Below are 203,037 nucleotides of genomic sequence, written 5' to 3'. Positions count from 1 at the left end.
GTTTCTCATAGTCCATGGAAGTAGGTAGAGATTGATGGATTGTTTCATTTTTCCTTCTTGTTTTATCAATTTTTGAGGAAAATGATTCACACAAAAAAGATTGTCCCATTAGTCCATGGATTCTTGTTCTATGAATTTTAAGACCCTTTTCATTTTTAAAGTTCCTGTTGCACTCTTCACATTGAAAAACTAATTTATCTTCATAAATTGTATTTTGACATTTCTTGACATTTCCGAATTTTTCGTCAAGATTTATATTAACGTTCGAAGGACCTGCGTCGGTTAAATCTTTATCACTAATTTTCCAAGCTGGGAGCAGATTTATATTTATCTGCTTCGTAAAGACAAGTGTTTGGTAGAGTCTTTCTTTTAATACGTGATGTGAGACGTCACAACGCGACGATGACCAAAAGAATTCTTCAGGAAAAACTGCAGAAAGATCGCCTGTCGGTCTAAAATCCCATGCTCCTAAATTTATAACTAGATACAGTTACAGCGTTTTCATTTGTATTTCAGAAAACGTCAGCTGTAATTTAAATTAGTAAATTACTAAATTACTAAATCTGTTACAAGCCGTTGAGAGATGGACATCAACTTCGCAACGGATTCCAGAGAGGCACTGGACATGTTGACGAAGAGAAGAGGAGGAACCGCGCACACCATCCACAAAGAGCTGACGAGGATCGAGAATGAAAGCTCGGCGGTGAAGTTGTGATGGTCTTCCGACCAAAACAGGGGAAATCGCCAAGGCGGAGAAGATCGCGAAGAGGGCCAGAGAAAAACCAGAGGAGTTTCCGCAAGAGCGGGTCCCCATCACTGGGAGGATGCTCAAGAAAGATGCGACAAAGGCGTCCATGGTGAGGTAGCAACTCGAATGGGACCAGGGCGAGATAGGAAGAATGACCCATGGCATCATCGAGGTGGACACAAGGCTTCAAGTTTGGAACCACAAAGCGGTAGTCACGGCCCGTTCAAGGGGTACTTCCGGCGGTTCCACCTGTCTGAAAGCACAGGTGAGTGTCTCTGCTCCGCAGGTGCACAGAACACTTCCCAGCACGTTCTAGAAGAGTGCGAAGACCACGGGAGGAAGGAAGCCAGGGAGGGATTGAGAAGACGGCAGGAGGCCATATGGGGGGCCGTCCACTTCCGAGTGACCGGCCTCATCCAAGACGAGAAGGCAAGGAACTTGCCAAGCGAAGAAAATACATCGCAGCATCGTGTCCGCACGTCAACAAAATTCTTTGCAAAATTAGAGTACCTATATGCCATTCACGATGTTTTGGCATAAGGGGAGGCTATGATTTCATTTTTTAACGTTGGATACATGTTTGATTTCTGTCATCTCTGCTGTCACTAAAGTGTCTGACATGCGGACCTATCAAAATGAACGTAACATGTTGCCGAATTTACCGTAATCATAATTAAGCGACATTAAAACGTATTGATGGTGTTTGTATTAGACTGCAGAACATACTTTCAGTAAGTTACAGTGAAGTCAAGTTCTTTTTATGTATAAATTGAATCGTAGGTGAGTACAAGATAAATATGTAGCACGGATAGTGAAGGAAGAAACAACGACCCAATTGAAATGGCACAGGGGTTTTGTAAGACCTATTATAACTTCGCAATAGAGTTGTGAATTTATGGCTTGAGTCCATTTTTAAATGTACTCCTGAAATTTGCCAACATTTTTGTAGATATTGTGAAGAACTTATTTCGGAAGATTGGGCAAAATTAATGGGAAATCTTTCATTTGAAAACGTTCTTCCTTTAATAATTTCATTAGGAGAATCTGACTCGGAATTTGATTGGGATTTTGATGCAGGTAATGATGATTCAGAATTTTCTGATGAAATTATGGAAGTTGAATAGTTTTGTTCTTTTTTGTCATGGACGATGGGTGTATAAATATTTTGCAGAAAGATTCGAATAAAGTAAGGCCTAATAAGTAGGTACAAGATTTTATACAATCTAGTTCTAGGAACGTTTTGGTTAAAATGAAAAATTCATTGAGAAATTACTAATTGGTTGGTTAAGACACTGTATAGATGGGTTATCTAAGTGGTGCACAAATTAACAGGAGCCACTTTGTCTTTCGGTCCCGGTCCCTACTATTCTGTAGTCTGTTACTCTGTTCAAGTCAGTTTCCTGCGTGGAGGGAGAAAAGACTGGAGATGGCATTTCCTATGCTTCCCATGTTAAAAATCCGAACCCTCTAAAAGCACCTGCAACAACCTTTTATGACCCAGTCCACAATGCGCTAGATAAAGAAGCACAATGCGTCTGGAAGGAACGCAAAGGAAGCGATTGGCCTAGCGTCTATATTCAGAAACCTTTTATGACTCTGTAGTTTTCGCGGGCCGGTACACTTATTTGAATTAGTGCCATCTCCAGTCTTTTCTCCCTCCACGGTTTCCTGTTTTGTTAAAATGGATTAAAAATGTGTGAGTATTGTTCTATTGTAAACTAGTAAAACTGACAACAATACACTAGACAATGACGCGGTTTATAACCTCAAACTTAGAAAAACATAACCTAATTCAACAGACAGCTTTACTGCCAACTTAAATGCACTTTTTCCATGGCCTCCCCTTATGCCAAAACATCGTGAATGGTATATACGTGAGGAAAAATAATACACAGATGCTTGATGATTCATTCATTTTGAGGAGAAGATAGTCAAGAGATCTTCAAAATTACGCAGGTCGTGTCGGTTATAAATAAGATATTTATTGATGTAAATAATGAGTTGAGCAAAAATACAATAAAGCCACGAAGGCACACAATGATATTATCTGACTTGGGACGAGCCGCTCAGACTCAGACGGGATTGGCGTCAATGGATCGGTGGGAGCGGGATAGAGTTTTCCACACAAAGAAGTATATTTATCGTTACATGTCGAATTGAAGGGACAATTAGTGCATGGAGGTCCTTCGTCAAAGATGTGGTGTTTGTGTACATTTCCAGCTCTTTTATAATTGCATATCACCGCGTATTTGTACACACGGACCGTATTCTCCGGATTCCATACTCTTGCACATCCCACAAACTTCGTTTCCGCCCACACGAACGCTGTAAAGTGGCCAATACCGTCACCACTTTTAGGGCCTGTTCCATCGAACGGATCAAAAAACAATTTTGGACTGTCGATGAATCGCACTTCGTTGTACCTAAAATCTCGTCAAAATAATTACAAAATATGCAAATAAAACGATTCGTGTGCCCTTCACCCGCCTACTTACCAGTTCTCCATGTGTACCATATGCCTTTTCGGCACATTTGCACTATATCCTCCTAGGTTCTGCCCAACTGGTGTTTTATCATGGTAGATCCTGCACTTATCATGGCTCTTCACAAAGTACCCTCCGTAGCATCTGGCTATGTATTCGAGCTCTAAGTCGTAGTTTAAGACCATCATGTTACTAGCTGTCTTTCCGAACATGTATTGGTGTGTTTCTTTGCCAGATGCGAACATATTTCTTAATTCGTTGTGCTTATCGAGGACATCTTGACGGAATTGTACCAAGTCGTCCGTTAATAGAGTACGTGGTCCTATCAACTTACAATCGCATGCCGAATGTTTGTCGCCTTTGTGTTTGCAATTTGCATTAATGCTACAATAGTCGAATTTTGTAAAATCGAATTGTTTTGTGGGATTTTTCTCGAGCATGACAACAGTAGTCATGTCAGACTCTTCCTGGGATGCAGAGACACTCAACAACATCACAAACACAACAGCTCTCTTTAACATTTCTTATAATTCTAAAGTTTGTAAAGTTAAACCGACAACCCTTCGAAAATGTATAAATTATGTTAACTACGTTGCTATGGTATCTTCTCGCTAATGTCATAGATGAATTTTGTTGCTTCTAGATATGAGAAGCGCTCCAAGCTGAGAACAAATTTATATGTATTTATCTGCTTCGTAAGTACATACAAGTGTTTGGTAGACTCTTTCTTTTAATACGTGATGTGAGACGTCACAACTCGACGATGACAAAAGAATTCTTCAGGAAAAACTGCAGAAAGATCGCCTGTCGGTCTAAAATCCCATGCTCCTAAATTTATAACTAGATACAGTTACAGTTACAGTTGAACCATCCACAAAGAGCTGACGAGGATCGAGAATGAATGCTCGGCGGTGAAGTTGTGGTGGTCTTCCGACCAAAACAGGGGAATCGCCCAGGCGGAGAAGATCGCGAAGAGGGCCATAGAAAAACCAGAGGAGTTTCCGGAAGAGCGAGCCCCGTCACTGGGAGGATGCTCAAGAAGGAAGCGACAAAGGCGTCTATGGCGAGGTAGCAACTCGAATGGGACCAGGGCGAGATAGGAAGAATGACCCATGGCATCATCGAGGTGGACACAAGGCTTCAAGGTTGGAACCACAAAGCGGTGGCCACGGCCCCTTCAAGGGGTACTTCCTCTGGTTCCATCTGTCCGAAAGCACAGGTGAGTGTCTCTGATCCACAGGTGCACAGGACACTTCCCAGCATGTCCTAGAAGAGTACGAAGACCACTGAGAAGACGGCAGGAGGCCATATGGGGGGACCTTCCCCTTCCGAGTGACCGGCCTGACCAAAGACAAACTTCGACAAGTTCGCGGAGGAAACCAAAATGTAAGAGGAACTACTGGCCCGAGAAGAGAACGACGAGGAAAGCAGGTGAGATAAGGTATAAACTTTGTATATGTGAAGATGGATGAATGAGTAGGAGTGGGGAGTTCTAATTGGGTCCTTTGCAGGTTCCAAGGAGAGAAGTGGTGAGGCTTAACCTATTCGGACAGGCCGGCTGGGAAAGCATATACCAGATAGGGCCAGGCGAAGGAAATACATCGCTGCATCGTCTGCGCACGTCAACAAAATTCTTTGCAAAATTAGAGTACCTACGTGAGAAAAAATAATACTCAGGTGCTTGATGGGATGATTCATTGATTTTGATGAGGGGAAGATAGTCAAGAGAATTTGAAAATTACACGTGTCATGTTGGTTATAAATAAGATATTTATTGATGTAAATAATGGGTTGAGCAAAAATACAATAAAGCCACGAGGGCACACAATGATATTATCTGACTTGGGACGAGCCGCTCAGATCCGTTTTCGTGTGGGATTGGCGTGAACGGATCGGTGGGAGCGGGATAGAGTTTTCCACACAAAGACGTATATTTATCGTTACATGTCGAATTGAAGGGACACTTAGTGCACGGAGGTCCTTCATCAAACATGTGGCGTTTGCGTATATTTCCAGCTCTTTTATAATTGCATATCAGCGCCCATTTGTACGCACGTTCAGTATTCTCCGGATTCCATACTCTTGCACATCCCACAAGCTTCGTTTCCGCCCACACGAACGCTGAAAACTGACCAATACTGGCACCACTTTTAGGGCGTTTTGCCCCAAACTTATCAAAAAAAATCTCTGGACTGTCGATGGATCGCACTTGGTTGTACCTAAAATCTCGTCAAAATCATTACAAAATAGGCAAATAACACGATTCGTGTGCCATTCACCCGCATACTTACCATTTCTCCATGACTATCATGTGGTAGTTCTCCTCATTTGCACTAAATCCTTGTAGGTTCTGTCCAACTGGTGTTTTATCATGCGAGATCCTGCACGTGTCACGGCCCTTCACCAAGTACCCTCCGAAGCATCTGGCTATGTATTCGAGCTCTAAGTCGTAGTTGAGGACCATCATGTTACTGGCTGTCTTTCCGAACATGTGTTCGTTTGTTTCTTTGCCAGATGCGAACATATTTCTTAATTCGTTGTGTTTATCGATGATATCTTGACGGAATTTTACCAGGTCTTCCGATATTATAGTACGTGGTCCTCTCAACTTACAATCGCATGCCGAATGTTTGTCGCCTTTGTGTTTGCAATTTGCATTAATGCTACAATAGTCGAATTTTGTAAAATCGAATTGATTTATGGGATTCTTCTCGAGCACGTCAGACTCTTCCTGAGATGCACAGACACTCAACAACATCACAAACACAACAGCTCTCTTTAACATTTCTTATAATTCTAAAGTTTATACAGTTAAACCGACAACTCTTCGAGAATGTATGGTATTAATTAAGTTAACTACGTTGCTATGGTATCTTCTCGTAAATGTCATAGATGAATTTTGTTGCTTCTAGATATGAGAAGCGTTTCAAGCTGGGAACAAATTTATATTTATCTGCTTCGTAAGTACAAGTGTTTGGTAGACTTTTTATTTTAATACGTGATGTGAGACGTTACGACCCGACGATGACCAAAAGAATTCTTCAGGAAAAACTGCAGAAAGATCGCCTGGCGGTCTACAATCCCATGCTCCTAAATTAATAATCAGATAGAGCCACAGCGTTTTCATCTGTATTTCAGAAAACGTCAGCTGTAATTTAAATTAGTAAGTTACTAAATTACTAAATCTGTTACAAGCCGTTGAGGAATGAACATCAACTTCGCAGCGGATTCCAGTGTGGCACTGGACATGTTGACGAAGAGAAGAGGAAGAACCGCGCGCGCCATCCACAAAGAGCTGACGAGGATCGAGAATGAAGGATCGGCGGTGAAGTTGTGGTGGTCTTCCGACCAAAACAGGGGAATCGCCCAGGCGAAGAAGATCGCGAAGAGAGCCAGAGAAAAACCAGAGGAGTTTCCGGAAGAGCGAGCCCCGTCACTGGGAGGATGCTCAAGAAGGAAGCGACAAAGGCGTCCATGGCGAGGTGGCAATTCGAATGGGACCAGGGCGAGATAGGAAAAATGACCCACGGTATCATCGAGACGGACACAAGGCTTCAAGGTTGGAACCACAAAGCGGTAGTCACGGCCCCTTCAAGGGGTACTTCCGGTGGTTCCACCTGTCCGAAAGCACAGGTGAGTGTATCTGGTCCACAGGTGCACAGGACACTTCCCAGCACGTCCTAGAAGAGCGCGAAGACCACTGAGAAGACGGCAGGAGGTCATATGGGGAAGCCTTCCCCTTCCGAGTGACCGGCCTGACCAAAGACGAACTTCGACAAGTTCGCGGAGGAAACCAAAATGTAAGAGGAACTACTGGCCCGAGAAGAGAACGACGAAGAAAGCAGGTGAGATAAGGTATAAACTTTGTATATGTGAAGATGGATGAATGAGTAGGAGTGGGGAGTTCTAATTGGGTCCTTTGCAGGTTCCAAGGAGAGAAGTGGTGCGGCTTAACGCATTCGGACAGGCAGGCTGGGGGTATCTTCGAAAGCATATACCCGATAGGGCCAGGCGAAGGAAATACATCGCAGCATCGTGTGCGCACGTCAACAAAATTCTTTACAAAATTAGAGTACCTACGTGAGGAAAAATAATACTCAGATGCTTCATTTATTTCGAGGAGGAGAAGATTGTCAAGAAAATTTCAAAATTAGACATGTCATGTCGGTTATAAATAAGATATTTATTGATGTAAATAATGGGTTCAGCAAAAATACAATAAAGCCACGAGGGCACACAATGATATTATCAGCTCAGATCCGCTTTTGTGTGGGATTGGCGTGAATGGATCGGTGGGAGCGGGATAGAGTTTTCCACACAAAGAAGTATATTTATCGTTACATGTCGAATTGGAGGGACAATTAGTGCACGGAGGTCCTTCATCAAAGATGTGTTGTTTGTAAATATTTCCAGCTGTTTTATAATTGCATATCAGCGCCCATTTGTACGCACGTTCAGTATTTTCCGGATTCCATACTCTTGCACATCCCACAAGCTTCGTATTGGCCCACACGAACGTTATAAACTGACCAATACTGGCATTACTTTTAGGGCGTTTTCCCTCAAACTTATCAAAAAGAATCTCTGGACTGTCGATGGATCGCACTTTCTTGTACCTAAAATCTCGTCAAAATAATTACAAAATATGCAAATAACACGATTCGTGTGCCATTCACCCGCTTACTTACCATTTCTCCATGATTTTGATGTGGTAGTCGTCCTCATTATCATCAGCAAATCCTGCTATGTTCTGTCCAACTGGTGTTTTGTCATGCGAGATCCTGCACTTGTCACGATCCTTCACAAAGTACCCTGCGTAGCATCTGGCTATGTATTCGAGCTCTAAGTCGTAGTTGAGGACCATCATGTTACTGGCTGTCTTTCCGAACATGTGTTGTGTTCGTTTGTTTCTTTGCCAGATGCGAACATATTTCGTAATTCGTTGTGTTTATCGATGATATCTTGACGGAATTTTACCAGGTCTTCCGATATTATAGTACGTGGTCCTCTCAACTTACAATCGCATGCCGAATGTTTGTCGCCTTTGTGGTTGCAATTTTCATTAAGGCTACAATAGTCGAATTTTGTAAAATCGAATTGATTTATGGGATTCTTCTCGGGCACGTCAGACTCTTCCTGAGATGCACAGACACTCAACAACATCACAAACACAACAGCTCTCTTTAACATTTCTTATAATTTTAAAATTTGTAAAGTTAAGCTGACAACTTTTCGTGAATATAAAAATTAAGTTTACCACGTTGCTATGGTATATTCTCATATGTTTCACCAAGTCATTGGCACCGCGTTTGGAATGAGTCATTTCATTTTGTCCCCATTGATATCTGTTTCCCTAAAATGTTTAGCACAAGCACGGCTGCTTTTGCGAATTCTTCACACTTCGATTTTTAAAATCTCTTTCCAAATTGGCATCATTTGATGGAAACTTAAATACAAGTATGTACTACGTAATTTGAAGAAGAAGACGCATAATTTGAGTTGCAATTTGGAACATTTTTAAATCAGTTTGACGAATTTTACCAAGGAGTTGTCAAAATTTATTTTATTTGTTACTAAATTGTAAACGTCATTTATTCGAACTGTCACTTGACGTTGAAAAGTCATTTTAACTGGCTAGTAGCGTTAAATTGACAGCAGACCAGTTATGAATTTAACAAGTTAGTAGAGAAATTTGAAATTTGGAAAGGATAGTAGCGTTTTTAACATTTGAACATTTTTATTTCTTTGTTTCATACAAATTAAAATTAAATGTACAATTAGAATTTCCGCTAATGTCGAACATTCCTGAAGCGGAAGTGAATTCGCTCGTCATTGGACAACTAATTGTAGAACCTCCCGAAGTGGAAGCCACATTTGTCGAAGTGGAAGCCACATCTGTTGAGTTTCGTCCAGGAAACATTTTTTTCGCAATTTCAATTTTTTTATTGATAGAATCATCCACATAACCTTCCGCAATTCCACTACTTTTCCATCCTCCCGCACGTTTTAGTGTCAAAATATCTCCACCTGCATCCACAACCATTGTTGCTGCTGATCGGCGAAATGAGTGACCTGTGTATAATTCAGGTTCTTGTAGCCCTAAGTATGTTGCAATTTTTTTCGGTACACCGCCAATAGTGTGCTGGCCAACATTGAGGGAAATACATTTGCCATTACGGTAGGTTAAAAAGAAACGTAATTGGTCTGCTTGACGAGGACGAAGAGCTGCATATTTTCTGTACAAAACACAAGGTTGAAAACTGCAGCCCTCATCTGTGATCGTAAATCTCCTTGTTGTTAAATTCTTTGTATTCCGTAAAGTGACGATAATATATTTCTCAACATCTTCTACGTCCTTCACCGTCAACGAGAGAAGCTCGTCACACCGGCAAGCACCAAAAATTCCAAAAATTGTAATCACTTTATATAACAACCAATAGTCATCAGGAGCTTCAACAAGAAATTTTTCCACTTGCTCTTTTGTTAAAACCCTTGCCTTCTTCGGCACGTAACGCTCATTCTTTCTCTTGAGAAAAGCAATTACCTTATGAAATCTACAAATGTCAAGTTAAAATATCACTTTTTTGACAACGTCTGTAATAGGAAAACAAACCTGCGAACTTCAGCATTTTCTTTAATTTCCAGGCAGCTTTTTAACATGGACCATTTCGACCACAAAGAATTGGGGCTAAATTTGTCTGATAGTTGGTGAAGATACACCAAAAGAACGTCTTCCGTTACACCAGTTACGTTATTGTTTTTCTGCCAATTTTTAAATTCTTCATATTCTCGTTCATATCTTGCTAAAGACTTCGCTGGCAGTAAACTGGAAGCCACGTTTATAGCTTCCTTTTTGATTTCTTCTGGCACGTTCATTTGAGAAAAAATCTTGACGGAAATAAACAATTTGAACAAACGGCGCGTTGTCATAGTAATTGTACTTCTAAGGTTTCTGAGTTTTGAGCAATAATTTGGAAGAAAACAGAATTTGATCATTTTTAATTTTATTTAGTTGTTTACAATTTAGTAACAAATAAAATATTATACAAGACACGCCAGGTAACTGGTTTTACTGGCTCAAGGAGGTAACTGACTCGTCTTCGACTCGTCAGTTATATCCTCCATTCGCCAGTAAAAACCATTTTACCTGGCTTGTAATGTAAAATACTATTAAACCAGTGGAACGGCCATAGCAACACAGTTTCATGGGTTTCCCCGCCTGATATCAAAAAAGTGTCAAAATATGAGAAAAAAATTACAATTAATGTCTTACAACATGATGATAGGTTACGATATTTACGACCGTTTTACAATGGAGCATTTTCCATTGCGGCAAAGTATGATTTTGACGACCAGTTTTTTTTTTGCGACAGTATACAGGGTGTCTCAGCTAAGACTTTCGAGCCTAATATCTCGGCTCAGGGACGCGAGGGTCGCGGGTTCAATTCCGACCCAGGGCGAAATTAAAAAATTAAAAAAAAAAAAAGGCTATATTCTGTCTCGTGATTCGGAAGTCACGTTAAGCCATTGGTCCCGGTCTATTGAGTTGGTCATCATGCCCCTCATAGATTTGTAAACCAGTCCTCGACTGTGTAACAAATTTTATACCTAATAAAATTTAAAAATGTCATTTTAACACATGTTTGCTTGATCGAAAATTATGCGCGATTATTATTAGATTGTTAAACATTAAAAAATAGGGGTCTACACAAATAACTAAGTAAATCACTTGTCTGATTCAACGAAAAGATTAGATTTTGTCGTTAAAAATTTAATGTAAAATTTGAAGGTATTTGAGCAGTTACCTTTTGAAACAATTGATGATTAATGGCCAAGCAACATTTTGTACACCCTTTAAAGTGTGTCAAAATTGGGCGCGCTTAATTAGAAACGTCAAGTTCTGAAAATTTATATTCTAAAAATAGACTACAGCGGAAGAAATTTTGTTTTGTTTTGCTCGGAGCTAATCGTAGTAGTCATGTCAGATTGTTGTTCTTCCTGAGATGCACAGACACTCAACATCACAAACACAACTATCCTTTTTTGTAAAATCGTATCAAAATGAAGTCATTTATACAGTAATTTGCGGGCGTAAATAATGCCTTTTGCGCCCTAAGGCCTAAAAGAACAACAATTAAGTTTAATAGCTATTTTATTTGTTGCATCACATTGGCAACCAACAACATAACTTGATTTTTGAGAACGAATCATGTCATTTATTTTTTCAAAGCTTTAAGGATGAACTGGAGTAACATTGAAAAATGGCGAAAATTGCTCAAAATTGGTACAATAGTTCTATCCATGCTAAAGTACTGTGCCAAATTAAAAAAAAATTGATTGAGGAATTTTAAAGTTATAACCTTTTAAAGTTTCGGGATATTTTACACGCGTTCTTATGAGAAATCGATCAATGCTCGTATATAAATTGAAAAAAAACATATTTCAAAATGGCCAATTTCTCTTAAATTTTTCACACATAAAGTATCGATATCGTAGAATTTTCTAATGAATTTACAAAAAAAGTTGGTCGAGGATTTTCCATGTAATCGCTAATTACATGTGGAAAAACACGGTTTTTGAGGTTATGTACTATTCCGGACACGGAATCTTGACCACAACTGACATTTATCTGACAAATATGTGTGAACTGGCCTTCATTGAATATAACCCAACCAGAGAGAACCCAACTTTTGACTCGATAATGCCATTTCCCTGCTTTTTTGATGTCACAAGAAAAACTTCAAAGTGATTTTTAATAATTGTCATTTATTAATGACACTAATGACTGGCTTACATCAAAATGCATATAATTGACGTCGGTATGCAATATTACACTCATATCGCACGTTTTACTACAGTTAACGTTAAGATCTTTAACAGAAATGCAATGAAAATTGAATTCAGTGTGCTTCTGTTTACTTTTACGTACAGTCTTAGTCAAAAGATTGTAAAATCACATGTAATTATCTAAATATCAAGAAAATAAACACAAAATTTACTTGCACTGATTACAATTCGTTTCCAAAAATTAAAAACTTTTTTTTCAAATATTGATTCCTCGTAATAAACGTTTCATAGCATTATAAGAATTCCGCAACTTTTTGCTGAGATTGTTACTACAGTTCATCCTTAAGGTGGATTTAAATGATTTATGATTTTACAAAAAATAATGTTTGCATTTCGGGCGTGAACGGTGATTTTGGCCCTTTGCCGTCTTATAATCGCCTCCTTCACGCCCTTAATACAAAATAGTTATTTTTATATTAAGTGCTCGAAGAGAGTGTCTTTTGTGCATGAAAAGGTCTTTTAGGCCGAGACGAAGGTCGAGGCAGTATAAGCCTTTGAATGCACAAAAACATCTTCGCGCACGAAATATAAACAATATTTTTTCTATAATTGATTCAAAAAATTGAAATTAAAAATTCAAATTTTTGAAGGAACTCTGAAGTTTCAATGCAGTGACCATGTTGCTAGGTAACTAATAAAAAACAGTGCGTGAAATGAAAAACAGTCGTATGCGTGAAATTGCATTTCACACACTGTTTTGTATGGTTTCTATGGTTTTGATCTTACTAACAATGCAAAAAAAAATACACGTTAGAAAATGACCCACTTCAGGCACAGATAACTATGCGTGAATTTCAATTTTTTGAATCAATTATAGAAAAATATCTATTTAACATTATCACATTAAGGCCCGGTTGTATAAAGCTTAGTTAACATCCTGTCAGCTAACAACGCGTCAAGTCGGAAATCTGCCCATTTGATTGGCTGATTCAAATAAAATGTTAAATATGCTCCAATCAGAGAGCTTGACATTATGTTAACTTTAACAACGACTTGACATCGCTTTATGCAACCGGGCCTTAAGATTGTAAACTAAAACCGTAATTTCAAAAATACCGAGAGATCATTTAAAAAATAAATCGAGTTTGCTTTGGAGCCTATGCTATAGCATGGGTTGCCATAGGTAACACGCCGACACGATTTATTTTTTAATTGATCGCACCGTATAACAATTATGTTTACTAAGTACGTTGCTATGCTATTGTGTGTTCTAAAAACTCACTCTCAGTAAACCATGATGGTAGAAATAGTTAGATTGGTCATGTTGTTTTTAGTTCATTTGTTACTTAAAAATTTTCATCATATTGTCATTGTGACATTTACTTTACTTGAAGAATGGTGCTTATAAAGAATATTTGTGTTAGAAGAAAGGTAGATTTATTCATTTGAAGAAACCTTCGCAGAATTTCAGGAAATTTTCCCGGTGATTTTTCTGCAGATAGGACCAAGCGAAAGAAGTAATTACCTACGTCAGGAAAAACAATACTCAGATACTTGATGAGATGATTCCTTGATATTTCAATGGGGTGAAGATAGTGAAGAAAACGTTAAAGTCGAAAATGTATTGTCAGTTATAAGACAGAAATTTATTGATGTAAAGAATAGGTTCAGTAAAAGTACAATAAAGCCACGAAGGCACACAACGATATTATCTGGCTTGGGACGAGTCGCTCAGATCCTTTGTCGGTTGACTGGTCGTCCTCCAAGGGATCGGTAGGAACGGGTTCGAGTTTTCCACACAAAGAAGTATATTTATCGTTACATTTCGTGTCGTAGGGACATTTACTGCACGGTTCTCCTTCCAGAAAGATGTTTGCGTCCTTCATATTGCCAGCTGATCCACCGGGACCCGGTTTATAATTGCATATCATCGCGAATTTGTACGCGCCGCTAGGATGCGGATTCTCCGGATTCCATACTCTTGCACATCCTACGGCGACCATACTCGCCCACACGACCTGTGTAAAATGGCCAATCATCAAATCGTAACCTTTTTCATCTTTGGGCGAGAGTCCAGTAAACAATGGAGCATAATTTGGACTGTCGATGAGTTGCACTTCGTTGTACCTGAAATTTCGTTCAGTTAAAATAATTACAAAATACTTTTCAATTACTCCAAATAGCACGATTCGTGTGCCCATACCACATCTCAACGCCTATCGTCTGGTAGTCCAGCTGTTTTGCACTATTTCCTGCTAAATTCTGTCCAACTAATAATTTATCATGCGTGGTCCTGCACGTGTCATGACCACTATTAAAGTACCCTCCGTAGCATTTAGCGATGTATTCAAGCTCTAAGTCGTAATTGAGGACCATCATATTGCCAACTTTCTTTCCGTTGAAGTATTCTTTTGGTTCATCGCCGGATGCGAACATATTTCTTAATTCGTTGTGTTTATCGATGATACCTTGACGGAATTTTACCAAGTCGTCCTGTACGTAAGTACGTGGTGGTCTTAACTTGCAATCACACGCCGAATGTTTGTCACTCGTACCAAAGCATTTAACACTGCAATAGTCGAATTTTCTAAAATCGACTTTTTCTTCGGAATCCTCGATTATGACCATAGTAGTCGTGTCAGCCTGTGGTTCTTCGTGAGATGCACAGACGCTCAGCAACATCACAAGCACAACTGCCCTTTTTAACATTTTTTATTACTTTAAAGTTTGTAAAGATAAATCGACAAGATTTCGAAAATATGAAAAATATGTTTACTATACGTTGCTATGATATATTGTCATCAGTTGAATTTCGTCGCTTCTAGATGAGAAGCGTTCCAAGTCGGGATCACATAGTCCATTCAAAAATCAAAAAACCACCAACGTCGCATTTTCTCGATAATTATTATCGGCAACGCTGTCTAGTGTAAAATTTGGTGAGACTTGTAATTTTGAGGTTAAATGTTTATTAAGTGTCTTGTTTTTCTGGGCATGTTTAAGTAAAAATAATAACAATCAATAAATAAATGAAACGTGCTGCTAATAAAACAATATGAACGAAATTCAAAGCAATTGAATTTTATTTTGAATCAAATAAATGTCATAATTTATAGTTACCAACATAGTATGAAAAAATATCTACCTAGGGTTTTTTAAATTTTACCAACCTAAAACAACAGTCGGTGGTTTTTTGATTTTTGAATGGACTTTATTTACCTTCTTAGGTTAAGGAAGGAACTGGCTGCTGTGAATTCCCCTTCGACACAAAATGCAACATCAAATATACCGTATGTCCCAAAAAAATTCTGGTCAAGTAGGTTGGCTTGTAAGTAGCCCTACAAAGTTTAGGTTTATCAAGAACTGCTGCCACCTGATTGCAATAAAAGGAATTGGGTGTTTTCAACAAGACGGGGCTACAGCCCACACAGCACGGAACACTCTTCGTTATTAGCGGCAATTTTTTGACGATAGGTTGATCAGTCGAGATCTTTGACCTGCAAGCTGGCCAGATCTTACGCCGCTTGATTATTCCCCATTTATCAGGGAAGCGTTACCCCTGAGACATTGGTTCGTGTTTTTGAGAACATGAAGAGACGTGTTACAATCTGCGTCGAAGTTCAAGGCTACCATTTTCAACACTTGTTCTAGAGTAATTTAAAACACATTATTGTTAATTGTTGTTCATTTATTTATTGTTACTACATTGCTTGTTTACACATATTGCGCGGATTTATTTATTTTCCTGGTTACATAACCTAACTTTAATCCGTTATGACAATTCGACGAAGACGAACGGTACCTCTGGCGGGATAGAACAACGCGGCTCCGTCCGTCAAATGTTGGCGCCAATTCTCGTGGAATCGCAGGAAAAGAACCGTTCTCAAACTTTCCCTTGGCGATCTTTCTGCAGACAGGACCAAGCGAAAAAAATAAATCGCAGCATCGTGTGCGCACGTTAAGAACATTTTTGAGTACTTACATGAGGAAAAACAATACTCAAATGCTTGATGAGATGATTTATTGATTACGAAGATAGTGAAGAAAACTACAAAAGTGAAAATGTAATGTCAGTTATATAAAATTCAAATTCTTTGAATTTCGGTTAGATTGTTTTATTATTGCTCAGCACGTTTCATTTGTTTATTAATTCTTATCACTATTACTTAAACATGCGTAAAACACCAAGACACGTAATAAACACTTAACCTCAAAATTACAAGTCTCACCAAATTTAACACTAGACAGCGTTGCCGATAGTAATTATCGAGCAAAATGCAACGTTGGTTTTTTGATTTTTGAATGGACTTTGTGTATTCTCAGGAGTCTCGTAGATGAATTTTGTTGGTTCTAGATTATGAGAAGCAAGTTGTGAACAGGTTTATATGTATCTACAGTGCATTTTTTCTTTAAAACAATTGTGAAAGTGTTGTCATGTTGGTAAGTATGAGTCACTAGCTATTTGATAGTTATTAGCACAGGTTATTAGGTTGGTAAATGACAAATGTCAATTGTATGTCAGCCATTTTGATGTAAAGGCGCTTGCGCCACTGAATACGTTCAGTAGTCTATGCGTTCAGTTATCAGTTGTATTTTTCAGTGTCATTATCGTCTTCATTTCTTGTCTTTTAGTATAAAATTTGCTTAGGTACACCTGAAACTTTTCTGACTTTTGAAAATTATTGAGATAACCTCAAACCTGATCTAGGGAGATTCTACGATACAGATGTTGCGAAACGAAAAGTTTTAGGGCGGTATAGCCTGGTCTTTGAAGGACCTTTGACACTGACAATTCCAAAACTTGGAATTCTAAATGTGGCGTCAAATTCTTCTCATTTTATTCCAAACTTCAATGTGACATTTTAACATGTGTTATTTTCGTACGTTTTACAAAAACCAATCTGTTCAAAAATGTAACACGAGAGAACCAAGAAGTACTAGTGGTATCGTGTTTCTTATTGCTAAACCGGCATTAGCTATCGATTTCAGAGTGTCATTGGGCACAGGTTCCAGCACTCCACACAACTTCAAATAGCTCTGATTGCACCTGCCATTATTGGGACACTCGGTACATGGTTCTCCCTTCTTATAAACCGGTTCCCCCACCACGTTCGCCTCCCTCGACCCGCCATAATTGCAGATCAAGACGTAAGTGTCGTGCTTTAGAATGGCGTCGGGATTGTACACCCTCGCGCAGCCCACGTGAGTATGCGACCACCAAACCATCTGGGTGAAGTCTTCGATATGTGCGTTGCCGATGCCCCTATATCCACCGTAGCTATCGATGGTACTGTTGGTGATGAACTGGACCTGCACCAGACTGGAATCCTTAACAATAAGAACCGTCCGGACTGCCTTCTCAGACCTACCACAACGCCGTCACCTCCTCGAAGATGTCCTTCATTTGCGGCTTTCGGGGGAACCTGACGATGACTTGTCCCGGCTTGGCGAACTTCGAGGTGCGTCTGCACTTGTCGTGGTGGAAGACGTACTTGATGGCGTAACATCTGGCGACGTACTCCAGCTCGAGGTCGTAGCTGAGCACGTTCATGTTGGAGGCTTTGCCGCAGAACTGCAGGTGCTCCCGATCGGAAGCTACCCTAGTTCTGATGTCGTTGTGGCGTTCCAAAATGCGCTTTCGGAATTGTTGGAGGTCGCTCAGGTCTTCCGAACGCCGATCCAAAGGGTCGCACTTGCAGGCGCTGTTCTCTTCGTCTCCGCATTTCAAGTCGCAGTAGTTGATCGACGAAGGGTCGAAGGAGAAAACGGGACACACTATTAACAAGGCTATAACGAGGCCGGTCATGAAAAGTGATGTGACAGTACGACAGTTCTGACAGGTCAGCGAAAACGCGATTGCTGCAATCACTTTCAATTCGGAAAAATTGGAACCAGATTTGTTTCTGTCCTCCGATTTTCAAAAGAAACAAGTGTATTGTACTCTTCTTTTGTAAAGAAGCTCGTTGGAAGATAAACGAAACGTCAATTGTCTCTACTATCATCAGACATGGCTTTGGTTGTGGAAAGACTCTCCACCTCTAACCACAAAGATCTTTAGATACTCTAAATAATCTAATTTCCTTGCGTCTTCTTTGGACCAAAAGGGACCGAAACAACAGAAGAAGACATCGAAAGCAGGTGCTTTCCGTAAGGCAATAGGACCGAAGAACTGCACGACCTCGTTGACTTTAGCACTCTGGTGACCACAGCTTTCTGAGGAACATGGCTGCGAGAGAACTCCAAAAGGAGCTCGAGTACCCCAAAAAAGTGCATCTGTTAATGATATGTCTTTTATGATGGTTTGAGCTAATTCTTTGGTGCAACCAGTACTTTGTGAAAACCTTAGCGTTCCACTTTTTAAAAGGATGTAGACCAGATGGTTTTCGACAAGTTCTTTGCCCCTGGAATACCTCCCTCTTTCCATAATATAAAATTGAAACACAGCTTCACATCGACATCGTTTAATGTTTAATACATCAAAGATAGTAGACTTATTGCCGCAAGTGTTAACGCGAGTAGAGGAGTCGCGACGACGGAAGTCGACTTCACCTCGATAGGCCACGGCTTGTCAGTCGGAGTGGCGTTGATGAACCCACAGAGGGCGGTGTATTTCGTCCCGCAAACAGTGTCTTCAGGACATTTGGTACACTTCTCACCCTTCTCGTAAACCGGCTGTCCTGGTACATTGGTGGGTCCTTCCGGACTGGCGTAGTTGCACACCAACATCAACCGGTAATTCTTGTCGGGATGCTCCGGGTACCACACCCTGGCACAGCCGACGTACTCCTGCGTGGCCCACAACATCTGCGCAAAGTGCTTCACCATTTTGGGAAAGTTCGACTCGGGAAATTTGTCGATGACCGTGTTGTCAATGTTCATGATTTCGTCGTACCACTCCTGTATCAGAAAGAGTGCCCCCGAGACGTTCTTGGTGTCCAACCCGCCGACGTTCTGCCCCGAATAGTTGAACCCGTGGTGTCTCACGCACTTGTCCGGCGGGGTCACAATGTGCCCCGCCGAACACCTGGCGATGTACTCCAGTTCTAGGTCGTAGTTGAGCGCCATCATCTTGGCGGCTTCTCCGGCGTTCGCGTTCTTCTCCAACCCCGAGGCTATGTAGTTGCGGAGCTTGTTGTGCAGATCGAGGGCGTCTCTGCGGAACTGGACGATGTCGTCGAGGATTTCTTCGCGCCCCTCGTCGATGTGACAGTTGCAAGCTGAGTGCTTGTGCGTCGTGTCGAACTCTTTGCATGTTATATCGCAGTAGTCGAACTTGGTCGGGTCGAACTGTTCACTCTTCACCTGAAGCACCAGAAGGAAGGCGAAGGCCAAGAGCGCACACATATTCGCGGTACTGGAGAAAAGGGAATTGTGACAACGTCACATCGGGATTTAATCATAAATCGTAATAAACTAGTCTCCCGGCAACCTGCCAGAATGACATTTCGCTCATTCTGCACAACTCTAGCCGCGCCAAACTAAAAGCGAGTCGTTGATTGATTCGCACGGTTTCACTGTCAAAGAGAAAGTTAAACAGAGTCTGTTTTTAATCAAAGAACCACGACGTGTTGATTTAGGTTTGCAATAATAAAATTTTACTAAACCTAGGAAATTTAATGATATCTATTGGCCACAAGCTACAACAGTCAACGCCTGTCATTTTTAATGTCCTTGAAAGTACGCAAATCCGCATTTTGAAAAAATTTGAACGGGTTATTAAAAATGCCTGGCAAAGTGAGACATTTATTAAACTCTCATATTAGTTGTTATGAGTATTAGTTGTTTTTTGTTCGATACTGTCAGAATTTTCTCCTGTGTGAACAGATTTTGATAAATTAATGTCACAACTTGTCAAAACGAAAGATTTTAAGCGATTTGGAGCCTTTAAGGGGCTCATCGAACAAAAAACCTTGTATTCAACTCGTTAGTATGTAAATTGGGCTCTTTATGGCACTCGCGTTTTAAACTGGCCCACTCAGGCACTCATGCAGTGTTGTAAAAATACCGGTAATTTTTGTTTGGGTAATATTACCGGTTTTATTACGGTTTTTTTGGTAACTTTGGGTAATATTTGTAAAAACATCGCAATTAGTAATAAGAGTTCCAAAAATATAAATTGTATGTACAGTGCGACACTAAAAATTTACACATTCGGTCGAAATTTGAAAAATTTTACTTTGTAAATTAACTTTTTATTAAAGACGTTGTTGGCGTCATCGACTATGTCAATTTTGACAAATGATAGGCATGTGCCAAGTGTTAAAATGACTAATTTTAAATAATATCCAACAATATAATATCACCCCTTTTTTCATTTTTTTTTTATGTTTCTCCATTGTACAGAGCGCCCAGAAATGTGGTAGCAAGTTTTTCGATTGGTCCCGCAAGATGACACTTTTTTACAGAGACCTTTTTTATGCATGGCAACACAGACAATTAAACTATAGTTGATGGTCTGTGGCAACGCCGCTATCTAAATTGAGATAAATAAATGTCAAGAATTGTCAAACGTAAAACATTCAAATTTAAATTTTATTGAAAATGTTCAAATTGACCACCATTATGCTCAATGCATAACTGAACCCTTCGAGCAACATCTCGACAAATTTTAGTGCACAAATCGGGGGTAAAAATTGTTCGGAAAACCTAATTCACATATTCTTTTGAAAAAATTCAAAAATTGAATGTTGCAAGATTGAACAAATTTGGCTTTTCGAAAGTGCCATCTTGTGACACTTTGTGTAAAAGTTGCTACCACATTTGTGGGCGCACTGTACATTCAATGAGTTTTATTCCCTACACCACTGATTCAAATTATTTTATAATATAGTGACATTTTATAAATACCGGCGACTGTCAATTTTAGCACAAATTTACAAAGTCAAAATTTTTCATTTGTCAAAGTTTCTCACTTTTCACTAGCCGCAACTGTACCTATTTTAAGCACTTACTATTTTACAAAATTTGCATATAAATTTGGATATCTTTCCCTGGCGCTTTGTTTCGGCAAAATAATTTCTGATTTCCGATTTTTTACGCATGATGCGAGAATGTTGGAATTGGAAATTGGAACGATTAATTCAGATTTCAGAATTTAGATCATCAGTCATCATTCTCAATAGTCTCAATCACTTTCAATCATATAGCATCAGATCATATTTGTTTGAAGATAGAGGGCGCCATCTTCAAAATTACCGAAAGTGTTGAAACTTACCGTAAATTACCGTAACGTTACCGGTAATAAAACTAAAATTACCGAAAGGGATGAAACTTACCGTATATTACCGGTAATAAAACTGACTCCCAACACTGCACTCATGTCATAAAAAGCCCAATTTAGACACGAATTCCTTAAATATTAACTTTATTAACATGCAGCGCTACTAATATCTCTACATAACCTCAATTAATTTTTATATCTAGGTTTTGTTTTATATGAGATTTTTACCCTTGGTCAAAAGTCTATAATGTTGCCAACTCATGCTGGTGGTGCTGGTGAATAAGGCTGACAAGAGTGACAAGATCTTAACGTTGACTGAATGACAACCACCTCATTTGTACTTCGCGTAGAAACACAAAAAAAACAGCTTTTAAATTTTATTGACAAAAAATATAAAACGTTATCGACACTTTTATTTTGACAATTAATTGCACGAGTCAATCTGAGAGTACATGAATAAAAAGTAAGGTTAAAACAATCCTTTAGTACTTTCTGCTTTATACGGTTGGCAGCATAACTCATAGAACATTTTTCATCTTCGAGCAGACATTTTGGAAGGTTTTTACACTAATATTTTTTCGCATTGCCACTTGCGGAGTTTGACTCTGACAGTTTCAATCAAAAATATTTTCTTTGGTAAGGATTAAACCATAGAAATTAGAAATATTCCCATTGAGGCAATTTATGTGTGATTTTGCAAAAATTCCACTGTCCTTCCGAGTTTATCGCTTTCATCCAGCAAGAACATGGGGTCCATCGAAGGTTCAACCTTCTTGGGCAACTCGTCGATCTTCCTCTCGAGAAGACCAATCTTCATCCTCAGTTCCTCATTCGCCGTCACAACCTTGCCGATACTATTGTCGACAGTGTCGGCGATCTCTTTGATCCGAGCTTCGCAACTGTTGATCCTCTCTACCGCGGTCTCGAAGACTTGAAAGAAGCGCTTCTGCTCGGAGATCAACGTATCAATCTTCGCTTCCAATCTGGACAGCACTTGGTGCAAGTCGGGAGTTGTGGTCGGTGCTTCGGCCATGTCTTTAGTAATGTCCTCAAAACTCGAGGAAGATGTGGTCGATGCTTTCACCATGTCTTTATTAATTTCTTCGAAACTCGACGAGGACGAGGAGGAGGAGGAGAGAGCGGCGTCCACACTTACAGTTTGGCACGCAGACAGAACAAACCCATCTGACAGGAGCAAAGTTTGTTGGGACGAAATTCTCGCCACATCCGCCTGTCTCAACTGCTTCTTGCTCAGAGGAACGTCTTTCTTGAACGTCTCGATATCGTACTCTTCCGACTTCACTGCGGAAAGGGAGTTAGTCAAAGTCGCATTTTGGCAGTACTACCTACAGAAGTAATGAAGTATTCCGTAGACTTCCAAATTTATGCATATTTTCTCGATGTGGTCCACTATGTTTTTCAACTTGTTGGCAATTCCGGAAGTTGTGGCGGAGGATAACTTTTCGATCAGGTTGTTCTCCGCGTTCCAGTAGTACGGAATGTTTCCCTTCTCGACGTACTCCATGTATTTTTTCAACATCTGTAAGTATCAAAAGTCAACAAAAGGCGTACAATTCGGAAGAATGACCAACCACGACGAAGACAAAGCTGAGGGACTTGCTCCACAAGCTTGGGTCAAGATTCTCCAGTTCCCAAAGAAATATGGTTTTGATGAAGTAACTCGCAATTTTCGTGTGGTCATGTCTGTCTCTTATTTTCTAAAAAAGAATGAAGAGAGTTAAGGCTACAAACAGAAGAAATACACACTTTAATGAGTCTTATCGTCGGCTTCATCACGGCGTAGTTACTAATCAACTGTCGTTCCTGTTCCTGGAAGCTGAGTCTCCAACAGTCGGTTTGGTCGTCACTCGGAGTCTTAGGTACCACGAAGAAAGTGTTCTAAAAGCAACTGTCAAGACTGGTCCACTGCCGTCAGATTCTCACCTTCTGGGTCTTGTTCTCTCTGTACCCTTTTTTTGGCCAGTGCTCATCAAAAAATGTAAAACAAGGGACCAAATCGATGTCGATGTCGAAATCCTTGTCCTTGTAACATCCTTGCAGCTTGATGGTGAGAGCAGGACCACTCTTTCTCACCTTGGGCTAGTGACATCTCTTATAATAATGACAACAAATGCTCACGGTACTTACCTTCAAAACACACGTGGTGTCGTCAACGGTAACTTTCATTTTGGAGTTTTTGGTGAGGACTGAAGACATCAGACCCTCCATCCATGACTTAATTTTCTTTGTACACAATCGATTACCGTCGAGAAGACTTTCCAAACCTCTGTTGACAAGTGGGGAGTTGTGGAAAGTTGAGAAGCAAAGCAACTACAACTTACAGGTATTTGGGAGCTTCGTCTTTTTTCTTGTAGAGGGCTGCCATGTTGAGGGTCACGTGGACGTACCCGGGCACATCGCTGACCTCGATTGTGGGTTCTGCAGCTTTCGGTAGAGACAGGAGGCAGTCCAGGTCGTACTCGGAGGGATTCCCTACTTTGAGGTTGTCGTAGTAACTGCCGCCGTAGAACTTGCTCTGGAACAAGTTGTCGAAGAGGGTGTTCTTGCTGCGCATCATCTGGATGATCCTGTCGACGACCTGAGACACGGCGGATCAGGACAAGTAAAAGGATTTGTCGGGAGCGTACCTCGAGCAGTCGGTTGTTCCGTTTGATCTCGTCGTCCGGAGCGGCGATATATTTTTGGTTGACCTTCTGGAGGACGTTCTCCAAGACGTTGTACTTCTTGGTGTTGTCCATGTCGGTGCCTGGAAAAAAGCCGTAATTGGTGCTGCCATGCCAACCAAACAAGCCCTTCGGGGATCATCGACCCGATAAAAAACGCTTCGCCCTTACAATTCGAAAAAGCCACCCGCACGACTTACAAAGAAGTGACAGCGACAAAGCGAAAGTCGCAATCGATAATGACCGACCGAAGCGAAAGCGTGTAAAGCACGTTTCAGTCAAAGTTTTCCGGGCGGAGGGTAAACAACCCTTTCCGGTGCAGGCCCGTGAACCGCCCCAAGATGCGAATCGAAGCTCGCTGACGCCATGGCACACATCCGGAAACTGGCGACGTTCCGCCAGCTGTCCCTCAACTGCGAGACGCCGACGCTTGACCAGCGGCGGAAGTCGCTGCGGAAGCAGTTTTCGGAGGAGTTCTGCGAAGGGGCGAAGACCCGCGACAGGCCTCACCCCATCAGAATCGCCTGGGCGGACAACTCGCTCGCCTCACCCAAACAAGAAGGAGTGGTTGCGAAGAAATGCCTCAAAGAGGCGAAGAAACCGCCGAAGCTGAGCAGACACAGCTCCCTCGAGAAGGAGTCGATCCTGTACTCCAAGCAGGAACTGGCGGATCGCCTCCGACAAGCGCTCAAAGAGCGCGAGCAGACCAAGCCCAACCTCAACATCTTCCTCGCCCACAACACCAACACCGAAGACGAGCCGTACGAAGAACCCGAAGTCGCGCCCAAAGAAACACCCAAGATCATCCCCCCGCTGCTCACTCCCAGGGAGACAATTAAGAACGTCTTCCAGATCAGGAAGAACAAAGATGTCTCCTTCACGCCCACCAAATCCAGTGCCATAGTGGTGGTCCCACTCGTTGACAAGGAGCCGCCCCAGATTCTCGACGACGCGGCCACGCCGCCCTCCAGTGACCGCAGCGTCGACAAACAGGACCCCAAGGCGATCAAAGATGTGATAATCAGACCCGCCACGGCGGCCGCCAAGAGGGAGAGGTTCCAAAAGCGCAGCAATACCGCTTTCAACGCTGTAATCAAAGAGAGTCCGGCGAGGCCTCCGTTGGTGAGGTCCTCGTCGGCGCCCACCAAGCCCGACCAGGGGAAACCCAAATTTCTCGCCACCAAGAGGAAGATCAAGTCGGGGAAGCTCAGGGTTAACAAGTGTCCCACCAGCGAGGATGAGGACAGCGTCAGCAACAAGGAGAATCCGAAGAGCAAGAAGGAGATGAACAGGTAGAGTTTCACAAATTCTTCTTCTTTTCAAAGATGTAAAGATTTTACATTTTCAACTTGCATGATTCGCCCCTTTTAAGAGTTTTTCTTCTGAACTCTCCAATCTTGTGTCATCATTGTGAACTGCTTTTTTTTACTATATTCTTAACTGAATTTTTTTACATACTTCCACTTCCACTTTTCCCTTTGAAAATGTTTACCAATAACAGACAATAAGATCGTACAAATGCAAAAGATGTTTAGGAACAGCGTTCGAACCATTCTTCATTAGAATTATTTTGTACTGTTTAGGAAAACGTTCGTCATTCTTTTTTGTTTTCTAAGCGCTAAAAGACAATTAGAAACTTTGTCAGGTTGAGCTAATGACAAAAATGATCATTAAAAAAATTAGTGGTATTGAATAACAAAATACTTTAACATCTTGGGGATTGTCTTGCCTCGGCCGCAAGCGGCCTCGGCGACAATTTTTTTCTCGGGGACTGTTTGTCGTTGGTGGTGACGCCAAGAATCAATCATAGTTGTTAGTTTTTAGTGTGGTTGTGTTTGGTAAAAAGTGTCTAGACTTGGGCATCCGGTTGTCTTCCGGTAGAAGATTATTATGGGTGTATTTTGGCAGGTACGTGGCGGTGAGCGGGAGCGAGATAGTGACCATGGTGTCCCTGATCAGCCCCGCCGCCAGCGACACGGAAGAGGTGGAGGTGGAGGTGAAGCCGAAGCCGAAAAGCTCGCCCATCAAGCCCAGCCTGGGCAAGAAGGAGGAGAAAGACGTGGTCGGGGGCAAGAACGTGTCTTTGCGAAAAACGGTGAAATCGGGTGAGTAGAATTGCGTGCCGGCGTCCATCACACGAAGCGACATTCGAACCATAAAACTTGGAATCGTCCCTGTTGAGGAAACACTTATTTGATCGATTAAACCCCGTAATGAAAAAGTTAAAAGCACAACGAGGTTCCGTGTGCCGTCGACGAAGGACGGGCCGGGCAAAAAACCATTGTGCGAACGCGAAAGCCTCATTAAAATTTTGAAAGCTTCCACTCGAACGGCGTCAATCACTCTGGAGGGAAAAGTTTCGGAGCCAAATGGAAAAACTTGGCAGTTCTTTGTGTGTTGCGACGAGTTCGCAAGTTTCAGCTACGCCTGTTAATTAACAAGTTTAATTGCGGAGAAGGAGTGGAACGGTCACGCCATCGCACGACCTTCGCGGAAACACCAACCCCGAGATCCGAGAGGGGGATAATAGCATCCCCACAACAAATCACACAATATGTTTAATCGAATAAGCCGCCAGATATCGATTGATCGGGAACGGTTGAAAAGAGCGGTTTCCGGTGTGGCAGCCCGCTTGGGCGAGCTCCAGTGGGTCCGAGCGGGTCGGGGTTGTAAATAAGAAGAAAAAGAGTTGAGGTTGTCGTGCACCCGCCAGCCTCTAATAAAATCAACAAAATATGTTTAATCGAATACAGGCAATAAACTACCGACGATAAGAACACGACATGACGATATCGCCCTCGTAAACCTTCCCCAACATATTCCTGTCATGTCACAAATATATCTCGTATCTCGTATTGGAAAAAAAGCGATCGTTTTCCAATAAGTTGCTGCGATTGCGGTTCGCCGTCGTTTTTTGCCAATTTTATATCTTTAATCACGTCACATTACTGCACTGTTATGTGTGTGTGTGTTGTGTTTCCAGTTTCGTTCCAGTCATCTAGCATACATGCCATCAGAAGCTTTTCGGCGAGCTTTCCGGCCAGACGCGGTTCCATGGCCACGGCGCTGATGTTGGGCAACGGGGCCAAGAACCAGAAGAACCAGGAGAAGAGAGCCACCAACTCGGCGGTGCCTGACGACGACGAGAGGGGGCCGAAACGGAGGCTGGTCAGGAGCGCCACGGACAAGACGCAGAAAAGGTAAGAGGGTTAAAATCGGCACAGATTCACTTTTTCTTCTATTAAAATGACTAATTTGCGCTACTGTCTTTAAAAAAAACACGCTTTGCATAATCAAAAGTGGTACATTTCTTGTGTAAGGTTGGCAGCAGTGTCCAATACTCATTGCCACATCCATTCGTATTACATTTTGATTACGTGACAAAACTTTACATAAACAGGTAAATTATCTGTTTGTTTAACCTGACGTAATAATAATCTGTCAATCTATTACCAACATAAAAACATAAAAAATCTCTGTGTTCTCATTTTTAATAAGTAACAAAAAAAAGTAAGTTGTTTCGTTAGTTTGGACATGGAGAAAGATATAGAATACAATTTTTCTGTTCCATCCAGATATACAGGGTGTATCTGAAATAACTGTTTTAATTTTAACCAGTGAAAGAACTCGCCAATTTATGAAACTTTTCTCTATAAAATTTTGCAAAATTCGTAGTTTTTCCAGATTTTTTGCCCCCCAATTTTTACCAAACGAGACGTTTTGTGTGACTAACTACTCTCTATTTTTTTTTTGTAACCATGAGAATTGTAATTTTTATTATTTTATTTTTTCTATAAGAATGTAACTTTTTATTTCTATCACAACAGAAAATTTTCGTTCTTACCCTTAGGCGGGTATACATTTTGATGGCTAATTTTTTCAAAATTTTAAGTTTGTAACGCGGTTTCTTAAAAAATTCAAACGGAAAAAACGTTTCATTAACAAGTTCTGCTGCGTGTTAAAATTAACACATATATTTTATATACACCCTGTATAAATATGTTCAGTCTTGGGGTATGCACTATTTTGCAATTTGCAAATTTCTAATCCACTTATTTATTATAAAAGACAGAAATATGGATTTTTAAGTTCAGTTCGTTCCTGCATTAAAAAAATTCTCCCGGCGTATCTACCATTTTTGTAATAAATGCAAAATTTCAGTTTTATTGTGTTACACAAAATCCATTACATTATGTAACATACACACAAAAAACAAATAATTACTTGATATGATTGATATTCGATATTTTTCAATATGGATACGCTTCTTGTTTATTCCCGTCGCATTCACCATTTTTTTTTAAATTTACAATTAAAAATTATGTAATAACGGATGTTCAGAAACTAATCCGTTTGGCCTGTACGTTTTTGAATGTTAATACTCGCTTGATGTTTTCCCATATGCATAAGCATGGGTTATGCAGGTTAAGTAACGTGTGTTCCAAAGCGCAGTCAACACCAAACGTGCGAGTTTTTGAACGCCCGTTACAATATTGTCAATTTGAGACATTCTCTGTTAACTAATTCTTAACAGAATTTTTCAAAAAGTACTACATACTTTAAAAGATGATCTAGGTCGATGAAAAAGAAATAAACATCCTAAACATTTTTTGTCACGTGTATAGTTTTTTATAGGAGTAACATATTTGCAGCTTTCATAATTACATTCACAACAAGAAAATCCGTTAAATACAAATTTTATCTTTTATGCTGAAAAAAGTACTAAACATTTCCTGGCGCATTCACCATTACGTTTTAACAAAAAAAAATTAGGAACAAAATAGTTAATACGACATAACATAATGCGATATGATGAAGAAAGGTTTTGCCGAAACTTCAAGAAGAAAGATTGCGAATGGCAAAGCATAGTTTATTAAGTTACGACGAATGTTTTCAGAAATTTTGTTATCTCCTTTATTTTGTTGATCATACTATTTTATGTGTCAAATAGGTTTCTAAAAGAAACATTACCCTTTTGTTTTTATTCCTTTATTGTAACATTCACTTTTTTGCATTTTTCCTGCAATCGGAATTTTTTTGTTGGAATAAATATAATAAATAACTTAATTATTATTAATGAATTAAGACTTAATTAAGCTTTGGAAACAGAAAAATTAAAATTTTATTTCATCAGAGTTCTCACTGACGTTCATTGTTAGTCACATAACTTTGCAATTTTTGAAAAATCGTTTAGCTCGTCAAAAATATCACAGTCTATAAAACAAGAGACTGAAAACGTCAGTTTTTCTTCTTTGTTTATCCTGGTTCAATAAACTAGATTAAAAGTGGTGCAAATACTCCTAAAATATAAAAATATTGTTATACAAAATAAACATAATCCTTTTTACTGTTGGGCAAAAAAAAACAGCACCTAAAACAATTTATAACTTTAAATTTAAATTTAGAAAAAAAAATAGGTATATCATCAAAACTTTCCCGGCGCATCCACCATTTTTTGTTAACTGAACATTTTTGACAAGGCTGTTTTTGTTCAACTGTATCAAAACAAAGTGCCGTTTCAGTCTTCTTTTGTTCCTCAATAAACAAAAACATTTAAAAATCCCAAAATTTCTTGGTAAGTATATCTACTATTTTTGCATATCACAAAAAATACAAAAATCTATGATTTTCCTTGTCGAAGTCGTCATAATAAACTGTGAAAAAAATTCAGTTCTCAATTACACCTAGCCTGTCAAACAGTAAAGGTATAGAAATATGTACATATTTTGGTCAGATTATCCCGGCGCATCCACAATTTTTGCAATTTCCAAATTATCAAATAATAAAAATAGAGACAAGGAGTAGAAATAGACTGCATAAAATATAATTCACAAAATCAAATTACATACATGGTCAAAAACAAGTTATCAGGTCATCCGACATAATAAAATCTAGAAAAAAAAATTGTAAAATATCCACTCGTTTTGACTTTAATGGAATTATTTTTCTTACGTCTATTATAATAATGAAGGACTTGTCAGACAGAAAATGTGTTCTAAATTCGAGCCATTTGGTTCATTATATCAGATACGTTCACGTAATTTTTCATTTAATAATTTTAATAACATCAACACTATTGTATTGTTATCGGCACATTAAAATCATTCACAATAGTGTGGCATTAATTAAGTTAAAAATGTAATTATTATTAAAAGCAAAAATTTCGATGTATCGTATTAAATGCCAAAATGACTCACCAACAAAAATATTAAATTAATTTTCTACCTTAATCAATCTGCGCACATAATTCGGTACATTACCTATTTTTCGTTGCGATTCAAAACGACATTGTTATTATATTTGCGTTCTTATCAGTATCTAGATTCTTATCAAAAGTTGCAATCCCGACAACAAACAAAAACTCTCCCATTTATAAATAATAAATGGGAGAGTTTTCATTTAGCGCACAATTTCCTGATAAAACTTGTGTATAATCATACGATTCCGTGACATCATTTACTTAAGTAGATAGCAACAACAGACATGATCCCTCCTGTCGCAACACACACGAAAAAACCCCCTTCGAGATTCTCCAGTAACGAGTCACTCAAACCCTCACTTCTCAGATGCCTCCCCATAAATCCAGCCCTGATTACCACCTCAAAGTAAAGACCTAATTTAGTAGCGAGTCGCGTGTTGCTCCCCAACAAACCGGCACGTAACACAAAATCCTAGAAAAAACTTCATCAAGAGCCACACTCGTGTCGCCACCCCAATTACAAGGTCCTATGCACTTCCTGCCGATGTCCCCGGCAGGATGTGCAACAAACATCACGCGCTGGCCCCGAGAGTCGGGCCAAACCCACAAGACATTCAAGTATTACCTAGAGATATCTCTGCAACTGAACCTTACCCATCACGAAAATGTTGAGGAGTTTGTATGATTTATTGTATTTTACGCCTCGCCTCCAACCTCCCCACGACAGTCGATACAACAGAAATCGACACACATTTTAATCACAGGCGCCAATGTGGGGCGCATTACGTGATTGAAGGGATCCGGACCACATGGTAATTTTGATTGATGGGTCACTGTTTAGTGATAGCGGAAAAATTGTCACTGTCGGTCGCCAATCAGTGGCGAACTAAGTCGCACGACTAAGTCTAAAGGGAGGCTAAGTCGTCGAACTAAATCTTGTCAGCAGACTAAATCCTTGAATCTTCCCGAACTGACGCTCGGAGACTAGAAACTAAGTCGTGTACGAAATCTGCTTGAAGATTGTTCGTTGACGACGAATGTTTGTTTGTCTTTTTGTGGAAAATGAACAATTCAGGTCATAAAAGTGAAAATGATTTCCGGTGGGAAACTCGACAGCGGCGAATAAATCATCAGCGCATCAATATTCGCGGTTGTGTAAAATAAAAGGCGAAAGCGACTGTTCCAGTTACCTATTTCCTTTTCCAGGTCGCCCATCCTGTGCAGGTTTTTCCGATTTCCACGTCCGAATTGGGACCATCAATTCCGATTGGGGTCTAGATTTTTTTTTGATGGGAAACTGTCCCTCCGAGGACAACCCGCGACCGATCACGGTCTGTAATATTTAGGTTATTGACTGGTTTCAACTCTGCAATTCATTCGCGATCGGTACCAGCCGACTTTGATAAGTTATTGAAATTTTCCCGTAGCTTTCGGTGGCACTGATAAAATCAATCATTCAACTACCATTAAATGAAACGAACGTTTCCGATGAAAAAACAGCGCAATTTCATGTCTCCCGATGCGAAATTATATTCGCGTGCACATGAACAAAACCGGCCGAAGAATGTTGCCATTCCCATGCCGTCACACGATAAAGAAAATTGGAATTCCGCTAAACCGTGACTCGAAATCGTGAAAATGAACTCTGTTGCAGCGGGGAGGACGAGTCGGTCAAGATCGGGGACGAAGAGACGAAAAGCGCCGACCCCATCACCGTCGACATCAAGACGAAGATCGTCGAGGAGGTGCCGGAAGTCCCCAAAGCGGAGAACTCCGGTGTTGCGGAGGGCGACAAGGCGGAGGCCGTCGACGACGGAGAGCCCAGGTTCGGCTCCGTCAAGGAGAAGGAGTGCTGGGACATGTACTGCAAGATGGCGGACAAGGGGTTGAAAGTGTCCTACGATACCATACTCAGGGGGATGTTGACGCCCACCGAGTACAGAATGAGGAGGAGAGAGAGCATCGCGAACCCCTCCGACGAGACCACGAACCCACAATAAGTTTAATGTTAGGCTACTAGTCGTAGGAGAAAGATGGCGCCGGTCGGCCATTTTCCCGTAGCACCGACATGCAGTGCTTCTTATAGACGGATTTTTATACAGTTTCCTTTTATAGAGGCAATAATTTTATAAAAGTGTACGTAAGAGCGGAACGCACAAGTTATATTTTATAGAAAAAATAAATTGTGAGAAACTTGGCGGCCCTGATTTTTTCACTATCCCTCCCCCCAACCCCCACTCGTCCTGTTGCAAAAACAACACGAATCCTGCAGTATCACACCCGCTTTCAAACGAGTAAACCCCCGGATGGGTTGCACAAGTTGTTACGTAATTTGCAGACACAAAAACATACCTTGAGTAGTACCGGCTCAAATGTTGACTTATCACGACAGTCACAGTTGTTGAAATTAACTGCACTGAAAAGTTGCAGCTCTGGCACCAAACCTTCGAGCCGCAACTGCATCTGACGTGTCCCTGCCCTTCGTTTTTATCCTTTTAATCTGTACTCTGTACTTCACTACTTTTAGGACACGTCAGCCTACATAGTGATGTCAAACCAACAGCCGGCGGCAAAAATCCCTAAGGTGCCGAGAGCCGGTCGAAGCTAAAGCTACATTTAATGCCACCGTAAAGATATTTGTTTTGGCGTGTTTATAGTTGTACAAACGCGTGAGCGTCAAGATGCTGTCGTAAATTATAATTCCGGATTTTTTAATCGGTATAAATATGTTCTTGTTTGAATCGGCTGTCGTGTGGTATGTCGGGGTCGATTCCGGTGTGAAGCGCGCTTTACAGGGTGCTCCATTTATTGACAAATAAGAGTGACAGTAGTTTGACAGTTGACGTTTCGTGCTCGTTCAATGTCAATACAATCAAAACAAATATTTGCGCAACGTGCGCTCATCATTAATAAGACGATCGGAGGAAAAGTCGCAGGGCCTCTAATCTGTCTCACGTAATAGTCGACCGCGTCTTTCGTCAGTGCCTTCAGTGCGGTGTGATGCAGCGGCCATGTTTCGAAGGAGCCGAGAAAACAAGGCCCGACTAGAGCACAAGCTGTACCTAGTAAGTACCCAGTCCGTTAAGCGCGCCCTCTCCGCCCACAACTTGCAGGCGAGAGAAGCACCGGAGCCGATCTTCGACTTGTCCGAGTGCGCCCTCCAAAATGTCCCCCAAGGGATCTACTCCCTCTGCCGGGTTTTCCTCAAAGAGGTGCTCCGCCTAGACGACAACCGTCTGACGTCTCTGTCCGGCGGGGGCCAGTTGAAGGACCTGCTCTTACTCAAAGTGTTGGACTTGCACAGCAATGCCTTTGTGTATCTTCCCGATGACATACAGTTGTTGAAAAACCTAAAGGTGCACCTCCAGCCCCGCCCTCGACCGATTCTGACCGCGTTTTGTTGCAGGAGCTGTATCTGAACGATAATCAATTAAAAAAGTTGCCTGAAACAATTTGTAATTTAAGTAGCTTAGTCGTACTGAATGTCGCCAATAACTCGTTGAAAGCTTTACCGCAGAATCTCGGCCATTTAAAGAAGTTGAAATTGTTGAGCTTGAACGCGAACAAGCACCTGAAGCATTTGCCCAAGAGCATTTGTCAGGCGCAGAGACTGACCACTTTGGAACTGGACCCGGACAGATTTGTGTACCCACCGAGCGAGGTGGTCGCGCAAGGGGCCGAAGCGATCTTGCGCTACGTTTGTAACGGTAATTGGCGCGTGAAGTGTGACGGATTGATTTTTCGCGATTGTTTTCAGACGTGGGTGTTGATTATCTGGGGCCCGACCACTTCCAAGACTCGGTCGTCGAAGATGTGGACGACAGCGCCGACCAAATTGACGCTTTCGAGGTAATTTCTTAAACGTACAGAGGTACAGTGGTGGATCTCTCCTGTACATAACATCGTTATTGCTTAAAAGCAATAGATTTAACCATTCATCGTTCTCTAATGAGTTTCTTATGTTTTTTTTAGGCCAAAATATGGAAGCTAGAAAACATTAAGGCATGTTTGTTTTTACGTATTTTTTTCGATAATTATTGAGTGCTTTGTAGCGATTACACGCTTTAGTTCGCTTTCCGTTTCGTTTCATATTTTTTCGTTGCTTTTTGGCTGCGTTCATACACATTCGAAATTCTCGTTCGTGGTTTTGTTAGCGCGATACCGACCGCCAGAAACGTAAAATGTGATGCTTGTACGATTTTAGAAACAAAGATTGCAAGATTTCTTAGAGATGGAGCGAGCCAACGAGCTTTTACAGAAGCAAGAGTTCGAACTGGCGAACGCCCAGAAAATCAGCAAGAACCAGGTAGATCACGACTCGAACACTTTCCTATTTCTACCCGAATTAAAATTTTCAGCTTTTGGCCGACATCACTCGGCGACAGACCAAACTAGACTCGAAACTGGTCAAATTGCAACAACTCAAAGAGGTGGAGCGGTTCAAGCTGGTCGAAATGGTCCTAGAAGGTGTCAGATCTGTTCGCAAAACTTCCCGTTCTCATGTTTCTCGTTTCAGCCGAACAAAGGGCGGACGGTGCCATCAAACAGTTGTTGGCGCTGAACAGCGAACCACTTGCGCAGCTTTTGGAACAAGAACGCGAGGAAGAAGAGCGCTTGTTGGCCGCCGCGGACAAGTACAACAAAGCGCTGAGAAAGGACGACATCTTGGAGAACATGGAGGACCTGCTGGAGCAGGAACTGATCAGGTTCCAACAGTTCCACGACAGTCGAGTGGAAGCATCGAAGAATATTCTAGAAATGTCAGTTTCTAGGGATTTTGTCGGTATTTTTAGTAACTTTGTGATTCATTGATTCAGGGAAACTCATTACGACTACCGCGTCACGGAGATATTGCAAAGTCAAGATTTGCACAAAGCCGAGCTTTTGGAGAAGCTGCAAGAAGATGGCGACCTACAAAAAGTGGCAGTCGGGGCGCTTTTAGAGAGAGGAGACGCCAGGAGTTGGGGATTGTTGCAGCAAGTCAGGTTGGTAGAGTCGCAGTTGGCAGCATTGACTTTCATCGAAATGGACAAGAGGAAACTGGAAATCGACCACAATTTGGTGAGTCTCTGCGACTCTTGCGGACACGCAACTGTTAAAATTCTTTCAGAACGACTTGTCCGAGAAGAGAATCGATCTGTCGTGCCTCTTGATCGATCTGTTGGAACAACAGAAGCAAAGGAGGGCGCAGTTGCTGTCCACTCTGCAGACTTTGGAAGAATTCAGCTGCAACTCGGAAGATTTCTGGTTGAAGCAGTACCAGAGGCTGTTAGACAAGTACATTTTGCATCATTTTGTCGGTTCGTGTCTAACTGTGTCGTGCAGGTTACCTGAGGGACTGTCAGAGGCGCAGAAGAACATCGACCCGATGCTCGCACAGGCCCTCTTACTCAACGGAGTCATCAACTGTCTACCGTTTTTAGCCAAGATGACGCAATGTCAATGCAAGTAGTGTAGACCCTCTAGTGGCATCTTTCACAACTGAGTTGTTTTCAGACGACGTCGAAAACATCACAGAAAGCGACCTGAGCGAAGCCGGAATTACCAACAGGTTGGACAGAATGCACATTCTAGACGCGTTCCAAATGTACAAAAAGGAGAAAGCGTGCAAGAGTCCCGTGACGCCCACTGCGCCTGCGTTACCGATAGAGGAGGCGAGTGCGCCACCATTGGACCAAGTCACAACTATGGCGTCCGAATGCGCGATTTGTCTCGATAGAGCGGTAAGTGTTTAATTTCGAGGTTCGGCCAGACTGATTTGTTTGTTTTAGTGCGAAGTGATCTTCGTGCCGTGCGGACACTTTTGCTGCTGCGCAGAGTGTCCGACGACCTTGACTGAATGTCCAATGTGCAGAACGGAGATCGAGCGCAAAATTCGAGTCGTCAGCTCGTAACTATTTATTTGCCCAACGAGAAGCATGAAAAGACGTTCAACTGCCAAATATGAAATTTATAAACTGCTCATCGGTGTTTATTTTGTTACTGACGGACAACTGTGAATTTGCACATTCTGTGTGGCCTTACGACTAATCTAGTCTTAAATTCTTCAATTTGTATGGATCATTTCTATTACCTAGTTGAAATTTTACTCTCTTTGCATGTTGCGTTATTTTTACCGTTACGAATCAGTGATATTGTGGTTTTTCAAATAAAACTATATTTAGAAAATAGTTTATTAATAAAATAAGTCGAGCTATGCTTCACCAGTCTCTTCTTCTTCCACCGCCTCCTCCTCCACCTCTTCAGTCATTTCCACATCCTCACTCTTCTTGGCTTTAATCTTCTTCTGTTTGGCCTCCTTAAACTCTAAAACAAAACATTTTTATTTTGTTTGACTCCTCAATTTTCTTAAACGTTAAAAACAAAGACAGTGAGGGCATTTTGTCAGTTTCACTCACCTTTGAGCATAATTTGCAAAGGCTCCACGAACTCGTCAAACTCCAGCTCCTCCAGCGCCTTGATTATGTCCAGTCCCAGCAGCGTCTTCCGGTTCACCTTTTGCGCCTCTTTCGTGGCCTGCGACGTTATGTACAACACGAAAATAGAGGCTGCCCTCGAGAGCGCCGACCTGGCGTCCTTCCCCACGTTCACATTGTCCGGCAGCGCGTCTTTGATAATTTTCTGCACGGTGAGGTTCGGCAAATTCAAATCTTCCAGTTTCTCGGCCATTATCGACAACAAACGCAATCGAAATTTGTTATTATTGACATTTTCCCACCAAAAACGTGCCGGTTGACAGGTGTTGGGTGATGTGGGGGAAGCAGTGTTGCCAACAGTCGTAGACCAGCCCACCGTCATTCTGTCAAAATCACCTGTAAACTGACGCAGACAAGTGCGATGGATACCAGCCACAAGAACGAGCAGGGTCAGGAGCACATCCGAAACGCCGAAAAGCAGTAAGTGCACCCTCTGCGGGGCGTCCGGTTTGGTAATTCGCGATTTTGCAGCTTGAAGACGTCGCTGCTGAAATGGCGGCCCGATTACGACTCCGCCGCGGACGAGTACGACAAAGCAGGTTTGTGTTTGTGTGTGTTGAAGGGGGCGGTTTCTCAAGGGGTCGGTTACAGCCACCTGTTTCCGCAACTGCAAGAACTTCGTGCAGTGCAAGGAGTGTCTTTTGAAGGTTGTCGACTGTCACAAGCAGAACAGAGCGTATCCTTTTTGTAGCGAGGTGCCCCCGCCCACACCATGCAAAGTTTTGTTTCTTAACGCTGTTTAGAGTGTTTAACGCGGCGAAGGCTCTGGACCAGTGCGTTTTAGTATGCAAGGAATTGGGAGAGCTGCAGGAAATTGCATCTCTGGCAGAGAGGGCTGCCAACATGTTCCAATCCAATGGAAGCGCTGAGAAGGCGGCGTCGTCTCTCGAGAGAGCGGCCAAAATATTAGAATCGCGATATCCAGAACAGGCGCTCAGACTCTTCCAGCACGCGTCCGAAATAGCAATGGTAGTGGAAGTTGTTTTGAAAGGAATTGTTACAGATATGTTTTTTTTTAGATCCAGGACAACCCGCGGCAGGCTGCCGAGTACGTGAGCAAGGTCGCAAGAATTAACGTTAAGCTTCAACAGTGAGTAGCTTGAGTCTCAGTTCTACCAACCTAAACTAAAATTTGTAGGTATGACTCAGCTGCGGACGCTGTGAGGCGCGAGTTGGACCTTCACCGGGAGTGCGGGGCCGGCCAGGCCGCCGGTCGTTTAGCCGTGGCTCTGGTTCTTGTCCAGCTCACCAGAGGCGACCTAGTGGCGGCGGAGAAGGCGTTCAAAGAGTGGGGGAACTATTGCGACGCCCCCGAGGTGCAAACTCTCGAGATGCTCCTCCAAGCGTACGACGAGGAAGACCAGGAGGCGGCGAAAGCGGCTCTCGGCAACCCGTTCATCAGAAACATGGACGTAGAGTACGCCATCTTGGCGAGGGACATGCCGCTACCGGAGGGCATAGCCAAGCCTCCTAAAGCCAGCGTCAGAGAGAACGCGGCCCCATCTTACGTCTCACCCAATTCGCAAACGACCGCCACCATCGAGGTGAGTTGCTCTTCGGTACGTTCTCCACGTGAATGATTTCTGTCGACAGGATCGCCCAGACGAGAAGGGGGAGAGTCAGAGGAGCGAGCCGAAAGAGGGCGCCAGTGAGGACGAGTTCGAGGGTGGACTGTGTTAAGCGATGTTTTCCGTTGTACCTTTTCCTGTTGAGTTCTAGTTATAGTGGAGAGTTGTGTTAAGATATTTAACATTCCATCAAGGTTCAAAGTTTTAGCTTCGTTTGCCGCCGAGATTTTCCAGCGATTTGCATTCAACGACTGACCTGATGTTTTCGAGTAGGCTTCTTAGCTTATTAATCGGGCGTCTTTTCGTTCACAAATAAGTACATTTCCTCCATTTAATCTAGTCGTTATCACTGATAAAAGAGTCAATTTGATTTATTTGAAAATATGAATGTGGAAGTGTGTTTTGGTTGGACTGCGTTTTGTATGGGGGTGCATGTAATGATCACGCTGTTATTTTCTTCGTAAATCTCGCTTGTAGATAGTAGGTTTGAGTTTCGATAATTTTACGACACAATTTGAAGTAATAAATGTACTTATTGTAACTTTCCTGTACCTATTTGTTGTAAATACAAGCAAAAATCACTCGATTCGTTTCTTTCCTCCGGCTATCTGCAAATTTGTATTTTTGTGAGACCCATCAAAATCTCTCTTCGAGAACCCATTCGGGGGGCCCCGATGCTGTTTAGATTTGTTTCCAGGATCAAAATAATAAATTGATGCAATTATTTTCCCATTTCCGTAATGGTGCATTTGGCTCTGTCGGGTTGGCAGTAAAATTTCACCGATGTCATTCACTTCATATCGAATAATCTCACACGTCAACATCAGTTTGACATTTAATATTATTTAAATCAGCTTTTAATTTATTTTTGTATAAAACATGTCGCCGTGTTGATCGTGTCCACCACCAGCCCGTTCGCCCCGTCGAATTTAGTTAGTTGCGAAAATGGCAAGTCCCCGGACCAGACGTGTCTTACAGGAGCTGAAACCGCACAACGAAAACGATGTGAGTGTAATCAGGTCATTTCCCTTTCGAATGCGGCCCGATATTTTTTTCCATCGAATATAACGTGGCGTTTGTGTGACAGAAATGCTTCGAGTGCGGCACACACAACCCCCAGTGGGTGTCCGTCACGTACGGCATATGGATCTGCCTGGAGTGCTCCGGCAAGCACAGAGGCCTCGGCGTGCACCTTTCCTTTGTCCGATCCGTCACGATGGACAAGTGGAAAGACGTCGAACTGGAAAAGATGAAAGTCGGGGGCAACCGCAACGCGCGAGTCTTTTTCGAAGCTCAATCCGACTGGGACGATCACATGACCATCCAGCAGCGATACAACACGAAAGCTGCCGCCCTCTACCGCGACAAGGTCTCGACGCTGGCCCAGGGCAAGTCATGGGACGAGAAAAAGTCGCCGGCTCAGAATTATACAGGGAGTCTGATCACTAGTTCTAGTACTAATAACTATAGTTCGAGTAGCAATTCGTATTCAAATTCTTCGTCCACGTACCAAAACTCGGACTCGTACCAGGGGGGCTACCAGAACTACAACACGACCGAGTTCAAGGACCAGAAGGACGCGTTCTTCGCCAAGAAGCAAGCCGAGAACGCCACCAGGAGAGGGTAAACGAGTTTTTCCTTTGTTCATGCCCAAGAGTTGATTTTCATCTGTTCAGAGACTTGCCCCCCAGTCAAGGCGGAAAGTACAGCGGGTTCGGGTACACGATGGAGCCGCCCCCTAGGAGCCAATCTCAGGAGTTTGTCGACTCGGCGATGTCGTCCTTGGCCAGCGTAATTTACTTTTTTGTGCAGTGTAACCAAAAAAATCACGTTTTTGCCTTATTACCGTGTCCCCAAAAATAAGAAAAATGTGACTTGTTTGGTTGATTTTTTGTTTGTTTTAATTGTTTTTTCGTCTAGGGTTGGTCGTTCTTGTCCTCTTCGGCGACCAAGATCGCGAGCAAAGCCACCGAAAACGCCGTCAAATATGGCGGACTCGCAACACAGAAGGTAGTTGATATTAGCTCACATGTAGGGGACAAGGTTCGTTTTATTTTCTTTTGTTTTTCTTTACCTTTCTTCATGGTTTTCACTGCCCATCTCGATGTTTTATTTTTCTTTATATTGATTTCGTTTGTGTTTCATGTGTCAGGTAAAAGAGGGTTCTTTATTAGAAGATGTAGGAACACAGATAACTAGTCTCACCAATAAGGTAATGCAACAAGAATCTCATCAAATAATCGCGCGTTTGACATTCCCCCAGTTGAAAACAAAAAAATATGTTGTGTAGATGGGAGAGCTGGGACGGAAGGGGTGGCGAGAAGTGGCGGGTTCGGGGAACGGCGGCGACTACCACTCGGGAGGGTACGGCCAGGTGGGCGGCGACAACTACCACTCCCCGGGGGAGAAGTCTTCGTTGGTCAGTAGCGGCAACGGCTACGTCAGGGACGAAGACTGGAGCTGCAGCAGTCAGCAAGGATCGAGGTAACTAGACACGTTTCGTGATTGCGATTTTTTATCGTCGTTGAAGGGCCTCGAGCCCCAAGTCCCCAGGACAGAACTGGGACGGCAGTTGGGGGGGTTACCAGAGCGACCACCAGGGTTACCAGTCCGATTCTAGGGACTTTTCAGGAAGCAGCGCCACCTCGCCCACCGGATCGATATCACAGAAGCACAGTAAAAAGGAGAAAAAGTCCAAAGAACAAAAGAAACCCACTTGGGATGACAAATGGGGCGACGACGAACTGTGGGAGAGTCTCAACAAGTAATGGACGTGACCAAATTAGACCAATTTATTTATCGAGATTATTAACATTATTCTTATCGTCAACATCATGGGTGTTCATACATTTCAGAGTATTTTTATTAGTCAATTTATATTCACTTTTTAGCTCAGTGTTGCCTCCGGGCAGTTTTACTACTTTATTTGTTGTCAGTTTACATCCATTAAATGTCACAAAATAAAGACGAACGTCACTTAACTGTTGCTTCAACAATACAAAACGAGATTATTTTTTTTGTCCATTGTCCAACTCTGTTTTGTAACAAAGACTGCAAAATTGAATCAAGGTAAACTTCCTCTTAAAATGTAAGCTTGGTCACTGTTGCAAAAGGCACAAAACCATAAATAACGGATGAAATGCATTTATTGTTGTAAAGTTGCTGTTACTGTAAATATTCCTGTAGCATATAGCTTAGATTGAATTTGAGAAGGGCGTCTATGTATATTATGATAAACCATGTTTTACTCCAGTTTTAAAATAACGAATAAACATTATTTTACTCACTAGTTTGGCCGTCCTTGACCCGTTGCCACATAAAAAGGGTTCGTTGAATTTCTAGATGCGCCAGCGCCGCGTCAAAACTCGGAACTAGAGATTTATCGTCGGTCGATTTAACATTTCCTGTGGTGGCGGTGACTTGTCAAAGTTGTCAAGAGAGTGAGGTTATGTGGGTACGTTACCCTAGAGGTTAGGTTCGATGTAGTAAAAATGGCTAATTTTCGATCGATAATAGCTACAATATCAGTAACGATCCTCTGGATAAGCCTTTCGAACGCCTTATACGAAGACCAAGTGGGAAAATTCGACTGGAAGCGCTCATTTATCGGTAAAGTAAAACATGCTCGTTTCGACAACAAACGTCTCATCGTGACCACGCAAGAGAACGTCCTCGCCAGTTTAAGCCTGAAAAACGACCAAATCCAATGGCGCCAGCTGATGGAGAGTCCAGTCGACCAGCAGCCCCAACTCTTACACCTAGATAAAGACATAATCACCGTTTCGGGAACCAAGAGTAGTTTCTACGTGCGCGGTTGGGACGCCCCCACCGGGAGCTTACTGTACGAATGGAGCATAGTCACGGAGAGAGACGTCGACTCGTTCTGGATGGTCAAGGGGGACCTCCTTGTCCACGTCGCCCCAGTCCCAGGGTCGCATATGGAAGTGACGCATTACAACGCAAAAACCGGAGAAGTGCGCTCCAAGACTCGCAAACTCGTCGAGACTTGGGTGGGGGCCCCGAACAAGTGTGCAACGGCGACTCCCTACTTCGTTTGTGTCTCCAACGGACAACTGTTCTGGTTTGACGTGATCACCGACGAGCCCCGAGCGCGATCCCACTCGGTGCAAGCGCTAATTGGAGAGTCCGACACCGGAAGCGTCCACTTGAGCGAGTTCGAGGCCCCCGTGCCGGCCGTTCTATTAATCAAAAACAACGGAGCAAGGGTGGTGGAAATAGAAGGTGAGTCTGTCAAGAGTTTGCCCCACTCTCTCCTCCCCAACGCCATCTACGTCGACAACGCCATCTACCAACTGGAGGCGAATTTCGACAACCCGGAAAAACTGATCAGAGTCAAAGCGGTTGATTTTTTGACGGGACAAGAGGGAGTGTCAGTAGAAGTGGACTACCCTCTGGGTCTAGGAGGTCCTTATGTGGTGGCAGGCCAGTGCAGAGGCGCCATCTGTGATCTGTTGTTGTCCAGCACCGACAACGCCTTAACTTTGGTGCGTCTACCGGAAGGTAAAGTCGTGTGGACGCGCGAGGAGGCCTTAAGCGACATCGTCTCCGTGGAGTTTTTCGAACTCCCGGTGTCCGAACTCGACGCTTCGATCGAAAACGAGTTCACCACGGCGTCCAACGACATCATCAGCATGTTCTCTCACCGCATCTCCACGCAAACCAAACAACTCTACAATCTTCTGCTGAGCGGACAGTTGTTGGGCAACAACGGCCTGGTCCGCGACGACTTCGGCTTGCACCGCATCATCGTCGTCGCCACGAGCGTCGGAAAACTCTTCGGAATCGACACCCTGTCGGGGTCGATCGTCTGGAGTTATCGCCTTCCGAACGTCAAGCCCTTCAACGACGTCACCATGATGCTCCTGGTGCAGAGGACCGCGCGTTACGCCCCTCTACCCGGCCAGTGCGTCCTCTTGGCCGAAGACGGCAACAGCGGCAACGGAGTCATCTTCAAATTCGATCCGATCACCGGAGCGTCGAGTCGCGGGATCGAGAGATTAGAGTACAAGATCAAGCAGGCCGTGCTGCTGCCCCACGAAGACGACAACCACATCAAGCCGGTCCTGGTGGTCGCCAGCGACAACTCCCTCCACGTGTACCCGGAAGACGGGCGCAAGGTCGTGCGGCAGCACAGCGACACCACGTACGTGTACACCATCGACGGGAGTCTGATTCGGGGGTACAAGGTGACGGCGAGTTTCTCGATCGGACAGGTCTGGGAGGTGAACCTGGGGCCGTCGGAGCTGGTCGCCGTCGGCACCAGGCCCGTGTCGGAGCGGGTGCACTCGCAGGGGCGCGTCCTGCCCGACAGGTCCGTCTACTACAAGTACGTCAATCCGAATTTGATCGCGCTGGCGACGCTGAGCGAGGACCCCCTGCACAAGCACGTCGTCAGCGTGTACCTGGTGGACGGGGTCACCGGACTGGTGTTGTACTCGACTTCGCACAAGAAGGCCAAGGGGCCGGTGCACCTGGTCCACTCGGAGAACTGGCTGGTCTACACGTTCTTCAACGAGAGGTTCAGGCGGACGGAGCTCGTGGCCGCGGAGCTGTACGAGGGCCACATCCAGAGCAACAGCACCGCGTTCAGTTCGTTCGGGGTGAGTCAGCTGCCCCACATCCAGACCCAGTCGTACATCCTGCCGGCCAATCCGGCCTCGATGACGGTGACGCTGACCGAGAGGGGAATCACGAATAAGTTCTTGTTGGTGGGGATGAGTTCCGGGAGCGTGGTGGAGATCCCGTGGATGCTGGTGCAGCCGAGGTTCGCGGAGGTGGCATGCGGGCCCGAAGAGAGCTGCATACCGTACATGCCCGAGATCCCGATGCCGTCCGAGGCCATCATCAACTACAACCAGACGCTGGGACGAATCAAGAGGATCGACGTGGCGCCCGCCAAGTTGGAGAGTACCAGTCACGTGCTGGTGCACGGTTTGGACTTGTTTTATACTAGAGTGGCGCCGTCAAAGACTTTCGATGTGCTGAAAGAAGACTTTGACCACAGGTTGATAGTTCTGGTCCTGTCCGGACTCGTTCTAGCCTCTTACGTCACCAAGTACCTGGCGTCAAAGAAGGCGCTGCGACAAGCTTGGAAATAATAAATAGGTTCAATTGATTAGGCAATAAAACTTGTGTTTGTATATTCTGGTTAGTAAATGGTTTTTCTGTGTTTCTTGCACCTTTGTTGTTCTGTTGTACAATCAAATCAGTTGTTTTGTTGTTTGATACTGTGTATTTATACATGCATTTTGTAAAATAAGGACGTTCGAGGCGTACGCAGCGGGATTTTTGTAAATTCTAGAGTTGTTGGATCGTGTATAAAGTGTAACAAAAGACCAAATAAAAAAAATCAAAAACGCATTTTCACTTCTTTCGTTCGCCCTGTGTATCTCGACGTGGCTCCGCCCACCCGATAGAATTGGTTGATGGTCGGCAGAGGTCGCCCCGACCCGAAGTGTCAGTTAGCGTTTGACGTTTGAGGAATGTGTTCGTCGCGTCAAAATTTCATAAATAACACAAGCATAATGTGAAAAATCGCAAAATCGCGCCGCTTCCACAAAAAACCAGTCTCTTCATCGGACACTAGTGCAAATTTTCCCGGCGACTTGTGCGAACCCCGTCGACTCACGTTTGAAGGTTAGTTTTTGATTTTTATTTGTGCGTGGGGCGTCTTCGCCCCGGAGAAAATCGCAAATCAGCCGATCGCCTCGCGCCGTCACGCACGCCGTTGAATGCGTCCGCGTGCGTGAGCGAAATCCTTGAAATCTCGACCCGTGCTCCTGCCTCTTTGTCCGCCCGTCGTTGTCCAGAGATCCCGGTGAAAAAAGCCCGGAACGATCGGAAAGTTTTCCGCCGCCAATAACAAACCGCAAGTATTTTCATTCGGGTGTTGTTTCAGTTTCATTACTTTCAGTTGACCGTCGGCGTCGCTGGAGTGCGGACGCTGTGCGTGAGTGCGTGATTAATTGTTTTTTTTCTTGGCGTGCGTGATGCACCAGTGATCCTTCGAGACTCGATCCTGCACCGCCGCTCCGGACCGGAAGTGAGTGTCTTGATTTATCCTTGCCGTTCGTCCTTCAAACGCGGATTGTGTTCTGGGCGTAATTGCAACAGTATTATTTATAATAAATTTTCCCACGTTTCCTCGTGATAATGTCATTAATGTCATGACGACTGGCTCGGACAGCGCCAATCAGAAGGACCGTTTTCTCGCCGCCGCCGCCGTTTTCCGCCAACAATCCTCTTTTCATTCTTCTCCTCCATCGCATTTCATTAATACACCATTATTATCGTCCAACTTTGCGGTTTTCGCCGTCGACGCGCGTAATACCCACTTTTTTTAATTGCTCGAACAAATCTCGCAAGCAATTCGTACCCATTTTAAACTGATAAGCGTCAATTTATTCGTTTCTTATTGGATTAAGGTATGAGGTAATGGCTAAAGTGGACTTGTACCCTGGTATTTCTGGATGAAACGTTATTAACAAAAAAAGCGACGCAAATGCCAACTCGATGTAATCGAAAATAGCATCGCAATCGACACTTACCGTGCTAAAAGACCCGATAAATCCTTAAATACGTTACATTTCCAATAAACAAGACGTTACGAACTCTAAATGAGGTTAGTTCCTACATTTCCGCCTCTTGACACGAACCTACTTGATACGTCTCGCAATTTTTACGTTCGACCTGTAAAATAAATGTCAAATTACCAAATTTCAATATAATCGGTGGAAACGACTGCATTTTTTTGCCAAGATGCGCTTTTAATCGCCACCGATTTGGCACCATTTACTGTTTGTATCGTTTAATTGCCAAATTTTTTTAAATCTGGCGACCTTGAAAGGACGCAATTAAATCTATCAAGTTGTCAGGTTGGCAACACTTGGCTCACCTGTCAAAGTATTTTGCTATTTTGTTTTTTTTTTCTCGAAATCAGGTACCGAACGAATAAGTGTTTTGGTTTTAAAAACACCACAAAAGTATTTTAGAATGCCGAAAAAACGTGTACGTGAATATATTTCTCGTGGCGAGGTAAGATATTTTGTAAAATTAGAACTTCATGAACAAGTCGAAAACTTGCGTCTTTCTGGTGTTGTTAGATGTGCAGAGATTTGATCAAAATGTTGAAAAATATCCCAGAGGACAAGGACAGCGGTGTCGTAGATGCGACGCAGGGGTCCACCTCCACTAGACAAACAAGAGAAATTTATTCTATAAACAAATGAACTGCGAGGGAACATCTGAGGTTATTTGTGACTTGGCATTGGAAGAAATTGTCAACGTTAGTCATAATTCTTGAGTCACTCCATTTTTTCCAATGTCACACTGTAACTGCGCGTTAAGGACTCATTTTTGATGCGGCTCGTTTCGCGAAAAATGCCTCCAACTCTTCGTTTTCCAGGCGAGAGGTTCGCCGCGTGTGTCGAGGTGGTCTTGTTTTTCAGTTGATCGTGCCAGAATCGATATTTTCCGTGAGGACAAGGTGGCAAGGGAACAATCGACCCCTTCTCGGAACCTTTTGAATATTAACGTTTTGTGGTGTCGCAGCGGTGAACGTCACCTGGAATTCATATTTTGCGGAGGATGTTGGTGGATTTTCTGGGAAAATTCGAAGCCGCACGGCTCGCGAATGGACCCCTCCACATGAATAATTAGGATCGAGTTTATTTCGAGTCGAGTGTTTTCAAACAGAAATCGATGACGCTCTCCCGACGACTCCAGGCTCGGTTTCGATGTTTTTTGCGATTTTATCTCTCAATTATGGAAATTAATTGGTAAAAAATCAATTAGCACTCCAGCTCGGACGACGTGGATCGAGTCGGAATTGTTGATCCAAGAAGAGTCCGATTTGAAAGCGTAATTGAGAGAGGAATCCGCCGGGAACACCCACGGTCCGGCTCCAAATATAAACGGCAAGATTTCCCGGCGATTTTTTTCGATTCGGGATGCGCCGCCGCCCGGGGGAGAGATGGAGGGTGGCTCGGGTCCAACGCCGTCCCGTCGATGAGTCATCGTCCCACACTGCGGATGCCGACACGATCGAAACGTCCCGCCGTCGAAGCGGCGGACCGCACAATAAACTCGCACCGAGCGCTGGATGCGACTCCGCCGCCGCCGACGACGACTATATTTAGAAAAGACGAGAGCGGTGCCAACGCTCGTTTGTCATTGGGAAAAATGGACACGAACGTGACGTCACAGCGCCATTTTGTCTCTTGAAGAACGACTGTTGCACGAAAATTAGTTTGGGTCACGTGGCGTACGGACGAATCGAGATCAGCTCTGACGTCTACGAGTTCTAATTGAAAAGACAATGGCTTTGTTTAGGCGAAAATGATTGCGTTGACGGCGTCCACCTTGCGCGATTTGCAACAGGCAAGAAATTTACTCGATTTGGCGTTGGGAATTGTTCTTTGGTGTTGGCCCCAAACCGTTTTGGTCGCGTTATGAAGACTAGAAAAATGTCATAATGATGTCGTATGTAAATCTGTTTTTTAACCAAGGAAACTGAATGGTTCAAGAAAACGAGATCTCTTTCTAACGTGTTGTCTGGTGAGTTCTAGTAGGTGGCATCCAAACTAGATAATCTCCTTTTTAGAGATTGTTTTCGTTCGTCGACGATGGTTGTTTACATCTTTCCAGAATGGGTCAAATATACAAATTAATTGAATTTGTAAAAAACACACAAAGAAAAATTTTTTACTCCATTAGAAGTTTCCGTCCGAGATGAGGTTCTGTGACTTTCTTCTTGAAGAAGTTCCACGTTATTTGTTTGCGCACGAAAAACCAAAAGGAAAAGGGAGAATATGTATTCCTGAGAAAAATATGTAGATTCCTATTCAATCTCATCTGAAATGATTTGCAAATTTTGTTGTACTGCGAAGGATCTGGCTCCTGCAGGTAGAAGAAGAAATTGTTATGGAATGCACTCTGATAATGGAATAACAATTGTGTGAAAAATGAGATTTCTAGTTGATTCACCGGAACAATTGCAGCAGTCATTTTTTTGAAAATTAATTATCAATTAATAATAACCATGAGGGTCTAAGAATCGTATTCTCCATTTGGGGCGATGAATATCTCGATTTGAAGAAATTGTCTTGTCAGCGTGAAAAGCAAAATTTTTCAAAACATTTTTTGACAAACTTCGATGATACACGTTGGTATAATAGAAATTCCAACAAGATCTGTATCTGGACGTGTCACGCAGCCTTAACAGTAACATTTTCTAATTTGACTCATTGAAAGGTGCGAAATTCGTTGGACCCTCTTCGACGATGCCCAAATCCTGACTCTCCACCTTGTCGTTAACGTTTCTTTGACATTTTTTAGCGAGTCTTCCGCCTTCAAACACATCCCCGGCGGCTGTTTGCACAAACTGTTGGCTCTAAACCCACACTCCGAACGTTAACTGAGGATGAAATTTGATAGCTTCGAAACTCCGGAAATGATCGCGAGCGCGCCGCAACAATCCACCAATTAACCCCGGAACGGGCGCCATCCGGAAAATACTTCACAACGTTTAACGAATTATCGTCGCGTTCCTCCCATCCTTCACCGCGCTAATCTCCCCGCAGTCCGACAAAGACGCTTTTCTCCGCGTCTCCCGATAAGATAAGAGCCCCGGTCGCGTCGCGTTTTCTCTTTCGGTGCGGTTTTTCTGCGCTCGCAGCCACCAAAGCGGAAAAGGCAAAAAACACACCGAGAAACCTGCATTGCGTTCTGCTCGGCTGACCATAATCCTAACGGAGTGGTCTGTCACGGGTCGTAATGCAAAACAAACAGGGAAATTGTTGTCGATGGTGTGGCCTTGGAATGGGTCTCCGGGACAGTCGGAAAATTTTCCTGGTCACTAACCCCGAGAAAAATCATCAGCTCTTGAGACCCTGCCAAAGCTAAAAATACGAAAAAATCCACAAGTTTGAGGAAGCACAATGATAACAAAACGCCTCGGCGCTGATGCAATTGCCAAAGTAATCGTCGAGATCTCTCTTGGTGCCATTTCTATTTTTCATCGAACTAATGGCTAATAAATCTTTTTTTTTTTCAGACGATTCTGCTTTGACGGCTTTTTATCGTCAGGGTTCACTGTCCAAATAAAATCGCACCGCTATCGTTGCGCGAACAGTCAATAATAACAATAATAATAATGATTTTGACGTTAGATGGACGTGACCCACCGAAAATCCAACGTGAGTTGTTCCCCCGCGCGGTTCCGATGGGACTCAGATCCGGAGCGTCCGGAGGCCGTCAATGTTTGCCCCCGTTATCCTTATCTCAACGATCGGGTTTTTGGCGTTGAACAGGTGTTCTCGATTCGAACGTGCGGCGCTACCGTCTTGCGGTTTGCAATTTCGAGCGAAAACAACTCGGTCGCGTGAAAATTAGAAAATGAGTTTTCAGCGCGCCGTCAAGTTTACGCTTTGTGTTAGCGGCGCCGATTGTGCATCATCTTTCGATAATTGTTTATTTATGTGAGCATAATCGTCTGCGTAAACAGCGTTTGGTGTGACCGTCATGTTTGCTTTGTACCTAAATCGTATCGATTCGGTGATTTAATTTTTCAGGCGAGCGGTTTTTTCGTGCGGCGGCTAATTACGGGAGTGGACTGTCGGAGTGCTTTGTTTTGTGACATATGTCCGATCGATGAGCTTACGGCGGTGTTATCGAGACGTTGAGGTGTCATCGTGATAAGTGTTTGTGTATATTTGTTGTTTGCTCGTGTCCGCTTTGATGTTTTACAATATGTAATTGCAAAATGGGTGAAGATGCGACGAAATGAAGAACAAAAAAAAAAGAAAGAAATGTGGTTCTTCGGGAATTGTGGAATAGTGTTGGGGATTAATGCCGAAGCAATATCGAAAGGTCAGCCAGTCGGAGGGAGAGAATCGGAAATCGTCTTTTCATGGATTTGTTTGTTGATAAAAGAGCAACTCGATAAAACTATCGTTAAATTCCGATGAGCTTGTTTGTTAAATGTCGAAATTCGATAGTGCAAACAAGAAGGAAAGATTGAATGGTCGGATGTAATATTTGATGGTGTTTGGACACTTCTCGATATAACATCCACTACACTACAATTATCACGGCGTATCGATGTTTCCCAATGCTTTTATCACGAGTTGTGGTCGAATTGAGGCTAAAAAATTCCTTTGCTCGTTGAGGATATCGATTAGTTTATGTTAAATATATTTTTTTTTATAATGTTGGTCACAGAATGTTTTGTCTTGAAAGGAATTACATATGTTAATATTTTTTATTATAGAAAATAAAAGCCTGTGTGAAAGAAAGTAAAACAATTAGTAGGAATAAGTCTCGGATAAGAAAAAATGGCACAGTGCATAAGAAATAGAAACAGTAGTTAGTAAAGATATTTAAAAAAAACTGTACAGTAAGTTGTTCAGAGTAAAACGGGGATAAAAGTAAAGGACAGGAATAGCGGAAGACAAAAATTTTAACAAAAATGAGAATATGAAAAATATATCATATTTGACATTTGTTAAGCTAAGACATGACTTGATACGTGCTAGGAATTACATAGTAATCAATTTTGCCAATAAAGAAATGCAGCTTTGAGTATTTGGTATAAATAGACAGAATCAGATAAAAGAACGGAATGAAAAAACAAAAGTAAAAAAATATTGTCCTTGGGCTTTCACGGCCGGTGTCCATATTAAGTGGTATTTCTGGGTTGATTGGATGGGTCTATTGGAATTTTTTTTTCAACAGGCCACGGCCCACGAACCAGAAAACACCACTTAAGAAAAATAAAAATTGAAAGTAATCAGCTGAAAGGAGAAAGAAGGAGTATGTCAAGTGAGAAATTGGATGAAGGGAAAGGCTGAAAAATTTGGAAGTAATTTCAGCTTAAAGAAGTCATGAAGTGAAGAAAAGAGAACGATCGAAAAGAAAAGATCAAGGAAAATAAAAGTGGAAAGAAAGATAGGAAAATGGAATTTGCTATTTTTGACATTTGTGGTATTTGTTGAATTTAGGTACGATATGACCGTTTTGAGTGACAAGTTTGAGAGAAGAGACGCTGAAAATTTTGTTGTAAAGGCTATAATAACAATGGTAATGACAAAAAAAAAAATAGAAAAAATTGAGAATACATATTTGATAAATTTGTGTACAGGGTGTCCCAAAATTCGCGAATTCTAAATCCAGAGCGTTGTAGGGGATCACTTCAGTAGTCTAAATATGGAAATTAAAAAAAAAAAATCAGCACTCCCCCCAAAAATACATTGGTCTGAAGGTGCACTCTTTGAAGTGCATTTTCTTCAAATACAGGCTGAAAAGTTCAGTGTTTATTGTTATTTATGGTGTAGATGATTGTGGAAAATAATAATGTAAAACAATTTTTTGAAAAATAGCTTTACTTTGGAGTAAAAAAAATCTTAAATGTAATTTTTCTTAAAAATGGAACGGCAACGTAGCTAGAATAGTATTTTGTCACTGTGGATATGAAGGCTGCTATGTATTGAACAAAATTAAAGTGCTTATATCTTCTTCAGGAAGAGCGAATTTTTTTTTTCTAAGTATTTTTCGAGCTCCACTGGGTCCTTCCCTACCACGCTCTGAATTCGGAATTCGCGAATTTTGAGACATCCTGTATATGTATTTGTGTTAAAATACACAAATATGGATAAAATAAAATAAAATAATAAGGAAGTTAGCAAATAATGAATTTTAAAATATGTATGTATTCAATTCATTTCATTATTAAAGGTATTACATATTATAAGTTAGAAAAAAATAAGGAAAAAATAAAACAAACAATACTCGAGTGAAATGGAAAGACATTTGTAAAATGTAATAGAAAATGGATGTGCATATTATGAAGTCGAACAAGAAAATGGTGAAAAAACAAAGTGCACCATCATTATTTCCCAACATGTTTATTACAACTTGCGTCATAATTGTGATTGTGACTAATTTTTTGTTAGTTTCATTCATTTGTTCAATGGGCGAATTGATTGCTGTTTGAGATTTAATTTTTCAACGTTTGCTGCAAAAGATTAACACTAAAATTTGTTATTCAATTGAAAAGAAAAAAAATCACAACAAAACACGTGTTTTTATAATCTAACGGTTGTTCAGAAATTAATCCGTTCAGAGTAGTCCGTGCATTTTTGAACGTACGTACTATGGCGGACAATAAATTTAGGCCGGCAAATTTCTGACATTTCAAAAAAGTCAATGCAAGCGACCATTTATTGTTATTATGACTGATGTGTCAGTTTGTCAAACTGAAGGTTTTCAAGCTGTTTGGCGTTTCCTTCGCCTTTTTCGTAAGTTACAGATCATGACGCACTAGCATAACTGATTTGTAGTAGCACTTCTCTCTGGTGCACGCTTCTTTCCCCAATTTTAATTTTGATTATCGCTGTCACGATGACAAGAATGACAAAAATCGAAAATGGGGTTAGTTGAACATAATGCCAGCTTCACATTTTGATGTCAACTCAATGACAGGCCGGCCTAAATTTATTGTCCGCCATAGTACGTCTATTTACGACGAAGTTGACGTTTTGTACCGGGTGATTTTCAATGAATGTGACTTTTTTTCATAAGTTGGTAATATGTATTATTGTTGGTTATTCTGCTTTTTAATGTGATAATTGACATAAACATAGGCGTCCTCGCCTATTTGACACAATTTATTACTACATAAAATGTCAAAATGACGCACGTACGCCAATATATTGTGTATCAAGTTTGCCAAAATAATTTATGAAAAATGTTCCCAACTTAAGAAAAAAAGTCACAATAATTTAAAATCACCCGGTACGTGCATATTCGTGTTCCAAACCACAGCCAAACGTGCTAGTTTTTGAACATCCGTTAGTATACTTATTGTAATTTTTGGAAATTGTTTTTTCCTCAAAGCAACGGTTTCGTTGAAAAATAAATTAATGTAAACATTTTTCAATCGAATAAACGCGTGGGTAAAATCTTCGCATTCTAGTTAGTTTGATACAATTTGGTAAAACGCTTGGCAAATGCTGGTTGGAGTGTGGGATATACTTTGCCTGTACTGATTAAAATTTGTAACTTGAACAAGAAGGGGCGAAGGTAAACTTCATTTAGCTAGAGTCGTTTTTCATATAAATTAACGGATCGATTAATGATAATAAACTGCCAACTATTGGAAATTCCCAAAGGAAATATGTATCTATAAAAATGGAGCTATTAATAGTTTGAATAATTTGTTGTATAAAACACAATGCATACAGTGAAAATAGAATTAGACGATACAAGAAATATACACGAGGACTTCTATTCATTTTTGTTTTTTTTTTAAATGGGTATTTAATTAAATAAAATTTTCTGATGGTATTCGATGTATCTGTCACCCTCGTGCCCTATCCTGTTTTGTTGTATCGAATTACACGCAACAATTTGTTTTCCCACCACCGAAATGCCTTTTATTTCGGTCACTTTTGCAACACGTTGCCAGACCTGAGTCCGATCGAGCACGCGTGGGATCGTTTAGAATTTAGATTATCGACTTCAAACGAACAGTTGTACCTTGTTTTTTTTGCGTTTAAATATTTTTTCACATTTACTTTTGTTTTTCCCACCGTGAAATTGGCAATTTCGTTCGCGAATACATTTTCAACGGGTCGCTATAAATAGCACAAACCATTCCGAAAATCACAAATTGGACAATCGACACTGACGGTGAAACCGCAACATCTTTCGGCAGAAATAGTATCGCTAATTGAAAATCGTTTTGTAAACAGCGCACCTCGAAATTGGGTTAACGATCACAAATTAGAAGGTAGTAAATGGCTTTTAAACTGAATCACACCACGGCAACATAACCGTTAACTTAACGACCGATCGGTTACTAAATTATTGATGATTTGACAATAACTTGGAAACTGTCGTCGTCAAAATCCAATCAACTCTGAGTGAGTTACCGACGTAAATTATAATAATAAATGCGGCCTCGATGCCGTGCCCCCCTTTTTATGGTATCAAATGTCTAAGTGGTGTGTGTTTCTTGTTTTAATCGGAATTCAAATTGAGTAAGTACACTTGATTTAACGGTGATTTGGACGGTTCGAGCGCGTCGACGATTTCGTTTTTGTTCTTGTCGAAAGTGGGACCGGATGGAAAAAATCTCTGCGACCACTCATCGTAACAAATCGCCGAATCGCTTCGCGCACTCGTTTCTCCCTTTCTCTGTGGCATTTTCGTCAGGCTAATGCGTCACGTGATCCGGAACTGCGGCTCCTCTTCCGGAAAACGCGATCGTCCGCGGCCGTTGTTTCTTCGGTCACGTGACGGCACGATTTGGGTCCCCTCTCGCTCGGCGGAACCGACCGGAACCACCGGCCCGGAAAGAACCATCTGGTTCGCGGTGCACCTAGGTTAGGTCCGGGCGCAGGTGTCGATGGGACGACGTCGTATCTGGTGCGCGAAGAGACGCTGGCACCGCTCCAGCACCCCGAGGTGCTGCAAGATGCAGGCGGCCTCGTTTTGCTCGTTTCCCGTTTTGTTGCGATTATTTTTGAAGAGGCACCAGGCGCGGTTTCACGATTTTATTTCGGTCGCGAATAATGCCGCCGCACCGGTTCGGTCCGGCCAATGGGGACGGCTGGACGAGAGAGCCTTTTGTTTGCGGCGGTGGGGGGAGGTTGCTAGGTTCTGGAGAAAAAATAAAAATTGAGAATCTATTTTCGAAGGAGGTTGAAGATGTCGAAAGCAACGAAAACGGAATGGTCGACATTTGTTTTGGTCGTGACAAGTTTGACGTTTGGATGGAGCGGTTGAATTAAGCTCAGACAGGAGTTTTTGACGGGTTCAAGCTGGTGAGAGGTTTTGACGATGGACGTGATGTTTGGAGGTTTGGGAGAAAAGTAATGACGGATGAGCTATTCGGGGAATATGAAGAAGATAAAATAAAAATTGTTTAAGAAAAATTAAAGGAAAAGAAATTAAAAAAGAGAGAAATTGACACATTGGTGAGCAAGGATAGATAAAAAAACAAAAGAGAATTAATGTAAGGGTTGTTCAGAGCAAAACAAAGATCAAAATAGAGGAAACGAGAAAAACATATGAAGTCATTTTTTCTTAAAGGAGGAAGAAATAAAGTGAATCAAGTGACTGAACTGTTGAAAAGAAATCAAATGGGATAGAAGTAAAAAAAAAAAGAATATAGGAACGTAAAATGGCAAAATTAAGCTATTTGTTGAATTACATAGTTAAATTAAGCTACGACATGACTTTGTCGAGTGACAAGTTTGACATAGGAGACAACAGTGCACCGTATTTAAAAATGTAGTGAAAACTGTTTTGAGGTAAAAAATAATGAAGACAAAACAGGTAGAAATAAAGGAAAGAAAAGGGAATGTAAGAAGAAAATAAGGAGAAGTACTCAAGTTATATTTGGAAGCTAAAAGAAATGGTAGAAACAAGGTTATGAAGAAAATAAAAAAGAAAAATGGAAACTAGTTCACTTCAGAGGGAATTGAAAAAGGGGAAAAGTAGGAATTGTGGAGTACCTAGAAAAAATGGTAGGAAATGGGCTATAAAACACAAAGATGAAATCATGAAGAAGACAAATTGATTTAAAAAAATATACAGGGTGTCTCAGCTAAGACTTTCGAGCCTAATATCTCGGTTATTTGCCAACGGATTTTTATGAAATTTAAAATGCAGATATTTTAGACCGTGAAAGTTCAATTAGTAATAATAAAATTACCTGAAGTTAAAAAATGTAATTTTAACACATGTTTCCTTTATCGAAAATTATGCGCGATTATTATTAGATTGCTAAACATTAAAAAATAGGGGTCTACACAAACAATTAAGTAAATCACTTGTCTGATTCAACGAAAAGATTAGGTTTTGTCATTAAAAATTTAATGTAAAATTCGAAGGTATTTGAGCAGTTACCTTTTGAAACAATTGATGATTAATTGCCAAGCAACATTTTGTACAGCCTTTAAAGTCTGTCAAAGTTGGGCGCGCTTTATTATAAACGTCAAATTGTGAAAAATTATTGAAAATACTCTAAAAATAGACTACAGCGGCAGAAATTTCAATATTGTTGAAAAAGGAAAAAAATTTGCCTATAGAGAGTGTCGTAAGAACTTCAATGACACAGTTCGTTTTCTCGTGGAACACTATCCAAATGTAGGATTTACAAAATGTAAGGTTAAGAGACTCGTCAATTTATTTGAAGACACAGGAAGCGTACGTGAACTAAATTACCATGCTAAAATATCCCGATCGTGTTTTAGTCCTTTATGGAAGAATTAAAGCATCCAGTATAATAAATTACGTCCAAATGTTGTCTTTAACTTTGTAAGTGTTTGTAAGGTTAGCAAGATAAACGTCAAATATGTCACCTGCGCTTCTGCGAAAAGGGATGACCAAAATTCTGCAAAATTGTGCGTTTGTTTCATACGCGTCTACGTTTTTGCATTTGCAGCCACGTTTAACACAGTTTTTTACTTTTTTCTTGCAAACCAGACGTCTTTCAAGGACGAGTTTTTCCCTACAGCATTTTTTATTGACGATCAATTTTTTATGTAAATCTTAATTGATTCAACATTTTAAAAAGGCATGTAAAAATTACGTTTTCAAGACTTGGGTGATTGCATTAATAGGATTTTATTCTTCACCGTCTAAAATATCTGCATTTTAAATCTCACAAACATCCGCTGGAAAATAACTGAGTTATTAGGCTCGAAAGTCTTAGCTGAGACACCCTGTATAAATAAATTTAGACCGAAGAAGAAAAAAAATAGTAAAGGAGACTCGTGTGGTTGAGTCAACGTTTAAAATAAAAGAATAAGACCGAATTAAGCTAAGACATTATTATTTGTAAAACGTATCAAACTTAAGCACAATAAAAAAAGAAGAATAAACAGTCGAAGTTCGAATGAAAGTGTATTGTATTGAGGTAAAAAAAAATATGTACGAGGAATTCACGAGAAGAATAAAAAGAGTCACGTAAAAAAAGGTTGAATGCAAAGAGTCAAAGAACGAGAACTGGTATAGCGTGAGAAATGTCACATTTGACGTTTGCTGGGGTGTCCGAATTAAGCTGCGACGCGCTTTCGCCGCATCACAGCCCACGACCCGTTCTTCTCTTGAGCGATCGATGGTGCGCAAAACGCGAAACTTAACAAAGGTAAATTCGGCCGAAGTAACGGGTCCGTCACAAAATCCGCTCCCCAGTGCCATTAATTAACGAATGGTCTAATGCACCTCCGGTGCATTAAGTCGCTAATTGTCTCGGTCATTAAGAAGGAAAAAAAAAAGGAAAAAGTGTGTCACTCGTTGACGCTACGCTGATTCGACGTGATTTTTTTTCCTTCTCTCTTCGGAGATCTTTCCTCTGGCGAATGATAAAGTCCGACGTGGTTCGTGTCGGCCGTCAATCAATTAAGTCGCTCGGCCACGGAAAGGATCGCTCGAAAGTTTATTTCATTCAGCAGCGATTTCTAGATAATTTGTCGTCGACGAACAAACCGACAATTTGCGTTTTAAACGCCGCAGCAAAAACCACCAATTATACCTAAACGCACCGTTGACTCGCTAACTCGATCCGGAGATTTTTTTCACAGTTCTGGTGGCTGCATTCGCTTTCGGTCATCTCACGATTCAATTATGGAAATGCTCCAATTTGGCGGAGGTGTTTGTTTAACGGGAAAAAGTGTATAGGCCGTGGCGGGGGGACGGCACGTCGGTGATAGGTTCGCACGTCGAAACGGAAACCGTCAAGTGCAAGCAGATTATACCACATATCGAAGCAGGAGATTTCTCTTAAAGGTTGTTGCTGAACAGAAACCAGAGGAAGATAATAAAAAGAAAGGGATAATAATCGGGGTACAAATAGCAAAATGGAACCGTTGCGATAGAGATTTACAAATTGTTTAAATATTTTTCTTTGGTGTTGTTTTAGATACGGCCGACATTTTGTTGCAAGGTTTGCAAATATTTACCGGTTTAGAACAACAAGAAGATAAACATCACTATCTGCAAAACCAAGTTTTCCCCTACTTCCAGATCTTGTCATTACTTTAATTCGTGTAACAGTTTAGAAAATTTGAGATTTGCATCGAAAAAACTTTGAAAAGAGTGATAATCGATAGACCAGTATGTAGGTACTAGGCGTACGAACTTATCAACGACAAGACATTACGTTGCCTCAGCTGCCACCTGGATTTTTTCCGGTTGGGGTAAAAATGAGAGAAAGTTTGTTGCTGCTATCGTTTATTGGTTATTTATTTTTCAATATGTACACATCATAAATAGATCTCAGTGTCCGTAGATGACCACCTTGTACTTGAACCCCCGACCCCAGCCGGAGGACAGTCTGATCTTGACGAACCTCTTTCCTACCCCACCTGCCACGATCTCCGCCTTGGCGTCCAACCCGTCGTAGAACTGGTTAAAAGCCCTCACCGCCGAGATGGTCTCGTGGCGTCCGTAACTCCCTGGCAGATCTTTGGGGAACTCCACGATCTTCGCCCGTCCAGACCACCACCGTCTCGTTTTCATGTAGACCTACCCCAAATGTAAAATTAAGAATCTCGACCCCGACCCAACTGACCTGCCTGAACAAGCGATGGTCCATCGCGCTGATGTGGCCCACGATCAGGTCCCCATTGGAGTTGGTCCCGTTGGGGGTGCCTTCGATGGTCTTGTTCAGCCGCGGGTTGTTCCATCCGGTGTGGTTGGTGACGTCGGGCCTGTTGAGGGTGGCGTTGTGGAGACTGTGCACAATGGAGGCGTTCAAGGTAGGGATCAGGATCTGCGCCGGGACGTAGTGCTGCTGACAGAGCCCGAACATGAGGAGGCTGCAGAAGAACAGGATCAGTAGCACTCTCATGGTCGTTCGTTGATTGACGACGAAACGCAGTCACAGGATCTTTATAGGTGCGTGATGGGGTCTCAGATAAGAAGAGCAAATTTGCTCGGCAGCGTCACCGAAGGGTCGTAAATGTCGGAGGAGGCGAGGAATCCCCGGCGCGGAAAGATTGCGCTTGTAAAAGAGAGAAAGAGAGGAATTTATTTATTTATTCGGATTTTATAGAAAACACGTGGCCTTCGTGTTGCATTCGTTGAGTCGTGTGCAATAAATAAATGTCGACGAGGTGGAATATACAACGGGTTCGGAGGAGTAAACACCGTTACTCGAGGATTTATCGGGAAATGTGTTTTTCTAACTGGAACATCAAAACATACGGTGCTTTGCGAGCGCAAGGATAATAAATAGGGAATTAAGAAAGAAGGTGGTTGGATATTGGCGCAGCTACATTTTATTTCCTAAAAGCTCCGGTTATTTCATTTTTAATTTGTTTCTCTTCGTTACATCACATTACAGCACAACATTCTTGTGCAAGTGCATTTTTGTACCCTTTTCGTGACAATATCTATCTTTGGACTGTCCGACAAGTTTCTGATATAGGAAAAATTTTGCTGGTACAATTTTTTAATTGAGCATTATTTAAACACTATTTACCAAAGCTCTCAGAGAATGAAAAATTCGTTTATTAATAATTTTAAAATGTTTGACCATTGCCTCCCCCCCCCTATCCATTTTCTTGTCATTGTTTTTACAAATGTCTCCCAAAAACAAAAACAAAAATATGTAAAAAGGTCAGTGCCTGTTTTGGTAAAGATTTATTCAACATGAATATTAAGTACTACTTTTTTCACAAGTGGGAAGTTTACACGCACGAGGGCAGCGAGTGATTATTTCGAAAAAGATAATAGAACGTCAAAATATGAATCGAGTAGCATTAATTTTCAAATGTCATTGCTTAACTTAGGTAACCAGGTAAAAGTATTAAACCGTCACCATGTTGAAGTAAGTGCTTTGAGAGTTCTTTTACAATTATTTTCATAAAATGAGGCAATAGGGTGGTGCAAGTGTTACCAAGACTTTTACCACAAATTCATTTTGTATTTTCTTTATTCTGTAACAAATTAAGCAAAATGTGGTTAAGTACAATAATGTACTAAATTGTGAAATAAAAAACAATAAAAACAGTAGATACGTCTTTTTTCCGTACTTCCCTTCCAAATTTAAAACCCTTTTTGCTAAATTTACAAATTCCTATACAGGGTGTCTCAGCTAAGACTTTCGAGCCTAATAACTCAGTTATTTTCCAGCGGATCTTTGTGAAATTTAAAATGCAGATATTTTAGACGGTGAAGAATAAAATCCCATTAATGCAATCACCCAAGTCTTAAAAACGTAATTTTTACATGCCTTCTTAAAATGTTGAATCAATTAAGATTTACATAAAAAATTGATCGTCAATAAAAAATGCTGTAGGGAAAAACTCGTCCTTGAAAGACGTCTGGTTTGCAAGAAAAAAGCAAAAAGCTGTGTTAAACGTGGCTGCAAATGCAAAAACGTAGACGCGTCTGAAACAAACGCACAATTTTGCAGAATTTTGGTCATCCCTTTTTGCAGAAGCGCAGGTGACATATTTGACGTTTATCTTGCTAACCTTACAAACACGTACAAAGTTAAAGACATCATTTGGACGTAATTTATTATACTGGATGCTTTAATTCTTCCATAAGGGACTAAAACACGATCGGGATATTTTATCAAGGTAATTTAGTTCACGTACGCTTCCTGTGTCAAATAAATTGACGACTCTCTTAACCTTACATTTTGTAAAGCCTACATTTGGATAGTGTTCCACGAGAAAACGAACTGTGTCATTGAAGTTCTTACGACACTCTTCATAGGCCAACATTTTTTCCTTTTTCAACAATATTGAAATTTCTGCCGCTGCAGTCTATTTTTAGAGTATTTTCAAAAAAATTTCACAATTTGACGTTTCTAATAAAGCGCGCCCAATTTTGACAGAATTTAAAGGGTGTACAAAATGTTGCTTGGCAATTAATCATCAATTGTTTCAAAAGGTAACTGCTCAAATATCTTCAAATTTTACATTAAATTTTTAACGACAAAATCTAATCTTTTCGTTGAATCAGACAAGTGATTTACTTCATTGTTTGTGTAGGCCCCTATTTTTTAATGTTTAACAATCTAATAATAATCCCGCATAATTTTAGATAAAGGAAACATGTGTTAAAATTACATTTTTTAATTTGAGGTAAATTTATTATTACTAATTGAACCTTCACGGTTTAAAATATCTGCATTTTAAATTTCATTAAAATCCGTTGACAAATAACCGAGATATTAGGTTCGAAAATCTTAGCTGAGACACCCTGTATACAAAGTATCAGGTGTTCATTTAAATTTCTCGTCAAAGTTGGCTTTGAAAAGTCGATTGTAAACGCACCAAGGATTAGGATCACTGATCAGCTCCTTATATCTAACCTCACTTTCTGCGTTGTTTATGTTTCTAATCTGCAGAGTGACGAGTGGTGTGTTCACAATCAACTCTTCATCGCCAACTTTGACAGGAAATTTAAATGAACACCCGTTAGATGTTTAGGGACTTTGAAATGGGGAATTTTTTGTAACCAATTTAAAAGAGAACTAGATTTTACATTTGCAAATTTTTAACAAAATATTTAAAAGGTAAGTTGACCTTTTTGGATTATTTTACATTTTTTCGTTCAAAAAGAAAGCATTTCGAATTAGTGAAACTGTTAAAAAATCTCAATCATTTCGATTTTAGAACAAACCTTTTGAGTCTTCACTAGATTTGCTCTTTAATTTTTTTACAATTCTTTAAAAACCCTCGAGTGCATTTACATATTTATGAATTTTATAATAAAATGATCTATTAATTTTCCGGTTTCCTCACCAATTTTAGTAGTTTTATCTATTTCTTTAATACTGTTCTTAATTTTTTAATATTATTTGATTAATTTTATTAATTTTCATATTTTTTACCATTCTCATTGTTTCCTAATCCCGCGTCCTCCGTCGCCAATTCAAAAGAAAACTCGTTGCACAAATTTTTATCGAAAAGCAATCACTTTTACATTAGTGGAACTATCAGGAGCTCCGTTCCCGACATTGTATGGTCATTAATCGATCTGTGTGGGCGTTCCCCCAAACATTTACGTATAAATCTACTTATTTACACAAAATCCATAAACCCGCCGAACTTTTTCAACTCTCAACATAAATGTATCACTCGTGTTCACTTCGACCTTCACTCGACCAAAATCTGTTCCAACTCACCCAAACAAATTCGTTGAAAATGTTTATAAAAAAAAATATATTTCAGTGCTGCCAACTCATTATTTATTATTCAATTTGCGTACAGAGAATAAATGGTCGAGTAATGACGGGATTGTTTTAACGGCCGAAGATCTGCACCAGGTACTGGAACCCCTTGTTCCAACCCGACGACAACTTGATTTTGACGTATCTATGCCCCACGCCCCCCGAAGAAATTTTTGCTTCGGAATGCAGACCGTCGTAGAATTTGTTGTAGATCCTGATGGCCGTGATGGTCTCGTGTCTGTTCAAGCTGTACTTGCCGGGGAGGTCTTTGGGGTACTCGATCGTTTTCTCCCGACCTGACCACCAGCGCCTCTCCTTGCGATACATCTAAAAATTGATGCAAGACTTTAGAGCAATTCTCAATCTTCAATTGAGCGACTTACTTCGTTGAAGAGTAGCCGATCCATGTAGCCTATTTGGCCCACGATTATGTCACCATTGGGGGTGCTGTGGTTCAAGGTGGCGTTCCACGGTGTTGGACCCACAGGAGGGCTGCCCCATCGTGGATCGTCGGGCAGAGTCTTGTTGAAAACCGGCTTGTTCCACTGAGTACCGTTGAGTTGAGGTCTGTTCCACTGAGTACCATTGAGTTCAGGTCTGTGCCACTGAGTACCGTTGAGCTCCGGTTTGTTCCACTGAGTACCATTGAGTACTGGTTTGTTCCACTGGGTCTGATTGAGGTTTGGCTGGGTCCAGTTGAGAAACGAGATGTTGTAGGTCGGGATGAGTATCTGGGCCGGAAGGTACTGGACTTGTGCCTCTGAGTACGCGAGCAAGACGGCAACTAGCACTTGTAACACTCTCATGGTCGATTCTTTTCCGGGTCGTTTCCGTCGTTCGTTCTATCACTGGAGAAGCTGTCCTCAGTCGCGGTTTTATATAAAAAATATGTGGTGCGATAAGTAAAACAAATTTGTTTTTGACGTCAGTTGCAACAGTCATAAATATTGTCTTGGCCTAAGACACAATTCAGCTAAGTAATTTTCTTATGTTGTGCTTGTTAGTCAGCTCTATTGTTGGGAGAACGTCACGGCTTAAAAAATGTTTTCATTTTGGAGTGATTCAGATTTGAATTGTGCAAGTCAGAGGAGAAATTGGTCTGTTTGTATTGATTTCGATTGTTTCTAATCTGAAGAGACGCGCTGATCATCTTTGTCATTAAGACAATAAACTTGAGGTACTATCGAGATCGATTGTAGCGCAATTGTGGTATTGAACTTGGAACACGTTCACCTACTTCGAGAGTCGACGAGTCTCGAGAGAAATCTCATTGGCGATTTTTTTCTCACCGGCGGGAAAATTCTGGCCATTTTCTTCTAGCCAAGACTAGCGATAGTGTTTTGGTGCGTGCGATGAGAACTAAAGAAAGCCTATCACGCTTCCATCTTGATTTCTTTTTTGTTAGGTTGTTTTTAATGATATCGAGCTTGCATTATCTTGAGAACAAGTGAGTCGTTAAAGCGTTATTTAAAAAAAAAACAATCTTATCTGTATCGTCTGTCAATTTTTGCGTCCGAGTTTAAAGCGTCGAAAGGCAAGGAAATCCCGCTGCGAATGACAGTTATCCCACGCACGTTCGTCCACCGCCCGTCCTTTCAACACAGAGATTAGATTTTTTTTTTGGTGGGGAAAAAAAATTCGTGTGGCGTTGCCCCCGGTGCGGCCGAGCCGCCCATGCCCAACTCCCAAACGGAAGTTTAATTGTGGCCGTGTGACGCAGAGAGCAATCGAAATCGAGTCGAACAGAGCTGAGAGGGATTCGCCCCCGCGAAAACAAGATCGATCCCACCGAATTCTGGTCGTTTGCCAACAACATTCCGTCGATTCATCTGCCGGACCAGAGGCGCCGACCACGCCCGAAACACGGGGGCCGCGATCGCCCCCGCGAACTCGTGTCAACGCACCGGAATCGATCGGAACCGGAAGAGTTGCACCGGAGTCAAGGTCAGTCGAACGGCGAAGAGCGACGTCGGCGGGACACCCACCCACCCATCGCTCGCTGACCCAGTGGCGGCACGCGATCGCGGTGCGAATCGCCCGCGGGCGGAAATCGGTTCGTGCGCCGCTGACCTCTCAAAAAACAACAAAATTGGACTCGTTTGGCATGTTCAGAATACATATTGGAGAAATTTTCGAAAAATCTGTACTATTTTGACAGCTGTCAAGGGACTTGTCCGTGATTGAAGTGTGGAAATTTGTTCGTGGTTTTAAAGATTGTCGAAGTAATGAAAATTAATTTGTTGGGATTGGGGGAATTTATTTGATCAATTGTCAATATCGGATTTAGTTCAGTTGCCAAAATTGTAACATCCTGGCGTCAATGAACTCTGTCCCTTAGGAACCATTTGCACGTTTTGATCTGTCAATAAAGGAATATGTTTACGATGGAAATTCATCGATAAAATAATCTGTTTCTATATCCTGTTCAGATATCAAGGCCCCAGCAACTGCATCGAAAATATGTGTGTCGCAACGCTGTTGATTTTTTACCTTGAGGAAAGTGAAAAGTTAGGTTAAAATGCTTTTTTATTTCGCGCAACGTGTTAAGACAATTTTTAGTTTTTTCTCAAGCAGATCTCATTCGTTTCGGGGCATTATAAAAAGTGTAAATTTTTCAGTTGTGCCAACTTCGGGTGGGATTATGGGGATATTTATTGTCCAACCAAAATAAGAAATCTGTGACATAGACTGTATCAAGGTAAAAAACAAACACCACGTGTTGAATTATGGTGTCAAATAACAGTAGTAATTTTTATTTATTTGGCTGACCTGAATGCACAAAAAGAAAAAAAATGTTATTTTGATAAGATAAGAAAGGGGTGGGATTAGTCTATTAGAGAGCTTGGAGATAAAAGAAACTAATTCAAGTGTATTGTTGAGTTTTTAAATTTCATATCTATACTACGGTGCGATTAAAAAAAAAGAATTAATCCAGTAAGCTACCTATCAGTTCAGTTGGCAGCCCTCGTTGGAATATTGCTGTTGTCAAAGAAAGAAACTGTTCGAACCTCCAATAGTTGTCAAATACAGCAATATTTTAAGCCAGCTCTGCCAACTTAAACCATGATGGTCATTTAGTTGATTTTTTTTTCAATCGCACTGTATATTATAATAGGTATAATATCTGTTCACGTTGGAATGAACATCAGTGGTGCAAATGACTGACCTGTTACTATGACAACTCGTATGAAAATTAATGCCAAATGTGTGCGATTTGCACCACTGATGTTCATTCCAACGTGAACAGATATTATATAGTCGTTTTCAATGACATCCGTGCTGTCAGTGTTATTTTTAATATGTTGGTGCAGATTGTATACACAAATTCATAACTAGTATTCAGAGTATAAGCAAATCCTAGTTAAAAAAATGTCAAACAAGAAATTGAGGTTATGGTAAAAGAAAATTTATATTTCGTGAAACATTAACAACAGACAAGAACACTCAATCTTCACCATGGTGTAAAACATGGTTAAACAAGTCATCCTCGGGATTCGAATCAGGCTACATATTTTCTTTGATTTGTCGGAAATGATAGATAATAATTTGAATTTGTCAATTTGCCGCGTCAAAGTAAATTACTAAACTAAAACAGCAAGTGATGCCAACATACTGTCATATTGACAGCACGAATGTCATTGAAAACGACTTTAGCTAATTTGCAAAAAACTGACATACCTACAGGGTTATTCACATAAGATGACGAGCCTGACCAGGTAAAAATGCAACCCAAAATACACTTTACAAAGCATTCATTGTGTTTTGGTATTTAAAAATTAAATCAGGAATCCGAGTAGGTATTCTATTAATTAAAAAGTTATATCTGTCATTGCATTTTTCGTTCATATTTAGTATTTGAAGGTTTTCGAACGATGACAAAACCCATATGATCCTACTTACCCATTACTTTTGTGATTTTAATCGCTTTTAAATCATACTTTGTTGAGAGAGGTATTTTTCTGTCAGAACTTGTCATTCATTTGGCTGACGTTAAAAGCTCTCTATGTTTTATGTGCATTATGATAATGCTGGATAATGTAATAGGGATCGAGATTGCTTTGTAAATTGCCTTTCGGGTTGCATTTTTACCTGGTCACACTCGTCATCTTACTTGAATAACCCTATGTATAACTGACAACCACTGACAAAAAGTATAAAATTTACTACAGTTGGTAATTTTTGTTAAGTTGGCTGACTTGAATGTATGTAAAAATGAAAGGGGCTGAATTCGTTTTTTCGAGTCCGGAAAAAACCTAAAAGAAAACAATGTTTTTCATGGTTTTTGAAACTGAATTTGTTGGGATTGGGAGAATTTATTTGATCGCTCTGTGTATGCGGTCGGGGCCCGTTCGTTGGCCGAAAAGTGGTCGCTTCTTCGGCTGTGACTAGATTTAATTGAATCGTTGGGTAGGGCCGATTAGTGGGCGGCCGACCATCCTTGCATTTTAAGTCGGAATTAGTCACGACACAGTTAGTTCCAGTTTTCGGGAGACCCCCGCCATGACACACTTCCCCGTCTTTTGTTTCGTTGCCAACCTGGTTTGGCAAAAGCCCCGGAGCGCCCTTGGGCCCGACCGGGCCCTTATCAGCCCGTTATCAAATCGCACAAAGATGATACGCACACACACAAAAACTTAGTCATCGATAAGATGGCGATAACGATAGGCCTTGTTATCCACACGGACCAAACATTCGGCCTCTGACACCGCCGCCGAGCGCATTCCAATTATCTCATGTCGGAACAGTGGCCTATCGGCGTCGGATCACGCTCGTATCAAACCAATTGGTGAGTTATTTGTGTCGTTCTCGTAATCGATACTATACGAAAAGGACGTCGCCGTGGTCCCCGCGAAGCCGGCACGAATCCATCCCAACCAGCTGCGTAAGGTTTCCGCAATTACGGCGTTCCAGTTTTCGGCGTGCTCTTTTTTATTCCTGCTTGTTCGGCCTTTCGTGACAGAGTTGTCGTTTTCGCCGGCGGGTAGGTCAGTTCTATCGATTCGATCGGAGATGTGACGTAGAACGAGGAAATCCGCCGTGGTGCCCTCGGGAAGATCGATTTCGGAAGTTGTGGTGCAGTGTGATCAGGTGTTTTCGGGTGAGCGACGGATTTTTGCCTTCCAAAAAGTCTAGGCGACAATCTTATCTGTTTGCAAGTTGTGATAGCTCCGCCACATATCATCAAAGTGTGCATTTGGACGTGTTTGCGACATGCACTTCTTGTATTTATTCCCATTATCTTTATTTATTGCCCTGCGAGAATCGTTCGCATAAATCTGAGGCGAAATTACCAATTGAAGTCAAGTTGTATCAAGTGCGATTTATTGACCCACTGTTTAATTAGATTTAATTGGATCGAAATTGATTTATCGGTAGTCTTTCGTCTTGTGAAAAGCTGCGAATCACCATTTTAAACGGAATGCTGCGCGCCATTTTGGACGACGATGATTTTGAGCACCGTTAATATACAAGCCGTAGTGCATTCGTGTATTTTGGGTTGCCTATCCCACAAAAATTTATTAATTTTTGACAGTTTTATTAGTTAATATTTATTTTGTGTATTACAATTTAAACCTTCTTGTTTTAAATAATTTGATAATTATATCCTTCTGAATTCTTAAATTCGATGGGCTACTGGAAAACAAACTTGTTTGTCGCGATTGTTCTTAGAAAATATCGAGAAATCTTCAATAACTTTGACAACTCTTTGGTTGTTAACAGCGTCATTATGATGTGTTTTGTTGAGTGTTTCATAAGATATTCAAAAAATCGGAATTTCATATCCTTTTCATTCAAGCCTCGATAGATAACATCAGAAATCCATTATTTTGAGAGTTATTTCGAGAAAATTAATTAAGATTAGGTAGATCAATTCTTTTATCAAAATAGTCAGTAAGTAAAAAATGATTGATAGAACTCGATAAAAGAAAATTGACTGTTTTTCATTGTAGGCGTGAATGTGATGCGTTTCTGATTTTATGTAATTTCATAATTGGGTCGCATTATCAGTACCAAAATATTGCGAAAATCATTTCTAATCCTTTTATTTATTTAGTGGCTGGCCTAACTGTCAATACCTGATGATTTATTATTATATTAGTTGTTAATATTAAACTTCCTCACTCCTAAAAACTCTGTTCCTAGAGTAAGCCATTTTCCATTTTTTGATGTGTCAATAAAGGAAACTGTTTTTGATAAACATTCATCCATAAAATGATCAATTTCTATATCTGGTTCAGATATCAAGGCTCCAGAAACACCGTAGTGCATAAAAAATACATGTGGCAACGCTGTTTTGATTTTTAATTTAGAAAAAATGAAAAGTTAGGTTACAAATTTTCATTATTTCGCGATTCGTAGTCAATGTTCTGCAGATCATTTTTGGGATGGTGTTACTCATGTGAACGACGGTTTCGAATTCGACTCGTGCTGCGCACTCATCAAATTCATATTCCAGCGCCATTGACGTCCGTAACACAACACAAAAATAATCGGCATAACATTGACTGCTCATCGTATTACAACTGAGTATTTTTGGAATACAATCTAGAATTTTTTTTTAATATTCTTTGTAATACTTTTTGTTACTGTTGTTTTGGAACGGTAAAAACTAAACATTCTCCATTACGGAAGAGCTTTTACAACGTTAGATTCGAACACATTTGAGTAACACCCACGTTACATCCGAAGTTGTTTTTAAATGTTCTTTCCAATGAATGATCAAACGTTTTTCTTTTACAAGAATTTTAAATTTGGAAGTTGAATCACCGTTCGTTGTTTTAGTACGCATTAGACAATTCACAATATCATAATAACATTCCAATTGCATTAGCGCAACTGTTCTAAATAACGAAGCTTTCTGGAGAAGTGTCGAATTTTTTATTTTTTTTTGAAGTTTTTAAAATCCCACCTGGAATCTGTGGCCAAGTCTGCATCTTATCCGGTTCGTCGCGTTCGTCCGAATCGAGCGGCGACGTGACTCGCACCTGTCACAGCGACGCCTCTAGATTCCAAATTAATTCCGGCACACTTAATAATCGTCGTGCTTGTTGTTATCAGATCGTCGTCCGTAACAGGTCGAATGTTTCCATGTCCGAAGCGTGCATGCAAGTCCCCCATTAAAATTCCCTGTCACGTCTCCAATGTCCTGTAAATCATTGCACCGCCATAATCCGCGCAGGATTCGAATGTAAATCGCCACGTCTGACCGTGACGCCGTTTCAGATGCGTTTCGGACAGTCGAAGACTTAACCCGCCGCCCCCACGATGGACCATCACAACCAGCCGCCTCCGCGGGGAGGCCGCCAGGTCACCGCCAAGGAGATAGCCCAGGCCAATGACTACTTCGAACACTTCCTCAACGCCACCAGTCTCAAGAACATCCTCGGCTACTATCGCAGCATCTGCGACCACCTCAACCTCAAGCCGAACCACTGCGCGCTCTTCTACCCCAAGCTGAGGAGTTATCTGACGTCGTGGAAGGCCAAGGCGCTGTGGAAGAAGTTCGACGCGAGGGCGGCGCACAAGTGCTACGGCAAGAGCAAGTTGTGCACCAACACCAGGTGAGGGGGAGGAGAAGAAGAAAGGAAACAATTATGAATGATACGTTTTTGTCAGGGTGCTCATCATCGGGGCGGGACCGTGCGGCCTCCGCACCGCCATCGAGGCCCAGCTGTTGGGCGCCAAAGTGGTAAGGATCTCGGTAGACAAGAACTAGCCCAAAATCCCGTGTGGGTAGGCAACCAGGCATACAGGGGATTTTGGGCTGGAACGAGTGTCTTTTCGCTTGACGTTTCGGTTGTTCTGAAAATGCTTCGTCAGGTGGTGATCGAGAAACGGGACAGGTTGTCGCGCAACAACGTCCTCCATTTGTGGCCTTTCGTAATCGAGGATTTGAGAGCTCTGGGTGCTAAGAAGTTCTTCGGGAAGTTCTGCGCCGGCGCCATCGACCACATCAGCATCAGACAGTTGCAGTGCATCCTTCTGAAGGTGGTGCTGTTGTTGGGCGCCGAAGTCCACACCGAAGTCAGCTTCGAAAGGTTGGTCGAACCCGACCCCGGCGAGAGTACGTATCATGTCGTTTCCGGTGTTCTCGAAAGTAATCTCTTTGGGGGTAGAAACCGGTTGGAAGGCCGAATTCAAACCGTCCACTCACCCCGTCTGCCAGTACGAGTTCGACGTGGTGATCGGCGCCGACGGCAAGCGGAACACGTTGCAGGGCTTCAAGCGGAAGGAGTTCCGCGGGAAGTTGGCCATCGCGATCACCGCCAACTTCATCAACAAACGGACGGAAGCCGAGGCCCGCGTCGAGGAGATCAGCGGCGTGGCCTTCATCTTCAACCAGAAGTTCTTCAAGGAATTGCACGAAGCCACCGGAATTGATCTCGAGAACATCGTCTACTACAAGGACGACACTCACTACTTCGTGATGACGGCGAAGAAGCCGAGTTTGATCGAGAAGGGCGTCATCAAGCAGGACCTGGCGGACACGGAGCGGCTCCTCGCCCCGGACAACGTGAACAGGGAGGCGCTGATGGACTACGCCAGAGAGGCGGCCAACTTCAGCACCAACTACCAGATGCCGGACGTGGAGTTCGCCGTGAACCACTACGGCCAGCCCGACGTCGCCATGTTCGATTTCACGTCGATGTACGCCGCCGAGAACGCCTCCAAAGTCCTCGAACGGAACGGCTACCGCCTGCTGATGATCCTAGTCGGCGACAGCTTGCTCGAGGTGAGAAAACTCTACGGAGCCGGCTGCCGAGCCAAAATTGCACTTTCGACTAATTTGGAGGTGATCCGCAGCCATTCTGGCCCACCGGATCGGGCTGCGCTCGCGGCTTCCTCTCCTCGCTGGACGCGGCGTGGGCCATCAGGAGCTGGTGCTCCGGCACGACGACGCCGCTGGACGTGTTGGCCGAGCGCGAGTCGATCTACCGCCTCCTCGGCCAGACCACCCCCGACAACTTGAACAAGGAGTGGAAGTCGTACACTCTCGACCCGGTCACCAGGTACCCCAATTTGAACAGGAACGTGGTGGTGCCGCTGCAGACCACCGGACTGTTCGACACCGACGATCCGACGAGTCTGGAGAGGATGAGGAGGAACTCGATCGACGTGGAGCCGGTCGAGATGCCCAAGAAGAGGAGGAGAGGTGAGTTGCGCCGCACCGGGAGGTTTGACTCGACGGCGATGTTGCAGGAAACGTGGACAACGAAGTGTTGCTCAACTGGATCTCCGAACAAGTACGCGAACACGACGATATCGCCGTCACGGATATCGCTTCCGTGTTCAAGGACGGGAAGGTGTTGTGCGCCATTTTGAACCACTACAGGCCAGACCTGGTGGACTATAACGCAATCAAGGAGGAGGAACCGGCCAAGATGAATCAATTGGTGATAGATATTCTAGAAAGGGAAATAGGTGAGTTGTAAGTGATGTCTGATCAATTCTCGTAGCGTTTATATCGATCTGTCAAAAATTTGTGGTCAAGCAGGCCGTGGTTGTAATTGTGCGTCTTGACATTTCAGATAGGTAACCTCACTTTGATCATCATTTTAACGTAAATTAGATAATTCAATTATAGTACGTGCTGTCGTGGCGCACTAAGGAGAGAAATAATTCAGACCGCCGCTGTTAGCTGAATAAATGACGTTTGACATCCGAATAAAAATTGTTACAAAAAGAACTTGAGTGTGCTGTGAAAAACACAATTTTATCTAGGGTGTTTTTTGTGTTGGTACGACTGTTTTTGTTTGAAGGCATATCCCCTATTATGACCGGTGAAGAAATCACCAACGCCGAAGACTACTTGGCGATGGCGACGTACCTGACGCAAGTCTACGACAGCTTCAGATGCGAGATTCCTCACATCAAACACCCCAAACTGGTAAGTTTCCCGTTTGTTCGTTATGCGCGACTGTGTGGCGTCGTAACTGTAGCGTGTGCTCCCCAAACCGCCTCCAAACCCCCCAAAACCACCGGCCCTAGACTTCTCCCCGACCGTCACCGCCGTCAGCTCTGACATCAGAGTGCGTTCCAAAGTGGTCACTTTCGAATCCATTCCCGAGGAACTGCAGTCCGAAACGTCGGAGATGTCGGTTTCGGAAATCTCGCAGATGTATCACGAGAGCGTCCTCAACGGGTTTTCCGGTGACGAGGGCAGCTTCCGCAGAGTCGTCAACATCAAGCTGCTCGAATCGGATCGCCTGCGCAAGATCAAATTCGAACCGTCGACGGACGTTCTCCGCATAGTGACGAGGTGCACAGAAGGCCGTGATTCGTCAGTTTGTCAAAAAGTCAGTCGAAAAGATGTCTTGAAATTTTCGTGTAGTAAGAAGATGAGCGATTCAGAAGAGAACGGCACTGCGGGCGAACCGGATCAGGTGTTCAACCGCGTCTCTAACTGGATCAGCACTCATGATTTCCGGCCGCACGACGAGCAGGGCGTCGAGACGAACATAGTGGACGGCATCACCGACATCACGTCGGTCACGAAGAACATAGAGCGGGGCCGGAAAGGCGCCCCCACCGACGGACTGGTCGTCGAGGAGAGGACCGACGAGGTTAAGTGCGGCGACGGCGGCGGCAGCGACAAGAGCGAGGGCTTGATCAAGACGCTGACGAAGTTCTCGCAATACTCGCCGTTCGAGAAGAGGAGGAACCGGACGGCCTCGCCCAGCCACTTCTCCGTCATCGTCGAAGGGGAAGAGCTAGTATGTTCCTTCCTTAACGTAATCCTTTGCTTGATCCTCGTCCTCTACTTCATCCTGTCTTTGTACTTTTACGAGTTTACGATAGGCTATCTGTTCTGTCCGTACTGAATAAAGTATTGAGCCACTGGTTGTTGTCTAAATCGTAGGAACTGCCAGAGCCGAAGAAGAGTGACACCTCGTTCAAATCGGTCAAGCATCATCACCAGCAGCTGCAGCACCAAGTGCCCCAGGTGGTGCAACCGTCAGTTCCGAGGCCCTCGAGCAGGCACAAGAGGCACGCCGAGCCCCCGGTCTTGAACAAAGCGAGCAGCATCGACAGGAAGACGAGGAAGCGGAGGACTCTCGAGAAGATCGGCGCCAGTGTTGTGAGTATTACTTTGTTGGCCCTCATTTGGGCCTCCCTCCTCTTCGGCTTGGACACCAGATGCTACATCATCCTGACCGTCCTCCTATTTATTATTTTCTTCATACTCTAATTTATTTTATTAACTGTTCCATTTACTAACGCTTGTACCCCATTCTTTCAATACAATATTTTATTTTTACCATTTTTTTACTTTTGCCCCTTATTTTGTTATTCGCTTTTCAGAGGTCGCGTCCCCTTTGTTGTGCATTTCCCCTCAGCTTGTGACTGTCTCTTTTCAGATTTTCCGGAATTTCCTGAACTCCTTCCTCGAGAGCACCCTCGTCGGCTTCGTCCTGGTCGTCCTGGACCTGCTCCTCAACTCCAGCCACATTCCCCCCGAGGCCCCGTACTCTTATTTTTAAGCAAACTGTACTCAATCTTTAGTCAGAATAACATTATAATTAAAACGACGTGATCGTTTCCCTCGTCACTCATTTATTTCGGTTTCGAAGGAGGAAAGACAGAAAATCTTGGAGGAAATAGCCGCGAATCGGTTCGAACGACAGAACAAAAGGAGGCAACAAAGGAGGTTGCAAACCGAGCAGTTCCTAAAGAGCATGCAGATGTTGCAAGCGAACGCGCCCGATTCGCAACCCTTCGAAGATTATTCTCTCTTCGTGTATAGACAAACCGCGCCCAATTTCGAGGACAGAGTCAAAGACTTAGAGAGAAAGTTCACTTATTTTCCTGTAAGAGGGTGTTGTGTTGCTGTTTTGTTGTTTGCTACTAACAGAGTTTTGCGTTTTCCAAATCTAACCTAGAATTTTTGGTGGTAAGTGGAGACTCTGATGCACGCTCGCAGAGTCAGTAAGGTCGTCAAGGCGGCATAAACTGCTAAATTGTATTTGGGACGACACTTTCGGTGTGAATTCGTGGAAAATCTGCCAATTTACACATTTTATTTATTTGTCCAACAGATTTGAGCGTTTGTCACGATTCTATTGCGTCCTAAACACAATTTTTGTAATTCTAATCCTGTGTGGTTTGATGAAGTCCTGATGCGGGTCAAAAACGATGTTTTTTCGCAGGACCACGAAAACAAATTACCGAATCAGACGAGGGGCAACGCCGACGAGGACTTCGCTGCCAGGATCAAGAGCATGGAGGATAGATGGCGGGAACCCCAACCCGTAGACAAGAAACCGAGAGATCTCTTACGTGCAATAGGTAAAATAGAGACTTCAGACTGGAACATAAAAGAAATCGAGAAGAAAATTCGCGAGAACAAGCTGGGAAAACCTGCGAGTAAAGACAAGGAGAAAGTGCCGAAATGGAGCAAGGAACAGTTCAGAGCTCGACAGACGAAAATGGAAAAGCAACATTTGGACAGACAGGACAGCAGTGAAGGTTTGTGTTTGTGTTATTTATTTATTAAATAAATTTCTTGCAAAATGGTAATGACAGCTTCGTGTGTCAACGCTGCCAACCTAAATATGACATTTGTCACTTGTCAGTCTAAATGTTATTTGTGAAGTGTAAATTTAATCGTTACAGTTTTTTAATTATGTAATTAGTGCGATTGAAAGAGAAGTGTATGTTTGTTTAAAAAGATAAGATTATTGGCGTAATTTATGTGTGGAATTAATTTTTTTGGAGAAAAAATGTGGAATCGTAGTGTGCTCTGACTTGGCGTAATGTCAAATTTTGTGAGAAACGTCATTCTAAATTTGCAGCAAAATTCGCCGACATCGACAAGAACATCAAGCACTTGGAGCTCAAGTTGAAAGAGGGCAATGCGCGGGACCTGGGCCAGAACAAGGTGGCTTCCATCACCGAGAAGCTCGCCAGCAAAGTCCCCGAGAACCCTGAACCAAAGCCCATCCAGAAAAGCGTAAGTCTCATCAGTTGCAATTACGAATCAGTTAGTTGATGGATCATTTGCAGCCATCCCGCACGGTCGTCCTACCCTCGCAGAACGCCTCCGAATTCTGCCACTTCTGCGGCAAGCGGGTCTACCTGATGGAGCGGCTCTCGGCCGAGGGCCGCTTCTTCCACCACGGCTGCTTCAAGTGCCAATACTGCAACACCCAACTGCGCCTCGGCTCGTACGCCTTCGACAGGGACGGCATCTACGACCACAAGTTCTTCTGCATCCACCACTACGGCATGCAGGGCGAGGTGCGCGCCACCAAAGTGATACGCAAGCCGTCGCAGAGACAGCCGGCCAAGAGTCCGGAGAAGAAACCGCTCAGCGGAATCGCAGGCGTGGACCTCCTGGACAGGGTGCGGACGCCGGAGAGGGTCGAGTTTGCGAATTTGAGCGGCCTCAACGCGTCCGATCACGAGGAGTCGCTCAGTCAGATGGACGAGGACGAGTGGACCGACAAGAACTTCGGCGCGTCGGCGGCGGAGTTGGGCAGCAGCGACGACGAGTCTTCTAGTCTCAGGTGAGTTGCGGCGGGTGTGAAGATTGGATGATGGGGGTCGGTTTTGCAGTGATACGGACAGCGATGATGAGGACGCCTTCGAGGAGGCTTTGGAGGAGCCTGCCACCAAGGAGGGGACTCTCAAGTGGGCAGAAAGGTTCAACAGGCGCTACTCGAAGAAGAGGGACGATTCGGACTCGGACGGTTACAGCAGCTCGGACAGGTCGAGCTACTACGAAAACACGAGTGACGGTGAGTTCTGCTGTTACGTCTCCATGGTGATCGATTTTGACAGTCAAGTGACGTTTTTATAATTTTGAACTGATAAAATGATAAGAGTAAAAATTATTTGAGTGGAATGGAGACGGTAGAGAGTGACCGGACTGGGGTTTTTCAAACTATCGGTAGTATTTTGCTATGGGTGCTGCTGGTTCCCTTTATACTGATCATCCTGATACTTGGGATGTGGATCATGATCGTGGAATATGTGATGGAAGCGATCGTGGTGGTGGTGCTGTTTATCGTGGTAGGATTCATGACGTTGTTGGCTCACATCGTACACTTCTTCTTCGGGGCTGGATGAGCTGGGCAACAACCGTTCGAGAAGAGTGGGAGTAAAATGATAAGTGTCAACTTGGTGACGTCGCTTTGCCTGGCGATAGATAGCAAATTATTTAAGAGCAAAATATGCAAGTCGGGTCATTAAAGTTTTTAAACTTGAACGGTGTTTTTATTTGATGTTGAAAAGTTGTGCAGTCAGTGTAAAGATGATTTTTTGTTCGACACTGTCAGAATTTGAGAATTTTCTCCTGTGTGAACGGATTTTGATAAATTTGACAACTTGTCAAAACGAAACGTCAAGCTAATTTTAAAGGTTTTAAGCGATTTGGAGCCTTTAAGGGGCTCGTCGAACAAAAAAACGTTGTATTCAACTCGTTCTTGTGTAATTTGGGCTTTTTTTGGCACTCGTGGACCTTTAAAACTCTCGTTTCACTCGAGTTTTAAACTGGTCCACTCATGCCAAAAAAAGCCAAAATTACACACGAACTCGTTAAATAAATAACTATTGTTTGCAGACGACGACAGCGACACGGCCACGGAGGGCGAGGAGGAGATCCGCGCGCGCGAGCTGCGCAAGCAAGAAGTCCGCGTGGAGCCCCCCGTCGTCCAGACGGACACGGGCACCGACACAGAGGTGAAGTCATCTCCTAATTTGCCATCCGCTATTCCAGACATTCTCTCCGACAATCACTTGCGCGTGCCCCAGCCCAAATCGCCCTGCTCCGAAGACGACTCGGCCGATTTCAGTAGCGCGATCTCGGGCGGCGACTCCGGTTCCGAATCCCCCAAAACCGGCGCTCAAAATTTCGCCCTGGCGAAGAGCGCCACGGCCGGCGCCCTCCTACCCCCGAAACCCCTCAGAAACTTCGTGGTCCCCCCCAAAGAGAAGCGCAAGAGTTTCGGCGCCGAGTTCGTGCCGAAATTCACGACGAACGAACAAGAACCGTTGCTCATCATAAAGCGGACGCCGAGCAAGCTAACCATACCGAAAGAGATCGGCAAGCCTAAAGTGGCAGTTTCGGGCAACATCGAAAACGCGAAAAAGTATTTTGGCACCCCCGCGAGTCACAAAGCGCAACCGAAGTCGATCCTGAAACGGTCGGAGACGGTCGCGAGCGTGCCCAAAGGAAGACTGATCAAGCAGAATAGCCTGCCGGAAAAGAGCAACGAAGAGAAGAAGGCGGAGGTCTCGTTCAATTTCGATCCTCTGGAAGACACCAAGGAGATCGACAGCTACATCGAGAATCTCCTGGCGAACGAGGAGGAGTTGATGAAGCCCATCGACCCCGACAAGTACAAAGTCCAGGAGCCCGAAGAGAGCGAGAAAGATGAAGAAAAAGAGGAAGAAGCCATCTCGAGCAGCATCGAGGACCTGTTTAAGGCGCTCAAAACGGAGACGGGAATCGAGGAGGACGCTGTCGCGGTTCGGAAGACAGACGAGAAAATCGAAGATCTTTTGCACTGGATGGACGATTTGGAACACCAGTCGCGTGACAGGAAGGCGTACAGGTCTCTGAGTGATGCCAAGTACAAGAACTTGGAGCGGGTCCTGAAGGTGCCGAAAAGAGCCGATTCGGTCGTGAGTAAGATTCCCAAAGACAACATCACCTACTTCGAGAGGCACCTGGCGGGGAAAAGTGTCGAAGACGATCCACCCAAAACGTTCGCCTTGGCGAGGTCAAAAACGGACACGTATTGCAACAAACCGCGCTCTTCCGTGGACCTAGACGCGGTCAGTAAGGTGGACATTAAGAAAGTGTTGATGAAATTCGAAAGGGCGAGCAGTCTGGAGGGCGAACAGGAACCGGAGAAGGAGAAAGTCGTCCCCAGGAGGACTTTCGGCAAAAGATTTTCGTTGGCAGATTTGAAAAGGAGGGACAGCGAGAGGCGCCATTCCGTGAATTTTGAAACTGCGTTGCGGGATTTCGAGGATTTGGTGGGTAACATGGAGGGTAAGGAGGATCAAAAGGAAGAGAAAAAGGACTGGTGTGTGAACATAACCGTTTCGACCATACCAAATCCGGAGTTTTTGGGACTTGCGGGTCACTGTGATTTAGATTTGGACGATTCCGGTGTGGAAAATATGGATGGGGTTGAGTCCCCACAAGAAAATGTAGATTTGGGGGTGGGAAATGGTGAAGAGAGCGAACGGTTAAAAATTGACGATGAGGTGTTTGAGACCGAGAGTGGCGAGGAGCCAAGAAAAAATGCAACAGAGGTATCTTGTAAAATAGATTTAGAAAATGTAGATGCAAAGAATGAAATTGAAAAGGAAGAAAATTCCAACAAGGGAAACGAAAATAAAGATGTTGAAAACGTGATGCCGGAAAAGGTAGAGATAAGTGAGAGTGATTTAAAATCTGACAGAAGTGTGTCGGAAAATGCGAAAATAGAGGAACCGGAAGAGTGTCCATCGAGTAAAGTGGATGTAGAGGATCAGAAGGCAGAGAGCGAGACCGAAAGCTCGGAAGACGAAGAAGACTCTGAAAGTGCTCCGTCGAGTAGTTCGGGTGCTGATTCTGAGGAAGAATCGGAAGAAGAGGATGTTCAAAAGGATGATTTAAACGAGACGAACCGTACATTGGTAAAAGTATATGTGATGGATCCGCAAAAAAATGATATGGTACCTCCTGCTGAAGAGAAATCTGCATTTAGCAAAACCGCTTCGTCTCCAAGTAGACAAATCAAAGATCCCAGCCCGATCTACGCTACCATAGACGAATTAAATAAACTGGGAAAGAGTGAAAATGTAAAGACTGAAGTGGTGGTGGCGGCGACGGCAAAGAAACCCGTGAACTTGGAGGACCTCTACGCCAAGGTGAACAAACCTCCGAAAGAAAAACCACAAGCGCCTCAACCGAGCACCTGCTCTCCGCCGGTGCCCCGTCGCAATCGTAAAAAATCATCAGAGGAGCAACCCCCTCCTCCACCTCCTAGACCCCAGAGGCAAAAGTCGCACGAGGGAGCCAAACTCGAACCCAACAACAACGACGAACTCCATCCGGTCGCGCCGCAGCGGAAAAGAGCCATGACGTCGTCACCCCTGCCCAAGCGCAAGACCGGATTGGCGCCCCCGTCGCCCGCCGACGGCCAAAAGAGTCGCTCGACGACGAACCTGGAGGTGAAAAGGGAGATCGTCCGTCTGAAGGACCTCCCTCGCGTTCAGAACGCCGCTCGAAATCGCACGCTCGACGGCAAGTCCAAGAACAAACAAAAGGACAAAGACAAAGACTGCTCGTTGCAATGATCGATTTATACTAATTCTTTTCTAATTTTGTATATCCAGTTTTTCTTTTGTACTAGTCGCGCGCGATTAATCGATGGAAATATTCCCCGGGAATGCTCCGATTTTGTAATACGCTTTTCTAATTCGTTAATTGTTGAGTTTTGTCGAAGAGTTTATCAAGTGTTGAGTTGTTAAAGTTTATCAGTGTTGGCGCTTTGTTTTTTTAAATGTTTAAGAGTAATGCATTCGCAAAAAAAAATTGACCGGACGACGACTTTAGGGCACCCATCCCGCACACACCTCTCAACGTTCAACAATCACGTTTAAGCAATGGTGACGTCAGGTAACTATGTCTATGGCGTGCTGGAGTGTCTTTTTTTTGTTTTTATTTCTCACCTCTCTTGTTATGCAACTTAATCCATTGCTGACGTGAGTGTTGTTCTAACCCAAAACGCTAACACTCTGTGTTTTTTTTTCTCTTTTTTTCTGCAACTGACGCAGGGCGACTCAAACATGTTACGGTCCTGGAATCGTCGCAGCCACCGCCTTAACACCCCCTAAGTCCGTTTAGTTTGCTGGGCGGCCGAATGAGCTTATCTCGCCTGAACAAAGTTGTCCTGGAGAAGAAACAAAGCAATCACGAAACAAAATATGCTTTTGAACGTGATGTTGTTTTATTTCTTGTCCACTTGAGTGTTGCAGTGTGGTGTCGAACCCAGATTGATTGTTTTGTGTTGCAGGTCGTTTCCGACGAAACCACTTCGGATTCTTCGAGCGAGGTGCGCAACTCCGCCACCGAGATCTCCACCGACTCGGAATTCGCCCACGACGACCCCACCCCGACCCGCGAGGTCCCCTTCACGGCCTTCAACGACGTCCACGTGACCAAGACGCGGGGGAGCGGCGGGACGCGGGGCGGCGCGCCTCTTCGCAAAATCCAGGTGACGAGCGGTTACTTACAACGCCCCTCCGACAAGGGCAGAGCACCAAAGGCCGCACCCAAGCAAGACATTGAACTAAACCTGTCACCCTTAGTGTCTTCGGCACCATCTATCGTGAGAAAACCTGCACCGGTTTTGTTGCCGAGGACGGAGGGTTACGCTCTGAATCGCACTCAAAGCACGGGCGGGATAGCTGCTAAGGTCTCTCTAGAACTGAAAAAGAAGTACCTGCTGGGGGAGAGTTACGGTCCGGGGTCGATACAGAAGTCGGGGAGCGCCTCGACGCTCGACACGAAGCTCAAGTCCTTCCACAGCAACATCACCGACTGCCAGAAGTTGCTCAAGCCGGCGCCAGAAGTCAGCGCCGCCATGCAGACGTTCTGCAGCAAGCTGAACGAGGGGCCGTCGCCGATCGCAACTCCGCAGTCGCCGGTCGCGACGCCGCAGTCGCCGAAAAGCTTCGACGCGGCCGTGCCGCAGGTGTTCGAGAACGAGCCGGAGGGACGGCCGCGGAGTCCGGTCCACGAGACCTCCATCATAGTTCCTAAGATCGACTGGACGAAGAACAAGCCCCAAAGCGACGACAGTCTGTCGACGGACTCGGTGAGCGACGGCGAAGCCCCCAAGACCCCCGAGTTCAACTTCGAATCGATCCCGACGGTGCGGATCGACGAGATCCCTCCGGACTCGCTCTGCGTCGAATCGGTCGCCGCCACCGAGCCCCCCAAGTCCATAACTAGCGAGAAGAAGACCCTCAACCAGCCCAAACTGCTGCCGGAGCTGGAAACGAAAGACGTCCTGCCGGAGATACACGATGTCCTGCACGTCAGGCGGAAGCTGTCGACGGAGCCCGACACCAGGTCGGTGGAGTCGGACGCCGACTCGATCGCCGAACCCGCCACCGCCGCCCTGACCGAGACGGAGCTGTCTGATTGGGCGAGAGACGGCGCCGTCTCGGACGACCTCGGCGACGACGATTTCGAACTGAATCTGGAATCGCGCAGCACCAAGAAGCCCAAATCGGTCGATTTCGGCGAGGGTCGCGCCGATAAAGCGATAATATCGGAGTTGGAAGACCTGGACCACATCTGCGGCAAGGACGAGATTAAGAACAAGACGATCATAACCGAGGCCTTGAACAGTGTGCTGAGTAAAAATCTCGACATTGAATTTATGGACACGGGGACGGAGACGAGCAGCGACGACGGCGTCATTGACAGTCAGAACGGTTACATCCTCTTCAAGGACGAAGATGAACTGGCCGAGGATAGTCTCAATCCGAACATCAACGACATCGTGGAGGCCCGGAACGAAGTGCTCAAGAACACGGGTTACTGCTTCATCGCCAACGAGCCGGACAACTTCGGAGGCGAGGTCGTAGATCTGAAACCTGGCGACTTGGAGCAGCTCAAGGCCAAACAGAACGCGGGAGACCACGACGAAGACAGTTTGTTGATTGTCGATCCGGGAACGACGACCGAAGAGAACACGTGCAGCGATTCAACCGTGAAGAACCTGACGGAGATCTCTGCGGACAAGGAGCGGTTCCAGAACCCCACCGAAAACAACAACTTCCAAAGGAAGAGACTCGAGGAGAAGTTGGCCAAACTGAAAGCCGAACAAGCTTCCAGGCAGCAATCTAGTCAAAACAACATCGACAACAACGTCGAGTTCGACGAGCACTGTCAGCGTTTGCAGTCGAGGGTCGAATTCGGCAACGTGAAAGACTCGATAGACATCCGAAAGTCGCGCCGAAAGAGCAAAGACTCGCCGCAGAAACCCGACCTGATCCAGGAAGAGAAACAGACGCCGCCTCCCAGTCCGGTCGCTCAACCCGCCGTCCGCACCCCGGACGTCATCTACAAGAAGGAGGCGATCGAGAAGGAGCGCGACGTCAACCAGAGACTCGTCCAGGAGATGGTGATGAACAAGATGAAGGCGGAGAACAAGAGTCTCGACAAGAAGCGGCGCAAGAGCCGCCAGTTCGAGCTGTCCAAGTCGGCCACGACGGACGTGGTCTCCGAGATCAACCACAACCTGGACGACTCGAACCGCAACTCGACGTACTCGAGCGGGTCGAGCGTGTACGCCACCCCCGACGTGCTCCTCTCGACGCTGAAGCGGTCGCCGGAGAGCGACAAGTTCTCCACGCCGCTGACGCGACCGGCGAGCGTCCACGTCGCCGACGCGCAACGCGACTCGATCAAGGAGAATCCCAGCATGCCCGACGTGCGGACGGCGCTCTTCGCCGACGAGTTCCGGACGCCGGTGGCGCCGCCCAGGTTGAAGCACGAGGAGGCCAAGCGCACGGCGGAGAAGTTGAAGCAGGACGCGAAGGTGAGGGCGCGTCTGCTGTCGAACGAGGAGCTGGGACTGAGTCCCGAGGACAAGCTGTCCAAGCTGAAGGAGAAGCTGGCCAAGAGGGAGGAGGTGAAGGTGGAGAGGCTGGAGTCGTTCTTGCACTCGAACGAGGCGCTCAACAGGAAGCGGGAGGAGACGCCGACCAGGACCAAGTCGATCGACGAGATCGGCGGATCCATCAGGACGGCGGAGAAGTTCTGCAAGTCGGACCCGAACTTGTTGGACACCGACCCCAAGAAGGCCAAGAAGAAGAACAAGGAGAAAGACAGGGAGAGGCGGAAAAGTATCACAAAGCTGATCACGACGTTCTTCACGAAGAAGAGTCCGTCGGGCAACGGCCGGGGCATCTTCTCGAGGATATCGCCGAAGGCCAAGGACGTCTCCAAGGTAACTAACTGTCTCGAAGGTCACGTAAATAGTCATCGGATCATCGCCATCATTTTTATTTATTAATTTATTAACTTGAACATTTTTGTTTTCTCGTACAATGTCGATGACTAATACTGAGCTTGTCCGGCCTCGACCAGACGTTTTTAACTGGATGTGTATTTTGCAGTCGTGCGCGAATCTGGACCTGAGAGATCCTGTAAGACTCTTATTAATTTATTTTTTATTTTTTTGTTGGTATACCTCGTAAGTGTGTCGTTTGGTTTTCCTGCATGCTTTTCCAGCTGTCTTACTCGTCTGTTGCATCTGGTTTGTTTTTGGTTCTTGCATGGTTTCATCTCGTCACCATCATCACAGTAGAAGTGCGGCTCAGCGCCGCCACTTTGTTTTTATTTCGTAGTCGATTCGTAACCTTGCCCGCAATCGCGCTCTCCGCCGACACGGAAAATGACAATTGTTTTGCACGACAGGACGTGGTGGTCGAGGAGCCGGCGCGAAGGAACAGCTTCTCGGAGGTGTTGCATCGGGACGACAGCTCGCCGCCCCCGGTGCCGCCGCTGCCGCTCGACTACTCGGTCAAGGGGACAGGTGAGTCGAGGGGGATGGTCGACGAAGCGCGGCCTCACCGAGCTAATTTGCAGACGACAGTTCCGACGGGGAGCACGACTGGAAGCGGCGCAGCTCCTGCGACACCCTGGACCAGTCGGGGGCGCTGGACACGTCGGTCTCGAGCCTGTCGAACAACAGGCTGAGCAAGGGGGCGCGGCGGATAGCGCGACAGGCCCAGTTGAAACGGTAAAGAGACTTGTCTGTCGGTCCTCCAGTTTAACAAAGACTAAGTTTGTCGGTTTGTACCAACTAACCTCTAATTAACAAAACTAACTCGACAGACATCGCATGGCGCAGGAGATTCAGAGGAAGCTCGAAGAGACCGAGGTTAAGACGCGCGAGCTGGAGGAGAGGGGGGTCTCGGTGGAGAAGGCGCTGAGGGGCGAGGTCGACGGTCGGTACGCGAAGGACGAGTCGGAGTTGTTGCAGGAGTGGTTCGACCTGATGCGGGACAGGACGGAGTTGCGCCGCTACGAGAGGGAGCTGATGGTCAGGGCGCAGGAGCTGGAGTTGGAGGACAGGCACGCACGCCTCCAGCACGACCTGAGGGAGCGCCTGGAGAACGGTGAGTGCGACACCCACAGAGAGAGAACGTGAAGTGACGATTTTTTCGCAGACGAGCAAAAGACCGAAGAGGAGGTCCAGGTGGAGGGCAGCATCATCAACGAGATGATGGAGATCGTGGCGAAGAGAGACTCTCTGATCGCCCTCCTGGAGGAAGATCGATTAAGGTGCTTAGGTAGACGTAGAGGTTCGGCACCCCATCTGACGGCGGCCCCGCTCGACCATCACCGGAGAGTCTCCATGTTCGCATGCTTGCTTTTGCTTGTCGCTTGTGTCGCGTGGAACTTTGTCGTGCATTGGGGTCTCTCCAACTTTATTATCACCCACCGTGACGCCTAGTTTCTACCCAAACTAACACTTTCTTGACTCGCTTTCGACTGACACTTGCACGCCCTCTAGTCTAATCATTGTAGGCACGCACCTATTCTCCTTGCCGCGAGCATGTAGAATAGGTAAGGCACGTTCATTTCCTTTCAAAGTCTCAGTTCGATTGTCTCGTCGTTTGACGTTCTCGTACAAGTTACATGTCGATGGTCGATTTTACAGGTATTCTAACGAGGATCGGGACTTTGAGGAACAGATGCTGGCCAAAGGGTTGAGGTTGACTCCGATCAGGAAGACGCCCGAAAAGTAATCGCTTCATAACAAAAATTTTCTCTAGCAAATTATAAGTTTCGATATTGATTAACAACATCACTTTTGATTCGTTTAGGACAATTTTAATAATCTAGAAGGATAGGCAGGGTAAACATAACGAGATTTGGTTTGACACACACGTGCAATTGTTTTTTCTTTTACCGTTTCTTGCGTTTTATTCTGACTATACCTACACCCTAACATAACTATATAGTTAGTTGTATTTTTCGAATTTTGTTTATTTTTATTTAACGTCCATTTTTGCTAATTCACGTTAACTAGTCTCTTGTTAATAATTTAGTGATTTTTACTTTTAAGTTTACAATATTTAATACATGAATTGTGATTGTGAATTGTATTTTTTGATAAGGAATTGTAAAGTACTGTACAAAGGAATATTATTTTGTGAATGCATTATAAGTGTTGTCTTTGTGTGAATAAATGCTTTTATACATCATACGATGGCAGTTTCGTTGACCTCACGGGAACCTCAAAGTTCGACGAAACGTCCAGTGGACCGAATAACAAAAGTTAGGTTATGTCTATTTTCCTAGAAAATCTTTACACTTTTATGTGAGATTACGACTTTAAACGACAAAGAGCAGTTCAGCGGTGGACCATGCCTTTAAATAAGATTTGCAGGTTGTGTTTGGTCAAGCCTTCCGTTTGTTTTTCCATTTTGGAAGGCAACATCGCAGACATGTTTGAGGCCTTAACGTCGAGCAAGGTAAGTTCAGCCCAACCGCGTGCGTTATTCTGTTGATTCGATTTTAGGTGAACCCCCACGACGAAATCTCGACGGTCGTGTGCCTCAAGTGCTTGCTTAACCTCAAGCTGGCCTACAACTTTCAACAGCAAATAAAAAAGTGCGAGGAGAAGCTGGCAAAGCACCTGAATGTCAGAGAAGAGCCTGCCTCGCTGAACCTAGAAGAGGGCGTCAAAACAGACAAGGAGGAGTTCAAAGATTTGGTCAATCTGTGCGAGAAAAACTGCGCCATTTGCGGTCTTGGTTTCGACGCTGGGTCAATAAACGACCACATCCGCCAACACTTCAAAAGCGAGCAGAAATGCGGCGTTTGCAACAAATCATTTGCAGACGTCGAATCGTGCAGGGAGCATTTGTCAGAGCACCCAGAAAAGGCGGTGTACGAGTGTGGCAATTGCCGCGCGAAATTCCGGTACAAGTCGTTTTACGACATGCACAGGGAAACCGTTTGCGTGAAAAAACGCATCGCCACTCTGGGCCTGCAGTCAAAGCAGGCGATCAATCTTTTGCTAGAATCGCAAACTAGAGAGAAGAAAATGCGCGCTTTGGGGGCGATCACGGACCGAGCGGCGCGAAAAGAGGCCTTCAAGCTGGGCCTGCGCTCGTCCGAGGCGATACAAATCTTGCTGGGAGCAGAAGAGAGCCCCATTTGCAGCATATGTTTCAAGAAATTCGCCAGTAAGAAATCCTTCCAGACCCACACGCACAAAACCAAGACGTGTCAGTTTTGCCAGCGCGAGATCACCATCTACGCCTACAAGAAGCACGTGCAAGACCACACTCTGGGGCCGCAGATCTGCCACCTGTGCGGCGCCATCTTGCAGAGCCGCAGCACGCTGCTCACGCACATTTTCTACTCGCACAACAACAACAGGTACAAGTGCGAGGATTGCGGCAAGCTGTTCAAGAAGAAGACCGCCAAAGATTTGCACAGGAGACGAGAGCATCTGGGTACGGAGCTGGTGGAACGTTGCAAAAAATAATTGACGGGTTTCAGGGCAGCCAACCCACTATTGTGACACTTGCGGGAAGGGGTTCTTCAGCGGGAAGTTCTTGGACAAACATATCAAAATGAAACACCTCAAGTTGAGACCTCACATTTGCGACTTCTGCAAAAGGGGATTTTCCAGTCCGTACGCGCTGAAAACGCACACGAGGCAGCACACCAACGAGACGCCGTACAGGTGCGAGGTGTGCGGGGACGGGTTTAGACAGAACGTGTCCCTGAAGGCGCACCGCAAGTCCAAACATAACATTGTGGAGGCGGAAACTTGCAGTTGCAAGGTTTGCGGGAAGGGGTTTGCGTCAGAGGTGGCGCTGTATGCCCACATGAGGCGCCACTGACGCCCGACGACTCAAGGTCAAGAAGGGAGTTTGATCAATTTTAACAGTTCAAGCCAGTTTTTCTTTATTTTACAAAATAAACAAATAAATATTGACTTAAAATCATCCCTTCCGTTTAGAGTACTGACTTAACGCGTCTTCCACCACCGCCTTCGTGACACCGTTCCTGACCATTATAGAGAGCACCCCCAACTCCCCCACATCTCTGATGTTCCTGCCTTCATCGTCGAAAAAAATCATGTCCCTGTATTCCACCCCAAACGCATTTTTGATACTTGAAAAAAATCACCTTTTACAATTTTGACTGAACGCGCTCGGCAACTTACTTTGCCACGTGTTTCGTTTTGCTTCCTGGGTAGATTTCTTCGTGGGAAAAAAGATGTTTCCAGCCGAACAAGTCGATGAGCTGGCGTGCCCCTTCAATCTCGCCCGTACGAGACGCCACTGCCAGAAGATAACCTTGTTTGTGCAGTCCGTCCAACACTTCCGGTACTTCGGGGTAATGTTTGATTGTTGTACCGGAAGAGTCAACGACAGTTCCGTTCGAACTGAAAATAAATCGATTTAGCCCAATCTGTCGGCGTTCGCCGATGTTTTCTTTTACGTTTTTCGAAAAGGCGGATTTACATGGGTGTCAACCCAAAAGGGCCAAAGCGTGTAATCTGCGGATCATAACGTGACGTAATATTTAACATTTTGAAACGAGTGACTCACCCAAATCGAAAATTAGTACTTTGGGTTTTACATTTGCCATTTTTTCACAAAAGATGAGAAATAAAAATTGATAGAAGTTTGATTGGCAGCATTGTTGCACAATTCTAGTGCTTTTTGTGCGATCGGGTCCTGCTTTCAGTAGATCCGTCATTTTGGTGTGAAGGTGTGTTTTTTTCGAAAATATTCGATCAAACGAAGAATCTGCTTGTAAATTTGTGTGTACATTAGTGAATCGCTTCGTTTAACCCTCACGCCTTCGCGCGAAACGTCCATAAATGGTGTGAGATCGAGAAAATCTCAGGTAGAGCAGCTTGCCCCAACGATAAAATTATCTTCCCTAAATAATACAACTGCTTGGCATTCCTCGATAATTAACCATTTTCATGCGTAGTTGATGCAATATCGTCACGAACAGTCATCCTTGCGAGCCCACTAAACTCCCTCTCGTTCCAGGAAGATGATTGTTCTGACGGTGAAAACGTTAGATTCGCAGAATCACACTTTTACGGTCGACGATGATGTAAGTATTTTATCAAAAACGACGACGCATTTTTCCAAAACACCCCAAAAACCAACAGATCACCGTCGAGGAGTTCAAGACGAAAATCGCCGACACCGTCAATATCCCGGCCGACACGCAGCGCATAATCTACTGTGGCCGAGTGCTCCAGGACGAAGTGAAACTCAGCGACTACGGTAGGACCAGCTGTGACAAGCGAAAGTTTTATTTAATTTTTGTCGTCGGTAGATGTCAACGGAAAAGTCGTGCACTTGGTGCAGAGACCTCCGCCCGGTCAGAACCCCCCGACGAACCGTTCCGCGTCGCCGCAACCCCCGAGACGCGGCTTCAGGGGCTTCGAGACGGAAAATACGATGTACCTGGGGTCGATGGCGTTCCCGTCCAATCTGATGGAGTCGCAGGGGATCGTTCCGCCGCCCCCGACCCACAGCTTGGCGGGCAGCCGCCTGAACGTCGCCAGAAGGTAAGTCGGTGCCGATTTCGACCAGAATTTGGGGTTAGGTCAGCGGAATGTTAGAATCAAGATGGCGGAGTTTTTGACAGCAACGACAGATGGCGGGTCACGTCTGCCTACTAGATTCCTACGTTCAAATCGAAATTGATTTTTTTTAAATTTTATTTTAGGATGTTGAGGCGCGCCGAAGCCGTCATAAATCTTCTGGAGAATCCCGCGGCGAGGCCGAACGAGCAGGCCACTTCCGAGGAGCAGCAAGAAGAAGAAGTCACCCCGATCATAGAAGCCCGCGTCATAGTTCCTCCCGGCAACAACGAGACCATAGACGAAGCGATGGTGCTCTCGGCCGTTCAGAACACGCTGTTCGACGCCGCGTCGGGCTCCATGTAATTAATTTTTTCGTTGTTGGCGATGAGTGACATGTCGATTTTAGACCGATGGCGGCCGAAGTCACCATAGACGCGAACAACGGTTCGCAGAGCGCGGCGGAAACGCCGCCGGCAGAGAGATCCGCATCTTCCACACCAGAAGAAAGCACACCTTCCACCAACGCCGCTGAAGGAGGTCCCAGCGGAGAGCAGAGACCTGGAGGAGTCAGCGCCAGAAGTCTTGCCGAGTAAGACGATCTGCACGGTTTGTTTCGGTGCAAAAATTTCGAGGTGGATTGCAGGAACGCGTCCAGGACGTCCGAGATGGCGGAGCTGCTGGCGGTACTGAACCACCTGCAGACGAGATTCGCACCGTTCCTCGAGCGGTACCGCCACTTCATGGTGGAAGACCCGATCATACCCCAGGAAGTGCGTGTTTTGCGTTGTTTTACTGTCAAATCTGAAGTTGAATTGTCTAGAACGTGCGCCAGACCCAGGCGATGTTGACTCGCGTCTCCGAGGTGCTGCACTTCTTGGGCCACGCCTACCACTCCCTCAGCGACATCATCATTCGAGTGCGCACCCCTCCGCCCCGCCCGCTGCTCTGTCGCCCCATCCTGATCCAGCACTCGGCGGTGGTCCAGGCGGGCATCCCGATCCAAGTCGAGGTAGTAAGTAGCAGGAAATGCGATTCGAAGCGGGATTTTGTGATTTTGATTTTGTTCAAACCGCGAAGGCCCAGTTCAATCTGTCGGCGGAGCGTCCGAACGCGTCCACCACGACGACGACGGCCACCACCAGCACGGAGACGACGGCTACGGCGACGTCGACGCCGAACTCGGGAGACACGACCAGGACCACGCAGGCGTCGCCCCCCGGGCCCCAGCCCACGGTCAACTTCAGGGGGTTCCCCTTCATTCCGACCGCTTCGATGCGGCTCCAGTCGTTCCCGATCGAGGTGAGGACCACCTCGAGGCCGGTCAACGTGGTGCACAGCACCCAGAGGTCCCAGAACAACAACAACAACACGGTGGGGGCGAGCGAGACGAGGAGCGTCCCGCCGACCACGACGGCGCCGACGACGTCGACGCCCACCACGCGACCCGACAATCCCTTCAACATGTCCAACTTCAATAATTCCAGCGTCGAGTTCTTCATGGAGGTCACGCCAGAAGGTGAGTTCCCGGCTCCGCCTCGCCGCCCCTTTTAATCCGTCAGTGCAGTTTTGCAAGGTACCCTGAACGGTCCGCCGCCGGAATTTTTACAATCCCTCGTCCAAATGGCCGGGCAGATCATGAATCGCATCACCACCACGGCGGCCACCTCGGACACGAACACCACGACGACCACTTCGGCCGCCTCTTCCGTCGACTCCTCCCAGCCCGCCACGACGACGTCGCCGCCCCAGCAAGCCGCCCCGGGGCAAAACTCGCAAGCGCGCGGCAACACCCAGACGAACCCCACCACCGCGACGCACACCCGCTCGACGCCACGCCCCCACGTGCACCTCGCCCAGCAGGCGATGCAGGGCGGTTTCGACCCGTTCTTGCCGTGCAACTCGCACCACGTGACTCACAGGAGGCGGGCGCAGCAGGCGAGCGGCGCGCCCACTGCTCGACAGCAGCAAGTGCGCCAGCACGTGCTGGGGACGGCGCAGCCGGACGAGGAGGACGGCGAGCAGAGGGACAGGGAGAGGGTGGCCACGCAGAGCCTCCACAGCCTATTCGACGAGATCTACTCGTCGCTGAGAACGGCGTACAGGAGGAGGCGGGAGGCGGACGGCGGTCAGGACGACGCCACCAGGAGGCCTGGCGCCTCGAGGACGCCCCGCACCGGAAACGGGGCGGAGCAAGGGACCGCCAGCGAGGAAGCGGGTGCTTCCGGGAGCGCTAGCGGCACCGGAGGCGGAGCCACTGGCGGGCCCGCTACCGGAGCGGTGCCGCCGCCTTCTCTGAACGTGCTGTTTCCCAACCTGCAGAGCACTCTGGTGAGATTTTATTAAAGTTTCGACTTGGCCGCCGTAAAACGATCAAATTTAGGCGAATCTGCCCAACATGCTCCAAGGGCCCACCATCGCGGACATACTCCAACAATTGCCTCTGGACGAGTCTCAGGAGAATCCCGGCGAGAGCATCATAACGGATCTCATAATGCTGCTCTCGAGAAATCTGACCATAGTGTAAGTAATATGTGTTGCAATGTGTTCAAAAACTATGCCAAAGACATGGCTGACAAAAGGTATCACGTGACTTGTGGCATACGTCAAATTTGACATTTAAAAAAAATCCTCAAATGACGTAACGGAATTGTTTTTCGCAGTGATATGATTACTTTGAATACTGGAAACTTCGACCCTCTGAACAGAATCACCAGCGAAATCCAGACCTTCTTCAACACCAGAGTGCTCGATGGTTCCAACACGCCAGAAGCTGTGAACGCCGGCGTCGACAGATTTGTCAGCGAAATGCAGCCTTTCTTTCAAAACTTTGTGAGTTCGAAGACCGCTGCGCCCTCTACACCTGTCACTCACACCGATTGTTTTCTTTTTCAGAGCCGCCTGCGCGTTCGTGACGACATCGATATTGTCCGGTCCGTGGAGGCCCTGTTCAGACGAAGACTCCCCGACGTCATTACCACAGCGACAAATCTCACCTCGAACAACATGCGCACTCTGGTCGACCAGTGTCTGATTTTGGCGAGGATGATGTGTGCTCTGGCTCTTCACGCCAGCGCGAACGGTCAGCAAGGAGTGGAAGAGACCTTCCAGCAGATCATAGTAAGACGTCTTCGACGTTTGAGTGTTCCCCGCTCAGCGCATGATTTTCAGACGTCGTACATGCAAGGCATACCTTCGGAACTGCAAAACTGGACGATGATAACGAGCTGCGCCAACCTGCGACACTTCATGGCCAACCTGGGGGTGGCCGACGGCGAAGTCGAGCAGTACATCGTGAGGAGCGCCGACGTCTCGATGGCGACGCCGCCCGAGCAGCCGGCCCAGAGCGAGACAAGAACCACGCAAGAGGCGGAGGTAAATCGCGCGACAGACGGGAGCGAGTCGCGAATTGAAGCGACGGTTTGTCCGCAGCCCATGGACCTGGACGAACCTGCCGCGGACGGCGCGGCCCCCGAGCTGCCGCCGCTGTCGGTGGGCGACGAGCCCGAGTCGCTACCGAACGTGGTGCTGGGGTCGGAGACGTGGCACGCGCAGGTCCCCGAAGACTGGGTGCCCATCCTGACGAGGGACGTGCAGAGGCAGCGAAGGCAGAACCCCCAGGCCCCGTTCAGCGACGCATACCTGTCGGGGATGCCGACCAAGAGGCGGAAGATCGTGAACAGCACCAAGCCGCAAGGGAGTCTTCCGCAGGTGATCGCAGGTGAGTACCGTGCCGGCGGTGAACAGGGAAGGAAAGTAAGTGGCGATCGGTGCAGAGAGCGTGCGGAGAGCGGTGACGGCGTCGGGGCTGGCGTCGGTGGCGCCGCTCGAGGTGGTGTCGCAGGGGGCGGGCGACTCCGCCGACATACAAACCGCCTACAGGAACCTGCTGAGGACGACGGTGCAGACGGCGCTCAGAGATAACGAAGACTTCACGCCGGAGAGATTCCCGAACGCTTCAACTTACTTTAAGTCGCAGTAATCTTATAATATTGGAGAAATATAGCCTCACTTAACCGTTGTATTTATCCTATTATTGCTATTATCATCATCACCGTGAGTACTGGTTGTTTATATAGTTTTGTGGGTTTTTATTACACTGTAAGATTCTTTCTTATCGGTAATTTTCATTCGTCAGTTTTGTAATTATTTATTGTTAACTGATTAGGTGTAGTTCCCCCCGCCCCGGTATTTTTTAACGATGTGTTATGTGATAGATAACGAAGGATTGTGCTTACGATATTTCCGATCGTTTCTTTTTTGAAATTTGTAAAATTAGAAAGTTGAATAAATAAGAGTCACGCAACACACGGTAACATTTAATCCATCATTAGTTTGTTAAAAGCGGTTCCAGTTCGTCGCACCCGACAAACTGAAACCTCCTCGTAGATTAAATATGGTGTAATTATTTTTTTATGTAAGTAGGAACGTTACGTTGAAAAATAAATTCAAATCGACGTTCGGTCGTCGAGGTGGATTTATTTTTTGAACAAGTGCAATTTTTTGCGTTGTAATGACTTCTAAATAAATATCTGAACCTTTTCTTAATATTCATTTTGGCTTCCTCAACTCTAAATGACATGCTTACACAGCTACGGTATCTTGATTTTTACACACTAAGCAAACTATTATATCTGGCATTTTACCGCACGGAGTGTGTAAAACTTAGACGAAAATTTTGAGCTTCCAGGAACCTCCAAAAAAACTGTTGGGTTGTCATAAATAATAGTAGTTTATTTGACGAGTTTGTGTGTAAATTGGGCCTCATTTCACTCGCGTTTTAAAATGGCCCACGCGTGCCAAAAAAAGGCCCAATTTACACACGAACGAGTTGAATACGTTTTTTTTTTTTCGACGAGCCCCTTAAACGCTCCAAATCGCTTAAAACCTTTAAAATTAGCTTGACGTTTCGTTTTGACAAGTTGTGACATTTATCAAAATCCGTTCACATAGGAGAAAATTCTCAAATTCTGACAGTGTCGAACAAAAAAGTCCATTTATTCTAAGACAAGATACCTCTACCATTGATTCGTTCAGTTTTCAAATTTGAACATAATGAGAGCGTTTTTAAATTCATCGATGGATCAATCGGTGGAATCAGTTTTCTACCAAAACGTTGTTATATTACTGTTAGATTTATGTTGAGCTTAAGAAAACACGTTTCTTTATTCACAAAAAATTTCATGTTGGCCTCAACCAAAATTCACCTTTCCCATCTACAATGGGAGTTGGTTGTTTGGTGGACGAATAGTGGGGGAAATGTCAAAATAGTTTGTCGAAGTCAAACTGTCAATGTCAAAGCAAAGCGAGGGAAAAACTGGAAAAGTGCAACATTATTCACGTATCCTCTAATTTTTTCATGAGTCTTTCTTCTGTTTAAAATAATTTCTTCATCAGAGGAAGTTAATAAATCATCATCTGATGAATCTTCCAAAGGCATTGTTATCCGTTTTACCAATATTATGGTCCCAAGAAGACTAATGTCGCACATATTTATTCATATAATAATAATAGTCGCCGAAAATGAAAAAATGTTTAGGTTATGTTTATACTTCGGGTGTCATGACATCAGCACCAGTCAGCACAATCATCAGTTTTCCACCAAATCCGTTTCCCTATTCATCACATTTTTGCACAACATAAATGTTCAACACAAAAAAAACTTATGATTGACAGTCCACCAATGTTGAAATTCACCGCAAAAAGTTGATGAATTTAAAAACGCTACCAATTTAATTACACGACCTGCTGTTTTATTCAAAAGTGTAGTTTGGTTTGAGTGATCCCGCAGAGCGCTAGTGTACGAGCACTTTTTAGGGATATTATTCATCTTAAGTTTTGTCACCGAATGTTTCTCGTTCAAATGATACTTTGAATTTGAAGTTAAAAAACTCCTTGTTTTTTGTTGCTTTGAAATGAAATTCGTGGCTTTTTTAATTATTGTTCGTTATTTTTGTGTTTAGTGTTGTTATTGTTCTTTTTTATATATCGCGTATTGATTATTATTTACGCGTGCAGCGCCCGTTTTGTGACATCTCCATCGGCGGAAATGGCTCTTTCTCGGAAACATTTTTACAGGGTGAGCAACAATAACTGTTACAGTTGGCAAAAAAAAATTTTACATAAAATTTTCAAGACTGAATTGTACCCATTCCGGTTTGTTTTATTGACATTATTGAGAGCTGGTATACATTTCAAATTTAAACGTCTTGGTTTTTGTAATCTTCTATTAATAAAATGGTTTTCTCGTTGGAACATGACATAAAAGTCACCAAAAATCACCAGAATTTATTGCCAACTCAATCAGTACTTGTTGCTCACACGGTATAATGGATTTTTAATTAAATGAACTAGCAGGTCGTGTTTAATTGTTTTCCAAGGTTGGTAGAACTGACTAATTTGTATAGTAGGTTGCCTCATTTAAAACAATAGTTTAAATTTTTTCCCCGCAAATGTTACTCGTGACGTCACAATGCACTAAACTTTTGCAGAATCTGTCGATCACGCATTAGGTGTTCCCTCACTAGAATAAAACCCAAAAAAACACCCAATACACCCCACGGAGTTTATAAACCTTGGGTTCTATTCTATTCTAACAATCAAAATTTCTGGGTTGATTTATACGGTGCGATCATTTAAAAAATAAATCGAGTCGGCGTGTTACCTATGGCAACCCATGCTATAGCATAGGCTCCAAAGCAAACTCGATTTATTTTTTAAATGATCGCTCGGTATATTCACCGAGGCAACCTATCAGGAACCTATCCGCATTCCAGTTCTACCAACCTTGTTGTTTTCATTTGATGGCACCATCTTGTGGTATAAATCGTAAGTATGTCAGTTATCGGTATAATAGATAACTTTCTGCCATTTCATTAATCAAATGCACGACCTGCTGTATTATAACCGGCCTGTTCAAAAGTGTAATTTGAGTGATCCCCGCAGAGCGCTAGTTTACGGGCGCTTTTTGGGGATATTATTCATCTTAAGTTTTTGTCACCGAGAGTTTTTCTCGTTCAAATGACATTCGAATTTAAAATCAAAAACACAAAAATACAATTTTATTCAGTATTGTTTTAGAAAGAAAATATGAACTTACTGTGCTCAATCTTAACTCTAAAATCATGTCTAAACCTATTTTTCCGCATTTTTATTCTTCAGAAGCGCCCGTACTGTGGCGCCCTCATCGGCGAAAATTGGCTCTTTCTCGGAAACATTTTCGCAATGCTTTTTTAATGAAATGAACAGGCCGGTTATTATACAGCAGGTCGTGATCAAATGTCAGTCTTTGACAGGTCACAAAAAATTTCAAATTTGAAAAAACGAGTAATGGGTCGTCGACCAAAAAGATTAATACATTACTAATGCGGTAAGCATTTTACATCGTTCGGTTTTTTTAAAACACTCCCGCTTCGCAGTCGTATTTTAATCTAAAAATCTCGCGCTGTAAAATGTAGCCTACTGCATTTGTAATGTTAAAAATAACTATTCCGTCTGCAACAAAATCAAACCAACTCGATTGGATATAATAAAATAATCAATATAATTTTTTTTTAATATAAATACACACAGATTGCCTACGCTATGTCCGTTGTTTGTTAAAAAAAAATTTACCTAAATAACGGACAGAGTTAGTAATGAGATATTTACATCTAGTGACTACTGATGAGTTCAAAAGTTACAATTACTAGAAAAATATTTCGATAAATCCATGGCACTCGTTATTGTCATATAATAATAATAATATACTGATCTAAACAAATTGTACTCGTACTGGACGTCAATACTTCATCCCTCGCGGAACAACCCTCTTCCTCCCTACAAATTTCTGTTTTTTCTACAAATGACTAGCAACAAGTTACTTGCGTCAGAATCTATAGCTAACAGTAAAAAACGATTTATAAAAGGCACCGGACTCAGGGCTTCCTGTTTTCGCCGAGCCCCTCGTTGGGCGGCTTCTCCGTCGACTTGTTCATCTGCTGGTCCAACAAGATCTGGTTCTGGCTGGCCAACTCCTCGACCCTGGTCCTCAGCTCCTCGATCTCCGAGGCCAGCTTCGACAGCTGCTTCTCCTGCTTGACGGGGTCGATCTTGGGCTCCTCCACCCTGTACTGGTCGTTCTGAGTCAGGTCCACCGCCTGGTCCTGCGCCTTGCGCGCGTCCTCCAGGTCGTTCTTGCGCAGCTGGATCGCCTCGTACGCCGACGTCTTGAACAGCGGCTTCAGCCGGTTGTTGGGCTCGTTCTCCTGCTCGAGGGGGCGGTGGTTGGCGGAGATGGCGGCCGGGAGGGACGGCGTCGTCTCGGGGATGTAGCCCAGGAAGGCGTTGGGCTTGGAGGTGACCGGCTGCTCGCTGAGCGGGGCGCAGTGGGCCACGCCGTAGATGCGGGTGTGGTTGATCTCCATCGACGACATGATCTCGGGGAGGGCGGCGTCGCACAGGATGGGGTTGTCTGAAGAGAAACGTTTAGAGGGAGAACGCCGCTCGCCGTTAGGGTACCTTGCAGGTAGATCTTGAGGGTGTCCCAGGTGCCCTCGTGGACGCCGTGCCCGATCTTGCACCGGGTCTTGCTCACCAGGTCCCTGCCCAGCGCCACGATCTGGTTGTTGGAGAGGTCGGCGTGGCACAGCACCGGGAGCCCGTGGAAGTCGCGCTCCAGGATGGTCAGGTGGTTGTGGCTGGCCCGCAGCTCCTCCAGCCTCGGAAGAAAAGTCTGCAAAAATGATGACATCTCACAACATCGGACCGCTTCAGCGACTTTACCTTGCTCGTTTCCTCCAACGTGGTGAGGTAATTGTGGGACACGTCCAACAGCCTCAGCTGGTCCAGGCCGATCAGATCGTCCGGCGAGATCCTCCTCAACTTGTTGAAGCTCAAGTTGAGCCTCAAGAGCTCCGGCAGACCGGACAGGGCGCCATCTAGCGACTCGATTTCGTTGTGGTCCAGCTTCAACTCGGTCAACTTGATGTTCCACTCGACCAAATTCTGCAAATCGCGATTCCGCAGGAAGTGCCATCAAACTCCGTCTCATCTGACACTCACCGTTGCCGGTCCGATCAGCGTCTTGATCCTGTTGTACGACAGATCGATGCTCTTCAGCTCTTGCAGACCGACGATCTCTTGGAACGAAAACTCCGTCAGTCTGTTGTCGGTGATGTTCAAGAAGTTGAGGTTCTTCAGGTTCAACAGCGAGTTGTTCAGCGTGGTGATGTGGTTGTGGCTGAGAATGAGCGACTCGAGTATCTCGTTCTCGGCGAAGTCCTCTCTGGTCAGCTGCAATCGATGGGGTCTAGTTCTGGTGGGCGAAGGGACACTCTACTTACAGTGCTGATGTGGTTGTGTTCCAAAACCACTCGCATCAGCTTCCGGGCTTTGCCCAAGGTCCCGTCGAGACTCTTGATCTGGTTGTACTGGAAGAAGAGGGATTCGAGCTCCGTCAGCGACTTGAGCTGCTGGGGCAGCTTCTCGATCTTGTTGTTGGAGAAGTGGATCATCTTCAGGTTTTTGGCGTCCAAGGGGAGCTCCCCCTCGAGGTCCGTCAGCTCGTTGGAGTTGGCGAAGAGCCAGTTGAGGTCGGATAGGTTGGTGAGGGTCTTGTTGAGGGTCTTGAGGCTGTTGCGGCCGATGTGCAAGCGCTGGACTTGGCGGGGGAAGGAGTCTTGGTCCATCTGGGAGATGAAGTTGCCGGCGAGGACCAAGCATTGCAGGGGGAAGTCCTGAAGGATAACGTTTCCTTAAAAGTTATGCGACAACCGACGCTCTTACTTTGAAGCTGGACGTCGTGAGGGACTTGATCCGGGTCCTTCCCAAGTCCAGGGTCCGGACGCTCGGCATCCGCTTCCAGAGGTGCTCCGGGACTTTGCCCAGAGGATTGTCGGCCAGGCTGAAGAACAACACTTTGGTCAGGCCCTCGAACGTGTCGCCCTCGAGCTCTCTACAACAAAAAAAAAATCAACAAAAGAAATTTTGAAAAGTACCGTTTTCTTATTAATTAATTATCGAGTAACGACAAATTGGGATGATTAAGTAATTTAGAATCTTCGGACGGTCTTTGGTTCTCCAGAAATGATTCTAAATTTGATTTTCAAACAAATCACGTAAATGTCAAAATTGACAAGTGTCAGTTTACTAAGTTGCGACACACGTTTTCAGTAATTTTGCTTTCTCTAACCGCTCTCCCTATTTTTGTTGTATTTTTCAAGACTCTAAAAAGTGTGCGAAGAGTCCCTTGAAACTAGAAAAGTTGATGTTATTTCCGATAAATACACAAGTAGAAAAATTCTGCTGAAAGAAGTTGAAGTCTTAATAAGCTGTTAATTCCCTTGGAGATTTTTTTTGACAGTTGGCAGTGGTGCAGTAGCTGTCGCCAAGAAGGTACGGTCGCAGTTGGCGACACTGTCACTTCCTTGTGACACATTTTCCCCCAAACTGCAAATTTAGCCAACACAGCACCTACAATTTCCACACTGGGTTCTGCACCTTTTGGTACCGGCGCCCTCTCGTCGGAATACCAGATCGATCGCGTCGGCGACAATTCGATTTGGTTCTTGTGACGAGGTCAACGGTACCGATGGCGCCTAGAGTGCGGCGCACTCTAGGTGCCCCTTTTTTCCCTCCCCCACCCACCGGAGACCAGTGTGCCAGTGAGAGAGACTTCCGGCATCGAGGAATGCGTGGAAAAAAGTGGCGGAGCGCGCGCCGTCTCCATCAACAAACGATCGTCGTGCGTTGAAGTCTCCGCAGACAGAGAGCTTTCTTGTCTGGGCACGCGACGTCTTCTTCACGATCGAGCTCGTCCCCGCAACGTTAATCGGTCTCCGGCGCCGCCGATTTCTTTTTATACGGATGACAGATCCTCGGCGCTACTGTCAAACCCGTTTGCACCACGACACTCCAAGAGAACTGACCGACCACCCTTCGCCCCTACAACCCTCGAGGAAGTTTCAACACAAATTCCTGAAAGAAATTTTGACAACACCGTCGGTTTGACAGTACGGCTCAAGATGGCGGGCAGAGATTACAAATTATTAACAAATTAATTCAATTCAATGTTTTAGTAATACCTATATTGTTATACGAGTTGCACAAAATGTCTTGCGAAAGTAGTGTAACATGCTATTTATTCTATTTCGGCTTCATTAATTTAATTTCAAAAAATATAAAATAATAATTATCTAGTGACTTTTATTTTAATGGAATTGGGTTGGTATTGAAGCAATGTCATTTCATTGAAAATTAAATTTCAAATTGTCTCCCAAATAGTTTATTTTGATCCCACAACTGATATTTACTATCAATATGAACCCCATAATCAATACTCACTAGAAACGATGCTATTAATAAAATTGATCATTGTGAAACTGTTTTCAGTGTCTCAAAATGCTCATTGGGACACCGAAATAGAAAAAAATCTTCTTTCCGAGGCAACACGATGGGCACAGGGTAGAAATTCATGGACAAGGAAGAAGCAGGAAATGACGTAGGGCAATATACCTATTGCACAGTGTTCAGTGTTGTATTGTGTTACATTTCAGTCCTACACCTAACGGTACTTACTGATTAAATAAATAAAATATTGAATCAATTGTCAGACTTAATAGTATGTAATAATAGTAAGATTGACAATAGATTTTTTTTCCAACTTATTACGAGTGAATTTTTTCGATGGCTCTTGGTGAGAATCTCGATGCACAGTTAAACAGTTGACAATTAAGTTTGAAATGGGTTACGATTGGGCGAATCGGCTCGGGATAGGTCCAGATGGGTCGGCAGGACCATCCGATGGCCGCGAAGGTTCCAGCAAACAACAAACACGACAGAAATAAAGAAAGCAAGAAAAGCGCGGTCCCCTTCGGCCGTGCCCCGCACACGCTCACGATTGCGAGCACGTCCGTTTAAAAATTGATCCGATCAAATGGTCTAATAGTCGACGGCGCCAGCATCTCTGGAAATGTACCCATCCGCCCGTCAGAGGAGCGGCAGCGAGTCGCGGCTCCCTTTTCGCGTTCACTCGAAAAACAGGTGGTTGTGTCGTCAAATTGATTCGACATTTGCCTGTTAACCCGGTTAACCTCCTATTTGCATTGATGCGATGACAGATTCGTACATCGGAACGAATAATACGTCAATCGTTCGTAAATCACGGACGAAGAGGATGGAGGTTCTGCGACGGAGCGATGGTCACGTTCGAGCCACTTTTCTCGATACACGACGAAAACCTGCAGACCCGATGGATCGCGAGGGACGGCCGCAAGCGGAATTTTTGCGAAAGTGCAGACGAGTCTTCTGGGAAGAGTTGAGTTCAAAACAAGTAGCTCCGATATAATTAATTGACAATGAAAACAATGCCCACGAGTGTGGAAGAGTTAAAAAAAATTCAGGTAGAGGAGACGCGATATTAACTCATCTTTAATGGTAGGTATGGTCTACAAAAATCGCCGAAGAATTTGATGTTTGTAAACAATCTGTTTACAAAACATTTGTGTTGTCCGTGTCAACGGTTGCCATGCGTTTGTGGCCATGACAACGGTTGTCAAGGAGTTGTTGATAGTTTGCAAATTTTGTAAAAACGAATCAAAATCTTTCTCGAAAAAGAACATCTTTTATCTCTGTGATAATTAAATGTGATGGCTGTGAGTTTTTCAGACAATATCACTAGTGAAATTTGAATGTATTGGTGTGAAAATTTGTAATACGATGTCTTATCTGTCCAGTTGTACCCAATGAAAAAGCAAAATTCATTTAGGAATAATCGTAAAAATGTCGGAAGAGAATTGTAGCGAAAGTGATGTTTCAGTTTCGTGTAGGTACTCCTCCAGGGTTAAAAAGTGCGTATTATAAATTCTGCGATTTCTAATTTCACACCCGAAAAATCAAACTTGACTGTCTGTCAAAGATAACCTCAAAATTTACAATTAAATATTGTTTTTTAAGACTTTGCCCAAACGAACACGGAAAACGTTATTCAATATTCGTGCGCTCCCAGTTTTCAGGTATTCGGCCTGTTTTGCATCACTCGGCTGACGCCTCGTGCTTCAAATTTCGGCCTCATACCTGAAAAGTGATCTGACAGCGCTACTCATATGAAAATAACTATTCTTTAACGGCCATCGTAAAAGGCAATCGCCGTGAAATTGGTATTCGCGGACTGTTTTAGGCACGCGAAGTGCTCGTTTCGCGTACGGTTGCACAATAATTACATTTTTCATTTATTTTGGTTATTGGAAACGATTTTGACGACATAGGTATTTCTTTGAAGGTTAGTAGAATTATAGTTTAATTCAGCATTTCCAAGAAATGAGTGTCGATTTAATATATGGCAACATTGGCTCTGAATTCGCCTAAAAATATTTCCACGTAAATGAATCAAAGACAAAATTGCTTACTGCCTTCAATAATAGGTACGGTGATTATCACAAAAAATTCATTGTCAATATTATCCTGATATCCCACAGTTGGTAATACGTCGAAACGTCATTATTGCAACAGTTTAACACCTAATGTTAAAATAAAGTTAAAATGTTTGTTTTATTTACACTCACCGGCACAAAAAGCGACTCATTATGATTTCTTTAATAAATAATCTTAAAATTATATTTGTGCTTATTTTCTTTTATAATAGTTAAACTTGGATATTTTCAAAGATCGGGAGTGCTATGGTCACCATGGCAACCGAATTGTTTTGTTTAAATAAATTATTGAAAAGTTTGCGCTATCTCCATGTTGTCTTTTTCTCGGTTGTTTTACGTGTTAAAATTTTTAATTTGACAATACGAGATACTAATTCAAGATACTGTTCAAATTTTGACAATTTTTTATAACATAAATTTTTTTTCTAAAAAATAACTTTTATCATTTTTCATTAAAATCTTATTTCCTGTGTTTAATGTTTTGTTTGTCGGATATTCTTTGGCAAAGAATAACTTAAATAGCACCTACCAATACAACATAATACCAAAAAAAAATTCTAAGACAATGAATTACTTAAAATTCAAAGTGAGTCGCGAGGTGAGTCGTTTTTTGTGCCGGTCAGTGTATTTGTTCTAAATGTCAAAGTCGCCGATGACAGATGACATTTAAATTAAAGATCAAAAATTAGAATTGCCAACTGCATGATGTTAATCGTGGTCTATTTTGACTCCTTTCTTCCGATCTTCAGTTTTGCAGAAATCAGTGTGGTCGAAGTTTTCAATATCGCCTTTAATTTTTGTGTTCCAATTATTTTTTTTAACACCTATCAATACTGACCATGCTCTTAACACAGATAACAATTGTTTTCTATGACCATGACTGACTGTACTATAACGGGTGTTTTGTTAAATTTGGAGTTGAAGAGTCGATTGTGAACTCACCACCGGATTACAACTCTAATCAGCTGTTTAAATCTAACCTCACTTTTTGCGTTGTTTGTGTTTTTAATCTGCAGTTTGAAAAATCAGTATTTTAAGAAGAATGGTTCATTCACAATCGACTCTTCAACGCCAAATTTAAAAAAAAAACACCCTTCATTTCACTAATTTTAGTCTGTAAAACAACAAAAAAGTATAGATCGTGAAAAAAGTGCAGTAGCGTGTCATTGTTTCACTTTAGCTTTATGCAAATAGTTGCACTGAAATAGCTGAATCATAAAAGCGCATTGAAAACAACTGAAATTGTCTCGCGATCTAGGTCAAATTTTAAATTGATGTTTTGATGTTTATTGTTTTTCTAACTGCAGACAGTCTTAGAAAAAATATTCTATGAAAGTCAAACATAGAGTGTCTTTTTCACTCGTGGGGCTGCCGCGCTCGTTTCTGACTCGTGCGGTCACACCTCCTATTCGTGAAAAAAGTACTACTTTACGCACTTGTAACATATATTTCTATTCTTGATTATCCTTTCTTATGTCTATGGATAAAAAAATATAATATAATATAAAATATAGAATAGTAGTTTATTTAACAAGTTCCTGTGGACTTTTTTTGGCATGAGTGGACCCACGAGTGCCTAAAAAGCCCAATTTACACAAAAACGAGTTGAATACAAAGTTTTTCTTGTTCGACGAGCCCTTTAAAGGCGCTAAATCGCTTAAAATCGTTTAAATTAACTTGACGTTTCGTTTTGACAAGTTGTCACATTTATCAAAATCCGTTCACACAAGAGAAAATTCTCAAATTCAGACAGTGTCGAACAAAAAAACACGTAGACTCGAACGAGATACAATCAACACGTTGTCAAACTTCTTTTCAGAAAAAAGTCAATATTTCCAAAATAAAGATGGATTTTTTCACACTTTCTTTATGTTATCTTAACAACCTACTACTTTACATGTATTTTAAATTGTTCGAAATCGACGTATAGTTGTTGTAAACTGTAATAAGTGCCTCAACACTTAATATTATGATAAATTGATAAAGTTACTGTTACTATTTGTACAAACAGCTCATTGTCGTTGGGGCCAATCCTCACCTCCTACCATTGCAATAGTTTGTATGTCTGGGTACACCCAAAATCCGGCTCGAAGGACCAATTTTATGTTGGGGAAAGCCTAGGGGGTGGGAAATGGCCCCAACAGCAATACACTACTCCTAGACAATTGGTTGACAGCTCTCGTATTGGGAGTTTGTTTAACACATTAATTTTAATATCAAAATAAAAAATAAAACGTGGCCTCAATATATAAATGAGAGATTATTGCACGTAGGTAGTGATCAATATTATAAATTAAGAAATGAAACAGACTTTAAAATTCAAACGTACAGTAGAAATTATAGATTGAATTCGTTATTTTTTACTGGACTTTTACAACACAACAAATTTAAATACATATCTACTTTGTTTCTTTATTCTCGTATGTATGCCTCATCTAAGTAGCCTTTGGATTTATAACGTACGTCTTAGCGTTAACATAATTTTGTCCATCTTATCTGACAGATGTCAGACTTTTGTCGTTAATAATTTGACATTTAATTTGTATTATCTTGTGGAATCTTACTCGGAAAATTACGCACGAATGTATTCAGGTAACATTTTTACAAATAATACAGTGACAAACTTTGAACAATAAAAATTTGACATCTGTCAAGTAAAGTCGAACAAAACAGTCTGCTAATACTAGGACACACGTTATAAATCCAAAGGTGACTTGGATGTGATTTTTTTACGTGCAGTCAAATTTTCACTTGAGAATTTGCAAATTTTGTAATTTTTTTTAAACTGTACAAATCACGGACGTACGTTATCGTAAACTTAAAAAGTTATCGGACCTTCAAAACTGGACGTTATCACAATCATATTGTACTGTTTTTGTGCGATAACCTCAAACACCTTGCTTTTTTATAAATTTCCACTGGTCCCAGAATGTGCCATGTGTCCCCAAAAGAGCTGTCACTTGAATTTTGATGTTTTTTCCGGCAAAGTCGGCGCAACAGCTGTTCGGAACGTCGGTGAAGCTCGAGAGTTTCGGAGTGTCGGGGAAGAGGACAGGAGCGATCGGTCCACCCTGCGACGCTCCCGTTCGTTTTTGGGAAAGCCGAGATAACGAAACGGTCTGGTCTGGCGCGACGACAACAAGGAAAAGCCTAATTAAGCCCAATTCGAGGCGACGTGATCGTTTTAGACAAAGCGAGCCGGTTCAGAGAAGCAAATCGTCGAACGAATCTGGCGAAACCTTCAACTTTGGCCGTGAGCGCGAAAAAAATTTCACCCGAAAAAGCGTATTTTCCCCGCGCCCCGTGTATCGTCCTGTTGATGTTGGTCATCAGATCTGCGAGTTTATCGACGCAGCGTGGCATGTTATTAGAGAGCAATTCCGAGAAGATGAATTCAACAGTGATAATTATCGACCGAATAAATCAAGTAGGCGACGCCGTAATTGAAACACGAGAAGGTCGTAGGTTATCTGCATGCTTGGAGTGTGATTTGTCAGTGCGTCTATTTATCATTGAAAACACCCCTCGCAGCGCAAAAATGAACGTGCGGACCCTCACCCGAGGCTGTCGTGGTTGAGCTTGAGGTGCTCGATGGACATGTTCAGCTCCTTGAAGGTCCTGTGCGGGAGGTCGTCCAGCTTGCTGAAGGACATCTTGAGGAAGACGCGGTCGGCGGGGGTGAAGTGCCCCTCGAGGAGGCGGACGGCCTGGTCGTAGGAGGCCATCTTGTCGCAGTGGACGGTGGTCAGCTTGGTGGAGTCGGTGCGGCAGGTGCAGGGCGCGATCTCCTTCCACATGGGGCAGTGGGAGACGCCGACGGAGAGGCCCAGGATGGAGAGCAGCAGGGCCGACATCGCGGTAACGGTCATAGGCGCGCTTCGAGCCCTTTCGCGGAAGTCGAGGGCGGTGTTGGCTTTGTGGCGGTCAACGTGTGACTGAGTGACGACGGTGGCGCCTAAATTTTCTTGAGTGGATGAGCGCGCGGTGCGACTCGGCGCCACGGCCGGCCATGTGTCTCTCGATCGGTGTCCCCGGGGTACGTCGACGTGCAACATGGCGACGATTTGCTGCGGGCCCGAGACCGACCTCCGCCGCTCGCATTCTTCGACTTCCACGGAAGATTTGCTCCGGCCGGTGGCGCCGACGGACGCTTCCGACTTCGGAGAGCCGCCGGAATACTCATTTACGACCGCGCCGCCAATCTCCTGCAACAAAAATATTCTCATTGTATTTATCGCTCTCTTAACCACTCCAAATACAGGGTGAGTTATTAAATCTTCACCTACAAATTGTACGTTTTTAAATTTTTCTACATTTCTGTCTGTTTGCTTCTACGTTTGAACTCGCTTCACGTCAAAACTAGCTGATCGATTTTTTTCAAACACACCTCGTCAGAAAGGGAAAATTCCTCGTTGTGTTCTGCACTTTCTTCCATCACGATAGGACCTCAGGTAGCTGAGCGATGACGATTAATCTGTGCCCAGTATGTCGCGCTGTATTGTATTCTCAATTTGGTTGTAGGTCGTAAAATTTTATTGCATATTATGAGTGATTAAGGGGCACAATGGTTGGGTTTGAAAAGGTTGGAAAGCGGCGCGTGCCGTTTGCCGTACAATGCAAATATACAAAATGTACAATACAACCCTGCTTAAAATATTACCTGCTAGTGGTAAATTAGGATTTATAAACCCCGCAAGATCTTTAACTTAAAGTACCATAAAATTTTACGACCTACAACCAAATTGAAAACACAGTAGTGAGCTCGCCTCCCATATTTTTCTTTATTTGATAAGTACTTACTGTCATCTTACCTTTTATGTTTTTTACGTTGCATTCCCAAATGTCAAAAGTTAACTTTTAATTTGAGTCTTGTTTCAGTTTCTTTGTGGTTTCAAGTGTGATTATATCCCAGATTTCTGCTAATTTGTGCTCAATTCATCTTTTAGCAATTCTATGACGTTTGGATAGTCCCATTAAATTTTCTTTCCAAAAATCTTCTAGAAACACGAAATAAAATAAAAATCGTAGTTTTTGCATTCAAAAAATACTCTTTTATGTAGAAACATTTTCTCCCCAATTAATATTAGGTCCTTAATACCAAAAATGAGAAATTACTAGGACGAATTATCTTCTAAATACAATTGGTTTAAAAAAAAGGGAAATTAATTTTTTATCATGTAAATTGGGCTTAGTCGATCTCATTTTTCATCATTTTTGCTTTCACATTCATCGACTGCATTTTCAAACTATAAAATAATTTTTAAAAAATAGTACACCAGGTGTAAATAATTCGATTACTTCATCAGTCATCAGAAGGTTAAGAAGTGACCAAAACCAAATACATAACCTCAAAAATTCTCATTTTAATACCAAAAGAATTATTTTGTACAAAAAACTCAAACAAATTTACCCATTTTTCAGTTCAAAATATTACGCAGAGTAACAACAAAAAGTTGACCCAATCTCTTTTTTCAAAACGTTCTACTTCCTGTGGCGTTCCCTTACATTTCTTAGTTTCTCAAAATTTTCTTTCGTAAAAAAAATTTATTTTTTTACGAAAAAAAAAAATTTACGAAAGTGGCGTTCCCTTACATTTCTTAGTTTCTCAAAATTTTCTTTCGTTATTATTATCCATATTATTTATTCTTTGTAGAGTTGGTTGCAAAAAAACGGGAACTGTCAGAATAAAATTGACACATTCTTACAATTTTTCCATAGTGTGAAACCTTCTTACGAGAGATAGGTTAGAATTAAAGTCAAAATTCAATGACATTTTTAAAAATTATTTGATAGGTATTGTCATGTAGACAATTAATTGACAAATGGACAAAATCAAATTTGCATTAGGAAAATTTTTGCTTCCCAGTTTTTTTGCAACCAACTGTATCGATGTTTTTCCAAAAAGTGTTTTTTTTTTGTTAATATTTACAATTTTACTGCTCTTTAAATTAAAAAATAACCGACTTTAGCAAAATTTTTTTCTCCCTCATGTTACTAAACAGGGTGCCCCAAAAAGGTCCATATCTTCCACAAAAACAAAGATAGATTTTTTAAACATTTTTACCTGCTAATTTAATGACTATTTAACAACGTACTGCCAAGTTGATTCGCGAATTTTGGGGCACCCTGTATATTAATAAAAAAGGTAAAGGAGTCAAAAAATATTGAAAGCGACAAAATTTTATTTAGGAAATTTGAAGAAAAAACCAGATTTGAATCTTCCCGGGGGTACCACGTGCGCGTACGTCAAATCTAAACTCGAAAACTCAAGAACTGTTGACACAAAATGCGGTTTATATGGAAATTTATTATCGCCATGGCTAAATAGACTTATCGGAGTGTCTGGTTTATCGTCATTGCTGCTGCTGGATCGAATGTTCGGGGCCAAACAAAATAGATCTTGTTGTCCAAATGGATTTGTTTAAGCGAACAACCGTCTCGTCAATCCGTGGTGCCATATATAGGGTGTAGATGGACGCAATGACGTCACTGTGTATATACTTTTCCCCACGCAACTGTCACATTATCGAGTACTAATAGTGTTTGTTGACGCTGATTTCATAATAATAAAAATGAAAGAAAACCGCCAGGAACGACGCAAAGATTTGACGGATGCTGTCGACGACTAAGATTCCTGAAAAATGGACAGTTTGGAGTTGCTGTGGAACAACTCCAAAAGCGAGAAGAAGCAATTTACAACTCGGAGGAGTTCCAAGAGATTCCAAATTATTTCCAAAAAAAAATTATGAAAATATAGTTATTCGTGTAATACATGCATAAAGCACTACTTTCTTTATAAGTGGGAAGTTTACAGACACGAGAGCAGCAAGTATTTTAATCCACACACCACAATCTTTCGTCTCTTACTGTTTAACAAAAAATTTGCTTTTAGAAAGCGATCACGTAATAGTTATTTTTGTACTTATAGCCTCAAAATCGGTATTTCCGGGTTGTTCTCGGAGTGCGGGAAAAACGAATTCCCGCCGGCGGTGTTATTTCTTTTATTATTTAAACATCCATCTGACAATCCCGATCTAGCACCTTGTGACGTCTCTTTGTCTCCGAGATTGGAATAAAATTGGATTAATAAAAACAAATCACAGCTGCTCTTCGTGGACGAACAGGCAAGTCGCGTGAACGAAAGCTTTGCCTTCCTCACTCTTACTGTAAATAACTATTTTGGACTGATCTCTTGCTATGGAAAAAAAATAAAATACAAAATAAAAAAGTCCTGTAACGTCAATACGGTGGGTGTATGCACGTTGTGAAAATTGTGAAAATGGATGATGAAGAGTTGCCTAAAAAATCAAGAAAGAATTGGAAAAATTTAAGAGTAAATGAAAACCAGTGAGCGAAAGTGAAGTGAACGAAAGAGAAACCTTCACCCGCTGGTATAACTATGGACACAGACTCACTTTATAGGGAGGTATCGAACAAAATATTTTTGACCAGACGTGCTCACCTGACCTGACCAACACATATCCCAAAGAAATGATAGGAGTCTATGACGTCAACATTTTATGCACTACTTGACTTGATATGTCGTATGAGTTCCATTTAACTGATAAAATATTGGAATTTCACGTCACGACTGTGTCAATATTTTTTGTTTTTGCAGAAGTTTTGGGAAAATACAATTGACAAAGTCGTTTTGCGTCATTTCTTAGTCAGATATGTTTGGTTATCAAGAAGAGTTGATAAAATTTTCAATTTTAATATCCTTTCAACTAGAAGATTCCGATTCCTGCCGGATATCGTCACCAGATTTATCCGGTTCGTTTTCAAATAATTTGAATAAAAAAATTGGAATAGGTATTTAGTAGTAAGATACAAAGGTGGTGCTGAATTCTCCAATTCTTTTCTCGGTTGTGGGGTGTGGAGCGCTGCACCATCTTGTTGGAGTGTGACAGAAAAATAAGTGAATGTCACAAAACGAACAAGTAATCGTGTCGAGATAAATGAATTTCGGTGACGTGATCGTGCGTCAGATGGACCTCCTCGTCAGTGTCTCCTTTGTGCCTGTTCAAACATGTTTTGTTGTCACAACAAATCACCCCGAACGATCAATCGTGAAGAATAATCTCGCGCGCCATAAATTCGCGTGAACAGATCGTCCTGGAGGCGTCGCAGGAACGCCAAGTGGCAAGTGTTAAGTGGTGGCGCTCCGCATCGCGCCCTCAAAATACGAGTATGAGGAATGCTGCGAACGTAAACACGCGAGTAAATCAACGCTGACCAACGGGGAGAGATAAATTTCGTGACACGCAGGAATTCTGTTCGACTTTATTTATTAATAGACGAAACGGAGAGGATGGCATGCGCGAAAAGACGTCGGAAATAGTATTTTCGGATTTTTCGAAATAAAATCGACAACGTTTGCGATTGGCGCTATCGTAAATAAAGAAATAAACATGTCGCCGAAAAGTACGCGGATCGAACCATTTATGCGGGTTTCCGTCACCGCATACCGGAGTGACGTCACCGGCGCATCCACCAATTTTACGACGCACCGGGTATTTCGAGATCGACCAACTTTTCGCTCATTTCGCCAATTTTCGACTGGACTTGACTGTTTGGACTGTTGTCGAGAATTCTTTCGGGTTCTGACAACTTTGACACCAAAAAATCGATACGGACAACAGATAACGAGGAAACCTTCAGCGATTAAGTTGTTTTTGAAGTTTGTGAAGTTTTGTTTTGTGACTAGCAAAACAAAACAACAGGAAACCTTCGGTTAAAGGTTCATCAAATCATTTTCTTTGGTACAGTGTTGAGAAAATTGTGATATTTAATGATAATTTTAAAAAAGCATCTTTTGAAGAACCGTAAAACCCACTAAGTAACTTTGCTCACCCTGTATATTAAACACTGTTCACGTTGTTTTGGCATAATGGAAAGCCATGATTTATTTTTTCAACGTTGGACACACTGTTTAATTTCCGTCAGTAAAGTTCTTGACATGCGGACCTATCAAAATGAACATAACATGTTGCTGAATTTCCCGCAATGTCTGAGTATTCTTCTATTGCAAAATAGTAAAACTGACAACAATGCACTAGACATTGACGCTATTTATAACCTCAAACTTAGAAAAACATAACCTAATTCAACAGACAGCTTTACTAAAGTCTGTTTCAATTCTAAGTTTCCACCAATACTGCATTCTACCTTAGAAATACAACCGGCAACACTGTTTGGGGAAAAATGTGTCAGGTTGTATTTGTGAGGTTATCATTCTCTATGTCGTTTTTACAACTCAAGATTTTAGAATAAAGAGAAAGAACGGTGCCACCGTTTTTTATCTTTTCGAAACATTTTAATAGAGCATTTTTCATTTTAGCATCAAGTAAATTACATGGTTTTCGAATTATGTTTATATGATCATTATATTGCCAACTTTGGATATAACAATCCCCAATTTAGAAATATTTTTATTTTGCCAACATAATTTACCAGGTGGTGGAAATTTAGAATTGAGACAGACTATACCAAATTAAATGCAAAATTTCCATGCCCCTCCCCCATTACACTCAAAACAACGTAAATGCATTTTATATCTGAAGACAAAAATAACGCAATAATATGTTTTCTTTTTTCTTAATATCCGGTTTATTTGTTGTTTTTACTTTTGATAGATTATTATTTACCATTTGCATAATCCTTCTTCAAAAGAATTATGTTTGTTGACATTTGTTTTTGTTTTTACTTGCGAAAACGTTTTTAGATCATTTTCTCACCTATTCCTTTTATATTTATGACATTAAATAGTTTTATTGTCATTCTAAAATACACGAAACCGTTAATTTTCCAACTCTATTAACAAAATACATATATAGGGTGTTCATTTAAATTTCTCCTCAAAGTTGACGTAGAAGAGTCGATTGTGAACGCACAACGGATTACGGATCAAGGACCAGCTGTTTAAATCTAACCTCACTTTTTGTGTTGTTTGTGTTTTTACTCTGCAGACTGACAAGTGGTCCGCTCACAATCGACTCTTCAACGCCAACTTGGAGGAGAAATTTAAATGAACACCCGATATAACCAAAGCAATATGTAAAGTCGGTTCAAATATCAAAGATATGTAATTTTAATCTAGGGAAAAATGAATCATTTTTTATTTTTTGTTAAGAAAATGTCTTTCTTCTCCCAGTGTTACATTTTTTTTTTGTCTATTTGACTAAATTAAAAAATAGCTTCAATTATGCCAACTTACATGGGTTCCGTTCGTAGAGGGATAGTTCCGTTACTACAGAAGAAGATAAACATATTAATTGTTTATCCACCATGAATCAACAAGTAGTGAATCTTTGATATCTGAACAGACTTTAAATTTAAACAAATTTGGACAAACACATTAACTGAGTATTTGTCAGTTGAGAACACATTTTAAGTATTTTTTAATGAATGTGATAACCAATGGATCGTACAGATTTAAGTCCACTCAAACATTCATAGAAGACATTTTATAAGTAATCGAGAGTTTTGGCGTAGCTCACACGAACAAGAAAATAACAAGAGCTCCCTCTGCTATTTAATTGTTTAATGAAATTCAATTTTCAATTTTTGTTAAGCTAATACCGGGTGATCAGTTGGTAACAACGAAAATTTGAAATGTACCATCACAGGTTAATTTTTGTAATAGCATAAATACTGGGTGACTTTTAATGATTGTTTTTTTTTTGTTCTGTTGGCAACACATTTACGATTTTCTGTTGGGACACTTGACTGTCAAATTCAAATAGGACAGTTCAAACGTCAAAATTAAATCATTGTACTGTCGCGAGCAATAAGTTTTCGTCGTCAATGTCATTTCAAAATTTGATTAGATTGTCACAAATTAAAAAAAATTCCCTGCTTGATTATGCCCATGTCAACAAAATGTCAAAAAAATGAGGAAAAAATGACAATTAATGCCATTCAACGTGATGATAGGTTATGATGTTTATGACCGTTTTACAAGGAGCATTTTCCATTGCGTCAAAAAGTGACATTGACGACCCAAATTTATTGTTCGCGACTGTACATGTAGAATCTTAACCTAAAAAACTAATCAACAGACAACCCTTTGACAAATGACAAGGCATACCAATTATTCGGGAATGCCAACCCACTAAATTGGTCTCAATCATTAAAAGTCACACGGTATAATCGACGTAACCTTAAAAAATTTTAATACCGTGTCAAGTTAAAATATCCGGTCAGCGCCAATGACGAGACAAAAAAAACACCAATATTTTTCATAGCATATGCGTTAATTTTCAAAAGTAAACTGTCATTTCAGTTGTGCCAACTTATATCGTCTCAGTTACAATGTAGGATTATAGGGATATTATTGTTTCACCAACATAAATCAACAGGTGGGAGATTTTTGATACTATGATACTTACGTGAACCGGCTATACATATAAAATAAAACATAAAAAAGAATGATTTTTTAATCAATATTATGCGTATAAAGTAGACATTTTTTCGTAGTGTAAAACAATAGTAGGTATATTCTACAGGGTGTATCCGAAATAGACCGACAAACACTCAGGACAGATTTTACGATCAAAAATAAGCATAAAACTCTTAATACATATGGGATCAAAAACGCTTAGTTTGCGAAATAATCAACAAAAACGTAAAAACAATTACGATCTGAATTCCTTGGATTTTATGGGATAATCTGTGCATTGAACAGGGGTGCGAAATTTTGACCATTTTTGTAAATTGTACAGTTAATTTCAAAATTATAGAGTACACCTAATTTTCTACAGTGTAAAATGCACTTACATTTTTTGTCAATGATCAATGTCAGTTTTGACAAACAAAATGCCTGATCTAACTGAAAACGCGAAAGTGCTCATTCTTTCCAAATTAGAAGAAGGGTGGTCGATCCGGAGGGTAGCCCGTATTATAACATCGCTAAGAGCACCGTGCAGAGGATAAAATACACACTATTATGGTGTTCTAAAATATCAGCGACATTTTATGTTGTCAAACTTACCTAACCTATGACGCTCAAATTTCAAAAAGGCATCTTTACATGTGGAAAACACTGTAATAAATCGACTTCTTGATTTTTGAGGTGTACTCCATAATTTTGAAATTAACTGTACATAGCTCCTTTTTATTTTTGTACGTTTGATCAAAAAATTGCACCCGACTCCTTTTGTTTCTGGTAGAAATTTTTAGTCGATTATCTCGCAAACTAAGCATTTTTGACCCCATATGTATTAATAATTTTATGATTATTTTTGATCATAGAATCTGCCTTGAAAGTTTGCCGGTCGAATTCGGATACACTCTGTATAGGCAGATATGTGTATAAGGGACTAGAGTATACTCCGTACTCTGACAGATTGCACGTTTTTTGACAGAAGACAGACACAGAAACTGGTTTGGCGGGAACTGATCTGCAGGGATACAACGGTTTTCTACATAACGTGAAACAATTGAGATGGAGAGTTTAGTATTTTTCACTGCTTTATGTTTTGGAACTAGTATTTAAAAACGTGCAATCTATCACCGTACGGAGTATACCTACATATGTATTTTAATTACGAGTGTAACTTTATTGCACTAGCCCAGCGAGGCTAATAATTACACAAAGGGTGAAATAAATATACTTCGTCCAGCGAGAGATTGGGAGATTTTAAATTGTATTAAATTAACCCAACACTACAAAATGCACTAGAATACATTAATTAGAGTATAATTTCAGGACAAAAATGTTACTGCTTGCAACGTGTGTATAAAGCACTTTTTACATGTCGCTGCGCTCGCGCGTGTAAACTTCCCGCTGAGAAAAAAAAGAGTAGGTGCTTTTTGCTCGTGTGGCATAAATAACTGTTTCAGTCATTTTTATGTCAAGACTGGGTGAAAAATATAAGGGAAGTCGTGAGATGTGACATTTAAAAATGGTTTCACAATGACCATCAAAATCGAAAGTATGTAGGTATGTAGTTATTTTTTGTAACCTTTCTTTCTTTGATCGGAAAAGTAGAGTCGTGGTACCTGGTGTGGTATTTTTGTCAACATTTTCTTTGGACACTTCCACGGCGACGGTATCCTCCGGTCCGGATCGGCGCTCCTCCACGTCGCGTTCCGCCCCGTGCGGCATCCCGCGGTCCGGCGAGGACCAGTGACCTAGGTCAGTGGCACTCGAGGCCGTTTGCGGCGCAGTATAATCCCCTCAAACCGGTCCCGAATATGCATAAAAAGAGCGTCGTGCATCACAATTTATAAATAATGCTTCGATATGGAGCGTGTTCGAAATTCCGAAAATTCCAAATCAACAACCGACCGGATAAATATAACAACAGGTTACCGAATTTACAAGTATCCCGCGTTATTTCGGGAGGCGGCGTGCCCACGCGACTCCGCCCGTCCCGTGCGGTGCACCGCTGCGAGGCGGCATCCGCGGTATGCGCCCGCGTAGGTAATAAGCGCGTCCGCGTTTTCGGGCCCTTCCGACGACAGTTTTAGCGGGCGAGAGGCGCCACCCGCGGTTGACGTGCGCCAGAACCGCACGACCCCTTCGCGCCGATATCGGACCGGCGCGGACGTCACCGATTCCTTATTAACAAATTGCTCAATAAACCGGCTCGATCTGAATAAATTTTACGACTGTGTTATTGCCCGTTTTAAATATTCAATTATCTCCGTTTATCAATCAAAAAACATCAACATGTTGTATGCCATCAGACACATTAAATCGACGCGTTGGCACCGAAAAACCCCTAAAACACCGATTTACGACGGCTCGAGGACCGGGTCAGAGGGTATCGCCGCGCAACGGCCTGGGGGTTTCGGCGAGCGGAGGCGCCTCGGCGGCCGATTTACCAAAAAAGACGGCCTTCGATGATTGATTGATCGGTTCGATTTTATAATCTAGATAACGGCGTTCCGGAGACGTCAAGAACCCTGATTTAGGTATAACAGCATTCTTATGACACAATCTCCGTGTCTGACGCCGGCGCCTCAATATTTCTACACGCTTTTATTTTTATTTACATATTGATATATTAATTGCCCGATGCTGCCGCTTATAAACAACATAAAAAAGACAATTTAGAGCTCGCGGAATGCTGACACGTTTTATTTTATTGACACGGACTGGCCGCGATCGACGCAATCTTACGCGTTCGATCCGTGGGGTGCCAAAAATCTGCACCCAAACACCAAAACCCTGATCCCTCATTATCAGGATCAAACCTAACAAGACATTTCTCGTTACATGTGCGTTGCGAATGTGGACAGACAGGCTCCGATGGCGTGTTTCGATCGTTTTCCGCATTGTTTGCAGAAACGCATTGTTCAAAAGACAAACAGATCCTTCCTAAAAGTTTGTCCAAGTTCATGCAAGCAGATATACAACAGTGTAAAGTTGGTTATCTACCTAGTCCATTTCAAAATATCTGTATCCACTTTTTCAAGTCTTTAAAAGATTCACTGTTTCCACATTTTCACTTTCTGGCTCCACCTGGAAAAGAAACACATTTTTAATTCAAGAATATTCTACTGCATGTGCAAATGTCATCTGTCAAATAAGAATAGTTGAAATGTTTATGTGCAGAATTTGTAGATATAACACGACCATATCATTCTTTAATTCTTACTTGAAAATGTCCGGTTTTTTCGTTCAAATACACTCGGCGTAGATGATTTAAAATTAAAAATACAAAATTGTTGGCAACCAGTTTCGCATCACTGAGAAATAGTAGTTCAAAGTTACGTCGCCAGATCCAATTCTGCTCTTGATCATTCTGCAATCGTCCCCCTTGCAACAAATGGTTTGTTTTGTTCTAATTATTGATTATGAAGCTTGACCAGCTCGAAAATCAAAACCCAAACGTTTACAACAAAACTGGCGAACGTTTGGTGACCACCGAGGAAGAGGACGACAACGTCGTCGACGAATTCGACAGCCGAGAAGTTTTCGGTAACATAACCTCACAATCGATTTTTTTTTGCTAAAATTGGTGTTTTCAGACCTCATTCGTGACATAACCGACCCGGAACATCCCCTGACTCTCGAAGAGCTTCACGTGGTCCAAGAAAGTCTGATCCAAGTGGATAATGACAACAATGACATACAAGTCAATTTTACTCCTACGATACCGCACTGTAGCATGGCGACGTTGATTGGTCTCTCCATTCGCGTCAAGTTGCTGAGATGCCTCCCAGCCAGGTTTAAGGTGAAAGTGGAAGTTACAAAAGGGACGCACAATGCAGAGAATGCTGTCAACAAGCAATTGGCTGATAAGGAAAGAGTTGCAGCAGCTTTGGAAAATACACATTTGATTAAAGTTATCAATCAATGTATAGCTAGTAGACGTAGTGCTTAATTTTATGAGAATATGTTCTGTTAATGTAACAATAAGTTGTAAATAAATGATGCAGATTTATTTTTGTTTGGTTGGCAGTTTTGACAGATAAACGTGAAAATTTATAGGTTAGCTTCGGTATTTTATCCGTTTAAGTATTTAATCGACTGTGATGATTTTTGAGGCCGGTAAGTTCAACAGAAAACGAATCATCAAAATATGCTGTTACGAAATAACCACATTTGTATATACAGCGTGTTCGAGTAAAGCAGTAACAGTCAAATATATAGTTGTTTCTCTCCTGCAGTGTGTCTGATTGGTGTAGCGATGCTTTGGGGCGGGACCAACCCCCTCATCAAGAGAAATTCCAAAGACATCACCAAAATCAAGGCAGATTCGTGGTTCAAACAATTTCTTCTAGAAATAAAATATTTGCTCACAAATACCAAAGTCAGTTCCGAAAACGTGTCACTTCTGTTGTTTTGATCCCGCAGTTTCAGTATTTGGTACCGATGGCGCTCAATCAATCTGGTTCGGTGATTTATTTTTTAACCCTTCAAAGTGCAGACTTATCGCTATCCGTTCCAGTCGCCAATTCCCTCACTTTTGTTTTTACCGCCATTTCTGGATGGATTCTAGGGGAACAACTGCCCAAGAGGAGTAAGATTTTATCTCGATTCATAATTACGAAACGAATACAACGCTTCTTGCAGATACCATACTTGGAGTCATCTTAATCTTGGCAGGGACCACTTTGTGTTGTTACGACAATTACTTAAATAAAAACGTAAAAGAATGAAACCGTATTTTTTTCCTCCCGGATTATTATTAAGTTTAAATATTCACAACACGTGACATCAAATAATTTTTTTTGCATATCGTAATGAAAGTGGCACTTTTTTACACGCAAAATCGTAGTGAAAGTAGCACTTTTTTACACGAAAAATCGTAGTGAAAGTACTACTTTTTGCATCATTTTATTCCATCTCCTTGGATACCTATTTTTTTTGTAATTTTCATAATCCTTTTAGACTAAATTTCTCAAAGTTTTTCGGTATGCAAAAATATAGTGTGTACAACACGTTATGAAAGTCCCTTTTTCACTTATTTGCTTGATTAACTCGGGCTATGCCTCTCGTTAATCAATCTGCAAATTCGTGAAAAAAAGTATGACTTTCATAACTAGTTGTACAAATAACTATTTGCATATCGTAATGAAAGTAGCACTTTCTTACAGGAAAAATCGTAGTGAAAGTACGTAGTACTTTTTTGCATCATTTTATTCCATCTCCTTAGAGATTATTGTAAAAGCATACTTTTTTTTTAATTTTTCATAAATCCTTTTAGACCAAATTGCTCGCTGATTTGCTTGTTTAAGGAGGTCCAGTTTGTCTCTTCGATTTGCGGCTTCTTCTTGCAGCTGGCCAAGACGAAGGACGCACAAGAGATGGACGGTGATTGGTAGAAAACAGTAACACATAATCACAGCACGAGTATAATTCACCGCACAAAAAAAAAAAAAAACAGACACAAGTTCGTTTGCGAGTCGCAACTAACGAAAATTCTGTGAGGGGTGTAGGCCAAGTAAAAACATTTTTACGAAGAACTAATAGTTATGATATTTATTCTCAACCAACGTGAGAAATTAGGTTGTCGACGCGGAAGCAGACTGAAAGTGGGGAAATTAAAGATGGGGGGCACACTAAGGGGCCCGTCTGGGGTTGCCGTCGTAGTTTTCGTGGGACTCCTCGATACCGAAAAACCCTGAGTCATGTGGTCCTCAACCAAGGTGTGAGCTTAGATTTCGTAGGAACCTGGACGAATACGTCGCTAGTGTAGGGAATAATAGAGGGGAGGGGGGCGAAAGCCTAATTTAACATCGCAAGTGGAAACCACGTGCTAGCGCCGGAAGGGCTGAAAGTTAGAGGAGGGGGGTATTCGGTTAGACCGTCAGTTATTGTAACTTTGAAATATTGTTTTGTTCACTCTCAAGTCAAAATACAAATACAAAATAAATAGCACTAGAATAAACATAAGAGTCAAGAACAATTATTCAGAAGATAACACAATTTAGTTTCTGGCGCACTTTTATGGTGTGTACATCTCGATGAAATAAGCTCTACCTCAGGTTAAAATATCTGTACATTGTACAAGTTTCAAAATCAGACTGTATTTACTTTATTCCTCGAAGAATATATTTACCAATCGATTTGAAGCGAATTACACACATTTCTCAGCAGAACATTAATTATTCACAGTGCGTGACATCAAATAATTTAACACCCACCTAATAAAAAATAAGTCAAAAGATCATTGGGTTAGTGCAACAATCCAGAATTAACTCCAATCAAAAGTTTTATTCCCCATGGAAACCACTATCGCAACAACAATTTATTTAACTACAACGTCGCAGATCCGACGTATTTTAATACGTAAAAGAGGTGATCACAGTCAGTTGAAGTTGCCAACTTGATAGAAACAAATCGCAAACACACAAGTACACGTTAAAAATGGTACCGCTTGAAGGCGAGTTCAAGCTTTACGAAAGTAGGAGTCTCTGAATCTCCGACACCAAAAGCGCTAAATCATTTCTTTCAGTTATACCCGACGATCCTCTCCAGTTCATTTACAAAATAACAATGGGACTGATTCGAATCAAGCTGGTTCGAATCGCGTCGCTCTTCACATTTCTGCTTCACGTCTTTATCAGTGTGGTGTTCACTTATGAAGTCTTAACGAGCTTCGATCCTGACCTGGTGACCACTTACGGACCGATGGTTTTCATCTTCGGCTCGGTAAACCCCACACCAGACGAAACATCGTTCAGAAAGTTACCATTTCAGGGTGTCATGGGCATCGCCGTCATTTTCTACATCGAACACACCATCAAAGTCCTCTTGGGTCAGACCCTCGGTCAGCTCTGGGACTTCAGCATTACGTCCGAGTTGTACGCGAGGATGAAAAACGAAGCGAAGAAGTTTCTGCTCGTCGTCAACGTTAACAACTTCATGATGGCCACGATGGTGTTCTTCAACTTTCCTATGGCCGGTCAAAATCGCAACATCTACTACGCGAAACACTTTTTCGAAAAAGTTGCACCTTCCTGCTCCACCTATCTCACTTATTTGTACTACGCCACGTTTCCACTTTTGGGCTACATGATGCTGATCAACCCCACTCTGATGTTGTACATAACTGCCCATCTGAAGTACCAAGTGTATCATCTCAACGAGTTGCTAACCAACATCGGTTCGGAATACGAAGGAGTTGAGGATTACGACTTGATGCGCAACGAAACCTATCAGAAGAAGGTTTCGCAGCAGCTCAAGATCTGCGTGCAGCGCCACCGCGTTCTCAAATAGTAAACAAACATGACAGATCTTTGTGTCTTTTTCCTAACTGGTGCTTTCTTCCAGTTGGGAAAAAAAATTCAACGACACTATCTACATGCCTCTCATCATCCTGATGGGTCTGTCGATCATGGCCTTCATCAGTCTCTTCTTCGGAATCATTGTGGTAAGCCACGGGCGCCACTCGTAAACCATTTTGGCAAAGTGTTTTCCAGAAACGACAAGATACTTATTTGCTCAGAGTCGGTTCCACGATGGTTTTCGCTAGCATATCCACATTCTTCCCGATTGCTTCGGGTCAATATCTCACCAACGCTGTACAGTCCCCTTGAATGAGCTTGTTCCGCATTCTACACGTTATTTTTTAGTCCTCGAAAATGTTGATGAACGCAGGAAATTGTCGATGGACTTCTTGGAACGTTTCCAATCGAAGAACTCTGCTCATTTTCATGACCAATGCCCAGAAACCCTTCATCATAGGGACCGCTTTCTTTCTTTGTGAATTCCCCTTCATCATTTCGGTGAGTCAAGTTAAATCGCGTCGATGCTCGCTCATTTGGTTGTTTAAGGGGGTCAAGTTTATCTCTTCGATTTGCGGCTTCTTCTTGCAGCTGGCCAAGATGAAGGATGCACAAGAGATGAACGGTGATTTGTAGAAAACAGTAACGTATGATCACAGCACAACTATATATGCCGTTCACGATTGTTTTAAACACGCAGGAGGCCACGATATTTTTTTGTTAGATTGGCGTCAGGTCCTGTCATATGACGTTTCGTTATTAAATATTCGTCTTGTTGTCAATTTCCTAATTGATTCAGTGTAATTCAATTATAACCTAAAATAGATTTATTATGCCAAATCGCAATATTGCCAACTAAAATGTCAGATTTTCATAGACAGTCCGAATTTGAAACAATCGTGAACGGATAATACCTAATTCACCGCACAGGAACAACGCACACGAGTTCATTTGGGAGTGCCAACTAACGAAAATGGTGGGAGGAGAATAAACCTAATTAAAACATTTTTGCAAAAAACTAATGTTTATGATATTTATTGAATAAAAATGATGTTTGTGCTTATTTATTAAAATATCTCAAATGAGATGGAACATAACCTATAAACATGACCGTTGCAGAGTAGATTTTTAAACACACCCCACGTAATTAAGTATTCGAAGGAAATGTGTGTTTCTCTTACCAAAAAAAGCATAACTGTGCTCTTGACGACAAAATATTTTCATTTTTCAACACACCATTTCGCCTGTCTATCAAAATATATATATACCATCGGTAACAGTAATAAATTTTCTTTTGTGGTCACGTGACAGAAATCACCATAACCATAGATAATTATGTTGTCATCCGAAAACATTAAACGGTGGCTGCTAGTGGATCACAAAATTAGTACAACGTGATCAAGAATGACTGAATCTGTTGGTAACAATGAAAATTTGAATGATTTTCGTATCACTGTAATCTAAACGCATTTCCGGTCGTCAGCTTTGACAGTGTTGACAGGCAAATTTAACATTTACCATCAAAGGTTCATTTTTGTAATACCATAAACATAACCAACATAATCTATTTTTTTTATATCATGTCAAGTAAAAACATCCAGTGTTGCCAATTATGAGACAAAAAAAAAAAAAACAATATTTTTCAGTTGTTTCATTGCTAACAGTCATTGTTTATCACGCTGTAATTTCCAATTTTTACCCTTTTGAGGTGACGTCACGATTTCCTTCCTCGCTTTCTCTTTGTTGAAACGACAGAAATAGAAAAAAACAAAAAAAAAGGCACGTTTATTGATGGTCACTTTGAGGTTATTTTATGCTCCTGTCAATTTGACAATTTTTAATTTCTTTCACTTATTCAATGATTACAAACATAACCTTTCGAAGCAATTGTCAACAAATTTGACACATTTATAGTTATTTATGATCAATTTAAATTTGTTTCTGATCCTAGCTCAAACATACGTAAAGTTACTAGATAATGTTAATGACGTCATCGCAAAAGGGTAAAAATTGGACTATAATAATTTTTATAAGCCAACCTTGACAATACCAACAATTTATTTTGGCTGTTGTCTACTAGAGCGCTTTATGTTATTATATTTACTTTTCCCCCGAAGAATGTATTTACCAATCGATTTCAAGTGAATTACACACATTTCTCAGCAGAACTTTAAATATTCACAGTGCGTGACATGAAATAATCTAATAAAAAAAAGTCAGAAGATCACTAGTGGGTCAGTGTCACAAACCAGAATGAATTCCAATCAAAAGTTTTACTCACTATAAAAACTCTACCGCAACAAAAGTTTATTTCATAACGTCATAGATCCAACATATTACACAGAAAAATAGTACCTAGTTTATTTAACGAGTTCGTGTGTAAATTGGGCTTTTTTTGGTATGGGTGGACAAGCTTGACGTTTCGTTTTGACAAGTTGAGACATTTATCAAAATCCGTTCACAGAGGGGAAAATTCTCAAATTCTGACTGTCGAACAAAAAATACATATTCCGTTGATGTTTTTACTCCCAATTGTGCACTGTTGCCAACATTACACACAAACAAGAATCTTCTTTGTTGTGATCATTTTTAGACCTATATTTCTCTAAAAGTGCCCAGAAACTCTTCATCATAGGCACGGCTTTCTGTCTTTGTCAATTCCTCTTCATCATTTCACTAACTTAAGTTAAATCACGTCGATAGGTACTTACTCACTTGTTTCTTGAAGGATGTCAAGTCAAGTCTTGTCTTCTTACAGCTGCCTATGATGAAGAAGGCTAAAGAGACGAACAACGTGTCGAAAACACGATTACTATAGGAGCACATTTATCACACACCACACAAAACAACGGACACGAGTTCGGTTTGGGAGTTCCAGTTAAAATAGTGGGCGAGGAGTTGGTCAAGTTAAAACATTTTGCAACAACGAACAATGTTTATTAAATAAAAATGCTCAACAACGATTGAAGCAAAATACCTCAACTGTCAACAAAGTTGACATCAAACATAACCTAAATCAAAATTCTCTCTTAAGTACTAAAAAACGCATTCTTGTGCTTCGACAGCAAAACATTTTTTCACTCTTCTCTTTAAATACTACCTTTTCTTCGTTAATGTATTACGTTTTTGTTGGTCTCATGTAACAACAAAGTCACGTGATGACCACAAAACAAATGCTTATGCCCTTGTGCTTGTGACTTCTTGCATTGTCACTAGAGGTTGGCAACAACAAAGTCCCTAGTTTTGAACGCTGTCCATGCGTCATTTTTGGTTTTGATCTAATTTCTTTTGTTTTTTCATCTCTTGTATTACAACCGGTGATTAGGGGGAAACTATTACATTTTAGAAATTTAGAAGGTTTTGCTATGCGAGAGCCACAGGGTTTATCCGAAATGTACAACTCGTCGGAGGGCGCGTCCTCCAGAAGACTGTGGGGGCCCCAGAGGATTCGCTCCTGTGATGGAAGCCCGCACTAATCCCACTCATGTAGAATACAAAAATTTCTTGACCGACTGGCTGGAGGATCATTGTCCCGGTTTTGATCCAAATAAGTTTGACAAGCAACAACTTGGTTTTTAAGAAGATGCTCTGTGTACAAAAGTTATATTGTAAATAACAATTGTTTCAAGAAAGACTGCTGCTTCGTTGACTTGGGTCTAAATTAAAAAATAAAAATCTTCTATCTGAGTTGAGAGTTCCTCATTCTTAAGAAAAGTATGTTTTAAGCTAAAATATTAGGAATTCCAAGACAAACAATACGAATTTGTATCTAGTGACTGTAATAAGTGATGTTGGTATTGATTTGGGAGACCAAACACCAAGATAATTACTGGATGGCCAACATGAAAAATATTTGCGTTGTCCAGAACTTTGTAAGAGGAACAGAAGCCTCGATGACTGTAACAGTTTACGATTTGTCATTTTTCTTGAGCTTTACCAAGAACTGTTAAATTCTGACACCAAACGTTGGCAGTCGAAAGGTCACCAGATTTGAATAAAAAAGTAATATACTCCATTTTGTTTTCCCGTACACCAAGTAAATTTCGTTCTAACAAAGAAATGGAGTATTATTAGTACGCTTGCAATACTAGCAATTGTTATCTTCATTCTTGGTGTGTTGACTTGGTACTCAAAAATGATACCCAACGACAAAAACAGGTAAAGATATTGTCTTTGTGTTGTATTTTTGCAACTTGAGGCAAGATTTCTTCGTGTTTAGACAGAGTTCAGATGCTCAAGATGAAGCAGATGAAGCAAATACGTCAGAAGGCAACCATTCGAAACCAGATGCTCAAGCATCGATATCGGGAAGCGAAACAGATAAAAGGAACGAAGAAGTGTCCTCCTCCAGTACAAGAGAGAACGACGAATCCCAACCAGAAAAGAAAGACTCGAAGGACAAGTCTGCCTCTAGAGGTAAACGTGATTGTGACAACTTCGGAGAAGGACCTTCCCGAGGGCGCGAACCACTGTGCAGGACCTCCTCCGGCAGTTTCAGTTCGTCAGGAGGACCCATCTCGAAAAAACTGAAAATCGGAGATTCCGAATGCGACAGCAGCGATTCCAAAGACTACCGCTCCATCTCACCCCCGTCTCTGATATCCGAAGGATTGACCGATTCGTCCTCCTCTGACATCGAGTCAGTCCTCCAAGTAAAGATCACGCTGAAGAACATCACTCCCAAAGTGTGGCGTCGCCTCTTGGTCAACAGCAACTTCACCTTCGAAGACTTGAACTTCATCATCCAAGAAGCTTTCGGTTGGACGGTCGGCAACGTTCACATTTTCAGAACGTTCGACAGCTTGTTGCTGGTGGAAGACAAAATGTACCACGTTTTCCAGTTGGCGAGGAGGTACACTGGTCTGAACGTCCAAAAGGAGGATCACGTTTGTGTCGGCGAGTATTTGCACTCTCCCGGTGACGAAGTGGTGTACCTCTTTGGTGTGGACTGCTGGGAGCACCAGGTCTTCCTAGAGCAGAGGCTCAAGCTCTCGTGCTTCGCCATTCACAGGCGGTGCATTGACGGGAGGAGGGCGTGTCCACCGGACGGGTGCGGGGGAGCGGCAAAATACCAAGAAATTATCGAAATATTGGACAATCCGACGCACGAGGACTTCGACAAGATTAGGAAAGATCTCGAGGAAATGAGTCCCGGGTTCGATCCAGACAAGTTTGACAAGTACAAGGTCGCCCGAAGATGAAGTTTTTACCCCAAAGGACGAAAACATACCCTTTGGATATCTGTTGCAATTTCTACGTAATTTGTTGGTCAAATGTGTTGTTGTTATCTGTCACGGTGTTAAATAAAAGTCGATTGCTTTTAACTGAACCACTTAAGTATTACGGCACAGTGCTGACTATCAAAAACATTTGAGTCGAGCACTTAACCTCCAAATTTACTGTGTTGGCTGCTCTGAATATCCCAGACGTTAGATGCAAAAGTTACCAGATTTTAATAAAAAGTGAAACCGCCATTTTGTTTTGTCTTGAAGCCGCAGATTGCACGTTTTAGCAAAATTCGAAATGAGCTTCCCCCATTTTTTTCGAAAACATCTCAAACAACAAAAATTGCAGTCAAGAAGGTGCAAATGTTTTCCAAGAGCTGCTGTGTGTATCAATTGTACCAATTTCAGGGCTTTGGAAGAGAGGCAGCGACTTGATGAGGAATCTTACAACAATGAAGAATGCCCAAGAAACCCCAACCTAGGTGAAGAGCTCGTAATTCGTGAATCTGCACTAGAAGAAGGTGAAACATCTGAATCTTCATCAGGAGACGAAGTGGATGAATCTTCATCGGAAGAAGAAGAAGAAGAAGACTGGGACCATTATAGCTCGAACAGAGACGACAGAAGATACAGACCTGAAAGCACGTCCCAACTGTTATTTGATGGAAGAAGAAATTATCAGCCGAGACCCAATGTTGAGTTGACGTCTGAAGAAGTACCAGATGAAAACTTGGCTCAAGTAGCAAGCTGGTGTCAGCTTCAAAAGGAGACTAAAAAACGTCTTGCATGGGGGTTGTCACGTGAAGAGTGTCCACCTCAAGACAGACCTCAAGCATCAGCCAAAGGCAGAGTAAGCATACAAGGTACTTCACGAAGGACGTCTGATGGGCCACTAGTGCGACCATCAACTAGTGCTGTGCAAGAAGGCGATTTCCGTGACGGAGATGGTTGTGGAGTGTGTGACATCTGCGGTCGAGATTCAAGACCATCGCGAAGATGCGAGCAGAATATTTTGCGATGGTTATCTCAAAATAGAGCACAATGGAACGGGTGCAAAGACAACAATGATGCGAAAAAAGCCCAAGAAAGGAAGCAACACCTATATGAAAGCATAGTTCAATTGAAGGAAATAAATAGAGAACTTATGAAGGATTACAGAGAGATACTCTGGTTGGTGGACATAAATAGGCAGTTTATAGAGTTGTACGAGGCTGAGAAACAAGCGAAAAGAGAGGCTCGAAGGCGAGCTGCCCAACTAGAGACGTTGATGAAAATAAGGAGTAAGCTCATGGGTGAAAAAAATCACGAAAGAACAGATCCAGAAGAAGAAGTGTCAAGAGGTACGAGGAATAAATATAGCGGACGGAAGCATTTACCAAATGAAGGGTGTCAAGTACCGTGCAGAGGTCAAGTGTCTACGGCGAGGAGAAAGTCATTTAAGAGAGGTGGAACTGAGTCATCAGCTAGTACTACTGAAAATGACGACCTCCTCAACTCGAACAACCTTGACAATTATGGACGGGACTCGAGGAGCGGATCGTTGCCTCAAAATTCTTTAGCAATATCGTCGGACAGTCTTGAAGGTCTACACAGAAATGAAGGAAAAACATACAAAGGAAAGACTCTAAAAAAAATTGAAAATCGACAAGCCGAAGTAGAAGAGAATGATGACAACCGCCAAAGAAAAACTGAAGTACAGCTAGGTAATCGATCTACAAATAATGTGGAACAAGGTCCCGAACCTTTGGCGTCAACCAACAACTTGTCAAAAAAATCGATACCTACTCCATCAGGTAGAGACGGCATAGTCCTCAGTGGTGCTAAATCATCGCGTACAGATGGTATAGTAGAAGATCGTGACAAAAAAATAAGTGGCAACGCCCTTCCAAAAAAGTCTACACCTAAACATTCATCCGATCCAGAAGAGTCCAGAAGAGGCTGTACCTGGAACATCTTTCCCGCAGTTTATATAGGCAATGCACTGTCGACAAACCCCACACTTGGACACCCACCAGGTACAGAAGACCAAATAAATACGTAATTCTAGTTGACTCCACTCAAGCTCATCTACTACCTAGACCCAGAATTGCACAGATCAGCGTGCAATTTTTAACAGCAATGACTATGTGGTTAAATGCCATGTACTACTTGTAGGTACAGCAAGGACATCTTCGTAATGTGACTAGTTAAAACGAAGGGCACATTCGAAGACTTTCTCTTGACCATGAACAAAGTGGCGGGTTAGAAACTGCTAAACGATCCCGTTTTTGACCTTTCGATAGTCGACAGTAGCAAAGTGGATGGTGTGGTGTGGAGGGTAATTCCGCGTTTGGAGATAATTCCGGGTTCCAAAGCATTGCAGAGTTACGTTGACCATGCTTGGGTGCACCTGGAAGGACAAGATCCTACCTGGAGAGAGTGCGTCTCTTGTCAAAACTCCGAAGAGTACTAGAATCTTCTCGATTCATCCACGGAACGACTGTGTCTTCCTTCCGCAATTAACGGAGTGACAATGTATAGTGCATGTTAGGTAGAGCGTTTTCTATGTATTGTTTTATCTCTAAATAAATGTTTTATCACAAGGAAGCCATGGTGTCAGAAGCGTGAAACAAACGTCACACTTTTTTCACCAGGCAGTATGTTCAGTACGTTGATTTTCTTTATTTAACCCAATCTACAGATTTATTTTTAGCAGCGTGGATAGCTGAAATATGTGTTTTGTTTTGTATACTTGACTGTTCAAACGGACTAAAGGATTCGGTTCGGAAGTCAAAAGGTATCGAAACCGATAAGTATTTCACCTAGTACCAGTAATCTAGCAGTTTATTTCGACTAACACAATTTACATATTTCAGAGCCAATGATACTCTCAGGGTACCCCACCTTGGGAAACTGGTAAGTCTACGTAATAGTCAATTGAACAGATTTTAAGTTTTGTCCAGTTTGAAACAGATGTCAGAAGCCAAAGAACAGTACTTCTTAATCAAGAACGGTTTCTCACTAAGACCCATATGGAGCGAGCCGAAAGAAGAAGAATACTATCGATACGATGCAGTCATTTTCACGTACATTACGTACAGATGGTCACGTAAGTCTTTGTCGAGCATTCCAACTCTCCTTCAGTGACGATCTCGACGTTGTAGTTGACGCCATTCCCAGCGTCACTCACAGGGATAAAGTATTTCTCGACAGGTTTATGAACAAAGAAGGGATAGTTCGTTTCCGGCGTTTCACCGCCACTCCGGGACAATACGAAACGACGCTTTACCCGAGACCGACAAAAGATTCACCATTTGTAAAACTGGTCTCTTCTACGCAAACACGTTTTTACAAAGCTCTACCTCTCCAGGTCTTCCCTCTGCACAACACGACATGTTATTTCGTCGTGGAGACCCTGAAGCCCGTCATCGTCTTGGAAGGAGGAATCTACAGAATGGTTCCCGAAAACACGGAGATTCAGCTCAATGCCAAAGACTCGATGAATCTGGACAAACCGCTCAACGACAAGAATCTGCAGTCGCTCAGGTTTAACTGGCAATGCACGCAAAAGTTCGCTTCAGGCTTTTGCCCCGGGGGACCGATCTCCGCGGAACCGTCTTTGACGATTCCCGCCGAACACGTCACCCTCAACAACGTGTTCAACGTGACGCTGACGGTCAAAACGAATAACAACGCGAGGGACACCGTCACGCAAACAATCGAAGTGGTCGCGAATGCGGCTAAGCTAAGAATCAGGTAGAGTTAACAGATGAAGGACTCTGAGGGTCTACATTGTGTTGCAGCTGCGAAAAGAACTGTCCCCCGGTCACCGACGCTGCCAACAACCAGATGCAGACCTACTTCAGAGCCATCTGCGAGAAAAACTGCGACGCACACGGGGATGAGCACTACGAGTGGGAGATCGTCCCGCGCGAAGGGGGCGACGATTTTTCCTTCGACTACAACAAAAACACACATTTTGGTCGCATCGGTCCCAAGTTCATCGTGTCGAAGGACGTGCTCAAACCGGCCACCGAGTATCTGGTGACGCTTCGGTTGAAAAACGCACCGCGGAAAGGAAAGACGACGATGGCGGTCAAGTACGCCGTCATACCGGCGGTGGAGAGTTGCGAAATCCGACCTCCCAGCGGGAAAAGTCTCCATACGAAATTCACGCTGAACTGCATCGAAGTACCTCCTCCTGACAAAAATAACTTCTACGAGCTGTACGTCGACGAGACGTTGAGTGAGTAGCGGGACTAAGTACGGATGGAGTGGTTCCGTCTCGTTACAGGGGAAAGAGTGCTGAGCGGCTTCTATCCTGACGTGTTCAGGATCAGCTTCTTGTTGCCTCCTTCTACGGGGCGCCACTTCAAGGTGAGAATTACCAAAGGAGCCGGCCCGGCCATTTTCAAGGACGTCCATCCGAGAGTGGACGCGGCTTGGGAGGGAAAGTCCACGGCCGAGACTCTGGACACTTACCAGAAGTTTGCCATGGGAGACGGCAAGACCAAGAGCATCGCGTCCCTGATAGCCAGCGGCGACGAAGAAGAGAAGGAAAACGGAATCAAGAAGTTCTCCGCGATAGTCAACGAGTTGATCACCGAAAAGACGTCAAACGAGACATTTCAGTTCGCCAAAAACGTGTCGTACACGGTCGTCAACACCTTGCTGGAGGTGAGATGGTCACTTTCTCGACTGGTTTGATTTGGGTTGTTTCAGTCGCCTCCGGAGAGCGTCAGTCAGTTGATCCTGGTGAGCGACGCTCTTACCAACCTCATCGAACACAACGAACTGACCAAGTCCGATCCCCTCCTAGCCAAACTTGCCTCCTCCGTGTGCAGACTGATGGTGAACAACCACGCCGAAGAAGTGAAACGTCAGAGGTTTCCCCTCAATAACGAAGCCCAATTCAACAGGATAGGAAAGTAATCATCTCGGCTTTTCCATTTCGAGTAACTGTCACTTTCGTTTAGTGTCATGACGAGGTGTTTCGAGGCCAACGTCAAGGAGAACTTCGACTTGCTGTTGCCCATCAAGTTCAACATTTCGGTAGAAGAAATCCCCGAAGGGAAACTGGAGGAGGACGTCATCGACCACTACCCGAACTATATCGACTTCGGTGACGACTACGGTGACCATTTGGTGAACGTACGTACAAGTACCGGTTTCGGTGTTGCAATTCCCTATTAGTTGCACGCAGTCACGGAGAACATCATCAACGCCACTTCGATCGCCGCCAAGTCGCTGGCGCTGACCACGGCGATAGGAGAGCACTTCGTCAAGAGCTCCGGCAAGCACTCGGCCACTCTAGTCGTGAAGGACGAGGGCATAAACTTCTCCAAGACCAAGATTCAAGTGCTGGACTGCATCCTCATCCCCTCCCAAGACTTCGACCTCAACGACCACCCTTTCGACATCCTGGTAATAACGCTGCGATGACTGCGCACTTGTTCAACCACCTTCTAGGTCTCTCTCTGGACTAGAGACCTGATGTGGTGGAATCACGCCAAGACCAGGGTGGCCACAAGCATCGTCAACGTCCAGTTTTGGCACTCGACTTGCAAGAAACGCATCAGGAATTTCAAGGCTCCGGTCAACATCTTGATGGAAGTGAAGAACATCACAAACTTCGAACTGGAGATCGTGACGGGAAACGTGACGGTGCCGGTGGGTTACGCATCCATCACCGGTAGAGACCTAAATCCGCACATACGAGTCCACAGGATTAGACTTCCAAAACACTCAGTCTTGCACGTTAACTTCCACAACGTGACTGACCAGATCGAGGTACGTTCCTGACGTGAATCCCTCGAAATATCCGACACCCGTTTGAACAGGTGGTCCTGAAGAATTTCAATTTTCCTTCCATCGAGGACTTCGAGCACAACACGACGGTGACCGAGGAACTTCCCGAACTGCGACTGACCAACTATCGTCATTACGACGTCTGGATCTATCTTGGAGTGTTGCCCGGCAAAGGGGAATTGGCCACGCCGTCAACACTATTCTACAGCGTGAGCTTCACATCATCCTTTTGCATACGCTGGAAACGCAACTTGCGCATTTGGAAGAACGAGTGCCAGGTAAAATGTCGAAAATCAGGTGAGACAAACAAGTTTTCGAGCCGTTCTAGCCGGGGCTGTTCAACACCGACAAATACATCAACTGCGAGTGTCACCACTTCTCCGTCATCGCTGGCTACGTCCAAAACGTACAGTCGGACGTGCAGGAAGTGTTTCCCGTCGAGATACGTCTCGAGTTGCAGTCATGTCACGTCATCTTCGGCACTCTAGCCGTCACCGTCCTTCTCTACTGCGTCCTGATTATACTAAAGGTTTTCAAAAAACCCAAACAAATTTATTTCTTGTCCGACAACAACAAGGCCCACCGCTACGTCTATTTGGTCGTCGTCAGAACAGAAAACGCGAGGAACGCTGGTACCACATCCAACGTGGTCATCAGACTAGTGGGAACCAAAGCGGCGAGCGAGGTTCGTACCATCGTTCTTGCAAGAATTATCTTAACGGTGTCATAGCCCCACGTGCTCAACTACCCCGACCCCGAAATGCTCCTGCTTCAGAGGCAAGGCCAGGATACGTTCGTGTTGACGACGGAGAAATATCTAGGTATTGTTCGGATGATCGAGTTGTGGTACGACTGCACCGGAGCGAGTCCATCTTGGTACTATGTCCAGTCGCGTATAAATTTTCATCTAAAGAAAATCGACAGGTGTTGCAAGGACGTGGTCGTGTATGACATGCAAAAAAGAACGCAGTGGTACTTCGGAGTGAAGGCTTGGCTGTCCGTCGAGAAAAAGGGGCAGGTGTACTTGCAAAAGCTTTCGGCTGAAGAGGAAGGAGAGGGCAGCATATTCAACACGTTCCGGTGCTGTAATCGCTTCCACACTTGGCAGTTGTCCGCCGGCGAAAACAATTTCACTTACGTGGCGAGACTCACCACCGTGTTCTCCAACATTCTCATGATATACGTGCTGGTGTTGGTGTACTTGGGAATACCGACCCTTGAATTTAGGGATTCGATCGATCCGTACGAGAGGTACTACATTCCCGGGCGCGTCGTGTCTGCTGCGCTTTTCTCTTCTTCTGTGGCGTTTCTGGTCCACGTCACACTGGCTTGGCTCTTCAGGTGAGACCTGCTTTTGGAGACTTGCAACATCCTGATTCGCCATTCCAGATTTTCAGACATTCAGTTCTCCGCGTTAAGGAAAGTCTACACGAAGAAGCTCAAAGTGACGACTTTCTGCTGGTGAGTATCTTCCCGGAATAAATGTTCTAGACTCAGACGTGACCTAGGTTGACGCTCGTCACCTTGATCGTTATTTCGACATCGTTTTTGCTCGTTTATGGATTTTGGGTGCCCGTCGTCAGCAGTTTGGTCTGGTTGACTTCTTGCCTGTTGGCCATTCTGATCAACATAATAGTTTGGGAAAACCTGTTGAACATCGTCCAGACGTTCTTCTGCAGGTTCAAAATGGTAAAGCGCGACCGTTGTCAGACAAACCCTCCAAACAACGTTGTTTCAGACGCTCCGTCTGGACACCAAGATGGACAGCTACTTGAAGATGATAGATACCCAGCGGATGGTCCTGTACAGGAAGTTCGACGCAGCCTTGTTACGACCGTTCATCTCTCATCTGTACAAACCACTGAAGGCCATCCAAATCACAGTAAGTCTCGCTCTTGACAATTTTTGCTCTAAATTCTGTTCTTTAAAGCGAAGAAGAATCGTGGGGCAGCTTCGTCGCGGCATCTATGACGACTTGGAGGACCTGTTCATGTACGGAGTCTACAACATCATCTTGTACATCGTCATCTTGGTCAACAAGGGCAATCTCACCACCGTCAGCAAGGCCGAAGTGGAGAGTATGCTTCAAGGTGAGCACACCAGAACATTGGCGTTTTCGAAAATTCGCACCTTGATGCAGTAAGTTTTTGCGAACCGTCGACGGCCGAACGTGCAGCAGAGTGTGTCGCAGGATTTACGACTACCTCAACGACACTCTCATTCCCACGATGCAACCGATCTATTGGTACGAGAACTTGACGATCTCCGGCAGCGGTTTGATGATAGACAACGCCAACAAGTTCATCGGAGTTGCCCGATTGAGGCAACACCGGTTGACGACGGACGTGTGCGTGGTGCCCAAACTGATGAAGTTCATGAACGTGACGTGTCTGCCCGAGTTCGCGCTCTCCTTTGCGGAGAAAAGGACTTTCGGCCCCAGATGGACCAACGCCCATTCCGAGGCGCACCAATACGACAGACTCCACTCGATCTGGGCGTACTCGACCACGGCCGACACGGCCACTCTCGCCATAATAGGTACGTGACAAGTGAGCATCGACCTGGTGGTGAAACGTGTGTCGTAGGTCGAATAGCGACGTACGGTGGAGGCGGCTACGTGGCCTTCCTGGGTCGCACCCTTTACAACTCCTACGTCAATCTGCACAGATTGGTGGAGACTTTCTGGATCGACCATAGGACGCGAAGTCTCTTCATCGAATTCCTGCTGTACAACGCCAACTACAACATTTTCATCGCGGTCAGCTTGCTGTTGGAGGACAGCGCCACGGGATACACCTCGAGCTTCACCGAGGTAGAGAGAGTGTCTCGAACTAAGTCCAGCCTGAGCGGTTTGTTTCTTTTGCAGATCAACGTGGTCCGGATGCTGTTCGTCGAGAACGAAGTCGAAATCATGACGATCATTTTCTTCATTTTGTTCACGGTTTGGGTGGTGTTGTTGATGCTCAAACTCTCGGTCGGCATAATCAAGCATATCACGACGTTCTACAAGCGAGTCTGGCTCATGATCGACTTGCTCATCAATGTGATGAGCATAATATGCATCTCCATGTTCGTCCTGCGGATGCACATGGTCGAGGACTACCTCAACGAGTTGGAGAAGGTGAAGCACAACGAGTTCGTCAGCTACTTCTCGCTCCTCTACGTCGAGGACTTCCTCACTTTCTTCGCCGGGATCCTCATCTGCATCGCCACGGCGCGCCTCTGGAAGTTCCTCCGCTTTGGCCTCTTCTTCAGGATAACGGAAAGAACCTTGTCGATGGCGGCGTTTCCGTTGTTCGCCGTCACTTTCGCCTTTGCCGTCATCCTCACAGCCTTCGGACTCAGCGGGATCCTGATCTACGGCAACGAGTTCCCGGAGTTGTCCACGTTCATCAAAATCGTCGCCACGCTGATCCAACTCTCGTTGAAACCCGACCAGTTCGATCTCAGCGACTACCTAGGCATCGACGTCTCCTATTACTACTTCGCCTTGTACCTCCTCCTCATGCAGATCATTCTCTTCGTCTACATAATCGTCATCATAATGGCCTACATGAAGGCCCAGCTAGAGTTCTCGGTCGAGCCCGAGAGCTACACCGTCGGCGACTACGTCCAAGAGCGCTTCCGATACCTTCCGCGCTTGGTCAGGGCCCGAGTCGAACGCATGAGAGGCGGAGAAAAAGAGAAGAGTCCCGTCACCGCCAAAGCCGACGAGTTTCGCTACGCCAACTCGATTGGGGTGCAGAAGAGCAGGCTCAACTCGATGAGGTTCATAGTGTCCTGCATCGTGAGAAACATGAACCAGTCGGAAATGGAGCAAGCCGAGCTGACCCAACACGAGACCGAGATGATGCTCGGGGTGTGCAGGCAGTTCGTGCTGAAGACGTACGTCGACGATGAGATCGAGTTGTTCTTCAAGGGACACTTCGTCGGGGACCAGTTTCATTTCGTCGACGAGAAACGAATAGACAAAATGGCGGATTTCGTCCGGTTGATGTTCGCATTCCAAGTCGAAAAGGAGGGGGCCGCCAAACTCGACCTTAAAATGGCCCAGTGCTCCAAAATGGCCAAACAAAAGAATAAGTTGCTGAGGAGGTGCAATTTGATGCTGAAGCTAATGGTGTGCAAACTGAACGAGGCCGAGACGAATTTTGCGAATTTTTTTGAAGACCAGTAGGAATAATATTTGTTCATCGTTTCTTGTTACGTACTTTGTTTTGATTAAATGGTAAAAAAGCAGTGAGGTTTGAATAATATCGATACCTACTTACGTTCAACCAAAGCCATTCAGAGGTGTCATGAAGTTTGCCCGCGACAGTACTCTTACATAACCTCCAAACGAGACGATCGTTTCGATCCAATAATTCGCGATTTACAACGAAATCAAATATTTCGACAGCAATGCCAAGATCTTGTCTAGCCTCTGCGAGAAACCCCGTTAACAAAAAAAAAATTCTTTTAACCAATATTCAACCTACTTTAACACCACACAATTTTCAAATGTCAAATTTCACAAGGTTGGTCACGCTGAAAATGGAATCCTTTGCGTAGTTTTGTTTCGAGCTTTTTTGATTATTTTATTCTAACAAATGGTTCAGATAAAATCGTTATAATTCTTTTGTTGTTGGTCGAAATTTGTGTTGAACAACAAACACCGCAAAATAAGACGCTAAAAGTAACCAACAAAACTTGTAAAACTATAGAACCAGCTGACAAAAAAAAAGAGGAAGCACCTCCTTAAATTAAAAGAAAGAGAGCGTCTTAACCAGACTCTTCAAAACCATGACCTTGATCATGACCTAAGGAATCTAAAAAAGAGGGAACACCCCCTAAAATTAAAAGAAAGAGAGCGTCTTAACCAGACTCTTCAAAACCATGGCCATGGTCAAAACCGTCGACTTCAGCCACAAAAACCGCCACCTCCACACTTCGAAACTTTTCCGCTAAAGCAGACTTAACTTATGTCAAATAAACACTCATGGAAGTATTTTACTAATCCTTTGTCGTGCCATCAAATTCTGGACGCCGTTATTTTACTTTTGACATATTGTTGACGCTGTGAACTGTGACTGTGACTGTGAACGGACAATAGCTTTGACTGTGAAGCTTTCGTAGCGCCAACAGTGACAAAACGAACTACATACAGTGTGGAATAATAATTTAGTTACCTTTGCATTACCCTTGTAAAAATTCGAAATGCCGCTCTACAAAAAAATGAAAGCCTAACCTCAAAATAATCCAAATTCCAAATGTGATTTATTGCGAAGGCATGATATGAATGCAAAGTTGAGATTGAAATTAAAAAAGAGCTAACAAAAGCAAGTCACAGCTAGTGTTGAAAATGGCCACCAATGTTTGTTAATTCAATTTAGTAAATTGTAACAATTGTCAATTCGATTGATGACATTTATTGACAGAACTAATACAGCGTGATCAACAATGACTGAGTCTGTTGGCAATGAAACAATTGAAAATACTGGTGATTTTTGTCTAGTAATTGGCACTGACCACGCACTGACCGGATTTTTTAACTTGAGATGACATTAAAAACATTCTTGGTTATGCAGGTTATGTTTATACTATTACAAAAAAGAACCTTCGTTGGTAAATTTTAAATTTGCCAAATTTCATTGTTACCAACAGACTCAGTCATTCTTGATCACCCCGTAGTTCGGCACTTCGAAAAAAAAAGTAGAGCGGTACAGGAAAATTTACATGTGCAAAAATTCCAAAGGTAACTAGATGTAAACCATTTTATTCCACACTGTATAAAGTCCATTCAAAAATCAAAAAACCACCACCTGTTGCTTTAGGTTGGTAAAATTTAAATAACCCTAGGTAGATATTTTTTCATACTATGTTGGTGACTATAAATTATGACATTTATTTGATTCAAAACAAAATTCAATTGCTTTGAATTTCGTTCATATTGTTTTATTAGCAGCACGTTTCATTTATTTATTGATTCTTATTATTTTTACTTAAACATGCCCAGAAAAAGAAGACACTTAATAAACATTTAACCTCAAAATTAAAAGTCTCACCAAATTTTACACTAGACAGGGTTGCCGATAGTAATTATCGAGGAAAATGCGACGTTGGTGGTTTTTTGATTTTTGAATGGACTTTAATCGAATGAGCCACGGCCTCCTAGATACATAAGAGACTCGTCTCATAAGAGACTCGTCTCTTGTGTATCTTGGAGGCCGTGGAATGAGCATATTTGAAGACGTCTCACAAAAATAAAAATCCGATTCAAATTTGGAAAAAAGCATTTATTGAGTCATGATTAAGAAACTAAGAATATTTTGCAACGCTTTGGACACTACACCCTGTCCAAGAGAAGATAATTTCTTCCCGATACTAAGCATAGAGTGGATATTCCAGAGTGATCATCTTCTCGACGATGCAAGGGATATAAAGTCTTCTAAGTGTGTTATAAAATTGCATCGACGTGCTGATCCGAAAGGAGTCAATAATGTGCCTTCGCACCTCGTTCCTGGCGAGCTCTTGCAGCAAGGGGATCTGGGGCAAAGTTTTAATCTTATCCTGGACCATACTGTTGTGTACGTTCTTCTGACAAAACTCGACCAACTTGGGCAAAGCAAAATGATGCAAAAGCGAATAAATACTACTCGGAAAGTAGTCACGAAAGTCCTGGTACAGCCTGTCAACGGTCATCGTCATGTCGTAGAAAAACTCTGGCAGAACTGCTATGCGTCTCAGTTTTCTTAAGGGATGAATTTCGGTGCGGATCAAATGACTGAAGAACGTTCCGTACCCAAATCTGGGAAAAATCTGTTGGATGTCGTCGGAGGTCAATACCACTCCTTTGCACAGAGCCATCCAGATAAGTTCGGTGATTTTTTCGTGATAGGGGTGAACGTTGAAGCTCAAAATGATGTCGCCGATTATGAACGAATGAGAAATGATCACGTCGATGAGTTTTCCGCACAGGTCGCTCTGCAGGAAGGTGGACATGTTGGCGAAGTAGTCATCTGCGTTGTTCTTCTTGGCCGTGCATTTAAAAGAAATCGCCAGGTTGCATTCGTGGAAGACGTCCTCGATGACGTGAGGAAACTTGTTCAAGAACAGAACGAAGCTCTCGGGCCTCCAGTTGATGATCTTGGGGAAGTTCTTCTTGAGGTTGCAGGAGTGGATGACGTAGGGGGTGTTCATAGCGTGGACGGGGTACTGGATGTCCGTGACAACCTCGAGAAACCGATTGAACCCTTCCGTCTTCAGCTGCCCCATTGCCGCCACCGTGGACAGTTGAAACGTCTTCCTCCTGTGCCTGATCATGTGATCGACCACGATCTCCCGGACGGGGCGGCTCATCTGCAGCGCCACGTTGTAGTTGTCTTCGATGACATTCACGTGGGGGGAGTCACTGGGAATCGTGGTGAAGACAACTGCAGGGTCGGACCCGTGGAAGAGCAGCATCTCGATACCCCGGTCGAACCTGGTGTGACAGGCGAGGTGCAGAGGAGTCTCCCCCATCCCGTTACGGCTGTCCACCTTCGCCCCCCTCTCGATGAGCCACACGGACACGTCGAGCCACTTGTTATACACCGCCCAGTGGAGAGCCGTGTTGGAATTGATAAAACCTTTGGGGATGTCGCAGCCCAAAAGCAACATCTTGAGGGCGAACTCTTCGGTGTCGGGACCCCGCGAGAAGGCCTCCATCAAGGGCGTGTTCTTGTCCAGATTGAACGCCTCTTTGGGGACCTCCTCCAGGGTGAGGACGTAATCGAAAACGTCGTTCCTAAAAACGAAAAACTGACTTAACCGGTCAGATTGCTGTTGCGACAGTACAGAGGCCTCTCCCGAGTGTGCGTCTTTACGACCAAGTGGAGGAGGTTGTTGTAGTGGCTGTCGCAGCCTCTGAAGGACATACCGGCTTCTCTCAAATACTGCAGGACGCGTACGTCGTTGTTCGTCACAGCTGCCACTATGTCACTGTCGAGCACCAGTCCCGGGGGCTACGAAACGTACTTTAGACTTGGTATTGCCAAAGTGGTGACAAACCCGCAGTCCTTCGTGGTGGTACCAGTGCGTGTCTCTTGTTGTGGAGATTTCCATGGTCGTTGCAATTCTGGCGAGCCGGCTAATCGCACAATTCGAAAAAAGACTGATCTAAAAGATAAGAACTGCCAGAGTGCCAACAACAAATGTTCCATGTTTGAATTTGCGCGCGCGTGGGACTGTCAAGATTGACAGTTAAACGATTTGCAGATTTGTGTTGGGCACGTCGCAAATGACCCCCACTACGACAAAGTGTTGTCGAGGCTTGCTTAAGGACAATTCTCGAATCCTTGGAAGGACAAGTATCGCTTAAGTGGTACCAACTTTGACAAATTATGTTTTACTGGTTGCATATCGTGTACAACAAAGTTAATTTGGTAGTACAGAGTTGGGGGCTCACATCCACAATAGAAACAACAACCTTAATCCAATTTTTACGAATTCACGTTAAAATCCTTTGACTGTTTGACATTTGACTTAGATATGGTATTGTCGCCTCGACTGTTGCAGATTAGTGGAAATTAGACAGGATTATTCCAGTTTTTTTTTAAGAGAGTAACAGTAATAAATAATAGAACAAGCTCATCTACTTCTTACGCCTTCTACGCTAAGGACATCTTTGTAATGTGACTAGTTAAAACTTAAAACCAAGGATTACAACCGGTGATTAGGGGGAAACTGTTACATTTTAGAAATTTAGAAGGTTTTGCCATGCGAGAGCCACAGGGTTTATCCGAAATGTACAGCTGGTCGGAGGGCGCGTCCTCCAGAAGACTGCGGGGGCTCCAGAGGATTCGCTCCTGTGATGGAAGCCCGCACTAATCCCACTCATGTAGAATACAAAAATTTGTTGACCGACTGGCTGGAGGATCATTGTCCCGGTTTTGATCCAAATAAGTTTGACAAGCAACAATTTGGTTTTTAAGAAGATGCTCTGTGTACAAAAGTTACATTGTAAACAACAATTGTTTCAATAAAGACTCCCAAAGTGTGGCGTCACCTCTTGGTCAACAGCAACTTCACTTTCGAAGACTTGAATTTCATGGATGGTGTGGTCCAGTTGGCGCTCTTAGAATTTTTTTTTCTGGTTTCAAAGCATTGCAGAGTTATGTTGGAAGGACAAAATCTTGCTTGGAGAGCGTGCATCTCTTGTCTAGACCCCGAAGAGTATTAGAATCTTCTGGAAATATGGTACGGCGTGATTCCTCCACGGTACGACTGTGTGACAAGCGATCTCGTCTTTCTTCCACAATTAACGTAGTGAATGTTATGTAAAAAAAAAATAGAACGTTTTCAATGTATGTACTATTTTATCCATAAATAATTTTTTTGTGACAAGGAAGCCATGGTGTCAGAAGCGTGAAACAAACGTCACACTTCTTTCACCAGGCAGTATGTTCAGTACGTTAATCTTCTTCATTTAACCCAATCTAAAGATTTATTTTTAGCAGCGTGGATAGCTGAAATATGTGTTTTGTTTTGTATACTTGACTATTCAAACGAAGAAAACGGTTCGGTTCGGAAGTCAAAAGGTATCGAAACCGATAAGTATTTCACCTAGTACCAGTAATCTAGCAGTTTATTTCGACTAACACAATTTACATATTTCAGAGCCATTGATACTCTCAGGGCATCCCGAATTAGGAAACTGGTAAGGCTGCGTAACAGTCAATTGGACATATTTGAACTTTTATTCAGTTTGAAACAGATGTCAGAAGCCAAAGAACAGTACTTCTTAATCAAGAACGGTTTCTCACTAAGACCCATATGGAGCGAGCCGAAAGAAGAACAATACTATCCATACGATTCTGTCATTTACACGTACGTTACGTACAGATGGCCGCGTAAGTCTTTTTCGAGCATTCCAACTCTACTTCCGTGACGATCTCGATGTTGTAGTTGGCAGCAATCCCACCATCACACCTCGGGAGAAATTTCCTCTCGACAAGTATACGACAAAGGATGGGATAATTCGTTTCGAGCGTTTCACTGCCATCCCGGGACAATACGAAACGACGCTTTACCCGAAGCAGAAGACTAAGAATGTCAAAATTGTAAAAGTACACTCTTCTGCACAAACACTTTTTTCTTGAGCTCTACTTTTCTAGAACTTTCCTTTGCGCAACACGACATGCTATTTCGTCGTGCAGGTCTTGAAGCCCGTCATCGTGTTGGAAGGAGGAATCTACAGAATGGTTCCCCCAAACATCGAGGTTCAACTCAATGCCAAAGACTCGATGAATCTGGACAAACCGCTCAACGACAAGAATCTGCAGTCGCTCAGGTTTAACTGGCAATGCACGCAAAAGTTCGATTCCGGCTTTTGCCCCGGGGGACCGATCTCCGCCGAACCGTCTTTGAAGATTCCCGCCGAACACGTCACCCTCAACAACGTGATCAACGTGACGCTGACGGTCAAAACGAATAACAACGCGGAGGATACCGTCACGCAAACGATCGAAGTGGTCAACAACGCGGCCAAGCTAAGAATCAGGTAGAGTTAACAGACGGAGGACTCTGAGGGTCTACATTGTGTTGCAGCTGCGAAAAGAACTGTCCGCCGGTCACCGACGCCGCCAACAACCAGATGCAGACCTACTTCAGAGCCATCTGCGAGAAAAACTGCGACGCACACGGGGAAGAGAACTACGAGTGGGAGATCGTGCCGCGCGAAGGGGGCGACGTTTTTTCCTTCGACTACAACAAAAACACACATTTTGGTCGCATCGGCCCCAAGTTCATCGTGTCGAAGGACGTGCTCAAACCGTCCACCGAGTATCTGGTGACGCTCCGGTTGAAAAACGCACCGCGGGAAGGCAAGACGACGATGGCGGTCAAGTACGCCGCCATACCGAAAGTGGACAGTTGCGAAATCCGGCCTCCCAGCGGGAAAAGTCTCCATACGAAATTCACGCTGAACTGCATCGAAGTACCTCCTCCTGACAAAAATAACTTCTACGAGCTGTACGTCGACGAGACGTTGAGTGAGTAGCGGGAGAAAGTACGGATGGAGTGGTAACGTCTCGTTACAGGGGAAAGGGTGCTGAGCGGCTACTATCCCGACGTGTTCAGGATCAGCTTCTTGTTGCCTCCTTCGACGGGGCGCAAGTTTACGGTGAGGATCACCAAAGGAGCCGGACCCGCCATTTTCAAGGACGTCCATCCGAAGGTGGATGCGGCTGCGAAGGGAAAGACCTCGGCCGAGGCTCTGGAGACTTACCGGAAGTTTGTCATGGGAGACGGCAAGACCAAGAGCATAGGGTCGCTGATAGCCAGCGGGAACGAAGAAGAGAAGGAAAACGGGATCAAGAAGTTCTCCGCGATAGTCAACGAGTTGATCACCGAAGAACCGTCAAACGAGACGTTTGAGTTCGCCAAAAGCGTGTCGTACACGGTCGTCAACACCTTGCTGAAGGTGAGACGGTCACTTTCTCAACTTGTTTGATTTGAGTTGTTTCAGTCGCCTTCGGAAAGCGCCGATCAGTTGATCCTAGTGAGCGACGCTCTCACCAACCTCATCGAACACAACGAACTGACCAAGGACGACCCCCTCCTAGCTAAACTTGCCTCCTCCGTGTGCAGACAGATGGTGAACAACCACGCTGAAGAAGTGAAACGTCAGAGATTCCCCCTCAATTCCGAAACACAATTCAACAGGATAGGAAAGTAATCATCCTGCGGTTTTTCAATTTCGAGTAACTGTCACTTTCGTTTAGCGTCATGACGAGGTGTTTCGAGGCCAACGTCAAGCAGAACTTCGACTTGCTGTTGCCCATCAAGTTCAACATTTCGGTAGAAGAATTCCCCGAAGGGAAATTGGAGGAGGACATCATGGAATACTACCCGAACTATATCGACTTCGGAGACAACTACAGCGACTACTTGGAGAACGTACGTACAAGTACCGGTTTCGGTGTTGCAATTCCCTATTAGTTGCACGCAGTCACGGAGAACATCATCAACGCCAGTTCGATCGCCGCCAAGTCGCTGGCGCTGACCACGGCGATTGGAGAGCACTTCGTCAAGAGCTCCGGCAAGCACTCGGCCACTCTAGTCGCGAAGGACGAGGGCGTAAACTTCCCCAAGACCAAGATTCAAGTGCTGGACTGCATCCTGATCCCCTCCAAAGACTTCGACCTCAACGACCACCCTTTCGACATCCTGGTAATAACGCTGCGATGATTGCGCACTGGCTCAACCGCCTTCTAGGTCTCGCTCTGGACCAGGGACCTGATGTGGTGGAACCACGCCAAGAGTAGGGTGGCCACCAACATCGTCAACGTCCAGTTTTGGCACTCGACTTGCAAGAAGCGCATCAGGAATTTCAAGGCTCCGGTCAACATCCTGATGGAAGTGAAAAACATCACAAACTTCGACCTGGAAATCGTGACGGGAAACGTGACGGTGCCGGCAGGTTATGCATCCATCACCGGTAGAGACCTAAATCCGCTCATACGAGTCCACAGGATTGGACTTCCCAAACACTCTGTCTTGCACATTAACTTCCACAACGTGACTGACCGGTTCGAGGTACGATCCTGACGTGAATTCCTCGAAATTTCCGACACCCGTTTGAACAGGTGGTCCTCAAGAACTTTAATTTCCCTTCGATTGAGGACTTCGAGCACAACACGACGGTCACCGAGGAACTTCCTGAACTGCGACTGACCAACTATCGTCATTACGACGTCTGGATCTATCTTGGAGTGTTGCCCGGCAAAGGGGAATTGACCACGCCGTCTACACTATTCTACAACGTGAGCTTCACATCATCCTTTTGCATACGCTGGAAACGCAACTTGCGCATTTGGAAGAACGAGTGCCAGGTAAAATGTCGAAAATCAGGTGAGACAAACAAGTTTTCGAGCCGTTCTAGCCGGGGCTGTTCAACACCGACAAATACATCAACTGCGAGTGTCACCACTTCTCCGTCATCGCTGGCTACGTCCAAAACGCACAGTCGGACGTGCAGGAAGTGTTTCCCATTGAGATACGTCTCGAGTTGCAGTCGTGTCACATCATCTTCGGCACTCTAGCCGTCACCGTTGCCCTCTACTGCCTCCTGATCTTGCTAAAATTCTTCAAAAAACCCAGACAAATTTATTTCTTGGCCGACAACAACAAGGACCACCTCTACGCCTATTTGGTCGTCGTCAGGACGGAAAACACGAGAAACGCGGGTACCACTTCCCACGTGATCATCAGACTGGTGGGAAGAAGAGCGGCGAGCGAGGTTCGTACCATCGTTCTTGCAAAAATTGTCTTAACGGTGTCATAGCCCCACGTGCTCAACTACCCCGACCCCGAAATGCTCCTGCTTCAGAGGCAAGGCCAGGATACGTTCGTGTTGACCACGGAGAAATATCTAGGTACTGTGCGGATGATCGAGTTGTGGTACGACTGCACCGGAGCGAGTCCATCTTGGTACTATATCCAGTCGCGACTGAATTTTCATCTAAATAAAATAGACAGGTGTTGCAGGGACGTGGTCGTGTACGACCTGCAGAAAAACAGGCAGTGGTACTTCAAAGTGAAGTCTTGGCTGTCCGTCGAGAAAAAAGGACAGGTGTACGTGCAGAAGCTTTCGGCTGAAGGGGACGAAGAGGACAGCATAATCAAGAAGTTCCGGTTCTGCAATCACTTCCACACTTGGCAGTTGTCCGCCGGCGAAAACAATTTCAGTTACGTGGCGCGACTCACCACCGTCTTCTCCAACATTCTCATGATATACATGCTGGTGTTGGCGTACTTGGGAATACCGACCCTTGAATTTAGGGACTCGATCGATCCGTACGAAAAGTACTACATTCCCGGAGCCGTCGTGTCCGGTGCACTTTTCGCTTCATTTTTTGCGTTTTTGGTTCACGTCACAATAGCTTGGGTCTTCAGGTGAGACTCGCTTGGAGACTTACAACATCCTGATTCGCCATTCCAGATTTTCAGACATTCAATTCTCCGCGTTAAGGAAAGTCTACACGAAGAAGCTCAAAGTGACGATTTTCTGCTGGTGAGTATCTTTCCAGAGTGGATGTTCTGGACTCAGACGTGACCTAGGTCGACGCTCATCACCCTGATCGTGATTTCGACATCGTTTTTGCTCGTTTATGGATTTTGGGTGCCCGTCGTCAGCAGTTTGGTCTGGCTGACTACTTGCCTGTTGGCTATTCTGATCAACATAATAGTTTGGGAAAACCTGTTGATCGTCGTCCAGACGTTCTTCTGCAGGTTCAAATTGGTAAAGCGCCACTGTTGTCAGACAAACGCTCCAAACAGCGCTGTTTCAGACGCTCCGTCTGGAAACCAAGATGGACAGCTACTTGAAGATGATAGATACCCAGCGGATGGTCCTGTACAGGAAGTTCGACTCAGCCATGTTGCGACCATTCATTTCTCATCTGTACAGACCACTGAAGGCCATCCAGATCACTGTAAGTCTCGCTCTTGACGATTTCTGCTCTCAACTCTGCCCTCTAAAGCGAAGAAGAATCGTGGTGAAGCTTCGTCGAGGAATCTATGACGACTTGGAGGACCTGTTCATGTACGGAGTTTACAACATCATCTTGTACATCGTCATCTTGGTCAACAAGGGCATTCTCACCACCGTCAGCAAGGCCGAAGTGGAGAGTATGCTTCAAGGTGAGCACACCAGAACATTGGCGTTTTCGAAAATTCGCGCCTTGATGCAGTAAGTTTTTGCGAACCGTCGACGGCCGAACGTGCAGCATTGTGTGTCGCAGGATTTACGACTACCTCAACGACACCCTCATTCCCACGATGCAACCCATCTATTGGTACGAGAACTTGACGATCTCCAGCAGCGGTTTGATGATAGACAACGCCAACAAGTTCATCGGAGTTGCCCGACTGAGACAACACCGGTTGACGACGGACGTGTGCGTGGTGCCCAAACTGATGAAGTTCATGAACGTGACGTGTCTGCCAGAGTTCGCGCTCTCCTTTGCGGAAGACAGGACGTTCGGCCCCAGATGGACCAACGTCCATCCCGACGCGCACCAATACGACAGACTCCACTCGATCTGGGCGTACTCGACCACGGCCGACACGGCCACTCTCGCCGTGATAGGTACGTGACAAGTGGGCATCGACCTGGTGGTGAAACGTGTGTCGTAGGTCGAATAGCGACGTACGGTGGAGGCGGCTACGTGGCCTTCCTGGGCCGCACCCTTTACAACTCCTACGTCAATCTGCACAGACTGGTGGAGAAGTTCTGGATCGACCACAAGATGCGAAGTCTCTTCATCGAATTCTTGCTGTACAACGCCAACTACAACATCTTCATCGCGGTCAGTTTGCTGTTCGAGCAGAGCGCCACGGGATACACTTCGAGCTTCACCGAGGTAGAGAGAATGTCTCGAACTAAGTCCAGCGTGAGCGGTTTGTTTCTTTTGCAGATCAACGTGGTCCGGATGCTGTTCGTCGAGAACGAAGTCGAAATCATGACGATCATTTTCTTCATTTTGTTCACGTTCTGGGTGGTGTTGTTGATGCTCAAGCTCTCGGTCGGCATAATCAAGAATATCACGACGTTCTACAAGCGAGTCTGGCTCATGATCGACTTGGTCATCAACGTGATGAGCATAATCTGCATCTGCATGTTCATCCTGCGGATGCACATGGTCGAGGACTACCTCAACGAGTTGGAGAAGGTGAAGCACAACGAGTTTGTCAGCTACTTCTCGCTCCTCTACGTCGAGGACTTCCTCACTTACTTCGCCGGCATCCTCATCTGCATCGCCACGGCGCGCCTCTGGAAGTTCCTCCGCTTCGGCCTCTTCTTCAGGATAACGGAGAGGACCCTGTCGATGGCGGCGTTTCCGTTGTTCGCCGTCACTTTCGCCTTTGCCGTCATCCTCACAGCCTTCGGACTCAGCGGGATCCTTATCTACGGCAACGAGTTCCCGGAGTTGTCCACGTTCATCAAAATCGTCGCCACGCTGATCCAACTCTCGTTGAAACCCGACCAGTTCGATCTCAGCGACTACCTAGGCATCGACGTCTCCTACTATTACTTCGCCTTGTATCTCCTCCTCATGCAGATCATTCTCTTCGTCTACATTATCGTCATCATAATGGCCTACATGAAGGCCCAGCTGGAGTTCTCGGTCGCGCCGGACAGCTACACCGTCGGCGACTACGTCCAAGAGCGCTTCCGCTACCTTCCGCGCCTGGTCAGGGCCCGAGTCGAACGCATGAGAGGCGGAGAAAAAGAGAAGAGTCCCGTCACCCCCAAAGCCGACGAGTTTCGTTACGCCAACTCGATAGGGGTGCAAAAGAGCACGCTCAACTCGATGAGGTTCATAGTGTCTTGCATCGTGCGAAACATGAACCAGTCGGAAATGGAGCAAGCCGAGCTGACCCAACACGAGACCGAGATGATGCTCGGGGTGTGCAGACAGTTCGTGCTGAAGACGTACGTGGACGATGAGATCGAGTTGTTCTTCAAGGGACACTTCGTCGGGGAGCAATTTCAATTCGTCGACGAGAAACGAATAGACAAAATGGCGGATTTCGTCCGGTTGATGTTCGCATTCCAAGTCGAGGAGGAGGTGGCCCCCAAACCCGACCGCAAGATGGTCCAGTGCTCCAAGATGGCCAAACAAAAGAATAAGTTGCTGAGGAGGTGCAATTTAATGTTGAAGCTGATGGTGTGCCAACTGAACGAGGCCGAAACAAGTCTTGAGAATCTTTTTGAAGACACGTAACAATTGTTACGTCGATTTCATTGTTTCTTTGTTACATACATTCTTTTGATTAAATGGTAAAAAATAATATCGATCAACCAAGACCATTCATATATACCTACCCTTAAAATAAGCACCTCGAAGAGAATATCCGAACCAAATGGGGATTGCTTTAATGTAATGAACGAGTTGAATTTGAAAAGAGGGAATTCAAGGTTTCTTTAAAAAAAGCAAAGATTGACGATCTCTCTCTTTATTAAGCATCATATAGCATTGAATTTTACACCGTTGGATTCCTCTCTTAGAGACGTTTCTTCTGAGCTATAAAATTAATATCTAGGTACAACTTTTTTAGTTTTCAGGAATATCACAGTGAGTTGAATTTTTGTTGAAAAATGCAAATTTAATCAACCAGCTTTCTTTTATTACACATCGTATGGCATTGAATTGAACACCGTTAGAGGTATTCCTCTTGTCGAGGCGCTTCTTTTGAGCTATAAAATTCGTAGCTTAAACCTTTTAGCTTTTTATATGAGCGGCTTGATAAGGGAGCTATGATTTTTTTTAATGATTATTTCCTTCATATGTCTAGCAACCAATTGCGTGACAAATATTGACCAATCAAAACGAGAAAACAAAAAATAACCCGATAAGATTTCTCTAAAATGCACACTGTGCAATAAACGGATAAAAAATGTCGGTACCTGATTTTTTTTTTTAAATAAATTATTTTGAATAAAAAGGATTGGAAATAATCCGTTTGTTTTCATTCTATTCAGGAAATAATCAGTTGTATACCCCTCGTGCAAAATTTTAATATCGGCAAATTTTTTGCTAATGAACTCAAACATCCATTCGCTCAGAAGACCAATTACATATTATCAAATAAAAGCCCTCGACTTCGTCTCGTGCTCTTATTTGATAATAATTGGTCTTCTGACCTCATTTATGGATGTTTTCGTTCATTAGCAATTTTCCGATAAAAAATTTTGCACTTGGGAAATGTGATAAGCGCATCATTAGTTTTTTTTATTTTTTTATAATGTTCGTAATAGCCCGAATGAGGTTTTTATGGAAAAAAAAAATAAGAAAAGTTGCCCGGAAAATTCGGGAGAAACTGTGATTATGGGATTTTCGTGAAGAATATGCGTAATTCGACCTGGAGCGACCCGGAGCCGACCCGGAGCCGAACCCAAGCCAACCCGGGGCCGAACCGGAGCCTGGAGCCGATGCAGAGCCTACCCGGAGCCGACCCGTTGACGAACCGGAGCCGACCTGGAGCCTACCTGCCAACCCGGAGCATATCTGGAGTCGACCCGGAGCCGACCCGTAGTCTAGCCGAAACCCACCCGGAGTCTACCCGTAGCCGACCCGGAGCCGAACCTTAGCCGACACAGAGTCGACCACTACCGACCACCACGGGGGCGGTGCGCCAGTAGGGCGAAGCACCAAAGGGGCGGATCACCAAGAGGCAGTAGCACCAAGGGAGCTCCGCCCCCTAGGCGTTTCGCCTCCTTAGAGCTTAGTGCTACGCCCCTTTGGTAATCCGCCCCTTTAGCTCCGCCCCTTGGAGTTCCGCCCCCTAGGCTTTTCGCTCCTCCTGGGGCATCGTCTCCTAAGCGCTCTGCCCTTGTGTGCTACGCCCACTGGCGCTCCGCCCCCTTGATGCTTCTCCGCCCTGGTGCTCCGTCCCTTTGGCGCGATAGAATTCATCACGCATGTAAAATTTCTCATTTTTACTTTATTTACACATTTGCGATAGTTTTTCACAAATTTACAAAACGATCACAAACAAGTTTGTTGAAATTTGGACAAGACAACGTCTGTCGGGTCAGCTAGTCTCTAGTCTTCTAAAAGTGATATACGTAATCGAACTTAACGAAAGAATTCCACAGAAGTAAGAATAATAATTGCAGATTCATTACCGTATGTTGCTAAATAAAGAAGATACGCCAGTTAATTTTTTTTATGAAAAAACTACATTCTTTTCTTGTGTTTGAGTTTTCGTATTAAGGTGCATTTATCATCATTCAAAGAGAACTTAAAGCAAGTGTGTTTTAATGCTCGAGTCTCGAGGGAAGCGGTGAAATGTGGGTGGCAATGGGTGAAAGGACTGAAAGGGGACACTTCAATGGTTGACAAACGACATCGTGAAAATCATGAACACGTGCTGTCGAGGTTAGGGTATAATAAGTCAATAAGTGGGGGTGAAGAGTTGAAGACAACGCAAATAACGGTTGCAACAAGTTTGTCGGCGCCGGTGCGAAAGGTGATGTCTGGGTGGCTGTACTCTCGGATATCTAATATCTATCTACTTCTTTCTACTTACTTTGTATCGAGTTGCAAACTAGCCGCTGGAATGCGGAACTAGTGTCAAAGAATTCGCAGATTTCTCGCAATGAAGTATAAGTATTTTAGAGGGTAAGTGCGTTCCGGTCACACTTTCATAATGTACCTATGTATTTATTTAGTGTTGCAATTATTATTATCGTATCCTACTCTTATTTTTGCCAAGCAATTTTATTCTATTTTAAAACATTTATAGGCAACCAGCAATACAGAACAGCAGGTTTACCACGTGGGTGTTTAACGATTCGGTAAAATTTCGTGGTAGTTAACAGATTACTGTTATCACTCTTTACTATAGATTCGAGTCATAATGATTAAATAACATTTACAGTATGATGTACTGAACGATTTTCGCTTTTTGAAAATTCTGTTGGTTGTTTTGTAGACAACTGTAAAAAATATTCTGTTAATAATCGCATAGGTACCTACCTGTAACCTCCTGAGTCCAACCTCGTCCGAAAATGTATTGTTGAAGACTTTTTGTCAATTTAGTTGTTTAAAAATTGATTTGTAACAAGTCGAACATTCTGTACTTGCACAATTTCGTTTTTTTTCAATTGGGCGGTGAGCACCGTGTCACGATCTTCGTTGTATTAAACATGTCGTCAGGGTTGGACGAATAGAATATTTGTTGTGGGGTCGAGTTATGGTTGAGATTTTGTGGTGATTTTTAACATGGGATACCCCCATGTGGGTGCCGTTGTGGCGCCATCTCTCTGTCAATATCTCCGGGTGTGATTTGTTGCCGCGTGGCCTTGATTCTCCGCCCACTCTTCTATTCTTCCGCACTTGTCAAATCCATGTCAGCTGTCAATTTAGAAGAGGGTTATCAATGCGGATTAAAGTAGTTAAACAAATTTATTCGCGTTATCGAACAATCCCGATTTGACAATGTTACATATTCAAACACGTGAGAGTGCAATTTCCTGTTGGTGAAAGGGCGAGAAGAGGCGGAGATGCCCTGCCACAAATAAGCCACACTTCCTGTGCAAAGGTACCGAAAATAGAACGCTAATCCGCTTTTAGGTCCGCAACATCAATTAAACCGGCGCAGTTCGACATCGCATCGTAATTACCGCCAGCGTGCGCGCCAACCAGATAATAGTTATCTTATCTGGGCATTTCGAATCAATTCCTTGTCTTCACTGGCGGTTATTTATAACCCGCAGTGTGGAACCGAACATTACACGATGGAATTCGCGGAACTGTGCTTTGTTTACTGTGTCGGCGTGCGGCAGAAATGATACTTCACGTCTGTTGCCGACAGGTCCTAACAAAACCCATCCGATTCAAATCCACCAGTCTAATAATAAAAAACGCGAGGGTCTCTAATGCACTCGCTCGCCCATTTCCCCTTCGCGAAAATGGTGTTCAGAAACGGCCCCTCAGATAAGAATTTTCGCAGTTTAGACCAGGAGCGGATCAGCAGGATATTCGGCATGAACAACTCGTCGTCCTCGGGCTCAGGCTACATCTCCGAGGTGGACCATATCATCCACCAGCTCGAGCGGGGCACCTTGGTCATGAAGTACTCGCTCAGGAAGAAGCCCGAGCACAAGACGCTGGCCATCCGCCTGGAGACCAGACAGATCGTGTGGACGCGCCCCGCCACCAACTCCCGACTGGTCCACGACGGCGCCGTCGACCTCCGCAAGATCAAGGAAATCCGCCTGGGCAAGAACTCCAAGGAGTTTGAAAAGTGGAGCGACGACTCGAAGAAGATCGAGAATCTCAAGTGTTTCGTCGTCTACTACGGGTCGGAGTTCAAGCTGAGGGTCCTCAGCATAGCCGGTGAGTCAGCGTCAGCGTTTGTCGTCGTTCATGTAGTCTGTCAGCTCTGTCCGAGCAGGAGTGCGAGCTGTGGGTGAAGGGGCTGCGCCACCTGGTCAAGGACACGCTCGACGCCCCCTACCCCCTTCTGGTGCAAGTCTGGCTCAGGCGGGAGTACTACGCGATGGAGAACTGCTCCGAGACCATCAACATCAAAGACCTGAAGGCGTTTCTACCGAGGATCAACTACAAAATCCCCACAAACAAGCTGCGCGAGCTGTTCAACGAGGTCGACACCAGGAGGCGCGCCGAGATCGGTTTCGACGATTTCGCCGTCCTCTACCAGAAGATCATTTTTGACGAAAGTGTAAAGTATTAAGTCGCGACATTTACAAATTGTTTTATTCGTCGATGACGGTTCCAGAGCGTGGACGAGATCTTCGACAAGGTCGCCCTCTACTCGGCCAACCTGAAGACGGTCACCTCCCAGGAGTTCCAGAGTTTTCTGTTGAAGGAACAGAATGACGATCTGAGCAACGACGACAGGAGCGTCTCGCGCTTCATCTGTAATTTCTTGAAAGTGAGTACCACCGCTCCCATCGGAAACTGTTCAAGGTTTTTGCGTCGCAGGACCCCCAAATGGACGTGCAGGACCCCCACTTCACCATCGCCGAGTTCCTAGACTTTCTCTTCTCGAAGCAGAACGACCTGTGGGACCCCACCAAGGACACCGTCTACCAAGACATGTCCCGGCCGCTGGCCCACTACTGGATAGCGTCTTCGCACAACACGTACGACTCCCCCAGAGTGCGACGAACCGACTGTCATTGTCGCAATTTTTTTAAAGATATTTGACCGGGGACCAGCTCTCGAGCGAGTCCTCCGTCGAAGCTTACGCCCGGTGTCTGCGAATGGGGTGCAGGTGCATAGAGCTCGACTGCTGGGACGGGCCCGACGGCATGCCCTTCATCTACCACGGCCACACGTTCACCACGAAGATCAAGTTCATGGACGTGATCAGGACGATCAAGGAGCACGCTTTCGCCACCTCCGAGTACCCGGTGATCCTCTCGATCGAGGACAATTGCTCGCTGCCCCAACAAAGGAAAATGGCGACCGCGATGCAGGTACTCGACTAATCACTGTGCAAATACTCATTTCCGGCATCAAATTCCTGTTAAGTAATATCGACGGTCAACACTAGATTAGATTGGAATGAATTGACTCGCCGACGATAATGATTGGTGTTGATTTAGACGGAGCGGAAATGATTTTTGCAGGAGGTGTTCGGGGAATCCCTGTTGGTGCACCCCGCGGAGAAGAACGAGAAGCAGCTGCCGTCGCCGCACCAGCTCCGGCGCAAGATAATCCTGAAGCACAAGAAGCTGCCCGAGGGCCAGGACGAGAGCTCGTTTCTGGTGCGCAACGAGGGCAGCGAGATGGACTTGCGCAGCTCGGAGCGCAACGGGATCATGTACCTGGAGGACCCGGTCGACAAGGAGTGGAACCCACACTTCTTCATCCTGACCCAGAGCAAGCTCTTCTACACCGACAGCTACAAGCTCGACCAGGAGTCGGAGCGGTCCGAGGACGAGGACGACAGCTCCGCCTTCCAGCGCTCCAAGTCGGACGTCCCCAACGAGGAGCTGCACTTCAGCGAGAAGTGGTTCCACGGCAAGCTGGACAACGGCCGCGAGGAGGCCGAGCAGCTGCTCAAGACGTATTCGCACCTCGGCGACGGCACGTTTTTGGTCAGGGCCAGCGTGACCTTCGTCGGCGAGTACTGCCTCTCGTTTTGGCGGAACGGACAGGTGAACCACTGCAGGATCAGGTCGAAGCCGGACAAGCAGCACACCAAGTACTACCTGACGGACGCCAAATACTTCGACAGCCTGTACAGTCTGATCACGCACTACAGGAACTGTCCTCTAGTCACGGCCGAGTTTTCGATCACGCTGCAGGAGCCGGTGCCGCAGCCGAAGAAGCACGAGACCGCCGAATGGTACCACAAGCACACCGGCAAGATCCAAGCCGACGAGATTCTGAAGAGGGTGAAGACTGAAGGGGCGTTCCTGGTGAGGCCCAGCGAGAACGACGTCAATTGCTACACGATTAGTTTTAGGCGAGTTTCAAATTCGAGTGTGTAGCGCGTCACAACTGTCATTTTTGACATTTGGGATCGCGTCCTCCGGTTTGTCTCTTTTGACATTTTTCGATATTTACAGGGCGGATAGGAAAATTAAGCATTGCAGGATCAAGCTGGAGGGGCGCTTGTACACCATCGGCAATGTGGAATTCGAGAGTCTGGTCGAGTTGATCAACTACTACGAAAACCACCCCCTCTATCGGCGAGTCAAGTTGAGCTACGCCATCAGCGAAGACGCCGTCAAGAGAATGACGATGGTGAGTTTGAAAAAGTTTATTAAAACGATTTGGACAATTTTTTTGTACATTTTAATTGCACGAAACCGACCCCACTATTTGCCTAAACTGGTAGAAAAATACATTAGTTTTAAAATAAATACCTCTCTAGACTAATCCTAAACTAGCGTGAGTACAGATATGAAATTTCCCAATACATTAAACGTGCTTAATCCTAATCAGTCTCGTTAAGATGGTCGTGGTGGGTCCGAATCAGACGCCCTCCACGTTGACGTTTTCGTACTGATTCGGCACCGCCATGGCCTTGATCACGTGGAAGGTGGGCACGTACGGCACCTGCACGTTGACGCTGTCGGGTTGGAGCGGCTTCGGATAGTAGGCGTACTGGTCGATCTCCCACGGCTTGCGCAGTCCCGGGTCCTCCAAGGGGGCGTACGGCACCGGAACGACGAACTTCAGCTGTTGCTGATACAGCGTCACCTCCTGGGCTGGCGCTTTCTCTGTTGAAGTCGCATCAGCCGGTTCAGATCCTCCAGCCGAGTAAAATGACGGAAAAAAATTGCGAAAGTTGTAGCCCGACTGGGTCGTCGTGGTGGTGGGCGGCGGCGTCGACGGAACCGTCGCCCCGCCGATCTGGGTCGGTATGCTCTTGTGCCAGTAGTAGACGGTGCGACCGTCGCTCATCATCGTCTTCTGCAAGATGACCGGCTCGAGCTTGATGTACTTGACGGGAGCCGCGGGGGGCCTGGTGGGCGGCGGCTCCTCGGTCGTGATGTAGAAACCGGGGCGGTGGGCGTCGTTACCGGGCGACGGCGTCGTCGTCGTTGTCGTGGTGGTGGTGGTAGTGGCGGCGAGCCGCGCCAAGTGTTGACATTTTATTTTCAGCTGATCCAGAGGGATGTTGTCGCCTCTTTGCTTGTTGTCGGCGGGGTACTTGGTGATGACGGGGTAGTCGACGGGGCGGTGGTGCGTCGACACGATCTTTTTTATCGTGTCGGTCTGGCGCTGCACCAAGGCGGCTATCGTCCCGTTGTCGATCGAAGTGTCGTTGAAGGCGTAGCCGCCCTCGGGGACGGGGCTCTGGTGGGTGGACGCGAAAAAGGCCCCCGCGAGCGCTGCAAACTGACAAAACAACGATTGTGAATTTAACTGCTTCGGATTGTTTTTTTCCGCGCTTACCAGAAAGGACGGAAGGACCTTCATTCTGTCACCACCATTTCGACGACCTGTTGCTGGCACCACTCCGCACTCGACAATGAAACCGAAAATCACTGTCTGTGACTCCCTTCGTAGTTTTTTAACCCCCCGGTCGGAATGCAGGTTGTTCCGTCTCGCTCCCGTCCCACCTCTTCGCGCTCTCTCTTCACCGCGAGGGTGAACAGCGAGGACGAGTCGCCTCGAACAGGTTCCTCAACGATAAGCGTTTCGAGTCGACGCGTTTCGTCGCCCTTTAATTATCGGATTATTTCCAAAGACTCCGGATTTCGTGAGTCAGTGGGTCGAGGAACTCCGGAATGCTATTCAGATTTGTTTCTTTTTTTTTTTCCTGGTGGTCGAACCGACTGGAAAATTCTTCGGCCGGCGATACCGCCTCGTACCGGGTGGGTCCGTGAAGTTTTCGGTCGATTTCTCACGGATTTGTTCCGGTTCGGGGCAGGGATATAAATTATTTATGCGTTCGGTGTATTAAGGCGTTGAATATTTTCATCGTAACGAGGAAGCGGGAGGGGGCCCATTGTTGCGCCGATACCGATCTCGCAGGGGTTTTTCGAGTTGTTTTTTTCTCTTGATGTCGTTTAATGTTTATTTATGGTCTCCGCCACGGTTGGAGGAGTACTCGCTGGTGCACTTGAAGTAATTAAAAAAAAAACAAACGATGTTTTCGTTGATCACTTTTAGTATAAATCATTAAACATTTTTTCTATTTCGTTGTCACAATGATTAATTTTATTGTAACAACATTTGGGAGACAATTTATTTGAAATTTAATTTTCAACGAAATGACATTGCTCATCAATACCAACCCAATTTCGTTAAAATAAAAGTCACTAAAATGTAGATAATTATTTTATTTTATATTTTTTAAAATTAAATTAATCAAAGCCGAAATAGACAAAATAGCATGTTACACTCGTTTCACAAGACATTTTTTTGTTCGACGCTGTTAGAATTTGTGAACGGATTTTAATAAATGTCACAACTTGTCAAAACGAAACGTCAAGCTAATTTCAAAGATTTTAAGGGATTTGAAGCCTTTAAGGGGCTCCTCGAACAAAAAAACGTTGTATTCAACTCGTTCGTGTGTAAATTGGGCTCTCTATGGCACTCGTGGGCCTTTAAAACGCTCGTTTTATTAAATCCAAACTATGATTTTGTGGCCCCTTTGTGCCTTTATTTGGTTCAATAATATTGAAAAATGCTGTTGCAAATGACAAGTGGTTTTTTGCAACATGAGTCAACTGTAAATATACATTAAAAACTGATTTTGGGTCTAAAGTCTAAATAAACACGAGATTCTTTATCTTTTTGGACTTGTTGACAAATGTGATATAATTTTTTTCATTTCGATTCGTTATCCACTATCTGTAAGTTTATGTAATATGATCAACAAAAAAGACTTGAGGCCCGGCTATAAAAGCAAACTTCCGTAAACGTGTGGCGTTGCTTGATCACGAAGGAGTTTATTACCACAACTTCAATAAAAAAGACTATAAATGGTGAACCCAATCATTGTTTTTTTTTTCGTTCTCATTTGCCTAAAAAACCAACAACAATTTATAACTTTAAATTTTCGTAATAATAATTTATGTATTTTTTGTTAAAGTACAATAGTGGATGAGTCGGAGGATTTTAAAATGTTTTATATTTAACAACTCTCTCGGGATTTGTATTTTGTATTTAAATTTTGTTGTGAAGTTAATCATGAACCTTGAATATTTTAAATGACACAATCTTACATAATTATTTGCTTATGGGAGCAACATTGTTTTGTTTTGTGGTAGACCGTCAGTCGGTTTATTTTTTGCTTAATTTGTGCATTAAATAATTGAAATTGTCAAGATTCAGTTTCACGATGGAGATCTGTTCAAATAAAAATTGTAGTTTTTAACGTTGGTAGGATCCTGATAGGTGGGATAATGATGATGTGTCGCAGGAGCAGGACGACACCGTGACCTACAACAGCACGCCCTCGTACATGGACCCGAGCGCGTTCACGCCGCCGAAGGTGACCGTGAAGGCGCTGTACGACTACCGGGCCCAGCAGCCGGACGAGCTGTCGTTCTGCAAGCACGCGATCATAACGAACGTGACGATGCCGGAGAACAGCGCCGGTTGGTGGAGGGGCGACTACGGCGGCATGAAGCAGCACTTCTTCCCGGCCAACTACGTGACCGAGCTGGACAGGATGGAGTCGCAGGACGGGAGCGACGACGGTTCGGGGGAGTCGATGCTGCAGGGCCACCTGGACATGAACGGCGCCGTCGTCGACATGGTGTACCACCCGGAGCGGCCCGGCTTCGAGTGGGTGCTGAAGATCGCGACGTCGACGGCGTGCACGCCCCTCGAGGTGGCGGTGCGGTCGCGCGACCTCGCCGTCGACTGGCTGATGAAGATCAAGGAGGTGGCGCAGAGGGCGTGCCTCCGCGAGAACCACCACCGCGAGATGGAGCGCACCTTCCGCATCGCCAAGGAGATGTCCAACCTGATCATCTACTGCAGGTCGATCACGTTCAACATGGAGAGGGCGCGCCAGCAGGGGTTCATCTTCTACGAGATGTCGTCGTTTCCGGAGACCAAGGGCGAGAAGCTGATGTGCCAGCAGGAGAAGAAGTTCTTCGTCAAGTACCACCAGCACCAGTTCTCGAGGGTGTATCCCAAGGGCCAGCGCGTCGACTCGTCCAATTACAGCCCGATCAACATGTGGAACATCGGCTCGCAGATGGTCGCCCTTAACTACCAGACCAGCGACAAGCCCATGCAGCTCAACCAGGGCAAGTTCAGGGACAACGGCAACTGCGGGTACTTGCTCAAGCCGGAGTTCATGATGAGGGACGACTTCGACCCCGCCGACAAGAACACGCTGGTGGGGGTGGAGCCGTGGACCGTCACGTTGAGGATCATTGCGGCGCGGCATCTCTGCAGGCCCAAGAAAGGGACGGCGAGTCCGTTCGTCGAGGTGGAGGTCGTCGGGGCGCCCTTCGATTCGGGGATCAAGCTCGTGACCAAGCCAGTCGGTGAGTGTTCAGTACTTTGAAAACCAATAAAATTTACAGCTAACAAAAATTCCGCCTCCAATAAACGGCTCTCGCGGTTTCTTGTTATCTTAACGTCCTTGTATGTTTTTTACCATTTTTTAATTTGTCTGCTTAGCCGACAACGGGTTCAATCCGAAATGGGTGGACGAAGTGATCGAATTCCCAGTTGCCAATCCTGATTTTGCCTTGCTGAGATTCCTCGTGCAAGACGAGGATGTTTTCGGCGATCCCAACTTCATAGGACAAGCTACTTATCCTGTGAGTATGACTGTTGTGGCGCTCCGCACTCGTTACTGATCGTCCCCTCCAGGTGACGTGCTTGAGGACGGGTTACAGGAGCGTGTGGCTCAAGAACGCCTACAGCGAAGACCTGGAGTTGGCCTCCCTGCTGGTACACATCAACATAAAAAAAACTCCAGTGAGTCCCCCCTAGATGTGAAGATTAAAAACAATACTGGTGATAGATTTCAAAGCGATTTTCTTGTAGACGTAGACTTAGAACATGACAATATCGAGCAAACACTTGTTAAAAGACTTCCACCACATTTTAATTGACGTTTGCAGGCATTTATATTCTCGTACATATCATCCAAAACAGATTGCATACCTTCCAAATCATATCATTTTTAGATTACAAAGAGATGTATATTTTATATGAAATGTTAATTATATATTTTCGGAATACGCAACGTTCTTCTGTTGTATCAACAGTTTTTGGTTGAGCAATTCGTAATTAGGCGCAAATCGGTGTGGACGCTGCTTTTTTTTATACCGTCGTCTGTCAAGCCAAATTTTTAGTGGACTTTATTGCCGCAAGAGGCGCCACCTATACTTAGGTCATCCATTCTTTCTCGATAGCATAGCAATGTTGAAGACTAAACAGGCCTAGACTTAAGACTGTTGCGAAATTTTTACATTTATTGCAATAAACGATATACAGAAATTCTACTATTAACAATTTGTCGACTTGTTAAGAGTTTATTGAAAATAAAACGCTTTAAGTGTTTCCTCGATTTATTTATCGTCCAGATCGGGATCGCTCTGCTCCCCCAACATTATGTTCAGATCGGCGGGCCTCCTAAAATGGTTTTCCATCAAAATGACGGTCCTGCGATTGTTCTGGCTGTCAATGATGTATCTGCTGTTTCTCCACGGCAGAACCCCCCTCTCTTCCATTTGATAAATCTCGCCCCTCTTAAACGTTAACCTTCCTTTACCAAAGAAATTCCCGTAATTTATCGCGATATATTTTGACGTCCGCGGCACTTTATATATCCTGACAGGAGTCTGCGAAACCATCAGTTGCACAACAAGCAAAATCGCCATGAAAAATGCGACGTAATAAAACACGTCGTCGTCGCTGCGCCTCGCATCGCCGCTCCATTTGGCTCTGTGCTCCTGCATTGTCTCAAAGTCGCCTTTAAACACAAAAGTTAGTAACACTAGGCCTCCACAAACCATCGAGACTACTTGGGCCCCCACAATGTATTTGCTCATGGTGTTCCTGTATATCAATTCAAAAGAGTCTGGTATGTCGTCGGCTCTTTTTAAGTCGAGCTGTCCTCTTTTGGCGAAGAGTTTGAGGAAGAAGGAACGGGTGTTGGGGGCCGGTGCGTGACCAGGGGGTCTCGACAGAGAATGAAAACTCGTTCTTGACAACAGATTGAACCTGAGGCATTTTTCTACCACGCAGATGCTTTTTAAACGCGCGTACAAAGCCATTTCGGGCTCTAATCGCAAATTATGGATTCGAGCTACAAAAATAAATATTTTATAGGTTAAGTACCGTACCAACATGTGCGTCAAATTCCCCAAAGCGATTTGTTTTAGAAAAATTATTTTATTTTAGAAGCAATTGAAATGTTTTCTTTATGAATTAGGATATCTGTGTAGTTTTACGAATATTTGTGGCATTGGAGATTGTGAAGTTGATATAATAAGTGATAAATTGTGAGTGGAAGTGGTGAAGAATGTCCCTAAGACGAGGGTTGGTACTCTTGACGAAAACCGTTGATCGCAAAAAGTGACATGTTTAAATGTGAACTTTAGTAAAGTGTTTGATTCGTGTAAAGACTGCTGTATTGTGTTCAGATAGAGTGTTTCAATTGGAAAGTATGTCGCAGAGGAAGGTTCCGTTGAGTCAGAACAAAGAAAACAACGTACCTAGAAATATTGTTCAAAATCATCTACAAAAGTGTCAGATTAAAAAAGTGCCCCCAGTTCAAAAACCCGGCCTGACGGAGGCCAAAACGCGTGTGAATTCGCACAAGAGCACCCCCAACAACGAAACAACGCCTGTCGTGTGCAGGGACAAGCCAGAACCGACGAAATCAGAGCCAAAACCAAATGTGGCCACGCAGCCCGCCGACAGTGAAGACGGTAAAGAAGCGACGAAAGGGCGCCGCTGGACGTTGGCCGACTTCGACATCGGCAAGCCGTTGGGAAAAGGAAAATTCGGAAATGTGTACTTGGCGCGAGAAAAACAATCAAAGTTCGTGGTGGCGCTCAAAGTGTTGTTCAAAAACGCCATCAAAGACTTCAACATCGAGCACCAAGTGCGTCGAGAAATCGAGATTCAGTCGCACCTCAGGCACAACAACATCCTGAGGATGTACGGATACTTCCATGATGACTGTCGGGTCTACATCATCCTAGAATACGCGCCGAATGGTGAGTCATCTTGGTAAACTAATTAGCACTTCAGTGATTTTTTTGTAGGAACGTGTTACAAAGCGTTGCAAGCCGCACCCAACAAACGCTTCCCTGAAGCCGTCTGTGCCAGCTACATCTACCAAATCGCCGACGCGTTGCGCTACTGCCACACAAAAAAAGTGATTCACAGAGACATCAAACCTGAAAACTTGTTGCTTTGTGCCAAAGGTCAGATTAAAATCGCCGATTTCGGGTGGTCGGTTCACGCCCCTGCCTCGCGCAGGAGTACTTTATGCGGCACGCTTGACTACCTGTCCCCAGAAATGGTAGTGGGGAAGACGCACAACGAGAAAGTGGACTTGTGGAGTTTGGGGGTGCTTTGTTTTGAATTTCTCACAGGGAAACCGCCATTCGAAACGACCAGTTACGAGGAAACTTACAGGAATATTAGCAAAGCTCACTATAAATTTCCGCCGTATGTGCCAGAGGGCGCGCGCGATCTGATCAGTAAGTTGTTGGTAGTGGACGCTGACGGGAGACTAGAGTTGGATGAAGTTGTGAGACATCCTTGGATACAACATCACATAACTACTCGTCCAGAAACATTGTGATTTTTATTTATATGAGGTAGACTAAACATTTCTTATGTGTATTTTGCTATTACTGCCATGTGCTGTGTAACTGTATTATACTTAATGCTGGGTTCAATAAGACCTCGTTGTATTGTTTTGGCTTATAATGGACGTATTTTATTTACTTAATAAACGTTTTTACAGTTGATGAGGTGATGTCAGAATTACACTTGACTCTTGGCAACTTTTATTTTCTCACCAAACATCGAGTAGTATCAACGTAAAATGTATTGGCAATCTGGATTTAAACGATCAACACGGTTCTCCAAACAATAAAGATATTAAACGATTTATTCTTGAAATCTCTCGATGCACCCGCCATGTCTATTAAAAAAAAGTAATTCAATGAAGCCGCATGAAAAATTACCGATATTACAGATTTCTGTATTTTATCGACATCTTATGCCCGTTTAAGTCAAACCTCAATATTACAACAGACAAAGAATTAGTTTATTATCACCTAAGAAAATATAAAGAGATTGTTCTATCGTTTCTTCGCACTAATTGCAGTCGGACTACTCTGTTTAGTGGGATCGTATTTGTACGTTTTCACGATGGGGCCTCTCCCCGCTCTCTGGAACTGCATCTCGTCGACTCGCCTCCTCTCCTCTAGTTCTTTCGTGATCTTTATATTCGTCCACGCTACCAACATACACCAATTAATATGTATTCTCAAAAATAAATTCTCAAATGGGATTCCCCCAAATTAGACACTGGCAATGACAGATGATAGAAATGTATATTTTTTACACTTACAATCCTTCAGTCCTTCGGTGAAACCTTTAGGCTTCACGGGCAAGTTCTTGTGGGTTATCAACGGTTCAATCTTGAAGTAATCCCTAACAGCCGGTATCCTCAGTATACCCACTTGCAACAATGAAATAAAATTACTAGACACCCAGTAGCACAATATAGCCCCAGGGAAATTTATAGTGAAGGGGAGAACCACCAGAGGGAGCGCTCTCAAAACATACTTCATCGTTTGTAAATTCTGAGACGACAACTTTGCCGAATCTGTTCCCAACTACAAAAGAAAAATCTAGAAAAACGATTTTTCTCTTGTGTGATCGATTACTTCAATGGTGGCGTAGAGGGTGGCGCTTGTGATCAACGGCATCAAAAAATACTGGTCTGGGACCGTTAAATCGGTGAACCACCAGAGTCCCCCCGTTCTCAAGCTTTCCACTGGAACGTTAGCCATGCCCCGCAGCCCCATAAAAAACGAGACAAAGACGGGCATCTAAAAAAATGGGGAGGAAATAAAGACAAGTTGGTTTTAAGTCGGCAGAGGAGACCTGCGCCAACGGCACGATCATGTTCTTCAACGGATTCAACTGCTTCTCCTTCATGAAGATCATCAGTTCCTGGGAATAGCGCGCCGTCTCCAGCTGATTCCCCATCTGCCTGGCCTCAGTCATCTTCAACTGAATGGCCTGGAGCTGGGGCAAGTAGTTGTTCATCCTGGCGGCGTTCCGCTGCGCGATCACCACCAGCGGAAACAGCAACAGCCGGATGAACAGCGTCCCCAGAACTATGGCCTCCCACCACGGTACCCCCAGAGTCACGTGCAGATACTCGAAACATGACTGCGCGAATCCCACCGGAGTGTTCCCGCCCAGTCCCAAAGACGCAAACGTCGCCTCCCCCAGCGCGTTCACCTGACTGACGACTTCCGCCACCGCTTCAGGCGACTCCGGGGGCACCGGAGGCGGCTCGGGGATCGGCTCTATCACTATGTTGGGCACGGTCGACCCGACTGATGCCACACCAGCTGTCGCCAACGCGAATTTTTTGCCGAGTAAAGTGCTACTCGCGGCTTTTTCATTTTTCTGTAAAAGTGAGGTTAGGTTTGAATCGACGCGCGAAAAGCAGTTACCTTGTGGTTGAACTTATCTTGGATTGAAGAAAGTGTCCTGTTGAAGCTCCGCAAAAGGTCTGACTCGGTGATAAAGTTCTAAAATCATAATAAATTGGAATGTTTTTGTGGGGCTTGACAGGAACAAATTGTCTCACTCTGCATCTGTGAAATTGTTTACTGGAGAGGTGCGGCTCGATTGAGTTTACTAATCGCTGGAGAGGCTCGATTCGGCTCTTTTTCACCAAATTATTCTGTTTAAAAGGAAGAAATGTGAGAAAAATGTGACATAACCTATAATTGTGACATTCATTCAAGAATTATTTTTAACGGTTTGCGACAATTAAAATGTATTTTACCTGTACACCTTGAATCGATTTGGCACACGCTTTGTATTTCGACACCAAATTACTTCTACTGATCATTTTTATTTATAATTTTAATAAATAAATAATGCTGTGGGCTTCAACTTGCCGCAAAGAGGGCGCTGCTAGACGAGCGCGCCATTTTGAAAATTCAAATGTCATTGTTATTTTCAGCAAGGTGCCCCATTTTTATAAAAAAAATCATTATTTCACAGTACAAGTCTCGTTCCTTGTTAGTACCGATTAAAATGTAGAAGGTGACGTATGACAAGTATTAATTAGTGCATCATCGATGTAAGAAATAAATTACTGCCTTCACTTTCAGAGACGTTGGAAAACCGGATCTCATAAACATTTCGGTCCAAAAATAACCATTTTATGATCTACACTCGAGGCTGGCAACTAGTGCGGTCATTACAATTCACTTATTGGTTATAAATCTTGCCATTCCGTGAAGATTTATGGCGAGTTATAGTCCCCTCAATCGATAATCAATGATCAATCAAAAACCTCCAGAGTCCCTGTGATCGCGGGTCAAGTCCGAATCCCGAAACGCAACAACCTCGCCAATTAATTTCGTTCCGGCGACGACGAATCAGAGTTGATGTTTGCGCATTCCACTCGTCGGATCACCAGTGCAGTCGCCGTCGCACGAAGGGTAGCAACGACGTCGGCGTCGCGACGCCGATCCTCCCGCAAAATGTTTTGTAAGTCTGCACGAGTTCCCACAATCGCCTCTCCACCCTCGCCACCTTTCCAAAAACAAATTCGTCTACGAATCGATAGTAACGGAGCGAGATGAACCTCGCAGGATACGGGCGTGTGAAAATGGCGCAATTCGCTGTTTGTTAGATCGATCATCGCGAAATTATCGGACAGGTTTATTTTCGTCCCGAGTGTTGATGCGTTGGAGGTGACGGGGAGGAGTGGTGTGTATCGATCTCTCGAGATGAAAGAGATTTATCTCGCGCATCCTTTGATTGCGGCGTTTCATTCATCAAATCTCCGACAAATTGCTTTCGTGGAGGTTCGAACAGTCGAGAGCCTTGAAGCTTTTCTTTTGAGCTGTTTACGCGTTTTCAATTGTTTTTCTTGGATCCTTCCAGGACAAGGACTGCACACGAGTCGCGAAAAAATGGCTGTTGACATCCTCGACCAGGACCACTTCGCCATCAGTGCCATCGTCACGGTGACCATGCAGATCATCTTCTTCACGATCGCCGCCACCTTCCAGATGGACAAAGTGACGGATTTCGCCGGCGGCATCAACTTCATGATTCTGGCCCTGCTCACCTTCTTCTGCGGACAAGGGGGCAAGGTAACTCGATTTAGCTGTGATACAGTCTCTTCGTCACCTCCACTTTTAGAAGAGTTACGACAGCCGCCAGCTCATGGTCACCATCTTCGTGTGCCTGTGGGGGATGCGCCTCTCGGGCTACCTCCTCTACAGGATCATCAAGATCGGCAGGGACAAGCAGTTTGAGGACAAGAAGAGCAACACCATCAGGTTCGCGATTTTTTGGACCTTCCAGGTAAACCCTGTTTTAACTCTGGTTCGGTACTGATCGTGACGGCTGCAGGCGGTGTGGGTGTACGTGGTGAGCCTCCCCGTCATCATAATCAACTCGCCGAGGCACGCCATCCCTCCGGCCCCCAAGACCATGACCACCTTGGACTCCGCCGGGACTGGTCTGTTCGTCATCGGGTTTCTCGCCGAGACCTACGCCGATCTGCAGAAGTTCTCGTTCAGGCAGGACCCCGAGAACCAAGGGAAATGGTGCAACGACGGTAATTCTCGTGGGGGGTTGCCCCAACGCGCTACACCTCGAGGTTTCAGGCTTGTGGAGGTTGTCCCGCCACCCGAACTACTTCGGCGAGATCGTTCTCTGGTGGGGCATCTTCGCCGTCTCCCTCAACGTCATTGAGGGCTTCGAGTGGATCGCCATCATGTCCCCCATCTTCACCACGCTCATCATTCTCTTCCTGTCAGGCATCCCTCTTTTGGAACGCTCCTCCGACGACAAATACAGAGAGTGAGTCGCAGTTTTTCGACGATCTTGACCGACTCTTAAATTGCAGCATCTCCGAGTACCGCTACTACAAGTCTTCGACCAGCCCGCTCATCCCCATCCCTCCTGGGATCTACGTGGAGGTGCCCCAGTTCCTCAAGTTCATCATCTGTTGCGAGTATCCGATGTACGACTGGCTGGAGGAGAAGAATAAAAATAGTCAAATCGTGAAGGAGTCCACGAGCGCCTCCTTGGCTCAGTCGCAGACATAACTATAGCTACACGCTGGTCACCAGATCAGCACCAGCTCGGCTGACAGCAAAGTGCAGATAACGGCCTTGTAAGCGGGGTGCTTCTTACTCGTTGCTGGGAGGACCACGGGAGTAGGGGAGGGTTCAACGATGTGATCTCTTATGGCTGGGAGGAAAATCGGTCGATGTTTCCTCTTTTTTTTTACGTTAAAGACCAAAAATGTCAGGTTTGATTTTTTTACGTGAAGTGGCTGGATTTGGTGCGAACCGATGCAACTAGAGAGATTGTCCAACAAATATACGACGTTCAAGACTACTTTTACATTTCGTTCGCACTTCAAAGGTCCACAAACAACGCAATTTACGGCGGAAAGCGAAGAATCCTGTTAAATTACACCGCATTGTGACAATTTTTCGTTTTTTGCCAAGCAAATGTCGTTTTTAAGGCATCATGTAAAATTGGAATTTTCCCAGAGGATGTGTCAATTACGTAAAATTAACTGCCGTTTCAGTCGTGCCAACTTGAATCGATTTTAGTTCCAATGTGAAATTATAGGGATGTTTGTTTTTTAATCAACAAGTTGTGGATCTTTGATATGTCAACAGATTATAGGTTATAGATTTTGAATAGAAATTAGCATATCGTCAAAAATTCAATCAAACTTCCGCACGAAGAAGTCGACACGGTCCGGTATTTTCCAACACTTTTTCGAAATTATTTTATTCTTGCAGAGATAGTTTAGTCGAAAATCTGGTCACTTCGGCTTCGCTGTGTGCAAACTATCTACGTATATTAGTGTTGTGATTCTAATTTTAATTGGATTAAAATAGGAATCTGTGCAGTCCGTCAATTAAGAATCGGTTGTGCCGATCACGTTCTAAATTGGACTGGACCACTTCGACAAACAATTAATAGAAATTTTGAAATGATAGGAATTGAATTTCGGATTCTGTATAATCGTAGAGTTGCACGACTATCGTGCGAATAGATCTTGAAGATTATAAATTAGAGTCGGATTGTCCGGCATCTAGTTTCGTCATCTAAAGGAGAAAGTTCAGTATTATGTAAGTAGCAATATATACATATCTCGATTTGTCTTGAAAAAAAAATAAAAAAAATATTTTACTAGCGTATACAAGTGTACGGAACAAGTGCAGAAAATGAGAATAATAATTACTATAACGCTGTTATTTAATGAAGTTTATGCATGTATTTACAAAAGTCGGAATAAAACTGTTGGCAAACAATTTGTGTTTCATGGGACTTATGTACCTGTTCAGGACAATCAATAACAAAAAGTCATTTAGAAAGAACAAAGGTAAATTTTTTTGAATTTGAAAAACTGTTCGATACAAAATGATTTTTTGAAGTGAAAACTTCTTTAGGCGCACCACATACATTTTTTTCCCGGACAGTGAATTAGTTTCATGCGACACGGTAAAATCGTTCGCAGCACAAGCTAAAATCGTTCGCAGCACGACACGGCAAGCTAAAATCAAGGGAGTCGAGTTTTTTAGCGAAGCAAGCGAAAAACAATCAACTGTGCGTCACTTGTCAATTTTAAATTTTCATTGTACGTTGTGTTGTGACCTGACTGACCTCAGTGCAGAGCTGCAGGAGTAACTGTATAGTATATATAAACAGGATATTTCACGAGTGATAATGAGCCTGACGTAATTTAAAATGCAACCCACACTATATTTCCGAAAAAATCTGGCTACTGAAATTAAAATGTCCGGCTTTTTTTGAAAATGTATTGTGGCTTGAATTTATTATTCCGTCAGGCTCATTATCACTCCTGAAATACCCTGTAGAGTTTTATAATTATAATATAAACGATAAAGACACGACAAATATTGTAAGTTTACAGATGAATGTAGGATTTAATACGTAATTCTCAATTATATGGCTTCAACAATTCATCTATTGGAAAAATTAGTGTAGCAAAATGCGAAGAGGAAAATGGCCACATTATAATACAGGGTATTGCTATGAAAACTTATGTTGTGTTCAATATCATCGTCAAGAAAATAAAACAATAAACATCCAAACCTAACCTCACAAATTTTGCTAGACTGTACCTCTAAAAGCGGACGTATTTGCAGTTTCTATTAAAAAATACAGATTTTTGATGTTTATTTAAAAACAGCATTGGATTTAAATAATATTAATTATTATTCTCAATTATACAGCGTGTTATTGAAATGCGTTAGGAAAATTTAAAGGGTGATAGAACTCATCAAAACAAATTAGGTACTATTCTATTTACCATTTTTTCGAAAACTCAAATTTATGCTCGAATTTATTTTCACCGTATTCCGTGTCATCGAGTCGTTTAATTATGGATGGGACGGTGAAAGAACAACGGCTTCGTACGAAAAACGTTAACGCAAAAAAAGTAAATACGGCAAAAACCCAGGCGGATAGGTCTTGCAAAAACCTGACACAATTTAGTCACGTCCTTCACCTGCATGCGGCCGTGTTTACAATTTATTAGAAAGTGAATTTCCCTTAATTATCGTTAAAAATGGGGAAGTACACTAATCCGGAGTTAACAGACATGGTGCTCATCTACGGGGAAGCTTTATCTAATGCTGATGCAACCAGGCGTTTGTATGTAGGTACATGAAGAGATTTCCCAGTCGCCAAGTTCCCTGTCCACGTACTTTTGTGAATGCTGTCCAGCATTTAAGGGATTATGGGACTTTTACTCCTGTCCTGTCGACGAAGAACCGGATGTTAGTTGCCGACGACTTCCATTACGAATTGACGTTTCCAGTTTTACAATTTGGAGAACGCGGCACGAACAGGGATTACATCCGTATCATCTTCAACACGTTCAACACTTAAAATCAGAAGATCCACCACGTCGAATTGCATTTTGTCAATGGCTTCTTCAATAGGTCGTAATTGACCAGTTTTATCGCCGGCTCGTTCACCGGACTTAAACCCTTGTGACTTTTTTTATGGGGCCATTTAAAACAGATTGTGTATGAGACTCCAGTTGACACCGAGACAATTCGATAAACTTCTGACATGTTGACGAGAACTCAAGCTTCTGTGGCTCGAAGGGCACACAAGAACGTCCATCGATTACGGAGGGAGTCATTTCGCACATTTAATTTAAAGGTTAGTGCCCTTGATCAAGTGTGGTGCGTAACTTCAATGTCACTCTCACTTACTACGAATAAAGAATTGGTTTTTGTTTGGCTATCTAAGTTTTTATCTTCTTTCGCTTTTAATGTAGGCACGGGGACATTGGCGGGTACTAGAATTTACGACCAAACTAATTAAAATTTTATCTGGGTTTAGGAAGATTTTTCGAAAAAATGGTAAATATAAAAGTAATTTGTTTTGATGAGTTCTATCACCGTTTAAATTTTCTTAACTCATTTCAATAACATACTGTATTAATCAGGTAGGTACTTTTGAACAAATATTGGCAACTTTGATATTTTTTCAAAGTGACAGCAATTTTTTTTTAAATATTTTTACTTGGTCAATAGGATGTCCCCTACTAAGCCCCGAACTCGGAATACAATAATTTTATTATTCGGAGCAAAAAATAATGGAGTTGTATGTGCCGCACTGCGTTCTGCAGCCAATCTACCGCGGCAATTTTCACTAGTGAAAATTTCTGAGGCAATTTTTTTAAAACAAGCGTGATTGGTCCGTTCTGGCCAATTTCGTAAATCTGATTGGTCGAGAGAATGCGAGTTGAATTGTCATTAATAATCTTTGACTTATTGTTAGTGTCAATGCTTTCTTTATCTGACTCTGATGTTAATATTATCTTATCATTTGAAGTATGATAGACTCCAAAACATTTCAAGTGATGGTAATTTACAAAAAATTTCCCAATACTATAGTCACTGCACTGGGTCACTGTTAACTTTTCAAGATTACTTACTTTTTCTTTTAAGTCCGTTTTTAAACAGTACAGAAACCTATAATAATTGCTTATTTGATTTAAATGGTGTACGCGATTTTTTTGAATACAAGTGTACCTTCTCCAGACTTAGTTTTGGAACTTAATAGTAAAGCATTAGAATCCAAAACTTCCATCAAAGTTCTGAGCTAAAGTTTGACTAAAAAATCTTTATCAGATATGGAGTTGATTTTCTTTCCAAATTCATGCATTAACAAGGGATTTAGGTACTTGCAACATTCGATATTTACTCGTCAAAGTTTGCCTTACGTGTAAATATAAAGTCCATTCACGTTGGATTTTCTCTGCCAAATTGTTGTCACGTTGCAAGCCTGCGCCTCCTTTCCTAGTAATTTTTACATTATCGTGTTTTATTCGTGATAGAGCGATTGAGAGCGATTTGACGTCTTTAATTTTGAATGTTAGTTTGACGTGTGAAATAAAGTCACAGATTTTTTAATAAAATTCTATTCCTGGGTGATTTTACCATGGCGAAAATAAAAAAAGGTTAATTTTAAAATTGGGTTAACCTTCCACAACTGACGTAATGTGACGAAACCCGCAAGCTAATATGGACTCAAGAAAAAATAGCTTCAGTTCGAAAATTAATTAGTCAGAATTCTTTAATATTTAATGTATTGTATGTATTAACATGATTATAATCTATTTACGACCTTTATTGAGCAGTTTTAACAATACAACGTTATTTTAAAGGTAATGTGTACATCGAAAAAACTTAAATTAGAAAAAAATCATTAAAAATCAAAATACACCTTTCTTTTGTGGTATGCAATTGTAACAATACATTCTTGAAACGTCACAACCACAATCAAAACGTATAAGTGTCTCTGAATAACTGAAATTTTATTGCCAAATTTGTTCCATCATTTAGATGCATTCCTTACTTCCATCGCTTCCAATGAAAGAAACTTCACACAATTTCGTATTGGGTTCATTTTCTATAACTTATTCTGGTTCCTCATCAGTCATCACTGTAGTCATTAAGGGTTTTTTCACTTAATCAAATACAACACCAGTAGGTAGGAGTTAGGTACCTATTGTATGTTCCTAATCCTATCATACCGATTAACAACTGACACTATTTTTAGTGCAAATGATCACAAAATGGATGTATTATTACCTATTGTTATCCTCTAAAAACAATATTTGAAAAATGACTGTTTCTTTGCTGACAGCGAATAACATAACCTCTACAGTCTACGAATGACTTGGTTACTTTATCAGCCCGTATTGGTGACATACACAGCTAAAGCATTTTTGAAGTAAAAATCATACCGCCACAATATTGAATTATTTGACCTTGACTAGGAAAATCCAACGTGAATGGACTTTACTCAATTTCATATAAATGTGCATCTAAGCAAGCCATGAAAATCTGATTTTCTGTTGGTAGTAAAGCTAAAGCTAGTGACTTTAACTTTCAAAGGTGCTTGCTCTGCGCGAACCCGATTTGACTAATTTTTTAGTTTTTGTCCATATTAACATTGCTGATTTCGAAAGCAATATTACGTCTTTTTACTGATTAAATTAAAGTAATTCTTATTTGTTTTTGTCTTTGTATTTTTACCAAGTAAAGATTTATTGGACATGACTTTCATAAATGTGACTTTTGTAATGTAACTAAATTAAAGGTGTTTTTACAAATGCACAGCTCACTTGATGAACATTTATATGAAATCAATTATAGAGGCTTGTTTTTTCTTTTTTTTTTTTATAAACTTTGTTCACGTTGAGTTGAACATTTCAAGGTCAAATTATTTAATTTTTTGGCTGTGTAATTATGTTTTGTAAATAGTGACATGCAGCTAACCAACATAATGCGATTTAGCAATGCTTAATCCAACGTGAACGGTGTTTACCTGCATGTCACTATTTACAAAACATAATTACAGAGCTAAAAAATAAAATTATTTGACCTTGAAATTGTCAACTCAACGTGAACAACATATATTACTTAAAATCAGTAACGAGCATCATAGAAGTTTTCACTTCTGTCGTGCGGTCTTAAGCACACTCTTTTTTTTATTTTCTATTTTGCACCTTTAACACAGTCATAACACTCAAATGGGTTTCGAATTCAAAACTTGCAACTGTTCGTATCGTGTGTACCACAAAAAACTCACTCGCAGCAAGCCATGACAAAACTGAAGTATGTCTTAGTACCAGATGTGAAATGAACTACTAAAGTAAATTTATAGGTTATCTGTCACAACTCACAATATGATGAAAATTTGTAAGTAATAAATGAACTACTTCCAATGATCCTAAAATCGACATGACCAGTCTATCTTGGTCTATCTATCTCTATAGTCATGGCTTACTGCGAGTGAGTTTTTATTGGAACACACGATATTACATTCGTTTTATAAGCCATTTTGTGGCACTTGTTTGCTTTATAGCACTCTTCGTTGTGCTCTAAAAACGTGTGCGACCAAGTGGTGTCTTCAATTTTTAAACACCGCGCACAGGATCAAGAAAAGAGTTTTTGTGAAAAACCCCGAGAGGGGAGGAACCAAGGCCGAATCAGAAAGTCAGGTTCTGGGACTGGGACTCGAGCAGTGTGGAAAACGAGCGACGGGAAGTGAAAACACGGTGGGATCTTGAAAAGGACGATTCAATCGAGAGGAGTGTCTTCAGGAAGATCGTCCCCCTTAGGGCCGTGGTGCGGATCGAACATCCCTCCGCGGAAGGTTTGAACAAAGTTGAATGCCCTGGTGCCGGATTTCATTTCACTGTCCTCCGAGGAGTCGCCCAAGGATACCGACGTCTCCGAAGCAGTTCTCATCGGTGATACCTCTCTAGATTTAAGACTTATTTCGCGCCCTTTGTTTGTTTTAATGCTATTTTATACCCTTGTTTGTACATCCCTTTGAATTGTAAATTTTAGTTTCTCCTTTTTTTATACGCGGTTTTGTTATCTCGCCCCGTGGCCTTGTCAGCAAGCGACGACCGACCGTAGTACTCGTTTTTTCTTGTGTTTATCGTCGGCCCTTTTGTTTCATTTTATTTCGTGGAAGAGGCGAAGATCACGAGGACTTCCCGCAGATCGCGGCCACCGTAATTTTTCGCGGGCGGGGCAAAGTTCGGTCTTCGCCCTTCAACAACGGGAAATTGTTTTGAGTTAGGTTAGGTTAGATGAAATATTCAAACAAAAGGAGTTTTTGCATCATTTAATAATAAGTAATTTGATTACAATTCAAAATTTGAAAAATGAATTAAGATCAACCTCCACTTGATCAATTTTCTTCTGCTTCTGCTTCATTTGATTCCGCAACTAGAGTACTAGAAATCTCTACTCTCTACTCTAGTGGCGTATTTTCTGCGCCGGATGAATCACTTCAAAAGAAAAAGAAGCACCTATCAGAAAAACAATCAAATTATTTTGAATTGTCTCGCCTCCCATTTTCATCATGAAGATCCCCGAGAGCGCTTTTGAACCGTTCTTTCACTTCAGTATTTACACAGTGACATAGTTGAGTCAAAGAAACTTAGGGGTCTCGAAACTGCAATGTGATTTTATTTACCTCCTCTAAGTTCTTTCTCCAAATTCGGGTTTTCAGTATCACGGGACCGTCAGAATAATTTTCGTAATTCTGCGTCTTGAGATTTTTTCTGCTGTTAACGTAGAACATAGTTTGCCACTGTTTTTATCTTTTTTTCAATTAAACTTACCTGAAATTGGTGGAGTTTTTTTTATCTTCGCCATGCTCACAGTGCTCACACCAAATTTTTTTGCCATCTTCAAAAAAGACCGTGAATGTAGACGACACTAAAAGGCACGGCAGAGACTCGGAGTTTTCCTTTCTCCCGGTTATCACCACCCACCCCTACCTTTTTGGTTGTACTCTCGAGGAGTCTCCAGTGGATCTTTTGGATATTTTGAGAAAATTTCACCATAAGGGAAAATAATAACGTAACAGTACCTATCAGCAAAACAATGAAATTATTTTGAATTGTTTCACCTCTCATTTTCACTATTAAGTTCTCCTAGAGCGCTTAGAAACCGCTCTTTTACTTCTGCATTTATAAATGTAAGGGTCATTGTGGACCCAAGAATATTTAAGGGTGTCCGCAATTGCAACGTCACCTTATTTGGTTCCTCCACATTGTGTCGGTAAATTTGAGTTTTTACCACTACGGGACCACCGTCAACATGTACGTCCTGGCAACTGGACACAAATAGTTTTCTTACTTCTGCGTCCAGAGCTTTTTCAAAGGCTATTTGCACAAGACCAATAAATCTCATTTTGCTGCTAGAATATGTTGCCACTGATTTTATCTTTTTGAAGTGAAAACTTCTTTAGGCGCGCCACATACATTTTATTCCCGGGCAGTGAATTAGTTTCATGCGACACGGTAAAATCGTTCGCAGCACAAGCTAAAATCGTTCGCAGCACAAGCTAAAATCGTTCGCAGCAAAAGCGAAAATCGTTCGCAGCACGACACGGCAAGCTAAAATCAAGGGAGTCGAGTTTTTTAGCGAAGCAAGCGAAAAACAATCAACTGTGCGTCACTTGTCAATTTTAAATTTTCATTGTACGTTGTGTTGTACCCTGACTGACCTCAGTGCAGAGCAGCAGGAGTAACTGTACATATATATACAGGATATTTCACGAGTGATAATGAGCCTGACGCAATTTAAAATGCAACCCACACTATATTTCCGAAAAAAGCTGGCTACTGACATTAAAATGTCCGGCTTTTTTGAAAATGTATTGTGGGTTGAATTTATTATTCCGTCGGCCTCATTATCACTCGTAAAATACCCTGTATAGTTTTATATAACATAAACGATAAAGACACGACAAATATTGTAAGTTTACAGATTGATGTGGGATTTAATACGTAATTCTCAATTATATGGCTTCAACAATTCATCTATTGGAAAAATTTGTGTAGCAAAATGTGAAGAGGAAAATGGACAAATTATCATAATACAGGGTATTGGTATTGCTATGAAAACTTGTGTTCAATATCATCGTCAAGAAAATAAAACTTAAACATCCAAACCTAACCTCACAAATTTTGCCAGAGTGTACCTCTAAAAGCGGACGTATTTGCTATTTGCAGTTTCTATTGAAAAATAAAAGCAAACCTTAACTCTTTATTAAATAACATTTTTAATTTACAATGCGAAAATTTCCGATAATAATGCGGAATCTGAAAAATATAGATTTTTGATGTTTATTTAAAAACACCATTAGATTTGAATAATATTAATTATTTATGCCTTGCTCCTTTTTCCTCCAAGTACTATCATCCATAATGACATATTTTTTATAGAATAGGTACATATTACTTAAAATCAGTAACGAGCATCATAGAAGTTTTCACTTCTGTCGTGCGGTCTTAAGCACACACTCTTTTTTTTTGCAAATAAACTTATCTGAAATTGGTGGAGTTTTTCTATCTACGCCATGTTGACACCAAATTTTTTTGCAATCTTCAAAAAAGACGGTGAATGTACAATAAAAATACACACCAGATCCTAGCACCAGGTAAGGAATTTACCTGTGGAATTTACAGTGAAAATAGAGGCGACACTAAAGTAGAAAACACGCCGGGCCATGGAAAAATTGACAATTAACGGAGATATGATGGAGGAACTATACATTGAAAACCCCATAAGAGTGGTCGAGTGAGGACTACTCATGATATGGGTGCAGACGTTCTTTTGATACTGTTGTCCATGTCCACACAACATACAATGGTGCTGGAACATGAATTCTACGCACAATTTCGCCCGCACTAAAAGTTGGGTCAGCAGCTGCCACTTTCAATATCGGGAAATCTCTTCATACAAACGCCCGGTTGCCTCAGCCGTAGAGGGCCTCAGCATTTGATAAAACTTTCCCGTGGATGAGCACCATACATAATTAGGTCGATTCTGTATCCCATATCGCTAGCTAACTACACTGCTCCCAGAAATTAAGGCGGGAAGAAGAGTCCAGGAGTTCGAACCCAGACGCCGAGGAGCGGACAGAAAGTTCGCAGAGAACCAAACGTCAGAGTGCGGATTTCGTCGTCCATATCTGTTAACTTCAGATCAGTGCACTGCACCATTTTAACGATAATTTCGAGAAATTCACTTTCTATTTCTAATAAATTGTAAACATGGCTGCATGTAGAAAGATGTGACCAAATTATGTCAATAAGTTTTTGCAAGACCTATCCGCCTGGGTTTTTGTCGAATTTACTTTTTGTGCGTTAACCTTTTTCATGCAAAGCCGTTGTTCTTTCACCGTCCCATTCATGAATGACTCGATGACACGGAATGTTTTTTTTGTCTAGAATTAAAATAGATACAGTAGTAATAATAATAATGGTAATAATTACTATAACGCTGGTATTTAATGAAGTTCATGCATGTATTTACAAAAGTCGCAATAAAACTGTTGGCAAACAATTCGTGTTTGATGGGAGGAGATTGAAATTTGTCGGCGACAGTGACATTACGCGTGTGCTTGTGACGTCACGTCGGCGCCAAATTTGAATCCGAATAAAAGAGACAAACAATTTCGAGAAGAAATGTATGTAACAATTACATTACAGGCGAGTTGAAGTTATTCATATCAAAAACATGTATGTTAGCCAGGATTCAATATAGTACAGAATAAATAATCTATTCACGGTTGCAAACAAGCTGCGATAAGAATTCGACAAGGGTACGAGTCGGACGTCCGGACATTCCCCTGCGCAAGTAGGGATAGTCAAACCCGTTGCTGTACATCACCCCGTAGGTGTCCATGTGGAGCCAGTCGCCGCACGGGACGAACTCGTTCAAGAAGGCCGCCACCCTGCACGCCTCGCCGTCGTGGGGCTTGAACCCCCTGCCGTAGGTCTTGACGTCGACGGACTCGTAGTGGCGCGCCACCAGGTGGGTGAAGTGCTCCCAGAGCGGGAACCGCCACACCCTGTCCCCGGTGTGCATCGACGCCGCCAGCATGTACTCCCACAGCGCCTCCGAGTTGCTGAACACTCCGCTGGCCGCCTTCCCCAGCGACTTCTTCATGTCGCTGGTCATGGTGCCCACGTCGACGATCAGGCGGGGCCAGAAGTTCTGGGCGTAGACGAGGGCGTCGGCGAGGCACAGCCGCCCCCCGGTGTCGGTGGACTCGATCTTGATGCTCTTGCCGTTCATGGCCTTGACGATGTCGCCGGGGCGCATCGCCGCGCACCCAGGCATGTTCTCGCAGAGGGGGATGAGGGCGCGGATGTTGAGCGGGAGCTGCAGGCCGGCGACCGCTCTGCAGGCGGCGACCACGCACGCGGCGCCGCCCATGTCGCCCCGCATTTTCTCCTGCTTGCCGCAGGGCTTCAGGCAGAGGCCGCCGCTGTTGTAGGTGATGCCCTTGCCGATCAGCACCACGGGACGCTCGTCTCTCGCCGCCCCGTAGTAACTCAGCTCGAGGAAGATCGGGGGCTCGCACGAGCCCTGCGCCACCGCCAGGAAGGCGAACATCTTCTGGGTCTCGGCCCAGCCGCGCACCTTCACCTCGACGTTGACGCCCGACTTGCACAGCACCTCGACCGCGTTCTGGGCGAACGAAGTGGGGGTCATGTAGTTGGCGGAGGTGTCCATCAGCTGCCTGGCCAGGTTCTGGGCGGCGGCCTTCTGCAGGCCGATCTGCCAGCCGGTCCAGTCGCAGTCGTCCCACAGCTCCAGCTGCGGGATCAGGATCTGGTGTTCCTTCTTCTTCTTCTCCTGGAAGAGCCACACGCCGAGGGCGGCGCCCTCGGCGGACGACTCGGCGTGGCCGAAGCTCTCGACGAAGATCTTGGTCAGGCGGAGCTCCTGCAGGGCGCGACATCCCGCCGCCGCCGCTATCCTGATGGACTCCTTGCCCTCGTCCATCTGCTCGAACACGTCGTAGCCTTGGCATTCGCGCCCCAGCCCTACTATCGCCACCGAACTAATCTCGTTCTCGATGTTGTAGAAGATGCGGACTTTGCCTTTGGTGGGTGGGGGCCCGGCGTACCGCAGCAGGTCCAACAGCCGGCCGCACACCATTCGGTTGTATCGCTCACCCGCGGGGGTCAGTTTTCCTGGGTCCAGGGGGTCATCGGGGTTGGTGTACAGGCCCAAAACCAGGCCCTTGTTCAGGTGGCTCTTGCAGGGGTCTTCATCTTTGCTCTGTTGGCCGCAGACGGCGCCGGCCGAAGGTCCTGAACCTCCTGTTGTATAATGTTTTCCTAGTGATGATAGACGCAGCGCACGAGGTGAATTTAAAAAATACCCAATGAAGCGGAGTGCCATTTTTTACAATTGTCTGGCTAATATTTGCTTGAACATTACTCACAATTTTAGTTTTTTGGTGGGATTTTCATCAGTCAAAATTTTCAAATGAATTTATTGTTTATTATGTTTCTTTGGTGATTTCCCGCTTTTGTTATAGCCGCCAACAAGATGGCCGTCTTCTCAATAAATAACTTTCCAACAAAACAATTGCTTTTTAATATCCCGATAAAAATACGATAAATAAACGTCTAGGATCTGACATATCGTATAAAAAATATATCTCTTGCGATATCTGCAAAATATTCAAGGTTTCAAAAAAACATCAGGCGCCAGGCGGCTGTTATAATTGTAGCAGGCCGTGCAACTGTCACTCGTCGTTTCCTCGCAGGCCTTGGTTTGGTTGTTCGAGTTTTGTGAGGTTATGTTTCGAACGGTTGACTTTTTTGAAATATGAAAGGTAAAAAAAATCATTTCTTGTAGTTTCTGGCGTAGTATTGAAACAAGTTATCAATTAAACCAGTGCGTAAACACGGTTTAGTCAAGTTATCTTCAATTGGAATTGTATTTCCAGGTGTGTGAAGAAATCGCAACCCATGAAGTCGTTGTATGTTGTTAACCTGTAAAATCAGCCGATTCGACCGCAATGAACATACATTCCACAGCGAACAAGAACAAAGAAGTCGAGAGCGTCAGCACGCGCGTGAAAAACACGAAAAAGGAAATTGAGCAGCTCAAATCTGAATTGGAGAAACTGATAAACTTGGGGGCGCAACCCACTTACACCAAGTCCACGTCTGAGGCCGCGCAGCCGGAAATCATCAACTCCGTGACGGTAACTGTCGACGCGAACCGTCGCGAGCCTCAAATAAAAAAGAATGTGCCGGAACAGCCTAAAAAGGTCGCGCCTGTCGCACCGAAGAAGCTGGAGCCGGCGGCGGCAAATACGAGTCCCGGAAAGAAAACGAGGAATTATAATGTCGCCGAAGCTCGCGACTACATAAAAAAGCAGAGGGAAAAGCGCGCTGAACAGCTGAAAGCGCAGATTAACGTCGCTGACAACCAGGTGGACTTGAAAAAGCAAAAATTGAAAGAGTTGCATCAGAAAACGTTGGAGTTGGTCACGAAGAACGTGCAGTTGAAGCGCGAGCGGTCGAAATCTAGGGACAAAGTCGCGCCGGTCCGACTAGACAAGGCCAATCCTCGCCAGGAAAATGTGTCAAAAAGTCGTCAAAACCTGGTTTCCAAGTCGCGAGAACGGTCGAAGCAGCCGGCGCCCAGCGTGAGGGCGAAGTCGCAAGAGAGGGCGAAACCGCAGAATAATGAAAGGGTGAGCAGGACACGTACAAGGGGGCCACCGGCAGAAACCGTCGCGACTGGAGCGGAAAAAATCGACACGAACCTGCTGTACCCCCCTGTCGTGGCCCCTCGCGTCGACGATTTCGAAAAAACTGTTTTCGTCCCCGACACCGCCAAGGATGAGCCCGTCGATTTGAACAAGAGAATAACGAGCGAGCCCCCGCAAAAACAAGTGTTGGAACACTCGATCATGACCGACGCGTGCCTCAAAGACACAAAAGAGACTCAGACTTCCCGCCGCAACGACTTCGCGGGGGCCGAGTGGATGCGGCCGCCTCCCGCCTTGTCCTACCCGTACAACTTCATCAACACGGTCAAGCGCAAACTCCAGTGTGCCATAAACTCCCCCAGGAGTTGCGTGGACGTGGGGGTGCAGAATTCCGTCGCGACTCCGCCCGCGAGCGCGGCCAAATCGCGGGAGGAGATCAGACAGCTGCTGATCAAGAGCACCCACAGCGACTTGAGGTCTTTCGCGTCGCACAGGGCCCCCAATTTGGACCTCGAAGCCGTCGAGAACCTCGAACTGAAGAATCCAAAAAGATTGGACCTCGTCTCGAAGAATTTGTTCACGAACTACGACAGCGAGTCGGACACCTCCAAAAACATCCCGGAGATCTCGAGCGAGAGTCTGGGATCGAACGAGTCCAAGAGATTGTTGAGTCTGGACAAGCTGAAAGATTTGAAGCTGCAGATGTTGAAGAAGTCGTCGCAGAGCAGTGTCAAGAGCGACGGCGAAGACAGCGACAGTTATAGTTCTGATTTTCAAAAAGAGAGTATCAGGACTAGTACTATTAGGACGGTCACTGGCGAGAAGTTGGCTCCGGGAGAGTTGTCTGGTGGGAATAGTGTTACCAACAGCACTGGTAACGATTATAAAGTCCCCAGGGAAAGCGATTCGAAACACGGCGAAGTGCCGAGTGGCGCCGTCAAGAGTCAGAGAGGAGACGGCGACTCGCAAAGGACCTTCAAGTCTCTCTTGACCGAAGGACAAGTGTCCAAAAGTACCACCGGATCGATTCAGGAAATGTTGAATTCTAGGAGTGTTGGGGACTCTCTTGTTTTGAAGGAACCGTCTGTTGTGCTGTCCTTGCGTAGGGATCAAAAGAGTCAAGATTTGGAAAATAATAGAGGGAACAACGTGAGAGTTGGGAGCTCCAGCGAGAGTACCGCCAGAAGCAGGGAGCACTCGCAAGGAACGTTCAAGTCTCTGTTGACGGAAGGCAAAGTGTCCAAGAGCAGCGGCGCGTCGATTTCGGAACGCGTAGACACCAAGGATACGGCAGACGGGTCTCTGCGACTGAAGCCACCCACGCTGTCGCTGAGCGTCGGCCGAGAAGAAAAAGTAACGCATCTGAGTAAGAGCAAAATGAAGAACATCACGATCAGGCCGGCCGTGTCCAACAACGTGAGTATTTTTGAAAAAGATCACTCGAAGATCGTTCTACTGGGGACTCGTCCTGTTGCAGAACAACGTCAACGAGATCCACTTGAAGTTCGAAGCCGAGGTGCGTCTTCTGAACGACTTCAACGAGTCCTTCAAGCAGTTCGTGGCGGTCGAGAAGGCGTTCGAGAACTTGAAGAGCAAGAACGAGACCAACTTGTCCATGACGAAGATCTTGCAGAACGTGGACACGCAAACTTCGGCCGTGGCCAAGACGTCGACGGAGAAGTCGCCCAGGACCTCGTCGATCAACTTCTCGCGAGGATCCGAAATAATCGAAGAAATGAACGACTCGATCGTGCACAATCGCAACAGTACAAAGTCCCTGCAGAACAGCACTTTTTCGACCGACTGGAATCTGAGCAATTTCAACGAGTCCAGCAACACCAACGTGTCGACCGAGGAGGACAGGTCGAAATTTTCCGCTTCGAACGTGGAGAATTACAACGTTAACAACTGTGCAGGAGTGCTATCGCTGAACATCGTGAGTATTTAGATAAGGCGATTAGTGATAGGACCGGGCGGAAATCGGTTGTGGCGTCTTCGTTGGCAATAGTTTGTCTAATGTCGCCAGTAATAGCGTAATTACACGCTCGTACAATACCTAAGTAAACATTAAACACAACTAAAGATAAGAATCTCCGTTATTACACTTATCAGTCTCAGCTTGGAATGTTATTGAAATAACAAAATAGTAACGATATTTTTATTGTGCGTTCGTTCGATGACTACGTGCTTGTTGCATTCGGTGCCTTCCAGGTCGATCAGCTCATCAAAGACGAAGACGCCAAGATTCAACAGTTGAAGGCTATAATTAAGATACGGGAGCAGGCCCTCCTGGACAGGACCAAAGTCGAACTTGTATGGCTGGAGATCCAGAAGAAGTGAGTATCTCGGGTCGAAATGGGATAATTCGAGTGTTGTGGTGGAGGTGTTTGGAAGTGATTTTTTTTTGGTGTGTTTTTTGTGGGAGGGAGGGAGAGATGTGTATTGGAGCGGTCGCGCGCGAGAGAAGGATAGAAAGTATGGAAATCGTGTGGTTTCAGGCAGCTTATAGAGACCGGCAAGATCGAGGAAGCGTCCCTCCTGAAGAAGAAGCAGCGCGGCATCATCCTGAAACATGAGCAAGAGCGCAACGAGATCAAGAAACTGAAACAGATGCAAAAGGAGGCGTCGGAACAGCGCAAGAACACACTGAAACACCAGAGGAACCTGATCAAGATGCAGCTGTCCACCGACAACATGCTGTCGAAGATCGCGGTGAAGAAGCCGAAGGAGCGACGCAGCATGGGACCCCTCAGGGTGGTCCAGAGCTGCAGCGAGTCGATCCACTCGGAAACGTCCATCTCGCTGAAGAGCTCCGGCATCGAGGACGTCCTCAGCATCACGTCGAGGTCGGTGAGGGTGTCCGAGAGCTCCGACCTGTCTCGCCGCGACAAGGACAAGGTTCCGGTGTCGAACGTGAAAAGGTGAGGAAAATGCGGACGTCCGCGGATTTTTGCGAGCGGCGGCGTAGTAGGTCGACACAAACGGAGTGGGGTAGTTATCTCGGGCGGCCATGGAATTTCGAAAGTGACAGATGTATGACAGGTGACGTAAGTGTTCCGTCAAAATCGCGTCGATTTCTAATTGTGGCGGCTCCGGCGCCCGTATTTCGGGGTCTCGGTGTCCCGGTTGCGTCAGTTCGGGATGTCATCACCCACGAGTCGAGCGTGCTGCCGCCGGATTTTCTAGGGATATTTATTGTTGGTGCGCGACGGAGTGGTTTTAAAAATACACGAGTCTCAAACGGGAAACACGTGCCAGATTTAGAATCATTAGTGGTGTCGCGGATTAAAAATTGCTTTTGTTAAAAATAGTAAACCATAAACAATTTTAACCGAACCGGTTCGAACGATGCGTAACTCACAGTGCTGCCAATTGCCGCTGAGTAATCCACTGACGCAAGTCGTCGTTGCACGTTGCGATTGTTTCGGTTCGCACGAAAATGACAGCCACGTCTGGCCGTGTCGACACATTTCGAAGGTGCGACCTTGGCGCGGTACTAAAACAGTCGGTCGGACGGTGCGGGGGGCGCCGCCGCCGCCGCATTATTAGTGTTTTTCGGCCCAACCGAAATAACCTTCATCAATTACGGCCGTTGAAGTCTATTATTACGAAAGAAATTAGAAATGATTAAAAACAGCCCGCCTAAAATTAGATATCCTGTTGGCGGCGTTCCAGCGCCGACTTTTCAGTTAGGAAGCTTCCTATACGGAGGAAATACACGTTTCAAAATTAGTCAGCACTCCCATTCAGCGCCACCGCCGCTCTTGCTCTCCGTTATTATTAAAATCCGCACGACGTAAACAAGAGTAAACTGCGCGCAGTTTCTCCGCGTCCGTCGCTGTTTTTTCTTGTATTTTTTCGAAAAGCGGCGCACACATAAAAAAATGTCGCGCGTTGCGTAACCCCGAGCGAGAATCACGAGCCGCCAGTTTCAGGACGCTGTTGATGAGAGAGGCCGCCCTGCAGAAGCGGCGCAAGACCGCCGAGGAGTTGCTGCGATGGCACCGGAAGCTCCTCGACGAAGAGCGGAAGATAGCCGAGCTGGAGGCGGCGGCCAAGTCGGTGATCAAGAGGGCGCCGGCGGCGAGGGACGGCCCGGACAGGTTCGACGGGCGGCAGCTCAATCTCCTCTGGAGGAGCATGACGGGAAGTGAGGAGCGGAAGTTCGTCGAGGACAAGGTCTACGTCATGTCCCAGATGGGGCTGGAGCGGCTCTGCAAGAGCGCCATGCAGTATTCGAGCAAGAACAAAAGACAGCACGCGAAAATCGGTGATCCGGAGCACAGTGCCATCAGCGAGGGGGAGAGGTCGACGGTGAGGTCGGCCAGCGACGACGTCAATTATTCGTCGGTGTTCGAACAGGAGTCCGTCCAGGAGATCATCACTTCGCAACAGGAAAAGACGAAGATATCGTCCATTTCGGAGCTGATCGACAACTTCACCAGGATCGGGGACGAGATATCGACGCTCAGCAAGAAGTCAGAGCTGGGGATCACCTCGCTGAAGGAGGTCGAAGACGATCCGGACAAGTCTAGTCAGTCGGTGGTCGAAATCACGACGCCCAATCACGAGGAAACGGACCAGAGCGAAATTAAAACGAGCGTGGAAGAAGAAGAGGAAGTGGTAGAGGATGAACCGAGTGTTGTTGAAATAGTCTCTAGTCCAAAAGAAGATGTAGAAGAGTCGACAGATGAGAAGGATGGAGAAGAAGTGACGACTAGCAATATTTGTACGGCGATTGAAGATCAAGAAGAGCCAGTCTGGGAGACGCTGGAGAAGCAGATTTCCTTCTCTGTTGAAGATCAAGAGGAGTCGTCTGCAAAGCGTCTAGATGAGGCGATCGTTGCGTCGATCCGAGACGAAGAAGAATCAGTTTCTTCGCCGGCCGAGGACCGAGAAGAGTCGTCGGTAGAAGATGAGGAAAAATCGGTGTCTGAAAAATTGACGGAGAAGCAGATTTCGGCAGAAACTGAAGACCAAGAGAAAGTTTCTGCATCAGTGGAGGTTGAAGAGAAATCAATTTCTTCTGTGTTGGTTAAAGATGGCGAAGAGACGAGTGTAAGGTTGTCGGATGAGCAGCTTGCGACAGATGAAGCTGCAGCTGAAGACGAAGAGGAAACATCTTGTGGGAAATCAGATCAGCAGATTTCGACAATAGAAGAGTCCGATGGATCATCTTCAGGGAAGTCGTCTCGCGACCAAGTGGAAGATCAGAAAGAAGCAACGATTGAAGAAGTTTCGGCGAAGAGTGAGAATCTAGAAGGTTTGGTGACCGAGGAGATTTCATCTGTTGCACCTGAAGATGCAGCAGAATCGTCCGAGAAGTCGTCAGCGGAACAAATCGCGGGAGGAGAATCGACGAGCAGATCGGTCGAGCCGATCACCACCGACAGCAAAAAACAAAAAACTGTCGAATCATCTAGTTCTGTAGATTTGGCGAAGGAGTCTTTGTCGCTGGATGAGGCCCTAGAGTCGGCATCGAAAATCGAAGATTCCCTCAGCAAGCTGAACGAGAAACTGTCAAGCGAGAAGAAAGACGAAGAAGTGGAGACTTCGAGGAGCGAGAGTTCTTCAACGGAAGCGGAAGAAAAAACGCCGCAGAAGAAGAGTCCCAATCAGATCGACGTGAAGAAGCGAGTGTCGGAGATTTTGGCTGATGCTAGTCTCAACAGGGGGGACAAGAGCCCCAGGCTTCAAGATCTCTACGTGACCACGTACGACGTGGGAGCTTCGAATTCTCCAGAATTTAGTGGTAAGTTGTGTGTACCAGAGCGACGAGTTGAGTGGTAATGATTTGTTGATTAGCAGAACCGTTCGAAGAGGGGCGGCCGCTACCTACCAGCATCTTCGGGAGCGAAGCCGAGGAGCTCCGGAGGAAACAATTGGCGATAGAGCAAGAGGTGCGGATTGCGTCAACGGTGTAGTAATTTGTTTTGATTTTTTGAACGTTGCAGATCAAGCAGTTGGAGTTGCAGCAGAAGGAGCAGCTACCGTACGTGTTCATGCGCGAGATCCCCAACAAACCGCCGCCCCCTTACACGCCGCCGTCGTCCCTCACGTCCCTCCCCCAGTCCATTCTTCCGACGGACGTGAAGGAAATCACCGAGATCGCCAGTTACAGCTCGAAGGTGTTGTACAAGGCCCACCAGAACAACAACCTCGATAAGGTGAAGTTCTCGGAGAACGGCTTCAAGTTGTTCTCCAAAGTGGAAGTGTCGAAGATCTGCGCGGAGTACGTGTTCAACGTGTGCAGGGACGTGGCGAGGGAGCACTACAGACAGTTCGAGACGGTGGCGGAGCCGTCGTGGCTGGTGTTGGCCAAGAGGCCGCAGTTGGCCAAGGCGAAACCGTCCGACGCCGCCAGTCTCGAGAGGATCTTGAACAACAAGCTGAAGGAGGTGTTCGGGTTTAAGAGGGTGCAAGTCGCCGAGAGCGCCATCATCAAGTGGGGACAGAAGAAGAGAGACCACGTGGACGAGGTTTTGGTGATGGAGTCTCAAGAGGAGGAATCTCAGTGGACCAACTTCGATAAAGACGAGTTGATCGTCAAGAATCAAATCACGAACGACATCGTTAAGATGTTGCTGGATGAAACCGCAGGTGTCTTCGCCACGATACTCGCCAAGAAGAAATCTGTTGTGGGTTGACGTTTGTGTGTGATAAGTCTGGATGAAGTATTTTTTTTAAATGATTGTGAATAATTATTGTTAATGTTTCTTTTGTAAGTCTGAATAAAGTATTTTTTTAAACGTTTTATTAACAGAACGATTACAATTACGCGTCGACTTGCATTTCTCGATCAGATTCTTCACTTTCTTCGCTATCTTCTTCGTCTTCGATCTCTTCGTCGTCATCCTCGTCGTTCGATTCGTTATCGGAACCTAACCACTCTTGAGTCGAGGTATCATCGGCGATTAACACTTTCCACTCTTCCAATTTCTTCAAGTCGACGGAATAAAAATCGCTGAAGGTGATTTGCTTGTCGCCGTCTTCGAACATACCGCCGTACAAGTACAACACGCCGCGTTTTACGGCCAAACCGCTGTTGATCCTAGGCGAAGGCCTAAAAATCTTCGCCTCGCTGTCACTTGTGTCGACATTTTTCGCAGAGGTAGAGGTCAGTGATGGACCCACGGTCACTTTAAAGACGCCGTCGTCGCATATCGTTGTGGTTTCAACAGTCTTCTCGATTTCTTGCATTTCCACGTCTTCGCTGCTTTTTTTCTCCTCTTTGGGTTCTTTATTTTTCTTCCCTGAAACCGTCACACTTTTCCAGACAAACTTTTCTAAATCTAGGCAGTAGAAATCGTTATAGAAGACGCCGGCGAGATTCTCTTCGTCATCTTCGACGTCGAAGACGCCACCGTAGCAGTAGGCGGCGGCGTTGTTGGGGGTGGCCGTGATCGGCATGCTGCAACGAGGCGAAAAGTGGACGCCCCCGAGTTTCGTCTGCACCCACTTCCACTTCGAGCCCGTAGGGTCGTTTTCTGTGAACGGAAAATTTTGTTTTTCTCAATTATTTTTCAAAATTTTTTAAAATTAAGATATAAAATCAAGTTGGCGTCGTTAAGACGCCATCTGGTGTCAAATTTTCAAAAGCTCTAACAAGTTAAATTTTGTGGTGTTCCTGGTGTTGTAATCATTACACATTATCGGAGTTATTAACAGGTAAACACGAAGAAATATTCATTTTTAGCTAACTCAGATGTTTTAATTTCAGATGGAATCCAAAAAAATTGCTGAATTTATGAGGGTAAGTACCAATTGATACTTTAACAATTTATAACCAGATTTTACAAAATTTCCGTTTTTCAATTCAAAAAACTTAAATCATCAACGATTTGCTACGGGGTGGGTCAGTAAATGCGACTGATTCCGAAAATTTTGCAATTTTAAAATTTGGATGTGTCTAACGTCACATTTGACAATTTTGACATTTCAACTTACTCTCTGGCGTGAGGATAAACGCATCCGTGTACACGTGCCCCTTGTCCAGATCTTTCTTGACCTTCTCTTTGCTGTACCCTCCGTAAATCAGCACTCTCCCATCATTCAAGGCCACCATGCAACACGCCGACCTCGGCGCAGGTGGCGTTCCACTGGGACTCAATTTTGTCCACTTATAATCCTCTGTGTTAAAACTGTAGACGTCGTTAAAGTACTTATAATCCCTCAAATTATCGTGAAAGCCGCCGAATACGATAAGATTTTTCTTCACGTACACCATCCTGTGACCGCTCCTGGCGCTGGGTCCGTTGGGTGCCTGAATTTTTTCCCATTGTTTTGTGGCCATGTGGTAAACCCACAAATCTCTGTAGTGGTAGAACTGCGCTTGCGAGGGACTGGCGAATTCGCCGCCAAACAGCCACAACTGGCCTTTGTTGGAAGAAGTCGCGACCATCTGGTGGCTACAGCGGGGGGGCGGTCCCGCGGGGGCTTTCACAACAGTCCAAGAGTCGGTTGGGATGTTGTAGAAAAAAAGGTCGTTGTATAGGAACGTCTGAAAATGCGAAATTGTAACTTTTTGACTGGTTTCCAGAGTGCAATCTTACTTTTTGGCCATTGTAGAACTCACCCCCATACAAAATCAACTGGTCTTTGTCTGGATGAGGGATGAAGGTGAAGTTGAGGCGGCGCGTGGGGGCCTCCACAGCGCATTCGGTGACTTCGAGTCTCTTTTTCTCATCTTTTTCAATTTGAGAAATGATACTTTCAATGTCTTCCTAAGGGTATATTGAGGTTATGATGACATTTTGATCGCATTTTCGGCACTTACCTCCCCTAACTTTTGCAGTTCCTTTTTTATTTTGTTCGACACTTTTTTGTCGGTTTTGGCTGCAGTCTTCTCGGCCCCTTTACCCTTTTTCTTTTCTTTGTTTTTCTTGCCCATTTTTTGATAGGTTAGTTTCACCGGTATACAAGTAACCCGTAGTTTTCATACAAAATGTTCATAAAAAAAAATTAAGGGAGCTATTTTTTTTTTATAATCAGATGAATAAACGGAACGTCGTAGCGTTTGTAACACCAAGAATGATCTAAACATACATCTTGACTGGTAAAAAGTGGTCAAAAGGGACTAATTATTTTATGGACCTGAGGATTAACCATTCTTGGAAATTTTTGAAAACGTCCTTAATGCCCTACATTTTCTAGTTTCTAACTTTCTAAGGACTCAGGTAGATAAACAAACGTTATTTCTTGGAATTGTGTACTTTTGTGGTCTTAACTGGTGTTGGAACATAGATAAGATCAAATAATTTTATACTATTGTAATTTATTATTCTTGCGGTTTTAAGAAAGCTTTTCCAAGAAATGTTAACTACATTTTGATCAACAGGTTAGAAACCAAACTGCAACATGTAATTTTTTCCCAACTTCCGCTGATATTTCTCATTTCGAAAAGTTTACAAATGCAGGCAAGGCAAATTCCAAAACTGCGGGCGATTTGTATTTTATTTCAAATTTCCAGAACACATTTAATTTTTGAGGTTATGTCCGCGACAAAATAACGTTGGCAGCACTGTCACAACTTTGTAATGTCAAATAATCAGTTGTCAAATGATTAATTTGTGTCAAATTGTTTCAATTCTGATGTCATTGTGTTAATTAAAGAGTTTCTCGATAAAAGTCGATCAGAACACAAAGAAGTGTAGTGTAGAGTGAGCGGAACCGTATGCTCGACTAAAATGGCCGGAGTCGACGAAAGTAGACTGCGTACATGGCTCGCCAAGGTAAGCTCATTTTTATTTAAATCTTCTTGAAGTAATCAAGATCCCCAGTACCACAACCCCGAAGCAGCGCTGAGGGACATTACGACTGTGGTCAACCACTACCAGGGTCTCGTCCCGACGCAAGAGCCCTACAGTAAGTATTTACCAAAAGAGCATTAGTCGATTTGGTAACAATTTTGTCAAGTATTCAACGACGGGACCATGATGGATTTGGTAAACTTGAGCGGCACAATTCCCGTCACATACAAAGGAAACACGTACAACATTCCCATTTGTATCTGGTTAATTGACACCCACCCCAAAAACGCCCCCATCTGTTATGTAAAACCTACCTCTGATATGTCAATAAAAGCGTCGATTTTCGTCGATCAAAACGGCAAAATCTACTTGCCGTATCTGCATGATTGGGCTCCGGGCTCTTCAGAGCTGTTGGGCTTGATCCAAGTCATGATAGTCACTTTTGGGGACCAACCCCCGGTCTTCGCGAGACCCAAGGAAGCAGACATCCCTTACCCGAGCAATTGTGAGTCGAATTGAGCGATTTTATTTGAGATTGGCAACTTTTTGGTCGATTTGTAGCGTTCATGCCCCAGCCCGGGGGCAACTACATGGCGCCGTACCCCCCTACGTCTTACCCGCAGTCATCGGGGTACGGGGGGTACCCGTCGTACCCGCCCTCCAGCAACATGCCATACCCCAGTTACACACCGTACCCGACGCCCTACCCCCCGTATAGCGGTAGCGGCTACGGGGGCCCCAGTCCGGTCCCGGAGAGGACCGGGACAATCAAAGACGAACACATCAGAGAGTCTCTGTTGACTGCAATAGAAGAGAAGCTGTTGAGACGGATGAAAGAGCAATTTCAGCAGAACCAAGCCGAACTGGAGACGCTGCAAAGGACGCAAGACGAGCTCAAGCAAGGGAAGATGAAGCTGAACACGATTTTGAGTAGACTGGAGAAGGAACAGGTAAGTTGGCGTTGTTTTATTCGGGCCCTTTGGTTGCGAAAAATTCAAAATTTGGCGCCCGAAACAAGAAAAAAGTTGTTTAGTAGTCGTTAATTTACAGAGTGACTTAGACAAGAATATTACTTTGCTCAAAGACAAGGAACAAGAGCTCGATAAAGCTATAGAGAGATTAAGTTCTGAAGAAGAGATTGACGTCGATGACGCGGTCACGACTACAGCGCCACTGTACAAACAGTGAGTGGTTTGTGTGCAGGGTTTGTTTTGGTTTTTCAAGGTCGCGTTTCAGGTTGTTGAACGCGTTTGCCGAAGAAGCGGCTCTAGAAGATGCGATTTATTACATGGGAGAGGCGTTGAGATGTGGAGTTATCGATTTAGACGTTTTTCTTAGGCAAGTCAGGACTTTGTCCAGGAAGCAGTTTATGTTGAGAGCTCTCATGCAGAAGAGCCGCCAAAAAGCCGGATTGGCTATTTAAGGTTTTAGTGTTCACCCCGAGATTAGAATGTATTTTATTCGATGGATATATTATGTAAGTTTAATAAGTTGTAATATGCAAATGAAAAAATATATTTAATTATTATCCAACTGTGTTTTATTTCTCGCGTTATCAAAGAGGCATACAAAGGAAACAATACATACAGATCTTTTTTTTTATTTGAGGAAGTCTACATTCTTAAAACAATCGAGTACGTGACACGACCTGCTGTATGATAACCGGCCTGTTCATTGCATTAAAAAAGCAATGCGAAAATATTTCCGAGAAAGAGCCAATTTTCGCCGATGAGGGCGCTTCTAAAGAATAAAAATTAAGGTCACTAAATCAACACACTACGTGTTAAGGTAGCGCCATTACATTCCTGGCGTGAGTTTATTGTGGAACAAAGATAATAAATGCAAATGTCGTAAGGGCGACGAGGAAGACATCAGTTTCAGGGAATTTAGTTTGGCAAAATGACAACAGTCTTTAGTAAGGTACTATATCTTTAGAAGGTAGCGCCATTCCGTTCCACAATTTTTTGCCTGGAAATTAAAAGAGAGGACATTATTGGTAAATCCCGTAAGTGTGACAAAGATAGAAGTATACACAATTTTAAGGGATGTTTGTATCGAGTCAGACAGATTCTATCTTTGTCACACTCACAGGATTTATCGATAATGCCATCTCTTTTAATTTCGAGTCAAAAAATTGTGGAGCGGAATGGCGCTACCTTCTAAAGATATATGTAGTACCTTAGTCTTTAGCGACACTTCAAAATTTTCTAACGTTTATCCCCAGATTGAGTTTATTGTGCGACAAGGATAGATATATAAAATCACTAATGGCGCTACCTTAACACGTAGTGTCTTGATTTAGTGACCTTAATAAAAATGCGTAAAAACATGTTTAGACATGATTTTAGGGTTAAGATTGAGTACAGTAAGTTCATATTTTCTTTCTAAAACAATACTGAATACAATTGTAATTTTGATTTTAAATTCGAATGTCATTTGAACGAGAAAAACTCTCGGTGACAAAAACTTTAGATGAATAATATCCCCAAAAAGCGCCCGTACACTAGCGCTCTGCGGGGATCACTCAAATTACACTTTTGAACAGGCCGTTTATAATATTGGGTGATTCAAAATGATTGTGGCCAAGTATGGCAACTATGTACGAAAATTTATCTGGCAACTATGTGAGTAGGGTAGAGTTGACATTTCCTTGACAGTTCATAGTCGCGGAATTTTGCAAGTTGTCAAATCAATGTGTAATGGAATTGAAAAAATCAAATGCACGCTTATGAAATGTCATACAAATGTCAACTCTACCCCATTCACACAGTTGCCACATAAATTTTCGTACATAGTTGCCATACTTGGCCACAATCATTTTGAATCACCCAATACAGCAGGTCGTGTTCTAAATTATTGTAGTCCAAGTTGGCGTACAAGTTGAATGTAAAATTTATGGTTGCCGCTTCATATAAAAATACTTATTGTATAGGATGAGTTGAATTCAGGCATACGGAAAGTTCCGGTCATACACCCCATTTGTTGCTGTGGGAGCCAAAAATATGAGTTTTTTGTTTTTTGTGAATTTCTCTCAAACGAAAAAATCGAGGTAAAATTTTTTCGGCTCAAAAGAAGCGCATTGAAAAAAGGAATCCAGCGGTGTAGAATTCAATGACATATTATGTTTAATAAAAGATCTATGGCCGTTTAAATGTTTTTTCGGGGTACAAATTCGATAGAAGGTTCATGGTTTTTTCGAAAAAATTTTTTGTCGCCGATTCGAACCAAATTGCTGTGAGTTATTGTATAGGATGAGTTGAATTCAGACATAGAGAAAGTTCCGGTCATAGACCCCATTTGTTGGTGTGGGAGCCAAAAATAGCGAAAAATTTGAGTTTTTTCGGTTTTTTTGATAATTTCTCTTAAACGAAAAAATCGAGGTAAAATTTTTTCGGCTCAAAAGAAGCGCATTGAAAAGACGAATCCAGCGGTATAGAATTCATTCACATATTATGTTTAATAAAGGAGCTATGGCCGTTTAAATGTTTTTTCGGGGTGCAACTTCGATAGAAGGTAGGGGTTCATGGTTTTTTCGAAAAAAATTTTTGTCGCCGATTCGAACGAAATGGCGGTGAGTTATTTTATGGGATGAGTTGAATTCAGGCATAGAGAAAGTTCCTGTCATATACCCCATTTGTTGGTGTGGGAGCCAAAAAAAACGAAAAATTTGAGTTTTTTCGGTTTTTTGTGAATTTATTTATCTTAAACGAAAAAATCGAGGTAAAATTTTTTCGGCTCAAGAGAAGCGCATTGAAAAGACGAATCCAGCGGTGTAGAATTCATTCACATATTATGTTTAATAAAGGAGCTATGGCCGTTTAAATGTTTTTTCGGGGTGCAAATTCGATAGAAGGTAGGGTTCATGGTTTTTTCGTAAAAATTTTTTGTCGCCGATTCGAACGAAATTGCGGTGAGTTATTTTATGGGATGAGTTGAATTCAGGCATAGAGAAAGTTCCTGTCATATACCCCATTTGTTGGTGTGGGAGCCAAAAAAAACGAAAAATTTGAGTTTTTTCGGTTTTTTGTGAATTTCTCTTAAACGAAAAAATCGAGGTAAAATTTTTTCGGCTCAAAAGAAGCGCATTGAAAAGACGAATCCAGCGGTGTAGAATTCATTCACATATTATATTTAATAAAGGAGCTATGGCCGTTTAAATGTTTTTTCGGGGTGCAAATTCGATAGAAGAGAGATTCATGGTTTTTTCGAAAATTTTTTTTGTCGCCGATTCGAACGAAATTGCGGTGAGTTATTTTATGGGATGAGTTGAATTCAGGCATAGAGAAAGTTCCTGTCATATACCCCATTTGTTGGTGTGGGAGCCAAAAAAAACGAAAAATTTGAGTTTTTTCGGTTTTTTGTGAATTTCTCTTAAACGAAAAAATCGAGGTAAAATTTTTTCGGCTCAAAAGAAGCGCATTGAAAAGACGAATCCAGCGGTGTAGAATTCATTCACATATTATGTTTAATAAAGGAGCTATGGCCGTTTAAATGTTTTTTCGGGGTGCAAATTCGATAGAAGGTAGGGTTCATGGTTTTTTCGAAAAAATTTTTTGTCGCCGATTCGAACGAAATTGCGGTGAGTTATTTTATGGGATGAGTTGAATTCAGGCATAGAGAATGTTCCTGTCATATACCCCATTTGTTGGTGTGGGAGCCAAAAATAGCGAAAAATTTGAGTTTTTTCGGTTTTTTTGATAATTTCTCTTAAACGAAAAAATCGAGGTAAAATTTTTTCGGCTCAAAAGAAGCGCATTGAAAAGACGAATCCAGCGGTATAGAATTCATTCACATATTATGTTTAATAAAGGAGCTATGGCCGTTTAAATGTTTTTTCGGGGTGCAACTTCGATAGAAGGTAGGGGTTCATGGTTTTTTCGAAATTTTTTTTTGTCGCCGATTCGAACGAAATTGCGGTGAGTTATTTTATGGGATGAGTTGAATTCAGGCATAGAGAAAGTTCCTGTCATATACCCCATTTGTTGGTGTGGGAGCCAAAAAAAACGAAAAATTTGAGTTTTTTCGGTTTTTTGTGAATTTCTCTTAAACGAAAAAATCGAGGTAAAATTTTTTCGGCTCGAGAGAAGCGCATTGAAAAGACGAATCCAGCGGTGTAGAACTCATTCACATATTATGTTTAATAAAGGAGCTATGGCCGTTTAAATGTTTTTTCCGGGTGCAAATTCGATAGAAGGTAGGAGGGGTTCATGGTTTTTTCGAAAAAATTTTTTGTCGCCGATTCGAACGAAATTGCGGTGAGTTATTTTATGGGATGAGTTGAATTCAGGCATAGAGAAAGTTCCTGTCATATACCCCATTTGTTGGTGTGGGAGCCAAAAAAATCGAAAAATTTGAGTTTTTTCGGTTTTTTGTGAATTTCTCTTAAACGAAAAAAACCGAGGTAAAATTTTTTCGGCTCAAGAGAAGCGCATTGAAAAGACGAATCCAGCGGTGTAGAATTCATTCACATATTATGTTTAATAAAGGAGCTATGGCCGTTTAAATGTTTTTTCGGGGTGCAAATTCGATAGAAGGTGGGGTTCATGGTTTTTTCGAAACATTTTTTTGTCGCCGATTCGAACGAAATTGCGGTGAGCTATTTTATGGGATGAATTGAATTCAGGCATAGAGAAAGTTCCTGTCATATACCCCATTTGTTGGTGTGGGAGCCAAAAAAAACGAAAAATTTGAGTTTTTTCGGTTTTTTGTGAATTTCTCTTAAACGAAAAAATCGAGGTAAAATTTTTTCGGCTCAAAGGAAGCGCATTGAAAAGACGAATCCAGCGGTGTAGAATTCATTCACATATTATGTTTAATAAAGGAGCTATGGCCGTTCAAATGTTTTTTCGGGGTGCAAATTCGATAGAAGGTAGGAGGGGTTCATGGTTTTTTCGAAAAAATTTTTTGTCGCCGATTCGAACGAAATTGCGGTGAGTTATTTTATGGGATGAGTTGAATTCAGGCATAGAGAAAGTTCCTGTCATATACCCCATTTGTTGGTGTGGGAGCCAAAAAAATCGAAAAATTTGAGTTTTTTCGGTTTTTTGTGAATTTCTCTTAAACGAAAAAAACCGAGGTAAAATTTTTTCGGCTCAAGAGAAGCGCATTGAAAAGACGAATCCAGCGGTGTAGAATTCATTCACATATTATGTTTAATAAAGGAGCTATGGCCGTTTAAATGTTTTTTCGGGGTGCAAATTCGATAGAAGGTGGGGTTCATGGTTTTTTCGAAACATTTTTTTGTCGCCGATTCGAACGAAATTGCGGTGAGCTATTTTATGGGATGAATTGAATTCAGGCATAGAGAAAGTTCCTGTCATATACCCCATTTGTTGGTGTGGGAGCCAAAAAAAACGAAAAATTTGAGTTTTTTCGGTTTTTTGTGAATTTATTTATCTTAAACGAAAAAATCGAGGTAAAATTTTTTCGGCTCAAAAGAAGCGCATTGAAAAGACGAATCCAGCGGTATAGAATTCATTCACATATTATGTTTAATAAAGGAGCTATGGCCGTTTAAATGTTTTTTCGGGGTGCAACTTCGATAGAAGGTAGGGGTTCATGGTTTTTTCGAAATTTTTTTTTGTCGCCGATTCGAACGAAATTGCGGTGAGTTATTTTATGGGATGAGTTGAATTCAGGCATAGAGAAAGTTCCTGTCATATACCCCATTTGTTGGTGTGGGAGCCAAAAAAAACGAAAAATTTGAGTTTTTTCGGTTTTTTGTGAATTTCTCTTAAACGAAAAAATCGAGGTAAAATTTTTTCGGCTCGAGAGAAGCGCATTGAAAAGACGAATCCAGCGGTGTAGAACTCATTCACATATTATGTTTAATAAAGGAGCTATGGCCGTTTAAATGTTTTTTCCGGGTGCAAATTCGATAGAAGGTAGGAGGGGTTCATGGTTTTTTCGAAAAAATTTTTTGTCGCCGATTCGAACGAAATTGCGGTGAGTTATTTTATGGGATGAGTTGAATTCAGGCATAGAGAAAGTTCCTGTCATATACCCCATTTGTTGGTGTGGGAGCCAAAAAAATCGAAAAATTTGAGTTTTTTCGGTTTTTTGTGAATTTCTCTTAAACGAAAAAAACCGAGGTAAAATTTTTTCGGCTCAAGAGAAGCGCATTGAAAAGACGAATCCAGCGGTGTAGAATTCATTCACATATTATGTTTAATAAAGGAGCTATGGCCGTTTAAATGTTTTTTCGGGGTGCAAATTCGATAGAAGGTGGGGTTCATGGTTTTTTCGAAACATTTTTTTGTCGCCGATTCGAACGAAATTGCGGTGAGCTATTTTATGGGATGAATTGAATTCAGGCATAGAGAAAGTTCCTGTCATATACCCCATTTGTTGGTGTGGGAGCCAAAAAAAACGAAAAATTTGAGTTTTTTCGGTTTTTTGTGAATTTCTCTTAAACGAAAAAATCGAGGTAAAATTTTTTCGGCTCAAAGGAAGCGCATTGAAAAGACGAATCCAGCGGTGTAGAATTCATTCACATATTATGTTTAATAAAGGAGCTATGGCCGTTCAAATGTTTTTTCGGGGTGCAAATTCGATAGAAGGTAGGAGGGGTTCATGGTTTTTTCGAAAAAATTTTTTGTCGCCGATTCGAACGAAATTGCGGTGAGTTATTTTATGGGATGAGTTGAATTCAGGCATAGAGAAAGTTCCTGTCATATACCCCATTTGTTGGTGTGGGAGCCAAAAAAATCGAAAAATTTGAGTTTTTTCGGTTTTTTGTGAATTTCTCTTAAACGAAAAAAACCGAGGTAAAATTTTTTCGGCTCAAGAGAAGCGCATTGAAAAGACGAATCCAGCGGTGTAGAATTCATTCACATATTATGTTTAATAAAGGAGCTATGGCCGTTTAAATGTTTTTTCGGGGTGCAAATTCGATAGAAGGTGGGGTTCATGGTTTTTTCGAAACATTTTTTTGTCGCCGATTCGAACGAAATTGCGGTGAGCTATTTTATGGGATGAATTGAATTCAGGCATAGAGAAAGTTCCTGTCATATACCCCATTTGTTGGTGTGGGAGCCAAAAAAAACGAAAAATTTGAGTTTTTTCGGTTTTTTGTGAATTTCTCTTAAACGAAAAAATCGAGGTAAAATTTTTTCGGCTCAAAGGAAGCGCATTGAAAAGACGAATCCAGCGGTGTAGAATTCATTCACATATTATGTTTAATAAAGGAGCTATGGCCGTTCAAATGTTTTTTCGGGGTGCAAATTCGATAGAAGGTAGGGTTCATGGTTTTTTCGAAAAAATTTTTTGTCGCCGATTCGAACGAAATTGCGGTGAGTTATTTTATGGGATGAGTTGAATTCAGGCATAGAGAATGTTCCTGTCATATACCCCATTTGTTGGTGTGGGAGCCAAAAATAGCGAAAAATTTGAGTTTTTTCGGTTTTTTTGATAATTTCTCTTAAACGAAAAAATCGAGGTAAAATTTTTTCGGCTCAAAAGAAGCGCATTGAAAAGACGAATCCAGCGGTGTAGAATTCATTCACATATTATGTTTAATAAAGGAGCTATGGCCGTTTAAATGTTTTTTCGGGGTGCAACTTCGATAGAAGGTAGGGGTTCATGGTTTTTTCGAAAATTTTTTTTGTCGCCGATTCGAACGAAATTGCGGTGAGTTATTTTATGGGATGAGTTGAATTCAGGCATAGAGAGAGTTCCTGTCATATACCCCATTTGTTGGTGTGGGAGCCAAAAAAAACGAAAAATTTGAGTTTTTTCGTTTTTTTGTGAATTTCTCTTAAACGAAAAAATCGAGGTAAAATTTTTTCGGCTCGAGAGAAGCGCTTGAAAAGACGAATCCAGCGGTGTAGAACTCATTCACATATTATGTTTAATAAAGGAGCTATGGCCGTTTAAATGTTTTTTCCGGGTGCAAATTCGATAGAAGGTAGGAGGGGTTCATGGTTTTTTCGAAAAAATTTTTTGTCGCCGATTCGAACGAAATTGCGGTGAGTTATTTTATGGGATGAGTTGAATTCAGGCATAGAGAAAGTTCCTGTCATATACCCCATTTGTTGGTGTGGGAGTTAAAAAAATCGAAAAATTTGAGTTTTTTCGGTTTTTTGTGAATTTCTCTTAAACGAAAAAAACCGAGGTAAAATTTTTTCGGCTCAAGAGAAGCGCATTGAAAAGACGAATCCAGCGGTGTAGAATTCATTCACATATTATGTTTAATAAAGGAGCTATGGCCGTTTAAATGTTTTTTCGGGGTGCAAATTCGATAGAAGGTAGGGTTCATGGTTTTTTCGAAACATTTTTTTGTCGCCGATTCGAACGAAATTGCGGTGAGCTATTTTATGGGATGAATTGAATTCAGGCATAGAGAAAGTTCCTGTCATATACCCCATTTGTTGGTGTGGGAGCCAAAAAAAACGAAAACTTTGAGTTTTTTCCGTTTTTTGTGAATTTCTCTTAAACGAAAAAATCGAGGTAAAATTTTTTCGGCTCAAGAGAAGCGCATTGAAAAGACGAATCCAGCGGTGTAGAATTCATTCACATATTATGTTTAATAAAGGAGCTATGGCCGTTTAAATATTTTTTCGGGGTGCAAATTCGATAGAAGGTGGGGTTCATGGTTTTTTCGAAACATTTTTTTGTCGCCGATTCGAACGAAATTGCGGTGAGCTATTTTATGGGATGAATTGAATTCAGGCATAGAGAAAGTTCCTGTCATATACCCCATTTGTTGGTGTGGGAGCCAAAAAAAACGAAAAATTTGAGTTTTTTCGGTTTTTTGTGAATTTCTCTTAAACGAAAAAATCGAGGTAAAATTTTTTCGGCTCAAGAGAAGCGCATTGAAAAGACGAATCCAGCGGTGTAGAATTCATTCACATATTATGTTTAATAAAGGAGCTATGGCCGTTTAAATGTTTTTTCGGGGTGCAAATTCGATAGAAGGTAGGGGTTCATGGTTTTTTCGAAACATTTTTTTGTCGCCGATTCGAACGAAATTGCGGTGAGCTATTTTATGGGATGAATTGAATTCAGGCATAGAGAAAGTTCCTGTCATATACCCCATTTGTTGGTGTGGGAGCCAAAAAAAACGAAAAATTTGAGTTTTTTCGGTTTTTTGTGAATTTCTCTTAAACGAAAAAATCGAGGTAAAATTTTTTCGGCTCAAGAGAAGCGCATTGAAAAGACGAATCCAGCGGTGTAGAATTCATTCACATATTATGTTTAATAAAGGAGCTATGGCCGTTTAAATGTTTTTTCGGGGTGCAAATTCGATAGAAGGTAGGGGTTCATGGTTTTTTCGAAACATTTTTTTGTCGCCGATTCGAACGAAATTGCGGTGAGCTATTTTATGGGATGAATTGAATTCAGGCATAGAGAAAGTTCCTGTCATATACCCCATTTGTTGGTGTGGGAGCCAAAAAAAACGAAAAATTTGAGTTTCTTCGGTTTTTTGTGAATTTCTCTTAAACGAAAAAATCGAGGTAAAATTTTTTCGGCTCAAGAGAAGCGCATTGAAAAGACGAATCCAGCGGTGTAGAATTCATTCACATATTATGTTTAATAAAGGAGCTATGGCCGTTTAAATGTTTTTTCGGGGTGCAAATTCGATAGGAGGTAGGGGTTCATGGTTTTTTCGAAAAAAATTTTTGTCGCCGATTCGAATGAAATTGCGGTGAGTTATTTTATGGGATGAGTTGAATTCAGGCATAGAGAAAGTTCCTGTCATATACCCCATTTGTTGGTGTGGGAGCCAAAAATAACGAAAAATTTGAGTTTTTTCGGTTTTTTGTGAATTTCTCTTAAACGAAAAAATCGAGGTAAATTTTTTTCCGCTCAAAAGAAGCGCATTGAAAAGACAAATCCAGCGGTGTAGAATTCATTGACATATTATGTTTAATAAAGGAGCTATGGCCGTTTAAATATTTTTTCGGGGTGCAAATTCGATAGAAGGTGGGGTTCATGGTTTTTTCGAAACATTTTTTTGTCGCCGATTCGAACGAAATTGCGGTGAGCTATTTTATGGGATGAATTGAATTCAGGCATAGAGAAAGTTCCTGTCATATACCCCATTTGTTGGTGTGGGAGCCAAAAAAAACGAAAAATTTGATTTTTTTCGGTTTTTTGTGAATTTCTCTTAAACGAAAAAATCGAGGTAAAATTTTTTCGGCTCAAGAGAAGCGCATTGAAAAGACGAATCCAGCGGTGTAGAATTCATTCACATATTATGTTTAATAAAGGAGCTATGGCCGTTTAAATGTTTTTTCGGGGTGCAAATTCGATAGGAGGTAGGGGTTCATGGTTTTTTCGAAAAAAATTTTTGTCGCCGATTCGAATGAAATTGCGGTGAGCTATTTTATGGGATGAATTGAATTCAGGCATAGAGAAAGTTCCTGTCATATACCCCATTTGTTGGTGTGGGAGCCAAAAAAAACGAAAAATTTGATTTTTTTCGGTTTTTTGTGAATTTCTCTTAAACGAAAAAATCGAGGTAAAATTTTTTCGGCTCAAGAGACGCGCATTGAAAAGACGAATCCAGCGGTGTAGAATTCATTCACATATTATGTTTAATAAAGGAGCTATGGCCGTTTAAATGTTTTTTCGGGGTGCAAATTCGATAGGAGGTAGGGGTTCATGGTTTTTTCGAAAAAAATTTTTGTCGCCGATTCGAATGAAATTGCGGTGAGCTATTTTATGGGATGAATTGAATTCAGGCATAGAGAAAGTTCCTGTCATATACCCCATTTGTTGGTGTGGGAGCCAAAAAAAACGAAAAATTTGATTTTTTTCGGTTTTTTGTGAATTTCTCTTAAACGAAAAAATCGAGGTAAAATTTTTTCGGCTCAAGAGACGCGCATTGAAAAGACGAATCCAGCGGTGTAGAATTCATTCACATATTATGTTTAATAAAGGAGCTATGGCCGTTTAAATGTTTTTTCGGGGTGCAAATTCGATAGGAGGTAGGGGTTCATGGTTTTTTCGAAAAAAATTTTTGTCGCCGATTCGAATGAAATTGCGGTGAGCTATTTTATGGGATGAATTGAATTCAGGCATAGAGAAAGTTCCTGTCATATACCCCATTTGTTGGTGTGGGAGCCAAAAATAACGAAAAATTTGAGTTTTTTCGGTTTTTTGTGAATTTCTCTTAAACGAAAAAATCGAGGTAAAATTTTTTCGGCTCAAGAGAAGCGCATTGAAAAGACGAATCCAGCGGTGTAGAATTCATTCACATATTATGTTTAATAAAGGAGCTATGGCCGTTTAAATGTTTTTTCGGGGTGCAAATTCGATAGGAGGTAGGGGTTCATGGTTTTTTCGAAAAAAATTTTTGTCGCCGATTCGAATGAAATTGCGGTGAGCTATTTTATGGGATGAATTGAATTCAGGCATAGAGAAAGTTCCTGTCATATACCCCATTTGTTGGTGTGGGAGCCAAAAAAAACGAAAAATTTGATTTT

At 43.5% G+C, this 203,037-nt stretch overlaps 35 protein-coding genes and 1 long non-coding RNA gene across 68 annotated transcripts; 18 read left to right on the top strand and 18 right to left on the bottom strand.

Moving 5' to 3' along the window:
• Positions 1-2,710: 2,710 nt before the first annotated feature.
• LOC138134950 (venom allergen 3-like) lies at positions 2,711-4,035 on the bottom strand. The gene is made up of 2 exons (XM_069053559.1): positions 3,244-4,035; positions 2,711-3,171 (listed from the first exon to the last, which is right to left on the bottom strand). Exons 1-2 carry the CDS (start codon positions 3,750-3,752, stop codon positions 2,730-2,732), a joined length of 951 nt encoding a protein of 316 aa, XP_068909660.1. The 5' UTR covers positions 3,753-4,035; the 3' UTR covers positions 2,711-2,729.
• A 948-nt stretch (positions 4,036-4,983) lies between these two features.
• LOC138134955 (venom allergen 5-like) lies at positions 4,984-6,714 on the bottom strand. Its single transcript, XM_069053565.1, has 2 exons — positions 5,523-6,714; positions 4,984-5,450 (listed from the first exon to the last, which is right to left on the bottom strand). Exons 1-2 carry the CDS (start codon positions 6,014-6,016, stop codon positions 5,003-5,005), a joined length of 942 nt encoding a protein of 313 aa, XP_068909666.1. The 5' UTR covers positions 6,017-6,714; the 3' UTR covers positions 4,984-5,002.
• Positions 6,715-13,642: 6,928 nt separating this feature from the next.
• On the bottom strand, positions 13,643-14,899 carry LOC138137616 (venom allergen 5-like). The gene is made up of 2 exons (XM_069057110.1): positions 14,222-14,899; positions 13,643-14,145 (listed from the first exon to the last, which is right to left on the bottom strand). Exons 1-2 carry the CDS (start codon positions 14,725-14,727, stop codon positions 13,686-13,688), a joined length of 966 nt encoding a protein of 321 aa, XP_068913211.1. The 5' UTR covers positions 14,728-14,899; the 3' UTR covers positions 13,643-13,685.
• A 1,971-nt stretch (positions 14,900-16,870) lies between these two features.
• LOC138122093 (venom allergen 3-like) lies at positions 16,871-17,877 on the bottom strand. Its single transcript, XM_069036226.1, has 2 exons — positions 17,385-17,877; positions 16,871-17,335 (listed from the first exon to the last, which is right to left on the bottom strand). The coding sequence occupies exons 1-2, from the start codon at positions 17,819-17,821 to the stop codon at positions 16,921-16,923; spliced, it is 852 nt and encodes a 283-aa protein (XP_068892327.1). The 5' UTR covers positions 17,822-17,877; the 3' UTR covers positions 16,871-16,920.
• A 583-nt stretch (positions 17,878-18,460) lies between these two features.
• Positions 18,461-19,914, bottom strand: LOC138141563 (venom allergen 3-like). The gene has a single exon (XM_069062302.1). The coding sequence runs from the start codon at positions 19,357-19,359 to the stop codon at positions 18,484-18,486; it is 876 nt and encodes a 291-aa protein (XP_068918403.1). The 5' UTR covers positions 19,360-19,914; the 3' UTR covers positions 18,461-18,483.
• Positions 19,915-21,598: 1,684 nt separating this feature from the next.
• On the bottom strand, positions 21,599-32,679 carry LOC138141558 (cyclic GMP-AMP synthase-like receptor). Its single transcript, XM_069062295.1, has 9 exons — positions 32,471-32,679; positions 23,884-24,002; positions 23,578-23,834; positions 23,384-23,522; positions 23,180-23,335; positions 23,003-23,134; positions 22,828-22,953; positions 22,586-22,775; positions 21,599-22,537 (listed from the first exon to the last, which is right to left on the bottom strand). Exons 2-9 carry the CDS (start codon positions 23,992-23,994, stop codon positions 21,918-21,920), a joined length of 1,731 nt encoding a protein of 576 aa, XP_068918396.1. The 5' UTR covers positions 23,995-24,002; positions 32,471-32,679; the 3' UTR covers positions 21,599-21,917.
• LOC138141559 (titin homolog) lies at positions 24,001-32,320 on the top strand. Its single transcript, XM_069062296.1, has 4 exons — positions 24,001-25,211; positions 25,828-26,024; positions 26,903-27,119; positions 31,773-32,320. Exons 1-4 carry the CDS (start codon positions 24,286-24,288, stop codon positions 32,116-32,118), a joined length of 1,686 nt encoding a protein of 561 aa, XP_068918397.1. The 5' UTR covers positions 24,001-24,285; the 3' UTR covers positions 32,119-32,320.
• A 250-nt stretch (positions 32,680-32,929) lies between the features above and the next one.
• Positions 32,930-36,321, top strand: LOC138141557 (E3 ubiquitin-protein ligase LRSAM1-like). 2 transcript variants are annotated; one of them, XM_069062293.1, is made up of 13 exons: positions 32,930-33,183; positions 33,232-33,474; positions 33,525-33,825; positions 33,876-33,967; positions 34,091-34,120; positions 34,323-34,424; positions 34,477-34,585; positions 34,635-34,878; positions 34,936-35,179; positions 35,229-35,395; positions 35,444-35,562; positions 35,615-35,841; positions 35,890-36,321. In XM_069062293.1, exons 1-13 carry the CDS (start codon positions 33,130-33,132, stop codon positions 36,010-36,012), a joined length of 2,055 nt encoding a protein of 684 aa, XP_068918394.1. In that variant the 5' UTR covers positions 32,930-33,129; the 3' UTR covers positions 36,013-36,321. The 2 variants fall into 2 exon arrangements, with proteins under 2 accessions (XP_068918394.1, XP_068918395.1); XM_069062294.1 differs by lacking the exon at positions 34,091-34,120.
• Positions 36,278-36,787, bottom strand: Chrac-14 (DNA polymerase epsilon subunit 3 Chrac-14). The gene is made up of 2 exons (XM_069062301.1): positions 36,517-36,787; positions 36,278-36,424 (listed from the first exon to the last, which is right to left on the bottom strand). Exons 1-2 carry the CDS (start codon positions 36,785-36,787, stop codon positions 36,312-36,314), a joined length of 384 nt encoding a protein of 127 aa, XP_068918402.1. The 3' UTR covers positions 36,278-36,311.
• A 90-nt stretch (positions 36,788-36,877) lies between these two features.
• On the top strand, positions 36,878-38,744 carry LOC138141561 (gamma-soluble NSF attachment protein-like). The gene is made up of 7 exons (XM_069062300.1): positions 36,878-37,014; positions 37,066-37,133; positions 37,186-37,270; positions 37,338-37,563; positions 37,614-37,684; positions 37,733-38,138; positions 38,188-38,744. Exons 1-7 carry the CDS (start codon positions 36,956-36,958, stop codon positions 38,272-38,274), a joined length of 1,002 nt encoding a protein of 333 aa, XP_068918401.1. The 5' UTR covers positions 36,878-36,955; the 3' UTR covers positions 38,275-38,744.
• A 190-nt stretch (positions 38,745-38,934) lies between these two features.
• ArfGAP1 (ADP-ribosylation factor GTPase-activating protein 1) lies at positions 38,935-41,451 on the top strand. Of its 2 annotated transcripts, none has more exons than XM_069062299.1 (7): positions 38,935-39,167; positions 39,250-39,785; positions 39,854-39,953; positions 40,083-40,205; positions 40,315-40,374; positions 40,453-40,646; positions 40,693-41,451. In XM_069062299.1, exons 1-7 carry the CDS (start codon positions 39,108-39,110, stop codon positions 40,928-40,930), a joined length of 1,311 nt encoding a protein of 436 aa, XP_068918400.1. In that variant the 5' UTR covers positions 38,935-39,107; the 3' UTR covers positions 40,931-41,451. The 2 variants fall into 2 exon arrangements, with proteins under 2 accessions (XP_068918400.1, XP_068918399.1); XM_069062298.1 differs by having other exon boundaries at positions 38,937-39,167; positions 39,839-39,953.
• A 97-nt stretch (positions 41,452-41,548) lies between these two features.
• On the top strand, positions 41,549-44,543 carry EMC1 (ER membrane protein complex subunit 1). The gene has a single exon (XM_069062292.1). The coding sequence runs from the start codon at positions 41,654-41,656 to the stop codon at positions 44,279-44,281; it is 2,628 nt and encodes an 875-aa protein (XP_068918393.1). The 5' UTR covers positions 41,549-41,653; the 3' UTR covers positions 44,282-44,543.
• Positions 44,544-44,635: 92 nt separating this feature from the next.
• Positions 44,636-85,610, top strand: Mical (Molecule interacting with CasL). 12 transcript variants are annotated; one of them, XR_011160674.1, is made up of 23 exons: positions 44,636-44,819; positions 69,604-69,941; positions 69,997-70,069; positions 70,201-70,444; positions 70,497-71,113; positions 71,185-71,533; positions 71,581-71,802; positions 72,141-72,268; positions 72,321-73,094; positions 73,241-73,459; positions 73,953-74,189; positions 74,529-74,847; positions 75,174-75,331; positions 75,385-75,887; positions 75,937-76,118; positions 76,943-77,061; positions 80,394-83,342; positions 83,512-83,541; positions 83,813-83,930; positions 83,984-84,137; positions 84,233-84,516; positions 84,568-84,967; positions 85,062-85,610. XR_011160674.1 is itself a non-coding variant. In XM_069052423.1 (23 exons), exons 2-23 carry the CDS (start codon positions 69,646-69,648, stop codon positions 85,147-85,149), a joined length of 8,178 nt encoding a protein of 2,725 aa, XP_068908524.1. In that variant the 5' UTR covers positions 44,636-44,819; positions 69,604-69,645; the 3' UTR covers positions 85,150-85,610. The 12 variants fall into 12 exon arrangements, 5 of the variants coding, with proteins under 5 accessions (XP_068908524.1, XP_068908536.1, XP_068908546.1 ...); XM_069052423.1 differs by having other exon boundaries at positions 84,568-84,682; XR_011160675.1 differs by lacking the exon at positions 44,636-44,819 and adding an exon at positions 45,091-45,225.
• LOC138134339 (uncharacterized) lies at positions 58,405-59,070 on the bottom strand. The gene is made up of 2 exons (XM_069052531.1): positions 58,762-59,070; positions 58,405-58,715 (listed from the first exon to the last, which is right to left on the bottom strand). The coding sequence occupies exons 1-2, from the start codon at positions 59,038-59,040 to the stop codon at positions 58,467-58,469; spliced, it is 528 nt and encodes a 175-aa protein (XP_068908632.1). The 5' UTR covers positions 59,041-59,070; the 3' UTR covers positions 58,405-58,466.
• Positions 62,375-63,242, bottom strand: LOC138134320 (uncharacterized). The gene is made up of 2 exons (XM_069052511.1): positions 62,763-63,242; positions 62,375-62,706 (listed from the first exon to the last, which is right to left on the bottom strand). The coding sequence occupies exons 1-2, from the start codon at positions 63,183-63,185 to the stop codon at positions 62,452-62,454; spliced, it is 678 nt and encodes a 225-aa protein (XP_068908612.1). The 5' UTR covers positions 63,186-63,242; the 3' UTR covers positions 62,375-62,451.
• Positions 85,611-85,742: 132 nt separating the features above from the next.
• LOC138134307 (zinc finger protein 700-like) lies at positions 85,743-87,366 on the top strand. The gene is made up of 3 exons (XM_069052508.1): positions 85,743-85,878; positions 85,926-86,868; positions 86,915-87,366. The coding sequence occupies exons 1-3, from the start codon at positions 85,771-85,773 to the stop codon at positions 87,259-87,261; spliced, it is 1,398 nt and encodes a 465-aa protein (XP_068908609.1). The 5' UTR covers positions 85,743-85,770; the 3' UTR covers positions 87,262-87,366.
• Positions 87,309-88,126, bottom strand: LOC138134331 (magnesium-dependent phosphatase 1-like). Its single transcript, XM_069052522.1, has 4 exons — positions 87,976-88,126; positions 87,866-87,923; positions 87,588-87,809; positions 87,309-87,535 (listed from the first exon to the last, which is right to left on the bottom strand). The coding sequence occupies exons 1-4, from the start codon at positions 88,124-88,126 to the stop codon at positions 87,364-87,366; spliced, it is 603 nt and encodes a 200-aa protein (XP_068908623.1). The 3' UTR covers positions 87,309-87,363.
• Positions 88,120-93,515, top strand: LOC138134278 (large proline-rich protein BAG6). Of its 5 annotated transcripts, XM_069052495.1 has the most exons (16): positions 88,136-88,276; positions 88,429-88,495; positions 88,554-88,671; positions 88,724-88,958; positions 89,120-89,335; positions 89,383-89,565; positions 89,620-89,746; positions 89,797-89,988; positions 90,054-90,492; positions 90,541-91,304; positions 91,357-91,496; positions 91,637-91,805; positions 91,869-92,093; positions 92,145-92,348; positions 92,406-92,694; positions 92,750-93,515. In XM_069052495.1, exons 2-16 carry the CDS (start codon positions 88,433-88,435, stop codon positions 92,953-92,955), a joined length of 3,570 nt encoding a protein of 1,189 aa, XP_068908596.1. In that variant the 5' UTR covers positions 88,136-88,276; positions 88,429-88,432; the 3' UTR covers positions 92,956-93,515. The 5 variants fall into 5 exon arrangements, with proteins under 5 accessions (XP_068908579.1, XP_068908573.1, XP_068908596.1 ...); XM_069052478.1 differs by having other exon boundaries at positions 88,120-88,138; positions 92,145-92,694; XM_069052472.1 differs by having other exon boundaries at positions 88,135-88,276; positions 88,367-88,495; positions 92,145-92,694.
• Positions 93,516-96,492: 2,977 nt separating this feature from the next.
• On the bottom strand, positions 96,493-116,006 carry ltl (larval translucida). Of its 3 annotated transcripts, none has more exons than XM_069041349.1 (8): positions 115,385-116,006; positions 105,941-106,587; positions 98,739-98,907; positions 98,297-98,689; positions 98,016-98,246; positions 97,737-97,958; positions 97,473-97,686; positions 96,493-97,425 (listed from the first exon to the last, which is right to left on the bottom strand). In XM_069041349.1, exons 1-8 carry the CDS (start codon positions 115,406-115,408, stop codon positions 96,890-96,892), a joined length of 2,436 nt encoding a protein of 811 aa, XP_068897450.1. In that variant the 5' UTR covers positions 115,409-116,006; the 3' UTR covers positions 96,493-96,889. The 3 variants fall into 3 exon arrangements, with proteins under 3 accessions (XP_068897450.1, XP_068897458.1, XP_068897441.1); XM_069041357.1 differs by lacking the exon at positions 115,385-116,006 and adding an exon at positions 107,194-107,349; XM_069041340.1 differs by lacking the exon at positions 115,385-116,006 and adding an exon at positions 106,770-106,832.
• A 1,050-nt stretch (positions 116,007-117,056) lies between these two features.
• galla-2 (MIP18 family protein galla-2) lies at positions 117,057-117,777 on the top strand. Its single transcript, XM_069041366.1, has 2 exons — positions 117,057-117,311; positions 117,362-117,777. Exons 1-2 carry the CDS (start codon positions 117,188-117,190, stop codon positions 117,715-117,717), a joined length of 480 nt encoding a protein of 159 aa, XP_068897467.1. The 5' UTR covers positions 117,057-117,187; the 3' UTR covers positions 117,718-117,777.
• A 2,307-nt stretch (positions 117,778-120,084) lies between these two features.
• On the top strand, positions 120,085-122,047 carry LOC138137503 (uncharacterized). 3 transcript variants are annotated; one of them, XM_069056948.1, is made up of 6 exons: positions 120,087-120,243; positions 120,295-120,491; positions 120,540-121,057; positions 121,113-121,212; positions 121,262-121,363; positions 121,415-122,047. In XM_069056948.1, exons 1-6 carry the CDS (start codon positions 120,207-120,209, stop codon positions 121,700-121,702), a joined length of 1,242 nt encoding a protein of 413 aa, XP_068913049.1. In that variant the 5' UTR covers positions 120,087-120,206; the 3' UTR covers positions 121,703-122,047. The 3 variants fall into 3 exon arrangements, with proteins under 3 accessions (XP_068913032.1, XP_068913049.1, XP_068913039.1); XM_069056938.1 differs by having other exon boundaries at positions 120,088-120,243; positions 120,295-121,057; positions 121,415-121,567; positions 121,616-122,047; XM_069056931.1 differs by having other exon boundaries at positions 120,085-120,243; positions 120,295-121,057.
• Positions 122,048-125,112: 3,065 nt separating this feature from the next.
• LOC138127839 (uncharacterized) lies at positions 125,113-126,395 on the top strand. Its single transcript, XM_069043920.1, has 2 exons — positions 125,113-125,224; positions 125,286-126,395. Exons 1-2 carry the CDS (start codon positions 125,202-125,204, stop codon positions 126,265-126,267), a joined length of 1,005 nt encoding a protein of 334 aa, XP_068900021.1. The 5' UTR covers positions 125,113-125,201; the 3' UTR covers positions 126,268-126,395.
• Positions 126,396-128,577: 2,182 nt separating this feature from the next.
• On the top strand, positions 128,578-136,333 carry LOC138127804 (polycystin family receptor for egg jelly-like). Of its 3 annotated transcripts, XM_069043881.1 has the most exons (23): positions 128,578-128,936; positions 128,984-129,067; positions 129,147-129,186; positions 129,234-129,379; positions 129,435-129,586; positions 129,641-130,026; positions 130,074-130,516; positions 130,565-130,947; positions 130,993-131,198; positions 131,247-131,421; positions 131,464-131,694; positions 131,740-132,060; positions 132,111-132,356; positions 132,407-132,763; positions 132,809-132,954; positions 133,003-133,419; positions 133,468-133,539; positions 133,587-133,767; positions 133,817-133,960; positions 134,009-134,217; positions 134,270-134,616; positions 134,664-134,890; positions 134,945-136,333. In XM_069043881.1, the coding sequence occupies exons 1-23, from the start codon at positions 128,930-128,932 to the stop codon at positions 136,253-136,255; spliced, it is 6,231 nt and encodes a 2,076-aa protein (XP_068899982.1). In that variant the 5' UTR covers positions 128,578-128,929; the 3' UTR covers positions 136,256-136,333. The 3 variants fall into 3 exon arrangements, with proteins under 3 accessions (XP_068899982.1, XP_068899972.1, XP_068899964.1); XM_069043871.1 differs by having other exon boundaries at positions 128,987-129,067; positions 132,809-133,419; XM_069043863.1 differs by having other exon boundaries at positions 132,809-133,419.
• Positions 136,334-138,332: 1,999 nt separating this feature from the next.
• On the bottom strand, positions 138,333-141,807 carry LOC138127829 (uncharacterized). The gene is made up of 3 exons (XM_069043908.1): positions 140,107-141,807; positions 139,894-140,060; positions 138,333-139,843 (listed from the first exon to the last, which is right to left on the bottom strand). Exons 1-3 carry the CDS (start codon positions 140,158-140,160, stop codon positions 138,442-138,444), a joined length of 1,623 nt encoding a protein of 540 aa, XP_068900009.1. The 5' UTR covers positions 140,161-141,807; the 3' UTR covers positions 138,333-138,441.
• Positions 141,434-148,988, top strand: LOC138127819 (polycystin family receptor for egg jelly-like). Of its 2 annotated transcripts, none has more exons than XM_069043902.1 (23): positions 141,434-141,504; positions 141,555-141,635; positions 141,715-141,754; positions 141,802-141,947; positions 142,003-142,157; positions 142,212-142,597; positions 142,645-143,087; positions 143,136-143,518; positions 143,564-143,769; positions 143,820-143,994; positions 144,037-144,267; positions 144,313-144,633; positions 144,684-144,929; positions 144,980-145,336; positions 145,382-145,527; positions 145,576-145,992; positions 146,039-146,110; positions 146,158-146,338; positions 146,388-146,531; positions 146,580-146,788; positions 146,841-147,187; positions 147,235-147,461; positions 147,516-148,988. In XM_069043902.1, the coding sequence occupies exons 1-23, from the start codon at positions 141,498-141,500 to the stop codon at positions 148,824-148,826; spliced, it is 6,231 nt and encodes a 2,076-aa protein (XP_068900003.1). In that variant the 5' UTR covers positions 141,434-141,497; the 3' UTR covers positions 148,827-148,988. The 2 variants fall into 2 exon arrangements, with proteins under 2 accessions (XP_068900003.1, XP_068899995.1); XM_069043894.1 differs by having other exon boundaries at positions 141,446-141,504; positions 141,552-141,635.
• Positions 148,989-151,088: 2,100 nt separating this feature from the next.
• sl (small wing phospholipase C gamma 1) lies at positions 151,089-160,568 on the top strand. 4 transcript variants are annotated; one of them, XM_069058822.1, is made up of 11 exons: positions 151,089-151,226; positions 152,560-152,945; positions 152,990-153,291; positions 153,349-153,504; positions 153,555-153,715; positions 153,772-154,051; positions 154,205-155,046; positions 155,150-155,327; positions 158,425-159,541; positions 159,678-159,820; positions 159,873-160,568. In XM_069058822.1, the coding sequence occupies exons 1-11, from the start codon at positions 151,204-151,206 to the stop codon at positions 159,993-159,995; spliced, it is 3,711 nt and encodes a 1,236-aa protein (XP_068914923.1). In that variant the 5' UTR covers positions 151,089-151,203; the 3' UTR covers positions 159,996-160,568. The 4 variants fall into 4 exon arrangements, with proteins under 4 accessions (XP_068914923.1, XP_068914931.1, XP_068914903.1 ...); XM_069058830.1 differs by lacking the exon at positions 151,089-151,226 and adding an exon at positions 151,890-152,148; XM_069058802.1 differs by lacking the exon at positions 151,089-151,226 and having other exon boundaries at positions 152,226-152,945.
• Positions 155,329-157,316, bottom strand: LOC138138832 (uncharacterized). Its single transcript, XM_069058928.1, has 2 exons — positions 156,486-157,316; positions 155,329-156,428 (listed from the first exon to the last, which is right to left on the bottom strand). The coding sequence occupies exons 1-2, from the start codon at positions 156,507-156,509 to the stop codon at positions 155,559-155,561; spliced, it is 894 nt and encodes a 297-aa protein (XP_068915029.1). The 5' UTR covers positions 156,510-157,316; the 3' UTR covers positions 155,329-155,558.
• An 8-nt stretch (positions 160,569-160,576) lies between the features above and the next one.
• LOC138141057 (uncharacterized) lies at positions 160,577-161,284 on the bottom strand. Its single transcript, XM_069061786.1, has one exon. The coding sequence runs from the start codon at positions 161,282-161,284 to the stop codon at positions 160,577-160,579; it is 708 nt and encodes a 235-aa protein (XP_068917887.1).
• A 266-nt stretch (positions 161,285-161,550) lies between these two features.
• On the top strand, positions 161,551-162,992 carry LOC138138804 (aurora kinase C-like). The gene is made up of 2 exons (XM_069058897.1): positions 161,551-162,232; positions 162,281-162,992. Exons 1-2 carry the CDS (start codon positions 161,677-161,679, stop codon positions 162,823-162,825), a joined length of 1,101 nt encoding a protein of 366 aa, XP_068914998.1. The 5' UTR covers positions 161,551-161,676; the 3' UTR covers positions 162,826-162,992.
• Positions 162,993-163,274: 282 nt separating this feature from the next.
• On the bottom strand, positions 163,275-165,218 carry OXA1L (OXA1L mitochondrial inner membrane protein). Its single transcript, XM_069058870.1, has 7 exons — positions 165,061-165,218; positions 164,860-164,955; positions 164,723-164,800; positions 164,142-164,675; positions 163,922-164,086; positions 163,603-163,870; positions 163,275-163,488 (listed from the first exon to the last, which is right to left on the bottom strand). Exons 1-7 carry the CDS (start codon positions 165,124-165,126, stop codon positions 163,331-163,333), a joined length of 1,365 nt encoding a protein of 454 aa, XP_068914971.1. The 5' UTR covers positions 165,127-165,218; the 3' UTR covers positions 163,275-163,330.
• Positions 165,219-165,353: 135 nt separating this feature from the next.
• On the top strand, positions 165,354-168,574 carry LOC138138812 (uncharacterized). 3 transcript variants are annotated; one of them, XM_069058905.1, is made up of 7 exons: positions 165,354-165,530; positions 165,583-165,773; positions 166,173-166,384; positions 166,434-166,598; positions 166,647-166,854; positions 166,904-167,099; positions 167,146-168,574. In XM_069058905.1, the coding sequence occupies exons 3-7, from the start codon at positions 166,202-166,204 to the stop codon at positions 167,345-167,347; spliced, it is 954 nt and encodes a 317-aa protein (XP_068915006.1). In that variant the 5' UTR covers positions 165,354-165,530; positions 165,583-165,773; positions 166,173-166,201; the 3' UTR covers positions 167,348-168,574. The 3 variants fall into 3 exon arrangements, with proteins under 3 accessions (XP_068915006.1, XP_068915020.1, XP_068915014.1); XM_069058919.1 differs by lacking the exons at positions 165,354-165,530; positions 165,583-165,773 and adding an exon at positions 165,853-165,995; XM_069058913.1 differs by lacking the exons at positions 165,354-165,530; positions 165,583-165,773 and adding an exon at positions 165,862-166,093.
• Positions 168,575-171,872: 3,298 nt separating this feature from the next.
• On the bottom strand, positions 171,873-173,543 carry LOC138138839 (uncharacterized). Its single transcript, XR_011162118.1, has 2 exons — positions 172,397-173,543; positions 171,873-172,348 (listed from the first exon to the last, which is right to left on the bottom strand). It is a non-coding gene; the product is annotated as an uncharacterized lncRNA (long non-coding RNA).
• Positions 173,544-177,792: 4,249 nt separating this feature from the next.
• On the bottom strand, positions 177,793-179,672 carry LOC138138782 (cytosol aminopeptidase-like). The gene has a single exon (XM_069058843.1). It carries the CDS (start codon positions 179,531-179,533, stop codon positions 177,899-177,901), a length of 1,635 nt encoding a protein of 544 aa, XP_068914944.1. The 5' UTR covers positions 179,534-179,672; the 3' UTR covers positions 177,793-177,898.
• A 206-nt stretch (positions 179,673-179,878) lies between these two features.
• LOC138138750 (uro-adherence factor A-like) lies at positions 179,879-187,613 on the top strand. Of its 4 annotated transcripts, none has more exons than XM_069058786.1 (8): positions 179,879-179,972; positions 180,087-182,276; positions 182,338-182,796; positions 183,072-183,196; positions 183,359-183,781; positions 184,796-186,612; positions 186,666-186,760; positions 186,815-187,613. In XM_069058786.1, exons 2-8 carry the CDS (start codon positions 180,159-180,161, stop codon positions 187,505-187,507), a joined length of 5,730 nt encoding a protein of 1,909 aa, XP_068914887.1. In that variant the 5' UTR covers positions 179,879-179,972; positions 180,087-180,158; the 3' UTR covers positions 187,508-187,613. The 4 variants fall into 4 exon arrangements, with proteins under 4 accessions (XP_068914887.1, XP_068914878.1, XP_068914862.1 ...); XM_069058777.1 differs by having other exon boundaries at positions 184,790-186,612; positions 186,669-186,760; XM_069058761.1 differs by having other exon boundaries at positions 184,790-186,612.
• On the bottom strand, positions 187,562-189,799 carry LOC138138786 (kelch domain-containing protein 4-like). Its single transcript, XM_069058857.1, has 4 exons — positions 189,637-189,799; positions 189,413-189,583; positions 188,808-189,360; positions 187,562-188,347 (listed from the first exon to the last, which is right to left on the bottom strand). Exons 1-4 carry the CDS (start codon positions 189,748-189,750, stop codon positions 187,635-187,637), a joined length of 1,551 nt encoding a protein of 516 aa, XP_068914958.1. The 5' UTR covers positions 189,751-189,799; the 3' UTR covers positions 187,562-187,634.
• Positions 189,800-190,382: 583 nt separating this feature from the next.
• On the top strand, positions 190,383-192,142 carry TSG101 (tumor susceptibility gene 101). Its single transcript, XM_069058883.1, has 6 exons — positions 190,383-190,591; positions 190,640-190,724; positions 190,776-191,114; positions 191,171-191,559; positions 191,660-191,793; positions 191,846-192,142. The coding sequence occupies exons 1-6, from the start codon at positions 190,547-190,549 to the stop codon at positions 192,030-192,032; spliced, it is 1,179 nt and encodes a 392-aa protein (XP_068914984.1). The 5' UTR covers positions 190,383-190,546; the 3' UTR covers positions 192,033-192,142.
• The last annotated feature ends 10,895 nt before the right edge of the window (positions 192,143-203,037 follow it).

This window comes from Tenebrio molitor, chromosome 1 (assembly GCF_963966145.1).
Source record: "Tenebrio molitor chromosome 1, icTenMoli1.1, whole genome shotgun sequence".
Taxonomy (NCBI): domain Eukaryota; kingdom Metazoa; phylum Arthropoda; class Insecta; order Coleoptera; family Tenebrionidae; genus Tenebrio; species Tenebrio molitor.
The sequence above is the reverse complement of the archived record's forward strand: the minus strand, read 5'-3'. Positions and strand labels throughout refer to the sequence as shown.

Excerpts from the sequence above, each read along its gene's own strand:
- galla-2 (XM_069041366.1), top strand. The coding sequence starts at position 117,188 with ATGAAGCTTGACCAGCTCGAAAATCAAAACCCAAACGTTTACAACAAA. Across the intron at positions 117,312-117,361 it reads CGACAGCCGAGAAGTTTTCG|ACCTCATTCGTGACATAACC; the intron begins GTAACATAACCT and ends TGGTGTTTTCAG.
- LOC138134339 (XM_069052531.1), bottom strand. The coding sequence starts at position 59,040 with ATGAGAGTGCTACTGATCCTGTTCTTCTGCAGCCTCCTCATGTTCGGG. Across the intron at positions 58,716-58,761 it reads ACCATCGCTTGTTCAGGCAG|GTCTACATGAAAACGAGACG; the intron begins GTCAGTTGGGTC and ends CATTTGGGGTAG.
- LOC138134331 (XM_069052522.1), bottom strand. The coding sequence starts at position 88,126 with ATGACGGATCTACTGAAAGCAGGACCCGATCGCACAAAAAGCACTAGA. Across the intron at positions 87,924-87,975 it reads AGTACTAATTTTCGATTTGG|ATTACACGCTTTGGCCCTTT; the intron begins GTGAGTCACTCG and ends TATGATCCGCAG. Across the intron at positions 87,536-87,587 it reads AAAACGAAACACGTGGCAAA|TATCAAAAATGCGTTTGGGG; the intron begins GTAAGTTGCCGA and ends ATTTTTTTCAAG.
- LOC138138782 (XM_069058843.1), bottom strand. The coding sequence starts at position 179,533 with ATGGCACTCCGCTTCATTGGGTATTTTTTAAATTCACCTCGTGCGCTG.
- LOC138134950 (XM_069053559.1), bottom strand. The coding sequence starts at position 3,752 with ATGTTAAAGAGAGCTGTTGTGTTTGTGATGTTGTTGAGTGTCTCTGCA. Across the intron at positions 3,172-3,243 it reads ATGGTACACATGGAGAACTG|GTACAACGAAGTGCGATTCA; the intron begins GTAAGTAGGCGG and ends ACGAGATTTTAG.
- LOC138141057 (XM_069061786.1), bottom strand. The coding sequence starts at position 161,284 with ATGGCTTTGTACGCGCGTTTAAAAAGCATCTGCGTGGTAGAAAAATGC.
- LOC138134307 (XM_069052508.1), top strand. The coding sequence starts at position 85,771 with ATGCCTTTAAATAAGATTTGCAGGTTGTGTTTGGTCAAGCCTTCCGTT. Across the intron at positions 85,879-85,925 it reads AGGCCTTAACGTCGAGCAAG|GTGAACCCCCACGACGAAAT; the intron begins GTAAGTTCAGCC and ends ATTCGATTTTAG. Across the intron at positions 86,869-86,914 it reads CAGGAGACGAGAGCATCTGG|GGCAGCCAACCCACTATTGT; the intron begins GTACGGAGCTGG and ends GACGGGTTTCAG.
- LOC138141563 (XM_069062302.1), bottom strand. The coding sequence starts at position 19,359 with ATGTGTGCGCTCTTGGCCTTCGCCTTCCTTCTGGTGCTTCAGGTGAAG.
- LOC138127839 (XM_069043920.1), top strand. The coding sequence starts at position 125,202 with ATGATACCCAACGACAAAAACAG. Across the intron at positions 125,225-125,285 it reads ATACCCAACGACAAAAACAG|ACAGAGTTCAGATGCTCAAG; the intron begins GTAAAGATATTG and ends CTTCGTGTTTAG.
- LOC138127804 (XM_069043863.1), top strand. Across the intron at positions 131,695-131,739 it reads ACCACCCTTTCGACATCCTG|GTCTCTCTCTGGACTAGAGA; the intron begins GTAATAACGCTG and ends ACCACCTTCTAG. Across the intron at positions 134,218-134,269 it reads AAAATTCGCACCTTGATGCA|GATTTACGACTACCTCAACG; the intron begins GTAAGTTTTTGC and ends AGTGTGTCGCAG.
- LOC138138832 (XM_069058928.1), bottom strand. The coding sequence starts at position 156,509 with ATGAAGGTCCTTCCGTCCTTTCTG. Across the intron at positions 156,429-156,485 it reads AGGTCCTTCCGTCCTTTCTG|TTTGCAGCGCTCGCGGGGGC; the intron begins GTAAGCGCGGAA and ends TTGTTTTGTCAG.
- LOC138138750 (XM_069058761.1), top strand. The coding sequence starts at position 180,159 with ATGAACATACATTCCACAGCGAACAAGAACAAAGAAGTCGAGAGCGTC. Across the intron at positions 183,782-184,789 it reads CCGGTGTCGAACGTGAAAAG|TTTCAGGACGCTGTTGATGA; the intron begins GTGAGGAAAATG and ends ACGAGCCGCCAG. Across the intron at positions 186,761-186,814 it reads AATTGGCGATAGAGCAAGAG|ATCAAGCAGTTGGAGTTGCA; the intron begins GTGCGGATTGCG and ends TGAACGTTGCAG.
- OXA1L (XM_069058870.1), bottom strand. The coding sequence starts at position 165,126 with ATGATCAGTAGAAGTAATTTGGTGTCGAAATACAAAGCGTGTGCCAAA. Across the intron at positions 164,087-164,141 it reads TGATCGTGCCGTTGGCGCAG|ATGCCCGTCTTTGTCTCGTT; the intron begins GTCTCCTCTGCC and ends CCATTTTTTTAG. Across the intron at positions 163,489-163,602 it reads CACCGAAGGACTGAAGGATT|CGTGGACGAATATAAAGATC; the intron begins GTAAGTGTAAAA and ends GTATGTTGGTAG.
- LOC138141561 (XM_069062300.1), top strand. The coding sequence starts at position 36,956 with ATGGATACCAGCCACAAGAACGAGCAGGGTCAGGAGCACATCCGAAAC. Across the intron at positions 37,134-37,185 it reads GGACGAGTACGACAAAGCAG|CCACCTGTTTCCGCAACTGC; the intron begins GTTTGTGTTTGT and ends GGTCGGTTACAG. Across the intron at positions 37,271-37,337 it reads TGTCACAAGCAGAACAGAGC|AGTGTTTAACGCGGCGAAGG; the intron begins GTATCCTTTTTG and ends AACGCTGTTTAG.
- LOC138134320 (XM_069052511.1), bottom strand. The coding sequence starts at position 63,185 with ATGAGAGTGTTACAAGTGCTAGTTGCCGTCTTGCTCGCGTACTCAGAG. Across the intron at positions 62,707-62,762 it reads ATCGGCTACTCTTCAACGAA|ATGTATCGCAAGGAGAGGCG; the intron begins GTAAGTCGCTCA and ends ATCAATTTTTAG.
- Chrac-14 (XM_069062301.1), bottom strand. The coding sequence starts at position 36,787 with ATGGCCGAGAAACTGGAAGATTTGAATTTGCCGAACCTCACCGTGCAG. Across the intron at positions 36,425-36,516 it reads TTTGCAAATTATGCTCAAAG|AGTTTAAGGAGGCCAAACAG; the intron begins GTGAGTGAAACT and ends GTTTTGTTTTAG.
- ltl (XM_069041340.1), bottom strand. The coding sequence starts at position 106,817 with ATGGAAGAAAGTGCAGAACACAACGAGGAATTTTCCCTTTCTGACGAG. Across the intron at positions 97,959-98,015 it reads CGCTGATCGGACCGGCAACG|AATTTGGTCGAGTGGAACAT; the intron begins GTGAGTGTCAGA and ends CGCGATTTGCAG. Across the intron at positions 97,426-97,472 it reads CCTCAAGATCTACCTGCAAG|ACAACCCCATCCTGTGCGAC; the intron begins GTACCCTAACGG and ends GTTTCTCTTCAG.
- ArfGAP1 (XM_069062298.1), top strand. The coding sequence starts at position 39,108 with ATGGCAAGTCCCCGGACCAGACGTGTCTTACAGGAGCTGAAACCGCAC. Across the intron at positions 40,206-40,314 it reads GCTCACATGTAGGGGACAAG|GTAAAAGAGGGTTCTTTATT; the intron begins GTTCGTTTTATT and ends TTCATGTGTCAG. Across the intron at positions 40,647-40,692 it reads AGCAGTCAGCAAGGATCGAG|GGCCTCGAGCCCCAAGTCCC; the intron begins GTAACTAGACAC and ends TCGTCGTTGAAG.
- LOC138138812 (XM_069058905.1), top strand. The coding sequence starts at position 166,202 with ATGGCTGTTGACATCCTCGACCAGGACCACTTCGCCATCAGTGCCATC. Across the intron at positions 166,385-166,433 it reads TCTGCGGACAAGGGGGCAAG|AAGAGTTACGACAGCCGCCA; the intron begins GTAACTCGATTT and ends CTCCACTTTTAG. Across the intron at positions 167,100-167,145 it reads TCCGACGACAAATACAGAGA|CATCTCCGAGTACCGCTACT; the intron begins GTGAGTCGCAGT and ends CTTAAATTGCAG.
- LOC138141557 (XM_069062293.1), top strand. The coding sequence starts at position 33,130 with ATGTTTCGAAGGAGCCGAGAAAACAAGGCCCGACTAGAGCACAAGCTG. Across the intron at positions 33,826-33,875 it reads CTTGCGCTACGTTTGTAACG|ACGTGGGTGTTGATTATCTG; the intron begins GTAATTGGCGCG and ends GATTGTTTTCAG. Across the intron at positions 34,879-34,935 it reads TCGAAGAATATTCTAGAAAT|GGAAACTCATTACGACTACC; the intron begins GTCAGTTTCTAG and ends TCATTGATTCAG.
- LOC138127829 (XM_069043908.1), bottom strand. The coding sequence starts at position 140,160 with ATGGAAATCTCCACAACAAGAGACACGCACTGGTACCACCACGAAGGA. Across the intron at positions 140,061-140,106 it reads ACCACCACGAAGGACTGCGG|CCCCCGGGACTGGTGCTCGA; the intron begins GTTTGTCACCAC and ends TACGTTTCGTAG. Across the intron at positions 139,844-139,893 it reads CACACTCGGGAGAGGCCTCT|GAACGACGTTTTCGATTACG; the intron begins GTACTGTCGCAA and ends TTTCGTTTTTAG.
- TSG101 (XM_069058883.1), top strand. The coding sequence starts at position 190,547 with ATGGCCGGAGTCGACGAAAGTAGACTGCGTACATGGCTCGCCAAG. Across the intron at positions 190,592-190,639 it reads TGCGTACATGGCTCGCCAAG|TACCACAACCCCGAAGCAGC; the intron begins GTAAGCTCATTT and ends CAAGATCCCCAG. Across the intron at positions 190,725-190,775 it reads CCCGACGCAAGAGCCCTACA|TATTCAACGACGGGACCATG; the intron begins GTAAGTATTTAC and ends AATTTTGTCAAG.
- LOC138141559 (XM_069062296.1), top strand. The coding sequence starts at position 24,286 with ATGGCACACATCCGGAAACTGGCGACGTTCCGCCAGCTGTCCCTCAAC. Across the intron at positions 25,212-25,827 it reads AGCAAGAAGGAGATGAACAG|GTACGTGGCGGTGAGCGGGA; the intron begins GTAGAGTTTCAC and ends GTATTTTGGCAG. Across the intron at positions 26,025-26,902 it reads GCGAAAAACGGTGAAATCGG|TTTCGTTCCAGTCATCTAGC; the intron begins GTGAGTAGAATT and ends TTGTGTTTCCAG.
- LOC138137616 (XM_069057110.1), bottom strand. The coding sequence starts at position 14,727 with ATGTTAAAAAGGGCAGTTGTGCTTGTGATGTTGCTGAGCGTCTGTGCA. Across the intron at positions 14,146-14,221 it reads ACGATAGGCGTTGAGATGTG|GTACAACGAAGTGCAACTCA; the intron begins GTATGGGCACAC and ends ACGAAATTTCAG.
- LOC138141558 (XM_069062295.1), bottom strand. The coding sequence starts at position 23,994 with ATGGACAACACCAAGAAGTACAACGTCTTGGAGAACGTCCTCCAGAAG. Across the intron at positions 23,835-23,883 it reads GGAACAACCGACTGCTCGAG|GTCGTCGACAGGATCATCCA; the intron begins GTACGCTCCCGA and ends GCCGTGTCTCAG. Across the intron at positions 23,336-23,383 it reads ACACCACGTGTGTTTTGAAG|CCCAAGGTGAGAAAGAGTGG; the intron begins GTAAGTACCGTG and ends AGATGTCACTAG.
- LOC138127819 (XM_069043894.1), top strand. Across the intron at positions 145,337-145,381 it reads GAAGAAGAGCGGCGAGCGAG|CCCCACGTGCTCAACTACCC; the intron begins GTTCGTACCATC and ends ACGGTGTCATAG. Across the intron at positions 145,528-145,575 it reads ACCGGAGCGAGTCCATCTTG|GTGTTGCAGGGACGTGGTCG; the intron begins GTACTATATCCA and ends TAAAATAGACAG.
- EMC1 (XM_069062292.1), top strand. The coding sequence starts at position 41,654 with ATGGCTAATTTTCGATCGATAATAGCTACAATATCAGTAACGATCCTC.
- LOC138134278 (XM_069052478.1), top strand. The coding sequence starts at position 88,433 with ATGATTGTTCTGACGGTGAAAACGTTAGATTCGCAGAATCACACTTTT. Across the intron at positions 89,989-90,053 it reads TCCCGATCCAAGTCGAGGTA|GCCCAGTTCAATCTGTCGGC; the intron begins GTAAGTAGCAGG and ends CAAACCGCGAAG. Across the intron at positions 91,806-91,868 it reads AGCCTTTCTTTCAAAACTTT|AGCCGCCTGCGCGTTCGTGA; the intron begins GTGAGTTCGAAG and ends TTTCTTTTTCAG.
- LOC138138804 (XM_069058897.1), top strand. The coding sequence starts at position 161,677 with ATGTCGCAGAGGAAGGTTCCGTTGAGTCAGAACAAAGAAAACAACGTA. Across the intron at positions 162,233-162,280 it reads CCTAGAATACGCGCCGAATG|GAACGTGTTACAAAGCGTTG; the intron begins GTGAGTCATCTT and ends ATTTTTTTGTAG.
- sl (XM_069058802.1), top strand. The coding sequence starts at position 152,486 with ATGCACTCGCTCGCCCATTTCCCCTTCGCGAAAATGGTGTTCAGAAAC. Across the intron at positions 153,292-153,348 it reads AGATCATTTTTGACGAAAGT|AGCGTGGACGAGATCTTCGA; the intron begins GTAAAGTATTAA and ends TGACGGTTCCAG. Across the intron at positions 159,542-159,677 it reads GCTCGTGACCAAGCCAGTCG|CCGACAACGGGTTCAATCCG; the intron begins GTGAGTGTTCAG and ends TTGTCTGCTTAG.
- LOC138138786 (XM_069058857.1), bottom strand. The coding sequence starts at position 189,750 with ATGGGCAAGAAAAACAAAGAAAAGAAAAAGGGTAAAGGGGCCGAGAAG. Across the intron at positions 189,584-189,636 it reads AACTGCAAAAGTTAGGGGAG|GAAGACATTGAAAGTATCAT; the intron begins GTAAGTGCCGAA and ends ATATACCCTTAG. Across the intron at positions 189,361-189,412 it reads AGTTCTACAATGGCCAAAAA|ACGTTCCTATACAACGACCT; the intron begins GTAAGATTGCAC and ends TCGCATTTTCAG.
- LOC138137503 (XM_069056931.1), top strand. The coding sequence starts at position 120,207 with ATGGTACCGCTTGAAGGCGAGTTCAAGCTTTACGAAA. Across the intron at positions 120,244-120,294 it reads CGAGTTCAAGCTTTACGAAA|TTATACCCGACGATCCTCTC; the intron begins GTAGGAGTCTCT and ends CATTTCTTTCAG. Across the intron at positions 121,364-121,414 it reads GTCAATATCTCACCAACGCT|TCCTCGAAAATGTTGATGAA; the intron begins GTACAGTCCCCT and ends GTTATTTTTTAG.
- Mical (XM_069052423.1), top strand. The coding sequence starts at position 69,646 with ATGGACCATCACAACCAGCCGCCTCCGCGGGGAGGCCGCCAGGTCACC. Across the intron at positions 73,460-73,952 it reads AGAAGATCGGCGCCAGTGTT|GAGGAAAGACAGAAAATCTT; the intron begins GTGAGTATTACT and ends TCGGTTTCGAAG. Across the intron at positions 76,119-76,942 it reads CTACGAAAACACGAGTGACG|ACGACGACAGCGACACGGCC; the intron begins GTGAGTTCTGCT and ends TATTGTTTGCAG.
- LOC138134955 (XM_069053565.1), bottom strand. The coding sequence starts at position 6,016 with ATGTTAAAGAGAGCTGTTGTGTTTGTGATGTTGTTGAGTGTCTGTGCA. Across the intron at positions 5,451-5,522 it reads ATGATAGTCATGGAGAAATG|GTACAACCAAGTGCGATCCA; the intron begins GTAAGTATGCGG and ends ACGAGATTTTAG.
- LOC138122093 (XM_069036226.1), bottom strand. The coding sequence starts at position 17,821 with ATGACCGGCCTCGTTATAGCCTTGTTAATAGTGTGTCCCGTTTTCTCC. Across the intron at positions 17,336-17,384 it reads GAGGAGGTGACGGCGTTGTG|TCTGGTGCAGGTCCAGTTCA; the intron begins GTAGGTCTGAGA and ends TAAGGATTCCAG.